The sequence below is a fragment of the Schistocerca cancellata genome, chromosome 8 (assembly GCF_023864275.1).
Source record: "Schistocerca cancellata isolate TAMUIC-IGC-003103 chromosome 8, iqSchCanc2.1, whole genome shotgun sequence".
Taxonomy (NCBI): domain Eukaryota; kingdom Metazoa; phylum Arthropoda; class Insecta; order Orthoptera; family Acrididae; genus Schistocerca; species Schistocerca cancellata.
The window spans coordinates 596,642,070-596,899,895 of NC_064633.1; the positions used below are offsets into that span (position 1 = coordinate 596,642,070).

The 257,826-nt window shown below is 42.8% G+C and overlaps 2 protein-coding genes across 2 annotated transcripts; one reads left to right on the plus strand and one right to left on the minus strand.

Annotated features, from left to right (window-relative positions):
• Positions 1 to 3,621: 3,621 nt before the first annotated feature.
• On the minus strand, positions 3,622 to 60,292 carry LOC126095055 (probable cytochrome P450 6a13). The gene is made up of 7 exons (XM_049909739.1): positions 60,165 to 60,292; positions 50,861 to 51,207; positions 45,461 to 45,811; positions 26,114 to 26,339; positions 9,764 to 9,985; positions 5,027 to 5,278; positions 3,622 to 3,996 (listed from the first exon to the last, which is right to left on the minus strand). The coding sequence occupies exons 2-7, from the start codon at positions 51,194 to 51,196 to the stop codon at positions 3,830 to 3,832; spliced, it is 1,554 nt and encodes a 517-aa protein (XP_049765696.1). The 5' UTR covers positions 51,197 to 51,207; positions 60,165 to 60,292; the 3' UTR covers positions 3,622 to 3,829.
• A 45,896-nt stretch (positions 60,293 to 106,188) lies between these two features.
• Positions 106,189 to 231,240, plus strand: LOC126094708 (probable cytochrome P450 6a13). The gene is made up of 6 exons (XM_049909241.1): positions 106,189 to 106,965; positions 146,131 to 146,464; positions 155,650 to 155,887; positions 197,421 to 197,642; positions 218,417 to 218,680; positions 230,829 to 231,240. Exons 1-6 carry the CDS (start codon positions 106,631 to 106,633, stop codon positions 231,011 to 231,013), a joined length of 1,578 nt encoding a protein of 525 aa, XP_049765198.1. The 5' UTR covers positions 106,189 to 106,630; the 3' UTR covers positions 231,014 to 231,240.
• The last annotated feature ends 26,586 nt before the right edge of the window (positions 231,241 to 257,826 follow it).

Here is a 257,826-nt window from a genome sequence, read left to right on the forward strand (position 1 = left end):
ATGTCAGGCCAATAGATGTTCAATGTGGTGGCCATCATTGGCTGCACACAATTGCAATCTCTGGCGTAATGAATGTCGTACACGCCGCAGTGCATCTGGTGTAATGTCGCCGCAGGCTGCCACAATACGTTGTTTCATATCCTCTGGGGTTGTAGGCACATCACGGTACACATTCATCTTTAACGTACCCCACAGAAAGAAGTCCAGAGGTGTAAGATCAGGAGAACGGACTGGCCAATTTATGCGTCCTCCACGCCATGGTAATGTACATGTGCGTCAGTGAAAAAGACCAATAAAAAGGTGTTAGCATGTGGACGTAATGTGCTGTTCCAGTCTCTTCTGTACCTAAGGTCTATCACCGTTCCTTTTGGATCGCTACGTAATTCGGTGCTCTCCGATACACACGATCGATCAGCGGAGGAGTGGTACTCATATATATAGTCTGCCGCTGTGTCGTTCGTTCAAGAAACAATAAAACACTGAAACAGTTATAATTTTCTCAGGAATAACACGACGCGATTCGAGAATTTCTTCTCTTTATCAAGCGCAAATACTTACGTAGGTACTTTTCTCTGCTTCTGTATGTTTTGTTCTACCTCTCTTGCACTGCAGTCGTCTTTTTGTTGTTTGGTGAAACTGGAAAACAGGAAAAAATAACTGTTGTGATTTTATACGATTATGTTAGACAATAGTGTTTTTCTCTCTTTCTACTTACAGATATTGTGCGTCCTTTAACTGTGCATAAATCGGAACTAGTGAAAACAATCAAACACACTGGTCGTTTATGTGAAATCAAAAGATGGTACAAATATATTACGATTATGTGGCCTACAAAAAAGTTTGAATACTGCCCAGTCGTGTTAGATTTTTGTGGATTACATTATTTAGACGAATGTGTCGCTTATAACTTCTGTCCTACCTTTATTGGTTATTTGATTTGTTGGTTAATATACGTATTCTATTTTATACTACACGGAGAACAAAAGAAACTGGTACACCTGCCTAATATCAAGTAAGGCATCCGCGAGCACGCAGAAGTGACGTATCTCAACTAATGTCTGAAGTAGTGCTGGAGGGAATCGACGCCATGAATTCTGTAGGGCTGTCCATATATCTGTAGGAGTAAATGGGTGTGGAGATCTCTTCTTAACAGCACGTTGCAAGGCATCCCAGATATGCTCAGTAATGTTCATGTCTGGGGAGTTTGGTGGCCATCGGAAGTGCGGGGTGTCACACTGTCGTGATGAAACTGCTCACCTCCGTCGGAATGCACAATGGACATGAATGCGGGTGATCAGACAGGATGCTTACGTACGTTTCACCTGTCGGTGTCGTATCTAGACGTATCAGGGGTCCACTATCACTCCACGTGCTTACGCGCCACACCATTACAGAGCCTTCACTAGCTTGAACAGTCCCCTGCTGACATGCAGGGTCCATGGGTTCCTGAGGTCGTTCCCATACCCGTACTCGTCCATCATCTTGATACGAGGGCAGTTCAATAAGTAATGCAACACATTTTTTTTCTCGGTCAATTTTGGTTAAAAAAACCGGAAATTTCTTGTGGAATATTTTCAAACATTCCCGCTTCGTCTCGTATAGTTTCATTGACTTCCGACAGGTGGCAGCGCTGTACGGAGCTGCTGTGAAAATGGCGTCTGTAACGGATGTGCGTTGCAAACAACGGGCAGTGATCGAGTTTCTTTTGGCGGAAAACCAGGGCATCTCAGATATTCATAGGCGCTTGCAGAATGTCTACGGTGATCTGGCAGTGGACAAAAGCACGGTGAGTCGTTGGGCAAAGCGTGTGTCATCATCGCCGCAAGGTCAAGCAAGACTGTCTGATCTCCCGCATGCGGGCCGGCCGTGCACAGCTGTGACTCCTGCAATGGCGGAGCGTGCGAACACACTCGTTCGAGATGATCGACGGATCACCATCAAACAACTCAGTGCTCAACTTGACATCTCTGTTGGTAGTGCTATCACAATTGTTCACCAGTTGGGATATTCAAAGGTTTGTTCCCGCTGGGTCCCTCGTTGTCTAACGAACACCATAAAGAGCAAAGGAGAACCATCTGTGCGGAATTGCTTGCTCGTCATGTGGCTGAGGGTGACAATTTCTTGTCAAAGATTGTTACAGGCGATGAAACATGGGTTCACCACTTCGAACCTGAAACAAAACGGCAATCAATGGAGTGGCGCCACACCCACTCCCCTACCAAGAAAAAGTTTAAAGCCATAGCCTCAGCTGGTAAAGTCATGGTTACAGTCTGCTGGGACGCTGAAGGGGTTATTCTGTTCGACGTCCTTCCCCATGGTCAAACGATCAACTCTGAAGTGTATTGTGCTACTCTTCAGAAATTGAAGAAACGACTTCAGCGTGTTCGTAGGCACAAAAATCTGAACGAACTTCTCCTTCTTCATGACAACGCAAGACCTCACACAAGTCTTCGCACCCGAAAGGAGCTCACAAAACTTCAGTGGACTGTTCTTCCTCATGCACCCTACAGCCCCGATCTCGCACCGTCGGATTTTCAAATGTTTGGCCCAATGAAGGACGCAATCCGTGGGAGGCACTACGCGGATGATGAAGACGTTATTGATGCAGTACGACGTTGGCTCCGACATCGACCAGTGGGATGGTACCGTGCAGGCATACAGGCCCTCATTTCAAGGTGGCGTAAGGCCGTAGCATTGAATGGAGATTACGTTGAAAAATAGTGTTGTGTAGCTAAAAGATTGGGGAATAACCTGGTGTATTTCAATGCTGAATAAAACAACCCATGTTTCAGAAAAAAAAATGTGTTGCATTACTTATTGAACTGCCCTCGTAATTCTCGCTACTGGCGGGAATGCAGTGTTTGGTTGGAAATGACAGCAAGATGCAGGAATCAGTAGAAATTAGTGGAGTCAACGGTTACGTGCGTAGGAGACTGGATTGGAAAATATGTGGAGCTGTGTACATGTTGCGCACATCAGCTGCTTACGTTGCACATGGAGGTCAGCATGCATCCTAGGCCTGGAACTGTGGCAGCAACAATACTCCATCAGCTTGTCTACAGCAGAGCCAATCACGTGACAGCGGTGTTCACCACAGGCGTCAGTGAATAATTGCGGCGAGCCGAAGTAGCACCACCGGCGTGATGGGGCATTTATTGGTCCACACTTTCAGATGTGTGTATAATCGCCTGTCTCAAGTCCACCATTGCTGTACTGCATGTTTGAGCTTCTTGGTTAAACAGCACGTTTACAGTTATTGTTTTCGTTTGGGGCTAACTAACTTAGAGATTGAAGTTCAGATTGATACATTTGTTAGGAGGTCAGCTAAATTTGCGAATCAACAGAAAGGCACTAATTAGAATCTGAAACTAAATATTTAAGTCTACTTGCAGCTGTCACAGTTGTGTCTTTTGTTCACCAACGCATATTTCAAAGCACAACTTCAACTATGGCAATTTTACGTCGAGGGACGTTGACTGTAATGTCAACGAGACGGAATTTTGCTGCTTTACGTTGTACATAACGCCGTAGTGAAATATATTCTCCATCTTACTACGGCCAGGCAAAGCAATGAGGTTGATGCTGGTTTCTTAAACGTACACAGCGAGTAAACTGCAACAATGAAAAAGCAATGGACAGACTTTATTATTAAATCTTCCATTTCACAAGTTAGTTACAAACGATGTCGTGGTTCACGACTCACATATGTTACTAAACAAAAATTTGTGTATGATTGTTATGGAAAGTATAGATGAAGGCTGAGTCAGATCATACACTCCAAGTCCCCAAGTGTTCACTACTTCCTTAGAATGCGCTGCTCTCCATCTTGTCAGGTCCTGGTGGAGATACGCACGTTGATGCCTCCAATGGATGATGTCACAGCTGACTTGGGATCCATCTTCAGCTTGGCAGGCGTCTTGCTGGTGGCACTGAAGACGAACTTGGAGACCAGGGAAGCGATGCCTAGCTTGGCCTGCACCAGGCCGAAACGCATCCCTGCACAGAGAAGACACGTCCTGGTGAATGCCGTACGTGGTGTCTGTGTAATTCTTTTCTCAGAAACGTATTACAGTATTAATGCAAGACATGTCTTTTGTGTGGATGAAAACGCAAACTTCCCTACGACAAGAAAACTGTGTATACTTTCCGAACTATGACATGCGACACAGAGGGTTATTTCTTTTGTGACTATAATAATGTTTCTACTCATTCCATCGACAGTTGCAGTGCTGTATAAACAGCTTTTTGTACGCACTTGCGTGAGCTGTTTTTATCCATTTCAGATGATACGGGGCAGATACACTAATGAACCAAAACATTATGACCACCTGCTTTATAGCTTCTTTGACCGTACGTGGAACGAAATATATCACTGATTCAGCATATTAGGGATCCGGTAGTCTGTTGATAGTTTTGTGGAGATACGTGTCATTAGATTATGCACAAGTCATGTAATTCGCGTAAATAAAGTGTCACTGATTTGCATACGTGGTGGTGGCACCCGATTGCGACCAAGATGGGTTTCACAGGGTTTACATCAGGCGAATATGGTTGCCGAGACATCAACGTGCATTCTCTATAATGCTCCTCAAACAACGGTAGCGCGGTTCTGGCTCCTAGACAATGAAAATTATACTACTGAAAGACGACATCGCCGTCGGGGAAGACATCAAATATGAAGGGATGCAGGTGGTTCACAGATGTCAGCGTGTCTTCTGTTACTACCACAGGTCCCATGCAAGAGCCTCACGCTGTGTAAAATGTTCAACTGTGCGTTAAATTTTATGGGACTTAACTGCTAACGTCATCAGTCCCTAAGCTTACACACTACTTTACCTAAATTATCTTAAGGAGAAACACACACGCCCAAGCCCAAGGGAGGACTCGAACCTCCGCCGGGACCAGCCGCACAGTCCATAACTACAGCGCCGTAGACTGCTCGGCTAATCCCGCGCGGCTGGAGAGTCACCACATCTGTATATTTTTTTAAAAAATTTTACTACCTAAGCATTGTGGGGTCACTTACCTATGCAGATGCGCGGTCCCTCTCCGAAAGGCAGGTAAACAAAATGGTGTCGTGACGCCTTGCCCTCTTCGGTAAAGCGCTCAGGGTCAAACTTTTCCGGGTCCGGATAGTACTTGGGATCGTGGTGGATCGCGTAGACCGGTATTAACACCTTCACGCCTTTCTCTATCCTGACACTGGTGCCTGGTAGAGTGTAGGGCTCGGTGCAGACTCTGCCCAAGTTAGCTACAGGGGGATACTTCCGAAGTGTCTCTGCAAATGAAAGAGAGAAACCAGTCAGCACTTGTAAATCTTTAATACCACCCATACACAAAAACTGGTGTAAAAACTGACAATAAAATCCGTCCACGGACTCTTATAGCGCTTTTAGTCCGTCAACGTACCTTTCTAAATCACAGCCTTATCATCGGGGCTTACGTTATTGCAAAGGCAGCACCTCGGAAAAGCCTAGTTGCAAATTTGGCTGATTTCTTTTGCATGTGATAGCACCATGAAGGAACTCCCACAATTTCAGCACACACAGTTTTCGAAGATGGCGCCATATGGTTCCAATAACATGACAAATTACTGTCGCTATAAAAGACAGCAGATGGATTTTATTAATTAAGCTTTTCATTTATTTCATATTCTCCGTTTTCCAATAGCAGCCTCAGTCGTTACCATTAAAAATAGTAACTTCAAAATTAACCATTTTATTTTACGTGTGCCCGCATCTCGTGGTCGTGCGGTAGCGTTCTCTCTTCCCACGCCCGGGTTCCCGGGTTCGATTCCCGGCGGGGTCAGGGATTTTCTCTGCCTCGTGATGGCTGGGTGTTTTGTGCTGTCCTTAGGTTAGTTAGGTTTAAGTAGTTCTAAGTTCTAGGGGACTTATGACCACAGCAGTTGAGTCCCATAGTGCTCAGAGCCATTTGAACCATTTTGAGCCATGTTTTGGCTTTTTCAGAGCAAGCTTTAGAGGGAAGCCTGCCACTTTGCTCTGTGTGAATTTGTTTACTTGTTCAAGTTGTAAGGTGTCAGGCAAATCCAACATCTTCCATGAAAACCCTGACTTTATAGCAAATCCGGCAGTATGTCACATAGCTCCAAATAAATCCTGACATTAAATCAACCAAAGTAATACGATCAACGAGTGAGCAAATGGAATACCACAGACTAACACAAGAACGCCTAAATGCATGTCATACCTTCCCACTGTGAAACAGACACAGTTCCGAGGGGAGAAACGAGAACAAAAGCGGAGAGCAGAGCCGTGTAAGCTAGAAGGCCCTACGATAAGGGATGGACACCCACATCGCCCACCGATCACCAAGACCACCCCCCAACCCATGTTAAAAGATAGAGGCCTCCAGAAGAACAGTATAGATCTTACAATAACATTAAAAGGACCACACCAGCTGCAAGTTTTAGCGTGAGACTATACGCATCTCTGTTACATAGCAAACATTAAAAACATTGCCCCACCACGAAAAGTATAACGTTTCTCACTGGATAGACAGAATTTTTGTAGGCAGAGCTTAAGGTTAACATTGAGACCCTGATCGGTCAGTTGAAAACACAGCCAGATACCTTTTTCTTAAACCAACTTCAGTAAATTGTAGTAAGGAAAAGTTAGAGAGAGTTGCTTCCGAGACAGCGAGGTGTATGGAGCTGCGCCGCCCACCGCCCTCTAACGCTGCCTAAACCGACAAGGTAATGAATGCACGCGATGCCGCATAAGAGCACGTAAGGCTTCACTCAGAACTGCAGAAGTCTCACCTGTTACATCCACTTTTTGCATAATACTAGGGTCGATCGTCAATTAAACTTCGTGGTGTTCACATTTGCTACCAGAAGTTAAAATCTGAAACGCGATGATTTTTCTTTTATATAATTATTGAGAAGCGACATCAGCCACTATAATTTACGAAAAGTTAAATAAGTAATTAAAGATAATTGAGGGTCACTGTAGACCATTTTGATAGTTTTCTCTTTTATGAAACTTAATTTAAACCTAGATTATAGATGTGATACGGCATAGGTCATCCTTCAATCCATAGTAGAACTTGAAAACCCATTCAGGGAATATTCGTTCACATTTTTGTTGAATGCAGTTGTTTTTTATCATCCTGTATTAAAATATTTCCTTTCATCAATAGCGCAAAAAAAAGGCTCTGAGCATTATGTGACTTAACATCTGTGGTCATCAGTCCCCTAGAACTTAGAACTACTTAAACTTAACCAACCTAAGGACATCACACACATCCATGCCCGAGGCAGGATTCGAACCGGCGACCGTAGCGGTCACGCGGTTCCAGACTGAAGCGCTTAGAACCGCACGGCCAGACCGGCCGGCAATAGCACAATTTATAAACAATGTTTCGTGAGTAGAATAAAAATTCCAATGGTAAACTTAACTGCTTTTTCGCCGTTGATTTACCAGATAGCTAAAAATAGGAAAGCCTTGAACCCCTTCCACTTAATTTATTTAGTATTAAGATTCATTTACAGGGAGTGCAGTGGAGCTGACGCTGAAATCATTAAGTATTTGGTTATATCATCCGTAGTCTCACTGAACTCTTCTGAACTCTACATGTCACGTGTGGTCTGGCGTCTCCTTACCAGCAACAGGTCCCAGGTTCAAACTAGTCAATTCCCTAAAAAACACGCTCAGAGCGTCGTTGCGCAAAAGTAGCAGGGAGACATGACTTAGAACAAACAGATACCACGTGGAATGTTAGAAAGTGATGGTCTAATGTGACAGTAATATACATAATTCTTTAATTCGTTCATTTATTCACATTCTATTAACAAGGTAACCCTCCAGGGATGTAGAACGAGTCAAATTATATATTAAATGGTGAAATTTGTGAATAGCATCTTAACAATCAGTTATGACTGTTGCTGATTTATCAACATTATTTATTATGAGAATTATTTTATAACCAGAAAATTAATTACCATTAGAAAAGACCACTGTTGTTCCTCTTACATTACTGATCTGCTGAGGTTATCTAACACCGCAAATCAAACATTTCAGTAATTTCCAATGAAGCACCATCAACTGAGTATAATTTAGTAGAACTGAAGGCTGATTTATGTCGAAGTTAGTGTCAACAGTAGTACACATTGAGTCAAAACACAGTGACACACATTTTCTAGAAGAATGTCTAATGATAAATTCTTGCACTTTAGTTGTGAGTGTTGGTGGAATTCTATTCTCTATCTCACGTCAACAGACAACCTGTAACAGACTTATACACTGAAATTTAAAGCTCCTCTTGGAATCCTATCAAGGGAGTCCTAGTCTCGGCGATAAATTTATAAATAACTTCACCATCTCCTGCAGCAGTCAGTTTCTTGATTTACTGGTACAATTCTACGATTTCGGCCTTAAAACATTAGTATATTAGGTGGTATTTATGATGCAATATCATCGAATCAACGGTGGAAAATATTACAATGTTGGGCCCTTGAACTGTCTGGCATGTAAATATATGTCCTGATTGTAGTTTTTTCGAAACGAATATCGTGTACATTACTAAAACTGTCAAATATTACGACAATATGTCAGTGAGTTAAATTCACAATCTTTTCTACGTAAAATATGCTCAGGCGCATCGTACACTCAAAGTCTATAAAAGGCTTGGGTGGAGTTAGATATCACAGTTGTTCAGCTTGTAGAATGATGAATAAATGAAGGAAGAGGTCTGAAAGTACAACTTGGGCAAAACAAATCAGTAATGATGCTTGCAGACTATATAGCACTTTTGGGAGACTGTAATGAAGACATGGAAGTACAAGTGAAGCATAAACAGGGCGATGAAGAAGGTGATGAGCAGTAGTGGAAAGGACAATTGTGACTTATTTAAAATTAAAGAGCTGCGAACGATACATTAGCGGAAAAAGTCCGAGAATTTTGGCATCTAGCTGGCAAGATTCCTCAGGATGACTGAGGCAGAGAACGCATTAGAAGTTGATTATTTTCTGAATAAAGGAGCTTAAATATGGTCAGTTATTGATAAGGGCATGAGGAAGATGTTTCCGTTAACGTTCGATTCGCATACATTATTCTACGGAAGTAAACCATGGACAGTCACAAATCTAGACAAGCAGAATCTGGTAACAGTTGAAATGTGGTGATATCGAAGAACTTTAAAAATTATATGGGAAAATGAAGTATGAAACAGAGAACTGCTAGAGAATAGGTGTGGAAAGAAGTCTACGGATGGCCCTTACCAGAAGGTCAGTGAGACTTCTACTTCAGCGTACATGAAAAATTTCCTTGACTCTGGGACTAGAATACACATAACAACTTGTAGAGAACGTTGCGTGTAGTAGTTAAAGATAGGAAAATATAGAGGACAGCAGCTAACTTGTGGAGGGGCTTAGTAACAATAATAATAATAACAAAAAAAGAAAACTGATCTCACATCTGTCAACAGCACAGTGCTTTAAATAATTTCCTTAACCGTCGCCTATTACTTTCACTGCAAATATTGTGTTAACTGGTGTGAATGAAAATCTCGGTTTTCCAGCAGGGTGGAATTGTTGAGATTCTGCGCTGTTTTGACAAGTGTCGTGTTCATCATCTTTTGTCGGAGTTCACTATCTCAACACTGGCAGTTGGCTTACAAACCAGGTGCTTTTTATCATTGTGTTCACATGGCTCGTGTTTATAGGTTTAACTTTCTCACTTTCTAAAGGTGTATTTAAACTAGGTGGTTGGAGAATTCCTTATAAGAAAAGGGGCAGCCTCACCTGCGACCACCATGTCCAGATAGGTCATCTCCTGTACGGCATCGTACGTCACCTTGCCGCCGTGTTTGCTCAGCACGCTGTCTACTTCAGCCCTGAGGCGATCCTGGATGTCCGGGTTGACTGCCAACTCGTGGATGCAGAAACTCATCGTCGTGGAAGATGTCTCGAAACCAGCCACGAAGAAAACGAAACACTGCGCTGCGAACAGGTCGTCTGTGAACGCTGAAACAAGGTAGACCGACGTTAGTCTGGTAGAGCTTTACACTACACTCAGTTATTTGCTTTCACAAAATAAATAAGCAGTTCAGCCATTCGCCCATCTACAGCTAAGTCTTGCTGAATCGCTGTATATATAAAATATTGTAATTCAGCATGGCACTTCACCGGAAATGCGTGCATCATTTCAGAACGCCTGCACGCTGCACATGCTCGACCGTTTCTGTGGCATGATGAAATTGAAATTCACATCAGTTGTGAGTGACAGCTTACGTGTGACCTGTTTTCTAATTTGCGTGGCTGTCATGAGTAGTTCAGTTTTAAAATTGAAGCTAAAGTTAGATCGGATTGCACCTAATGACTAGATTTCCTTCATCAAAACCGAATCCTTGCGTGGAAGGGACCCAGAGGTAATTTATAGCGGTTTGAGAGAAATGTGTGGGAATAGTGTCTGCGTCTGCGTTAGTACCCCGAATCATTATACGGTTTATTTTGACTTTACATTTATTTTTTACATGAGTAACGATATTCTCATATTTTCATTGTTACAAATTCCAAAAACAAGAAGTGGAAAAATAAAAGCTATCCTCTCTGCTTCATTTGTTTCAAGACGAAATATGTGGTAGTCATAGTCTATGATAATGAAGACAATGAGAAGAGTTTTTTGTGTCCTCAAAATATAATTATAGATGACTACGAAAAAAACTACTGAAAAAAACTGATACAAGCTCAAGTTATTTGGTGATTTTTGAACTTATATGAAATCGATACGAAAATCACGATTTCCCCTCAAGTAGTGAGCCAAGTAAGAAGTTCTCCAGAAAATTTCAGTTTGCGTGGTTCAGAAAGTATTCTTGGTTAACATAATCTACAGCAGAATGTACAGCATACTGCAGATACCGTGTGTTTTTCCCTATGCATTATGTTCCACATGTATCTTCATATCATATGGTCTATTTCCGTAAAGGTCGGGTGAACACTGAGGACAACCGGACAAGTGGAAGGCTATCAACTGCAACAGGCTACGCCTCTGAGGTTGTTGTTAATGTTATTTTGACAGAAGGTCGACGAAAAACATGTGAGGAAATTGCATGTAAGGCCAGAACGCCTGTCACCTCAGCTTTAAGAATCAAAACTGAAAAGCTAAAGACGAGGAAAATTGCTGCTGATTTTGCACGATAGGGAAAGACAGCATATTGCCTTACGAGTGAAATATTCGACAAATGCGGGTGGGGAATACTACGCCTTCCACTACACAGTCTGATATGGGGCCGTCAGTCGTTGATTTGTTTCCCGAGAAAAAACTCCGTGGGAAACGTTTTGATACAACTGTTGTGATGCGGAGTAATCAGACAGCACACCAATGAAGGTTCCCTATTCGGAACGCAGAAGTTGCCATAGCGTTGTGAAGCTGTCAGATGCAAGAATGGAGATTATATTGAAGGCCTATAGAGATATTTTGAAAATAAATTTTCTGCAATTCTGACTTACAGTGTGCAGAACTTACGAAATGAAGCTCGTACATGCGGAACCTTTTATGATACCATAATTCTGTTCTCACTCTGATTATAAGAAACTGTTTATCAAACTACGTCTAGTATATCGTTGCATGAAGTTATAATATTTACAAGTTACCGCTATCGATTTCGCTTTTTCAATCAGAACTGTATTAAACTCTGCTGTGTGTCTTGTAAACCGCAAAGAGACAAAATAAATGTAGTTTGTGTGTCCCAAATTTGATGTGTCATTTCGGAGAAATTCCGATATTTAGAACTTAAGACTCGCCTGCGTGTTCAAATCTGTATTATCGTATTTGATAGCAACACACAGCTATGTCGGGATACTCTACTTCCTTCTGTGAGGATTCCCTTACAATTCATCTCAGCGAAAATAGAATTACGTTAATTTAACAGTTCTGTAAATATTCGATGTGGACAGCTTAGCTAAGTCATCTTGCATTTTCTCGCCACCTCTCTATAGATATTGGCTCAAAATCCTTAATGTACGTCTACTGCTATATGACTACAGTGCAATCCGCAGTGTAATATGTTGATTATTCCTTGCTGCTGTAGTGTTATCTTGAAGCCGTGAGAAAGGAGGACAGGCGCTCCAAGGCGCGGAAGCAGAGGCGATCCTGATGGCAGACGAAACTAGGAAAGATATTGTTACAAGAAGCGAACAGTAAGGGGAGAGCCTTGCGGAAATGCAGACGGCGCCAGACGCGTTCCCAGGGCGCTACTTACTCTTCAAGGAATTAACATGTGACGTCTAGACGCTGTGGTAGGTTGCTACCGTAGAACTTTGTAACCAACAGGCACGTATTAGCGATAAAGCCAGCTTGATACCAGCCCTGAGAACAGTAACGTCAGTAGACTCACAAGGGTTAGAAAGAGAGCGAAAACGCCAAAAACTGTTGACCTAGCAGCCCCTACTCCGGTAAGCCCGGGGGACGGGGGTAAATGACGTATAACAATAATGTTGCAAGCCTTATTTGGCAGAGCAGTTACGTTTAGCTTTCAGCTGAACAATGCTGATACCAAATACGGAGTTAAGTTAGTGCAACTGCACTAACATCCCCGCCTTAGGAGCAGTAGAGGGTACCTAACTAAACCGTGATTGGCAGGCGCCTGCAAGAGACCTGCGGGATTGGCTGGGCGGCATAAGTGGGAAAATCAGTGCCCCACGCGACTCCTTAAAACCCCTAGAATCCGCATTTTAGCGGAGTTCTCAGTGAGACGATCTGGGAGCCGAATCCGCGTCCGTCGACTCCAGCCTCAGTCCAGTTCCGATTAAGTCTTCTCTCTCACTTTGAGTGCCTCAGTGAACAGTGTCACATTCAGTATGTTTTGTTTTGCAAATGTTCAAATGTGTGTGAAATCGTATGGGACTTAATTGCTAAGGTCATCAGTCCCTAAGCTTACACAGTACTTAACCTAAATTGTCCTAAGGACAAACACACACACCCATGCCGAGGGAGGGCTCGAACCTCCACCTGGACCAGCCGCACAATCCATGACTGAAGCCCCAGACCGCTCGGGTAATCCCGCGCGGCTTCTGTTTTGCAACTACGTTGTTGCCCTAAAATTTTTGTAGTGTTTCCTAGTGTGGTTAGCATCCACTCCTGGAACTTCTGCATTGGCTTCTGTTGTAACAGTGTTATTCATGCTTTATCTAACCCTAGATCTAGGCTCCAGTGTATTAGTTAGTGCTGTCTGCAATAAACAACTATTTCAAAACCCTGTTTGTCCAAGAGCCTCCACTAAGAGTTCCCTACAAGTCTCACGACCTGTATTTCTAGTAAATGGCTGTATCAGTGTTGGCTCAGATAGAAGAAAACAATAAAATGTCTTCAGTGTGAATTGTCCTTCTGCCTTCTGCTCTGTACCGCTGGGGAGCGCAGACTGACCAGTAACGCCTTTTCTCCCTCTTCCACCTATGTCAGGACACGACAGCAGTTGTCTAGCAAAGGATTCATCGCACCTCCTTCAGCCTGGTTCTCTACCGTTTCACTCCCGAACAGCGCGCAGGAGAAACAGACACAAATCTTCCCGTGAGAGCTCCATTGCTCTCATTTTATTACGATGACGATTTCTCTCTACACGGGGTGTTTCCGTAAGAGCGTCCGAAAATGTAACAGCAGGTAGAGAATGCTCGACTGAAGAATCTGAGGTGGGAAACCTGGAGTCGGAGAAGCCAGCTTAATGAGATACGGAAGTAAACTTTTCTACCACTCTGTGTGGCATTACTGTTTTCCAGCTTATTTATGACTAACATGCATAAGAGTTTACACGCACTGTGTTGTTTATTTACATGGACATTCTTTATTTCATGGAAAGAAATAAGGAAGACGAGCCTGATTAACAGGAAGTCACGAGTTTAGTGCAAAGGGTTCTTCCTGCGTTGTTGCCAGCTCATGGGGCCATGCGGATACAGCATGACGGTAAACCGCCTCACTTTGGTGTGGTTGTGCGCGACCGTCCTAATGCTGTATCTCCAGGTCCCTGGACTGGACGGGGAGTTCCTATTCCATGGCCTGCCAGGCCACCTGGGCTGAGTCCCCTTGATTATATCCTACAGGGATATCTAAAGTTTATGAGACTCCAATAGATGCAGAGATGGAATTAGTGGCCCTTGATTATTTCCTATGGGTATATCTAAAGTGTACGAGACTCCAATAGATACGGAGATGGAATTAGTGGCCCTTGATTATTTCCGATGGGGATATCTGAAGTGTGTGAGTCTCCAATAGATATGGAGATGGAATTAGTGGCCCTTGATTATTTCCTACTGGGATACCTAAAGTATGTGAACTCCACTAGATACGGAGATGGAATTAGTGGCCCTTGATTATTTCCTATGGGTATATCTAAAGTGTATGAGACTCCAATAGATACGGAGATGGAATTAGTGGCCCTTGATTATTTCCTGTGGAGATATCTAAAGTGTATGAGACTCCAATAGATATGGAGATGGAACTAGTTGCCCTTGATTCTTTCATATGGGGATATCTAAAGTGCATGAGACTCCAATAGATATGGAGATGGAATTAGTTGCCCTTGATTATTTCCTACTGGGATACCTAAAGTGTATGAACTCCACTAGATACGGAGATGGAATTAGTGGCCCTTGATTATTTCCTATGGGGATATCTAAAGTGTATGAGACTCCAATAGATACTTAGATGGAATTAGTTGCCCTTGATTCTTTCCTACGGTGATATCTGAAGTGTGTGAGTCTCCAATAGATACGGAGATGGAATTAGTGGCCCTTGATTATTTCCTACGGGGATATCTAAAGTGTATGAGACCCCAATAGATACGGAGATGGAATTAGTTGCTCTTGATTATTTCCTACGGTGATATCTGAAGTGTGTGAGACTCCAATAGATATGGAGATGGAATTAGTTGCCCTTGATTATTTCCTACTGGGATACCTAAAGTGTATGAACTCCACTAGATACGGAGATGGAATTAGTGGCCCTTGATTATTTAATATGGGGATATCTAAAGTGTATGAGACTCCAATAGATACGGAGATGTAATTAGTTGGAAGAACTGTAGCTGCCTGTAACGTGATTCCAAAGAAACCAGGGATAATTGCCAGGGTGAGACAGAATCTTGTTCGCCGATGTCATGCTTGCATTGAAGTGAATCTTGTTCGCCGATGTCATTCTTGCACTGAGGTGAAGGCTGTAAGTTTCAGCACATTTTGTAACACACAGTGCAAATCTTACGTTCATTGTGTCAATGATGGTATTTGCAGTTACTGCAACTGTTATAAATAAAAAACACACAGGAATGTGAATTTATTCCTATTATTTCATTTAGCTGCCCTCTCTAACCCCAGGTTCCGTACCTCAAACTCTTCAGTGGAGCATGCTCTATGACCTGTTAAATGTTTTCACCCTGTCATGGAAACACGCTGTGTAGGCGAGGGCCTACAAAATATTTTCACATTCGGAGAAGAACTTCGGTGATTGAAATTTCATTAGAAGTTTCTGTCGCATGGAGAAACGCCTTGCTTTTAATGACTGCTACCCCAATTCGAATATCATACCCATGCCACTCTGTCCCCTATATCGCAGTGATGCAAAACGAGCTGCTTCTCTTGGAACTTTTTCAATGGCCTCCGTCAATCCTATCTGATGCGGATCCCACACCGACCAGCATGCTACAGGTGAAGATGGACAAGCATTCTGTAGGCAGTCTCTTTAGTAAACTTCAATCATTTTGTAGGTATTCTGTCAATAAATTGCAGTCATTGGCTCACTTTCTCGACAACGTCACCTGCGTGACTGTTCCCATTTAAGTTACTCGTAATCGTAGCCCGTAAGCACTTAGTCGAATTCACGGCCTTTTGAAATCTTGCGGATTCGTTTTGGTAGTCATGTGGATCGTAAGGAACCCACAACCACCTACGTAAAGAGAAATGTAGTTTACCCTCTCACAGATCAATATAGGCTAGATATCGACAGTCTAGCGCCAAGAGCGCCAGAGAGATACAGCAATTGTTAGTGAGAGAAGTGCAGACAATGTACAGTGTGAAGTGGCAGAAGTAGCTAATGGAGCTCTAAGCGAGCAGGATGTGGTGTAATGGCGGAAGGCCGAACGTCATACGTATTGTCGATTGATCGTGCCTTCGACGCCGCTGGTTGGCCTTTAGTAATTTACCAATCGTGACAAAAGAGTTTATTTTGAAGTGCTCTATTAAGTATCTACATCGCACCGTGATTACGCGTTTCGAGGCAACCGTGCCGGTCACCTACAACTGGACTGCAGTGAATGCTGTGATGTCTTTATGCTAATGGCCGCGCCGCGTAGCCGTAAGGTGTCAGGCGCCTTGTCACGGTTCGTGCTTCTCCCTCCCCTATCCCCCCCTCCCAGCCGTCGGAGGTTCGAGTCCTCCCTCGCCCGTGGATGTGAGTGTTATCCATAGCGTAACTTAGTTTAAATTTAGATTAAGCAGTGCATAATCTTAGGGACGTGATGAGGACAACACATCACCCCATCCTTGAGCAGGGAAAATCTCCCGCCCCAGCCAGGAATCGAACCCGGGCCCCTTGGAGTGGTACCCCATCGCACTGACCACTCATCTAATGGGGGCGGACGTTAGGCAAGGAAATTAACTGCCTCACATTTCTGCAAAATCAAGAATATAACACGTAATTTACAGCAGAACACCGTAGTAATTATTATTACAATACAGGCTTGTTGACTGTGTTATGCATTATTCAGCAGCAGGAACATCGATGCGAAACAACTCCCACACGAGTATTAGCCCATCAGCCCCTTATCTTCAGTACACCGAAAGTATAGCTCGTTTATTACGTTGATATTCGATGATCAGTAATATCCAAACCAACTGGGAGCGTTTCTGAATGAACTCACACTTTTCATTATCTACAGTAAATGACAGCAACAGCTGCAAGAAATCGAAGGAATCTGCACAGATTGTCTCTTAAGGAGTTTATATGATTCACGAACAGCAAAGGGCCTATAACACTTCCTTCTGCAACGCCATATATTACTTGAGTTTTAGTCTATGACTTTCCGTCATTTTTTACGACTGTGACCAGAAATTACGAAATCACGTATCCGGCCGCACAAATGAGTCGACACTCCGTGCAGACCCAGTCTGTTTACTAGTCGGTTGTGAGGAACGGTGTCGAAAGCCTTCTGGAAATAAAAATATAAGGAATCAGTCTGACAACCCTGTCGATTATACTCAGTTCGTGTGAATAAAGAAATGGCTGTGTTTCACAAAAACAATATTTTCTGAAGATGTGTCGGCTATTGGTGTTCTCTTCGAAGTAATTCACAATCTTCAACCGGAAGTGTATGTTACAAAACCGTCCTGCAAATCGACGGATTACTCCTATTTCCTTTCTTGAGTATTGCTGAGATCTGTGCAAACTTCCATTCTTCAAGTACGGATCTTTCGACCAGCGAGCTGTTGTATCTGATTGCCTAGTTTGGAGCTATAGCATCGGCATACTCTGAAAGGAACTTAACTGACATACGGTCTGGGCCGAAGGCCTTGCCTTTATTAATGATTTAAGCTGCTTCGCGACACCGACGATATCTACGTCTAAATTACTTATGGTTGCAGCTGTTCTTGGTGCGAATTCTATAAAATTTACTTCGACTTCTTTAGCGGACATATTTCAGATAGCCATTTTTATTAAATCTTTCTTAGTGGCATTGTCATCAGGTTACGGTTTGGTTCCAGTTTATTAGGTACAGCTAAGCACATCCCAACTTTTAACATGCACACATCCCGATCAGCCAACCATGCATACCCAGACCACAATTACAAACGAATCACTTCCATATACTGTTGCGGATTGGCAAGAGAGCCAACCCGGTTTTGAGAGGAGGCCGAAAGGCACGCGTTTTAGCTCACGCAGGCTGGCGTGAGGTCTGCAACAGGTCAAGGAAATGAGACTAGCAAAAAAGGACGTAGCTGTGGAATACTTAACTTTAATCCATAAATGGTGAACATCGCTCTTGACGGTACATGTTTTACAGCATCTGGTAATGGCACCTTGCTAGGTCGTAGCAAATGACGTAGCTGAAGGCTGGGCTAACTATCGTCTCGGCAAATGAGAGCGTATTTTGTCAGTGAACCATCGCTAGCAAAGTCGGGTGTCTAACTGGGGCGAGTGCTAGGAAGTCTCTCTAGACCTGCCGTGTGGCGGCGCTCGGTCTGCAATCACTGATAGTGGCGACACGGGGGTCCGACGTATACTAACGGACCGCGGCCGATTTAAAGGCTACCACCTAGCAAGTGTGGTGTCTGGCGGTGGCACCACATATACCACGAACCTGTACAGCAATATACGTCTTATATATGACTCAAATGGCTCTGAGCACTATGGGACTTAACATCTGTGGTCATCAGTCCCCTAGAACTTAGAACTATTTAAACCTAACTAACTTAAGGACATCACACACATCCATGCCCGAGGCAGGATTCGATGCTGCGACTTTAGCGGTCGCGCGGTTCCTGACTGAATCGCCTACAACCGCTGGGCCACTCCCGCTGGCACGTGTTATATATACCTTGTGATTTTTTACCGTACCGGTCATTGTCACACACGTTTATGTGTGTTGTACTGTCGCTCTTATTAGATTATCCAGTTTTCTTCACTAGAATTTAGACTACTTACATTATCCGTTGGCCTGTGGTACCTTATGGCAATTACAATTTGTACTGACATTAGCATGTAACGGATAACACAATTTATGCTTGCACTTCTCTTCCCCTATTTTAAACGTCTAGAATTGTTATTATACTTCATTCGAACAGTCTGCGCACGTTAATGTAATCTTTACTTATTCTGCATTGTTTTGTTGCAATTTTCCCTGTAAGCTGTGATTTAATACTCTTGTAGCACCTCGGCTATCATCATAATACGCTATACATAGTTCTCTGTGTCATCATAATGCAGAAGAGAAAAAAAGCGACAGTAATGAATCCGTGTCAGCTTGTGTGTTTCTCGAGAAATCGCAGCCCACGTAATGTTTAAATGTTAATATTAAAATTTATCTCTCGTACAGTGACCTCTGTTTACATTGCAATTGATACTCACTCCACTTCTTTCCCTGTACATTTGTGTCACATTATTATAAGGAAGACCCACAAACTATTCTAACACAATTGGCTGATAATATGAGTGCTGGGCACCTGATTGGACGTTCCCTGTCTAATGTTTGACAGTAGTTTCTATGTAGATTTTTAATACCTTTATATATTTTTTTAACCTTAGTATCTATGATAAAGTATTTTAATGGCACAACTTGACTTAAAGGAGTGATCGGTTGACAGTTCGCATTCTGAGGCTTCAAGGGTTACCTAATTTCGAGAGCGGGGTTTAAGAACTGTAGAGGGATAACACGGTAAGCATGTACAACAGGCTGTAAGGTGAAGTAGTTACTCGGAGACGAAGAGGCTTCCACAGGATAGAATAACACGGAGAGCTGCATCAAACCAATCTCCGAAACCAAAAGCACAACGAACCAATATCGCTACCCTCTTGGATGATAGTCACGTGACACTTGATTTTTCCCTAGAAAGGCGAAAGTCAATTGGAAATGAACAAATATTAGTGAAACAAAACGTAGTTTCTTTGTTTGCATTTCAATCTAGAATATGAAATTGTTCCATGTAATAAAGCACGCAACACTGGAGTAGTAGTTTACATTATTTATTGTTTTACAAACCGGCTTTCGGCTATTACATTATCTTCATTTACTAAGCTATAGATATATATATTTATACCTGACGATAGCGTAACAACCACAAAACGGTTTTTAACAATATAAAAACTGTAAAATATTATACAACTGCTGTATGCTTTTATTAAATATAGTTGTAATATTCTAGTAAGAACCAACGGAACGATCAGTTAAGGCCAGATGCTCTACGTCTAAACAACGGATGAGACCATTAACAGATCATTGTTGGCGTTCTAGTATGATTATCAAAAATTTACACTCCTTAGTGCAAGTTTCAAGGGCGGGCATACTGTATTTTGTAGGGAGGGGGTGACCTAGACCTCCAGGTGTGAAGCATTTTCAGTGTTCCCGAAAACGATTAGCAAATAAGTAGCCAAAAAAAAATTCCATTTCCGACATTGTTAAAACCGACGTAATACAGACTTTTTAAAACATTTTTGAAAGAAAAATACCTTTTTCTTGGCGTGAGGGGTAAGGAGGGAGGGGGAAGGGGAGGGGCACGGGCCCTACTTTCCCCCGTGTATGACAACCCTTTCTCAGTATGACAGTCGACATAAAACCTGATATTGTTATTAAGTAAGAGCTTCCGACTGATGTGTTAAAGCAGTCATTCGCGACCACGTTCTTCATTTGCTCACGTTACCTCCCAGCCGTTCGCGTCGTTGTTCAATGTTACGTTTAAATTTTTAGACTAGATGAAGGGTGAAGGCTTTGTAGAATGATGCCCTGTTTGTTGAGGGGAGGGGAGAGAACAAGTAGTGTATCGAGACATGAGCTACATCTCACGAATCTTCCAAAGAGCCCGTCGAACTTGACGGCCCCATTCAAATGACGAATCATTGTAATAAATATTGTAGTTGTATTCTTCAACCCAATGACCGGCTTGATGCGGCTCTACACGTTAGACTGCTTTGTGATTTTCTTTTAACACTGCAAAAGTTGTTGTCCTTGTGGTCTCCAGTTCGAAGCCTGCTCTGATGCAGCTCTCCATGTTACTCTGTCGCGTGCAAGCCTCTTCGTCTCCGAGTAGGTACTGCAACTAACATCCACTTGATTCTGCTTACTGTATTCATCTCTCCCTCTACGATTTTTACACCCTCGCTTCCGTGCTCCCCCCCCCCCCCCTCCCGGCCCCCCATACTTCCCTCCAGCACTAAATTGGTAATCCATTAATGTCTTAGAAAGAGTGATGTCAACTGATCCCTCTAGCCCTACTGTACCAGAAATTTCTTTTATTCCCATTTCTACTCAGTACTTCTTCATTAGTTACATGCCCTACCGATCAAACATTCAGCATTATTCGTTAGCAGCACATTTCAAACGCTTCTGTTCAATTCTTGTCTGATCTGTCTATCGCCCTCGTTTTTCTCCCATGTGAGAGCACAGTCTGTACAAAAAACTTCAGATAACACTTCCTAGCACTTAAAACTGTATCAGATTAGAAAAAAATATCTGTTCTTCAGAAACGCTTTTGTGGCCATTGTCAGTTCACATTGTATATCCTCTCTACTTCGGCCATCATCAGTTACATTACCGCCCAGACTGCAAAATTCATCTATTACTTTCAGAGTCCCATTTCCTAACTTAATTCCCTCCGTGTCGAATGATTTACTTCAACTACATTCCATTATCCTTGTTCTGCTTTTGTTGATGTGGATATTATATCCTCCTTTCCTGACACATCCATACCGTTCAGCTGCTCTTCCATGTCCTTTTCTGTCTCTGACATAATTACTTTATTTCTTCTCTCTGAACGCCGGCCGCGGTGGTCTAGCGGTTCAGGCGATCAGTCCGGAACCGCGCGACTGCTGCGGTCGCAGGTTCGAATCCTGCCTCGGGCATGGATGTGTGTGATTTCCTTAGGTTAGTTAGGTTTAAGTAGTTCTAAGTTCTAGGGGACTGATGACCACAGATGTTAAGTCCCATAGCGCTCAGAAGAATTTTTTTTCTCTCTCTGAACGATAATTCCCTCTCCAAATTTTATTGATTTGCTTTAGTGCTTGCTAAATGTACAGACTGAATAACATCTGGGCTAGGCTACAGTCCTGTTTCACTCCCTTCTCAACCAATAATTCCCTTTCATCACCCTCGACTTTTATAACTTGCGTTTTGTTTCTGTACAAATTGTAAGTAACCATTGATTGCCTTTATTTACCGCAGCTACCGTCAGAATTTCAAAGAGTGTATTACAGTAAATATTGTCAGAAGCTCTCTCTAAGCCTACGATTGCTATGAACGTAGGTTTGCCTTTATTTTACCTTTCTTCTGAGACATGTCATAGGGTCAGTGTTGCCTACATTTTTTTGGAATTCAAACTGGTTCTCCTCAGGGTCAGCTTTTACCACTTCTTCCGTTCTTCTGTAAATAATACTGCACATTACCTCCATTTGAAACTGCTTACTGTATTGCAGTCTTGATCTGATTTTTATCCTTTGCTCTTCCCACAGTTACAAAAATAACTGTTCCCTGACGCCCTAGATTTATCCCACCATCCTAACAGATCTTTTTGTGAAGCTCTGCCATAAATCTCTTTCCTCATCGATTCGAATCAGTGCCTCTTCACTGACTATCCGATCCACACAAATAATATCAAATTTTTTCTGTAACAATGAATTTAAAAACCTTCCATTACTTTCCTCTGTGTTCTTTTTACCACCCACTTTTCAGTTCCATACGAACACTTTCAGGTAATTCTTTTGAAAACAATTTATAGTCTACATGAACAGATTTCCTTTTTTAGAACTCCGTGCCTCACTCTGTAAACACGGATCTCTTAAAGGGTCACTTTGTAGCCCATCTGCCTGTCTGTCTGTCTGTTAAGAAATCGTTTTTTTCAGAATCGGGTAGACGTATCAAGTTCAGATTTATTACGTTCCATCGTTTCTTCGAGGTGTAACAATTTTAAGCCGCTATGTAGCTTCAATAAAAAAATATGGCCATTTGTGCCACATATTTTTATATCTGAAAACTCCTTCATCAACATCCGTCGGGAGCTTCCCGTTGACTCAGAATCATGAACACACATGTCACAATACAAATAAAGGAAATTTTAATTATACTACACGAAAAATATTTTTTGTCGTTTTTATCCGTCTATCTCTCTTTCAGTTCGGCTGTTGAGACCCTTTTTCTACATCTACATCTACGTGAATACTCTGCTATTCACAATAAAATGCCTGGCAGAGGTTCAATGAACCACCTTCATGCTGTCTCTCTACCGTTCCACTCTCGAACGGTACGCGGGAAAAACGAGCACTTCAATTTTTCTGTGCGAGCACTGATTTCTCTTATTGTATAGTGATAATCATTTCTCCCTATGTAGGTGTGTGCCAACAGAATGTTTTCGCAATCGGAGGACAAAACTGGTGATTGAAATTTCATGAGAAGATCCTGTCGCAACGAAAAACGCCTTTGTTTTAATGATTTCCACTCCAATTCACGTATTATGTCTGTGACACTATCTCCCCTATTTCGCGATAATACAAAACGAGCTGCCATTCTTTTTATTTTTTCGATGTCTTCCGTCAGTCCCACCTGATGCGGATCAAATGGCTGGTTCAAATGGCTCTGAGCACTATGGGACTTAACATCTATGGTCATCAGTCCCCTATATGCGGATCCCACACCGCATAGCAGTACTTCAGAATAGGGCGGACAAGCGTAGTGTAAGCAGTCTCTTTGGTAGACCTGTTGCACCTTCTAAGTGTTCTGCCAATCAAACGCAGTATTTGGCTTGCTCTACCCACAATATTATCTATGTGATCGTTCCAATTTAGGTTATTTGTAATTGTAATACCTAAGTATTTAGCTGAATTTACAGCCTTTAGATTTGTTTGACTTACCGTGTAATCTAAATCTAGCTTATTTCTTTTAGTACTCATGTGAATAACTTCACACTTTTCTTTATTCAGGCTCAACTGCCACTTTTCGCACCATACAGATATCTTATTTAAATCATTTTGCAAGTCGTTTTGCCCATATGATGACTTTACAAGACGGTAAATGATAGCATCATCTGCAAACATTCTAAGACGGCTACTCTGATTGTCCTCTGTGTCGTTAGTATAGATCAGGAACAATAGAGGGCCTATACACTTCCTTGGGGAACGTCGGATGTTACTTCTGTTTTACTCGATGACTTTCCGTCTATTACTACGAACTTTGACCTTTCTGACAGGAAATCACGAATGCAGTCGCTCGACTGAGGCCGTACTCCGTAGGCAGGCAGTTTGATTAGAAGACGCTTGTGAGGAACGGTGTTGAAAGCCTTCTGGAAATCTAAAAATATGGAATCAATTTGACATCCCCTGTCGATAGCACTTATTACTTCTTGAGCATAAAGAGCTAGTTGTCTTTCACAAGAACAATATTTTCTGAATCCGTGCTGACTATATGTCAATAAATCGTTTTCTTCGAGGTACTTCATAACGTTCGAATACAGTATATGTTCTAAAACCCTACTGTAAATCGATGTTAGTGATATAGGCCAGGAGTTCACCGGATCACACCTACTTCCCGTTTTGGATATTGATGTGACTTGAGTAATTTTGCAGTCTTTAGGTACGTATCTTTCTGTAAGCGAGTGGTTGTATATAAGTGCTAAATATGGAGCTATTTTCTCAGTATACTCTGAGAGGAACCTGAGTGGTATACAATCTGGACCGGAGGCCTTGTCTTTATTAAGTGATTTAAGCCGCGTTGTTACACCGAGGATATATACTTCTACAGGGTTATTACAAATGATTGAAGCGATTTCACAGCTCTACAATAACTTTATTATTTGAGATATTTTCACAATGCTTTGCACACACATACAAAAACTCAAAATGTTTTTTTAGGCATTCACAAACGTTCGATATGTGCCCCTTTAGTGATTCGGCAGACATCAAGCCGATAATCAAGTTCCTCCCACACTCGGCGCAGCATGTCCCCATCAATGAGTTCGAAAGCATCGTTGATGCGAGCTCGCAGTTCTGGCACGTTTCTTGGTAGAGGAGGCTCAAACACTGAATCTTTCACATAACCCCACAGAAAGAAATCGCATGGGGTTAAGTCGGGAGAGCGTGGAGGCCATGACATGAATTGCTGATCATGATCTCCACCACGACCGATCCATCGGTTTTCCAATCTCCTGTTTAAGAAATTCCGAACATCATGATGGAAGTGCGGTGGAGCACCATCCTGTTGAAAGATGAAGTCGGCGCTGTCGGTCTCCAGTTGTGGCATGAGCCAATTTTCCAGCATGTCCAGATACACGTCTCCGGTAACGTTTTTTTCGCAGAAGAAAAAGGGGCCGTAAACTTTAAGCCGTGAGATTGCACAAAACACGTTAACTTTTGGTAAATTGCGAATTTGCTGCACGAATGCGTGAGGATTCTCTACCCCCCAGATTCGCACATTGTGTCTGTTCACTTCACCATTAAGAAAAAATGTTGCTTCATCACTGAAAACAAGTTTCGCACTGAACACATCCTCTTCCATGAGCTGTTGCAACGGCGCCGAAATTTCAAAGCGTTTGACTTTGTCATCGGGTGTCAGGGCTTGTAGCAATTGTAAAGGGTAAGGCTTCTGCTTTAGCCTTTTCCGTAAGATTTTCCAAACCGTCGGCTGTGGTACGTTTAGCTCCCTGCTTGCTTTATTCATCAACTTGCGCGGGCTACGCGTGAAACTTGCCCGCACGCGTTCAACCGTTTCTTCGCTCACTGCAGGCCGACCCGTTGATTTCCCCTTACAGAGGCATCCAGAAGCTTTAAACTGCGCATACCATCGCCGAATGGAGTTAGCAGTTCGTGGATCTTTGTTGAACTTCGTCCTGAAGTGTCGCTGCACTGTTATGACTGACTGATGTGAGTGCATTTCAAGCACGACATACGCTTTCTCGGCTGCTGTCGCCATTTTGTCTCACTGCGCTCTCGAGCGCTCTGGCGGCAGAAACCTGAAGTGCGGCTTCAGCCGAACAAAACTTTATGAGTTTCTCTACGTATCTGTAGTGTGTCGTGACAATATGTCAATGAATGGAGCTACAGTGAATTTATGAAATCGCTTCAATCATTTGTAATAGCCCTGTATGTTTCTCATCTTGGCAGTTGTTCTTGATTGGAACAGTTTAGGGTATCGTGTTCAGATTTATGTTACACAGTAAAGTCTATGGTGTAGAGTCAATAAGAATGAGTATGAGCTTGTAGTCTGTCTTTCAGAATCCTCAACTACTAGTTCCCTCTCTTGTAATCGACTTTTACAACTGCAGCCTGAATTATGTGCAACTGGTAGACGGCCATAATCCCTGATAACTCAAGAATTTAAAGCAGAGTATTTCAATCAACCATTTTCGTAACAAAAAAAAAAGCACCCTCCTGGAGGCAGTGCGACTTGTTGTTGGTGACTTGTGCGTACTTACGGAAGTCGATGTCCGGGGAGTGAGAAACTTTCTTGCCCTTGTCCGGACTGTCGTGGTCGGGGTCGACGTGGCCCTTCTCCTGCAGCTGCAGCAGCAGGTTGACGAAGTCGTTCCTCTTCACGCTGTTCTTCTTGCGGTAGTCCACTGTCTCACGCACGACACCCATGAAGAAGCGCTCAGCCTCGGGGCTCAGGAATTTTATGTGCAGGAGGTAACCAGTGCGCACCTGCAATACAACGTAAATTGTTATTGTGTCAGACTCTGGAGGAACGTTCACCAATTTCCCCTGTAGGACACGCAGAGCGACCCACAGAGATGCGTCGATAAGGAATGAGACTCCTATAACTTCATCCACGATGGATACAGAATAACGCGACTGTTTTACGAAATATCAATGAAGAAGAAGTTTTGCTTTGAGCCACACTATTAACACATGAGCAGTCTGGCTCGTGATTAAGCCTGTGTCCCTTCAACGTACGTGGCCTCTGTTTATGTAATATACAGAGAACCGATTTGCCGAGAGAAACCTACAAAATTAGGGATATTACGAGTCATTAGACCTTGGCCACTTATTTATGCAAAGTGTAAGACGTTTATTACAGAAACTTACTTAGTATTGGTCTATAAGATGTCAATACTGTTAAGAGAAGCACTACATTCGTATTTCTACGTGACAATTCATATCAGCTAGTTAATTTGTTTAAGAAATACGACAAAACTGTGTCCTTTACCACCAAATAATGTCGCCAAGTAGCTCTTTGTATATAATAAGAAAGCCACCACTGCCAAATTTCTCAGATCTGGTACACATAAAACATAAAGTGTATCCTAGTTTTTATACAGAACAGACCTCAAGGTCATTTAAGACCAGCTTGCTCAACAAAGACTGTGGGTATTCATATACAACTTTTGCAGAACATCTGAAAATCGAGAAAGTGCCTCTTCTTCCTCCATCCTTGCTTGGTTCGAAAATTTTGCCTATTGGTGTCAAGGGCTATAAAGTGAACCTTGCAGGAGAATATTAAATATATAAATATTCCTACCTAAATTAAAAGGATTTGTTGAATGAACAGTTTGCACTGAAAAACAGACACTATTTTAATTGTGTAGCATCTCTTATAAAATGTGAAACTTTTCCCTTTCCTTTTATACATTAGAACGACATACCTTGTTATATCTTTTTATATATGTATACTTCTGGTGCACCAACAGCTTGACATATTCATAGACGTGATTCATTTACTGTAAATTATCGATCTGTCAGTCTGTGTTTACGATAATCACTTACAATACTATAATTTTGTACGTGTCATGGCACTAAAAAATGGTTCAAATGGCTCTGAGCACTATGCGACTTAACTTCTGAGGTCATCAGTCGCCCAGAACGGAGAACTAATTAAACCTAACTAAGCTAAGGACATCACACACATCCATGCCCGAGGCAGGATTCGAACCTGCGACCGTAGCGGTCGCTCGGTTCCAAACTGTAGCGCTTAGAACCGCACGGCCACACCGGCCGGCTGTCATGGCACTATGCTTCTGAGAAGAAGATCTGATAAAAACATCTGATAAACCAGTACTCAACGAGCACTTGAAATACACTCCTTATTCTTTACACAAAATAAATGGCCAAGGTATAATGATTTATGATACGCCCAATTTGGTAGGCTTCTAAAGATGACAAAACAAACTGCCGAGACGGGTAAAGCGAAATAAAAATATATATGCGACTGACGACTGCATTTTATTTTCTAATATTTATTAAAGATGCTGAAAAAAATACATCTATGAATAAAATAATAAAAATTATATATCTATATACAAGGAATTCTCGGGACTAGAACTCAAACCAACTTCTATTGTTACAAAAACAGTATGAATGATTGCTGTATCCTTCCTCTAATGTTTCTTTTCTGTCGAAATGGTCCTGAGCAGTAACAAAACATTTACGTTAAATGCAGGTTGAATAATGATACCGGAAATTTGAACAGTGAAGGAACGATGCGACGAAAGCCATGAACTGCTCATAATGAACAAGCGAGACTGTACTCTGATGAAGTACGTATCTTATGTAGAGTTTGTAATTCCTACTCTTCGTATTTAGTCTTCTCAACTGCTACAACTACTAACAGCACAGGAAAGAAAGCGAGAAGAATAACGACACGAGTAACAGAACACAGAAACATGCGATTATCGATTTCAACCGACTTTACCATCCTAGTTGGGAACGCTCGAAAGTAACTCATGTTAAAGAGCTTCCGTTCTCGAAAAAAGAAAGAAAAAAATCGAGGCTAGAAGTTGTGATGTGTGATTCGCTTGGGACCAGATCGGTTCTCGGAACACTCGATAATAAGTGTGTTTGCTTTCTAAGTATCAGGCCCGAAACCTTACTGTTTCCGAGAAATCGATTAATCAATTATTTGATACCGTTGCAAATACACCTGGGAGAAGAGCTTAGTTACCTAGAGAGTTGGGAAAGTTGAGCAGGCCGTGCGTTCGTACCCCAGTCAACTTCCGTGTGAGTGGGTTTAGTCTGCACTTTTGTAAATACCATTTACTCTTTGTATCTCGAGAAATAAAAATTTAAATTTTGGTTATGATACTAAATATAATGGCGTGAGACGAGGGCCTCCCGTCGGCTAGACCGCTCGCCTGGTGCAGGTCTTTCGATCTGACGCCACCTCGGCGACTTGCGCGTCGATGGGGATGAAATGATGATGATTAGGATAACACCCAGTCCCTGTGCGGAGAAAATCTACGATCCAGCCGGGAATCGAACCCGGGCCCTCAGGATTCACAGTCCGTCGCGCTGACCACTCAGCTGCCGGAGCGGACAATTACGACGCTGTACTCCTGTGAAAGATTGCAGTGGGCTTGGGAAGTCATATGAACAGAATGGATGGAATGGGTAGCGTCTTGAAAAGTTGTTGTAAGAAAAACATCGCCAAAAGTAGAAGAAGAGAAAAATAGCAAATGAGTATGTGTAATCTAATAAAATCAGGTAATACTGAAGGGATAAGATTAGGAAAAGAGATGCTGAAAGTAGTGGACCAGTTTCGGTATGCGGGAAGCAAAAGAAATGCTAGGAACTGAGATAAAAGAAACGGTAAATTGTAAACTTCCAAAGCAAGAGGAGCTTTTATGAAAAATAAAAAGATACCTAACATTGAATATAACTTAAAGTGATTCACAATCTTCAGTGAAAGTACTTGTTTGAAATGTAGAAAAATGGACATAGGGCCAACATAGCAACTTGAAGGAGCGTTTAATGACCTGGTACGTCTTCTGGAACCGTCAAGTGTTGAAATACAAGTTTGGGGAAATGGACACTGGATAGTATCTATGTCTGGAAACCATCTGGGAAATACACCCTGTGTCCAGAGATAATGCGACAGTTTTTTTTTTTTTTTTGTTACAACCTCATACTGGTCTTGGAAAACCAGGAATTGCTTGGGCTGCAAAAGGAACGTATTCTAGAAGCGTTAGTCAGTGAAACGAAGCACAGTACGAAAAGGAGTGTAAACTCAAGAAAGACTCAAAATGAGTTTCTCACCCCTGACTCACACCCAGCACAGGAGGATGAAGCTGCTGGTCGCCGTGTCACGACATCGTGTCACAACGTCCCACTCCGCTGTCACCTGGACCTCTACCTGCTGATGGGGCCCAGGGAGGAACACAGCTGCTGGTCATGACACAGTTGCTGCCCGTACTAGTAGCGTGTGACGCAATGCTTTTGCGCTCTTGCTGCTTGCAGGTCATGCTTTCCGCAGTAGCTTCATAGTATAGTGGGTACGACAGAGGATTCGAAACTTAATTCACACTACTTATAAAACTGAATGTACGTACATACATGTGTTTGTACGTTCCACATCATCTCCTAGACCACTACACAGATTTCAACGGAATTTGGGATGCATCTCATTTACTGTCTGTGAATCATCGTTGTGGGCGTAAGAACCACTTACCTATCAAAGTGGTTGGGGAGGGTTGTGAAAAAAAGGAGTAGCCTATGACTATAAAAATTGATTTACATTTATATGTATGTATGTGTGTATGCTCTCCATGTCTTCCTAAAACACTGGACGAATTTCAGCCAGACGTGGTTCATATATCACTTACTGTCCTGAAAGAATCACTGTTAGGGTATAAACAACCCACCTGTCGAAGGGGTGGTGGTGGGAATGCCCACGGCATGCGAATGCCCACAATTTAGTCATTCGGTGTTTGAGTATGACAGTACTTAGAGACTTTCAACAAACTTTACACAAACTAAAAAGGAAAATAGTTTATGGCTTCCTACACTCCGTCAGTTCATGTAGTAAAACTGTCGCACGAAGCATGACGTTTTTATTTATTACTTCTTTGTTGCTATTTGTATTCGCGACACATTTTGCAGATGGTATTTACGTATATCACTGAACGCAACTGAAAAATTGATTCTACGGCACATAAATAATGATATTCATAAAAACTGTTACATCTTGCCAGACATTTAACTTTATTACTTCGTTGCTACTAACACTATTCGCAACACATGTCGCCTACGGTCGCTGTATGTACCTACTCAGCCGGCAGCGGTGGCCGAGCGGTTCTAGCCGCTTCAGTCCGGAACCGCGCTGCTGCTAAGGTCGCAAGTTCGAATCCTGTCTCGGGCATGGACGTGTGTGATGTCCTTAGGTTAGTTAAGTTCCCTAAGTTCTAGGGGACTGATGACCTGAGATGTTAAGTCCCATAGTGCTCAGAGCTATTTGAACCATTTTTGTACGTACTCAAATATATCACTGCGTGACACACAGCTTACGAGATGTGAGGTTAAATACCGAGATGCATGAGAACGTGCCGCATCGTGTACAACATTTTAATTTTTTCCTTCTTTCCTTCTAACTCTATTACTTTTCGCAGACAGCAGCTACATATACGACTGGGTGTACCCGAAAAATTATATCGCTGTAGAGCACGTAGTTTAGGAGATGCGATGTCATAAACATAGAGCTGAGCGGTAATGAAATTCCAGGGCGAAATTCGTGTGAAATATGTTAAATACTTTCGAAATGTATTTTAATGTACGTACGTGGGCAAAGCCAAGGGTAAAAATGTCTCGTGAAACCCTGAAACGATTTCAAGCAAAGATTAGTTACAGTCTGGAAAGAAATAATGTAGGGGTAAACCATGTACCTGTTATTGCGATAAGTGTGGCAGCGTGAAGAGAGAAAAGGTGAGAAGGAGATGAACAGATAGCGTGAGGGACAGAGGAGATGGGCGCGGATCACGGGGAGCAGCAGATGGATAGACAGAGTAGATTCTGTAGCGTGCCAAGTCAGTCAGTCGGCGCTTACACCTCTCTGTGTGTGCCGTGGCCTTAATACCTCTTACTACCGAATTAATTGTCTTCATTATCGTAAGTTTTTTTTTCTTTATTGAATTTCAATTCCCCCCCAAGGGGACGGGCTGGCAGCTGCTTAATATGCCGCTCTTCAGCCTACAGACTTTGTGAGAAAGATCAAGAGAATAAATAATAAAAAACAGGCGATAAAATCGGAGACTTAAAGAGTAGCATGGCGATAAGAAATCGTGGTACTTAAAACAAAGAACAGAGGGATGATGATGCTAATAAACTACATACGAAACAGACAGGTAAAACAATAGACAGACAATTAAAAAACGCGGCGACAGTCTGGATTCTGTTCGCAAAAGACATAAAATTCACACCTAGCGACAGCATGATTTCTGTTCGCAACACGAGAAAGACGAAAAACACTGAATAGTCACTGGAACACTGCACTAAAAAGTTGGCAAATGTGACATACCACAGTCGAGAGCAGGTGGGGGGAAACTGGACAGAAGATGGGAAAACAACAAAAAGGGGGGAAAGGAGAGTAAAAGCGAAGGGGGGAACCGGGAAAAGAGGTGATGGAGGATGAGGACCCATAAGAGGGGTGGGGGCAGACGCGACAGGGAGTGGGGTATATCATAAGAAGTGTATTTCTGTAATATTGACAGTGTTTTTGACCAGTACATTGTGATGACATTCCTGTTTTTCATCGCAATCCACAAATTATTAGTTTGTAGTACGATGCCGCCCTGTTTGCACGAGGGGCGTTCAATAAGTAATCCAATACCTTTTTGATCTCACCAATTTCAGTTTTAAAAAAAGCAGGGGCGGGCAAAAGCAGAATATTCTCGCTTTAGCCGCTATAGTTTCATGAAGTTCCGATAGGTGGCAACGCTGTAGGTAGCCTTCAAAGTGGCGACTGTAACAGAGGTGCTTTACAAACAGAGAGCTGCCCTTGAATTTTTTTTTTTTGGGTGGAGGATCCTAGTATTGAACAAAAGCACGTCGAGTCGTTGGGCGAGGCGTCTATCATCATCGCAACAAAGTGACGCAAACCTATCCGATCTCCAAGGTGCCGGCCGTCCGCACACAGCTCTGTGAAGAACAAACATCTTCAGCGTATTCGTCGCAAAAAAAAAAAAAAAATGGAAACTAACTTGTCCTTGTCTATGACAATGCAGGCCCTCACACAAGACAGCGCGCTCGAGAGGAGCTAACAAAACTTCATTGGTGTGTTCTTCGTCACTCACCTAACAACCCGGAACTTCCGGCTTCCATCTGTCTAGCCCAAAGGAGGATGCACTCCTCGGGATACACTAAGTGCATGAGGAGGAGGAGATTAGTGTTTAATGTCCCGTCGACATCGAGGACATTAACGGCGGAGCACCGGCTCGGATTAGGGATGGATTAGGAAGGAAACTGGCCGTTCCCTTTCAGAGGAACCATCCTGGCATTTGCCTGAAACGATTTAGGGAAATGACGGAGAACCTAAATCAGGATTGCCGGTGACGGGTTTTAACCGTCGTCCTCCCGAATGCGAGTCCAGTGTGCTAACCTATATCATTGACGTCGGTTTGCAGTAGGGTTTTGGAGCATATACTGTATTCAAACATTATGAATCACCTCGAAGGGAACGATCTATTGATACGTAATCAGCATGGTTTCAGAAAACATCGTTCTTGTGCAACGCAGCTAGCTCTTTATTCGCACGAAGTAATGGCCGCTATCGACAGGGGATCTCAAGTTGATTCCGTATTTATAGATTTCCAGAAAGCTTTTGACACCGTTCCTCACAAGCGACTTCTAATCAAGCTGCGGGCCTATGGGGTATCGTCTCAGTTGTGCGACTAGATTCGTGATTTCCTGTCGGAAGGTCGCAGTTCGCAGTAATAGACGGCAAATCATCGAGTAAAACTGAAGTGATATCAGGTGTTCCCCAGGGAAGCGTCCTGGGACCTCTGCTGTTCCTGATCTATATAAATGACCTGGGTGACAATCTGAGCAGTTCTCTTAACCTTCTAGTAAGGTCATCTGAAGACCAGTATCAGTTGCAAAGCGATTTAGAAAAGATTGCTGTATGGTGTGGCAGGTGGCAGTCGACGCTAAATAACGAAAAGTGTGAGGTGATCCACATGAGTTCCAAAAGAAATCCGTTGGAATTCCATTACTCGATAAATAGTACAATTCTCAAGGCTGTCAATTCAACTAAGTACCTGAGTGTTAAAATTACGAACAACTTCAGTTGCAAAGACCACATAGATAATATTGTGGGGAAGGCGAGCCAAAGGTTGCGTTTCATTGGCAGGACACTTAGAAAATGCAACAAGTCCACTAAAGAGCTTACACTACACTCGTTCGTCCTCTGTTAGAATATCGCTGCGCGGTGTAGGATCCTTACCAGATGGGATTGACGGACACATCGAAAGGGTGCAAAAAAGGGCAGCTCGTTTTGTATTATCACGTAATAAAGGAGAGAGTGTGGCAGATATGATACGCGAGCTGGGATGGAAGTCATTAAAGCAAAGACGTTTCTCGTCGCGGCGAGATCTATTTACGAAGTTTCAGTCACCAACTTTCTGTTCCTAATGCGAAAATATTTTGTTGAGCCCAACCTACATAGGTAGGAATGATCATCAAAATAAAATAAGAGAAATCAGAGCTCGAACAGAAAGGTTTAGGTGTTCGTTTTTCCCGCGCGCTTTTCGGGAGTGGAATGGTAGAGAGATAGTATGATTGTGGTTCGATGAACCCTCTGCCAAGCACTTAAATGTGAATTGCGGAGTAGACATGTAGATGTAGATGTAGAACCACTGGGCTACCTCACTCGTTATGTGAATAATGACAAGGTGATAGATACCGCATAATGTTGGCTCTGGCGGCGACCATTAGAGTGCTAGCATGTGGGCATATGGGCCCTCCAGAAAGACGGCATAAGGCATCCCACTGAGCGGAGGTTACGTGGAAAAATGGGGTGCTGTGGGGACTGATATGGTGTATTGGTATCGGAATAAAACAAATACGCTTTCAGAAAAAAAAACTGTGTTGCATTACTAATTGTACCCCCTCGTAATAGAGGAAGGTGAGAATGTTCTTCTTGTTTTTGTACTATTCCTGATAACAATATACTTTTTATTTCTGTTACTTGATCCTTTTTTTGTGAAGAAAACATATATAACATACAAAACAGCTAAATTCTTACACAAGCCAGAATTCATAAACCTTTATTATCCACGGATTAATTCTTTGATTCTCTTTTAATACAAATTGTATAAAGAAATATCCTTAATTTAAGATGCTTAGAAGCAGCGGTGGGATGTAATTTCTAATGAAGAAGCAGATGTTTGGTTGTAATTTATACAGCTCACTCAAAAGGTCTCAGTCGCTTCTTATCAACAAACGTTTCACTTCTCCCAAAAATTCCATCTTTTAAAAATTGATCATATTGAAAAGTCTCGTGCTCCAGAATATTCGAATGTTAAATAATGGTTATTTCCAAAATTCAGTGCAATAGCTTTCTAGCTCTGATTTTTCTTATTCCAGAAATATCTACTTCCACCAGGAGAACGCGTTAGTTTCCTGTAATTCGATTTAAAAAAATTTATTGCTGAGCAAGTTTCGGTGAGCTCTGTGAATCGCTGCGTTGTGTGATTTTCCTCTCCCTTACGTCAATAATGTATGTATACGTAAAACCAAATTTTGATTCTTAAGAATTTTTCTACGTGTAATCAGGTGTGTAGGCAACCCTTGAATCAATCACCTCCCGACAGCCAAGTTGTTACCATCTCTATGCCTTTGTAATTCAGCCCTGGGACAGATATCAAAATATACAGTTACTTTGTGTTAGTCGACAGATACCATCTGTTTCGTGATAACCATTAAGTGAGTGTCAAATTTCATGTCCAACGATCTGAGTGTACAGTTATTGTATTCAAATAGCTACACAAATTGAATATCTACTATGTGCAATGACCATGTAATCAAAATCAGCTTCATGTTGTTTGTTAATCAGAACTTGGAAATATAAGTGCACAGTAAATGTGTGTTCTTGTCACTGTCTGAACATTCGTAGGGTAAATGATGATCTGTGATATATGTAATGTCTAAATTAGGGAATACGAGCTAATTGTAACTATATTACTGGAGTGAATAAATGTGAATGGACCATAACTTAATTGCTACGGAGTTGTGTTCTTCATTTAAAAAATTGTATCTAAATCAAATTATAGCAGGAGACTTGAGAGTGAAAAGAAACAGCACTGCTACCCAGATCTGTAACCTTAGACGCTACCAGATGTGATGGACACTGGAAGAATTGAGACACGGGGCAGACGAGAGAATGTCTAACGACGTATAAATAAGTTGAAGGACGGGCTGACTCCACCTCCCCTCCGTCAGTGAAACGGTTTTGATCTGTATTTTACGGAACAGAATAGTAAGGGGTAGTAGATTTCAGAAAAATTTTACTAATATTCATTTACATCGCCGCACACTAATTCAAGTCATGCCAGAGACAGAGGGGAAAGTAGGAAGCAAGCCAGTATCTCGCACGTGGGTCAGGTTGATGACACTTTCTGCCGAGTAAGGATACGCATTCAGTAAAAAAGACACTGTGACAGAGAGCGAAAGGAAACGAGACACGGATATTCGCTTGCTCGTAAGGCATGTTGCAAGAAACTGCATCTCTTTCATAAGAGCACATAGCGAGTTTCTGAGACAGCAGTTAACAGACTGTTAATTTTGAAAATCTTGCGCCATTTTACATTGTTGAACGCTTTTTACAGGTCGACTAATACTATGGAAGTGTCTTTATTTTTCTTTAGTCATGCTTCCATTATCAAGCGGAACGTCAGAATAGCTCTGTGGTGCCTTCAAGTTTCCTGATGCCAAACTAAACGTTATCCAACACATCCTCAATTTCCTTTTCCATTCTTAAATTGGGGTAAGCTATAGGTAGAGACGGGTAATATGCACTCTGTACAAGATCCGTTAGGGAATAATAAGCGTAAACAACCAAGAACGAAATGCTCGGTTTGTAAAGGGCGTGAGACAGGGACGTAGTCTCTGGCCCCTGCTGTTCAATCTGTACAACAAAGAAGCAGTGATGGGAATAAAAGAGAGGTTCAGGAGTGGAATTAAAATTCAAGGTGAAAGGATATCAATGATACATTTCGCTGATGACATTGCTATCGTGAGTGAAATCGAAGAAGAATTACGTAATTTACTGAATGGAATGAACATTCCAAAGAGTACAGAATAAGGGCTGACACTAAATGTAAGAAAGACGAAAGTAATGAGAAGTAACAAAAATGAGAACAACGAGAAGCTTAACATCAGGATTAATCGTCGCGAAGTAGATGAAGTTAAGGGATTCTGATGCCTAGGCAACAAAATAAGCAATGACGGACGGAGCGAGGAGGATATCAAAAGCACACTAACAATGGCAAAAGGGGCATTCCTGACCAATAGAAGTGTACTAGTACCAAACGTAGGCTTTAACTTAACAAATTACTGAGAACGTATGTTTGGAGCACAGCATTGTATGGTAGTGAAACGTGGTCTGTGGTAAAAACGCTACAGAAGAGCATCGAAGCATTCGAGATGTGGTGCTACAGACGAATGTTAAAAATGAGGAGGACTGATAAGATAAGGAATGAGGAGGTTCTGCGCAGAATCTGAGAGGAAAGGGTATCTACATCTACATCTACATCTACATCCATACTCTGCAAGCCACCTGACGGTGTGTGGCGGAGGGTACCTTGAGTACCTCTATCGGTTCTCCCTTCTATTCCAGTCTCGTATTGTTCGTGGAAAGAAGGATTGTCGGTATGCCTCTGTGTGGGCTCTAATCTCTCTGATTTTATCCTGATGGTCTCTTCGCGAGATATACGTAGGAGGGAGCAACATACTGCTTGACTCTTCGGTGAAGGTATGTTCTCGAAACTTGACAAAAGCCCGTACCGAGCTACTGAGCGTCTCTCCTGCAGAGTCTTCCACTGGAGTTTATCTATCATCTCCGTAACGCTTTCGCGATTACCAAATGATCCTGTAACGAAGCGCGCTGCTCTCCGTTGGATCTTCTCTATATCTTCTATCAACCCTATCTGGTACGGATCCCACACTGCTGAGCAGTATTCAAGCAGTGGGCGAACAAGCGTACTGTAACGTACTTCCTTTGTTTTCGGATTGTATTTCCTTAGGATTCTTCCAATGAATCTCAGTCTGGCATCTGCTTTACCGACGATCAACATTTTATGATCATTCCATTTTAAATCACTCCTAATGCGTACTCCCAGATAATTTGTGGTATTAACTGCTTCCAGTTGCTGACCTGCTATTTTGTAGCTAAATGATAAGGGATCTATCTTTCTGTGAATTCTCAGCAGATTACCCTTGTCTACATTGAGATTCAATTGCCATTCCCTGCACCATGCGTCAATTCGCTGCAGATCCTCCTGCATTTCAGTACAATTTTCCATTGTTACAACCTCTCGATACACCACAGCATCATCTGCAAAAAGCCTCAGTGAACTTCCGATGTCATCCACCAGGTCATTTATGTATATTGTGAATAGCAACGGTCCTATGAGACTCCCCTGCGGCACACCTGAAATCACTCTTACTTCGGAAGACTTCTCTCCATTGAGAATAACATGCTGCGTCCTGTTATCTAGGAACTCCTCAATCCAGTCACACAATTGGTCTGATAGTCCATATGCTCTTACTTTGTTCATTAAACGACTGTGGGGAACTGTATCGAACGCCTTGCGGAAGTCAAGAAACACGGCATATACCAGTGAACCCGTGTCTATGGCCCTCTGAGTCTCGTGGACGAATAGCGCGAGCTATGTGGAAAACACTGACAAGGAGAAGCGACAGGATGATAGGACACCCGTTAAGACGTCAGAGAACAACTTCCATTGTATTAGAGGGAGGCGCAGAGGCAAAAATTGTAGAGGAAGACAGAGATTGGGATACATCTAGCAAATAACTGAAAACTTAAGCTGCTTGTGCTACTCTGAGATGAAGAGGTTGGCACAGGAGAGGAATTCATGGCAAGCCGTATCAAACCAGTCAGAAGACTGATGTCTCAAAAAGAAAAAAAGAAAAAAAAAAGAAAGTCAGAATAAGGAGGGCACATTCGGTCTCTAATAATGGAGCATCGCGTCACTTTCTCACCCTAGCTCCATTTAAACACTCCAGCTCTCGCCATGAGTTGATCAGTAGCATCGTTGCCATTTACAGTAATAGCACTCGATTGTATAATTCCGATACTGTTGTGGATTTATATTCTAGATGCTCCAGCACAGTCTATGAAGCAGCCGAAAATGTACGCAAGACGATGGCCTTTACTTGGTGAACTTTATGCTGCTCGCCGCCTACCATCTACTGTCGGAGGAACTGACTGCCTCCCGGCAACACCACACTGTAGAGTGCTGCCAGTAGCAGACTTGAGCTTGGAATCCAGCAACAGGGCCTTTTGCGATCCACATCCATGTTGAAAATTCAGGCGCCTTCGGGTGCTGACGCGTACCAAGGGTAGGGAGGACATCAACCGACTACATGACTATCGACACCAGGTGCATTGCCGATGGATCGTCAAGACTCATCGTAGAATTCGGAGTGGGATCATGGACACTCCAGCAGTCAGCCTGCAATGGTTGCGCTAACTTGCCGGCTGTTGGCCGCGGCGCCAGATTCGCTGACATCTTCTCCTGGGCGCGCAACCTCTGTGCTGACTCGACTAACGTTACATTTTTATATTATACTACGTTAGTACTTGTTCCATAGATCATGAATACGACATTCCATATTGATGAGAAATGTGACAGTTTAACCTAAGATTTTATTAGACATCGTATTTTTCATCTATTAAGTAGAAGGAGTTGTCATTCCAAAATTCTTTTAATTCGTTTTTAAATGTTGCTTGTCTCTATGTCAGATTTTTAACTCATTTGGCAAATGACGGAAGGTTTTTGTGGTAACATAATTCACCCCTTTCAGTGCCAAACTCAGATTTAACCCTCAACAGTGAAGAAATATCTTTCCTCTAATATTGTAGCTATACTCTTCGCTATTATTTTTGAGTTGGGATTGGTTATTAATAACAATTATCATTAGTGAATATATGTACTGCGAAAGCCCTGTGAATACCCCGAGTTCCTTAAATAAGAGTCTGCAAGGGGACCTCCAGCTATTATTCTGATTATGTGCTCTTGTGCAATCAATACTTTTCTCTTAATGATGAATTACACCAAAATACCATGTCATACGAAAGCAGTGAGTGAAAACAGGCATAGTAGATTAATTTGCTGATACTTTTAATCACTAAAATTTGCAATAACCCAAATAGCATAAATAACTGACCGTAACTGTTTCAGTAGATCATCAACGCATTTCTTACAATTCAGTTTCTCATCAGTGCACACACCTAGAAATTTAGAATATTCTGCCGTAGCAACTGACTTCTGTTCATAGTCTATATTTATCAATGGTGTTATAACATTTATTGTACAGAATTACATGGACGGTGCTTTCTCAAAATTTGGTGAGAGTCCATTTGCAGAGAACCACTCTATAATTTTCTGAAAGACATTATTTACAATTTCCTCGCCTGATTCTTGTTTGTTGGTTGTGATTACTATACTTGTATCATTAGCAAAAGGAACTATCTTTGCATCTTCATGAATATAGAGTGGAAAGTCATTAATGCATATCAAGAACAATAAGGGACCAAAGATTGAACCTGTGGGACACCGTTGACGATACCTCCCCAGTTAGAGGACTCTACAGATTTTCGCAAGCTACCTCTACTGTTACTTTCAACCTTATGCATCCTTCCAGTTGAATATGAATTAAACCATTATTGCAGTGACCCACTCAAACCACAATACTTCAGCTTAACTAGAAGAATTTCATGATTCACATCATCAAAAGCCTTAGAGAGATCACAAAATATCCCAACAGGTGATGTTCCATCATTCAGAGCATTTAATATTTGATCAGTGAAATAAGATATATTATTTTCTATTGACAAGTCTTTCTGAAAATCAAGTTGACATTTTGTTAGTACTATATGTGAAGCTTAAATTATTTGAAACTTCTGTTACCAGTCTCTAATCCATTTATTGTTTTGTGTTTAATCTAACATAATACAATGCGTTTCGAACATGTTCTGCTCATCTTTAGGCGTTTATACATACATACAGAGAGATGTTACATAAAAATAAATGCCTTAAACTAGATTAACCTAGAACTCTTTGTCTATTCTTTGTTAATGTAGTGGCTGGTGTGGCATTGGTGGGGGGGGGGGGCGGGAGTGAGGGGGAGAGTGGATGCCCATAAATCTATGTCAGTGATGTTTCTTGCTGTTTTTTTCCCTTGTGGTTGATTATGTATTATATCACAGCCTGTACAGGATGCAGATACTTTTGCATCAGTTGTGTGTTGTGAAAATAGCGTGAAAGGCTTTTATATGATGGTTTCGTCACCTTGCAGCTTCACTTACATCACTGGTGTAATGGCGGAGTTGTTGAGTAACATTTCACTATTGCAGATTGTATTTTGTCACTGATCTGCGACGTAATTCACTGTACAAATTGCTTCTACATACATGTAGACATTAAGCAAGTAATACAAGAAGGCGGACTTGTAGCATGAGTGTCAGTATCGATTACCGAGGTTTTGCATCGATATTCTGGCGGATTTGTAGTCATTTAATTACACTGACAGATCTTGAATCAATTGAGTTAGAAATGGCTTAAGGCTGCTGAAGAATTTTGAGTTTTTGAATTTGTATATCACATTAACAATGTTATCTCCATACTTTGTATTATGTCTAAAAATTTCCATTTCTTCCATGATATCCAATCCTTTACTTTTTCCTATTTTGTGTAAAATTTCGAGGTTATGTACGATTTTCAAAGATTAGCCTGTGTTTTTTATGTGAGTTGCTACTGCTCATTTGTTAGATTTGTCAAGTCTGTAGCAGTCTAAATATTCTTTGAATCAAGTTCTGTAATTTCTGCCTGTTTGTCCGGTATAATATGTATTACATTAGTTGCATTTAATTTTGTAAACGCCAGATGCATCAAGACTTGTATCTGGTGGTTTTATATTGTGAATAAGTTCCCTACTTCGGTTGTTGTTGGCTCTGAAGCTGATTTTTACTTTTGTGTTTTTGAATAATCTTGCTAATTTCTGGGATGTTATTCCAAGATATGGTATTTTTACATATTTAACTGCTGAGGCACTGTCAGTAGTGAGTGTAGTTTGATGTTGTTTGTCAGGTTTATTTTCTGTCTGTGTTGGCATGGTATTAATTAGATAAGGATCATATCCATTGTTATTTCCGTATATGTTATGGTTTCTATTTCTTGTTGGAGTTCTGTATTGTGACGTGGAAATTTGTGTGCTCTGTACAGCATTGGTCTATAAGCAGCTTTTTGTGGGAGAAGAAATGTGTAGAGGAATTTGGGATAGTGGTGTCAGTAGGTTTTCTGTAAACATTGAAAGGTACCTTTTGGTTCTGTTTTGTTATTTTTACGTCAAGAAAAGGTATGGTGTTGTTGTCTTCCTGTTCTAGGGTGAATTGAATATATTATATAGGCTACTGAATTTGTTAAAAAGGCTGTCATCGTATTTCAAAGGGTGACCTGTGTCTTTTATGTGAATTGCGACTGTTGATTTGTTACATTTACCTAGTCTCTAGCAGTCTAAATGTTCTTTGAACCAAGCTGTGAAATTTCTGCGTGTTTGCCCGATATAATATTTATTACATTGGCTCCAGGTAATTTTGTAAATGCCAGCTGCATCAAGACTTGTATCTGGTGGTTTTATATTGTGAGTAAGCTTCCTACTTAGGTTGTTTTTGATGCTGAAGCTGAATTTTACTTCTGCGTTTTCGAAAAGTCTTGCTAATGACATCGGAAATCAGTGCCAAAATACAATGTGCAGTAGTGTAAAATTACTCAATAGCTCCTCCATTACACCGGTGATGCAAGTGAAGCTGCAAGGTGATGAAGTCGTAAGTGATTAACTGTCATGAAAAAGCCTTTCACGATATTTTCGCACCACACAACTGATGAAAAACTGTCTGCATCCTATGGCTGTGATATAACACATAATCAACCACAAGGGAAAAGAACCATCAGAAGATATCACTGACATCGACTTCTGGCTATCCAATGCCTCCCTTCCCCCCAAATGCCACACCAGCCACTACAGTAACAAAGAATGGACAAAGAGTTAGATCTTAATCTAGATTAAGACGGTTTATTTTTAAGTAACATTTCTCTATATGTATGTATAAAAGCCTGAAGATGAACAGAATATGTTCGAAACGCGTTGTATTATGTTAGACTAAGTATAAAACAAAAAATTTGAAAGTGACTAGTAGCGGAACCAGTAAATAAATAATTATTAAATACAGTCAGGGTTCATGAACGTAGCCATTATGGCCGAAAGTAAGCTACTCTTGAAAATACAATTCTGTAAGAATTTTGTAAGAAGCTGTCAGTTGTGAGATTGGGCGGTAGTTGTTAACATCACACGTGAGATACACTGAAGCGCCAAACACAACTAGTGGAGGCATGCGTACTCAAATACAGACATATGTAAAAAGGCGCTGCGGCCGGCCACGCCTATATAAGACAAAAAGTGTCTAGATCGGTTACTGCTGCTACAAAGGGAGGTTATCAAGGTGTAAGAGAGTTTAAATGTGGTGTTATAGTCGTCACAGGACCGATGGGACACAGCATCTCCAAGGTAGCATCTCCGTACGTCCATTTCGCGAGTGTACCGTGAATATAATAAGTCACGGCTGCAAAATACTAACGCGAATTCTTTACAAACGAATGGAAAAACTGGTAGAAACTGACCTCTGGGAAGATCAGTTAGGATTCCGTAGAAATATTGGAACACGTCAGGCAATACTGGCCCTACGACTTATCTTAGAAGCTAGATTAAGAAAAGGTAAACCTACGTTTCTAGCATCTGTAGACTTAGAGAAAGCTTTCGACAATGTCGACTGGAATACTCTCTTTCAAATTCTGAAGGTGGCAGGGGTAAAATACAGGGAGCGAAAGGCTATTTACAGTCTGTACAGAAACCAGATGGCAGTTATAAGAGTCGAGGGACATGAAAGGGAAGCAGTGGTTGGGAAAGGAGTGAGACAGGGTTGTAGCCTATCCCTGATGTTATTCAATCTGTACATTGAGCAGGCAGTAAAGGAACCAAAGAAAAATTCGGAGAAGGTATTAAAATCTATGGAGAACAAACAAAAACTTTAAGGTTATCCGATGGCATTGTAATTCTGTCAGAGACAGCAAAGGATTTGCAAGAGCAGTTGAATGGAATGGACAGTGTCTTGAACATATATAAGATGAACATCAACAAAAGCAAAACGAGGATGATGGAATGTAGTCGAATCAAGTCGAGTGATGCTGAGGGAATTAGATTAGGAAATGAGACACTTAAAGTAGTAAAGGAGTTTTGCTATTTGGGGAGGAAAATAACTGATGATGGTCGAAGAAGAGAGGATATTAAATGTAGACTGGCAATGGCAAGGAAGAAGAGAAATTTGTTAACGTCGAGTATGGATTTAAGTGTCAGGAAGTCGTTTCTGAAAGTATTTGTGTGAAGTGTAGCCATGTAGAGAAGTGAAACATGGACGATAAATAGTTTGGACAAGAAGGAGGAGGTATTGAATAGAATTGGGGAGAAGAGGAGTTTGTCGCACAACTCGACTAGAAGAAGGGATCGGTTGGTAGTACATGTTCTGAGGCATCAAGGGATCACCAATTTAGTATTGGAGGGCAGCGTGGAGGGTAAAAATCGTAGAGGGAGACCAAGAGATGAATACACTAAGCAGATTCAGAAGGATGTAGGTTGCAATAGGTACTGGGATATGAATAAGCTTTCATTGGATACAGTAGCATGGAGAGCTGCATCAAACCAGTCTCAGGACTGAAGACCACAACAACAACAACATCAAATCTTCGACATCGCTGCCAGGCCCGTCAACACCGACATTGGACTGTTGATCACTGGAAACATGTTGCCTGATCTGAGGAGTCTCGTTACAAATTGTATCGATAGGATGGACATGTGCACGGGTATGATGACAACCTCATGAGTCCATGGACACTGTATGTCAGCAGGGGACAGTTCAAGCCGGTGGACGCTCTGTAACGGTATGGGAAATGTGCAGTTGGAGTGATACGAGACCCCTGATACGTCTAGATACGACTGCGTCAGGCGACACGTACGTAAGCATCCTTTCTGATCTCCAGCATCCATTCATGTCCATTGGGCATTCCGACGGACTTGGGCAATTCCAGCAGGACAATGCAACACCCCGTACGTCCAGAATTGCTGCAGAGTGGCTCTTCTGAGTTTAAACACATCTGCTAGCGGCCAAATTCGGCAGATATGAACTTTATTGAGCGTATCTCTGACACCCTGCAACCTGATGTTCAGAAGAGATCTCCATCCTGTAGTACTGTTACGGATTTGTGGACAGCCCTGCAGGATTGATGGTGCCAATTCCCTCCAGCACTAATTCAACATTAGTCGAGCCCATGCCACGTCTTGTTGGCGCACTTCTGGGTGCTCTCGGGAACCCTACACAATATTAGGCAGTTGCATTAATTTCTTTGGCGTTTCAGTGCAGCTGAATGTGAAACGGCCGATCCTAGTATGGAAGAACGACCAGCTTTAAATATTATGGATAAGTAACTGGCCTCTAATAACATTCCACTAGCCTCGGAGACACTACACAAGTTTCCCAACAGTTATCCCGAGTTGACGCAGAAGTGTCTCCGCTCGGTATGGTACCATGTTGCTGCTCACAGGTGAAGCACCTGGTTGTAATTAACAACAATAGGGGCTAGAAGCGAAAGGGGTATAGTCAGCAGACTAAGATAAGATATTTCAATGTTTAGGACTTATATTAGGAAATATAAAACAGACTCGATGGTTAGTAATGTTGATCTCATTAACGAGCATTTGTACGTTACCAGTACAAAATTGAAGAGTGTTCGTATGGGCGAGGTGAAGACGCTGCGCCCCATCTTTCGGAACTCGGACTCGGGGTCGCGCAGCGAGTTGCACTGGATGCCGAAGGCGCAGGTGCCGATGACGTCAGTGGTGAACCTGGCGTTCCACTCCTTGATCTCCACCTCCTGGCGGCCCTCGGCGAGCGGCTGCAGCACGGCGACCATCTCGCGCGCGCACGCCTCCATCAGCGGGAACATGAGCCGCATCTTGCCCGACGTGAACGTCGGCGTCAGTTTGGTGCGCAGGGCGCGCCACCGCGGCCCGCTCAGGTTGAACAGGTGAGCGCTCAGCGGGTCGTGCTTCTCGTCCACCTGTTCACAACGAGCAAGCCGGCCGACCAATCAGCGCCCGAGTTCCTTCCACACTACGTGCCGAGTCCCACAACTTATTGGACTCGCCAACGGTAGTAAACTACAGCCACACTCTTCATAATCTGAACATTGGTTTTAGTATCTGCTTACACTGGAATGCACAGGGTGGTCAGAAACAGTTTCTAAAGCTTCGAAGGACGTTGCAAGGGAGATTGTGCTCAGAAGTAATTCCCAAGGAAAAAAAAATCCATCCCCTGCACATTTTCCGAGTTTTTAGCCAGTCAGGTTGTAGGGACCGAAAATTCAAGCAGCCTGTCAGACAGGGTAGCCAAACGTGCTCCTCAATCAGTTTCCCCAAACCGAACGAATGTAGCGTTTGCTCACCCAGCCTAAATTTATCACTTCAGAAAAAGGCATATTGTAATTGGCAACGAGCATTTCAACAACTAGAAACACATGTCGGTGCGTTACCGCTTGTTATCGCGTGCAATTAAAACTGATTCAGTGCTAAATAGCTCGGAGACGGTGCAGTGTATCGGATTTTTTTCTTGACCCTACCAAAAGCGTTCTCTTTTAAAATTTAAACGTCTTAAAACTTTATTTTAACGTTTTTTTTCGTCAGAGGTACTATAACATTATTTGTTTATGCTTAATTTAAAATTTTATAATTTTTACTTTAAATTTTTCGCATATTGGTACTATATTTACTACAGATGTAAAGAGTACAATACTAGAGGTTGAAGTTATTTGCATTGTATATGAGTAACGTATGTAAAATACTACGTAAATTGTTAATAACGTTAAATAATTTTGTGATGACATTTTGTTTTTAAAAATATTTGTGTGTATAAACTGTTCATGTTGATGCATATTTGACAATTGTTAGAAATAGTCACCCTTAGGAACAATGTAACTAATAGGTGTTATGTAAAAGCCAGTGTACTTTCGTTTGAAACGAAAGTGGCTCTGGGGAGTGGAAAAGGTGGCAGGTGGGAACTGACGCACTTCTTAGAGCAAGTGTGGGAAGTAAGTAATACAGTCTGCAGACAGCAGTGATTGAAGCAACACCCTTGTGGAGCAGGATAAGCTTAGCATGCAAATTTACACAAAATTGCCTCGGATGAAGATTGCAAACGGCTTACGGCATACCTGCGAGTTGTTGGGCTACTGTATATAAAAGTGAATGACGCCAAGAAGAGACAATGAGCCGATGCAGCAAGATACTTGCAAGCTAGACTGTGGGTAGTGTAGCCGCTATAATTGTTCGCCACACCAAAAAGTACAGACACCAGGTAAGATTTATTTGTGTTTTATTTTTGTACAGCGTGAACCATTAATTTAAACTGTGTTTTAATAATCATTCTTGAACTTTAAAGAAACTGGTTCACCCTGTTATCTCATCCTGATCGTACACCTACATACGGTTGGTTCCTGGTTTGACTAATGCGAGTACCCTGTTTTACAGACTTATGAAGTGCCAAGTTAATATAAAGGGGCACCATTTAAATCATTTTTGCGTAAATAATGAAAAAGGTTCTTGAAGCGAAAGTGTTACAGTAAACGTTTGCTTACATAAAATTCATTCAGAGTGAAGCCAAGTTACTAGAATCTGTTAAGTGACTATACAGAACTAGTTCAAAGAGTAGTAGCTTTTGAAAGTAAACTACAATATGAAAGAGGTTTTCTTGAATTGAAATGCTCAGTATAAAATGTTTGTGCTTTAGTACCTAAGTATTTTAATATTTAAGTTTGTTGATTATGGTAAGTGCTTTTCCAAAAGTCCTCCCTGGCCAAATTTTTTTAGCTTCCTTGAAGTTATCTACTGGACTTTTCCTCTTTTGAAAATGTAATGTATAAGGGTGTAGTCCAATATTGTTTATCTGGAGTAATATTTATTTGAGGAACCAAATTAAACAGTAGCAAGAAACAAGGCAAAATTCATACTTACGCTTTTCCAATACTTCACTGTTTCATTGCCTGGGTAGGCTGCCGACCATTAGTACATGTTATAAACCACCATATGAACTTGCAACTGAGTTGTCCTAGCTTTAATATAATATTATTCTTACAGCGTTTCTTTCCACCCTCTGGGTAAGATCTTAGGAAAATCATTGAATAATCTGATTTACTTATTCACAAGAGACAACACACGGTCAAATCTTGTAAAAGGGATAACTCTATTGATTAGCTTTTCCTATTAACAGGACTATTCTTCAATAGTGTACTTTATTTGGAAACTAAACTAAATTTAGTAGAAGGGTTATACGTAGCAACATAGGCACAGTGTTTTGTGTTATTTAGGTAAGAGAATACTAAACTACAATAGTTGTGGTAGGGCTATAGTACCATTGTAGCATGACGGCGAGATATATACCGGGTGATCATAATGTCAGTATAAATTTGAAAACTGAATAAATTGCGGAATAATGTAGATAGAGAGGTACAAACTGACACACATGCTTGGAATGACATGGGGTTTTATTAGAACCAAAAATGTACAAAAGTTCAAGAAATGTCCGACAGATGGCGCTTCATCTCATCAGAATAGCAATAATTAGCATAACAAAGTAAGACTAAGCAAAGATGATGTTCGCCGGCCGGAGTAGCCGAGCGGTTCTAGGCGCTTCAGTCTGGAACCGCGCGACCGCCACGGTCGCAGGTTCGAATCCTGCCTCGGGCATGGATGTGTGTGATGTCCTTAGGTTAGTTAGGTTTATGTAGTTCTAAGTTCTAGGGGACTGATGACCTCAGCTGTTAAGTCCCATAGTGCTCAGAGCCATTTGGACCAAAGATGATGTTCTTTAGATGAAATGCTCAATATGTCCACCATCATTCCTCAGCAATAGCTGTAGTCGAGGAATAGTGAACAGCGCTGTAAAGCATGTCCGGAGTTATGGTGACACATTGGTGTCGGATGTTGTCTTTCACCATCCCTAGAGATGTCGGTCGATCACGATACACTTGCGACTTCAGGTAACCCCAAAGCCAATGATCGCATGGACTGAGGTCTGGGGATCTGGGAGGCCAAGCATGACGAAAGTGGCGGCTGAGCACACGATCATCACCAAACGACGCGCGCAAGAGATCTTTCAGGCGTCTAGCAATATGGGGTGGAGCGCCAACCTGCATAAACATCGTACGTTCCAGCAGGTGTTTATCAACCAGGCTGTGGATGATGCGATTCTGTAACATATCGGAGAACCTCTCACCCGTCACGGTAGCAGTTACAAAACCAGAATCACGCATTTCCTTGAGGAAAAAAGGCCTGATAACGGTAGATGTGGTAAATCCAACCCATACCATGCCTTTCTCGTCGTGGAATGGAGTTTGCACGACAGTTATAGGATATTCGGTAGCCCAAATTCTGCAATTGTGGGCGTTGACAGACCCTCGGAGCGTGAAATGAGCTTCGTCGGTCCACAACACGTTACTCAACCAATCGTCATCTTCCGCCATCTCTTGAAACGCCCACACCGCAAATGCCCTCCGCTTCACTAAATCGCCAGGTAACAGTTCATGATGCCAATGGATTTCGTACGGATAGCATCGGAGGGTACGCCTAAGTGCCAACCAAATGGTAGTGTATGGAATGCCGGTGCGCCGTGCGACTGCACGAGCGCTGACTTCCCCGTGCATAGACGAACCCGCTACAGTCTCCATTTCTTCCTGAACTGTCTCAACAGCATTACGCCTTGTGCTCCGTCGGCCACTACGGGGTCTATCGTCTACACAACCCGTGGCTTCGAACTTCGAAATCATTCTCGCCATAGCTGCATTGGCCAACGGACCTTTACCCGTTCGAATCGCCTTCGTAGGGCGATAGGATCGTAACGCTGAAGTAGCACATTCCCCATTCTGATAATACAGCTTCACTAAAAGCGCATTTTCAGGTAACGTCAATATGCTGCGACTGCTGGCGCATCTCATTCTCTCTCTTTTATTTTTCTTTATTGTGATTTCATTCCCCTGCCCCATATGGGCAGGGGAGGGCTTTCAGCGGCACAATCCGCCACTCTTCAGCCAAGTGACATGACAACTAAAACAAGAATAAATTGCTGCATATATAAGGCGATGAAAAAGGGGAACATAAAACAGGGTAAAGGGAGGAAATGGAGGTAAAAATAGACTGACATGGAGACGTTCATGGGGGACAGTTAAAAAAGTCACCAGAAGATAAAAAAAAACGCAGTTGGTGATTCTTAAAACACAGAGAAGACACTGAATGGACAAGCACAGGTTAAAAGTCGGCCACAGTATTAAAAACACACCAGAACAACACACTTAACACCCACTTGTAGCACACACGACGAAGAATTAAAACTGCCAGGTGGGACCTACCAAGGGAAAGGTCAGAGAGGATGGAAAAGGAGGGGAGAGCAAGGGGCAGCAGGGGAAGCGGCGATTCTCTCTCTCTCATTACAGCTCTTTTTATACACGATTGTCATGCGCAGTCACTGCTCTCCTGCGCCATCTGTCGGACATTTTGTGAACTTTGTTTTCTTTTTATTTTTTTTTTGGCTCTAATAAAACCCCATGTCATTCCAATCATGCAGAGGCATCGCTTACAAATCACAGGCAAGAGGCAAATCATCCATCACAATATACACAAATCGTGTGTGGAAAATCCAAGCTGATTCAAAGAAGTCAGTAAAAACAACGCTCTTGGTCTGTCAACGTCTGCTGCGTGTTTTTCAAGACCCAGACCCGCATCATAGATATACTTTTATCACAAACAAAAACGTGCATTTGGCCTATTTTTGCTTTCCAAATAACAACCTCTTTTAGCCCGCATCTCGCTTCCCACGCCCGGGTTCCCGGGTTCGATTCCTGGTGGGGTCAGGGATTTTCTCTGCCTCGTGATGGCTGGGTGTTGTGTGCTGTCCTTAGGTTAGTTAGGTTTAAGTAGTTCTAAGTTCTAGGGGACTGATGACCGCAGCATTTAAGTCCCATAGTGCTCAGAGCCATTTTTTGAACAACCTCTTAGAGCGAAGAATGAATAAACTAAGGATAGAATATCAGCTGGCGTGTAGTGCCTCATGCCCTTCTTACCTTGAGGCCCCTGTGCTGGAAGTGTCCGAAGTCTTTGACGAGACAGCTCTTGATGAGTTCCGGGTCTCTGATGAGAAGCGCCGGCCTCAGAGACATGAAGACGCCGCCGAAAGGGTGAGGCTCGAGGCGCCAGTACAGCTCCTGCATGCCTTCGCCGAAGTTCTTGCGGTTCAGAATCATGTCCTTAAAGTTGCCGAACGCAGATTCCGGTTCCAGAGACGGGACTCCGCGCCGCTTCCAGTATCCGTACATCCACTTGCAGGCGAGGAAGAGCAGGGCGGCCACGAATGCCGCAGCAGCCGCCGCGTCGCCCAGGAGGGACCCGGTCAGCGACATGGTGCGAAACTCTGCGGAAACGATGCGGGCGGCGTTAGCACTGCATTATGTAGACCAAGGAGACTGCCACGTGAGGAATTACCTTTACTACACTACTGGCCATTAAAACTGCTACATCACGAAGATGACGTGCTACAGGCGCGAAATTTAACCGACAGGAAGACGAAGCTGTGATATGCAAATGATTAGCCTTTCAGAGCATTCACACACAGTTAGAGCCGGTTGTGAGACCTACATCGTGCTGACATGAGGGAAGTTTCCAACCGATTTCTCATACACAAACAGCAGTTGACCGGCGTTGCATGGTGAAACGTTGTTGTGATGCCTCGTGTAAGGAGAAGAAATGCGTACCACCACGTTTCCGACTTTGATAAAGGTTGGATTGCAGCCTATCGAGATTGCGGTTTATCGTATCGCGACATTGCTGCTTGCCTTGGTCGAGATCCAATGACTGTTAGCAGAATACGGAATCGGTGGCTTCGGAAGGGTAATACGGAACGCCGTGCTGTATCCCAACGACCTCGTATCACTAGCAGTCGAGATGACAGGCATCTTATCCGCATGGCTGTAACGGATCGTGCAGCCACGTCTCGATCCCTGAGTCAGCAGATGTAAGACAACAAATCTGCACGAACAGTTCAACAACGTTAGCAGCAGCACGGACTATTAGCTCGGAGACCATGGCTGCGGTTACCCTTGACGCTGCATGGTGTACTCAACATCGAACCTGGGTGCACGAATGGCAAAACGTCATTTTTTTTGCATGGATCCAGGTTCTGTTTACAGCATCATGATGGTCGCATCCGTGTTTGGTGACATCGCGGTGAACGCACATTCGAAGAGTGTATTCGTCATCACCATACTGGCATATCACCCGGCGTGATAGTATGGGGTGCCGTTGGTTACTCGTCTCGGTCACCTCTTGTTCGCATTGACGGCACTTTGAACAGTGATCGTTACATTTCAGATATGTCACGACCCGTGGCTCTACGCTTCATTCGATCCCTGCGAAACCCTACATTTCAGCAGGATAATGCACGACCGCGTGTAGCAGGTCCTGTACGGGCACTTCTGGATACAGAAAATGTTTGACTGCTGCCCTGGCCAGGACATTCCCCATATCTCTCACCAATTGAAAACGTCAGGTCAATGGTGGCCGAGCAACTGGCTCGTCACAATACACCAGTCACTACTCTTGATGAACTGTGGTATCGTGTTGAACCTGCCTGGGCAGCTGTACCTGTATACGCCATCCAAGCTCTGTTTGACTCAATGCCCAGGCGTATAAAGGCCGTTATTATGGCCAGAGATGGTTGTTTCGGGTACTGATTTCACAGGATCTATGCACCCAAATGGCGTGAAAATGTAATCTCATGTCAATTCTAGTATAATATATTTGTCCATTGAATACCCGTTTATCACCTGCATTTCTTCTTGGTGTAGCAATTTTAATGGCCAGTAGTGTACTATCGTTCGTAATAGAACCATCACATGCGTTGCCATAGGTATTTCGTAATTAATAAACATGTTAAGTATGAATTTACATTTGAGTATGTAATGTATGTGGGCAATGTGTTCTTGCTTAAAATACGCGATATACTCCGGACGTTTCATACAAAATTTTCGTTTTCATTCATTTCGTATATCTTCATTTTCTAACTGCAGAGGCTTTATTTATATTTTTCGTTGTGTTAATTCTCATCCAAATTATTGAACACGCCCCAAATTTGTATCAAGATAAAGTTCCATTTTCAATATTTTTAATAGTTATTAGTGTGAAACTTCCTAGCACATTAAAACTGTGTGCTGGACCGTGACTCGCACTTGGTACATTTGCCTTTCACGGGTATGTGCTCTGTCATCTGAGCTACCCAACCACGACTCATGATCCGTCCTCAAAGCTTCAATTCTGCCATTACCTCGTCTCCTAGCAGCCAGGTACTGGCAGAATTGAAGCCGTGAGGACGGACCATGAGTCGTGCTTGCGTAGCTCAGATGGTAGAGCACATGCCCGTGAAAGGCAAAGATCCGGAGTTCCAGTCTCGGTCCAGCACACAGTTTTAATCTGCCAGAATGTTTCATATCAGCGCACATAACGCCGCAGAGTGAAAATCTCATTCTGGAATTATTATTATATTCACAATGCTTTCATATTGCACTTCATTTATTTGCCACCGTAAAGCACCCGCTAAGTTACTTGTGGCCGATAAATGCAGTGTCGAGTTTCTTTAGTATGCCCACGTGTCAAATTAAAATTATTTCAAGAAATTTAAGTACTAAATTGTTTCAGGGTTTAAGCATTGTTGTTGTGGTCTTCAGTCCTGAGACTGGTTTGATGCAGCTCTCCATGCTACTCTATCCTGTGCAAGCTTCTTCATCTCCCAGTACCTACTGCAACCTACATCCTTCTGAATCTGCTTAGTGTATTCATCTCTTGGTCTCCCCCTACGATTTTTACCCTCCACGCTGCCCTCCAATACTAAATTGGTGATCCCTTGATGCCTCAGAACATGTCCTACCAACCGATCCCTTCTTCTGGTCAAGTTGTGCCACAAACTTCTCTTCTCCCCAATCCTATTCAATACCTTCTCATTAGTTATGTGATCTACCCATCTAATCTTCAACATTCTTCTGTAGCACCACATTTCAAAAGCTTCTATTCTCTTCTTGTCCAAACTATTTACCGTCCATGTTTCACTTCCATACATGGCTACACTCCATACAAATACTTTCAGAAACGACTTCCTGACACTTAAATCTATACTCGATGTTAACAAATTTCTGTTCCTCATAAACGTTTTCCTTGCCATTGCCAGTCTACATTTTATATCCTCTCTACTTCGACCATCATCAGTTATTTTGCTCCCCAAATAGCAAAACTCCTTTACTACTTTAAGTGTCTCATTTCCTAATCTAATACCCTCAACATCACCCGACTTAATTCGACTACATTCCATTATCCTCGTTTTGCTTTTGTTGATGTTCATCTTATATCCTCCCTTCAAGACACCATCCATTCCGTTCAACTGCTCTTCCAAGTCCTTTGCTGTCTCTGACAGAATTACAATGTCATCAGCGAACCTCAAAGTTTTTATTTCTTCTCCATGGATTTTAATTCCTACTCCAAATTTTTCTTTTGTTTCCTTCACTGCTTGCTCAATTAAGCATTATGAGTTGCGAATTTTCTAATAAACCTTGGAACATTTAATACATCAGTCCCTCACTCTTGTTTTTCACAGGCTGTGTTTTATTAGTGTGCCTCCACATGTAACTATCATACAGCTCCTCTGTTTTATTATTGATTTATAAAGTAAGAGATCAGAGGATATTAGGTGGCTAACAAACTGTTTAAAGAACGGAAACCAAGTGTCAGAGTGAGGAAGTAACTTTTTACCGGTTGAGCCATCACCTGCAGCTCCTGAGAGCAGGAGAGCACGCGCGAGAGAAAGGAGGGAGGGAGGGAGACTTTTAAAATCGGAATTCATTTACTTCTGGTTACACTGGCAAATCTGTCTGGTCACTGTGGTTTTAAAACAGCATACCCAACCGTCTTATTATTAGTGTGCTGACATTTAGTTTTTCTTCTAAAGATTTCTATTGATGAGCAGGATGACTTCTTGTATTTTTTAAATATTCTACTTACCTGTGAACTTTTTTGACGACTGGTTTGATTAGAAAATGAATGATTTCCAAATAATATGTGGTCTCTTAATTTATGTACGAGTCTCTTTGAAGATACATATACTCACTAAATTCTGCGGTGAATAACTTTACTACGTTTCCATGTAGCCATTGGAAGTCGAAATGAAAGAAGTATTTATATTTCAGTGACTTCACATATAGCTACAGGCACTCGAAAGTGAGGGACCACAGAATCTTTTAAAAGCATTCAGAGTCTACTAGAAACTGTTGTCAGTAGAACTGTACCTTGAAAGTACGTTCCTCCGCAAATGACTTACAAACGTCTGAGTCTATCACCATTTCTCCAAGCTTTCGATTGCGAGTGTAAAATGCAATTTTGATCAATTACATTATCATTAGGTGTCTGAGTCTATCACCTTTTCTCCAAGCTTTCGATTGCGAGTGGAAAATGCAATTTTGATCAATTACATTATCATTAGTTTCTAAAAATTGCCGTTTTAGCTGCATATGTGCTTGCTCTAATCAGAGATATTCTTACGATAATCATAAAATTTCGCGTCTGTAGCCTGACACGTTCTAAAGCAGTATGAGCAAGTATCATTAAAATAAGATTCCTTTTAAACAAAATTATGTATGTTTTTCGTCATTAATATTTTAAATGATTTCATAAATACCAACTGTATAAGCAGCTGCGACGAAAATAGTTCTCGAAATAAAAAATTAGTCTTATTTTGTAAATAAATGTCAGCAACGAGTAACCGTTAAGTTCGTTTTTAATATTCAAAATATATTTCGGTTAGTACTGTTCACACTCAAGCAGTATATTCCTCATTGCTTCATCTGAGTTGTTTCCTATAGTATCTAAATCTACTTGAATTACACTTCCATGGCAGATGATGAAAAACACAATCAGTACACCCAAATGACTCCTCTACAGCTTCTCTCGGCAGCAGAGCGTGGGGAAAGACGTAAATGCTTCCATCTAAGCTCTTGTTTTTCCTTATTTCGAGGCGATATTCACGCGTCCGTGTCAAAGTGGAAGCGAACAAAATCCTCTTATTTTAGCACTTGTGAATAACAGTTGTAAACAGCAATCGAGTCGCCCTCTCTTTTTGTATATCTTTTGTCAGTCTTATCTGTTAAGGATTCCATAATGTCCAACAACATTCTGGCAGATGACGCACATCAATAATATCTCTTTAGTTCTGTACGAATTCTGACGGAATAGCAATTTGATCTATCATAAAAAGAAGGTATAAAAGAGTTGGAAAAAATAACATACTACTAAAAACTGGCCTCTGATATCACATCCATTGCAGTAGCGACTGATATAAGCAGTTCTAGCTATAATTATGATCGAGTATTTGTTGCTTCGTAATGGAAATGACGTAGCACAAAAGATCACAATTGAAGTGTCATAAATATACCAACAGAAGATGAATATCTGCGAAACATATTTTGACAACTAAAAACTGTCATACTAGTGAATGGTTATGAGTATATATTCGTGTACAAGATGCTACAAGCTTACAGTCAGGGATCAAGCCCACCCATCAGTGTTGTGTTTAAGAACTAATCTCCAATGGCGTAGGTCAACAAAAGAACAAATATTAACAATTGCGGGATTGAAATAAATTAGCAGCTGCGTATACACTCTGCAAGCCACTGTTCACTGTGTAGCAGAGGCAATTTTGTACCAACACTAGGCATCTTCTGGCCTACTCCATTCTCCTATTAAACAAGAGAAAGCTAACTGTGTGTGTGTGTGTGTGTATGTGTGTGTGAGTGTGTGTGTGTCTGAGTACGTGTGTGTGTGTGTGTGGTGGTGTTTGGTGAGGGGGGGGGGGGGGAGTGAGAGTTTTCTCTATTACCCTGTTCTATTGATGCCCGCGCGAACTATACGATACTGTCAGCCGAATTGTATTTGCTCCCTCAACTCTGCATCCACATCGACATTCATAATCTTCAAACCACTGTGTACTGCATGAAAGAGGATACTTCTCATTGAACTAGCCATTATTGCTTCTTCCTGCTGTCTGCATATACCGAAGAGGTTTTCGCGCAAACTACGTCGTGTTTCAGAGAAAAATTCCCATTTCAGGTCCCTGAGATTTTACGCTTTTGTACACCTCGCACGTACGAGTTACTAACGTAGCAGAGCATCCCTGAATTCATTAGACGTCTGGTGTCAAGGTTTCTTGAGGAGGACCCTAATTCCCCGAAACAATTAAAATTAGACGAGAATGGTCTTGTAGGCAATTTCCTTTGCAGTTTCATCGTCTTACAAAAACTCTCAGTCTCTCAGTCTTCCATTCACATTCTCTAATAGTGTTTTACGTGTTCCTCTTATTTATAGTAACTTGTTATATTACGCACTAAGTAACGAAACTGGATTAGGGACCCATTGTGCTGCCCATTAATCTAGTAATCAGATTCTGTCTGATTGTTACTGTTATAGGCAATATACCACAGTATTAATACTTGAACATCGAAAATTGAGGTCTTGATTTAACATTAGTTATAATAGGAGGCCGATGAAAGTTACATAATTCAAAAGATACTTTGTCATAGATGTGCGCGAAAGCAAATCATGTGTGTAAGGAATCTTTATGAGTGGTGAAAGGATACAGGCAAACTCACTTGAGAAATGTTTTTCTCAGTCTCCCACACGCTACCAAATTCTACCCCGCGTACTGATCGGGTGCTGTGATAGAAATGACACATGGAAGTAAAAACGTTTCGGGAAATCTCATTTTAGGGCCGTTCACGTTTAAATTCTGCAGATGGTTGATCTGCAGTAACACATTCATACCCAATACTACAATGCAACAACAGCTAGGTCACTGATGGGGTCACCAGTGGAATACAAAACATCGTATTGACGAAGCCTTCAGGAGCAACACAGACCATACATATCTTTCTTCATTGGCGTCGTTTTTTCGCTTGCTTTTATCTAAGAATAAGCAGATGTAGTTGTGTGCTCATTTGCCACTACAGTGTAATACATACGGTCACGACACTCTCTGGCGCAAAAGTTGTATCCGCGTGACAGCTGGAACGATACTCGGCCTCCAGTCAGTGAGAAAGCGTGCTACTTGAGGATAATGTTTGTTTTTAATTATTTTCTGTTTATTTAAGGGAGCAGCTGTCCTATTCTTGAGCTCCAGCCGTTAGTAAGCTAGCAAAAGAGACACGAATTATCGTGAAACACGTGTAAAAAAAGCCGAATCGCACTGATTCAATGATGTGAGCTGCAACTTATTCATGAAGGAATACTTTCGAGTATGTCTGTATTTGCTGCTTAATCAGCTGAAAGTAAGAGAATTTAAACACATTTCGTGCATATATATCTGTTATTCTCTGTCGTTATTACCATAGGCCCTTTCCTTAAATTTTTTTTAATAGAATTCAATTATACAACATTTCTTACACTTCACTCGACTTTCAAACACATGAGTATTACGGTAAATGCAGTTACTTTTGCTTCAGTGGCGAATGTTTGTGGCTCAAATTTAGAAACAGTTGTGGAAATGGATTCTCCAGTGCTGCAAAACTGTTTTACTCCATTTGACGACTTATTATCACGATTGCATGGTTTTCCCTTAAGCTACAGTTGTGGTGGCTTATCTGGTACATTAAATAATGTAGGTATTTTATTAGATATAAGTTTCCTACGCTCCACATTCATTGATTTGGCTGAGAGCGTGCCGAACAAAACTCCGCTTTGTTGAATAGATACGCAAAGTTATTCTGTAAAATGTCAGGTCTTCCGGTGCGTACTAACAATTCTTTGTTACTAAAGGAAAACGACACTATTAAGGTAACGTGTGTACGTTGCAAGAGAATCGAAAATAAACTGTCTCGTAATGCACCGTTTCGTATATCCCAGGGTTCTTAGGAAACTAAATAATCACAACAGTGGTGTACTTTTTTAGCTATTGTCGATATTTGAAGGAACTACATACACTCCCAAATTTTAAAAACTATGTTAGAAATCAATGTAAACGTTATTATTTACACTTATTCAATATCGTATTCAGAAGTGTCTCTTGCTGGCCGAATGGGGCCCTGCTATCGTTGTGGATAACAAAAACGGTACGCAGTGTCACCACTGTTTTGTTCTACTGTGTTTGCCTCCGTTACCACAAAATTGGAAGTAAGGTCCTAATTTTCAATTTCTTCCTTTTAAATAGCCACAGCTTTCCTTATTAAATGGAAACTATATTTGTTTTAGGTTATGCCTCGAAGAAGAAGACTAACGAGTCGAACTGAAAGACAAGGAGCTAGAGAGAGACACTTTTTGCGTAGACGAAAAAATTGGAATAATGTGTACATGCATAATGATAATGCTAGTGTTGTTTTGATAGACAAATTCAAACTTGCACCGAACGACATTCCAAATAATTTCGAGAACTACAATTGCGATTTGATGAATTTTCAATTCAGATATAGCAATGTAAAATAATGTCGCACCTGAGGTTACTCCACGTTGTACAAAGTTACTCACTTTATGTTGACACAAGGGAACAGTTGATTTGCCGCCCTTAATACAATATTAATTTTTTTCGATGCACTGTATCGAGGACTAACTTCGAAAGATCGAACAGTTAAAGAGAAATCAAAGAATTATTTCAGTATTATTCGCAGCTATAACGCAGCATTTGCAGTTCTGATGTTAACATTTCAGACACAGTTTTACTTGACGTGCATCGCATTAAGATATGCGACATTTTTTATGATAGAATACGCATACGAATAGATTCTAATTAATATACTAAAGAATTCGACTTTTGTTACTTTATAAACACAGAAGGTCGAGTTTTCACTGTACGTGAGTTACATTTAACATGCTTACAAAGAGATACTATTCATTACATGGAGTTGAATGTTCGTCCTGGTCGTTCTGCATTTTCGCACGATCTTGAAACTACGATACCTTCCGGCACACTACACTATCTTCACCGAGCAATTTGGGAGCGTTGCTGACCCTATCTGGAAACTCGTTGATGTACATTGAGGACATTAAAGGCCCTATGAGGCTTTCAGGTGGTACTTTCTTTCTGTTGAACATTGACTCTCCAATGAGCCACTTGCATATCAATAGTAAAAAAATTAAGCCAGTCGCTTACCTGTAAATACACTCCGTATGAACGTACCTTTATTATTAATTAATCTACGTTGTGGTATGGCATCGACCGCTATTCCGAAACCTTTTAGTCGGTATAAGCCCGCTCACTTGTATCAATATATGACAGGTACTGTTTCTAAATAATATAAGCAGTAGTTATATGAAAGTACCGTATTCGTCACGTCACATGTCACTGACCTTTAGTTGAAAAGCCTGGATGGTGCTCACCGTCTCGCCCAATGGTAGACCAGTGGAGTACTGTGCCCGCTACCCGCTGCAAGCGGCTATTTGACGGAATTCTTCTGCTGTAATGATGACTTGCGAGTTTCTCGCGGAGGAGTGGACCAAAACTGCAGGCGGTCAGGGTGGGGGTAACCACAGGAAGGACAAACCGGTTATCCTTCCTCTGTGAAGCGGAAGGCCACGGGGCCGCGTAGTCTCGCTGCTCCAAGGTCCACACTCGCCTTCAGTCACGAAACCCAAGTGCTGCGTAACGATGAATCTGAGGCAACATACGGCGAAAGGTGAGAGAGTCCAGCCACCTGAGACTACTCACCGTGACTCAAGTCTAAAGATCATTTATTCCACATCCCTACTCATTGATGATTCAAGTAACATAAATCAGTATTGCAGGAGCCGATAGCAATGGTCATAAGTAATTATATTTTCCTTTTTTTAGCAAGAAAACTAACGAAATTTAGCATAAGATTTTGATGTGCGTAGACAAAGAAGGTATAAATGAGTCAACTGTAAAAACAAAACTTTCACCGACAGATATGTCACATCAGAATACGAACTGTCACCCATGGCTGCACTCACACATCAGTAGTTTTTTTATGATAAGTCATCATGAGTTAGCAACCTATTGTATGTGCAATAATATCAGCTGGCCTCACGTATATGCCAGTTCAGGTAAACATACATCACGATTTACTTCTCCCCACCATCCTCCCCCAACTGCAAAACGTATGGTGGTACTGCACGCACAGTCTCGCTGCCGAGCAGCGTGGGCAAAAATGTGTCAGCTTCTATGCGTAATACAATGTTTACATTATCAACCAAATTTAATAAATTTTTGACATGGTTTATGTTCACTCATCATCATCATCATCACCTTCATCATCATCATCTAAGACTGATTATGCCTTTCAGCATTCAGTCTGGAGCATAGCCCCCCTTATAAAATTCCTCCATGATCCCCTATTCAGTGCTAACGTTGGTGCCTCTTCTGATGTTAAACCTATTACTTCAAAATCATTCTTAACCGAATCCAGGTACCTTCTCCTTGGTCTGCCCCGACTCCTCCTACCCTCTACTGCTGAACCCATGAGTCTCTTGGGTAACCTTGCTTCTCTCATGCGTGTAACATGACCCCACCATCTAAGCCTGTTCGCCCTGACTGCTACATCTATAGAGTTCACTCCCAGTTTATCTTTGATTTCCTCATTGTGCACACCCTCCTGCCATTGTTTCCATCTACTACTACCTGCAATCATCCTAGCTACTTTCATATCCGTAACGTCAACCTTGTTGATAAGGTAACTTGAATCCACCCAGCTTTCGCTCCCATACAACAAAGTTGGCCGAAAGGTTGAACGATGCACAGATAACTTAGTCTTGGTACTGACTTCCTTCTTGCCGAAGAGAGTAGATCGTAGCTGAGCGCTCACTGCATTAGCGTTGCTACACCTCGCTTCTAGTTCTTTCACTATGTTGCCATCCTGTGAGAATATGCATCCTAAGTACTTGAAACTGTCCACCTGTTCTAACTTTGTTCCTCCTATTTGGCACTCAATCCGTTTATATTTCTTTCCCACTGACATTACTTTCGTTTTGGAGATGCTAATCTTCATACCATAGTCCTTACATTTCTGATCTAGCTCTGAAATATTACTTTGCAAACTTTCAATCGAATCTGCTATCACAACTAAGTCATCCGCGTATGCAAGACTGCTTATTTTGTGTTCACTTATCTTAATCTCACCCAGCCAGTCTATTGTTTTCAACATATCATCCATAAATAATATGAACAACAGTGGAGACAGGTTGCAGCCTTGTCTTACCCCTGAAACTACTCTGAACCATGAACTCAATTTACCGTCAACTCTAACAGATGCCTGACTATCCTTGTAAAGACCTCTAATTGCTTGCAAAAGTTTGCCTCCTATTCCATAATCTCGTAGAACAGACAATAACTTCCTCCTAGGAACCCGGTCATATGCCTATTCTAGATCTATAAAGCATAGATACAATTCCCTGTTCCACTCATAACACTTCTCCATTATTTGCCGTAAGCTAAAGATCTGGTCCTGACGACCTCTAAGAGGCCTAAACCCACACTGATTTTCATCCAATTGGTCCTCAACTAATACTCGCACTTTCCTTTCAACAATACCTGAGAAGATTTTACCCACAACGCTGATTAAAAAGATACCTCTGTCGTTGTTAAAATCTTTTCTGTTTCCAAGTTTAAAGATTGGTGTGATTACTGCTTTTGTCCAGTCTGATGGAACCGGTCCCGACTCCCAGGTCATTTCAATTATCCTGTGTAGCCATTTAAGACCTGACATTCCACTGTATTTGATGAGTTCCGACTTAATTTCATCCACCCCAGCTGCTTTATTGCACTGCAATCTATCGACCATTTTCTCCACTTCCTCAAATGTGATCCTATTTCCATCATCATTCCTATCCCATTCTACCCCGAAATCGGAATCATTACAGATCGCATTTTCACCTACATTGAGCAACTCTTCAAAATATTCCCTCCATCTGCCCAAGGCATCCACAGGGTTCACCAGCAGTTTTCCTGACCTGTCCAAAATACTTGTCATTTCCTTCTTACCTCCCTTTCGAAGACTGCTAATTACACTCCAGAATGGTTTTCCAGCAGCTTGACCCATAGTCTCCAACCTGTTTCCAAAGTCTTCCCAAGATTTCTTCTTGGATGCTGCAATTATCTGTTTGGCTTTGGTTCTCTCTTCAACATAACTTTCTCTGTCTACCTGAGTTCTAGTATGTAGCCATTTTTGATACGCCTTCTTTTTCCTTTTACAGGCTGCCTTGACTGTGTCATTCCACCAAGCTGTTTGCTTCATCCTACTTTTACACACTACTGTTCCAAGACCTTCTTTATCTACTTCTAGTACTGTGTCCCTGTACCTTGTCCATTCCTTTTCCAATGACTGTAATTGACTACATTCAACTAACTGGTACCTTTCTGAGATCGCTGTTATGTACTTGTGCCTGATTTCCTTATCCTGAAGTTTCTCCACTCTTATCCTCCTACATATGGACCTGACCTCCTGCACTTTCGGCCTCACAATCCCAATTTCACTGCAGATTAAATAATGATCAGTGTCATCAAAAAATCCCCTGATTACACGTGTGTCCCTCAAAGCCTTCCTGAATTCCTGATCTGTTATTATACAGTCAATGACAGATCTGGTTCCCCTGCCTTCCCAAGTATACCGGTGAATGTTCTTATGTTCAAAAAAGGAGTTTGTGATTACCAAGCGCATACTGGCACAGAAATCCAAGAGTTGTTTCCCGTTCCTGTTGGCCTCCATATCCTCTGGTGTAAGAAAAAGATGTCCCATTCCTTTCTTCACCCTCATTGGGGTCGAATGTTTTCTCGTTTTTTACTTACTAAAGTAGCCTGTGTTCTTCCTCAGGGTGCAAGATATCTCCATATCAAATTTCACCAAAATCGTATCAGCGGTGCAGTCGTGAAAACGCAACCGACAGTGACTATTGCATTTAATAGCATTAGAAGGGAGGTATGGATTAATCATGATGAAGACTGGGTAACCTCTGCATTCTCGCTATTACGTGTGGCCGTTCTCGCATTTCAGTAAAATGAAATTAAATGTGTGTATGTCTTTATTGGCTGGGAGACCCATTCGGGATGTTTAGCCTTTTGGTGCAAGTCTTACTATTTGCACCACTTCAGTGACTTGTGCATCGAAGATGATAAAATAACGATGAGCACAAAACACACACACACACACACACACACACACACACACACACACACACACACTCACACACCCACACACCGTCAATGGAGCAGGGACCACACAGTTGAGGAACACTAACCAGAAGGTCCTGAGCTCCTGACAGTGTAGATTTGTTATGAGGACTGACGCTGGTGGCATTGATCCATAATAATTATTTTCTAAAATTATTAGATAGTGTTAAACTGACGAAGTAATGAAATAAACAATTTGCAGTTCACTGCAGCAGAAATTTTATAGTATTTGTACAGGCTATATCATCAGCTGCCCTCATGTGATGCACAGCATACCCAAACGCAGTCTCACTAAAATACCCCACATTTCACTCTTGTTTTACTGTATTTAATTGACGCCATCGTCGAGAGTCTTCTAGTGTCTCAGCAGCCATAAGGAATATGTGATGCCCGATTGGTACCATGCGATAGGCTTATGAGTAAATATTGCTATGTAATTATGTATTAAAAACATTGAGGATTGTACATGAAATGTATTCACTACATCGAATCACAGTGCAAAGAACATGTCAAACAATAAAAACATTTTCACAAATGTAATAAAGCTCAGATTTCAAAGAGTAAATAGAATTTCCGGCGAGCAATTATTTTTCCATATTTCATGTTGTATCCTTCAAATCAATAAATTCCTTGAACTACAGATTCTGCAAAGAAGCGTGGTTCTTCAGCAGTGTTCAAGCTACCTCCACAGCAAATTCCATCGAAACCTGTTCAGTGGTTTGGTCGTGAAACTGTAACAGACAGTTCCTTTCATATTTATAATGTTAGTATAGAAGTATAGATACAGATTCTGGGCTATTATTCCACGGTCAGATGAATATAATGTGACGCTAGGCGATTTTCATGGGTCTCCACCATCAAGCCTAGCGAAAAGTAGAGCCACGTTATAATTCCGGCCACAGTACAAATTTTCATCCATCACTTCAATCTGCAAAATATTACAAACCAGTATTCCGATCACTGCTGAGGCTATGAATGGCTGAAATCGCTATGTGGCTATACCTACGCCGATAATTCTCCATCCAAGTATCATGAATTGTTATTATTATTTACATCTGCATACGTCTCTTACACAGACACAATACTGCAAACAATGGAAACTCCTGCATTGGTCATATAAATCTGAGACCGATTTTTATTACTGCATATCGATTTCAAACACAGAGTGATCATCATCGGCGCTAAGATAATATAAAAAAAAAGTCGAACCTGAACGATGGATACACATGTGTCAATTTGTAATGGATAAATTGAGTTTTACAAGGTCAAATACATACAAGACTAAGCTCAGTGGACTCATATAATTATACTCAAAATATACCTTCAAATAAATATGTTCATGGTGAAGAAAGTTCCAACTAGCAGGTAAGACTCGAACTGAGCCAACTGCTTACGAAAACCTGTGCAGCTAAGCTCCTTGTTTGTGGCGGACATCATTAGTGCCCTCTTCATTGATTACATTTAAGATGTAGCCTCGACAGTAGAAGACCACAAGTTGTACAGAGATTTATATTAAATAAAATACAAAATTATAGAGTTAAAAATATAGATAGTTGTTATGTGGTCATGGTGCACAAATTTCTTAATGGAACACAATCCTACAGACATGACACGTATCAGTGTCCCTTCTTTCCATGAAGTAGTGATGGAAATTTCTGGAGATGGGTTTGCACAAACACCATCGATGATGCAGTTGTCATCATCACCACAAGTGTTCCCATGGATTTTCCCATCAGCCTCGTAAGGGCCGACGACACTGGAACTGCATGTGGGACTGTCGACATGATCATCATCTTGCTACTGAATGACCAAACCTGCTTATTTGCAGTGATCTAGGCCACACTCCCTGTGCCAGGAACCACCTCGCCATTATCGTTCTGGACCTGGAGGAGACCACCAGCCCACCCTCTTAATGATGACGAGGTAAATCACATGCCTGCTCTGGACAACACTGTGGTTATTGGATTTCTTATGGATCACATCTTGCAATCTCGTATAGGCAAACCTAATGCGCATTACTGATATGCCAGTACTTTCCTTAACACATGCCAGTCTATGTTGGAAAGGGAGTCTCCCAGAATTGTCAATGGCCCACGTTATCCCACCAATAAGTGAAGCGCAGTTCTATGATGTGAACTCAGCCACCTCCCGAAAGAAGGTAGGAGAGATGTTGAAGTAAAGTCCTTTGTCTACAGTTGGGGTGATAATGGTGTCATATTCTGGTGGTAAGTCAACTGCAGAATGTCTCAAAACTTTATCATCAACAGTGTCACACTGGATAATTTTTCTGAAATCCAGTAAAAGCGGTCTCATATGGCACTCATCTGTGTACGCTCTAGGTCGAAGTATAATTGCATGTCCATCATGAAGTTATTGACGATGCAGTTTCATCCCTCTTCCAGTAGATATTGTCGCTAAAAAGGATGTATTAATGTCCAAAATACTGCTAAGAAGGATGAAATTTGCATTGTATGGTCAGGTCCGGCGCGTAATAGAAATTATAGCGTTAGTCTGAGCGTATGACTACATATCAAACATCTAATGTCTGTGTGCATTATATCGTCACTGGCATCTAATTCCCAGCCAAACACTAGGACCTGCTAAAATTCGAGAGACTGAATCCCGACTTCCTAGTAAATGTTTAGGCTCTTCAGGTACACGAAAAACAAGTCAGAAGAAGACGAAGAGCACATTGTGCAGAACACGAAAGATATGAAGTATAAAGAAGATGGACCCCTCTATTTTTCAAAAACAGCCTGTCAATGCCCAAAAGACGTAAATTTATTTCTATCTCTAAAGATGAGATGCAATACTGTGTCTGGATAAAAGACGCGTCCAGCTTACTGTCCGCCCAAATAAATGATGAAGTCATAAACGGCATTTAGCCGTAGATGTCTAAACCTTTTTGAATGGAGTCTGGACTGGTTGAACAATCCTCCATCACCAGTGATGGCGCATTAAGAGGGTGGGATGGTGGTCTCCTCAACGTCCAGAAGGATAATGGCTATGTGATCCTGGGCACAGGGAGTGTGGCCCAGACCACGGCAAATAAACCGGTGTGGTCATTCAGTAGCAAGATGATGATCATGTCGACAGGCCCACATGCAGTTCACCTTTGTCTTTGGAATATTGATGGAGAGACCAAATCATTTATTTTGGTTTGAGTCATTAAGTGATGGGCCATCAGCCGATTTCTACATTAAAGTTGTTTTGCTCTTAAGGTGCCCGATTGTTTGGTCCTTAAGCCTAATTAAAAGACCTGATATAAGATAAGGCCGTCTGCCTTTTAAATTTCTGGTTTTCGTTTGACTCTTCAGTTATTGGCTTTTAGCCGATTTTAAATTAAATCAATCTTGCCCTTAAGGCATTAGATTGTATGGTGCATTCAGCCATTCTGTTCCAAAAATTAATGCTGTGTCGTTTTTTGTTTTTTTTTTTAAATTTTATTGGCTCTTGTAAAGTTTTTAGCGAAATAAATAAAGTTGTATGTTCGAATGTAACTGACAGCCGCTTATTTTGGTCCCTTTCCACAATTTAAACTACCTGTCCCATCCTGCGGGTTTAGCAGTGCGTTTCAAGGGGCTAGAGCGTCACTAATATGAAACGCGAGTTGCGGTGGCAGTCACTGAAACAAAGGCGGTTTTCTTTGCGGCGAGATCTATTTACGAAATTTCAATCACCAACTTTCTCTTTCGGATGCCAAAATATTTTGTTGACACCCATCTACATAGGGAGAAATGATCATAATAACAAAATAAGAGAAATCAGAGCTCGAACGGAAAGATTTAGGTGTTCCTTTTTCCCACGTGCAATTCGAGAGTGGAATCGTAGAGAAGTAATATGAAAATGGTTCGATGAACCCTCTGCCAGGTATTTAAGTGTGAATTGCAGAGTAGCCATGTAGATATAGATGTAAATTATGCAGCTGGGCTAATCGGAATGCCTACTTCGTGAATTTAAATTTTAGCGCTCAAAGCTGTTGTTTGGGGAATCTTTATAGCAATACCTTTCATTATTTATAGTGTTAGCATGTAATTTTTCTTACGAAAATCTGAATGGTTTTTTCGTTTCATTTGAGTAATGTTCCATTCAGTGAATTTAGAGCTTTGCTGGTCAACTATTCTTATTTTAATAACAAACATGCATCCCTTATGTCTGTTTTTTATCTCCTACGACAATATTTAGTTCCCCCGTAATGCTTGGAATCTTTTACAGTAGTTTTAATAGTTAGTTTATATTTTACAGTATCATATAGGGTACCATCTAGTGTCTGTTACTGGGTGCAGACGCTTAGGTGTATTTCAAATGCACGTTACTAACAAAGCTAAAACCTACATCTACCATACTAAGTAGGGAACTCTTTAAAATATTTTACTTTCTTCACTGATCTGGAGGGCAAAAGTTAGTGTTGTGCCCTTAATTTAACAAATTTGCTTAGTGTGCATTATTGGCAAAGCAAGAATCACAGACCTAGCACATTCTTTCGCATTGATTGTAATATGTTCGTTGGTCGTCCGTTTCAGCCTGTAGCTTAAGAGCGCGTATTTGAGTGTTTCGTCTTCTTGCTGAGCATCAGTGTCCGATAGCACTTAGCTACTTCTCCTGACTAATGAGACAGGCAGTTTAGTTTGAGTTTCCCGTTTTCATGAGTCATATTACGGAAAAGAGACCCGAAGGTCAGAGCTTCGGTTTTAGTTTCCGAGTTACTACAAGTTGCCTTCCATTTACTCGAAATGACCTTTAAATTTTCTAAATAGCTGCTAGTGGGATTCAGTTTTATGGCTTCAGTCGCTCACAAGCTCTCGTGTCTCATTACGTAAGCGTCGTTGACTCACAGACTGCAAGAACACCTACGGCAGGTGCTCACGGCTGTCCAGAGTCCACCGGCAGCTCCGCCGAGTGGTTGGTTAGTCAGGGGTCAAAGGTCTCCGGTACTCGCGTCCGCTGCTGCAAAGTAGTATCTCCTCCAACAGTGCCATCGCGATGTGGAGGCCAACTCTTCAAACCGATTGGAAAACTTGTGCCACACTCCCTAACTTCCTAATTCACCCCGGGTGGCTGAATTTTGGTGGATCTCCCAAAGTATCTGATCATTTGTTCAGCATCGTAAAGAAACGTTGGTTGTTCGTTCACCAGCAACACTCGCCTCTCGGTAGGTTATTACCCATACGCTGCGAATCTCCTTTTAACAATTTGTCAATGTTTTAAAAATTTTGAGTAAAAGGCTTTAATGTTTAATTTAATAGATGCCTGCAGTATTACTTTACTTGTACATGCATCAGCTTAAAAGTTCTTGTATATGTTACATAAATGTGAACGTACAGTTTCTGAGTGAATGTCTTCTCACACTCGACATATTATCAAAAAATAGCGCTTGCCGTCTAATGTGTCAGAGTTCTCGTACAACCCAAGTGTGCCACTTGGTGACTAAATGTATCGGGCAGTCGGCGCGCTTGCAGTGGCTTCTGGGAATCAGTGTAGATTGAGAATAGTGTTGTAAATTAAAGGATTAGTCTCGTCTGAATTACTTGTGGATGTTTAATGCATTTCATCGTGATGTAGCACATGTTAATGAGAAAAACTCTTAATTGTAATAGCGAATTTACTGTTTTTCTGAAGCATATCAACGAGTAAACCAGAAGTAATATCTGGCTTTTCCCAAGGGAGTGTTATAGGCCCTCTATTGTTCCTGATCTACATTAACGACATAGGAGACAATCTGGGTAGCCCTATTAGATTGTTTGCATATGATGTTGTCATTTACCGTCTTGCAAAGCCATCAGATGACCAAAACGAATTTCAAAACGAATTAGATAAGGTATCTGCATTGTACAAAAAGTGGAAATTGACCCTGAATAAAGAAAAGTGTGAAGTTATACTCATGAGTACTAAAAGAAATCCGCTGAACACCGATTACGCTATAAGTCACACAAATCTGATGGCTGTTAACTAAATTCTTAGGGATTCCAATTACAAATTGTTGTGGGTTGGCAGGAGAGCCAACACCGTATTATTAGAGGAAGCCGAAAGGCACGCGTTTTAGCTCACGCAGGCTGGCGTGAGGTCTGGAACAGGACAAGGAAATTAGACTTAAGAAAAACGGACGTAGCTGGTGGAATACTTAACTTTAATGCATTAATGATGAGCGTCGCTCTTGACTGTACATGACTCAGTATCAATAGTAACTGGTAACGGCGCCTTGCTAGGTCGTAGCAAATGACGTAGCTGAAGGCTATGCTAACTATCGTCTCGGCAAATGAGAGCGTATTTTGTCAGTGAACCATCGCTAGCAAAGTCGGCTATACAACTGGGGCGAGTGCTAGGAAGACTCTCTAGACCTGCCGTGTGACGGCGCTCGGTCTGCAATCACTGATAGTGGCGACACGCGGGTCCGACGTATACTAACGGACCGCGGCCGATTTAAAGGCTACCACCTAGCAAGTGTGGTGTCTGGCGGTGACACCACACAAATAATCTAAGTTGGAGCGATCACATAGATAATGTTGTGGGCAGAGCAAACCAAAGACTGCGATTCATTGGCAGAACACTTAGAAGGTGCCACAGGTCTATTAAAGAGACTGCTTACACCACGCTTGTCCGTCCTATTCTGGGGTATTGCTGTGCGGTGTGGGATCCGTATCAGGTGGGACTGACGGATGACATCGAAAAAGTTCAAAGAAGGGCAGCTCGTTTTGTATAATCGTGAGAGAGGGGGGGGTGGTGCCACAGACATGATACTTGGAGTCAAAATCATTAAAACAAAGGCGTTTTTCGTTGCGACGGAAACTCATGAAATTTCAGTCACTAGTTTTCTCCCCAGATTGCGACAACATTACGTTGGCACCCGCCTACATAATGAGAAATGGTCATCACGATAAAATAAATGAAATCAGGGCACGTACAGAAAAATTCAAGTGCTTGTTTTTCCCGAACGCCGTTAGAGAGAGACTGCTTGAAGGTAGTTCATTGAACCCTCTGCCAGGCACTTCATTGAGAATAGCGGAGTAATCAAGTAGATGTAGCTGTATTTGCCTGTCAGACTAGTGTGTGGCTTTCCTTTTTAGATCCTCCTCTATAGAGACATGTCAAAACTGTCTCCAGTTGTTGTAGAACGCTTCATTGTGGCGGAAAGGCGTTTGTTGCGTTCAGGTTAAAGTGTCACATCTTTCAGTGGACAATCAATTGGCCTGAGTTATCAGGGAACGCTCACTGAGAATGGAGCTTCCTGTTATTCTTTGTTTCCCATTAATGTTTCCTGTTGTTTTTCAAATTAATCCAACTGATCGCTGAAACATTTTTTTTTTTCAAGCAAATTACTATTAGCCTTTCAGTTAGTTTTTTTTCCAAGCTTTGTTGATCGTATTCGCAGTAAACATTAAGATGTAGAATGTGTCAGTTGAACAAAAGATGTTTCAGATCCTTTCTCCTACCTTGCCAGCGGAGAGAAATCTCAGTAGATTATTTATATTAATACGATGTTCAAATAATATGCAGAAGACATATGCGAAATTTTCAGCTGATATGCTGGAATATCACATTCTTTACAGTGTTGAATGTAGTATTTCTTTTTCCATTCGCCAAAATGAATTCCTGTACTCTTCGTTAACTGCTTCAAAATCGGATGAAAAACGAGCAACTGTTGTCAGTGGTTTCTTAGTGAAAATATTTTCAACGATTATAACGCTTGATCAGCTTAGTTCTAAATCAGTGACTCCCACATACACAGAATTTCGAATCTTACATCTCTGACAGCAGGAACGTCTATGGAGTGTGCGTAACGTAGGCTGCTGCGCATAACAGCAACATCAAATCGAAAGGCTCATATTATGCTGTATGACGATGTTGTCTACATTTTGCTCTAACCAGGAAAGTACTTGGGCTCGGACAAACACAAATACACCAAAATCGTGTGAGAAATAATGTAAATTTCTCTTATTGCACTAGTTATACTCCCGCATCTGCAAAACTCTGCAGTCGTCCGTTAGAGGTCTCTGCGTATAGCCATGCCGCATTGCACACTGACCTGCCGGTTTTAAAAAAGAGATGGGGCCCCTCCACGCCCGCACCAACGTGGTGACCAAACCAAAAGTTCTACTGTCACCTCCGTAAACATGTTAGTTATCTAGTAAGTGGATCACAGGATGCTGGGCTGTGATGTTGTCCGTGCGTCTGGGTAAGATTACGCATTAACACGGTCCATCAGGTAATAGATAGTGGACGAAACGCGAGTGAGGGTAGCGATTTGAAGAGCAGAGGGAAAAAAGTGCCATGGCTCGTGCCGTGGGAAAAAAACCTCTGCGACAGTGGGATGGGTATTAAGAGCAGTAGTGGCTTACTAGCTGCGATAGCTCATGCATCATTACCGTGACAAGCGATGGCGATGTGTCCCAGTTGCTGCAGCTGCTACATTCCTGGAACAATCAAGATCGTTATACAGTAGTGGGAGATCGGCCACAGATCATCTCACTGTGTGGGGGATGTGTGGAGCGTGTTTGCATGCAGTGTACGGTACGGCTTCCCTGTGTGGTGCCAGTTATTCGACAGTGTATTTCAGCTGGATATCCAGTAAATGCGTCTGATTAACAGGGGCTCGCCTGTGCCGTTGTGTTTGCGTATGCTTGGCCATAGATGTTATGTCCTTGCAAGTATGTCTTTTGGTCTTTTATGTTTCCATCTATGGTTGTGGTCGTAGTTCCCCAGATTCAGAATAAACGGGTTCTGCGAATGTCTGGAGTTTCTGTATAGTCTTGTGGTGAGTTTGTGGATTACCTCCGTGAGAGTCTCAAGTCGGTATTCCCGGTGAAGGCCCCCGATGCGTGTGTATCGTATAGCATTGCTTATGATTTTGAGTACTTTGTTATGTATGAGCTGCAGACGGCGCAGGCGTGTAGGCGCAGCGTATCCCCAGACAGGAGCTGCCGGTACGCCAGTCGGGACCATTAGGGACGGTGCAGTGGGCCTCTGAAGTTGCGTTTTGTGACATTACTTGTGTATTGAAGCGTCAGATGGCTCGGCGATTGGAAATTAATCCTGCTAATGTAATGCGATTGGTTGAGATGAAGTTTCGAAGAACCCTTCTTCGTGAAGATGGTATTGGTGTAGAAGACGAATCATTCGCATGTTTTCTGGTATCTATTACAGTGCAGAAATATGAGCATAAGTTAGAAACAGATACTGTTATAAGAGTAACACATAATGATGATGATAGGGATGATAATGACGAACAACTCACTGCAAACGGTAGTGCTACGGCAAGTGCGGGAAGAGGCGATGGAAGCAGTGACAGTGAATACCAACCGTCTCCCAAGAAGAAGGTTAAAGTTGCAAGTATCATCACGGCGTTTGATGACAACACACTGGAGAACATGTACGATGATTATTACGTAAGAGGTTTCGACACATACGACAAGCTTCTGAAAAGATACCCAAACTGAAGTCTAAAAGCAATAATAAAAACATACTAGATTACGTGGCAAAGAAAAGAGAAGGAAATGCAGTTTTCAAAGGAAATCGTACACTGCTGTTCAAGATCATCAAGGAGCGTGTAATGGCGAAATTCGGTGAAGCGCGAGAATGCGGTTCGGCTGTTCATTATTGGCATTTACAACATTGGGCATTGGACGTAGCCAGAAATCTCAGGTGTACAAACTTTACAGCTTTACTAGGATTTATTATTAATTTGAAAAAGGAGTTTAGGATAACATCACGCCGAATCACTATGCTTCAAGCACGAAAAGATAAGGATGACGAAGAAAATCTGATTGAAAAAGCTCAAACGTTTGTTGCTGACGTCCATGAGCATATCACGAGAGAAAACATCGATATTAGCTCTGTATGGAACTGTGATCAGAGTCACTTTAACTATGAACTTTCTTGTGACAGAACACTATCCATGAAAGAGGAGAGAAACACTGTCGCGATGTTGCAGTCGGTTAACTGTGCAACACATAGTTACACGATCGATATTGCTATATCAATGGACGGATGATTGGCAGACAAACTCTATATTTGCTTCCAAGAATCCAGTGGAAAGATTGGACCCCGCGTGTCGAGGGAAATAGAAACGCGGTGCCCTCCAAATGTCATCGTCGATGCAAGTGTGAGTGGGAAGATGATGAAACAACATCTGAAGACATTTTTTCTGTCAGTTTTGAATCCACATTCGCCGAGAAAGTCATTAATACTTTGTGACTCCTGGTCTGGACATAAGGGTGAACGAGTACTACTGAAAACATCTGGCGGAAAACATGTAGATTTAAAAATCATTCCGCCTAAAACTACAAAATATGCACAACCTCTGGAGGTGTATTTCTTCAGGCAGTATAAAATATATGCCAAGAGAATAACAGACTTCATTAAACTACGTTCCAGTAATATGCAGCCGAAATTTCACGACAGATTCTTTATAATGAATATGCATTCTGTCATTTACAATCAGTTGTCTGCGGGAGTATACAGACCAATGCTTCGTTACGCGTGGCAGAACGCTGGCTACGATATTGGTGAACCAGTGAACAACTTCAGAAGTGTCATTGACGTGGCGTTCAACACTAATATTACAGAATTTGCAAATACGCTATGCGATCAACTTGCATGTCTTCACTGTGCATTTTACAGTCATTCGTATTGCTCGGAGCATTTTATTGACATTCCGCATTTACATTTATAGTTAAGATTTCTGCATTGCGTATGGCGTCTGCAATTACATCTACAGTTGTATCTAGAGCATGACTGCAGAGTTTTGCAGAAAAACGACACCCACCAGCACATTCAGAGGTACATAATGGTCCTGTAACCAAACGTTCATACAGATCTGTTTGTTCGAGCCCAAGTACTTTCCTGGTAAGATACAAATTTTAATATTAGAGATATTTATTATATTTTCACACATTTATGTAGGAGCAGCAATAGTGTTCACATGTTGCCGCTACCGATGCAATTTTAAATTCGTCAAATAAGAAAAAATAGGTAAGTAGCAGTACAGTGAAATTGTAATTATCATACCAGTAAGAGTCGCTTTATGTGTTGATTAATATCGAGAAACAATATAATGAATATTATATTAAAACCGTACTTTACACAAAGTACCAGATGCTGTCTGGGATAAGATCACAGTAGTCGAGATATATCCCCAACTGTCGAACCTAGACACAGGCCGGTGAAACTGACATTACGGGGAAATATTAACGCGGTGAATCATGGAGATATAAATGCGCCGAACCTAATGTTTTGAGCTATATAAGATTGCGGACGTCGGCTTCACATATCTGAAATAGTGACAACTCTCTTCTTTTTTTAACCTCAATTATTCTGCGTATCTGAATGCTTATTCCAAAGAGATGCCTACTCTATGCTGGTGACCAAAGAACCTTGTATTTCGATTCTTCTTTAACCACAAAATGGCGGCCACAAAATATAAGTACAATGGTAAAGAAAGTAGTTTCTTACTCTGCACTCATATGAGCCTATTACTATGTACCGAATTTCTGGACACGAGTAAAATGAATATTTTCAAAACGAGTAAAAATGGTGACGGCTGCACTTTACTAGGTCCGCCTGATTTGAGAAATGAATCTATTTTATTTTTACTTATTTTCACTCAGTCATTCCACTGCAATGCCGAACAACCCATTCAAAGGCAGTATAAAACGATAAATTAGATATTATATTAGCCAAACCTTTAAGTATGTGTACTTTATAGAACCATGTGTCCCAAAAATTTAGACTACTCATGACCACAGTTAACATCGTAAGACTTTGTCACTACAGAAGATAGAAATTATCAGGTAATTATTCACGTACTCAATAAATAAAAACTGGTATTAAAATATGCGAATACATTTCGGTATCCCTCAATCGACGGATTACCTACCACAATTCATGTTATCTTATAGAGTGATAGAGAAATGCGTTACAAATTAGATAACGTATTTCTCTCAACACGGCATTAAATGTTAAGTTTTCGGGAAGTCATACCTACATGGTGTCTGTATTAACAGTAGAGATACACACATGAAGTAACAGACAACTGATTTCGGGAATACTGTTACAAATATTTGTCAGTTTCCTGCAGGACATAAACGGCGAGGACATAAATCACAGCGCGTAGCAGCAGCCTACAAAATTTTTTGTTGGCATTTTCATAAACAAAACCTTAAGGTATACTGTAAGATTCGTATACTGTGTGAAGTAAGGAGCTATTCTGGTCGTGTGTGCATCTTTTGATGAATTATGGGACTCTTGAGCTGATGTGAAAGTCGTGCTTCACGTGTTTTCCCTGACTACTACACAGAGGACAATTCGGACGATTGTAATCTCCAGGCAAACACAGATTCTAGCCTCAACACCAGGGCTCTCTGTGCAGATAGCATAAAGGTCGCTGCTCTGACAAAACGCAGTCGCTGGCGTAGCAAAGTGACGCCTGAAAGTGACCCCGAAATTATCTGAAAGATTTCTGTTCATTTAATCGAAGCGTGGATCCTTCTGATGTCACCCTCGCATAGATATCAAAGAAAATGTTTATATTGCTTAATAATGGCCCTTTACAGGTATACGATTGGCTGTTTACTCTCATTCGTGGCTTTTTCTATGGGGGTTGTTAGGGAGCAACAACTGTAATGTACTGTGGGAAGTACTTCTGCTGTCTAGCATACATTTTATTTACACAGAAAGGTTGTCAACACTGTGTAACAGGTATACGATTGGCTATTTACTTTCATTCGTGGCTTTCTCTGTGGGAGTTGTTGGGGAGCAACAACTGTAATGTGTGTTGGGAAGTACTTCTGCTGTCTAGCATATATTTTATTTATACAGAAAGATTGCCAAAAAGTGTTCCTAGTCTCTGTTACACAACACTGTGTGTGAAAACTATAATCACTAAACGGAAGTGCAGGTCGTATTTCCTACTGTTATTCTGTTCTATTCTGAATATTTAGGAAGGGGCCTCCAGTTCCAAGATTCCTAGAAAACCTCCAGAAAACCAACAAATTTCTGTACAGTGAACATCATTTAACACACTCACAGTTGTAATGACTTTCCTTTGTGCAATGAATACTGTTCGTCCACGAACTATCTCCGAATAGCGTCCGGTAACAGGCAGAACATTTCATGTGAGATGCAAAGAACACAAGAGAGCCTGTAAGTATGGGACAAACCGCCCCACATCTGCAGAAAACCTAACAGAACACAGTCACAAACTAACCATTAGAGAATAAAACACGAAAACAATTAGAATCAACAATAAGAAAACACCTCCTAACACTGCAAGAAATTTATCAAATACAGAAAACTAAAGCAGGAAAGAAACTCCTGTTGAATGATCAAGTAAAATAGAGCAAAGAATCCATTGTTTTGCCCGCATGTCGTGGTCGTGCGGTAGCGTTCTCGCTTCCCACGCCCGGGTTCCCGGGTTCGATTCCCGGCGGGGTCAGGGATTTTCTCTGCCTCGTGATGGCTGGGTGTTGTGTGCTGTCCTTAGGTTAGTTAGGTTTAAGTAGTTCTAAGTTCTAGGGGACTGATGATCATAGATGTTAAGTCCCATAGCGCTCAGAGCCATTTAAACCATTTTGAACCAATCCATTGTTTATACTAATAGACAAAATAATAGAGTAACACTATAACAGAGGATTATTATGTTAATAATACGGCCTATCCCCCTTTCCACTCACTTGTCCATGAACTGCCCCACAAGACGTTTAAACTGAAACAAAAAAGATGATGCCTTAAAGTGAAAAAAGGCGAAATGCTCTCGGAAGACAAAACACATTGCCGCAAGGGTAGGCATTTTTATTTACAAAATAAGTAATTATCAGCTATTTTCTTTGATTGTCTGCATAATAGCCTTTGTATCATCTGTAAAAAGCCCTAATTTGGCCACCAAAAATATAATGGTAGGTGAAGAGTATACTGCAGTAACAGTAATGGGTCGGAACAGATCCATGAGGAACGCCCATTGGGACTTCTCTTTATGCGAATCTGTGCCAGCGCTCTTCCTAGTGTAGCTTCCTACATCCTGCTTCTTAAACGAAGCATGCAGTGCGGCGATGGAACAGTAGTCGCGAAAGATGCTAACTCGTCATATATAAACATTTTAAAATGTAATCATGTGCTCAATGGACAAGTGGAAAATTCTATTGATTCAATCACCTTTGCTGCTGTTCGATCTCTGGTCATCTCAGCAACAGTCCTTTCATTTATATGTTGCTTTTTTCGAATGCTTAACCAGAGCCACGTTTCACTATGTACACGCATCAAAACAAGTTTTGCATACCCTCGGTTCCGAGAGTTCCGGCCATGTACAGAAAATTGAAATAGAGATCAACACAAGCAATAAACATCATTTCCGCCCTTTTTATAGCCCATGAAAACCACACTCTGTATATTGTACCACCTTGCAGCGAGACCTTCAGAGGTGGTGGTCCAGATTGCTGCACATACCGGTACCTCTAACCCACAGCAGCACGTCCCCTTGCACTGATGAATGCCAGTATTCGCTGTGGCATACCATCCACAAGTTCATCAATGCACTGTTGGTCAAGATTGTCCCACTCCTCAACGGCGATTCGGCGTAGATCACTCAGAGTGGTTGGTGGGTCACGTCGTCCGTAAACAGCCCTTTTCAACCTATCCCAGGAGTGGACGATAGGGTTCATGTCTGGAGAACATGCTGACCACTCTAGCCAAGCGATGTCGTTTTTCTGGAGGAAGTCATTCACAAGATTTGCACGATGGTGGCGCAAATTGTCATCCATTAAGACGAATGCCTCGCCAATATGCTGCCGATACGGTTGCGCTATCGGTCGGAGGATGGCATTCACGTATTGTACAGCTATCACGGCGCCTTCCATGACCACCAGCGGCGTACGTCAGTCCCACATAATGCCACTCCAAAACATCAGAAAACCTCCACCTCACTGCACTCGCTGGACTGTGTGTCAGCCTGACCAGGTTGGCTCCAAACAAGTCTCCGACGATTGTCTGGTTGAAGGCAGAGAACGTGCTGCCAATCCTGGGCGGGCCATTCGGCATGTTGTTGGGACCACCTGTACCGCGCTGTGTCGGGGTTGCAAATGTGGACCTCGCCATGGACGTCAGGAGTGAAGTTGCGCATCATACAGTCTGTTGCGCACAGTTTGAGTCGCAACACGACGTCCTGTGGCTGCACGAAAAGCATTATTCAACATGGTGGCGTTGCAGTCAAGGTTACTCCGAGCCATAATCCCTAGGTAGCGGTCATCCACTGCAGAAGTAGCACTTCGGCGGCCTGAGCGAGGCATGTCGGTGACAGTTCCTATCTCTCTGTATCTCCTTCACGTCCGAACTACATCGCTTTGGTTCACTCTGAGACGCCCGGACACTTCCCTGGTTCAGAGCCCTCCCTGGCACAAAGTAACAATGCGAACGCGATCGAACCGCGGTATTGAACGCGTAGGCATGGTTGAACTACAGACAACACGAGCCGTGTACCTCCTTTCTGGTGGAATGACTGGAACTGATCGGCTGTCGGACCCCCTCCGTCTACTAGGCGCTGCTCATGCATGGTTGTTTACATCTGAGTCTGTGGTACAATATACACAGTCAACGTCTGTCCTGGGGTGATGCAAAACCTTTTTTTGATGTGTGTATTTGATGTCAGTATTCTGGTAAGGCGAGTGCTGTTTCCTCACTTGCGGCGAGCCCGTTCTAAAACCTCGGTGATGTAAAAGCAAAGAACGATAAAAACAGATTATGTTCAGGACGTCAAATCAAACATCGTTCGGCCGTCTAATTTTCGAACAGTTTTTTGTTTGGCTACGAGTTTCGGGGAGTTAATACCCTGTCTTCAGACCCCCTGAGTGACTTGTAGGAAGATTCCAACCTTGGTAATAAAACGACTATATTAAAATCTTCCTCACCCCTTTTGTGACAGTACAATCTTACATAATGAACAGGAGAAATGCTTGTCGCAGAATATTGTGAAAATGCCCATAGTTGACGTCAATACAAGACCAGGTGTGATTTTAAAAAATGTGGAATACGCATCAGGGTTAAGAATGAGGGAGGCCAATAACAATGTTTTCATGTTGGAAATGTGGGCAGCCATTTTGCCTCAATTGTAGTTTCTAATGTGCATACGAAAAATTCCATCTTTTCTCGCCGAATGTTTCATTTGTCTGCAACCAAACATATTTCGCCTAGTCATGCTACGAATTTTCGTTTTTCTGGCATTTTCATGCATTTAGGTAGGTAATAACGGTTGGATTATATGTAGTATAAATGTGACCTACCTGTATTATGTGTATGTAATACCTACAGAAAAACACATTGACATATAAAATGACAGAAAAAAGAAAAACAGTCACGAAGTCTTGCATGAACGTGTTTGCTTAGCAACAAATAAAATAAACAGTTGCAAAAGAATACTTTTTCTTTTCTGCATGATAGATATAATAATAGCGTTTTCAGTATTCTATTGTAACTCTTTCAGTATCTGAGCCTTCAACTTAATCTACAGATGAAACTCAAAACGAGGGAGATCAGGGTATCATGGAGGACGGGAAATTTTGTAGATATCGATGACTGCACTCCGGTGAGCGAACTCCTCATGTATTCGCGAGACGGTAACACGTGTTTTGTTTTGCGTCAACCTATTGTTCTCAAAACCAAGTGTCTATGTCGCACTCCCTTTGCTGTTTAGATTATGTAGTCACGAAGTTGATGGAACTAATCTAAACATGTGTTTTACCTCTGTTATTGTAGCCATTTGTTTCCTAGTACGATTCAATATATAGTTTGTGCTGATATGTTTGCTGTACACAGCGTCTAAAATTAGTCAATAGACTGCATGAAAGTTAAATACATTGCAAGAAAGTGGAAAAGATCTTTCACTTCGAAATGGCAACTTTTACTGGTTACGACTGTAATTACTATTTATTTTCCATTATAGGTCAATTAAGACTGTTATTCAGTTCTAAATAGGTAATTATTGTGCTTGAGTATAAACATATGGCGGGAAAACGTAAAACTTACGAGAAGTATGATGATATAAACTCTTCTGGGTGTTGCATCGAGTCATTGTATAAAATACTTAAATTATAAATTGAAACTAACGTTTCTACCGTATTACAACGTCCTTCCTCAGGGCAACACTGGCTTTGGTGGAGGAAAGTTGATTCCATTTATTGCAGACGATCGGTGTCAATACTTCGTACACTGAAACTTTATTGGCCCTATAAAATAATAGGCTAGTGATGGCGGGAGGAGGACGGTAGACAAGAAGCTAATCATGCGCTAGCAAGCTTGTCAGTGATTGGAGAGAGTCGGCGAATCAGCGCTTGGTTATGGTGGGCACTTATTCTTCCTGGTGTGCGCGGAAATGCCCTGCCAGTTATCCTTTAGGTTCATTTAGGCTGTCGCATCCGTGCCAGGTGAGACTTCTGCCCCGCTACCGCTCATGGCCCGCTGGACTGGGACAGCTGGCAGGCAGGAATGCCGAAAGTTCGTAGTCGTCCTCTCTATTGATATTGGCAGACTGCTTAATAATTTCAGTTAATTTAAATTTTGCGTTGCCGCGTCCAAGAGCCTTTCGCCAGCACACGGGCTTCCTGGACCAAGGTAGGCTGTCCATAGTCGTGGAGGTGTTCCGCTATCGCCCATTTATTACGATGTGCTAATCGCACATAGCGAAAGCGTTACGGAGATGATAGATAAACTCCAGTGGAAGACTCTGCAGGAGAGACGCTCAGTAGCTCGGTACGGGCTTTTGTCAAAGTTTCGAGAACATACCTTCACCGAAGAGTCAAGCAGTATATTGCTCCCTCCTACGGATATCTCGCGAAGAGACCATGAGGATAAAATCAGAGAGATTACAGCCCACACAGAGGCATACCGACAATCCTTCTTTCCACGAACAATACGAGACTGGAATAGAAGGGAGAACCGATAGAGGTACTCAAGGTACCCTCCGCCACACACCGTCAGGTGGCTTGCCGAGTATGGATGTAGATGTAGATGTAGAGCAAAGGGCCGGCATTCAAATACTGGTATCTGCAGACTCTTGTTTGATACAATGGTCACTTCAACCATCATGTTTCTACGCGTCGGTCAGGGGGCCTTTAGATGGCGTAATAAATCGCTGAAAGTGATAGCCAAATAAGATAACAGTTTGGAAATCAGACTGCTGAAAGGTGTTCGATTTGACGTCCCGCATCCATCTCTGAAAAGATGGACACACGGAAGTATTATGTTTGTCTTAAGAACGAAGTCGTTTTATATGAATAGCAAAGTTAAGTCCTGGTTATGTTCATTATCTGCGAACCTGAAAACTATTTACTTTAACCGGTGCCGAGCCCGATATTAATGGCAGTTCGTCCCGTGGTTGACCGTACTGCCATCTGCATGCCACAACGTGACTTCGCCTGCCCACCGAGCAGGCAGCTTTGCAGGAACTCGATGGCAGCGCTGCAGCCGCAGCTGCCACCAGCTACAGGCAAGCGGTGGGAAGTCCTTGACCGGGGACGCGTATCAACAGTGACGTCACCCCGCCAGCGCCGCCGGGTGTGAGCCGAGCTTGCGTAACGCAGCGCCACTGAGGCACCTGCAGCTGGCGAGTTGCCCACAGGGAGCCCCCTCGTAACCGCTGGCCTAGACATTTCGCGTTCGATGTAATCACCGGTCATTCGGAATTTTGGGAAAAAAAAACTGTGACCACGTCGCCAGTTTGCTTTGTAAATCAACGTGTGGCCGCCGTTCCAAATGCCTTTCGTCAGTGTGCTATGTTTACGACTGGACCAGTGTCGCTTCCGCATCTCACAATATTTGACTTCATCTCAGGAGCGGATTAATTAAGTTTTGTGCAGGGGGGGGAGGAGCGGTTGCCTAGAAGAGAAAGAAGACCCAAGACATCCCCCCCCCCCTCCCGTCGGGGATTCGAGTCCTTCCTCGGGTATGGATGTGTGTGTTGTCCTTAGCGTAAGTGAGTGTAAGTTGGATTAACTAGTGTATGAGCCTAGGGACTATAACCTCATTAGTCTAGTCCCAAGGGTCTTCTCCTTGACAGTTAACGAAAAATACCTTCAAAAACTGCCGTCTTAAGCTTTTTTATACTTGAAAATATCAGTCCATTGCGAAAAAGGTGTTTTATTATATACAAAAACTATTAAATTTCTTGAATGCGTATCATTCACAACCTTTTTCTGAGTAACTTCTTTTTTATGATTGTTAACATTAAGCAACAAACTGATAAGTCTGTTGTTAACACAGAGTTGGAAGCAAATTAAAAACAAATAAACTGAAATTAGAATAAAATACTTTTCAAATTGTAGTTCTTAAGTTGTTGACAGTTACAGTTTTGTCAGTTTAGTATATATAAAGCTTTCAGCTGTGGCCGATGGAAGTCCTCCTAATATTTGGTGCCCACAATTCGAACACGAGGGGAATACGAGTCGCTGGTACAGATAGTACATTCTCCTGGGCACACAAAGTAAGATGGCTTGGAGAATACTTAATTAAGTGACGAAATCCACTGACCAAGACTCTAAATTCGCGTGGTTAATTTTGACGCAGATCACAAAAGTTACCATTTGCTCCCCCCCCCCCCCCCTCCCGCCTCTTAATCCACCCTTGGTTTATCCTGCTCTTAGAGTGTGTCTTGATCGTCTTTACTGTCAAATTTGAGGAATCAGGAGGTGGGGCCTGATTCCGTTTATTGATATAATCTTTCTTCTTTTATTCCAATTTGCTCGTATCGGCGAATGAGGCGCAAACCGTTAGAGTGACGTAGCATCCAGCACCCGAGGTGCTCAGTGGCAATCGAGACAATTCAGTGCGTTATGTTAGGTGGCCTGGTCTGCCTTGTTTAGTCCTGCGAACGCTATAGGACCACTGGACCGCTGGCAACCAAAATGGTACGAGGCTGTCTACGTCGTCATCATTCATGAGGCAGGCTGCATAAAAATGTAAATAGGCTCTTGTAACTTTCTGGTTAACGGTAAGACAACCCAATGACACAAGCGATTTGGGCAAAGGGCAGAAGATTAGACCTGACGTCTGGGAATGAGCGTCTTGGAAGCGGAGAAGATGTTCCGCTGTTCACGTGCTACAGTCTGGAGCGTCCACTGGAAGTGGTTAATCAACGGTGATACCAAGAGTGGGCAGCAAGGTGTTTGCCCATTCTCGCCTCAACGTAGCTTGGCCGCTTGTAAAGCAAGATAGACGGCGATCTGTGGCAGATGTGACGACACGGTACATTGCTGGTTCAGTTTTTCGGTCAAGTTTTTCGGAGCACGCCATTCAGCGTATATAGTTGAACCTGGGTCAGTGCAGGAGTTCACGGATAAAGCCGTAGAATACCTCACACACTTAACGAATGCCATCCTGACACACCAACACTTCCCTGACTTTTGGAAGGCGGCCAAGGTCCTGATGTTCAGGAAGCCAGGGAAAGACCACTCCCTCCCACAAAATTACCGACCCATCAGTCTGCTGTGTTCGCTCAGCAAGATTGTTGAGAAGGTAATACTAAAACGTATCACTAGGCATTGCATCGCCAACGACACCCTAAGGCCGGAGCAATTCGGCTTTAGGAATCACCACTCGACAACACAACAACTCCTCCGCGTACTCGAACATATAACACACGGCTACAACATGAACAAAACCACAGGAGCCGTGTTCCTAGACATCGAAAAGGCTTTCGATCGTCTCTGGCACAACGGACTCATACGCAAACTAAGCGAAGCTGGTTTCCCGGACGGACTCGTACGTCTCATACACTCATATCTCACGAACAGATGTTTCAACATGCATGGGGGCTTAATAAAATGAAAATGCAAATATTTTGTCCGATTACGCAAGTCTCGTAAACGGATTGGCCCTGACTAGTATTATTACGCAATCTGACTGCTTAGAATGACAACAAAGAATGTAAGAAAATTTCTGTTAACACAATTAACTAATTAAGTCCCCAGCAACTATAAAACCTACGAAACCAACAAGCACAAGTGTAGCTGTTCTGTATGTGGTAGTATGACTCAACGCACATCTGCCACGGTTCTTCTTCAACAAGACAAGAATTTTTTAATACCAATTATACTGACGTGATAAAGAAAAATTAGAAATACTACAATTGCGCAAGAAATCAGAATTACACTCTAATACAAGGACACACGCCAGATGCTTTGTTGACTGAACCTGTAATGGCACATTATTCAGGACACACAAATAATAAAAGAATAAAAGAAAATACCTCCATATATATTGACGAAATGCACTCTGACCATTACAATATCTCCATTAGAACAACATCTGATATCTCTCCCATCAAACCACTGCATAAAACATGGAACAACACTCTCCACTACCACATCTCACTCTGACTTCACGACATGCAGTGTCCACCACAACTTCTCGGTAAGAACTCTCGGCAAGAACTGCCTGCCGCTACCTCTCAACACGCACTGCCAGTGGAGGCGGCGGAACAATACTCTCTCTGGCGCGATTTTTGGCGCTGTGGCTCAGTGTAGCCACCTTTCATATGCCCTTCCTCCACGGGCTAGAATTTGATGGTATTTTTGCCAGCATTGGTGGTGAAAATACCACCAAATTCGTCAAAAAAAAATACAGACAAAAATAAAAGATAATATTAATACGTAAACTAGATAAAATGTTGGCTTTGCACTGACCTTACAATAGCCTAATATATAAAATACACTAAGCAATACAAATTCTTTCATACATGTGACTTTACATAATAGTTTACAGAAATATCATGTGGTTAAACAATTCAATCGATAACGTCAGCAATGACGAATATGAGCAGTCTTATAACTTTTCACAAACAGTAATACACAAAAAATCAGTTAATACAAATATTCACAACAAGTAGTTCACAGTTCCAGCAGTAGCACCCAGCACTGTTGAATAGGTGCTGACAGCAACAAGTGACATCATCTCAGTAGAAGCAGTCCATCAGTGGCACCCAGCATTGTGGAACAGGTGCAAACAGCAACAGGTGACATCATTTCAGTAGATGCAGTCCATCAGTGGCACCCAGTAATGTTGAGTAGGTGCAGACAGCAAGAAGTAACATCATTTCAGTAGAAGCAGTTCATCAATGGCACCCAGCAATGTTGAGTAGGTGCAGACACCATCAAGTGACATTATGTCAGTAGAAGCAGTTCCATCAGTGGCACCCAGCATTGTGGAACAGGTGCAGACAGCAACAGGTGACATCATCTCAGTAGAATCAGTCCATCAGTGGCACCCAGTAATGTTAAGTAGGTGCAGACAGCAAGAAGTAACATCATTTCAGTAGAAGCAGTCCATCAATGGCACCCAGCAATGTTGAACAGGTGCACACAGCAACAAGTCACATTTCTCAGTAGAAGCAGTTCATCAATGGCACCCAGCATTGTGGAGTAGGTTCAGACTCCAACAAATGACATTAAACAACTATCACTTATCACACAGTTCATTAGCAGAAATTAAACATGTCCTAGTGGCACCAATCATGTAGAAAAAGTACAAGTAACAGTCCGTAATTTCACTATTATTAATCAGACAGTTCAAGCATGAACAATAGTTTGAATACACTTACAAATGCTTTTACAATGCTTTTACACTAAACATACAAATCATAACAACACACAAATGATATCAGATAATTGTTATATTACTATTACAAATACACAAACATCAGTTAATATTTTTGGGTGTCAGTGCAAGCCACTACAAACAAATAAAATAATATTTAGGAGATAGGTGGCTAGGATTAGGAAAGGAAAACACACAAAACACACTCACTCATCTTTCATCCACATTAAGTACTACTGTGTAATTGTATAGTGTTAACTGGCTGAATCCACTTCTGTCAAATTTCATGTTCATCATGTGTATCAAGTAGTAGTGACATCAATGTATAACAGTCAATAATTGTTAAGTCAACGTCATAGTCATCATGTCAAGACCAATGTTTGCCAAGCCAGATCAAAATGTACTGTTACTGAACAACTGTCAGTGTGCCAAGATATGCAACTTCCTCTCTCCAAAAAAAAAATACATACTGCTTAGTGATTTAACAAGGTGTGTGTAGACAATCTTCCTTCCATTTTAGTGTTCTAGTCTGCTATCTTCATCCTCCTTGTTCCATATAGACCAACAACAAAAAAAATATGCACCTCACTTATTTTACCTCTTATACCCATACTCCAATCAACTTCATACAATCTCAATACCTCCATAATACCTCTTCAATACGTCGACATATAAACCTTAGCACCAATATCATTTCACTTCCATAACAACTCTTTCCTTAAGTCAGTCTCCTCGAATAAGTACAGATAAAATCCTAATGCAAACCTCCTCATCCCATACAATCCGAAGACACACTGTCAACACACAACCTCTGTGTAATCCATCTGACCAAAATCTTCTACTCATTATGAATTATAAACAAAGAATGCATACATGACCTCTAACAGACTTAGTTCGAATAACTCTCAGTAAATTAAGTACGATTACGGAGTGTGAATGATCATAATATTTCACAGTGTGTACACCACTTCAAGAATTATGGCAAACAGAAGCAAACATGTGGAATATTTCTTGTGTCAAGTGTCACTTCCTATTTCAATTGCTCACGAAAAATGCAGTGTAATACTGTGTTGGTATGTCATGTCGATAGCTTTCTTCCTATTAGCATAAATTTATACAGCTTTCATAAAACCTCCAGCTCATGTGACTTCTATGAAGTTTCTTGTACTAATGTCGTTCGTCGAATTACTGCAGTTCATTTTCTTATCTTAAAATATAAAGCACTGAGCGTAAGCAAAACAAGCAATAGCGAGTACATATACCAGTAGAGAACAGAATGTCAACAACTGGATGCAGCACAAATCTTACAACGAGGCTCTGCCAAGCGAACAATCTGTAATTAATACCATAGTGTAACCTAAACTCTATGTTCATACACAGTATAATAGCATTTCTATATACAAAATTAAAGAGTAGTTGTGACAACAAACAGAAATGTATAAATATGCAATCCATACGCATAGCAGCAAACATATCTTACGTAATAAACAGGTCATCAGCATCGTATAACCGTAAGCAAATAAATGTTCATATGTAATCTAATAAATAAACATGAAGGCGCAAGCAAATAAGTAAACATGAAGGCGCAAGCAGATAAATCACAAAGTATAACTTACATACCTAACCACATCAGCACAATTAATCAGGTGACAATTACAATTTAAATAAATAGGCACAGCAGGCACATAATTAAAAATATGACATCAGTGAAAAAGCAGTGCAGCCAAGCGATGCATAATATACACACGTTACAATCCAGTACATTAATAAAAATTGTCAAAATCAGTTAACGTACGCAAGCACGTCGCTTCACAAGTAATTTCATAGAACATGTAATTAGCACAAAGTATGAATCACGTAATCGCGCAGCAAATTACGTCTAAGGTACGTACCTAAGTGGAAATATGTTACCTGAAAAATAAACTCAATTAATAGTTACCTCTTTTAGTTTATTACTTTCTTCTTCGAAATGACATTTTTCCTGAAATTTTCTCGATAGCAAGTCGTCTCAACGTCGGACACGCACAGAATTTACCTGAAGTTCTTAAATACCTTATAGAACCGTATCCTGAAAAATACTGAATGTTAATAACACAATTCATCAAGTCACTATAGCTTTATACTGAATTTAGTCGGAGAACTTAGACTGTGTATTTGTTTACGGCTGTCAGTGCATTCGCACTGAGCGCTCGATCAGCTGTAGGCGCGTGACGTAGGAAGTGATTGTTTGCGGTCAACGACTGCCCTGTGCGGCGCAGACTTGACTGTTGCTCTGAGTATACGCCGCCGCCAAAACACAGCGCGGTGTCCTTGTACTCTCCGTGTGTTTACATACAACTGTTAGTTTCTCAAAGGTATGTCATTCTACAAAAATTTTAACGTTAGATATATGATGTATTCCCTTAGAGCGTCGTGATTTAAGAGTTTCTACTTCGACAGTGTTATCATGAATAATTTTGCGAATTCTATATGGACCGTTATAAAGCAGAAAAAATTTCCGACACAAGCCTTTTCCTTTGTGAGACAAACGATGAGCCTTAATTAACACTTTCTGACCAACTGACAAGATTTTTAAACGACCAGGACGCTTCGCTGATTTCTCTCTTCTAGCAGCCGCAGATGCAATATTTTGTAGAGCCAGGTTGACAACTTCAGAATGCCGCAGTTTCCGTGTAGGCGGAAAAGGAACGATTTCAGAAATGCGATTTGTCGGTGCTTTGTTTTTTAATATCAGTATAGGTGGTAAAGAAGTTGAGTCGTTAGGAAGTTCATTCAGAATGTTTTGAAAAATATGAAGATACTGATCCCAAGTTCTGTGATTCTGATGACAATAAAGACGACACAATTTATTGATTTCCTTCATCCATCTCTCTGAAGCGTTAGATTGGGGGTGAAAAAGTGAAATGAAAATTGGTTTAATTTTACGACGCTGTAGAGTACGAAGCCAAATTTTAGAACGAAACTGTGATCCATTATCTGATATAACCTTATCAACATGACCCACTTCTTTAAGAAAATGTTTGATGAAAGCGTTAGATACTGAACGAGCTGTTGCTTTGCGTAACGGTGTAAAACACACATATTTTGATGTCAACTCCACTGCTACGAAAATGTACGCAAAACCATTAGTAGATCGAACCACTGGACCGAACAAATCAACTGCTGCCATGTCCTTTAATTTTGCTGGAATGATAGGAAACAACGGTGCTCTGTGAGATACTGTCGGCGGTTTAGCCTTTTGACATAATTTGCATTTGGCAAGAACAAATCGAATACGTTTTTCCATATTATTGAAGTAGCAATTTTCTCGTAATTTATGAAAGCATTTTCTGGGACCAAAGTGTGCATAACTGAAATGCGTATACCAAATCAGCTTATTAACCCACTCATCAGGAATACAAACTAACCAAACAGAGTTGTCGACCGATTTTCGTTTAAAAAAAAAACTTTCCAGATAGATCGCAAAAACGAGGTGTGGCCAAATCGTCCAATTTAACAAGGCTTCGAAGAAAATTACAGACACCAAGGAAACTACGAACATCACGTTTTGTGGTAGGAACAGCATAATTACGAATAGCGTCTAATTTTTCTGGATCAGGAAGAATACCTTCTGTAGAAATAATGTGACCGAGAAATTTCACCTGAGAACGACCAAATTCAGATTTTTCTAAGTTCACCGTAATGCCAACTCTTGCAAAGATACGTAATAATGAATCAAAAATTTTGTTGTGCTCACTCCAAGAACGTTTAGCAATAAGAATGTCGTCAACATATGAAGTACTATTGTTACGAAGATAAATTGGTAAAATTTCATTTACGCTACAAATGAATGCTGCTGAAGGTAAAGTCCAAACGGTAATTTACGAAATCACATTTAGGTAATATAGTCATATCCGGTTATTGTTTACTTACTCACTAGACAGATTGATAGTCGAAGAGTTGTTTTGATAGATGCAAAGAATAGTGAAAGAGTAGGCAGCGGTACAGAAAACTAAAAGAGAAATAGCACCACTACAGCTCGAGGCCCTGTGCACGCTACGGCACATATTCACTTAAGAGTAGTGAATCCCCTGAGGACTTTAATAGCTGCACATTAATTTCAGTTTGTGACTTAGTGGCAAATTTAGCGGAAGTGCGTACGTAAATTGATCTAACCATGCACATGGATGTATGTCATTCTTAGAATTGCGGAAGATCTTAAATTTCCGAACAGTCAAAAAGTGTTTATAGTCAAAGCTTTCGCCTCGTGGCGACAAAGACCTACCGCGTCTGTCCCAGTCCCAATGTCGATTATTGTCAAGTTCGCGCGCCTGGCGCTCTCTTGTTGCATCCCGTAAACGAAACAAATTACTTTCTTCAAACCCCTCTGGTATCTGTGATTCTAAATTTCTTTTGCCGTCTTTTCCTACGATTTCGCCTTCAATTTGTTTGACTTGCTTTTTTAATGCCTCAAATTCCCTTTTCACGCGTTCATTAAATTTTCCTTGATTTTCAACATGTTTATTTATGTTCTGGTACTCTTCGGTTTCTGCAAATGGTAATAGAGCTGTATCATCCGAATCTCTGTCCCCATGTGAACTAAGATTTGTCAGTTTATCTGAAATCTTCTCCACTCTTTCCGATAAGTTTCCGTTTTCCGTAAGTGTCGCGACTCGGGTTTCGGTATTGTCACATTTAGTAGTTAACTGTTCACACTGTTGCGTTAAGTTATTTATTCTGTCATTTGGTACGGATTCCTCGATTCTTTCAAGTATTTCTTCCTTATCGTGTGCACGTTGTAAATTTAACTGTGAAAATTTTTGTACTATCACGCGATCTTTTTCTTCCCGTTCTCTGTCCTGTTCCTCTTGCCTAATCTCTACTGTAATTAAACTATTGTTGTGAGAATTCAAAATCGGTTGTACTTCTTCTCTGATTTCTTTCTTTAATTCATCTTTCATATCTTTGAAACATGTCCCTATTCGTGAATCTAAACGTGTTTCCATTGTTCCCATCTCAGTTCTAATTGTTCCTATCTCTGTTTTTAATTCAGATCGAAACTGCTCCATTGTTCCCCTATCTGTTTTTAATTCAGATCGTAACTGTGATCCCATTGTTCCCATCTCTGTTTCTAGCCGTGTTGCCACCGTTTTCAATTCAGATCCCAAATTTAATATTGCACTCATCAACTGCTCCGTGTTAAGTTGTTCGAAATTCTTTTCGTCCCTAACATTTCCCACAAAACTAACTTCCTTCTGCATAGCCATAAAGCTATCTGTGTTCGATACTATTTCAGAATCTTCTATCGTTGATCTCGTATTCTGTGAAATTTCTGATTGAGAAAAATTTTGACATGGTTCCGGACTATTTTCCCGACTTATTACATTGTTTTCCACTTCATTATTCATCACACTGTTTTCCTCTGTTGGCGAGTTCGCCATGTTAACAATTTCGTCATTCTCACTATCCATCATTTTTGCCTTTTTCATCGACCGCGTAATCATTTACTAAATATACAAAACTCGTCACTATACGAAATTTATACACAATGACACTTTATCACCAACAATATCAATCACAAGAAATGCTTCCTTCAAACACGATTAACGAACAATTGAAATAATTGCACTAAATTGTCAAACGCGTATACAAGACAACAAAGAAAAAATTATGAGAAAAAAAAATACCATTAGAAGAATGACAATTACCAAATCTACACATGCAAAATAGACTACAATTACTAAACTACAAATTACTACAACAATACTACTGTCTACTATTTTTACAATCAGAAGAATTCCAAGGGACGATCCGAAGCAGCGGTCGCCACGTGCATGGGGGCTTAATAAAATGAAAATGCAAATATTTTGTCCGATTACGCAAGTCTCGTAAACGGATTGGCCCTGACTAGTATTATTACGCAATCTGACTGCTTAGAATGACAACAAAGAATGTAAGAAAATTTCTGTTAACACAATTAACTAATTAAGTCCCCAGCAACTATAAAACCTACGAAACCAACAAGCACAAGTGTAGCTGTTCTGTATGTGGTAGTATGACTCAACGCACATCTGCCACGGTTCTTCTTCAACAAGACAAGAATTTTTTAATACCAATTATACTGACGTGATAAAGAAAAATTAGAAATACTACAATTGCGCAAGAAATCAGAATTACACTCTAATACAAGGACACACGCCAGATGCTTTGTTGACTGAACCTGTAATGGCACATTATTCAGGACACACAAATAATAAAAGAATAAAAGAAAATACCTCCATATATATTGACGAAATGCACTCTGACCATTACAATATCTCCATTAGAACAACATCTGATATCTCTCCCATCAAACCACTGCATAAAACATGGAACAACACTCTCCACTACCACATCTCACTCTGACTTCACGACATGCAGTGTCCACCACAACTTCTCGGTAAGAACTCTCGGCAAGAACTGCCTGCCGCTACCTCTCAACACGCACTGCCAGTGGAGGCGGCGGAACAATACTCTCTCTGGCGCGATTTTTGGCGCTGTGGCTCAGTGTAGCCACCTTTCAAACACTAACGTGCAGGATAAACAATCAACACAACACGGTATCCAAGCTGGAGTACCCCAAGGGAGCATCCTGGGGCCCATCTTGTTTAACCTGTACATTAATGACTTCCCAGTGACACAAAACACGACGTTAGCCGTCTACGCGGATGACACAGCCATCCTCGCGCAAGACTGGAAACCGTCGAACATCAATTCACGAATACAGACAGCACTCAGAACAGCTGAGCCTTGGTTGGAACGATGGCGTATTAAAGTAAACGTCGACAAGTGCGAAGCAGTTCTGTTCACACGCAGACCGAAACTACTGCGCAAACACCAACACTGTAGACCAATAACACTACATGCACGCCCAATACGTTTCCGAGAGAAAGTCAGGTACTTTGGTGTCTGGCTGGACCGGAAACTTTCATGGGGGGACCACATCGAATACGTTGCCAACCGAGCGCACGCGAGGCTCAAACAGCTCTACCCAATGCTCAACAGGGAAAGCACACTGAATAGGAGGGTGTCGAGGTCCCTATACATGACACTGATTAGACCTCTCATGACGTACGCAGCTCCCGTCTCGGGATATGTAGTTCCTACACGACTGCGCCGCCTGCAGATCATACAGAACAAGGTGCTACGAATCATTAGCAACGCTCCACGCTACACACGCACCGTGGATCTTCACCATGAATACCGCCTTGATACCCTCAAGGAAGTATTCAAAAAACACGCCACACGACTATACAGGAACTCGACACACTCGAACAATCCTTTCAGCCTCACTCTGGGAAACTACGATCACAACCACAGGTGGAAGCACAAGGGACCAAAGACACTGCTAGCTAGGGCATAGCCACCTATGGTAAACTAACATACGCAAACAGCGACAAACGTCGGCAAGCCCCTGCATATCAGCAACACTGACTGGCAACTACCAGCTGCTATTAGAGCCGACCAACAGGCCACAGCAGGGACACCGACGAACTCGCCCACAGACGCACAAACAATCTGCCAACATTCCCTCACACTGTGCCTCCGGTATATGACCTATCGGACACAAGATCGATAACAAACCTAACTGTTGCAGGTTGCTGACGCTGAACGAGGACTCTGTACCAGCACCCAGCGCCAGCCGCCGAGCAGCACAAGCGCACAACGTCAAGGTATCGACATGCATGATACCCACTACTAACACAGCCTATCCTTGCACAACCTATCGCAGGCAGCAAGACAACCGCTACTGCTCTTGCCGCCCGACCTAACTTTCGCAGAGGTTTTTTTCCCTTGGCTCTTGCCTTGGCACTTTTTTTCCTCTGCCCTTCAAACCGCTACCCTTCGTCAGATTTCGACCAATATATCTCCTGATGAGCGCGTATTAATAGTTAATCCTAACCAGACGTATGCAAACATCGCAGTACCCACATCCTGCGAGACCTCACCTTAGTGAATACTAACCCTTATGAAGAGATGGCAGCAGACCTTTTGTGTTGGCCATCATGCCGGTGTGGGCGTGGAGGGGCTCCACCTCTTATAAAAAAATAAAGTGCAGCGGGGCACCCCTACGTGCTCCAGTGTTGTCCCACCGACTTAGTCAGTTACGATGGTAGTAGGCACATTTTCACCGAGACTGAACCGTGGATCAGCGGAAAACCTTCACCTGGTCGGCTGAGTGACTTTACTGGATGTTATGAGGGACATAACCATGGTTTCCGTGGGACCTGTGGTAGTAACTGAAGTCATCGTGACACTGTGGACAACGTAAACACTACTGGAGACAATCTGCGTCCGTTCTTGACAGTTTTGCACCTGTTCCGCCCATTATAAAATGAAAGTTCGAGAAACCTCGAAAGACGTGCTTTGAGGATTTCACAGGAAGAAACGTTTTTATTCTTTTCTCTCTTTGCTTTTATTTGTTTATTAATTTTTAAGCCGGCCGCTGTGGTCGAACGGTTCTTGGCTCTTCAGTGGGGAACCGCGCGATGCTACTGTCGCAAATTCGAATCCTGCCACGGGCATGGATGTGTGTGATGTCCTTATGTCAGTTAGGTTTAAGTAGTCCCATAGTGCTCAGAGCCATTTGAACCATCTCATCACATGTAATGATCTTGGCTCCTACTCATTTTTCCACTTATGCCACATTTTTTCTATCTTTGGCTAGAGACTGTTGAATTTTCGAGAGGTAGTCATGAAGCCAATGAAGGAATGTAGGTTCTCACACTTTTACTTTATGTCGACGACTGCTAAAAATTGACTTCAGACCAAAATACGCTATTGGTTATCGAAATTCCTTCACCAGAAAGTCTAGAAATGATCGAAATTCGTGCGACTGTATTATGTAGTATAGAAGGAAGAATTCATGATCAGATTTGTAGGTCATTTGGAGTTTCACATGGTGCGAAATATCGTACACATAATTACTGCCTCTAGCTGCAAGAGAAAGCGTAACCCATGTGAACACTGAGTCTAACTATGCTCAGATGACAAATACGGATATGTCATGCAGCTTCAACCCTGCACCAGAGTTCATGAACTCAAGTTTCTGGAAAATGGTGGCTTGACTGTCTCTCGACAACCCCTTTTCTGTGACAGAGAGAACTGTAGAATGAAACTTCCTCGCAGATTAAAACTGTGTGCCCAACCGAGACTCGAACTCGGGACCTTTGCCTTTCGCGGGCATGTGCTCTACTGAGCTACCGAAGCACGACTCACGCCCGGTACTCACAGCTTTACTTCTGCCAGTTATTACTTTAGTTTTAAGTCTCGGAGGGTTAGATCGCCCTCTTCTCCCCCCCCCCCCTTCCGCCTCTTAATCCATCCTTGGTTTATCCTGCTCTTAGAGTGTGTAGAATGCCTGGGTAGGTGAACAATCAAATACTTTCTGTGTCTAAACGAGTCAGTATTCACTGGCAACAAGCAGTCTTTCGTTATATTGTTGATAGGACACTGGCCTTAACACGTCAGAGACGTAACAACTGCTGTCAAAATTAGTGGCTACAACGGACCAGAGGTGATCATGTTGCATAGTCGAAGCCGTCCCATACCATATCACAAAGTCCCATTTGAGAAATGATGCAGTCTGGCAACGTTCGCTGTCGTCGGAGCCTCCTCACTGGGATACAGCAACAGTGATGTTCTACGCATGTATGTGCGGTAAGTCGATCTGTTGCCACGCCTTTGTCCGGTGTTGCCATCTGGCGCGCCACAGTCGGTACGACTTAATCTGCTGCCGCATCGAGGTCAGCCGAAACAAAGACTGCCGTGCTGACATTCCATTGTGCTTCATACGTCATCGGACAGTTCGTCAGGATAAACGTTTTGTTGCAATCAAGGCCAGTTCCTGCTTCAAGGTACGCCATGTGGCTGTATGACCCTGTACGGTACTGGTCGTTTTTGGCTTTTGCAGTCCTCCGTGCTGTAGAGTATTGTCCTGTTGAACACCTCGATTCGCATGTTAGTTGTTGGACCATTACCAAGGTTTCGACAAACACGACGGAACGGCGAACGGTCCTCTCGGTAAGCTACGATTCTGCCTCTGTAGACGTTTCTGAAACCCGCTGCTGTAGAGGACGTTAGTGCTACCTACTACGTGTGGTAGTTTTGAAATGCTACCGATTTCCATACCCAAGGACATCAGGTCAATTTAACGTTTGTAACAAACCTTCACGCTGTTGTAATTATAATGACTATAACTGCATATTCATTATGATAAACAGAATTTCGTGTCGCAGCTGCACGTGTCTGAAAATAGTGTCATTTAGACACTGAAATGAAGAAGAACACTCAAACACGTTGCACTCTGCGATGTGCAATTTTTCACTGGTATCAATTAGAGAAGTAAAATTTCTAGGACATTGTTCCCATAGCCATTTAATCATGGAAGGCGGCATAAAAACCGCAATAAAAATTCAGTATCAACTGCAGATATAATTTATATGGACACAGTGTTATCTTTAAGGCTTGAAGGTTCCTGTCACCATCATCTTCACCATCATTGAAACTATCATATCAAGCACGTAGTAGACTTTGCCTGTTACGCCTACCTGTAGAGATTAGTCAAGTCCTCCCACCATGTTTTCTTCTCCGTACGTTTCTACCTCCGGGATACAATAAAGGCTAAAAAAATCCATTTCACCTGCCATATTCGAGAAACTTATGCACAAGACAAGTATGGAATACCAAGTGACAGACTCAACAAGTAAATCCAAAGGTAAAACTTGGGAACATATTCAATACCGTTGGGAGCTAAGTTATGAATAAACCTAGGAAGGAAGCAGTAGTGAATTTTCGACTAACAAGGGGGCATGACTTCGTAGCCGAACATCTTACCAGGGTAGGATAACTTCCCACAGATGAGAGCCTTATTTGCAAAACCGCTGTTAATGGTTTCAGGTTATATGATGATACGCTCGGACTTGAATTAGAAGCACGGGAGAATGCCAACATCTCAAAATTATACTGGGAATCCAGAAATTATAAGTTTTAATTGCTTTTAATCTTCGCTTCATTATTATATTTACTTGTGTAAATTATTAATAATACCTGAGAAGTGTATGCCAAGAACTATACGCTACTTTTCCTGTAACTTGCGTATTATTATTATTATTATTATTATTATTATTATTATTACAATTGTATTGACCAACTAGGATCACGTTAACAACTTCAGTTCCTCTTCTCCCTTTGTTGTTGTTTACTATTTTTCCAGTATTCCCTCATTTTCTCCCCATGAAGCCTCTTCGTTTCTTCTGTCCATGTTGTTCCCAATTTTTTATTTCTTCTGCTTTGAAAGCATTCCAAATTTAGTATTTTGTTTTCAAAACGGTTTCTTTCTGCTATTTCTGACTCTTTGATGTTGTTTCTTTCAAGATCTTTTCTTACTTCTGTAATCCACGCTATTGTCGAGTTCTTCCAGAAATATCGGAGTATTTGTTTTGTTAGTCTATTTCCATCCTTTCGGTAGAGATGTCAAAAAAAGGTTAATCTTCGTTTAGCCATTACTTCAGATATTTTCTCTATATTTTTGTAGCTCTCCTCATTAGTTATTATTATTATTATTATTATTATTATCAGCAGTAATTACACTGTGTGATCAAAAGTTTCGGAGGCCCCCAGAAACATACGTTTTTCATATTAGGTGCATTGTGCTGCCACCCACTGCCAGGTACACATCAGCGACCTCAGTAATCATTAGACAACGTCAGAGAGCAGAATGGGGCACTCCGTGGAAATCACGGACTTCGAACGTGGTCAGGTGATTTGGTGCCAACTGTATCATACGTCTGTACGCGAGATTTCCACACACCTGAACATCCCTAGGTCCATTGTTTCCGATGTGATAGTGAATTGGAAACGTGAAGGGACATGTGCAGTGCAAAAGGGTACAGGCCGACCTCCTCTGTTTACTGACAGAGACCTCCGACAGTTCAAGAGGGTCTTAATGTGTAATAGGCGGACATCTATCCAGACCATCACACAGGAATTCCAAACTGCATCAGGATCCTCTGCAATTACTATGACACTTAGACGGAAGGTGAGAAAACTTGGATTTCATGGTAGAGCGGCTGCACATAGGCCACAATCACGCCAGTAAATGCCAAACAACGCCACGCTTGGTGTAAGGAGCGTAGACATTGGACGATTGAACAGTGGAAAAACGTTGTGTGGAGTAACGAATCACGGTACACAATGTGGCGATCCAATGGCAGGTTGTGAGTATGGCGAATGACCGGTGAACGTCATCTGCCAGCGTGTGTAGTGCCAACAGTAAAATTCGGAGGCGGGGGTGTTATGGTATGGTGGTGTTTTTCATCCCCTTATTGGTTTGCGAAGCACTATCACAGCACAGGACTACATTGATTTTATTGCACCTTCCTTCTTCGTACCAGGCCTCACCGACGAACATCGATACCTCAGTGCAGCACTCCGTGAAGAATGGGCTGCCATTTCCCAAGAAACCGTCCAGCACCTGACTGTAAGTATGCCTGCGAGAGTGGAAGCTACCGTCAAGGCTAATGGTGGGCCAACACAATATTGAAATCCAGTATTGCAGATGGAGGGCGCCACGAAGTTGTAAGCCATTTTCCACCATGTGTCCGGATACATTTGCTCACACAGTGTATGGCCGCGCTGGCTGCGAGGGGTAGCCGGGCGGTCTGGGGCGCCTTGTAACGGTCCCGGCGGCTCTCCCCCCCCCCCTTCACCCCCACCCACCTCGTCGGAGGTTCGAGTCCTCCTGCGGGCATGTGTGTGTGTGTGTGTGTTGTGCTCAGCGTAAGTTAGGTTAAGTTAGATCAAGTAGTAGTGGGCTTAGGGGCCGATGACCTCAGCCTTTTGGTCCCATAAGACTTTACCACAAATTTCCAAAATTTCACATACTGACTGTATTCATAATATATAGTGATATTTTAAATGTATTATCCCTCTCGTGACCGAATTAATTTATGTTTAGCATATTACTGTAAAAACCAGTTTCATGATTTTGGGATAGATACTCAGTTAGCCCTTGCATCTGAATTTCGAATGTTCTTTATAATTTTGTAATTATTTTAATGAACACACATGTACCTCCTGGCTCGAAGAGGAATAAATGGTGCCCTAAATTTATTCCTCTTAGAGTCCAGTGGGACATATACATCCCAGTTACAATACTGCGGATTGTCATCTGTCAGAATCGGAGAAAACAGGTACCATTACTATGTCAAACAAATGTATTTATTCATAGCGTACGATTTTTTTGAAATTTTTCAAATCATGACCGTATACATAGTGCTACTTTGAATTAGCTACATATGAAATTAATAAATTACCTGTTATTTCTGTGTGCTGCCCGGTCTGCATCGCCTCCTTGTTGGAAAACTTTCTCCAGCTGTGTACAAGCGAAGGTCATTATCCAATCAAAAGGATGTGTATTAACAGTAAAATGACAAGATAATAAGCCAATTACAGTTATGTCAATCGATTGTCCTCCGGATATAAAATCCTCCACAATAAAAAAATTGAGACGGTACAGCCTCAGCTATATCCTGCCCTGCAACCACAGCTGAGCACACAACTGTAATGGGAGCTGTTAACCGGTTCCATCAGCCGAGAGGAAGATATACTTTTGGAAACAGGTCACCCAAATGGTGGCACCGTCTTTTTTATTTTCATTTGGAGGTTTCAATAGAAAAAAACAGTTTCATTAAGTGGATCTGTAACAGTGGGGGAAAATGTGGCCATCTTTCTTCTCACCTTCTTCTTAAAATGCAGCTTTCAACTAGGAGAAATGTAAAGAAAAAAAATCAAACCGAAACTATGTGGAGTTTACTATTTCATATTAAATTAAGTGAATTAAAATAATATTACAGTGCAGAATAAATATGTTTGACTGGTGCATAAGATCGTAACGTCTTTGGTCTGCATGTTGGTATTCTGGTTGCTATGACTTTATTTTTCGATTGTCATTTTTTATTTGCAATTGACTGCTGCTATTTGGGTTTACATATTGTCATTTCGTCATTTGGTGATAGTGAGTGGAGCTGTGGAAGTTAGAAAATGGAGTACCAAGTGGAGAAATCGGAACATTTCTGACATATATTTCTGTTTGAGTTAAATAGTGGGGTGACAGCAGCAGAGGCAGCTAGAAACATTTGCGCCGCATGTGTGGATAATGCCATTGGACAGAGCACGGCAATAAAATGGTTTTCTCTCTTTTAAGGAGGATCATTTCGGCGTTAGCGGCTCTCCAGGTTCAGGAAGACCTCCGGGGTTTGCTGAAGATCGTTTAGACACATAAATCACCAGTGCTCCCCGGTTGTGTATTCGGTAACTGGGAAGTGCGATAAATACGAACATTCCACCATCGCGCGAATTTACGTGCAATGGGGAAGATTCAAGAATTGGGTGTAAGGGTACCGCGTGGTCTGAGCCAAAATCACAAATAATCAAGGGATGGCCATGTGTGCTTTTCTGCACGCTCGTTATATATTGTCTCGCGAACAACACCGATGATTCCTATACTGTATTGTTACTTGTGATGATAAATGGTGCATTTATGCTAAAACAAGAAAAAGAACCGAATGTTTGAGCCTAAACAAACGAGCAATTCGCCGTACAAGGACTTGCGTGCATCCACAAAAGATAATGCTATGCATCTGGTGGAGCAGCGACAGTTTGGTGTACTACAAATTACTTCTCCAGAGCGTAATGATCAATGCTGACACTTATGGTCAACCACTGAGATGTCTTGCAGGCGCAGTTCAAGGACACCGACCAGGAAGACTGCTACACCACGATAACGCTCGCCTGCATTCTGTTACACTCTAAAACGCTGTACAGAGTTTGGGTTTGGAAACCGTTCCACACCCACCTCATTCACCTGATCTTGTGCTCTCAGATTTTCCCCTTTACCGCTCTCTATCGCGCAGTCTCCAAGGAACTCCCCATCGGGATGAAAAGGCTTCCCGAACATGAGTTCTTAGATTCAAAAGTACCCTATTTCTACAGTCGTGGAATCGAAAAGTTACCCAAACGTTGGCAGACTGTTGCAAACAGTGAATGAGAATATATTATTGCTGATTAAAGTGTATGTTATGTGTGTCTGTTCTGTACATTAAACTTAACGAAAACCGACCTATAATAAGTTTAAATTTGGACACAAATACGAGGGTCACTCCAAAAGTAATGCACACTATTTTTGTAAAAATATAGTTTTCATTCTGCGTGTGTGAAAGTTGTACAGTGTGTAGATACATCCTTCCCGCTTGCTTTCAAACATATTTCAACCTATTCCCGTGAGTGGCGCCGTCACAGCATGTCTTCAAGATGGCTGCTACACTCTACGTTCGTCAGAAGCAAAGTGCTGTCACAGAATTCCTGTGCTGTGGAAACGAGACAGTGGGAAACATCCATAAGAGGTTGAAAAAGGTGTATGGAGATGCTGCTGCCGATCGCAGTACAGTTAGTCAGTGGCCAAGCAGGTTACGTGATGAAAGCGGGCACGGCAATATTGAGGATTGTCCTCGCAGCGGCAGGCCTCGTACTGCACACACTCCAGACAATGTGCAGAGAGTTAACGGAATTGGTGACTGCTGACAGACGCATCACAGTGAACGAATTGTCACACTACGTTGGGATAGGGGAAGGAAGTGTTCGCAGAATACTGAACGTGTTGGCGTTATAAATGGTTTGTGCCAGGTGGGCTCCCAGGATGTTGACAGTGGCTTACAAAGAAACAAGAAAAACGTTATGCAGCGAACTTTTGGAACAGTACGAGAATGGTGGAGATGAATTTATTACAAGAATTGTGACAGATGATGAAACATAGCTCCATCATTTTTCACCAGAAACGAAGAAGCAATCAATGTAGTGGCAACATGCAAATTCACCCAAGGAAAAAAAAATTCAAATCCACACCTTCTGCTGGAAAAGTTATGGCTACGGTGGTTTCCGATTCCGAAGAACTCTTGCTTGCGGACACCATGTCAAGTGGGACCACCATAAATTCTGATGCATATGTCACGACACTGAAGAAACTTTAGCTTCGATTCAGTCGTGTTCGACCACATCGGCAAAAGCAGGATTTTTTGCTCTTGAACGACAATGCACGGCCACATGTTAGTCAAAAAACCATGGAAGCGATCTCAAGACTCGGATGGACAACGCTGAAACATCCTCCTTACAGTCCTGACCTGGCTCCATGTGACTATCATCTCTCTGGGAAACTGAAAGACACTCCTCGTGGAACAAGGTTTGAAGATGATGACTCCCTTGTGCACGCTGCCAAACAGTGGCTCCAACAGGTTGGTCCAGAATTTTACCGTGCGGGTATACAGGCACTGGTTCCATGATGGCGTAAGGCAGCTGATAGGGATGGAAATTATGTGGAGAAATGAAAATATTGTTCCTAAAGGATGTATCTAGACACTGTAAAACTTTCAAACATGTAGAATAAAAGATGAATTATTTTTAAAAAATTGTGTGCATTTCTTTTGGAGTGACCCTCGTATGTAGTAAACAAAATTTCTACATGCAATGCTCATGTAGAAAAACCATTAGGCGGATGTAAAAATGTTTTATCCATAAGTATTTTCGCATATCTTTATATTTCTACAAAACAGTGGAAAAAAGACAGTAAAACTTTAACTGAGGCAGTCAGGAATAAAATTACATAAAACTGCCCAAACAGAAGCCACACATTGCACAGCTGAAAAAATTAAGCGATAGCTCAAGCATTAGGCGGCAGACAACGAGCCTCTTGGCTCCAGTCAGTTGATAAGTTCAACGCTAGATCGCAGCACCACGCGGATGTGTGACTTCCACATCCGTATGAACTCAGGGAAATAAATTTGTCTGTGGGGCACGTGTGTCCCGCTTGTCATGAAAGGGTTACAAATCAATTTCCGCTAGTATTATATGTAACAACAAAGCACCGTGAAATGTATCCGCGGTTTGAAATATGCCCCTCTTCCACTTGTATAATGGAATAGCGACAATACATACATGCGCCAAGAAACATTGAATCGCAGTTCTTCACAACACAGGCACTGATATTTCGTAGTTATCGGCCACGACCAAAGTTCATGGCTTGTAGAAAATAAACTAACGCTAACTCACAGTAAGACTCAGTTTTTACAGTTTCTAACACGCAACTCAACAAAACCTGACGTTTTAACCTCACAGAATGGGCATATGATTAGTGAAACTGAACAGTTCAATTTCTAGGTGTTCAGATAGTAAACTGTCGTGGAAAGCCCACGTTCAGGATCCTGTTCAAAGACATAATGCTGCCGTATTTACTATTCGAACGGGATCTAAAGTGAGTGATCGTTCGACACGAAAAGTAGTGTGCTTTGCTTATTTTCATTCGCTTACGTCGTATGGTATTATATTTTGAGGTAACTCTTCCAATTCTAAAAAAATATTTTTGGCTCAGAAACGGACGGTTCAACGAATAAGTTCTAGAAGCTCAGAAACTCTCTGTCGACCCCTGTTCGCGAGTCTGGGTATTTTGATATATTCCTTACTGTCATTTCTTGTTAACAATATTAGTTTATTCGCAAGAATAAGTAGCTTTCACTCAGTTAATACTCGGCAGAAATTAAACAAAGCACCATGAAATGTATTCGCAGTTGCAAAATATCCTTAACTCTTGGGCAGAAAGGTGTGCAGTACACTGCTGCATCCATTTTCAATAAGCTTCCACTCTAATTCAAAAATATCAGCAATAATCCACGCGCTTTCAAATCGAAATTGAAGAGTTTCCTCATGGGTTAGTCCTTCTATTCTGTCGAGAACTTCCTTGAAAATTTAAGCTGATTCTTGTTCTATTGTTGATTGCGTTTACTTAAATTTATGGACTGACTTTTTTCGGGTTCATAAACATTTTATTTTTATCTGTTATTACTTTTACGTTGTAATTTCCATGACCTTGGAGACTTGATTCTTAATTTGTTCCTACGGAACTTGATGTGTAAATAAGTAAGTAAATAACAGAGGACGTGCATGTTGCAAATAAAAATGTCTCCCCTGCACGACAGCTTTAACGGGGTGCACGAATACAGTTATGACACATTGACGATGACGTATGGAAGTTTTGACCTGGACATGAGTCGTACTCGGGCTGCCGAAGTGATTAAGGCGACCGTAAAGCGAGAAAACTGGGTTCGACTCTCGGTCTGCACAAATTTTCACTGTCGTCATTCCCTCTTACAGCAGGAGGTGGTTCCTGTTCCCAACTGCGAATATATTGAAGTGTTTCATAGAAGCTATATTGCTTGTAGCTTAGGACAGATATGCATGTCCGAAGAAACACTTTGCATCGGACTTCTTCACAAGACAGGTACTGCAGTTTCATAAAAAAACATGTTTCTTCATCCTCTTCGACATCTACATCTACAAGGACACTCTGTACATCATATTTAAGCGCCTGGCAGAGGGTTCACCGAACCACCTTCACAATTCTCTATTATTACAATCTCGTAAAGCGCGCGGAGAGAACGGACATATGCTCGTATATCCTACCATACGGGCTCTGATTTCCCTTATTTTGTCATAGTTCTCCCAATATATGTCGGCATCAACAAAATATCTTCGCATTCGGAGGAGAAAGTTGGTGATAGGCATTCCGTGAGAAGATTCCCCCACAACGAAATACGCCTTTGTTTTAATGACATCCATCCCAAATTCTTTATCATTTCGGTGTAACTCTCTCTTCCATTTCGCGATAATACAAAACGTGCGCCCTTCTTTGAACTTTTTCGATGTACTCTGTCAGTCCTGTCTGGTAAGGATCCCACACCGCGCAGCAGTATTCTAATAGAGGACGGACAAGCATAGTGTAGGCAGTCTCCTTAGTAGATCTGCTACATTTTCTGAGTGTCCTGCCAATAAAACACAGTGTTTCGTTAGCCTTCCCGACAACATTTTCTGTGTGTCCCTTCCAATTTAAATTGTTCGTAATTGTAATTGCTACGCATTTAGTTGAATTTACGGCCTTTAGATTTGACTGATATAACCGAAGTTCAATGAATTCCTTTTAGCACTCATGTGGATGACCTCACCCTTTTCGTTATTCAGCGCAAATTGCCAAGTTTCGCACCATACAGATATCTTTTCTAAATCGTTTTGCATTTTTTTAATCTTCTGATGACTTTAGTAGTCGATAAACGACAGTGTCATCTGCAAAGAGCAACCGAAAACGGCTGCTCGGATTGCCTCCCAAATCGTTTTTATGGATAATGAACAGCAAAGGGCCCATAACACTAGCTTGGGGAACGCCAGAAATCACTTCAGATTTACTCGATTACTTTCCGTCACTTACTACGAACTGTGACTTCGCTGACAGGAAACCACAAATCCAGGCATGTAACTGAGACGGTTTTCCATAAGCACGCAAATACACGACAAGCCGCTTGTGTGGTAGAGCCGGAAGACCGAGAATCGTGTCAAGGTCAGTCGAGTAAGTCAGTGTGTTACACGAGAGATGGCAGCCGCTGGTGAGCGAGCAGCTTTTAGCGCCCGATATGAAAAGATTAGCGACGGTTGACGTCACGACGGTCACGTGACGGCCAGACTGCATCTGTCGGCGAGCGCTGGGGCTCAGTCGCTGCCAGTTGGCCGTCCCGAGGCGCTCAGCGCAGCTGGAGGCGGGCACTGGACGCTTCGGTCGGGCCCCACCAGGCGGAAAGGTCAGTGCGCGCTCTAATCTACAGACACTGTGCGACGTGGACGCGGCTAGGATTTTCAGTTTCACGTCACTAGAGGCATGCTTCACATTCTTTCAACGCTCTTGTTGTTATCATTACCACATCAACTTCGCTATCCGTCTTCGAGGAGTGCGCGACCATTTATTGTTTGGAGAAATGAGATGCAAGGAAGGAGGTGCAACTGCATAACGCCACTACATCTTTAATGGGTAGCTGGTAAGAGAAAATCAGTTATAAATGACGCTAAAGGTGAGCAGTCGTGGTACATATTTCACGCGGACACGTAGCAAACGCACGGTGTTGTGAGGCGGTTGTGGAGCTCCTACGGGGTGCGCGGATAGTTGCTGCCCGCCATGGCGACCCTGGCATGGCCGGTGTGTGACGCCAGCTGGGTGACCGCCGCGCTGTCGGCGCTCGCCTTGACGCTGCTCGTGGTCGGAGCCCACGTGGCCCACAACTACTGGCGCCGCATGGGCGTCATGCAGGCGAGGTCGCTCCTCTTCCTCGGCCACGCCGGGGACCTGCTGCTGGGCGCGAGGAACCTGTGTGACGTCATGGATGACGTGTACCACCAGCTGGAAGGACACCCGTACGGCGGCTTCTACATGCTGGACAGACCGTGTCTCATGCTGCGAGACCCCGATCTCATCTGGAAAATGAAACAGGACTCCGAACATTACTCCCGACGGTAAGTTTCACCTTTTTTTCCTTTTTTAGGATGAATTATTTTGCGCCCAGGCAATTTACAATTACAATTTGTACAGAAACCAGATGGCAGTTATAAGAGTCGAGCGGCATGAAAGGGAAGCAGTGCTTGGGAAGGGAGTGAGACAGGGTTGTAGCCTATCCCCGATGTTATTCAATCTGTATATTGAGCAAGCAGTGAATTAAACGAAGGAAAAATTCGGAGTGGGTATTAAAATCCATGGAGAAGAAATAAAAACTTCGAGGTTCGCCGATGACATTGTAATTCGGTCAGAGACAGCAAAGGACTTGGATGAGCAGTTGAACGGAATGGATAGTGTCTTGAAAGGAGGATATAAGATGAACGTCAACAAAAGCAAAACGAGGATAATGGAATGAAGTCGAATTAAGTCGGGTGATGCTGGGGAAATTCTATTAGGAAATGAGACACTTAAAGTAGTAAAGGAGTTTTGCTATTTGGGGAGCAAAATAACTGATGATGGTCGAAGTAGAGGGGATATAAAATGTAGACTGGCAATGGGAAGGAAAGCGTTTCTGAAGAAGAGAAATTTGTTAACATCGAGTATAGATTTAAGTGTGAGGAAGCCTTTTCTGAAAGTATTTCTATGGAGTGTAGCCATGTATGAAAGTGAAACATGGACGATAACTAGTTTGGACAAGAAGAGAATAGAAGCTTTCGAAATGTGGTGCTACAGAAGAATGCTGAAGATTAGATGGTTGGATCATATAACTAATGAGGGGGTATTGAATAGGATTGCGGAGAAGAGAAGTTTGTGGTACAACTTGACTAGAAGAAGGGATCGGTTGGTAGAACATGTTCTGAGGCATCAAGGGATAACCAATTTAGTATTGGAGGGCAGCGTGGAGGGTAAAAGTCGTAGAGGGAGACCAAGAGATGAATACACTAAGCAGATTCAGAAGGATGTAGATTGCAGTAGGTACTGGGAGATGAAGAAGCTTGCACAGGATAGAGTAGCATGGAGAGCTGCGTCTAACCAGTCTCAGGACTGAAGACCACAACAACAAAAAGCACAAGTGTTTTTATTAGTTACAAATTCAGGACTGAGAGGCTGCAGTCGATCTGTAAAACTTCTTCTTCCTGACGTTTCGTTGCCAACTGCGGGCAACATCTTCAGGGGTGAGTCAAAGACTGGCTGCCAGGCCGTGGAGGTCCCGTTTATATAGAGCGCGTAGAGGGCACCACCATACATCACGTGGGGCCGACTGTATATCTCACTCTGACTAACGTCATTATTCTCGATTGAAGATAATCGACTGTCGCATCGTTGGTGCAAAATCGGCTGCCATATCTTACCTAACTTTAAGCCTTCCTCTTTTCCGTTAAAGTTGTTGTGGTGTTTCCGAATCTCTATAGCTTCTCTGTACACGCGTGCATTATAATGCGATGTCCTGGCCACCACGCTCGTCTCACTAAATTTTATTACATGATCACCGTCTTTGACAGTTGCCACTGAATGTTGTCGGGCACTTTCCTTCTCGGATAGAGTGCTCGATCTATCTCGTTGTCAGCGAATCCATTTTTCTTAAAAGCCGGTCACAAATGATTTAGTTCATTTTTCAAATAAATAAGCTCTCTCCACCAATGTTTCAAGGACACATCTCTTCTGCATGGTATGATGGCTTAATCTGTCGACAACCATCCTTGTTAACATTTAACTGACATTGTAAGTGCGGTCAAGTTTGCTCAACATTTTAACGCCACAGAAAAGCTCCATTCCAACTGCAACAGTGTCAGACATATTGGAACAGCAGTTAACGTCATCACAATATGAAACATGGAGTGGAAAAATAAATAAGTTGTAAGGTGGCTATAATTTTGCGCCTTACAAGCGCTCATCTACATACCTTGCCATGATTTAAAACCGGAATTAAGTATCGTTTGATAGGTTCTGGTTCAAAAATGGTTCAAATGGCTCTGAGCACTATGGGACTTAACATCTGACGTCATCAGTCCCCTAGAACTTAGAACTACTTAAACCTAACTAACCTAAGGACCGAAGCACGACTCACGCCAGGTCCTCACAGCTTTACTTCTGCCAGTACCTCGTCTCCTACCTTCAAAATTTACAGAAGCTCTCCTGCGAACCTTGCTGTGAGTACCGGGCGTGAGTCGTGCTTCGGTAGCTCAGATGGTAGAGCACTTGCCCGCGAAAGGCAAAGGTCCCGAGTTCGAGTCTCGGTCGGTCACACAGTTTTAATCTGCCAGGAAGTTTCATATCAGCGTACACTCCGCTGCAGAGTGAAAATCTCATTCTGGTAAGCTAAGGACATCACACACATCCATGCCCGAGGCAGGATTCGAACCTGCGACCGTAGTAGTCACGCGGTTCCGGACTGAAGCGCCTAGAACCTCTCGGTCACCGTGGCCGGCGGATAGGTTCTGCATCGTATATATTTAAAGAAGACAACTTGGAAATAGCTGCTAACGCTTATTGCATGAAAGGTGATGGATTGTCACTACTATCAAAATGACGTAATGAATGATTGCCTATACTAGCAGAGGTTGGAACGCCAGTTGAAATGAAAACGCAGGCGTAACTCAGACCCTGGGTGGAAAAGCCCGCACAGGTGTGTTGATCCTGCTAAAAACAGCAAGTAGCCCAAGACAGAGGTCGGGGCACGTGAGTGCTGAAGCACAATAGAGTGGCGGCTGGCTGGTATTGTAGCTAGGCTGGAAGGATAACCAGAAACTTTGAAAATCTTGGTCGAAGCAGAGAGGAACAAGGAAGCGTTACCTCACACTGGCTGGGTTATTTCAGAGGATTTTTAATCTGAGAAGCGTACCGTTGTATGAGTTCCTAATTAACGTGGATAGGCATTTTCTCGCAAAATTTCCGCGCTGGACGACAAAAGAATAAAATATGGTTGGTCGGTTTCCGGAGGAATCTGTAGAGAGCGCGAATATTCCGTGGTTTCCAGAATATGATTCACTTTCTGCAGTTAACGAGGGAGGGGAACCGAGCTTTACTGGGAAGCTAGCGATGGAGAGAAAGGGCCTTCCGATTTGAGCGCCCGTGTTTCACGATCGCTTTGTGTTGGCTTTGTTGGTACAGACACTGTGTTTGCTCTCAGGAGATTTCATAGTTAGAACGGTTAGGCACTGTACTGTTACGAACTCATACGGTTCTGGTCTTCGTCATTGAGTATGCAGTGTTCAGTGATTGAGAGCACTTCCTCTGTCTACACTCAAGCAGAGACATTACCTGAATTCCGTCCTTGTGGCTGGGAGTTCGCGTTTTTTGTCTGTAGAATACAGAGACGAGAAGACAGTATTAGATTATACTAGTCAGAGGATCACCCTCTGCTGTCCTAGTGTTTGAAAGAGTTTATTTTGTGGCTGGAGTTCTTCCATCATCACAGACGAGTACACGAACCTTCACTCTGATGCACAGATGCAGTACATACGATAATATTGCTAATTGCATCGTGTTGTTAGGCCTATAAGGCTAAACAGCTGTGATCACATAAATTTTATTTCCATTGAGGTTGCACGCCGCTGTAGATCATCTTTGAAAGTAGTGTCTTCAAGTGTTTGGTACGTAGATGATGTCAGTCATTTCGCGTTATTTATATTAGATCGCGTTGACATAAAAAGAAGCAGATTTGGGCAATTGATCGTGATATCAGTTAGGAAATATAAACATTTGTAAAATTAAGGCTGGCTCTGAGCACTATGGGACTCAACATCTTAGGTCATAAGTCCCCTAGAACTTAGAACTACTTAAACCTAACTAACCTAAGGACATCACACACACCCATGCCCGAGGCAGGATTCGGACCTGCGACCGTAGCAGTCCCGCGGTTCCGGACTGCAGCGCCAGAACCGCTAGACCACCGCGGCCGGCTAAAATTAAGGAGTTTTTAATCCACAGAAAATGTATAAGCAGAAACAACATTTATTATTTAGTAGTTACCAGTTCCCTTAATCATTCATTTATATGTAGGTTGTTCAAATGTGTGTGAAATCTTACGGGACTTAACTGCTAAGGTCATCAGTCCCTAAGCTTACACACTACTTAACCTAAATTATCTTAAGGACAAACACACACACCCATGCCCGAGGGAGGACTCGAACCTCTGCCGGGACCAGCCGCACAGTCGTTTAGGTTGTAATTTATATGTGAAGAGGAGGAAATATTATCAGAATTAAGATTGGTTGGTTGGTTGTTTCGGGGAAGGAGACCAGACAGCGAGGTCATCGGTCTCATCGGATTAGGGAATGACGGGGAAGGAAGTCGGCCGTGCCATTTGAAAGGAACCATCCCGGCATTTGCCTTCAGAATTAAGAGATCCTAAGATCTGCTTCAGGGGGTAGTCAGACAGGGCCAAATCTTGATTTTCGCGTTCAGTGTTTTCCGTTGTGCACATTCATTTTACACCTGCATGGAGTAGCATCTTGGACTGTTGTTAGCTCTGTAGACCAATGTTTCAAAGACACATGTCTTCTGCCTGGGATGATGGCTGGAATCCTTACGGAAGTAACGGTCAGTGTGTGTATCTTTACTATACACTTTTTGACCTAGACTCCCATCTGCCCGTTTAATTACTGATACATCCAAAAAATTAAGTTGTCCATTGCTCTCTTTCTCCATAGTAAACTGTATCTTTGGATTAATACTATTTAGGTGCACCAAGAAACCATACAATTCCTCTTCACCGTGATTCCATAACACAAAAGTGTCATCTATGTGCTCTATATAAACGGGACCTCCACGGCCTGGCAGACAGTCGTTGACTCACGTCTGAAGATGTTGCCCGCAGTTGGCAACGAAACATGAGGAAGAAGCATTTTTGCAGTTCGACCACGGCCTCTCAACCCGGAAGTTGTAGCTAATGAAGACGCCGGCCGTGAAAGCCTACACGTTATGACAGGTGTTTACACAAATGCCTGTACATTAATCTTGTTTCATCAGAATTTCTACCAGCATTTAGGCATTTATCGCAAGAAACTTTTCTGAATTCTATTTTCATAACAAATTGCAACCTCATTTTCATATCATCTACTGAAGAACTAAATGGAACTGGAAGTGCTGGAAAGTTTGTTTGCATGGGCATCTTCCGCAGCAGCTGTTAAAACCATTTACTATAGGTTACCCATCTTCAGCTTATTGCAGTTTAATTAAAGAGAATTACACCAGACGCGTTTCGTTTTTATTTATAAAGGATCTTCGGAAAGACTACATTGCACATATGCACTTGGTAGTTTCTGTCATTCTGCAATATTTCTTCCACTGCATTATTCACACTTCACTATTGTGAAGTGTTTTTTACTCTGCACAGTCACAGTGTTTATGTCGGTTCATTTGTTTTCGTTCACATTGTGAAAAAAAAGGAGTTCCTCAGGCTGGCAACACTCAAAACGTGAACGAAGACAAACGAACAGACATAAACGCTTTGACTGTACAGAGTGCGAAACACTTCACAAAAGTAATGTGTAAATAATACAGTGCAATAAATACTGCAGAATGGCAGAAACTGCCAAGTGTGTATGTACTTCGAAGTCTTTCGACACCAACCGGGGGGGGGGGGGGGGGGACATGTAAAAAGACAGCGTTAGTAACTTGCACACCAACTTTATAAACAAAAAAATGTTTTTAACGTAAAACAACCAAAAATGTATAAACATATGAATCCAATTTGCCGAATAACCAAAAGTTAAACTCATCTGGTGTAATTCTCTTTAATTAAACTGCAGTAAGCTCAAGAGGAATAACCAGTAGTAGCTATGTAAAGTACTTTCTACAAAATTTTGCATGAACTTTCTTTGCCTAGTTTTCAGTGATGACAGATGGTCGACCACCGTCAACTTCTTCCCGAACTGTCATGTTTAGACGCTCTAACTCATTTTCTTACCATTTCCTCGCTGGTAGAATTTTCACCATGAACAACATAACTTGTCGATTGAACGTGACTTCTTCTTTTTTATCTTCCTGAAACGTTTCAGCTCATGCAGGTCTATCACAGAGCCTCTTCAAATTTTCGTTCTTCTCCACCAGTCCATCATTCAGCATCTCCTCTCATTCCAGTCGTCTTCAGTTCACGTCATCCTTCACTTGGTCTTCCATCTTGTTCACCGTCTTACAGTTGGTCTTCGTCCAAATTCTGCCCATTTTAGTGCTCTTCTTGGAAGTCTTTCTGGTCCCATTTTTTTAATGTGCCCGAATTAGTGAGGTCTATTTCTCTCCACAGTTTCTTTTAGGAGACGATTTGCTAGGATTTTTCGTGTAGGTTCATTACTAATCTTCGCCCTTCCCGTGTTACCCAGGTCCCTCACAAAAAGTGCATCTCTGTTGCCTGTATTCTGCTCAGACCTTTCTTTGTCCAACATTCTGATCCATAGATCAAAACAGGCCAGCAAAATTACTTGTACATCTGAATTTACTTATGTCCAATAAGCGGTAATAAAATTTCAAAACATTTTCTATGCTCTCCGAAATTTCATTCTTGATGTTTCCTTTCTCACTCCCTAGTTACTTGAATGCACCTACGTCTTTAATAATTCTTCAGTTACAGCTTACATCGTTCATTTATTCATTTTTCCTTGCTGATTTTCATAACATCACACCTGCTTCTTCAATTTCTCTCTGCCAGGTATTGAGCTGTTCTTTCCATTTCTGCTCATTTTCTTCCCAAATCATCAAATCAACTATATTTGCTACGATTTTCTTGTCATCTGCTGTTGACGGTTGACGAAATTTCCTTATAATGTCGTCCATGACTAAGTTACAAAGCACTTCTGAGTGGGTACTTCCTTGTCAAACACCTCTACTCGTTCTAAATCATTCTTATTCTTTTCCGTCTATTAAAACACAGTTCAGGAATTTTTTGTAGCTGTTTCAGATTTTGAATTGGATTCTATTTTACAATTTTAGTCTATTCAGACCTTAACGTATCTCTTCCCTTCTAAGATTGTCATAAGCCTTTATTATATATGTGTAAATATAACATATATATGTAAATATAACATATGTAGTTGATCTTCAAGGTCGGAATCCATGATTTTTTTCTCTTAATTGTGGTTCTATATAACTCCTGGTTTTCTGCAACATTTTCTTTCAACCGTTGTGACAACAGAGCAAGCGTTGTCAGAATTTCATAGATAAAACGAACGAATGGCGTTTACATAACGCCAGCACGGATGACAATATCCACATATTTCTCCAGCAACAATACCCCATGACAAAGGAAGTGATGAAAATTAAAATTAATTCTTCAGAAGCTATTGTGTTGGTAATGGAGGAGTGGACTGTGGTCAGGAACGAGAGGTATTTGACTGTGACAGTACACTTCTTTAAGGAACTGGAGATCGCGTCTTCCCTAATAGTATAATATATTAGAAGTATAAAGTACCACCACTTACGTACACGATTTTTAGTATATATGTTACAACTATCCACTTGTAAAAATTGCGTAGCGTTCATCTCTCCATCCGCTAACGCCCAGTGTCTTGGAGGTAAACACATTCCCAAAGAACAAATAATCTTTCATCACAGTCTCTATCAGTGCGACATCTATCTCCTGATTTCTTTTGTTAGAGGCTTCGCAAAATACGTAAACCATGTGTCGAAGTGGTGCTGTTATCCTCTGGCACTGCCTGCTGTTCTGGCAAATGCTCATGTTGGTTGCGGATCGTGTAGGTCATCTTCCGAAGAAATGTCGAAAGGTGCAGGAGCAGGAGGGGCTAAACGCCTGATAGACTTAGACACTGTTGAATACGGCATACGAACATGACGAGCAGAATTAGACGTATTTCCCATTTTATACGAAATAGACATTGAACAGAAGTTGCACTTGGCTCGCGCATCACCTACATCGGCGAAGAAGCTCCAAATTTCACTACTTTTCCACAATCGCGAGTTGCAAGTGATAGTACAGGAGAGAGCAGATACAAAAACTGGCCCTCGAATAGAAGAAACAGAGATTTTACAGGAAATAATAGCAATGGCTCAACGGGATAGTTTACGTTTTGAATATGAAGCATTGTTTTTCTCAATAAATCTAAAACAGAAAGGAAAATCAATGAAACATTAATAAAGGTGGGTGTATAAACGTTATGGCAGTAGCAAACATATACATTCTGTTTTGGCTTGAATTTTAAGAGGAACATAACATTATGATGCATATCATTGCTAACCTTGAAGTTTTCTGCTACTGAGCACTAAAAACAACTTGATGATAAAGATTTTATTTGTTACATCATGCCAAACTAACGTACAAGATTAAACGTCTTTCCTTCTTCAAATCAGATACGCTTCTCTGTTTATCTTTTCCTTGTTCCCTTCAGCTATGATCTATTTACACTGAAGAGCCAAAAAACAGGTTCGTTTGCGTAATACCCCGTTGGGCCCCCTCGAGCACACAGAAGTGCCGCAACACGACGTGGCACGGACTCGACTTACGTCTGAAGTAGTGCTGGAGGCAATTGACTCCATGAATCATGCAGGGCTGTCCATAAATCCATTAAGAGTACGGGGGGGTGGGGGGTTAGAGGCCTCTTCTGAAAAGCACGTTGCAAGGCATCCCAGACATGCTCAATAATGTTCCAGAAGAGTGTTGATGGAGCCACTCTGTAGCAATTCTGGCCGTAGTGCATTGTTGCATTGTCCTTCTGGAATTACCCAAGTACGTCGGCATGCACAGTGGACATAGAGGGTGCAGGTAATCAGCTTTCGTATGTGTCACCTGTCCGAGTCGTAACTAGGCGTATCAGGGGTCTCATATCACTCCAAGTGCACAGCCCCACACCGTTGCAGAGCCTCCACCAGCTTGAACAGTCCCCTGCTGACATGCAAGGACCAAGGACTCATGAGGTTCTCTCCACACCTGTGCCCGCCCATCCTCACGCTATAATTCGAAACGAGATTCGTCGGACCAGGCAACATGTTTCCAGTCATCGGTGTTGACGGTCCCAGGCGAGGCATAAAGCTTTGTGTCATGCAGTTATCTAGGGTACACGAGTGGGCCTTCGGCTCCGAAAACCCATATCGATGATGCTTCGTTGAAAGGTTAGTACGCTGATACTTCTTGATGGCTCACCGTTGAAATCTGCAGCAAATTGTGGAAGGGTTGCACTTCCGTCATGTTAAACGATTCTTCTCAGTTGTCGTTGGTCTCATTCTTGTAGGATCTTATCCCGGCCGCAGAGATAACGGAGATTCGATGTTTTACCAGATCCCCGATATTGACGGTACGTTCGTGATAATGGTCTTACGGGAAAATCCCCACTTCATCACTACATCGGAGAAGTTGTGTCGCATCGCTCGTGCACCGACTACAACACCACGTTGAAACTCTCTGAAATCTTGATAACCTGGCATTGCAGCAACAGTAACCGATCTAACAACTGCGCCAGACACTTGTCGTCTTATACAGGCGTTGCCGACCATAGCACAGTATTCTGCCTGTTTGTGTATTTCTGTATTTGAATCCGCATGCCTATACCAGGGGGTATCGATAATTACATGGGTCTGCCATATGCTGACAACACTGAGTACTAAATGTTACCTACGGCTGCGCTGGCTATCAGTAGTGTTGTGGACTGACAAGACAGCCAGTCCACAGTGACGGGTAACCGAAAGGCACGCGTACACACACGCCGGCTGGCGTGAGGTCTGAAACAGGATACGTGATGAATGCTGTAAAGAAAAGTACGTAGCTGCGTTAATACTTAACTTTACTCCATCTTTGTGGTACATCGCTCTTGACGATACAATTGAGAGTCTTTAAATACAAGCACTGTAAGGCTAATGGCGCCTTGCTAGGTCGTAGCTATGGACTTAGCTGAAGGCTATTCTAACTGTCTCTCGGCAAATGAGAGAAAGGCTTCGTCAGTGTAGTCGCTAGCAAAGTCGTCGTACAACTGGGGTCGAGTGCTAGTACGTCTCTCTAGACCTGCCGTGTGGTGGCGCTCGGTCTGCAATTACTGACAGTGGCGACACGCGGGTCCGACATGTACTAATGGACCGCGGCCGATTTAAAGCTACCACCTAGAAAGTGTGGTGTCTGGCGGTGACACCACAAGTAGTATTGTTATAACAAATGGTAATGAGCAAGTAAGCTACTGTACGTGCAATAACGTCAGCTGCCCACACATGTCTGCCTGTTCGGATAAGCATACCTTTTGATGTGTTGCACACGGTAGCTATACATTATACAACGTGCACATTATGCAACAAATTCAATAATTTCTTGTCATGGCTTATGTTCCCTAACGTAAAAAAAAGAAAGATATTGATCTCCAACTGTACCCTTTCCAGGATTTATTTATCTTAACTTTCTAAAGTAGCATATTTATCCCTCAGCTTCCAGGTATCTCAACACCAAATTTCACCAAAATCAGTTCAGCTGTTTGATCGTGAAAACGGAAGGAACAGAGATGCTTTCGCACCTACGATATTATAGTGTGGAAGATTAGATTAAACACGTTCAGAATTGTATAAGCATTTAAGGGTGTGGTTTCTTTTCTTCTTATTCGTGAATTGAGAACAACTGTGTGATATGGACAAGTTTAATGTCGCAATATTTCTCACCAAATTACAGCTTTTCACACAGTTTTCAACTCGCCAACATAAAAACAGTGCAATGGATTACGTATCTTGCCAACATCAAAAAGTGAAATAAGTTTATACACGACAATGTTAAATATTAACTCTCTGAAAGAACGTTAATCTTAAGCACAATATTATGAAAGTTTAATTGGAAGTTTCATTACATTAATCCTAAGCACAATAATATGAAACTTTAATTGGACGTTTCTTTACAAAATTGCTCCTATATATATGTTATCATGTTGGTCTGTACTACGAAAATTTCTCCGGGTCCGGTTTAAAGTTTGGTACTATTTAGGATAATAATGAAATCTATAGTGGATGGTTAGTCAAGTGACAAATTTGAGCGCAAGATTACACAAGGCCGCTCGAGTTTACAGTGGACACAAGCTGGTGAACCAACAAAGGTTACGCCTCTGCACACGGTTTTTACCTTAAGCTGCTATGTGCTGCTGTCTGCAAGGCCGCTCTCTCTCTCACTGAAATTCCTACAAAACTAATTTGGCTTTTGCTGAACTTTCCAGCAGAAACTTTCCCTATGTTTCTCGTGATGCGAGAAAACATGTACTCAGCCCCAGTCTTATTATGTGGTGATATACACGTGCATCGTTGGACCAGCCTGCATATTATAGTGCCCTCTCAGTTCTTGCAAGAACAATTAACTAATTTGGCTGTTTCGTTTCTCCACAGTTGGAGCTAAACGTTGCTACAGCTAATTCCTTAGCTGGAGTGCAGCTGCTGTGAATGCAGAGTCTACACAAATTTCTTCTCTGCACCGTGCGGAGTGTTAAGTGCTCCATTCTGCACTTGACGCCAGTTCAGAGAAGAGTCACTCAAAATTTCTCCCTTGTCCTACTCCTGCCAGAACTACCTCCCTCCACTTGGGTTCCTTTTTTCGACCAATAGGAGGGTTCCTCTTATTTTGTAGAAACACCCTCTACCAATCGAAACGTCCCTTCTATCAAACTGCGTCGAAACTTCAGTATTTTTCTCCTTCCTAGTGCATTTCCGCCAATCGGACGTTTTGTGCCCATTCTAGACACCCAAAGTACATTGACCTTTCCGTGTGTCACACTCGCTGGACGAAAATGCAACACTCTTTTGTTCGTATACCGTTAGAATTCCGAAACGCAGTTTTCTAAGGCTTCTTCTCTGCCTTTGTACCAATGCTACAGGCGGTCCTCCGGCTTGAATCACCTGGTCCGGGGTTGCTGTCCTCCTTCCTGCCGCCCCTTTAAGTGGTAGCGGCGTAACTCCCACAGCACGGCTTTGCTACGCCATTGTGGAGCTGGCTTTTCAAAACTAAAGATGACTCGACTCGCGTTCCCTGTTCTACCTTCCACTCAAAGACATGCATTGTATAGGAGTGGTGTGTCAATTACTGTCGATTGACCGTCATCCCTTTTTGCATTACATTACATTGATAGACAAAAGTTCTCATAACTGCCGATTTAAGTTAGGTATCATCTACACATTCTCATTGCGATTTGTAAGGGTCTCATGTAAGTTGTGAATCTTGCCATTTATTCTACCACCTTACAAGCATTGTATTCATTGCTTTGAGTCGTATTGTGTAGGATATACACTCCTGGAAATGGAAAAAAGAAAGCATTGACACCGGTGTGTCAGACCCACCATACTTGCTCCGGACACTGCGAGAGGGCTGTACAAGCAATGATCACACGCACGGCACAGCGGACACACCAGGAACCGCGGTGTTGGCCGTCGAATGGCGCTAGCTGCGCAGCATTTGTGCACCGCCGCCGTCAGTGTCAGCCAGTTTGCCGTGGCATACGGAGCTCCATCGCAGTCTTTAACACTGGTAGCATGCCGCGACAGCGTGGACGTGAACCGTATGTGCAGTTGACGGACTTTGAGCGAGGGCGTATAGTGGGCATGCGGGAGGCCGGGTGGACGTACCGCCGAATTGCTCAACACGTGGGGCGTGAGGTCTCCACAGTACATCGATGTTGTCGCCAGTGGTCGGCGGAAGGTGCACGTGCCCGTCGACCTGGGACCGGACCGCAGCGACGCACGGATGCACGCCAAGACCGTAGGATCCTACGCAGTGCCGTAGGGGACCGCACCGCCACTTCCCAGCAAATTAGGGACACTGTTGCTCCTGGGGTATCGGCGAGGACCATTCGCAACCGTCTCCATGAAGCTGGGCTACGGTCCCGCACACCGTTAGGCCGTCTTCCGCTCACGCCCCAACATCGTGCAGCCCGCCTCCAGTGGTGTCGCGACAGGCGTGAATGGAGGGACGAATGGAGACGTGTCGTCTTCAGCGATGAGAGTCGCTTCTGCCTTGGTGCCAATGATGGTCGTATGCGTGTTTGGCGCCGTGCAGGTGAGCGCCACAATCAGGACTGCATACGACCGAGGCACACAGGGCCAACACCCGGCATCATGGTGTGGGGAGCGATCTCCTACACTGGCCGTACACCAGTGGTGATCGTCGAGGGGACACTGAATAGTGCACGGTACATCCAAACCGTCATCCAACCCATCGTTCTACCATTCCTAGACCGGCAAGGGAACTTGCTGTTCCAACGGGACAATCCACGTCCGCATGTATCCCGTGCCACCCAACGTGCTCTAGAAGGTGTAAGTCAACTACCCTGGCCAGCAAGATCTCCGGATCTGTCCCCCATTGAGCATGTTTGGGACTGGATGAAGCGTCGTCTCACGCGGTCTGCACGTCCAGCACGAACGCTGGTCCAACTGAGGCGCCAGGTGGAAATGGCATGACAAGCCGTTCCACAGGACTACATCCAGCATCTCTACGATCGTCTCCATGGGAGAATAGCAGCCTGCATTGCTGCGAAAGGTGGATATACACTGTACTAGTACCGACATTGTGCATGCTCTGTTGCCTGTGTCTATGTGCCTGTGGTTTTGTCAGTGTGATCATGTGATGTATCTGACCCCAGGAATGTGTCAATAGAGTTTCCCCTTCCTGGGACAATGAATTCACGGTGTTCTTATTTCAATTTCCAGGAGTGTATCACCCAATAAAAGCATTTTCACACGTTAATAAAGCTAAAAATAAATAAGTAAATAGATTTTTCTAAGAGAAAATACTCTCGAAAAAAAGTATCTGTGATGTACATGTACAGACAAACAGGTGATTACAGTTTCAGAAAACTGAATGATTTGTCCAAGAAAAAGAGCTCCACAAATGGAGCAACTCAGCAGTGTGTTGGTCCACCTCTAGCTCTTAGGCAAGCAGTTATTCCACTTAGCACGGCACTCTCTGATGGAATTGTTGGATGTCCTCCTGAGGAATGTCGTACCAAATTCTGCCCAATTAGCGCGTTAGATCATCAAAATCTCCGTATGGTAGGAGGGCTCTGACCATAATGCCACGAACGTTCTCAGTTGGGAAGAGGTACTGCCAACTTGCTGGCTACGGTAGCGTATGAAAGGCGAAAAGACAAGCAGTTGAAATTCTCGCTGTGTGCAGGCGGACATTATCTTGCTGAAATGTAACCCCAGGATGGTTTGCCACGAAGGGTAACAAAACAGAGCGTAGAATATCGTCGATGTACCTTTATGCTGTAAGGGTGTCGCGGATGACGACTGCCACAGAGGTCCTGCTATGAATAGAAATGTCACTCCAGATCATCAGTGCCAGCTGTCGGGACCGTATGGTGGGCGACAGTTAGGTTGACGCCCATCGCTGTCCAGTGTGTCTGCAGACAAGTTTTCGACCTGGAATCTCATTGACTGTAGTACAACTGTCTTCACTGAAGATTCCCACTTCGAACTGAGCTTCAGTATTCATCGAAGACATATCTGGATACGCCCAAGACGAAGTTGTTTTGTGTGTGAAGTCAGTGAACTATATTATATTGCGTTTCTTGCACTTTTCATCTAATGCAGCGCGAAAAAAGTTTTTAAATTTGTTCATGAGTTTGTTTTGCGAAAATTATATGTCAAAGAAGTTATAGTTGTTCTCACAGATATTGTGACGTTCACCTGCTTTATTTCTTCGTTGAATGTCCTCTGTGTCGAAGTGCTGTGTTGTTATACTGGCTGAAAAATGGGGCGTTGACGTTCAACATAGACTACTTTAAATGATGTAGCCGACAAGTGCATATTTGCGTTTCACAGATCTTTACTTTCACTGTTCGCAACCTCCCAACCATCAATACACAGTTGTATGGCCAGTTCACTATTTTTTAACTTTCCATAAGCCTCATTAATAGATTGCAAGCAAACATCAACACACTGCTACAATATTTTACTGTTGAATATCTATGAGCAGTAAAAACCTGACCACACAGTTCTTGCAGAATAATCCGGTACGTATTTAACAGACTCTGTAATTGTTTTAACACACGGCCTATTTGTGTTACACTTCTTTCACAGTTAAGTTGATGCAGTGTTGTTGACCTAACCAAGACAAGTTTTCGTTTGAAACTCGGTCGTGAACTGACTGCGTCGGGATCGAGAATTGGGCCTTTATATCTCTTCACAATAATAGGTGCTGAAACAATACATTGTTTGATGTTTAATTTACAGAAATTAGAATTAAGAAATCACTCATTAGATTAAATGAATACACCGCAAACTTCCTTCTTTCTAACAGTTCCTTCTACAACGAGAGTAAGGCCTAATTGTTTGTTTAAATGATGAAATTAACAAATATAGTTAGACAAACAATACTTTTGACAAACATGGTAATTACTTTGGAATTAATTAAGGGCTGGCTTTGCTAACATGTTTTCGAATACAGCCAAATAGACCCTTTGAGAGTACTATTAGTTGTTCCTCCAAATGTTTATAATTAGTACAAAATGTATATTTGTTTATAAGTCAACGATAGAATTTAAGTTACGAAACAATTACTGATTTCACCCTATAACAAAAGTACTAACTAGGAATAGTCGAAATAATTTAGAGAATCGGTTACGTACATAAAACTAAGCACAAAATTAGGTCTGGTGGTATATTATTTACGACTGAGGGCCAACCTTTCTCTTTTATGAATATGTAGGTTATACTCACGTATGTTAATGGTAATTAGTCAGAAATGAAAAAATGAGTTAAAGCTGGCAGATGGTAAAACAAGAGAGGAAGTAAAAATAACCCAGTTGCTTCGTCACAACATAAAAACTAATTTACGGACTCACATGAAATGAAGAAATGAATTAAAGGTGACAGATGGAAAAACAAGAGATGAAGTAAAAATACACTAGCTGCTTCGTCGCAACGTAACAAATTATTTACGAACCAAATTCCGTGTCGTTGTTTCGTCGTAAGTAGTTTCTCTTTGAAACGAACGAATTTAATGACAATTTCCTACACAGCGCTGAGTGAGAAATTTGTCACCAACCTGAAGGATATACTTCTCATGCACTAAAGAGCCAAAAAAACCGGCACACTTGCCTAATATCCTGTAGGGCACTCACGAGCAGGCAGAAGTGCCACAACACGATGTGGCATGGACTCGATTAATGTCTGAAGTAGTGCTGGAGGGAACTGACACTATGAAGCCTGCAGGGCTGTCCATAAATCCGTAAGAGTACGACGGGGTGGACAGCATGTTGCAAGGCATCCCAGATATGCTGAATAATGTTCATGTCTGGGGAGTTTGGTGGCCAGCAGAAGTGTTTAAACTCAGAACAGCGTTCATGGAAGCACTCTGTAGCAATTCTGGACGTGTAGGGTGTCGCATTTTCCTGCTGCAATTGCTCTAGTCAGTCGGGATGCACAGTGGACATGAATGGATTCAGGTGATCAGACAGAATGCTTACGTACGTGTCACACTGCAGAGTCGTATCTAGTCGTACGAAGGGTCCCATATCACTCCAACTGCACACGCCCCACACAATTACAGAACCTCCAATAGCTTGAACAGTTCTCTGCTGACGTGCAGGGTCCATAGATTCATTAAGATGTTTCCATACCTGTACACGTCCATCAGTCGAAAAAATCTGAAACGAGACGCGCGACCTGGCAACATGTTTCTAGTCATCAACAGCACCACGTTGATGTGATGGGCCCACGCGAGGCTTAAAGCTTGGTGTCGTGCACTCATGAAGGGTACACGAGTGGGCCTTCGGCTCCGAAAGCCCTTATCGATGATGTTTCGTTGAATAGTTCGCACAATGACACTTGTTGATGGCCCATCACTGAAATCTGCAGCAATTTGCGGAAGGGTTTCACCTGTGAACTCTTTTCTTCAGTCGTCGTTGCTCCCGTTCTTGCAGGACATTATTCCGGCTGTACTGATTTCGGAGATTTGGTATTTTACCGGATTCGTGATATTCGCAGTTCACTCGTAAAATGGTCGCATGGGAAATCCGCACTTCATCGCTACCTCGGAGATGCTGTGCCCCATCGCCCGTGCGCCGACTATAACATCACGTTCAAACTCACTTAAATCTTGATAACCTGCCATTGTAGCAGCAGTAACTGATCCAACAACTGCGCCAGACACTTGTTGCCTCATGTAGGCGTTAACTACCGCAGAGCCGTATTCTGCCTGTTTACATATCTCTGTATCTGAATCGCATGGCTATACTAGCTTTCTTTGGCGCTTCAGTGCACTTCTGTGTCTGATTAAGCATGCGTGTTCCAGTTTCTTTGTCGCTTCAGTGTAACATGTGTAGGCCAACGATATTTATGTGCTCAGTGTTCAAACAGAGCAGCTGAGGGAATTCTACATCTACTTATAGTCACTTCATTTCCTGTTCCACTCGCAGATAGAGTGCGGGAAAAGCGATGGTCTTCAAGCTTCGTATGAGCCGTAATTTCACTCTTCTTCTCTTCGATGTCCTTAAGAGTCAGCAGAATCGATCTGCAGTCGGCTTCAAATGCTGGTTCTCTAAATTCCTATAATAGTACCTCGTGATGAAGTCGCTCCAGGAATTCCCATTTGATTTCATGAAGCATTATCGTAATACTTGCGTTCTGATCGAACCTATAGGTAGCAAATCTAGCAGCAGACCTTTGAATTGCTTCAATGTCTTCCTTTAATCTTACGTGGTGGGGATCCCAAACACTAAAGCGGTAATGAAGGAGGTGTCGCACTAAAGTTCCATACGCGGTCTCCTGTGTACGTGAGTTACAATTAACCAAACTCTCCTAATAAAAAGAATTCGATCAATCGCCTTCCCTACTACCAACATAACGTGCTCATTGCATTTCATATCGCACTGCAACGTTACGCCTAGACATTTAATAGAAGTGACTGAGTCAAGCAGCACTACTAATGCTATATTCGACAGGATTGTTTTCCATACTCATCAGCATTAACTTATTTTTTCTACGTTTACAGCAAGCTGGCTTTCATTAAACCAAATAGAAATGGTGCCAATGGATGTAAGCACTATGGGACTTAACATCTGAGGTCATCAGTCCCCTAGACTTAGAACTTCTTAAACCTAACTAACCTAAGGACATCACACAAATCCATGCCCGAGGCAGGATTCGAACCTGCGATCGTAGCAGCAGTGCGGTTTTGGACTGAAGCGCCTAGAACCGCTTGGCCACAGAGGCCGGCAAACCAAATAGAAATTCCATCAAAGTCACCCTGTATCTTCCTACGGTCGCTCAATTACAGCACTTTCCCGTATATCACAGTGTCAGCAGCAAACTGCCATAAAGTGCTCTTCACTGTGTCCGCCAGATGACTTATGTATCTAGAGAATAATAACGGTACTATCACACTTACGTGGGGCTATCCTGAAGATACCATTGTTTCTGTTGAACACTCTCTGGCGAGGGTCAGCGTAATGGATTCTGTTACTGAAAAAGTCTTCGGACTACTCTCATTCCTAGCAATCTAAGCCGTATGGTCGGACCTTCATCAACAGTCGTGATAGTGCATCCGGCATAGCGTTGCCTTTTGGCGCAGTCCATTAAGTAACAATGATAGCCGTCTACACCAGAATGCAAGCGAGCTTGTCTTATTTTCACTCTCCTACTATGATGTGAAAACCGTGTGCTCCGATATGCATAGACATCGTGTTGTTATTTGCCGCCAAACATTACAAGCCAAGGTTAAAAGCTATTATTATTAGTCTTATTATTATTATTATTTCAGACGTTTGGAACGTTCTGGACCTCACGATGGACGGAAAATGAAATTTTAGTACTGTCATTTAGCTCTTACCTGTGCCCATATTTGTCTCACAGTCTCAACAGTTGGTGATATTGTGACGATGCTGTCGCGTCAACATGGGAACACTTTGGGATTGTCTGCCTCAGATTCTCATGTTTCACGATGCACTCTGAACGGTCTGCTACGAAATACTTATGCCTGGTCCAGCACTGTACTTTGTCGTCATATCTGCCAAATACCGCCTCCTATTCTGCTTCACAGACTGGGAAAACCTCCGGCCTCCACGTTCTGTAATGACACGTTGTGCCTTTTCGTGGTTTCATCGCCCTTCAACCGCTTTCCAGAGACCCTCGCGATAGTAACATTAACAGCGGACGAACTCCGCCGTTTCCGAGATGCTCGTTCACAGACGCCAGGTCGCAGCAAAGTCATTTACGCCCGTATCTTTCCCCATTTACAGCCCATGTGGTCGGTAGAATGATTCCCTATTCTTCCCTACTCCACTTACATATTGTGTTCAGTCGTGTTAATTTCAAAAGATTGAAAAACCACATTTCGCATTGCGAATCACTGTGAGACGTGCGGGAACAGAGTCTTTGAGTTTTTGGGGCCAGCTGCGCTAGGTTTCTCGATGGACGATCATGGTGGGAACAGTCCGATCGAGGTGGTCCCAGAGATTCTCGATTGGGTTTAAGTCTGGGAACTTTGATGGACAAGAGAATACGGTAAACTCATCCTGGTGCTCTTTGAACTACGCACATACAGTGCGAGCCGTCTGGCACGTTGGATTCTCCTGTTGGCAGATGTCATCGTGCCGAAAAAAAAAATACTGCAAATAGGGATTGATATGGTCCCCAAATACACATGCATACTTGTGTTGGACCACTGAGCCTCCCAGAATGGCGAGATCATGTAATACCCATTCCGTCGACTATTTCAGAGTGTGAATACGTAAAACTGCAATCGTTACTTATCATTCTGTGGACCGGTTTTGGAATCTTTTCAGGTTAATCTTCAGTTTGATTTTCGGAAGTTACGTATGTATTTGTACCATAATCGATTCATGGAATACTAATTAACTGTCGAAAAGAGTGACTGGTTGCAGTTTTATGTATTTACATTCTGTTAGCAGTCACCGGTTGTAAAATATCCACAATGGATAAACTCAGTCTGTTGCGGAGTGTTTTGCTTTCGGACGCTTCACGCGCTACACACCAAGGCTATCTGTCGGATGGAGCATAAAATGTGTTTCGCCTGAAAAGGTGACCTGTCGCCATTCATTGTATGTCCAATTACGCTATTAAACTTCCTGGCAGAGTAAAACTGTCCACCGGACAGAGGCTCGAACTCGGGACTTTTGCCTTTCGCGGGCAAGTGGTCTACCATCGCAGGAGAGCTTCTGTAAAGTTTGGAAGGTAGGAGACGAGGTACTGTCAGAAGAGAAGCTGTGAGGACGAGGTGTGAGTCGTGCCTGGGTAGCTCTGATGGTAGAGCACTTGCCCGCGAAAGGAAAAAGGTCCCGAGTTCGAGTCTCGGTCCGGCGCACAGTTTTAATCTGACACGAAGTTTCGTATCGGCGCACACTCCGCTGCAGAGTGAAAATCTCATTCTAGTTGCGCTGTTGTCGTGCAAATTCCAACCTGGGTCAGCGAGGAACAGCTGTCAACAAGGATGCATGAACCTGGCGCCTTCTGAGGAGGCCCATCTGACACTTTGTCAGTTATGAGTGTCTGAATGGGGGGCTCCATGTGGTTCGCAAGTTGTGCAGCGATCGTAGACCATAAAATTATCAAATAAACAGCAACCACTCGCATGATCATGTTTTCTTTATTTAATTTTGCATATCGATTTCTACTGATTAACAGCCATCATCGGTGCTTTCAACGTGTAGGTTCCCTGAGAAATAACACTGTCTTAAACAGAAGTCAAACATGTTTGACTGTCTTAAACAGAAGTCAAACATGTTTGACATCTGTTAAGACAGTGTTATTACTCAGGGAACATACACGTTGAAAGCACCGATCATGGCTGTTAATCAGTCGAAATCGATATGCAAATTAAATAAAGAAAACATGATCTTGCGACTGGTTGCTGCTTATTTGGTAAAGTTATGAGTGTGCTTTTGTGGTACCAAGCGAGTAAAGAAACAAACAAAAAATAAATGATACTGGCATATTCACACTTCCAGAAGAGAAAGCTAAAATTTGTCTCAAGTTAATGTGTTTGGAGCTACCTTCTGAAAGAGGTTAATAAGAAAAAAATGTTTTGGTCTATAGTATGGTATGTTTCGCTATTGCGGTGAAACGTAAATAGCTCACAAACATTGATGCACAGATTGGTAAAACTGTTTCTCCTTTAATGTCTGTGTAAAGATTGCCCTAAATGGCACGACAGCAAATCAGGAAGAGACCACCGCGCACAACGAAAGTGATTCTAGACGCTCTGCGATGGCTGGAGTGCAGCATGACTCACTGATAGCGCTGAACAGTTTATCGTTGAAAGCCATGTGATAATCTCTCCTGTGAGGTAACGAATAAACGTGCGGAGCTGATACAGCAGTAACGTTCCATTAAACATGTCTCCAGTTTCATACACCACGTCGTGAAAACAATTTTATGCCATTAGTAGCGCTAAAGGCAAAGGAAGCCAAACTCCTTTATACTAGAACGACGCTGTAATCACTCTTCTTTACACAAAAACTATAGAATAGAATAAAATATATATAGACCCATCAACCTTTTGTCCGTAATAGTATACATGCTAATCAGTATAACTATTCGCCAACAGCATAAGAATAACGTAAGACTGTAAATAAGCAAAAGCACAAGCTGGCTGAAGAAGTAGATATACTACAACGGAATACTTTGAAAATGTGTACATAGTAGCAGACTAAAATAAAGCCATCAATACGAATGGCAATTTCTTCTGGAATTGAGAAAATTCTTTTTGGTTTCAACAAAATGTCTGTCAACACCCCTTGAGGAACGATATACTGTCCAGACTATGTTAGTACACTGCAAAATATATACGATACGTCAATGCTGCAGCTTCCATCTATCGGCATAGCACAAATTTCGAATATAAACAGTAGTTAAGTTGGGTGACGCCGTATTGTGGCGTTTATGCCACTTCTCTGCCTACGTCTTATTATGTTTTATTGTTACGCTTAAGCGTACAGCGAAGAAACGTCCGCGTCCTTGTAACATAGTAAGAATGTAGGAAGAAGGTAAGCATGCCCGAATCGCGGTGCGACTGATGTTATCAGAGCGTGAGTACGGTGGGGTGAGAAAGAAGCAGTGTCACGATGAAATCTTTTAGAGACCACGGGGACAAAACTACGAAGCCTGGCGTCAAGAAGCACATCTTTCATTGTTTAAGATTTACCGTGAGAATTTCAGTGTACATCTCCAACCATGCAGCTGACGTTACTTGCACTGGTAACCTCTTAAAGAATTTCAGTAACTTTCAATTCATACTCATAAAACAGTTACAAATTTGAGTTACTTCTGATGATAACTGGAGCACAAGATAAACCAGTCACAAGCGTTCTCTGAGCGAGCTGGTGCCAAACCGTTACGGTAGTTGAGGAAGAGTCTGTGATCGGTTTCTGAACAGACAGAACGCGATTCTGTATGTGAAGTGTCACATACGAGTGTAAACTGTTGCTGATCTTAAGTTCCTGTGAAGTATTATCTACGATATTTTTCAATGCACGACAAATAATGGTTAGCATTTGGAAACTTTGCTGTGAAGGTTAATAGTAGCTCTAGAAATAGAGGTTTCTTGAATTTGTGATTCTGTATATAAAAGAATGTCATTTGCATCCCATTGGTTCGCAGTTCTCATATTAGTAACGTTGAGGTTCTCCCATTTTGCCACTATGTTATGCCCTGTTTATTGCATGCACGATGGAGTCTACGGCTGGCGAAGAAGAAATGACTGCAAGTCATCTTTACAAGACGAACGATGAGCAAGTCGCCTCCAGTTGCGTCAAGAGAAGTGGACGCGGATGTTACATTCAGAAATCCGCCTTGTATGTTACTCCTGGTATAACTGTTTCGTGGAAAATGTTACATGCATAAACCACCATGTAGTATTACTAAATTGATGGCATGATTTTCTAACATCTTAGTACTGCTTGGCATTACCAGTCTCGGACAATTTGTTCATCGTCAGATGACTGCACTGAATTTTTAGGATGAACTGTTGGTCAAGTGCTGAATAATCTTCATGCACTGGTGTCCTAGAATGGAAAACAATGTAGAATTGGGAAAAAATTCGATATGGAAATGATAATGACGAATAAACTCAAAATTTAAAAAGAATCAGTGTGTACCTGACGTACATACAAACAAGATTTACAATTTGTTTCCGAATATTGACTTATCCGAAACTAAAAGACACAGTTTTTCAAACGACAATAATGTTATATTCAGTGTACAGAAACCACTGAAAATTTAAGTCAAATTTGAAAAAGTTTTATTGGACACTGTATTTCCCAAGGCTGTCCTTGTTATAGCTCACCGTATCAAAGGAGGTTTTCATCGCAGCTGTCAACCACGAATAGATTAGCGATCACACTAAAAGAAAGTTCTAAAGATTTGAAGCCTTAGCACTATGTTAGTTGCGGACGCTGTCCGAATACACAGATACAGACCATTTCTGAGCTGCTTTTTTTGCTTCACTTTATATGAAAAAAAACTTCAAGTGAATTCATCTTGGGCTGGATTGCATCAGAGTCTTAACTGTATCAAAATTCATTTACCGCGCTTTCTATACAAAATACATAGTAAAGTGTGCAGCAAACAGCAGTTGGAGATTTTGTGTAGTGTTCTCTCCAAGTATTGGTTTGATTCAGCTCTGATTGCCGGTCTATGCAGTCTTCATCTCGTAATAAGTACTGCAACCTACATCCATTTGATCCTGCTTACTGTGGTCTTGCCTAGGTTTCCCTCTGCGATTCTTACGCCCCACCCTTATCTCCATTAACAAACTCACTGTTCCTTGATGCCTCATAATCTGACCTATTAACCAGTCCCTTTCCTCAGTCAACATGTGACACAAATTTCTTTTTCCCCTTATTCAATTTAGTATCTGTTCAATAACTGCTCGATCTACTCAACAATCCACCAACTTTTCAGCACTCTGCAGCACATTTCAAGAACTCTTATTTTCTTCTTTTGTGAACTGCTTATCATCCACATTTAACTTCCATACACGGATACATTCCAAAAAATACTTTCAAAAAAGATTTCATAACACTTAAATTTACATTAGACATTATCAAATTCTTCATTTTCAGAAATGCTTTTCTTTTTATTGCCAATCTCCGTTTTACATTCTCTCTACTTCGGCAGCCATCTGTTATTTCCTAAACAAATAGCAAAACTAAAAAATGGTTCAAATGGCTCTGAGCACTATGGGACTTAACATCAGTGGTCATCAGTCCCCTAGAACTTAGAACAACTTAAATCTAACTAACCTAAGGACATCACACACATCCATGCCCGAGGCAGGATTCGAACCTGCGACCGTAGCAGTCGCGCGGCTCCGAATAGCAAAACTCACCTACAATTTCGAGAGACTAATTTCCTACTCTAATTCCCTGGGTATCACATGATTTAATTCGGCTGCATTCCCTTGCCCTTGTTTTAGTTTTATTGATATTAGTCTTATCTCTTTTCAAGACACTGATCGTTCCATTCAACTGGTCTACCAAGTACTTAACCGCCTCTGACAGAATTACAATGTCATCAGCAAATCTTAAAGTTTTTATTTACTCTCCGTGAACTTTACAAATTTCTACTCTGTTTCCTTCACAGCTTCCTCAATGACACAGACTGAATAACATGAGTGCTAGGGAACAACTCTGTCCCACTCCCTTCTCAACATCAGCCTCCCTTTCATGTCCTTCGACTCTTACAACTGCAGTCTAGTTTCCGCATAAATAGTAAATAACCCCTTAACTCCCAACATTTTATCCGTACTGCAGTCAAAATTTCGAGGAGCATAGGTGACTCAACATTGCCAAAAGCTTACTCTAAATCTACAAATGCTAGAAACGTAAATTTACCTTTCTTCCAGCTGTCTTATAACATGAGTCGTAGGGTCAGCATTGCTTCACGTGTTCCTACAGTTCTCTGGAACTCAAACTGATCTTCTTCAAGGTCAGCCTCTAGCAGTATTTCCATTCTTCAGTGAACAATTCCTGTAAATATTTTGAATCCTTGACTTACTTAACTTACAGTCTGGCAGTATTCACAACTGAAAGCAACTGACTTCTTCGAAATTGGAGATAACAAATTTCTGAAGTCGGACGGTGTTTCAACTGTTCCATACATGTTGCACGCCCGGAGGAATAATTTTCTCCTGGCTGGTTGCTCGACGGATCTCAGAAATTCTGAGAGAATATCACCTATTCCAGGCAGCCTTTTCGTGTTAAGGTCTTTCAGTACTCTATCAGATTCTACTGTCTTTCAGAGCTCCGTCAAATTCTATTCGCAGTAACATCCCTCCCGTCTCATCTTCATCTACTTCCTCTTTCCTTTCTCTAATATGCTATGGATGTTCTTTTCTCATGTAGAGGGCCTACATATATTCTATTCACCTTTCAACTATTCCTCTTTTTCCTGGTACTGGCTTTCCATCTGAGCTCTTGATACTCATACATGTACTTCTCTTTTCTCCGACGGTCTCTCTAGTTTTCCTGTAAGTAGCGTCAATCTTTTCCCTACTCAGGCACGTTTATTACTGTCTTGCATTTATACTCTACCTATTTTTGCTTAGTCATTTTGCATTTTCTGTCGGACCCATTTTTAGTCGTCTGTATTCTCTTGTACCCTTTTCATTTGCTGCAAGTTGGCAATTATCAGTTATTGTAAAGCGATTTTTGAGTCGCGAGACAAGAACAAGCTATTTTCGTTCTTGTCTTAACCCATTAATGCCGTGGGTCGCGAATTCGCATTATATCCTAGGGCCGCTATCATATGTAACGTTAGTTGTTTTTGAGCTGCAATGATGATACGTGCAGATTCTACACGAAGCTAACAGTGTCTCTGACATAGTGCTGCGGTTTCGTTAGTGTTTAGCGTACTGTAGAGCATCTTGCTGTTTGCGCCTTGGTTCACGGCATACACCGTCACTATTTAAAGAATGACAGCTGGATACAATGGTAAGTTCACTTCGAAAAATTATTTGTGGGTTCTGCAGCATCTGTGAGTGGCTTAAATCACATTTTGATGTAACAGTCTAGTTGTACGTGCAAGTGAATTCGAAAATATTGTTTCTGCAAGACATGTATCATTACGCGTTTACGTACCTTTGTTGGCGCACACAAGAGATGAAATCAAGAATCAAGTTAAATGAAAGCAAATATTTCGATATTTCAGTGACCGATTGTGTTCATTATTTGGTGAATCACCTAAAACCTGCATCGCAAATATGTAGGAAATGAAATGTGCTCTTGATATGCGGTTTTCACAGAATGGACTGTAGACAGGGACTCGTATTGTTAGCTAATATTCAGAGTTTAATAATAAAAGTGTAATTTTTGTTCAAGCATACGCTTTTCTAAACGAAACAATGCCTATTGACAGTAAAAAACTAAAATCAGAGTTTGGTTAGTCATTTAGCATTTTCGGTCGGACCCATTTTTAGTCGTCTGTATTGTCTTTTACCCTTTTCATTTAATGCAAGTTGGCAATTATCAGTTATTGTAAAGCGATTTTTGAGTCGCGAGACAAGAACAAGCTATTTTCGTTGTCTTAACCCATTAATGCCGTGGGTCGCGAATTCGCATTATATCCTAGGGCCGCTATCATATTTAACGTTAGTTGTTTTTGAGCTGCAATGATGATACGTGCAGATTCTACACGAAGCTAAAATCGCGTCTGACATTGTGCTGCGGTTTTCTGAGTGTTTAGCGTACTCCTAGAGGATCTTGCTGTTTGCACCTTTGTTCACGACATACACCGTCACTATTTAGAATGACAGCTGGATACAAAGGCAAGTTCACTTCGGAAAATTATTTGTTGGTTCTGCAGTATCTGTGAGTGGCGTAAATCACATTTTGATGTAACAGTCTAGTTGTACGTGCAAGTGAATTCGAAAATATTGTTTCTGCAAGACATGTATCATTACGCGTTTACGTACCTTTGTTGGCGCACACAAGAGATGAAATCAAGAATCAAGTTAAATGAAAGCAAATATTGCGATATTTCAGTGACCGATTGTGTTCATTATTTGGTGAATCACCTAAAACCTGCATCGCAAATATGTAGGAAATGAAAGGTGCTATTGATATGCGGATTTCACAGAATGGACTGTAGTCAGGGACTCGTATTGTTAGCTAATATTCAGAGTTTAATAATACTTAAAAGTGTAATTTTTTTTCAAGCATACGCTTTTGTAAACGGAACAATGCCTATTGACAGTAAAAAACTAAAAGCAGAGTAAATTAGAATGTTAGTTGTTGTGTTGCAGGAGTCTGCTGTGGGTCGTTTACGAATTATCGTATTTTTGAAAAGTTATATGGATTCTCAACAGTATCGAGACAAGTAACCATTACAGGTTGTGTTCAAAATGACCACCGTCAATGGCACTACAGGCTTCCACTCTGGCATGGAACGACTGCTACACACATGCTAGGATTTCACCGGAGATGTCCGAGCAGGCTGCAGTAATACGTCGTTGCCTATCATCAGGTGTAGTTGGTATGTCTTTGCAGACAGCGTCTTTCAGCTTTCCCCACAGAAGAATGTCTACAGGCGTCAAATCTGGGGAACGGGCTGGCCGGGGCACAGGTCCTTTGCGTCAAGTTCAACAGTTTGGGGAACAATTCGTAAATACACGCTGCAGTAGTTGCTGCACTATGGGCCGGATAGCCATCATACAGGTGCCACAGGTCCCTCTTAATACGAAAAGGAAAGTCCTCTAGAATACCTAGGATATGGTCTGTTAGGAGGCTGGGATACTTGTGCGAGTTCAATGTTTCGCATATGAAAAACTGGTGCATAAGCTGTCGCTTTGCTATCCCACACTACATGTTTACATTCCATGGACCCTGACATTCCACCTGACGAAGCCAACGGGGATTGTCAACATATCAATAGCGCATGATTCGGCGATTTATATGAACATGATTGGTAAATGTGGCTTCATCAGTAAACAAGATTCACGATACATCTCGAGTATCCTGTCATAATGCCCATGTACAGAAGTTAAGACGATTCCGATAATCGTATCCATGCAGCTCTTGATGCAGAGAGGTGTGGTAGGGATGCAAACTACGTCGATGGAGAATGCGAAGGACACTTACCTAATTCATGCCACTTCTTCGCGCAATTGCGCTGGAGCTAACACACGGATCAACTGCAACAACAGCAAGAATATTAATTTCTCCTCTTTTGTCGTCATTTGTTTCCTTCTGTCACGTTGTCTAGGTGTTACTCTATCACTCTTACGTAACTGCGTGAAGAGGCTGATAAATAACTGCCGAGACGGTTGACGTCTACTGTGATATCTTGCCACGTACACCGTACAAGAACTAACTGCTTTCTTTCTACAGTCGCCATACAGCATAAGCATGTCAGCTTTTTGTGCATTGGCAAATCCCATAGTCCACTCATGGCCTGCTGTTAGGACTGTCACACACTAACCGACTGTCAAGTAGCAGTGCACTCCAAGAACACAAAACCACACTATAGGTAACCAGAACAACGTCGTAACTAGCTACCATGTAGGTTGAATGGCACAAACAAGTGTCGGTAGGGAAAATTTTCAAAATACCATATCTCGTAAACGACTCGCCCTAGAATCCTGCAAAAACATCACTCATATTCTGAATTACACTACCTTTAGTCTTTTACTGTCAATAGGTATTGTTCCATTACAAAAATTGTATGTTAGCAGAAAAAATACACTTCGTAAGCATTATTAACCACTGTTTATTGGCAAGCAGTACGAACCCCTGATTACCAATCTACTCTGTGAAAAGCACACGTCAATGGCACTTTCCATTTCCGCTCGTATTTGCGGTGAATATTGCAATTATTCGTATCAAGATCCGATAACAACATTGTTTTAACTGATTGCATACCACTTTCATTGCTATGTTGAAATTCTAATGAACCGCTAATATTCCGAAGCTTTCCACGAAATGCCAGGCAGGGACGTTACTTAAAAAAAAAAAACTGCCAGTATAGAGGCAGAAATGCTGTGCAGTAACCATCAAGACCGTCAACATCGGTTCCAGATGAATATATGAATATACCAAACTGATGCAGTAAGTTATTGATCTCAGTTTACAGACACAACGCGAAGACGTAAAAGAGCCAGTTTTATAGGGCAGACAGTATTCATGTGTAAGAAGCGTAACGTTCATCTGCGCCTAAACAAGAGAATAAACTGTTACCGAGAATTTCACTTAGAAACGCATATTGTATTATATATAATTATTTAAAAATATATTGCCAAGTATTTTTTTTTGTTCTTGTAAATCCTGTCAACGTTTCATCAAAATGTTAAATAAAAATCTTTAAATAAATGAAGTGTTTTACAAGTCCAGTTACTCCGACGGCTGTTGCATATATGCCACATACCTGGCAGTTATAACATATCTGAGATTTAATCTTATATACTCAATTACACTTCATTACTGGTTACAAAATATGATTTTAGATTTTTACTTTCAAGTAGTTTCAGTAATTTTGTCCTCACTGTCGTTTTTGCACATTAAAGTACCATGCTGGCAACAGAGGTTACTAGCACAAGATGATACACGTATACGAGGAGCGTTTGAAAAGTCCGTGCAAAGCCAGAGAGATGGCACCACCTGCGCGTATCGAGCCATATTTAGTTAGTAGCATCTCTGGAAAGAACACACACCGAGTTTCAGCCATATTGGTCTATTTCTTTGTGTTTGGCAACCGTGTGAATCAATGAAGTCGAGTGACTGTCAAAAATATGGACAAAAAAGAATTTCGTGTGCTCATTAAGTATTACTTTATGAAAGGCAAAACGCCTCAGGAGACTAAATAGAAGCTTGATAAACATTACAGTGACTCTGCATCGTCGACTAGAGTGGTTTATAAGTGGTTTCAAATTTTCGTAGTGGCAATATGGGCACAAGTGATGCTGAAAATTCTGGACGGCTTGTGGAGGTCACGACTCCACAAATCATTGATAAAATCCATGATATGGTGATGGATGACAGAAGACTTAAGGTGCGTGAGATTGCTAGTGCTGTGGGCATCTCGAGTGAACAGGTACTTGATATTTTGCATAAACATTTGGACATGAGAAAGTATCCGCAAGATGGGTTCCGCGATTGCTCACGCTTGACCAGAAACGGAATCGTGTGAAGTGTTGCAAGGATGGTTTGCAGCTGTTCAGGATGAATCCGCAGAACTTTAAGCGTCGTTTCGTCACTTTGGATGAAACATGGATACATTACTATACTCCTGAGACCAAACAACAATCTAAACAATGGGTTACTTGGGAGAATCTGCACCAAAAAAAAGACGAAGACCATTCCCTCGACCGGAAAGGCTATGGCGACTGTCTTTTGGGATTCGCAAGGGATAATCCTCATCGACTATCTGGAAAACGGAAAAACTATTACAGGTGAATATTATTCAGCGTTAACTGGACCGTTTGAATACCGAGCTGCAAAAAAACGCCGGCGATTCGACCGCAAAAACAGTCCTTTTCCATCACGACAATGCACCAGCACACAACTCAGCAATGTTGGTCGCAAAATTAATGGAAATAGGATTCCAACTCGTTTCACATCACCCGTATTCTCCAGACGTGGCTCCCTCGGACTACTATTTGTTCCCCAATTTGAAGAAATGGCTGGTGAGATAAAGATTTTATTCAAACGAGGAAGTGATTGCAGCAACTAGTAGCTATTTTGTAGACTAGGATAATTCCTGTTATTCGGAAGGGATCAACAAATTAGAACGGAGTGTGTAAGTCTAAAAGGGGACTACGTCGATAAATTACCCCAAACACGTTAGTAGTTTTTTTTATTTTTTTTATTTTTTTTATTGTTTTTTTTTTTTTTTTTTTTTTGCATGGACTTTTCAAACGTCCCTCGTATTTCAATTCTCGATTTATTCCCCCTTGTGGCAATGTATACAACTCTTCTGGAAGTTCGGAGCACATGGTGTGGTCATCGTTGTGTCGATGTTCTTCCGTTTCTCATCAGTTCACAGGATTCTACAAGTTACAGTGGTTATAGCTCAAGGGAAATAAAGGTTTTAAATTCATATTTGTAATATGTTCCCAGCCTATCGTTTTTAAGGAGGAAAATCGCGACTTGTCATTATATTTTATCCGTTCCAGACTTATATACTTTAGTTATTTATATATATGTGGCACTTAGTGTTGATTGGAATATAACCATAACACCGCATTTTCTTTTATTATGAAATATGATCATTACAGGTTTACATGTAGCTTCTTTTCGTTCGCCAGTCGTCTCATAGAAATTTAGGCTCTTAATCATGATGGCATTCTTGTTCGCATCTGTGCGATATGTGAAAACACTCTAATGTAATGAACTATTCTTCAGCTAGGTATCCACCATGTGTGCCATTAAGGGATCCAACGAAGTCGTTTATAGTGAATACAGTATTAATATGGGGAGATATGGAGAATAAAGGTAACAGTCGCAGGCTTCTCTCGGATGAATGCAGCGTTTTAGCGAGAAGAGATTAATTTTTAAATCATCCGTTAAACTGAAACAGTTGTGAAACCAAATAGTGCTGGGCAGTTAGAAAGAAATTTAATGCACGGAGCTCAGGCGTAACAAAAGTTACACGGTTGGTCTCGCCGTCTTTCGCAGATGCAGATCGTCTTCACATTCGCAGTAATGCACCGTCCCCAAAAAGCGCCATTGCTGACATACGTGTTCCTCGAGACATGAAGACAGACGGAAGGAGGATTTCGAGATTCGTGCTGCTCTCTAGTTTACCGAGAAAAGAAATGTGCTTCCATCTTTGAAAGCAGTGCTATTAATGGTGTGTTAGGCGACGAAATAAAATAACGGTTGTACAGGGCTATTACAAATGATTGAAGCGATTTCATAAATTCACTGTGGCTCCATTCATTGACATATGGTCACTACACACTACAGATACGTAGAAAAACTCATAAAGTTTTGTTCGGCTGAAGCCGCACTTCAGGTTTCTGCCGTCAGAGCGCTCGAGAGCGCAGTGAGACAAAATGGCGACAGGAGCCGAGAAAGTCGTATGTCGTACTTGAAATGCACTCACATCAGTCAGTCATAACAGTGCAACGACTCTTCAGGACGAAGTTCAACAAAGATCCACCAACTGCTAACTCCATTCGGCGATGGTATGCGCAGTTAAAAGCTTCTGGATGCCTCTGTAAGGGGAAATCAACGGGTCGGCCTGCAGTGAGCGAAGAAACGGTTGAACGCGTGCGGGCAAGTTTCACGCGTAGCCCGCGGAAAATAGGCTCATGCCACAACTGGAGACCGACAGCGCCGACTTCATCTTTCAACAGGATGTTGCTCCACCGCACTTCCATCATGATGTTCGGCATTTCTTAAACAGGAGATTGGAAAACCGATGGATCGGTCGTGGTGGAGATCATGATCAGAAATTCATGTCATGGCCTCCACGCTCTCCCGACTTAACCCCATGCGATTTCTTTCGGTGGGGTTATGTGAAAGATTCAGTGTTTAAACCTCCCCTACCAAGAAACGTGCCAGAACTGCGAGCTCACACCAACGATGCTTTCGAACTCATTGATGGGGACATGCTGCGCCGAGTGTGGGAGGAACTTGATTATCGGCTTGATGTCTGCCGAATCACTAAAGGGGCACATATCGAACATTTGTGAATGCCTAAAAAAACTTGTTGAGTTTTTGTATGTGTGTGCAAAGCATTGTGAAAATATCTCAAATAATAAAGTTATTGTAGAGCTGTGAAATCGCTTCAATCATTTGTAATAACCCTGTACTTTTATATGCAGAATAGTCCGCAGTGACTAGTTGCTGGTCTCGGTTTCATTAAGAATTTTCCTACGCCTTTATCTTAGTCACGACTTACACCTCCGCTTACACATCTCTGGTAATCCAGTGAGACTCATGCTGTGCCACTGAAGAACTGGAAGACACCTGATCTTAGTACTTCTTCGTGGCGACTCCACTCTCACATGGAAACATTCCCAGGTGTCAATTAACGACCTTGTTGATGAGACCTGGCGGGTGTGTCGAGGGGACAAACATAGTTTTTTGTATGGCTCCAGTTACACTTCCAAGGCGTAAAACACACGCCGAAAGGTAATATTGCATTTCAAGTTTAGAGGGAATATCTTGGAAACGATGACATATAAAACATGGTTTTCATATAAAAGTTGATACGTAATTAATGTTACTGAAAACTGTAGAATCGACTTTCGTAATAATTTGAAATTTTGCAGAAAATCCCACCACCATTAATTAATTTTGAAAAATGAAAACTTTTCTAAATAAAAGAAACTCTTAAGCCAGATACATCCCTTCGCACTAGGGCTGATTTCTGAAATACCATTTCTGGAAAATATGTTGTACAGAATGTGCTGTCGGAGAATTTTCAACATACTCCATTAAAATTTTTAAAAATTCATTACTGTTCTAATTATCTAATATGATAATATTTATTTTATGTTTTGCATTGTTATTTTGCGTTTTAAATTCATACCTCTTTTAGTTTCTTAGTTTCTCATTTTACAGATATGTGTTTTGTTAACTGAAATTACTAAGCACACTACTGGCCATTAAAATTGATACACCAAGAAGAAATGCAGATGATATTGGGCATTCATTGGACAAATATATTATACTAGAACTGACATGTGAGCTGGCCGGAGTGACCGAGCGGTTCTAGGAGCTTCAGTCTGGAACCGAGAAACCGATACCGTCGCAGGTTCGAATCCTGCCTCGGGCATGGACGTGTGTCCTGTCCTTAGGTTAGTTAGGTTTAAGTAGTTCTAAGTTCTAGGGGACTGATGACCTCAGAAGTTAAGCGCCATAGTGCTCAGAGCCATTTGAACTGACATGTGATTACATTTTCACGCAATTTGGGTGCATAGATCCTGAGAAATCAGTACCCAGAACAACCACCTCTGGACGTAATAACGGCCTTGATACGCCTGGGCATTGAGACAAACAGAGCTTCGATGGCGTGTACAGGTACAGCTGCCCATGCAGCTTCAAATCGATACCACAGTTCATCAAGAGTAGTGACTGGCGTATTGTGACGAGCCAGTTGCTAAGCCACCACTGACCAGACGTTTTCAGTTGGTGAGATATGTGGAAAATGTGCTGGCCCGTACAGGACCTGCAACATGCGGTCGTGCATTATCGTGCTGAAATGTAGGGTATCACAGGGATCGAATGAAGGGTAGAGCCACGGGTCGTAACACAACTGCAATTTAACGTCCACTGTTCAAATTGCCGTCAATGCGAACAAAAGGTGACCGAGACGTGTAACCAATTGCTCCCCATACCATCACGCCGGGTGATACGCCAGTATGGCGATGACGAATACACGCTTCCGATGTGCGTTCACCGCGCTGTCGCCAAACACGGATGCGACCATCATGATGCTGTAAACAGAACCAGGAATCATCCGAAAAAATGACGTTTTGCCATTCGTGCACCCAGGTTCGTCGTTGAGTACACCATCGCAGGCGCTCCTGTCTGTGATGCGGCGTCAAGGGTAACCGCAGCCATGGTCTCCGAGCTGATAGTCCATGCTGCTGCAAACGTCGTCGAACTGATCGTGCAGATGGTTGTAGTCTTGCAAACGTCCCCATCTGTTGACTCAGGGATCGAGACGTGTCTACACGATCCGTTATAGCTATGTGGATAAGATGCCTGTCATCTCGACTGATAGTGATACGAGGCCGTTGGGATCCTGAACCCACCGAGTCCATATTCTGCTAACAGTCATTGGATATCGACCAACGCGAGCAGCAATGTCGCGATACGATAAACCGCAATCGCGATAGGCTACAATCCGACGTTTATCAAAGTCGGAAACGTGATGGTACGCATTTGTACTCCTTATACGAGGCATCACAACAACGTTTCAACAGGCAACATCGATCAACTGCTGTTTGTGTATGAGAAATCGGTTGGAAACTTTCCTCATGTCAGCACGTTATAGGTGTCGCCACCGGCGCCAACCTTGTGTGAATGCTCTGAAAAGCTTATCATTTTCATATCACAGCATCTTCTTCCTGTCGGTTACATTTCACGTCTGTAACACGCCATCTTCGTGGTGTAGCAATTTTAATGGCCAGTAGTGTATCTTATTATTATTACAAAAAATAATTACAATAATGATCATCTGAAAGGAACTGTTTTTTTTACACAATGCACGTAAAATGAACGAATTTCTTCTCGTAGTACACACGACAGTGAAGACAATATGAAACCAAATACAGCATGATTTGAAAATGTCACGGGTAAATATCCTGATTTGTATCAGGCGTATTTCAGTACATTGATAAGTCTTGGCGAAGAGAATTGATTAAAATGGTTCAAACGGCTCTGAGGACTATGGGACTTAACATCTGTGGTTATCAGTCCCCTAGAACTTAGAACTACTTAAACTTAACTAACCTAAGGACATCACACACATCCTTGCCCGAGGCAGGATTTGAACCTGCGACTGTAAAGGTGACGCGGTTGTAGAGTGAAGCGCCTAGATCCGCACTGCCAGAATTGACTATATACTGGTGACTGCAGCTTGATTATGTTGTTTCTCAAGTGTAGGTTGACATCATAATGATTCAGTATACATATATATTATGCAGTTGTGTACATGGTATACAAAATACACTGAAGGGCCACAGAAACTGGTACAGGCAAGCGTATTCAAATACAGAGAAAAGTAAAAAGGCAGTATACGGCGCTGTGGTCTGCAAACGCGAAATAAGAATAAAATTGTCTGGCGCAGATGTTAGATCGTTTACTGCTGCTATAATGGCAGGTTATCAACATTTAAGTGGGTTTCAACGCGGTGTTGTAGTCGGCGCGAGCGATGAGTCACAGCATCTCCGAGGCAGCGATGAAGTGGGGATTTTCCCGTACAATCATTTTACTGGTGTACATAAACATCAGGGATTCGGTAAAACATGTGACCACCGACATCTCTGCGGCCGGAAAAAGATCCTGCAAGAACGGGACCAAAGACTATTGAAGAGAATCGTTCAACGTTTCAGAAGTGCAACCCTTCCGCAGATTGCTGCAGATTTCAGTGCTGGGCCATCAACAAGTTTCAGCGTACGAACAACTCAACGAAACATTATTGACATGGGCTGTCGGAGCCAAGATCCACTTGTGCACCCTTGATCACCCCACGACACAAAACTTTACGCCTCGCTTCAGCGCGTCAACACCGAAAAAAAAAAAAATGGTTCAAATGGCTCAGAGCACTATGTGACTTAACTTGTGAGGTCATCATTCGCCTAGAACGTAGAACTAATTAAACCTAACTAACCTAAGGACATCACACACATCCATGCCCGAGGCAGGATTCGAACCTGTAACCGTAGGGATCGCTCGGCTCCAGACTGTAGTGCCTAGAAGCGCACGGCCACCCCACCCGGCGTCAACACCGACATTGGACTATTAATGACTGGAGACATGTTGCCTCGTCGGACGAGTCTCGTTTCAAATTTTATCGAGCGGATGAACGGGTACAGGTATGTACACAAACTTGTGAATCCATGGAGCCAACGTGTCAGCAGGGGACTGTTCAAGTGGGTTGCAGGCTCTGTAATGGTGTGGGACGTGTACGTCCAGATACGACTCTGACAGGTGACACATACATAAGCATCCTGTCTGATCACTTGCATCCATTCATGTCCATTGTTCATTCCGACGGACTTGGGCAATTGCAGCAGGACAATGCGACACCCCAGAACTGCGACACGTCCAGAACTGCTACGGAGTGATTCTAGGAACACTCTTTTGAGTTTAAACACTTCCGCTAGCCACCATACTCCGCAGACAAAACCATTATGGAGCATATCTGGGATGCCTTGCAACATGCTGTTGCGAAGAGATGCTATAAAGGCACATTTGCATGCCGTGCGAGAGTTTCCTCGGAAACGCGAAATCTTCATTAAATAATTAATCTCTGACAAATAAATAAAGCCTATGGCACAGAACTGCAGCGCTATGCCGCCGATAAAACAAAAAACAATTAGGACACTCTTATATTTCATTAAGAAGAAGTAGGTCTGGTAGAATAGCTGGTGCGGGAAGCACGTATATTTTATTAACTGGCACACCGCCATATTTGATGTTATATAAGAACACTGCGAGCTGCAATCACACTAGGCACTGGACCCTGTAAAGATACTATATTTATGAAAGTAAGTTGAATTATTTAACTGTAGGCGTATTCCTTGAATATATATGATTTAACTAACTGTGTAAACTTTTTTGTGTTTAGTAGACAGTTACCTCTGTACGACGTTTTGACATGACTGGCAAGTTATTCTAATATTGACATTTTGAGTCCGCACCTACCGCAGCAGTCTTTGGAAACGATTTAAATACGAAGTCGGATTATTTTAATCACATTTCACGGTCAACTACGAATAACATTGCATTTACGAAAAAGCCATTGTCAAGCGTCTGATTCCAAATACACTCCTGGAAATTGAAATAAGAACTCCGTGAATTCATTGTCCCAGGAAGGGGAAACTTTATTGACACATTCCTGGGGTCAGATACATCACATGATCACACTGACAGAACCACAGGCACATAGACACAGGCAACAGAGCATGCACAATGTCGGCACTAGTACAGTGTATATCCACCTTTCGCAGCAATGCAGGCTGCTATTCTCCCATGGAGACGATCGTAGAGATGCTGGATGTAGTCCTGTGGAACGGCTTGCCATGCCATTTCCACCTGGCGCCTCAGTTGGACCAGCGTTCGTGCTGGACGTGCAGACCGCGTGAGACGACGCTTCATCCAGTCCCAAACATGCTCAATGGGGGACAGATCCGGAGATCTTGCTGGCCAGGGTAGTTGACTTACACCTTCTAAAGCACGTTGGGTGGCACGGGATACATGCGGACGTGCATTGTCCTGTGGGAACAGCAAGTTCCCTTGCGGGTCTAGGAATGGCAGAACGATGGGTTCGATAACGGTTTGGATGTACCGTGCACTATTCAGTGTCCCCTCGACGATCACCAGTGGTGTACGGCCAGTGTAGGAGATCGCTCCCCACACCATGATGCCGGGTGTTGGCCCTGTGTGCCTCGGTCGTATGCAGTCCTGATTGTGGCGCTCACCTGCACGGCGCCAAACACGCATACGACCATCATTGGCACCAAGGCAGGAGCGACTCTCATCGCTGAAGACGACACGTCTCCATTCGTCCCTCCATTCACGCCTGTCGCGACACCACTGGAGGCGGGCTGCACGATGTTGGGGCGTGAGCGGAAGACGGCCTAACGGTGTGCGGGACCGTAGCCCAGCTTCATGGACACGGTTGCGAATGGTCCTCGCCGATACCCCAGGAGCAACAGTGTCCCTAATTTGCTGGGAAGTGGCGGTGCGGTCCCCTACGGCACTGCGTAGGATCCTACGGTCTTGGCGTGCATCCGTGCGTCGCTGCGGTCCGGTCCCAGGCCGACGGGCACGTGCACCTTCCGCCGACCACTGGCGACAACATCGATGTACTGTGGAGACCTCACGCCCCACGTGTTGAGCAATTCGGCGGTACGTCCACCCGGCCTCCCGCATGCCCACTATACGCCCTCGCTCAAAGTCCGTCAACTGCACATACGGTTCACGTCCACGCTGTCGCGGCATGCTACCAGTGTTAAAGACTGCGATGGAGCTCCGTATGCCACGGCAAACTGGCTGACACTGACGGCGGCGGTGCACAAATGCTGCGCAGCTAGCGCCATTCGACGGCCAACACCGCGGTTCCTGGTGTGTCCGCTGTGCCGTGCGTGTGATCATTGCTTGTACAGCCCTCTCGCAGTGTCCGGAGCAAGTAAGGTGGGTCTGACATACCGGTGTTAATGTGTTCTTTTTTCCATTTCCTGGAGTGTAATTAAACGTCGACGTTCCAGATAAGGAGATATTAATTACAACCAAGCACTATCATACATATACAATAATTAATGTTTTATATTGTTTTTTTATTTATTTATTTTATAATCTCCACGCCCTCGTAGTCTTACGGATTTATGGATAGCCCTGCAGGATTCATGGTGTCAGTTGCCTCCAGCACTACTTCAGACATAGGTTGAGTCCATGCTACGTCGTACTGCGGCACTTCTGAATGCTCTTGGATACCCAAGACGGTACCAGGAAGCTGTACCATTTTCGTTGGCTCTGTATTATGTTTCCCTTCTAGCATATCGGTAAGGTCTGCCTGACGTTCCACGAATATGCGTGTTGCTACGAGTGCTGATGTTCTGACGATATTTCTGTGTGTATGTGGGCGTCACAAAGGGCCGTGAAGGTGCAGATGAAAGGCATCCGCGTGGACCCCATCTCGAAGCAGCTGTTCGACGTCGACGACGAGCGCTGGCGCGAGGTGATGCGGCTGTACGCGAAGGGCTTCTCGCCGGCCAGGACGGAGCGGCTGTCCTGCTGGCTGGAGCAGTGCGGCCGCGGCGTGCAGCGCGCCCTCTCCAGGAGGATCCAGGGCGTCGGCTGGAGGGACGTCGACCTGCTGGCCGTCTGCTCGCGCTTCGCCACCGACTCCATCGGCTGCTGCGCCTTCGGCATCGAATGTGGCGCCATCGACGACCCGCGCTCCACGTACCTCCAGCTGGCCCTCAAGGTAAGAGCCGCTGCCCTCTACCCACAGCAAAGTTTATGGTTGCTACTTTTCCGGGGTGGATTGTTTCCCATCATTAGATGGGAAAAGAGGAATATGTATTCGTGGAAAGAAAATAGAATACATAAGACTTCCTGATGACATGGTATTAGTGCGAGAAAGTGAGCGGAAGTGAATAACATGCTGAACGATATGAATGAACCTTGTGTGGAATATGGGATGCAAATAAACACAGCAAAAACAGAGTATGGTCATCACTACAAGACGCAGACTGTCCGATATTAAAATAGTACAATCTACCATTAGCCAAGTAAGTGCATTTAAATATCTTGGAAGCACAATAACTAAAGACTTGAGATGTTACCAGGAGGTGAAAACTTGAATTGTCATAGCGAAGGAGGCATTCAACAGAAAGAAGAGACTCTTATACGACAAATTATATAAAGGTCTAAGGAAAACACTTGGCAAATGTTTTGTCTGGAGTGTAGCACTGAATGGGGCAGAAACATGGACGCTGAGACGAGAGGATGAAAAAAGGTTAGAAGCATTTGAGATGTGGATATGGAGGAGAATGGAGAGAATAAGCTGGATGGAAAGTGTGAGTAATGAAAGAGTATTGGAAACGGTTGGTGAGAGAAGATGTCTGCTGAAGGTTGTAAAAGAAAGGAAAAACAACTGGTTGGGACATTCATTGAGATGGGAGTGCTTACTAGTAGATGCTTTAGAATGATTGGTTTGTGGGAGAAAACTGAGAGGAAGCAGTAGATACAAGATGATAGACGACATAACTGAAAGAGGAAATTATGCAGACCTGAAGAGGATGGCAGAAGACAGGACAGCCTGGAGGACTACCATGTAAAAACCTGCCTTTAGGCAGAACACTGATGATGATGATTCTCCTGATTAAAATTGTTGCGACGTGCCACAAGCTGCATCCTAGGTCCTGAACTAACAGCTGTATATATTCCATTATTCCAATGTCTGTCTTCACTTACAGTCATTAACCTGTAAAGCTCCCTCCCGAACCATAGAGACTACTCCTAGATGTCGTAACACATGTTGTATCATCAACTCCCTTCTTCTTGTCGGTGTTCTCCACACATTCTTTTCTTCGCCAATTCTGTCTTTCTTTAGCTCTTCTGTTCACCTAATTTTCAACGGTCCTCTGTAACATCGCATCTAAAACGCTTCTATTCTTTTCTGTTCCAGTGTTCCCACTGTTCACGATTGTGCGACGCGTACAAGCTTCAAATAATATAGTAATATATTCCTGAAATTCAGCTCAGCTGTAATAATTTTACACGAATTACCCGAAGCAAAGTATGAAAATTTGTGTCGGAGCGGGACAGGAACGCACATTTTCCACGGATCACAAGTGATCACCTTGAGTGATATGAAGTAGGAAGAGATGGACACAGTAATTCGGGGGGAGGGGGGCGTGGAGAGAGAAAGAGAAGAGGAGGAGATGGATGAGGAGAGAGGAGAGTGGCAGAGGGAGAGAGGAAGGAAAGAGGAGGAGATGGAAAGAGAGAGATGGAAAAGGAGAAAAAGCGATAAAGGGCGTAGGAGGAGATGGACAGAGGGTTTGGGAGGAGTTAAGAAATAGAGATAGGGAAGAGGAGAAGGGCGGAGGGAGAGAGATGGGAGTAGGAGATGAACAGCGAGGGAAAGAGGAGGTGGTGCACAGGGAGAGGGGGAGGAGGAGATAGAGAGAGTTGGGAGGAGGGGACGGATAGATAGTGGGGCAGCAGCAGTCGGGTAGACAAGGGGGAGGGGAAGTATGAGATGGACATAGAAAGGTGGGAGAGGGAGACAGACGAATAGGAGATGGGAGTAAATCAATATCCGGGCAACGACAGTTACTCAATTAGTATGCAGGTAAATCATCTACTCCATACTGCCGCATCGAATTAGTTCGGGAATGAGCTAGGCAGCCCAATGAACATATCTGAAAAGCGTACGTCGGCACAAAAGTATTGACGTCACACGCGGTGCCCATAATGAAAACCTGTATTATGAGTTTAAAACTTCATTGAAGTGCCTGTTTCCAGTGTGCCTCGTATTTCGCGCCCAGTCGTCTCCTGAAACACTGCAGGGACTTAGGAACACCCCTCTACATGTACGGCTACGTTAGGAACCCAAAAACTATCTGTGGCCGCATCTGCGACACGTGGAACTGCGCAGCGTCAGATCAGTGAATTCGTCTCGCACCAACACTGTTGCGCCCCAGTGTGGCACTCTAGTCTGCTGGTCAATTGCCATGGTAGGAGCTCTGCACTCTATAGGCGCAACGAATCTGTCCTCCTCGGGCAAGGCTGTATCAGCCACATCACACGGCAACTCCGCTGAGAAAATTCAAGTTGAGCACTACTGTAGCGATCACGGCACAAGTTGAAAGGTGTCGTACCCATCACAACAGGGTTACTTTCTAAAGCGGGATTTTGTTACCCGAGCTCGTTTTGAAGAAGACGAATTTCCATACTTGCGGTGGGAATAATGTTGCGACGATCGACGACTCGTAGCAGTGTTGTTGATCACATTCCAACTAAAATCGGCTTACCAGAGAACAGCTCTAACGGAAGTACTCTATCATTGACGCTTGGACTGCATCATTGTTTGCAGCGTACCTGTAGTATATTTGTAAGTTGATGAAGGGAAACAATCAGTAACGAAAACATAAATAACCGCTAAATACGTGCACCTTTTCGAAACACTCGTTGGTACTGCACACTTAAGCCCACACAGCATGCGTCAGCCTTTATGGACCTTAAGAAACAGGTGCACTCGGCACATAGTGCAGTGTTCCTAAATATTATTAACGAGTTTGGAGTCGACTGGAAACCGGTGATCCTAATTGTAGCCTCCATGTCCGTATGAATTGAAGTGTGAAATTCTAAGGAGCTCTGTCGAATTTTTTTGGAGTCAAACAAAAGTTTCACTAGCTGAATGGAAGTCTCTGTTGCTTTTCAACTACGTTCTCCAAATGATCACTTAATAATGGCCACATAGACCAAAATAAGCTGCCCCTGGTGGAGCAATAAATACATATGGCGTAAGTAGGGAAAAGTTACATACCGTAGTGAAGCCCAGTTCTACGAAAGTATTACAAACTACTTTCTGGGTTACCTAACTGTGCACAGAAAACAACTTATGTTGTTGCTAAGGGATTCCAATATCAATCTAACATACAAGTTGTGGCCTCAGAGAAGTCGTTTTTCGAAATTACAATACGAATTATCATAACTATATTTACACAGATAGCAATTTACAATTAAAGTAAGTTAAGACGTTTAGAGCAATCGACAAAAGAGTATTTGGTTCAGAAGTGGGATCAAAACTTACGCTGAAAAAACATCAACGATCAGATCTGGTGTTTTCATTACTAGCTTCTGAGAATGAGATGACGTGTTGAATGGAATCGACGTCCTACTGTGCGCAGAATTATAGAAGCTAAATTATATAGAGCACCTATAACGGAATTGTCATTAAATATTAAAAAATTTAAAACTTGTAAGTATAAAACCATGAAAAGTATATAATAGTAAATTGTGCAGCAACTAAGGTTGCAAATACCGCACACAACTCGATTTCTATAATCCTTTTCCGTCTATAATCCTTTTCGTCTTTTTTTTATTTTACATCCATTGTTCTACAGCTTTATTATCTTAATGAAAACCTTTATACAACTTACCTACTTTCAGAGAAAGACTCTTATGGTTCTATACTTCCAGTGTTTTACAACCTTGGTATTTTAAGACCGTACTTCAGTTTTAGTTGCTTTATTTCCACTTTTAGATTTTACTGCTTTATGCCTTTTACATTTTCACTCGTCCATTCGTCTACACTTTTAACATATAAACGTAAGGTTTTTACGTAATTAACTTTTTGCCATTTTAAGACCCATTCTTTAGTAGCACTCCTCCCTTGCCACCCTCCGCCTTCCTCCCTTTTGTTTTGTGATAAGTTCCTATGGGACCAAACTGCTGAGGTCATCGGTCCCTAGGCTTACACACATACCTAATCTAACTTAAACTAACTTACGCTAAGGACAACAAACACACCCATGCTGGAGGGAAGACTCGAACCTCCGACGGGTGAGCAGGAGGGGGGGTGGTTGGGGGGGGGGAGTCGCACTAACCGTGCAAGGCGCCTTGGACCGCGGCTCCTGCCTTCTTTCCTCCCTTTCGGCCCCCCTCACTCCATTTTATAATTTTACTATCTTACGTCGTTTACAGTTTACCAGTTCACACATCCATTGTTCTACACTATTAATAGTCGAAGAGAATTTTTACATGTTATATTTTTTCAGTGATGTAGTTGTTAGAGTAAACGACAAGGATAGTGTTCTGCTCATGGGTGATTTTAACGCCAGGATTGGAAATCGAACAGAAGGGTATGAAAAGGTTATGGGTAAATTTGGAGAGGATATGGAGGCCAACAGGAACGGGAACCAACTCTTGGATTTCTGTGCCAGTATGGGCTTAGTTATCACAAACTCCTTTTTTAAACATAAGAACATTCACCGGTATACTTGGGAAGGCAGGGGAACCAGATCTGTCATTGACTGTATAATAACAGATCAGGAATTCAGGAAGGCTTTGAGGGACACACGTATATTCAGGGGAATTTTTGGTGACACTGATCATTATTTAATCTGCAGTGAAATTGGGATTGTGAGGCCGAAAGTGCAGGAGGTCAGGTCCATATGTAGGAGGATAAGAGTGGAGAAACTTCAGGATAAGGAAATCAGGCACAAGTACATAACAGCGATCTCAGAAAGGTACCAGTTAGTTGAATGTAGTCGATTACTGTCATTGGAAAAAGAATGGACAAGGTACAGGGACACAGTACTAGAAGTGGCTAAAGAATGTCTTGGAACAGTAGTGTGTAAAAGTAGGATGAAGCAAACAGCTTGCTGGAATGATACAGCCAAGGCAGCCTGTAAAAGGAAAAAGAAGGCGTATCAAAAATGGCTACATACCAGAACCCAGGTAGACAGAGAAAGTTATGTTGAAGAAAGAAACAAAGCCAAACAGATAATTGCAGCATCAAAGAAGAAATCGTGGGAAGACTTCGGAAACAGGTTGGAGACTATGGGGCAAGCTGCTGGAAAACCATTCTGGAGTGTAATTAGCAGTCTTCGAAAGGGAGGTAAGAAGGAAATGACAAGTATTTTGGACAGGTCAGGAAAACTGCTGGTGAATCCTGTGGATACCTTGGGCAGATGGAGGGAATATTTTGAAGAGTTGCTCAATGTAGGTGAAAATGCGATCAGTAATGTTTCAGATTTCGAGGTAGAATGGGATAGGAATGATGATGGAAATAGGATCACATTTGAGGAAGTGGAAAAAATGGTCAATAGATTGCAGTGCAATAAAGCGGCTGGGGTGGATGAAATTAAGTCGGAACTCATCAAATACAGTGGAATGTCAGGTCTTAAATGGCTACACAGGAGAATTGAAATGGCCTGGGAGTCGGGACAGGTTCCATCAGACTGGACAAAAGCAGTAATCACACCAATCTTTAAACATGGAAACAGAAAAGATTGTAACAACTACAGAGGTATCTCTTTAATCAGCGTTGTGGGTAAAATCTTCTCAGGTATTGTTGAAAGGAAAGTGCGAGTATTAGTTGAGGACCAATTGGATGAAAATCAGTGTGGGTTTAGGCCTCTTAGAGGTTATCAGGACCAGATCTTTAGCTTACGGCAAATAATGGAGAAGTGTTATGAGTGGAACAGGGAATCGTATCTATGCTTTATAGATCTAGAAAAAGCATATGACCGGGTTCCTAGGAGGAAGTTATTGTCTGTTCTACAAGATTATGGAATAGGAGGCAAACTTTTGCAAGCAATTAAAGGTCTTTACATGGATAGTCAGGCAGCAGTTAGAGTTGACGGTAAATTGAGTTCATGGTTCAGAGTAGTTTCAGGGGTAAGACAAGGCTGAAACCTGTCTCCATTGTTGTTCATATTATTTATGGATCATATGTTGAAAACAATAGACTGGCTGGGTGAGATTAAGATATGCGAACACAAAATATGCAGTCTTGCATATGCGGATGAGTTAGTTGTGATGGCAGATTCGATTGAAAGTTTGCAAAGTAATATTTCAGATCTAGATCAGAAATGTAAGGACTATGGTATGAAGATTAGCATCTCCAAAACGAAAGTAATGTCAGTGGGAAAGAAATATAAACGGATTGAGTGCCAAATAGGAGGAACAAAGTTAGAACAGGTGGACGGTTTCAAGTACTTAGGATGCATATTCTCACAGGATGGCAACATAGTGAAAGAACTGGAAGCGAGGTGTGGCAAAGCTAATTCAGTGAGCGCTCAGCTACGATCTACTGTCTTCTGCAAGAAGGAAGTCAGTACCAAGACAAAGTTATCTGTCCAACGTTCAATCTTTCGACCAACTTTGTTGTATGGGAGCGAAAGCTGGGTGGATTCAGGATACCTTATCAACAAGGTTGAGGTTACGGATATGAAAGTAGCTAGGATGATTGCAGGTACTAGTAGATGGGAACAATGGCAGGAGGGTGTCCACAATGAGGAAATCAAAGAAAAACTGGGAATGAACTCTATAGATGTAGCAGTCAGGGCGAACAGGCTTAGATGGTGGGGTCATGTTACACGCATGAGAGAAGCAAGGTTACCCAAGAGACTCATGGATTCAGCAGTAGAGGGTAGGAGGAGTCGGGGCAGACCAAGGAGAAGGTACCTGGATTCGGTTAAGAACGATTTTGAAGTAATAGTCTTAACATCAGAAGAGGCACCAATGTTAGCACTGAATAGGGGATCATGGAGGAATTTAATAAGGGGGACTATGCTCCAGCCTGAACGCTGAAAGGCATAATCAGTCTTAAATGATAATGATGATGATATTTTTTTTATAATTTTAACGTAAGGCCTTGCCTTGCCAAGCTCTTTAGATCTCTACCACTCAACCTACCTGCTTCCTTTCCCTCTCCCAATCATCGCCCCTCCTATTAGCCCTTTCACTCATGTTCCCTTTCCCCGTACCCTCTCCTGTACCTCTACAAGATAGCTGACCGCAGTTGCAAAACACTGCATTCTGATGAGAGGTTGTGACAGACTAGACAGCTTGCTATCACAGCTACTTAGGTAACATTTATATTTATGTACAATTGTGTTGTAATTATTGTGACATGTTATACGGAACATGTTTAGTTCTACGTTGTTTTAGATCTGAAGATGATCCAGAGGTATCTAAACCTTTGAAGTAATTAAAAAGGGCAGCTAAAGAATGAATGAAGATTGTTTTAAATTACACATCTGACAGAGTTGGAGAAGGAAGTTACGGAGAATTTGTGTACGAGTATAGAGCACAAAAAATATCAAATGTGTGTGAAATCTTATGGGACTTAACTGCTAAGGTCATCAGTCCCTACGTTTACACACCACTTAACCTAAATTATCCTAAGGATAAACACACACACACCCAGGCCCGAGGGAGGACTCGAACCTCCGCCGGGACCAGCCGCACAGTCCATGACTGCAGCGCTCCAGACCGCTCGGCTGATCCCGCGTGGCTATAGAGCAAGGCATCACATGGATGTGAATCATGCAATTATGAGGAACCATGAAAGAAGAGTTAAGACACATTTTAAATAATGAAAGGAAGTAAGGTAAAACTGCCATCAACCTGAAGGTTACTCTGAACACCACAGACCATTATTAGCTATGGATTGTAGAAAGTGATACCTCGTTGCCCTTCTCCTACTTGACCTCTCCTGTACATTACAGAAAGACCGGCAGGACTGTGATCCACAGGAAACTTCAACATTTTTCGCTTTAAGAAATATTGCCAGAAATGATAAGGGAGAGATAAAAATCATAGGACTGACTGGGGATCGAATTCAAGACATTAAAGTATGTGGTCTTGCACTTTGCCACACAACTGAAAGAATATGCTCAGAATCGGATGGGCAGATATAACAAGAAGTAATTAATGTCTCTCCAGAATCGACTATGAAAGGAAAACGAAGAAACACTGACGAGAAGAAGTGGCAAGATCATAGGAAATGTGTTGAAGCGTCAGGCGTAGCGGGAACTGTACCAGGAAAAAAGTGTAGGATGAGGCAGACATTGGAATATATGCAACTCAGGCATTAAGCGTGCAAGGAAATGAAGTGATTGGTACAGGATAGTAATTCACTGTGGGCCACATTCAAACCGTCAAATGGTATTTATTACGTTTTAGAGTTCAAGACTTTTGGGTTAGTATACAATGCACTAATGCTATCCGTTAGTATTTTAAACATAGCTGCACAACAGCAACGGTTCCACGTAATAAAATTATAAACAGCCGACCTGTTGCAATGGATAAAGAATTCTTTACCAGGGTTCGTAATTCTGTCTTAAGAGCCATTATTGTCAATTTTAAAGTTCTGACATATATACCGTTTGTGGGCTTCACTAATATAGTAATGTAATTTTTATATTTTGGCTGTATGTGCCACTGTGCGTAACTCTCTCGGCGTAAGCGCCACCTGCCTTTTTGATGTATAACTACATTAATTGTACGAAGGCTCCCATACTGTTATAACGGGAGTGTTAAACGCTTTCCTTCTTTTTATTGTTACTTTACCTAAGGACGTTATTAATACAGATAATTTACACGTTGCTTTTGTACGCCAATTGGCACATGGTTCGCGCCATGAGCGCCACTTGCCCTGGCCGCGGAGTAACTACGCTGGCCGATTACACTCAGTCGGTTGTGAGCTCTGCAACATGCATGTACTAATTTATATTTACGTGACAAACCCTATTCCTAGGGCTATATTTTAATTCTGACAAATGGATCTATGCCAACATTTGTAAAAACGGCGATGGTACATTAGTCCAGTACCAGTCGTCGTTCTCATATTTCTGTAATGCAAGAGCTCTCTAATTTGTGATAAAATCTATTCTTGACTTAAGTTTCATACCTTCTAAGCTATGATGTTCATTGTCCTTAGGCCACCTTCTGAAGAAGACAAATTTAAATTTGTTGAAACCTAGGTAAAGAATTCTTTATCCATTGCAACTGGTCGGCTGCTTATAATGCTATCCATTAGGTTACATAATATTTAAACTGACCAAAGTAAGTTACGATGTAGATTTCTGTCGTAATAAAATCCTCGTAGTGTTTGTAGATATGAAATAAGTAATCTGGAATTCGCAGGCAATGTATCCGACTCGACGAAAAAATTTCGTGGAGTTCCTGTCGATGTGGCGCCCAGAAATCGCCTGGATTTTCTTCTTCGGCTTCTTCACGCGCGACACCTACGACTTCTTCAAGGGAGTCGCCCTAGGAATTCTGCAGTACAGGCAGGAGAACCACCTCTGCCGAGATGACGTGATGCACGAGTTCTTGCAAGCGAGACTGAACGGCCTCGAGTCCGAGGAGAACACACCCACAAGTAAGGCGCATTCAGACTTACGCTCTCGTGTGGCTAACTTGTAATTATTTATATCACACGCTACATCGCCGTTTGGCAACCCATCATTATCCCCGCGCAAATATTAACCGCCTGGTAGGAATAAGAAATAGCTTAATGACTTGTTACAAGTACTCTGCAGATGGTATGCTGTCAAAACAGTAAGAAGGCATGAAAACAAGTGACGTGAAAAAATCCATTTTCACAATAACGTAATTACAGGGAAGATATCAAAACAAATTTTTGAAAAGCCCATGTTATTTAACTGGATTAAAATAAGAAAACAACCATGAGTTTTGTAAAATATTTTACATAAACAAATCGAGACCCACTGAAGACGGCACAGCTGTCGAAAACTGTTTGGATAAATAAAACATATGAACACTGTGTCTTACATGCGACGGAGTAAGAACATTTAACTGGAAAACACGGAAAGAAAGTTAACAGGAGCTTCCAATCAGAGTGAGATGACCAGTGAAAATTTTTACCACGTTATTAATCGTACGGAAATATCCTGCTTGTCTGTAGCAAGTGCCATATTTATTTGGTTACCTGAGCACGCCCTCAGGTTGACTCAAGCTATTATTGCCATTAATATATCCACTTCTCATTTCCAAACATTTGTGCTTGTGGTCCTGCGATAGGCTGCGTGGAAATAACATCACTTCCGTGGCACAGTTTAATGTAAATGCCTTTCTTGTTACGTAAGTACATTCATTTTGTTTCAGCTAATATAATTATTGTAAGTACCCCAGCGACAGGATAAGAACCTATGCCATTCCCCTGTGCTGTTATTCTGCATACCCAATGAGAGAACTGTGCTGGTAGTATTTGGAAGTCGTAGATGAAAATATGAATTAAAATGATTTGAGTCAGGAATGTGGAGCATGATCAGATAGCATAACTGTACAGTATCCTGATTCCATTACAGGTCTGGTAGAAATTTTCATTAGTCATCGCATATACTTGGAATTTCCGACCGATATTAGCTGTTGTAGCTTCATATCGTGTCATCTTCATTGATTCATCACGATGCCTTCATTTAATATCAGTAAATAGGCTTTCATTTACTGATAACGTGCATACATAAATATTTTCGTTTGTCCCGAAAAACGTTAGGTATCACTACGGTTACAGTGGAAGTAACAGTAGTGGACCTGCCTGGGACCATAACGAGAGTAAGAAAGAACCTCCGTTCAGTAAAAATTGTTATTGCGCTTTCCGTTATACTTCTTTTAATGGTTTGGTCTACTAAGGACTACATGACTAAGTTTTCCCTTCCTTTTACTCTTTTTTTTCATACCAACAATTTCTCATTCTTTTCCTGTGTTTTTCTCTTCTTTCTTCTATCTATTTGACGCCTGTGTTTTTTTATTTGTTACTCCTGAAAGCCTTTGAAACTATTTACTTTCTCCCATATCTTTAAGTTCTTTGATCTATGTCACTGATGTTTTTCTATTTCTGTCACAAAAGTTAAAAATCTTCTTGTTTTAAATTCTTTCTTCATCTAATCTTTTTAGGTGTCCACTGAATACAACACTTGACTTCCTCAATGTGTCTAATATTCAGTCAGTTTTTTCATCATTTTCTTTATTACTTCTTAATTTACTTTCCACATTTTCATATTACACTGATGTGATATACGTTATGGGGTATGTCCTAATATCGTGTTGGATCTCCTTTTATCCGACATGGTGCAGCAAATCGAAGTGCCACGGACTCAACAAGTCAATGGAAGTCCCCTGAAGAAATACTGAATCATGCTGCCTCTATAGCTATGCATAATCGCGAAACAGTTGACGGTGCATGATTTTGTGGACGAGCTAACCTCTCTAATATCTCTCGTAAATTTTCGATGGGTTTCATGTTGGGCGATCTGGGCGGCCAGACGATGTGCTGGAATTGTCCAAAATGTTCTTACAACTAACCGCGAACGATGTGACCCGGTGACATGGCGCATAGTTCTTTTGGAACACGAAGTCCATGAATGGCTGAAAATGATCTGGAAGTAGCCTAACATAGCCATTCCCTGTCAATTATCGGTTCAGTTGGACCTGTGGAACCAGTCCATTCCACGTAAATACAGCCCACAGCACTCTGGCATCACCAACAGCTTGTACAGTGCCTTGTTGACAATTTGGGTCCATGGCTTCGTGGGGTCTGCAGTACACTCGAACCCTAGCATCAGCTCTTACCAACTGAAATCCGGACTCATGTAATCAGACCACGGTTTTCCGAAATCGGGACTCATCCTAACAGACCATGGTTTTCCAGCCGTCAAGGATCCAACCGATATGCTCACGATCCCAGGAGAGGACCTGAGGGCGATGTTGTGTTGTTAGTAACTGTACTCGCGTCGCTCGTCTGCTGCCATAGCCCGTTAACGCCAAATTCCGCCACGTTGTACTCACGGATACATTCGTTGTACAACTCACATTGATTTCTGCGGTTATGAAATTTGGTATTCCCGGCACACTCTTGACGCTGAGGATCGCCGAATATTGAATTTTGTAACGATTTTCAAAATGGAATGTCCTATGCGTCTAGCTGCAACCACCATTTCGCGTTCAGGGTCTGTTAACTCCTGTCGTTCGGCCATAATCACGTCGACTGAGTACAAAGGATAACTCCGTCAATGCACTGCTCTTTTATAACCTGTTTACGCGACACTGCCAGCATCTGTATTTATGCTCATAGCTATCCCATGACTTTTGACATCTCAGCGTATGGTCCCATAACTTCCCTGTTTACTTTCGTCTGCATGTTTTCTATTTCACCTAATTGTCTAGTTGTATTTATCGGCAGGCATTCCGAAGCATGAAGGCATTCAGATGTAAAAACATTGTGGAATTGCCGGAGTTTTACATTTATGGAAACCTTAAAGAGGTTTTTTTGCTAACCGAAAAGCTCATGTTAAGATAGTTTCCTTCTCCAAAGAATATGGTGGTACTGTTTCAGATAAGTATTTAAATTTTGTTGCCTTTTTCATTGTTTATATAAGCAGTTTCTATGTGTTTCAATGCCACTTCGCATCTGTCACATACTCTGTTTTTTTCAAAAGACACATGTAGGTCTGGTTTCGTAGTTCTCTCTTGTAAGACATTTACCTCCATTTTAAATAGATTCAGGTATGATGGAAACATCGTCCGCAATCTCCAAGCAGTCAACAGCCAGTTTATCTCTCTCCAGCCCAATTATAATTTTATTAAATTCCTTCTCCTTTCATCATTATTATTATTACATTATATATTACCTCTCTACAGTGTGATGTCTTAGCTACATGTAGAGGCATAATTTACTTTTCCATCTGTACAATCAGCATGAGGTAGCTAAGACTGTGTCTCGTACATACATCCCGAAAGGGTAAATAGACCAAGCCGCAGTTTTCATGAAACTGTAGAGGAAAATGTGGCGAATTGTCTACATAAGCAAGCATCTTTTAATTTTTACAGCTATCGAATTATGATAATTTTTTCAGTGGAATTGTATACTATTTGAGGAGTGTTTTATAGTCCTAAGCTATGATTGACAAATAGTAAGAAGGTAACAGCGCCTCAAAGTACTGACACATTCATGATGAAAGGTTGCATATACGTCTGTCCTATTGGACCAAATGTAAACATTCACGTAACACGTAAAATGTCATTATGGCTATCGGACGAAAATGTAGAGTGTAGCATTGATAGATGCTATAAAAATACCTTGGACTAACTGTGCGTCAAATGTCATCTCGACTTATTAAGACGCTCGCGTATATTAAACCACGTTTAATGACTTTGGGACTCATCGGGGTATTCATGTATTTTTATCACAATTAAAAGTCGAGAGATATTAACTCTTAAGTGTGAGGGCTATTATGTGTTTCCAGAACGACCGATCCATCGATTTACGAATCGATTTTCTGTTAAAAATGTGTGTAATTATCTATAGTAATTGCCAGCGGTGTCATGGAGTGCCTTATGCGCAGCGGAATGTCACCGAATATCTGTGACAACCTACCTGTTAGCAACTATAGTGAAGAGCCAAAGGAACCGGTACACCTTCCTAATATCGTGTAGGGCACCCACAGGCACGCAGAAGTTCCCACACACGACGTGGCATAGACTCGACAAATGTCTCAAGTATTGCTGGAGGGAACTGACATCATGAATCCTGTAGGTTGTCCATAAATCCATAAGAGTACGAACGGGTGGAAATCTTTTCTGAACAGCACGTTGCAAGGCATCAGAGATGTCCATGTCTGGAGAGTTTGGTGGCCAGCGGGAGTTTTTAAACTCAAAGGATTCCTGGAGACACTATGAAGCAATTATGGACGTGTGGATTCTCACATTGTCCTGCTGGAATTGCGCAAGTCCGTCGGAATGCTAATGGACATGAATGGTTGCAGATGATCATACAGTTTGCCTCTACCACCTTGAACAGTTCCCTGCTGACACGCTGGGTTCATGGATTCGTGATGTCTCCTTACACGTATACGTCCATTCGCTTGATACAATTTGAAACCTGACTCGCCCGACCAGGCCACGTGTTTTCAGTCACCAACAGTCGAATGTCAGCGTTGACGGAGCCAGGCGAGGCGTAAAGCTTTATGTCGTGCAGTCATCAAGGCTACAAGAGAGGGCCTTCGGCTCCGGAAGCCCATAAAGTGCATATCGATGATGTTTCGTTGAATGGTTCGCACGCTGGCGCTTGTTAATGGCCCAGCATTGAAATCTACAGAAATTTCCCTATGGGTAGCACTTCTGACACGCTGAAAGATTCTCTTCAGTCATCGTTGTCCTCGTTCTTGCAGGATCTTTTTCCGGCCGCAGCGATGTCGGATATTTTATGTCTCATCGGATTCCTGATATTCACGGTACACTCGTGAAACGGTCGTACGGGAAAATTCCCACTTCATCGCCACCGCGGGTATGCTCTGTACCATCGTTCGTATGCCGACAATAGCACCAGGTTCAGAGTCACTTAAAACTTGAGAACCGGCCATTTTAGCAGCAGTAACCGATCTAACAACTGCGCCAGATACTTCACGTCTTATCTAGGCGTTGCCGATCGCAGCGCCGTACTCTGCCTGTTTACATATCTGTGTATTCGAATACGCATGCCTATGGCAGTTTCGTTGGCGCTTCAGTGTATAAGTACTTGTGGGTATATGGAGTTCCCCAACTACAATAGCGACCATTGATGCAATTACTGAAAGACGACACGACAATTTGACTGACCAAGGTATTTGTTTATCAACTTCTCTCACAATGGAATGGTCCAAACCAACCTGTCGTAACATGCCCAGTAATTTCTTATACAGTAAGAATATACCAAAACAAGGACCCTGTCATACTTTTAACTGCCTAAGGCTTACTAAATAGATGACATGACTCGATGCGATGGTAATTAGTAAAGCGATTTTCAGTTTTCTCTGAAACAGTTTTCCACAGTTAATGTTCGTTCAAATTTTTAACTCATTTAATATCCACAATACTTACCCATTGCTTTTGCAGTAACGTGTTAAAAAGGGAGACATAGTGAAGTGGTGTCAAATCGGATTTTGGTTCACAAAATTTGGTTGCAAACTGTATAAATAGAAGAAAGACAAACACGAGGTAATAAATTCGCAAAACTGTGAAAGAGAAAACTACCGAAACTATTTACTGCACAGAGTGGCCAAGGGGCTCCGTAACCCCCTTTAATAACCAATAGAGACCCCTAAACTTGAAGAAATAACGTGAACAGTTCTTTAGAGGGTTTTTCTTGAGATAGGAACCATGTAGACCTGCTCGTGAGAAACAGTCACAGTAACCGATGGAGATCTACGAGACTGGACGGTCCTAATCGCAACTGAGATTAATATTTCTGATTTCAAGTCTTCTTCAACCTGGTAAAGGAGATTTAAGAAATCATACAGTGTAAGATGTCGGAAAACTACGAAGTTTACTTCAAGTAAAAGTGTAGAGGAGATGATACTAATTCAAAGCTGATATGAAAACGAAACTTGCTGTTATCCCCATATATCTTGTGTCTAATGCCAATGAGTCAGATTTCGTTAAAGAACTGCGAGAAAGCCGCACATTATCATTTCGAGACGAAAAAATCAGATTAATGCTATGACACATTCATATACGACAATGATAGTGATTAGTGTTGTATAGCTAGAGAAGGCCGAAATGCACGCGTTAAAGTCAAACAGGCTGGCGTGCGGTCTGAAACAGGATACGTAATGAATGCTATAAAGACAAGTACGTACCTTCTGGAATACTTCTGGAATACTTAACTTTAATCCACATTTGTAGAACATTGCTCTTGATGATACAATAATAGACTCGCAATATAAATGGAATACGGCGCCTTGCTAGGTCGTAGCAATTGTAGCTGAAGGCTATGCTAACTATCGTCTCGGCAAATGAGAGCGTAATTCTCAGTGAACCATCGTTAGCAACGTCGGTTGTACAACTGGTGCGAGTGCTAGTAAGTCTCTCAAGACCTGCCGTGTGGTGGCGCTCAGTCTGCGATCACTGACAGTGGCGACACGCGGGTCCGTCGTATACTAGCGGACCGCGGCCGATTTAAAAGCTACCACCTAGCAAGTGTGGTGTCTGGCGGTGACACCACAATTAGTATGGACGGATTGCTGTTTTCATAGTTTTTTATCTGTCTTCTGTGACTTGAAGGCATTCTAGGACCAAAAATTAAGTGCTTCCTCACCAGCTGTAGAAATTAATTGCTTGCTTTTGTTGGACTGTTAGCCAGGCAATAACTATACCTCTGTTGTTGTTGTTGTTCTGTGATGTCCTTAGGTTAGTTAGGTTTAAGTAGTTCTAAGTTCTAGGGGACTGATGACCATAGATGTTAAGTCCCATAGTGCTCAGAGCCATTTGAACCATTTGAATCTGTTGTTGTGGAGGATGACGAAAAGACTGTTGATATCAGTCAAATGGCTCTGAGAACTATGGGACTTAACATCTGTGGTCATCAGTCGCCTAGAACTTAGAACTAATTAAACCGAACTAAGCTGAGGACATCACACACATCCATGCCCGAGGCAGGATTCGAACCTGCGACCGTAGCGGTCGCTCGGCTCCAGACTGTAGCGCCTAGAACCGCACGGCCACTCCGGCCGGCTGATATCAGTCAGATTCCACCCTTAATAGCCAGTGTGACTTTCGATAAAGAAGTTTCTCGACTGTGCAAAGTGTTTTTAAGGAAATTCCCCGACAATATAATTTTCAATAGCTCCGAGTCATTTGAGGTTTATCCGGAGAACAGTGTTCTTAAATTTCAGTCATTTGTGCATATTCAGGTTGCATCGGCACGTTTTAGGAACTGCTTTGAGTACTCACTCACTAAAATTATTCTTGGTTTGTGAACGCATTGTCAATATGTAAAACTACCCACGTTTCGATCACTGTTCCAAGTGACCCTGTCCAGGGTGTTTTCCTTTTTTTTGTGTACTGCTGAATGAGAAAACTCTGTTTCTTACATAGCAGCAGACGTGGCTTATATCTAATTCTGATAGGCTGTTAAAGATGAAGGGGAGGGATGTTAGAAGTTCTTTATTGATGTTTTATTATCTCTTTTCATTTGTGGGAAACTCGACGTTTTGATTGGTGTTTTGATTACTGCTTGTCACTAGTGGAAATCGGCGAATGGAAAACCAGACGGCAGTACTGACGAGGCGTTGTTTTCTTACTTTCTAGCGCTGGCTGCTTTAAGTATGCTCGGTATGCAGTATCATAAGCAGAGCGAAGGTCAGGGCCATTTCTTATTCCACCGAAATTCTGTCTAAATAAAACCGATAAATTCTGTGACATACCTGAAGGCGTTTAAAGATAACGTTTGTTTTGCTCATTCAAACGACACTTCGCATTATTATGACAACTTTAGGGATTAAACAAGGAACTGTTTTGTTGTAACTAAAATACACATTATTCAAAAAATGTAATAATTATGCAATATGTTACATCGTGATGTTTGTGTAAAGAAATACAATATTTCATTTCAATAAATTAAAGTTACAGTCGATGTAAGTTGTCTGTAATGTAACATCAAACGCCGCTTAGGTTCATTTTCCTTTGCTAGCCATTTTTTTGAGAATCAAAATGCAACAGTTTAGCTGTCGGTGCGACTGTCTTTTGTTCAAAACACTAACAATAGATAGGTGACATTTTTTGTGCGGTTAGATGCCTCAGATTCACCTGCGTCACTGCAGGCATTAGTAACATTTAGCGCTATGCTTTCCGGTCGTGACCGATAGCGCGGTAGACTGGAACAGCTGTACAAATAGCTTACGAAAGCGGTTCTTCGTGCGAAAAAAGCAAGTAACTTGAATAATTTTATAAAAATACTTGCGTTGCATCTTAGCAGCTAAAATTTTGACAGTGAATTTCTTTCGTTGTATTCTTTATGCATAAATAACATTAGGGGTCGGACCATTCCCTTGTCAGATGCAAAGGATTTTCAGCTGACCATTAGTGGATAGTCCGACGTTTGATTTTCCCATATTTATAAGCATTATCTCATCCGTGAACCTTATCCTGCATAGAAACGCCGTGTCACTTGGCAGTTTTCGGAGACACCATTAGAAGGGTAATTGCTTTTGTAAGTTATTGCCAAAAATCTGTTGATGGAGTGAAATGCGAAAAGGGTAAAAGGCGTTCGAATGCAGAGTTCATACAACACACCTCATGCTGTTTCCGTTCGTGCATTCAAGCTACCTTAGCGTGAGAGGTGGACTGTAAGTGACAGCTGGTAAAGGTTAATTACACTTCTCTAATTGCTTGCTGTTATTTTTTATTAGAGTTTTATTCACGACTGTTCTAGTTTCTCGATTTTATTGCTTATTAGGTGTGCAGCGGAGTCCGGGTGGATTTTGTAGTGTGTCAGTAACGTCCGGTGTACCGGTCAGAAATTACAGCAACTGTGGACCAACGTGAATTTATATTTCTCTACACTGAGGTCTCCGCCCACCTCCGTCCTCACGAATTTATTCATCAGATGTTGTCAGTGTTTCAGTACATCGTATTTAGTTATTACCTAGTGTGCTCTGTGAATGATTGGACAACTCGCATAGACGGCTTGAAATAAGGCAGTCTCGATAGCAAAATCTGAAATAACGTTTTTCGCCCTTTTGGGGAGTCATCAGAATGACCTAAGGGTGATAAATGACAACAGTGAGACGCATGCAGATTAAAATGGGGAAATGGAGTTAATGGAAAAACACAAAAGAGGCAACGTTCCAGGCTGTACCACCGTTACTACAATTAACCATAAATGAAGGGCTTATTTCAATAGTGGTACAAGTCCATTGCCTCCACTTTTCTACTTATACTGTTTCTGAAATTAATGGTCCAAACAAACGGAAAGAAAGGTTCATCTCTAGCAAGAAGCCATACGCTTGAATATTTCTGGTACCTCAACAGCAGATATTTTAGCGCTCATTTAACTTTAGGACTCTGTATCTCAAAATGAACAAAAATGGACTTGTACCACTATTGAAATAAGCCCTTCAAATGTGAGCTAACGTAAATATTAATATGGAAAACCAACGTTCGTTTTCTGCATCCGGGCATAAATGTCTCATGGAAGGTGGCGTACACCCACAGAGGTATTAAAAACCGCTCCTGTGTGGCGTCTATAGGAATATGTGTCTGAAATTTTTGACCACGTCTGGTGTTCAAATAAAATTTATAACCAACCATCGTCCTACCGTCATGGGATGCATAAAATAATTACGGAACGTGGAACCGAGAATACAACGCCAAGTATAGCAACAGTGTCTGCTGGATAGGTAAACAGTGTACAGCTTGTAACCTCCCCCTCACTTACCGACCTTAATGACAGTGAAAGATGAAACCGCGTGTACCTAATGGGAGTTTTGGAAAAGCAATCGTCACCGAAGTTAAGCTGTCGGTAAAGAGGGAGGAAAGGGTTACATCTAAATGAAAGGAAATGTGCTAATGAAACTGCTGGAAATTAATTTTGAAAAGGGGTAAAGTTAATAAAGAAAGTAAATGTGCAGCCGTTACGTTAACAATTAACTAGCGGTAATTAGGTATTTGAGATTTGGGGGAAATCACGGTCGCCAGTCCTAAGGAAAATTACTATAGTAACTGAAAAAGAAAGGTTATTACACATATGATTAGCACTAGAAGCGTGGCAACTGAAGGTTGACACGTGTAGTGTGAAAACTGAAAGTTTGTCAGAAGTAATAAATTTCGCTACACCCTGACTTAATTTAGCAAAGAATTTATAAAATCGGAAAATCGAAAGTTAATTTAGTGACTGAAGTTAATAGTGAGCTTTCTTTCTGAAGCACATCGAAATTCAGTAAAATACGGTTAGTCTTGGACTACCTCAACAATCATTTCAAAAAACTACTTGAATCTACGCAATTTGGAAATAAGAGATTTAACTTTGAACTTGAATTAAATGATTCTGAACAATTAACAATAGTAAAATTTAGTACGTACCAAGCTGAGCTGCAGTCACAGGTAAGCTAAAATACGATAACAAAACTCGCACTCTTAATTTGTGCTTGTGTAATCTGAATATTGTAGCCAGCTAACTGAACTTTGAAATTAAAGCAGTGAAATAGAATTAGCTATATTACTTTAGTGCTGGCGTTTAAATTTCAACGACACTCGGGTTCATTTCGGAAAAGGAAGGGACCCTGCTTGGTAATGCAATTGGGACAATGAGCAACAAAGGTTCATGCTAAGTTGCTGTTATTATAGTTACGAAAATGGTACAGTTTGAAAAGCTGAGGTCTGCCATACAGTTCTAAAACTTTACTTGCTTCCAGTCTTCCTTGATGGTTGATTGAAGGTTTGAAGCCGTCGATCGAGGAGGTGGCGACAGTCACTCATTGTCGGCCGTCGCTGTTGCAGAAGCTGGATGTTGGCGCGCCTTCTTCTCGACACGGTCACCAGACGAAACGGGCTCTTGATGTGCGCTAGTTAATGTTTCCCGTCCGCGACACCATGTCAGAAACTATCATCGCAAGTCGAGCGCAATTACATGCTGCCAAACCCCGAAAGCGCGGCAACTCGCGGGAGCGTCACACAACACACCTGCTCCACTCGCTACTCCCGCCAGACCCCTTCCCTCAGCCCGCGCTCCACGCGGCCGAGTTAACACTACCAAAGATCCTACACACTTTGATTCTTCACACGACCTATCGACGTAATCGTTCGATAGCAGTTTTCCCTAGGCAAGACCCAGCGTAAAAATACAAATAATATTTACGAAACAAACCAATTATACATCGACATAAATGCATAAATATACAAATATTAAAACAATTACAATATACAAAGAGACAGAAATGTCATATCTTGAGGTAACAAAGCAAGGAAAAAAAAAATAGTACAATAGATGGAAATAGGAGGATATGCATTTCCGGCATTACACGTGCCCCACATTGTCTGAGGATGTTCGTGTAACGTAAACAGACTCAGAAAATGTCCCAAAAAAGAAACAGCGGAAATGCATATGCTCAAAACATCAAAAAAATTTAGCATTCGTCTAATTAATCATAAACCAATTTTTAGACAATAATAATTGAGTGGAGACACTCCTAATCTTATTCCACTCTGTCATCTTGCACAAAATAAAACAGGTTGACAACATATCAAAATTCATAGAAAACATAGAAAATGGTTTAGCTATTCCAAAATCATTAAAATTCGTAACACTATAAAAAATGGAATACTATTTGCAAAATTGATCAGAGTACATGGTCATAAAAAACAGGTATATCAAAATACGCAAACTAATAATTAATTACATAGAATACACAATTTTATGTAACCTTTTCATAATTAATATTCTCGTCATGTCCAATTAACGCTAAACAAGAAAATAATATACAGCAGATAAAATAAAACATAAATATTGACAGCAGAATCCTTTCACATCAGCTGTCCGGGAAGGAAAGCAACTCCACATTCCTTCTGTACCCGCAAGTACAAAGAATGCCGACAGCGGCACAAGTGCCGTCAGCGGCACAAGAGCCGACAGCGGCTTCGCCTCGCAAGTATTGTTGCGCCCGCCTGTGCGGCACGCTTGATCTCACTCGCCCTTGTAACGGCGTTTCCAGAACGTCCGTTTCACTAGATTCTTTAGGAAAAACTCACTCCCAAGTAATCTCAAGGAGTCCCTTAATACTATCACAGTGGATAACTCAACACTGTCCATCATCACACACATGTACTAGCCTGAAACTTAAAACAGCGTCTAAGTACATCGGCAAAGACTAATAAAAACACACATTCATGAAATATTACAGAAAGTTACAAAATCATATTTACATTGCTTAATCTACTGTGACTCAGCTGAAAACTTAAACTAGCAGCTTGGATTTTTCAGATGATTACTAATCAGTTACTCTTAAATCATCTAGTCAAAATTAATTACTTATTAATTACAACTTCATTAATGACCTCTAGGTCAGGCAAAAGCATCGTAACATGGCACATCCTTAAATCTCACACTCTATATTTACATACTGTACAAATTACCCATTGTGTGGTATTAATCGATCCTAGGTTGGTACAACTTCAAGTCTACAATATTCCGTATACCTAATCGTTTTCCAGAGCTTGGATACTCTAAGCAATAAGCATTTGTGTGAGGTATACCAATGACTTTATATGGTCCATTATAAACAAACTTAAATTTAGAGATTTCATTGTCTATCTCGCTCGATTTCTCATGAGCTTTTACAAGTACTAAGTCTCCGATTGCAAACTTAGCAAAACGCGCTTTTGCGTCATGACGACGTATGCGAGCATCGGCTTTTAGCTTCATTACTTCTCGCAAACGATCTTTTTTCACACCAATACTAATGTCAATCCGTGGAGGGAATTTGATTATCTCTTCCACTAAACTTTCACTTCTGTCATCCAACAGGATTTCCTCTGGAGAAAATCCCGTCGATTCATGTCTCAATGTGTTCATAATTCTCTCAAATTCTGCTTCACATTTGCCCCATGCCCTATGGTTGTGATGGCAATAGGTACGGGAAAGTCGGCCATGTCTTTGTTCGTGTGTTACGTTTGACACACCATCTACAATACTTTCCAATTCACTTCCTACAATATTGTCAAAGCCGAAATTCCTCACGTTACGGCAGTTCAAATTCATACCTCTGTCAATAACATTCGGCCAGTTAACAATGTGTATGGGCTGGTATTGCCTATGCACACCGTCTCCTGCCTCGTCAAAACTAACTACTATCGTTTTATCTAGTGACGTACATGTCAAAGTTTTGCTTTCGCAATTAATCACTGCACGGTACTTTAATAGCCAATCTAACCCCATAATTACTTCCGTAGTTAAGTCTGGCACGACGACAAACTCTTGTTCAAATCGTGCCCCACATATCTCGAAGTTGACAAAAATCTGTTTTGTGACCGGTTTACTGGCCTTCCCAGTAGCACCGATAATTTTCACTCCTGTTACTGGCATAACTACGATGCCAGGTCTGTCTTTCAGTAACTCAAATATTTTCCCAGATACAGCACTCAATTCGGCACCGGTGTCAATCAACACGTTTAGTTGTAGGTCATGCATATTAACAGACACTACTATCTGTCTACACTTGTCCTCGGCTGTTTCTTTATTTTCCCACAGTAAATCCTCGTCTATATCCAGGTCATTCCAGAAAAAACCATCCGGCTTTGACCCTAAATCCGGCTTATCTGGCGGCTTTTTCAGCCTCTGTTCACATACAGTTTTAATTTCAACACGTTTGTCCTGAGGCTTAGCCTGTAGCTTCGCCTCCAATACCGAAACCTTTTCCTGTAACTCGTCAACTAGTGAGTGTTGCTTTGCTATCAATTCATTAATCGTCACCTTCGTTGATTCCACTTTGGTCAGATTAATCTCATCCGCCAATCTACCTGGAGGAATGTGTCCAGTAGTTTCTGCAATTACTTCCGCTAGATCTGCGCAACCCACACTGCTATCGTCTGACCGTATAATGTCAGCTCTAACCTCATACACGTTGTAATCTATGTGCTTTTCTACCAATCGTGTCCGGCTATCACTAAAATTTTCGCAATCTTTTTCCTTAATACTCTCGCAATGTTTAAACTGGTGGTTTGCGTCGGATGGGTCGGTTACTTCTACCACTGAAACTTTCGGTAAGGTCTGCCGGTTAGGGCCAGAACTTTCCGTTACTACTTCAACATCTAACTCCTGCGGGACGAAACACGACGAATCTTGCTCGTGCTCCCCCTTAACATCAACTATTTCTAGTAAAGTCTGCCGATTAGGGCCAGAACTTTCTATCATTTCACAAACACTATCTTCCTGCGGGACGAGACGCGGAAAATCCTGCACGCGCTCCCCATAAACACTTCTCCCATACAGACCCCTATTATCTCTTAGTTCGTCGTATAAGCGACCGAACTGCCTTAACCAGACCTCATCCCTCTCTGCATCCCCTCGCTCGATGACGGACGTGTTATCCGACATCTGATCTTCTCTCAACAATTGCGAATCATTCTTAAACTCAATCTCCAGTTCCGCTGTGGGTATTACAGCTGCCACTTTATGATCGATTTCCGGAACACTGTGTAAATTGTTCTCACTGACAGCGAATGTATTTTCTACTGCCGTGTATACAGCTGATCTACTACTTGTGGGCGCACTCTTTTCTCTTAACACTGGCACACTCTCCCGCCGTTGATTATTCCATACGGAATTTTCATAACGGCGACACCTGGGTTTTCTCTTGTTATTCGGCCGCCAAAATTTCTCCACGCCCGGTCGGCCCCTCACCGGCGCGGCTAATGGTTTCCCTGTCTCGTCCCAGCAGATACGGTCCCCGGATGCTGCTGAGGCGGCTGATCACACCCTCTGGCGTTATTACTATTCTGTGAAGCCCGTATCACGTTAGTACGATACTGGTTTCTGTCATTCCTGTTATTATTTGCATTGTACCAATTGTTATTACAGTCCGAACCATTATTGTTATTGCTGCGGTATGCATTATTCCCATGGTTATCATTGTTGTGGTTGCTGTGGTACTCGTTGTTGTTACCACGGCCTCTACCACTGTCGCGATTATTGCGCCAATTGTCCTCGTCCTCAACTCTTTCCAGGAAATCATTCACTGTCCTATAATTGCTTCCTACGTAGCGTTTTGTATCATCTGGAAGCTTCTTGTAGAGTTCCCAGACTATTTCGGATTCCGTGCGGCGATCACGCAAATATTCCAACTTGCGGATCCAGCCCTCACAAAACTCCTTCATCGAGCCGCGCGAATTCGCATCGAAAGGCCTCGATACGACAAATTCGCGCCAAACACTTTGCTGTTTTTGCTCTGACCAGTATTCAGCCAGAAACAAATTTTTAAACTCGTCAAAAGTCAGGTTCGTAATGTTGAGGTTTAAGCCCCAACGCTTGGCATCACCAGCCAGCACATCAATACCCGCATTAATTTTTCTCTCATTAGTCCATGATCTGGATAAAACTCTTTCACAATTTTTAATGAAATCCGTCGCGTGTATACCGCCTTTTTTCAAGGGGTCGAACCGCTCGTCTTTCGTCAACAATTCCGAACTATGTGCACAGATTGGCACATAGCTCTGTTTTTCGTCAAGTTTCTTTTCTAATTCCGACACTCTCGTAATTACTTGGCAAGTGGTTGTCGCAAGCGTTTCCACTTCCCTCTTTTTCTCTTCGCAGGTATTAGCCTGCTCCCTCACTTTAGTGTCTACTTCGGACACTAAAGCCTTTAAAGTTTCCACCTTCTGTTGATCCTCTTTTTTCACTAATTGAATTTGTTCCGTCACCTTATTCTCGATGATCGGAGCAACTGCTTCTCCTACACTTTTCTCGATTGTGCTAATTTCGGAATCAAAACGAGTATTTATGCTCGCAATTTCCGCCTGAACGCCTATCATTTCCTGTTTAAGATTACCGATTTCGGTATTAATTACAACAATATCTTCTTTGATTTTATCAACTTTTGTGTTAACAACTCCAACATTGTTGTTAACAACGTTAATAGCTTTGTTCTGATTGTCTAGCTTGGTCAATTGACTCTTGATTTCGTTAATCAAAACATTCAATAAATCAGTTAAATTCCCGGAAACTACCGGTTCCACTTCCGTAGCGGCTTCCTCTTTAATTGTCCCCCCGTATTCGTCATAAAGGGATTCAGGTTTGATTTTCACTTCCGATTCCGAAACATTTTCTAAAGTTTGGAATTCCATTTCTGCTCTTTGTTGCGTTTCGGCGGTCGCGTCTTTCATGCTAGCCGCCTGCCCCTGAACAATGGGAACCGCCGTGCGCGTTTCCCACTGTTCGACCGATTGTTCCGTATCCAAGTCTACCAAATTTTGGTAATTGTTGCCTTCACTCATTTTAATAATTTTCAATATAAATAACAAATCTCAAATCTAATTAGGGTTACTCACATTACTTATTCTCGCTGACGTAACGACCATTTCGTAACCAATACTTTGTTACGAGATTTGCACAATGCAAAATTCGTGTCCAGAACAACCTCAAATCCGAAGATTGTCCTGTCACCAGGTCGCCACGTGTAACCTCCCCCTCACTTACCGACCTTAATGACAGTGAAAGATGAAACCGCGTATACCTAATGGGAGTTTTGGAAAAGCAATCGTCACCGAAGTTAAGCTGTCGGTAAAGAGGGAGGAAAGGGTTACATCTAAATGAAAGGAAATGTGCTAATGAAACTGGTGGAAATTAATTTTGAAAAGGGGTAAAGTTAATAAAGAAAGTAAATGTGCAGCCGTTACGTTAACAATTAACTAGCGGTAATTAGGTATTTGAGATTTGGGGGAAATCATGGTCGCCAGTCCTAAGGACAATTACTATAGTAACTGAAAAAGAAAGGTTATTACACATATGATTAGCACTAGAAGCGTGGCAACTGAAGGTTGACACGTGTAGTGTGAAAACTGAAAGTTTGTCAGAAGTAATAAATTTCGCTACACCCTGACTTAATTTAGCAAAGAATTAATAAATCCGGAAAATCGAAAGTTAATTTAGTGACTGAAGTTAATAGTGAGCTTTCTTTCTGAAGCACATCGAAATTCAGTAAAATACGGTTAGTCTTGGACTACCTCAACAATCATTTCAAAAAACTACTTGAATCTACGCAATTTGGAAATAAGAGATTTAACTTTGAACTTGAATTAAATGATTCTGAACAATTAACAATAGTAAAATTTAGTACGTACCAAGCTGAGCTGCAGTCACAGGTAAGCTAAAATACGATAACAAAACTCGCACTCTTAATTTGTGCTTGTGTAATCTGAATATTGTAGCCAGCTAACTGAACTTTGAAATTAAAGCAGTGAAATAGAATTAGCTATATTACTTTAGTGCTGGCGTTTAAATTTCAACGACACTCGGGTTCATTTCGGAAAAGGAAGGGACCCTGCTTGGTAATGCAATTGGGACAATGAGCAACAAAGGTTCATGCTAAGTTGCTGTTATTATAGTTACGAAAATGGTACAGTTTGAAAAGCTGAGGTCTGCCATACAGTTCTAAAACTTTACTTGCTTCCAGTCTTCCTTGATGGTTGATTGAAGGTTTGAAGCCGTCGATCGAGGAGGTGGCGACAGTCACTCATTGTCGGCCGTCGCTGTTGCAGAAGCTGGATGTTGGCGCGCCTTCTTCTCGACACGGTCACCAGACGAAACGGGCTCTTGATGTGCGCTAGTTAATGTTTCCCGTCCGCGACACCATGTCAGAAACTATCATCGCAAGTCGAGCGCAATTACATGCTGCCAAACCCCGAAAGCGCGGCAACTCGCGGGAGCGTCACACAACACACCTGCTCCACTCGCTACTCCCGCCAGACCCCTTCCCTCAGCCCGCGCTCCACGCGGCCGAGTTAACACTACCAAAGATCCTACACACTTTGATTCTTCACACGACCTATCGACGTAATCGTTCGATAGCAGTTTTCCCTAGGCAAGACCCAGCGTAAAAATACAAATAATATTTACGAAACAAACCAATTATACATCGACATAAATGCATAAATATACAAATATTAAAACAATTACAATATACAAAGAGACAGAAATGTCATATCTTGAGGTAACAAAGCAAGGAAAAAAAAATAGTACAATAGATGGAAATAGGAGGATATGCATTTCCGGCGTTACAAGCTGACATAATAGCCGACAATGCGGTCGAGAACACGACACGACAACCGTTCAAATTAAATGTGTGTGAAATCTTATGGGACTTGACTAAGCTTACCAACAACTTAACCTAAATTATCCTAAGGAGAAACACACACACACCCATGCCAGAGGGAGGACTCGAACCTCCGCCGGAACCAGCCGCACAGTCCTTGACTGCAGCACCCTGGACCGCTCGGCTAATCCCGCGCGGCTCGACAGCTGTCCAAGCTGGCCACACAAACATAGAGCCGAAGAGGCAAGACTATACGACAGTAGTAGCAGACTTTAAAGATGGATGGCGCTGGCTAACCAACGTGCTTACAAAAAGCGACTGCATAACTAAATTAGATATCCGAAAGACAAATTTGGTAAAACGTGAATTTAGTGCAATAATATTAATAAAAAAGGTGCGAAAACACAAAATTAATTCGGGTATAAAGATAAATTTACAGTGCAAAATTTGTAAGGCCTGTCAAGCAATAAAACTTCAACTGAGGCTACAACATTAGAAGGATGGCTGACGTACCCTTTTCTCGACCACACTGTCTACTACTTGTCAGGTGTACGCAACGCTCCATCCTGTGTATGCCAGAAATCAACTGGCTCCGTGTTAAATAAGATTTCTTAAATTTTCCTTAGTTTGTCATAGTTTTCCTATCCAGCAGACACTGCAGTTGTACTTGGGAATGTATTCCCGATTCCAGGTTCTGTAATGCTTTTATTCCTCCCACGACGATTTAATTACATATGTCGGCACTAATGAACGAATGTTGGTTTTCCACATTAATTTTTACGTGTGTTTACAGATATGGTTAACTGTAGTCACGGATTCACAGCCTGGAACTTGTCCTCTTTTGTGTTTTTTTTTAAGTCCATTTCCCAATTTTAATCTGCATGTGCCTCACCATTGTCGTATTACACACACACACACACACACACACACACCAATCTGATGACGCCCCAAAACGGCGAACCGCATCATTTTCTGTAAATAAAAATAAATTTCCACAGAGACTGTCTTATTTCAAGAAACTCTTAACCGTTTGCTGTACCATGCGCCCAGTATGGAATGCAACCAATTTTACTCACATAGATGGATTCATTATCATGTTCTCTACTAGTTTGCTCTCAGAAACCCTAAGAAACTTTCTTTTTACCGCCGGCCGGAGTGGCCGAGCGGTTAAAGGCGCTACAGTCTGGAACCGCACGACCGCTACGGTCGCAGGTTCGAATCCTGCCTCGGGCATGGATGTGTGTGATGTCCTTAGGTTAGTTAGGTTTAAGTAGTTCTAAGTTCTAGGGGACTTATGACCACAGCAGTTGAGTCCCATAGTGCTCAGAGCCATTTTTTTTTCTTTTTACCTACCGCGTTGTAAACATTACATGGAATATATCCTGCAGGTACTTCTCAGCAATTTTGCGTGCTGTATGTGCTTTTTGTAACCAAGTTTCGTAGAATTCCGCTTTCTCCTCGCTAACCAAATAAGGTAGACGGCTGTTGTAGACCTCACTTTTAGTCTAGGCAAATTCTAAGGAGTGACCAAGCTGGGATGGCACCTCGCGTCGAAACTACAGGAAACGATAGTCGCTGCACGCCACACCGACGAATGAGAAACGCTGGCATAGCCAAGCCTCCTAGAGGTTCGCTACGCCACCACAATCGATGATCTACCCACGGCTCAGGGGAGGAATGCTCGCCCTAGTTAGGAGTCGCCTATCATTGCGTTGTAACGCCGGAAATGCATATCCTCCTATTTCCATTTATTGTACTATAATTTTGTTTTCCTTATTTTTGTTACCTGAATATATAACATTTCTGTGTCTTCGTATATTGTAATTGTTTTACTATTTGTGTATATATATATTTATGCATTTATGTCGATGTATAATTGGTTTGTTTCGTAAATATTGTATTTTTACGCTGGGTCTTGCCTAGGGAAAACTGCCATCGAACGATTACATCGATAGGTCGTGTGAAGAATCAAAGTGTATAGGATCTTTGGTAGTGTTAACTCTGTCGCGTGGAGCGCGGGCTGAGCAGAGAGTCTGGCTGGAGTAGCGAGTGGAGGAGGTGTGTTGTGTGAAGCTCCCGCGAGTTGCCGCGCTTTCGGGGTTTGGCAGCATGTAATTGCTCTCGATTTGCGATGATAGTTTCTGACATGGTGTCGCGGACGGGAAGCATTAGCTGGCGGACATCAAGAGCCCGTTTCGCCTGGTGACCGTGTCGAAAAGAAGGCGCGCCAACATCCAGCTTCTGCAACAGCGACGGCCGACAATGAGTGACTGTCGCCACCTCCTCGATCGACGGCTTCAAACCTTCAATCAACCAACAAGGAAGACTGGAAGCACGTAAAGTTTTAGAACTGTATGGCAGACCTCAGCTTTTAAAGCGGTTCAAATCACAAAATTACAGCAACGTAGAATGAACCTTTGTTGCTCATTGTCCCAACTGCATTACGAAGCAGGGTCCCTTCCTTTTCCGGAATGAACCCGAGTGTCGTTGAAATTCAAACGCCAGCATTAAAGTACTATAATTCGATTTCAATGCTTTAATTTCAAAGTTCAGTTAAAGTATTCCTAGCTGGCCACAATATTTAGATTACACAAGCACGAATTAAGAGTGCGAGTTTTGTTACCGTATCTTAGCTTACCTGTGACTGCAGCTCAGCTTGGTACGTACTAAATTTTACTATTGTTAATTGCTCAGAATCATTTAATTCAAATTCAAAGTTAAATCTCGTATTTCTAAATTGCGTATATTCAAGTAGCTTTTGAAATGATTGTTGAGGTAGTCCAAGACTAACCGTATTTTACTGAATTTCGGTGTGCTTCAGAAAGAAAGCTCACTATTAACTTCAGTCACTAAATTAACTTTCGATTTTCCGGTTTTATTAATTCTGTTGCTAAATTAAGTCAGGGTGTAGCGAAATTTATTACTTCTGACAAACTTTCAGTTTTCACACTACACGTGTCAACCTTCAGTTGCCACGCTTCTAGTGCTAATTATATGTGTAATAATCTTTCTTTTTCAGTTACTATAGTAATTGTCCTTAGGACTGGCGACCGCAATTTTCCCCAAATCTCAAATATCTAATTACCGCTAGTTAATTGTTAACGTAAGGACCGCACATTTACTTTCTTTATTAACTTTACCCCTTTTCAAAATTAATTTCCGTCAGTTTCATTTGCATTTTTCCTTTCATTTAGATGTAACCCTTTCCTCCCTCTTTACCGACAGATTAACTTCGGTGACGATTGCTTTCCCAAATTTCCATGAGGTACACGCGGTTTAATTTTTCACTGTCATTAAGGTCGATAAGTGAGTGGGAGGTTACAGCGTCGGTTATACTTCAAGTGAAGAGTCTTGTAAGTTTGTGTCAGGTGATACTTTAAAATTCAGAGATAGTTGTCAGTAATCAGAACATTCCTGTGGAAGTGGATTGTATTCAGTTAAGTAAATTTTCGATATCTATATTATAATAAAGTGAACCAATATTTTGTGAGCTATAGTTTCACCCAATCTCCTCCCACAGCAATCAAAAGAACCCATTGCTGTACTAGTGAGCGTATTCTGACACAACACTAGAAATAACTGAAATGAAATTACCAGTTTACAAACTTGCCTGATATCTGAGAGACACGTCCTGAAACGGTAATTCGTCATTGGGTGTTGGAAAAATTTTAAATGAAATTTTGTTTTGGTAATGGTTTCTCCACTTACTTTTTACATATTTCAGTCTTTCTTCAAGTAGGCTTGGCTTTGAATTACACAGTAGCAGCCTACCTTTTATTTATACAGGGTGAGTCACCTAACGTTGCCGCTGGATATATTTCGTAAACCACATCAAATACTGACGAATCGATTCCACAGACCGAACATGAGGAGAGGGGCTAGTGTAATTGGTTATTACAAACCATAAAAAAATGCACGGAAGTATGGTTTTTAACACAAACCTACGTTTTTTTAAATGGAACCCAGTTAGTTTTGTTAGCACATCTGCACATATAAACAAATACGTAATCAGTGCCTTTTGTTGCATTGTAAAATGTTAGTTACATCCGTAGATATTGTAACCTAAAGTTGACGCTTGAGTAGTACTCCTCCGCTGTTCGATCGTGTGTATCGGAGGGCACCGAATTACGTAGGGATCCAAAGGGAACGGTGATGGCCCTTAGGTACAGAAGAGACTGGAACAGCACATTACGTCCACATGCTAACACATTTTTATTGGTCTTTTTCACTGACGAACATGTACATTGCCATAAAGGGTGAGGTACACGTACACACGTGGTTTCCGTTTTCAATTACGAATTGGAATAGAGTGTGTCCCGACATGTCAGGCCAATAGATACTCAATGTGGTGGCCATCATTTGCTGCACACAATTGCAATCTCTGCGTAATGAATGTCGTACACGCCGCAGTACATCTAGTGTAATGTCGCCGCAGGCTGCCACAATACGTTGTTTCATATCCTCTGGGGTTGTAGGCACATCACGGTACACATTCTCCTTTAACGTACCCCACAGAAAGAAGTCCAGAGGTGTAAGATTAGGAGAACGGGCTGGCCAGTTTATGCGTCCTCCACGTCCTATGAAACGCCCTTCGAACGTGTACCTCACCCCTCATGGTAATGTACATGTGCGCCAGTGAAAAAGACCAATAAAAAGGTGTTAGGATGTGGACGTAATGTGCTGTTTCAGTCTCTTCTGTACCTAAGGTACATCATCGTTCCCTTTGGATCCCTACGTAATTCGGTGCTCTCCGATACACACGATCGAACAGCGGAGGAGTGCTATTCAAGCGTCAACTTTAGGTTACATTATCTACGGATGTAAGTAACAGTTTGCAATGTAACAAACGGCACTGATTACGTATTTGTTTATACGTGCAGATGTGCTAACAAAACTAACGGGGTTCCATTTAAAAATACGTAGGTTTGTGTTAAAAAACATACTTCCCTGCATTTTTTTATGGTTTGTATTAACCAATTACACTACCCCCTCTCCTCATGTTCGGTCTGTGGAATCGATTCGTCAGTATTTGATGTGGTTTACGAAATATATCCAGCGGTAATGTTAGGTGACTCACGCTGTATATTGCCGGGTGATTTACTCTCCGTCAGACTAGTCAGTATGGACTCTATGAAAACCGGCCCACTGTCGATCTAGGGTGTCAAGTAGCACCAAGTTTGTAGTAGGCAGCAAACGAGTCGCCGATTGAGAATAGTTGGGAATGGATTTCCACTTACAACCAAGGAAAGCCTCCCACACTGCAACGATGGAGACACTGCCGATAATCTCGGTCTAAACAGGGAAATATAAGCAACATTTAAGTTTTTCTGTAACAGTTACTTCGAGAGAGTATTTATTCTTCTGGTTTAGATATCTGTGTCTGTTTCCGTGTATAGGATATTAAAACCAATGACCTGATCAACATTTGATTAAAATTACTTCGTTAAACCTTGTCCATATATTGCAGTTCCTTTTCATACCTTGTACAGTGTGTTTCAAAAGTGATGATCATTAATTCACACATGGAAAGTCAAAAGTAGCTAAGAAGCTCTAATAAATACTTTTCCACAAATCAACCTTTGTCGGCATACAGCACATTTTCTGTGCTACTTCATCAGTGTCAAGGAACACATGGCATCTCTAAACGTTAAAGTAGGTGTACGAAATGTTGTCCATGAGTCTGAATGCAACATTGAACTCGTCTGTGGAAAGAGTTTCGAATCCTGTTAGGCAGTCCTGGGGAATTCTGTAAATGCTGGAAGGCTGCTTCAATACATGAAGAGAGTTGACCTCGGTAGCGCAGACCAGCCTTTTGACATGACCCTACACACAGAAATCTATGCGATTTAAATCCGGAGACCTTCGAATCCATGTCACAAGCTCTCCTCTACCTATCCAAAGTTGACCATACGACCGGCGCACTGGTAAATGAAGACGAGCTAGAGCACCGTCATGCATTAACCACATTGTCAGGCGTCTGTCCACTGGGACATCATCATCTACTTATTGAAGTACAGTCCACAGAAACCATGTGTACTACTGTCCGGTTAGTCTCTGTGGTAAGAAGTGTGGTCTAATTACACAGTCTCCGAGCAGTCCTTAAGACTTTCAACGGATAACGCTGCCGCTGTCGTGATACGCATGTTGCATTCGGACTGACATCGGCCCAAATGTGAAAGTTATGGTAGTTAAAAATACCGTCAGGATAAATCCAGCCTCATCCGTAACGAAAAGGGGATTAAGGCTATACTGTCGTTGCACCCTTTGGCAGAAACTCTTGTCTAGGAGGGAAGTCTGCATTGTTGAGAGCTTGCACTCGCTGGAGGTGGTACGGATGGAGTACTTGCCGATACAAAATCTGCCACGCACTGCTGTGACTAAGGACAGTCCCTTGGGAATCAATCCACCTTGTTGAAGTACTCGGACGTTCGTGTATAGTGCGTAATACGCCTTTCTTGTCATCAGATCTGGGTCGACCTTCTCGTACATGGTGCGCGAAACTCCCGGTTATCGTGCAGTCTCGAGGGCACTGCCATTTTCTTTGCCATACATCAACTGCCTGACATCGTACTCTTCATTGGTGTAACCTGTGTCCATGGTGCCATCACGTTCGTAACTGACTTGTGAGACCGGTTCGACACAGTGCACAGAAAGAGAAGTACACTACTGGCGAATAAAATTGCTACACTACAGACGCGAAATTTAACCGACAGGAAGAAGATGCTGCGATATGCAAATGATTAGCTTTTCAGAGCATTGACACAAGGTTGGCGCCGGTAGCGACACCTACAACCTGCTGACATGAGAAAAGTTTCCAACCGATTTCACATTCACAAACAGCAATTGACCGGCGTTGCCTGGTCAAACATTGTTGTGATGCCTCGTGTAAGGAGGAGAAATGCGTACCATCACGTTTCCGACTTTGATAAACGTCGGATTGTAGCCTATCGCGATTGCGGTTTATCGTATCGCGACATTGCTGCTCGCGTTCGTCGAGACCCAATGACTGTTAGGAGAATATGGAATCGGTGGGTTCAGGAGGGTAATACGGAACGCCGTGCTGGATCCCAACGGCCTCGTATCACTAGCAGTCGAGATGACAGGAATCTTATCCGCATGGCTGTAACGGATCGTGCAGCCACGTCTCGATCCCTGAGTAACAGATGGGGACGTTTGCAAGACAACTACCATCTGCACGAACAGTTCGACGACGTTTGCAGCAGCATAGACTATCAGCTCGGAGACCATGGCTGCGGTTACCCTCGATGCTGCATCAGAGACAGGAGCGCCTGCGATGGTGTACTCAACGACGAACCTGGGTGCACGAATGGCAAAACGTCATTTTTTCGGATGAAGCCAGGTTCTGTTTACAGCATCATGATTGGTCGCATCCGTGTTTGGTAACGTCGCAGTGAACGAACATTGGATGCGTGTATTCGTTATCACCCGGCGTGATGGTATGGGGTGCCATTGGTTACACGTCTCGGTCACCTCTTGTTCGCACTGACTGCACTTTCAACAGTGTACGTTAGATTTCAGATGTGTTACGACCCGTGGCTCTACCCTTCATTTGATCGCTGCGAAACCCTACATTTCAGCAGGATAATGCACTACCGCATGTTGCAGGTCCTGTACGGGCCTTTCTGGATACAGAAAATGTTCGACAGCTGCCCTGGCCAGCACATTCTCCAGATCTCTCACCAATTGAAAATGTCTGTTGAATGGTGCCCGAGCAACTGGCTCGTCACAATACGCCAGTCACTACACTTGATGAACTGTGGTATCGTGTTGAAGCTGCATGGGCAGCTGTACCTGTACACACCATCCAAGCTCTGTTTGACTCAATGCCCAGGCGTATCAAGGCCGTTATTATGGCCAGAGGTTGTTATTCTGGGTACTTCCTGTATTACATGTCTTGGCTTGCTGTGCGGTCTGTTTGAGGTCAGGGTACCGTAGAGCTTGGCTCTTTCCTAGCAAATTACAGCAAGCTGACAGTGATGATCTTATTTACAAATATACATGGCGTTAGGAGTACGAATGTGGATCTTGTGATCCTTGGTACCTTAATATGTATCCGCTTCGGTGTGTTATCTCAGCATTTGTCTTGCCACAAACACGTCACATAGTTTACCACCTGCATGGTCATAACAGTATTACTAAGTGGACTAAGCTTTTCAGTAGAGACTAGCTGTTTTGCGTCGACGGGTCCACACTCCAACACATGACCTAATAAGCATTAATGGCTTGCTCTTGCCACATGTACTTGCAGATACCAACCAACGTAAACTCATACCGCTCCTAATAGCCACGAGGGGCATTCAATAAGTATTGCAACACATTTTTTTCTCTACCAGCTTCGGTGAAAAAATTCAGAATTTGCTGTGGGACATCCTTGAATATTCCTGCTTCAGCCCCTATAGTTTCATAAGGCTCCGACAGGTGGGGGCGCCATATGTAGCCTTCAAAATGGCGTCTGTGACGGATGTGCGTTCCAAACAGAGAACTGCCATTGAGTTCTTATTTGGGGGAAAAGCAGAGCGTCGCAGATATTAACAGGCATTTTTGGACAACACGGTTGTGGAGATGAAGCAGCGATTAGTATGATTAATCAATTATTCAGAAACAGTCTTAATCGCTTTTATTATTATTATACCACCAACCGGTTTCAACCCGACGTAGGGGTCATCGTCTGGGGGTTTACACCATTGGTTGACTGCTGGTGGTGTCACTCCTGTCTGCACATCGGCAGGAATCTATCAGAAGATGATTGGTTGGTATCTGCAAGTACATGTGGCAAGAGCAAGCCATTAACGCTTATTAGGTCATGTGTTGGAGTGTGGACACGTGGACGCAAAACAGTTAGTCTCTACTGAAAAGCTTAGTCCACTTAGGAATACTGTTATGACCAAGCACGTGGTAAACTATGTGACGCGTTTGTGGCAAGACAAATGCTGAGATAAAAAACTAACACACCGAAGCGGATACATATTAAGGTACCAAGGATCACAAGATCCACATTTATACTCCTAACGCCATGTATATTTGTAAATAAGAACATCACTGTCAGCCTGCTGTGGTTTGGTAGGAAAGAGCCAAGCTCTACGACACCCTGACCTCAAACAGACCGCACAGCAAGCGAAGACATGTAATACAGGAAGTTTCAGAAGTGAGGGTCAAATGTTTTTGAATAGTTTATTAACAGGCAGTTGCAGAATGTTTACGGAGACCTGGTAAAAACAAAAGAACGCTGAGTCGTTGGGCAAGGCGTCTGTAATCATCGCAGCAAAGTCACTCAAACCTACCCCATCTCCCGCGTACCGGCCTGTCGCACATAGCTGTGCGACCCTCAGTAAACTAAAGCACATTCGTCTCCACAAAAATACAAACGGACTTTTTCTTCTACGTGACAAGACAAGGCCTCATACAAGTCGGTGCATTCGAGAGGAGTTCACAAAACTTCATTGGACTGTTCTTCCGCATCCGCCATACAGCCCACACCTCACACCTTCCGACTTCCATCTGTATGGCCCAATGAAGGACGCACTCCGCGCAAAGCCGTACGTGGATTATGGGGTAGTTACTGGTGCAGCAAGACGGTGTTTTCTACGTTGACCAATGCGGGCACACAGCGTATGGCCGTCGCATTCAAAGGAGATTACGTTGAAAATAGAATTTTGTAGCCAGAAGTGTGGAGAAATACATGGTATAATGGAATGCTGAGTAAAATCAACCTGCTTTCAGAAGAAAATTGTTTTGCATTACTTATTGAATTCCAAATGAATTACTTTTGAATGCATTACGGGAATAGCAGTGATCAGTGTCTTATAAATAATTACAATTAAAACGGTCTTGATCACGATTTATTTAACAAGATGACCGGTTTCGACCACTACTATGGTCATCTTCAGACCATTGAGTAGGAACCTCTTTCACTAGTGATTCTCCAAAAGAAAGAGGTTCCTACTCAATGGTCTGAAGATGACCACAGTAGTGGTCGAAACCGGTCACCTTGTTAAATAAATCGTGATGAAGACTGTTTTTAATAGTAATTATCAGTAAGAATTCCAAATGGTTCAAATGGCTCTGAGCACTATTAGACTTAACATCTGAGGTCATCAGTCCCCTAGACTTAGAACCACTTAAACCTAACTAACCTTAGGACGTCACACACATACACACATACAATCCCGAGGCAGGATTCGAACCTGTTACCGTAGCAGCAGCGTGGTTCCCGACTGAAGCGCCAAGAACAGCTGGCTATTGAATGCAATTTGCAAAACTATTACTACGCAAATGAAGTAAAACCTGATGTAATACTTTTCACTACGCAGTCCTCAGTCACCAATAGAAACATATGCACTTATACCCTTAAGACCTTGTATAGGTGTGGAACAAAAAACTTCGATTAACATTATCTCTATATCTGTGTGTACTACGAATAACAGAGGGCAACACAATCTCCACTGTCTTTTTCCTGCATTTGGGCATAGATGTCTCATGGAAGGTTGCGTACAACTACAGAGGTGTTAAAAACTGCTGCTGTCCGGCGTGTATACAAATATGTGTCTGAAATTTTTGAGCTTCCTTCCTGCCATGAAGCAACTATAGAAATTTCACTTGAACGTAGGTCCGAAAATCCTCCTTTAGGGAGATATGAGAGTAATTCCCCGTAGTGACTCCTGGCTTATAAGAAATGTGCATTTTTACTCCTTCTCTTGTTTACCGTTGGCCATGGCATTTTTTTCCTGTAGGTTTTTCTTTTTAGATTAACTTCCATTGCAACACATCACAAACATATATTCAGTGTCTGGAAATCCTGATACCCGCTACATACATACGGGCTAGTAGCATAATTTTATTCTGAACGTTACCCGTGGTCCAGATATCTTATGCAAGCACGTTTGCACAACTCCACAAACGCTTGCGAGAGACGGGCTCATGTGAGAAGAGGGCTGTAGATGGTGGAAGACCACGCGATGTCTGAACGGTTGATCTTGAATAAAGGGTTCTTCGTATATGGATGAAACTTCATTAACTAGCCCAAGCAGAAATGAAAGAGGGAAGGCGTTAAATACTTGTCGAACTGTGTCCACCTGTCAAAAGCCGGAATGAGAATTTTCTACAGAACGAACCGCAGCAAAAAGTGTACAAAGAGAGTCAGTGAAGTTCTGAAAGCTAGTGCCGTGGCCAGCTGCAGTAGCTTTCTCGATTGAGGGTTGTAATGGTACTTGAATTACGTAACCGTTACGGCACCTCACCTGAACCTCTCGATACCAGCAATATTCTACTGTGTTTCTGTAAAGTAGTTAACATATTTCTGAGACAACATTCAGATTTGATTTCATTAATGTAGAGGTACTTTGATACATCGATATGCTTATGTCGCAATGATATTATTCTTATGTGTATTCTTTTTTTTGTCACTATGATCTTTGACGTACTTGTAACTCCGATTTTTGGGCGCGTAAGCGATTAATAGTTAGAGAGTCGGACCTTGAAAAAGTCAAGTCTTGGACGTCATGTTGGAAAGACGCATATTGTAGCCAGTTTATAAAATGTGAACTTTATCAGTGAGGAAGATGTTTTCAAGTATGTTTTGTATTGTGAAGTGATGTTTTGTGTGTTACGTGATATTGCAACAAAAGCAATAAAAAGGAAGTGTGACTTAAATTCGGAGTGCTGATTACTTTTTACATCACCATTGTCCTGCAAAAGTGTAATCTTCAAGAATGGTTTGTGAAACACATGTATAAAAATTTTGAATTTAGCAGAATAAAACCTAGGCCTCTTTGCATCCGAGCTTGGAATCATCACCACCTACATTTTCGACGGTAGAGCCATGATTTTACAACGAGACCAATGTGGGAATTACGAAAAAATGAGTGCTTAGTTTATTCATTTTTACATGAAATGACTTTATTAACTTTGCTCTAATGACACCTGCCGCATAATAAATTTGTTGTTGCCCGAAAATGCAGTATTTAGCAGCGTGAGCAACACCACAGTCATTATTGAATTTTGACCTTTGTTGTGGTAGGGTTGTTAGGGGGTGCATGGCGCGAACAGCCCGCTCAAGGCGGTGCCACAGATACCCGACTGGTTTAGATTCGTGATGTTTGGTGAGCAGGACAGCACGGTAAACTCAATATGGTGCTCGTCGAACTACGCACGTACACTGCCAGCTGTGTGATTCGTTGCATTGTCCTGCTGGTAGATGTCACCGTGCCGAGGAAAAACAAACTACAGGTGGGGGTGGACAAGGTCCCGAAGGATAGAAGCATACTTGTGTTGCTAGAGAACGACGAGATTACCCATGGAATGCCATGAAAACATTCCCCGAACCATAATGCTCTCTCCTCCACACTGGAACCTTTCGATGATTTTTGCAGAGTGTTTATTATGCGTCCGGTGCGGCATAAATCGTGACTCCACTGAAAATACCACTTGTCGCCAGTCAGTGGACGTCCAGGTGCAGTGTTGGCGTGCAGACTCCAGCTTTTGTCGCCAACGAACAGCATCAGCTTCTACATCTACATCTGCATGATTACTTCTGCAGTTCTCATTTAAGTGTTTGGCAGAGGGTTCATCGAACCACAATCATACTATCTCTCTACCATTCCACTACCGAACAGCGTGCGGGAAAAACGAACACCTAAACCTTTCTGTTCGAGCTCTCATTTCTCTTATTTTATTTTGATGATCATTCCTACCTATGTACGTTGGGCTCAACAAAATATTTTGGCATTCAGAAGAGAAAGTTGGTGACTGAAACTTCGTAAATAGATCTCGTCGCGACGCAAAACGTCTTTGCTTTAATGACTTCCATCCCAGCTCGCGTATCATATCTGCCACACTCTCTCCCCTATTACGTGATAATACAAAACGAGCTGCTCTTTTTTGCACCCTTTCGATGTCCTCCGTCAATCCCACCCGGTAAGGATCCCACACGGCGCAGCAATATTCTAACAGAGGACGAACGAGTGTAGTGTAAGCTGTCTCTTTAGTGGGCTTGTTGCATCTTCTAAGTGTCCTGCCAATGAAACGCAACCTTTGGCTCGCCTTCCCTACAATATTATCTATGTGGTCTCTCCAGCTTAAGTTGTTCGTAATTTTAACACCCAGGTACTTAGTTGAATTGACAGCCTTGAGAATTGTACTATTTATCGAGTAATCGAATTCCAACGGATTTCTTTTGGAACTCATGTGGATCACGTCACACTTTTCGTTATTTAGCGTCAACTGCCACCTGCCACACCATACAGCAATCTTTTCTAAACTCATACTGGTCTTCGGATGACCTTACTAGACGGTACATTACAGCATCATCTGCGAACAACCTAAGAGAACTGCTCAGATTGTCACCCAGGTCATTTATATAGATCAGAAACAGCAGAGGTCCAAGGACGCTTCCCTGGGGAACACCTGATATCACTTCAGTTTTACTCGATGATTTGCCGTCTATTACTACGAACTGCGACCTTCCTCATAGGAAATCACGAATCCAGTCGCACAACTGAGACGATACCCCGTAGGCCCGCATCTTGATTAAAAGTCGCTTGTGAGGAACGGTGTCAAAAGCTTTCCGGAAATCTAGAAATACGGAATCAACTTGAGATCCCCTGTCGATAGCGTCCATTACTTCGTGCGAATAAAGAGCTAGCTGCGTTGCACAAGAACGATGTTTTCTGAAACCATGCTGATTACGTATCATTAGATCGTTCCCTTCGAGGTGATTCATAATGTTTGAATACAGTATATGCTCCAAAACCCTACTGCAAACCGACCTCAATGATATAGGTCTGTAGTTCGATGGATTACTCCTACTACCCTTCTTAAACACTGGTGCGACCTGCGCAATTTTCCAATCTGTAGGTACAGATCTATCGGTGAGCGAGCGGTTGTATATGATTGCTAAGTAGGGAGCTATTGTATCAGCGTAATCTGAAAGGAACCTAATCGGTATATAATCTGGACCTGAAGACTTGCGCGTATCAAGCGATTTGAGTTGCTTCGCCACCCCTAAGGTATCTACTCCTATCAAACTCATGCTAGCAGCTGTTCGTGTTTCAAATTCTGGAATATTCCATTCGTCTTCCCTGGTGAAGGAATTTCGGAAAACTGCGTTCAATAACTCCGCTTTAGCGGCACAGTCGTCGGTAACAGCTTCGGAGCATGAACCAGGCAACTCCTGTCGAGGTCCATACGCAGCAACGTCGTTGAGGAGACACTGTTGGGTAGCCCCTTGGTTCATAAAGGGGGATCAGTTTATCACTAGATGCACGTCTACTCGTCCGTACACATATCCACAGTCATCGTTGACCCCCGTCATCTATGGACCGTGGCGCACTACTGTTACCTCGGTGCCGGTTTTGGATAGCGCCATCTTGCTAAGCACAGTATACTTCAACCACTGCTGCACAAGAGCAGTTTATAAACTTAGTCGTTTCGGAAATACACTCCTGGAAATGGAAAACAGAACACATTGACACCGGTGTGTCAGACCCACCATACTTGCTCCGGACACTGCGAGAGGGCTGTACAAGCAATGATCACACGCACGGCACAGCGAACACACCAGGAACCGCGGTGTTGGCCGTCGAATGGCGCTAGCTGCGCAGGATTTGTGCACCGCCGCCGTCAGTGTCAGCCAGTTTGCCGTGGCATACGGAGCTCCATCGCAGTCTTTAACACTGGTAGCATGCCGCGACAGCGTGGACGTGAACCGTATGTGCAGTTGACGGACTTTGAGCGAGGGCGTATAGTGGGCATGCGGGAGGACGGGTGGACGTACCGCCGAATTGCTCAACACGTGGGGCGCGAGGTCTCCACAGTACATCGATGTTGTCGCCAGTGGTCGGCGGAAGGTGCACGTGCCCGTCGACCTGGGACCGGACCGCAGCGACGCACGGATGCACGCCAAGACCGTAGGATCCTACGCAGTGCCGTAGGGGACCGCACCGCCACTTCCCAGCAAATTAGGGACACTGTTGCTCCTGGGGTATCGGCGAGGACCATTCGCAACCGTCTCCATGAAGCTGGGCTACGGTCCCGCATACCGTTAGGCCGTCTTCCGCTCACGCCCCAACATCGTGCAGCCCGCCTCCAGTGGTGTCGCGACAGGCGTGAATGGAGGGACGAATGGAGACGTGTCGCCTTCAGCGATGAGAGTCGCTTCTGCCTTGGTGCCAATGATGGTCGTATGCGTGTTTGGCGCCGTGCAGGTGAGCGCCACAATCAGGACTGCATACGACCGAGGCACACAGGGCCAACACCCGGCATCATGGTGTGGGGAGCGATCTCCTACACTGGCCGTACACCACTGGTGATCGTCGAGGGGACACTGAATAGTGCACGGTACATCCAAACCGTCATCGAACCCATCGTTCTACCATTCCTAGACCGGCAAGGGAACTTGCTGTTCCAACAGGACAATGCACGTCCGCATGTATCCCGTGCCACCCAACGTTCTCTAGAAGGTGTAAGTCAACTACCCTGACCAGCAAGATCTCCGGATCTGTCCCCCATTGAGCATGTTTGGGACTGGATGAAGCGTCGTCTCACGCGGTCTGCACGTCCAGCACGAACGCTGGTCCAACTGAGGCGCCAGGTGGAAATGGCATGGCAAGCCGTTCCACAGGACTACATCCAGCATCTCTACGATCGTCTCCATGGGAGAATAGCAGCCTGCATTGCTGCGAAAGGTGGATATACACTGTACTAGTGCCGACATTGTGCATGCTCTGTTGCCTGTGTCTATGTGCCTGTGGTACTGTCAGTGTGATCATGTGATGTATCTGACCCCAGGAATGTGTCAATAAAGTTTCCCCTTCCTGGGACAATGAATTCACGGTGTTCTTATTTCAATTTCCAGGAGTGTACTTCCATCCTCGACTCGATTGAATCACACCAGTTTGGCGGTCAGATAAATCGCTCACTTTCCTCATTACGACACTGACTGCATTGTTTCCGCTTACCCCGGACAATATATATATATACCCTGCCAGTGCTGCCACCTGTCGTCTGTCAGTGGTTACTGCACGTTGACGTCGAACGTAAGTGGTGGTCACAGTAATGTGTCCCCCCTGCGGGTCCGGGGATTAGAATAGGCCCGAGGTATTCCTGCCTGTCGTAAGAGGCGACTAAAAGTAGTCCATCCCCCTCACGGGGGTAGTTAGCGCCTGCGTCCGGAGACGGACGGTTCCACGACCTATAATTGTGGTCTTTCTGGTTTTTCACTTCTCGTTTCTTCCTTCCTTTTGTTGGTTCCTTTCTTTGCTCTTCTCCACCTCACTGTCTTCCTTACTCTTTCCCTTGAATTCTCCTTGCCTTCTCATTGCCTTTTTCTCCTTGCCTTCTCATAGCCTTTTTCTCGTTGCTTTCTCATTGCCTTCTTCTCCTTGCCTTCTCTGGTCTCCGCCTCGGCGTTTGAGACAGTCTGTCCTCTTTCTCCCTCTCTCTCTTCTTTTTCCTCTTCTTCCTTCCTCCCTGTGCGTGCCTGAAGGCCGACCCACGCGTTCGCACGCCTGGGTAGACATGTAAGGCACGCGCGTACCCCCTGGTAAAGGCCAGGCCCGGGGAGGGGTGATTGCCTGAGCTGATACCTTCTGACCATGCCGATTGGTCCCTCTGTCTGTTTCTCGGGAGGTGTGACCTGAGGTGTAAACATTCACCTAAGGCGGGAGTGCCCTCTGAGAGGGTCCCCACAAGGAAGGAGCGCGCCATCGGAGACGCTGGCAATCATGGGGGATTCCTCCGCAATGGATTCTACTCCATCGCTTTCGACTTCTGCCCAAAAACGGAAACGTGACCAGCCACCAGTGACAAAAGTACTACCGCCTGCCCAACAGTTCCTCGTCGTTTGTCGATCTGAGGACGGAAAGGATTTTTCCTCTGTCAACCCTTTCGTTATCCAGAAGGGCGTAGATGCCATAGCCGGATCTGTCAAATCTTGTACCAGGTTGCGTAACGGTACCTTATTACTAGAAACTGAGAGTGCCTTTCAGGCACAAAAACTGCTTCGGGCCACACTCCTGTACACGTTCCCTGTCCGGGTGGAGGCCCACCGAACTTTGAATTCGTCTCGTGGTGTAGTCTATACTAGCTCCCTCGACGGATTGACTGACGAGGAGATTCAATCTTTCCTCGCTGAGCAGGGCGTGACGGCTGTCCATAGGGTCATGAAAAAGGTCAACAATGACCTTGTACCGACCCGGACACTTTTCTTGACCTTCGATAGTGTTAAGCTGCCATCGCGCATCAAGGCGGGCTACGAGGTTATTTCTGTTCGCCCCTATGTCCCGACACCTACGCGCTGCTACCAGTGTCAGCGTTTCAATCACACTCGACAGTCTTGTTCCAATGCGGCTAAATGTGTCACTTGTGCCCATGAGGGTGACTGTCCACCTCCGTCTCCTCGTTGTGTGAACTGTCAGGGTGACCATGCCGCATCCTCCCGCGACTGTCCTGTCTATAAGGAAGAACGCTGTATCCAAGAAATTCGGGTCAAAGAGAAAGTGTCCACCTCGGCTGCTCGCAAGCTATTGGCTAGTAGGAAGCCCACGCTGCTCCGAGCGGGGACATACAGTACTGTCCTCGCCTCTCCTCGGACTACCAGGGAGGTAGCAACCCAGACATGCGATCTGACCTTCGGCACCACGGTCGTCCGTTCGGCCAGTGCTAAGATCGCGCGGTCGACGTCTCCTCTTCCTCCCATCACCCCACAGACACCAGCCCCTTCATCAGCTTCTGCTAAGACGAAGACCCCGAAGTCAGATGCACGGGCCTTCAAGAAGGAACCATCCCGTGCAGACTTCCTACGTTCCTCGACCTCCCAGCCTTCGACCGGTACTTCCACCAAACGTCCTTCCAAAAAGGCTCATAGGAAGCACAGTTCTCCTTCTCCGCCACGGCGCATTTCTTCTCCTGCGCCACCCAGCGGTTGCCGCCCCAGGCCGTCATCCGTTTCGCCTGGCCGCACCGCTGGTAGCCGTACATCTGGCCGTTCACCGGCGGAGGAAGCTCCCCCTCCCGGCCATCCTCCCGAGATGGCCGATGAACCTATGGACCCAATGGACGATGACTGTCCGCCTACTGATAGCGGCGGCGGTGCTCGCTCGAAGCCATGCCCTCAGCGGCCTTCGAGGTGACCCCTTTTTTCATCTTCCTTTTCTTACGATGGCACTTATTCACTGGCATATTCGCAGCATTCGCTCCAACCGAGAGGACTTGAAGTTGCTGCTCCGCTTGCACCGTCCGCTCGTCGTAGCCCTCCAGGAAACGAAGCTACGCCCATGCGATCAAATTGCCTTGGCACACTACACCTCTGTGCGTTTTGACCTACCCCCTGTGGTAGGTGTCCCAGCTCATGGAGGGGTTATGTTGCTGGTCCTGGATGATATTTACTACGATTCCATCACGTTGCACACCGGCCTGCAGGCAGTTGCCATCCGCATTACTCTCCCCACTTTTACGTTTTCCTTTTGTACCGTTTACACTCCATCGTCATCTGCCGTTACCAGGGCAGACATGATGCAACTTGTTGCTCAGCTACCTGCACCATTTTTGTTAACTGGAGACTTCAATGCCCACCATCCCCTTTGGGGCTCTCCAGCATCCTGCCCAAGGGGCTCCTTGTTAGCAGACCTTTTCAACCAGCTCAACCTTGTCTGCCTCAATACTGGCGCCCCTACTTTTCTTTCGGACACATCTCACACCTATTCCCATTTAGACCTCTCTATATGTACTCCCCAACTTGCACGCCGGTTTGAGTGGTATGCACTTGCTGATACATATTCGAGCGACCACTTCCCGTGTGTTATCCATCTCCTGCAGCATACTCCCTCTACGTGCTCCTCTAGTTGGACCATCTCCAAGGCAGACTGGGGGCTCTTCTCTTCCAGGGCGACCTTTCAGGATCAAACCTTCACAAGCTGCGATCGTCAGGTCGCACACCTCACGGAAGTCATTCTCGCTGCTGCTGAATATTCTATCCCTCACCCTACTTCTTCTCCACGTCGCGTACCGGTCCCCTGGTGGACCGCAGCATGTAGAGACGCTTTACGTGCTCGTCGACGTGCTTTACGCACCTTTAAACGCCACCCTACAGTGGCGAATTGTATTAATTATAAACGATTACGTGCTCAGTGTCGTCGTATTATTAAAGAAAGCAAGAAAGCCAGCTGGGCTGCTTTCACAAGCACCTTCAACAGTTTTACTCCTTCTTCTGTTGTCTGGGGTAGCCTGCGCCGGCTATCTGGCACCAAGGCCCACTCCCCAGTTTCTGGCTTGAAGGTCGCGAATGACGTCCTTGTGGCCCCTGAGGCTGTCTCCAATGCCTTCGGCCGCTTTTTCGCAGAGGTTTCGAGCTCCGCTCATTACCACCCTGCCTTCCTCCCCCGCAAACAGGCAGAGGAGGCTAGGCCACCTGACTTCCGCTCCTCGAATTGTGAAAGTTATAATGCCCCATTCACCATGCGGGAACACGAAAACGCACTTGGCCGATCACGGTCCTCCGCTCCAGGGCCTGATTCTATTCATATTCAGGTGCTGAATATGAACCTTTCTCCTGCGGGTAAAGGTTTTCTTCTTCGTACATACAATCGCATCTGGATTGAGGGACATGTTCCCGCATGCTGGCGCGAGTCTATTGCTATCCCGATTCCTAAGCCGGGGAAGGACAAGCACTTGCCTTCCAGTTATCGACCTATCTCGCTTACCAGCTGTGTCTGTAAAGTGATGGAGCGAATGGTTAACTCTCGATTGGTTTGGCTGCTCGAGTCTCGACGCCTACTTACCAATGTACAATGTGGATTTCGTAGGCGCCGCTCTGCTGTTGACCATCTGGTTGCCTTGTCGACCTTCATTATGAATAACTTCTTGCGGAAGCGCCCGACCGCGGCTGTGTTCTTTGATTTGGAGAAGGCTTACGACACCTGTTGGAGGGCGGGCATTCTCCGCACCATGCATACATGGGGCCTTCGCGGTCGCCTCCCTCTTTTTATTCGTTCCTTTTTAATGGATCGACAGTTCAGGGTACGTGTGGGTTCTGTCTTGTCCGACACCTTTCGCCAGGAGAATGGGGTGCCACAGGGCTCAGTTTTGAGCGTCGCTCTCTTCGCCATCGCGATCAATCCAATAATGGATTGCCTCCCAGCTGATGTATCAGGCTCCCTTTTTGTGGACGATTTTACCATCTATTGCAGCGCGCAGTGTACACGTGTCCTGGAGCGCTGTCTTCAGCGTTCTCTTGACCGTCTTTACTCCTGGAGTGTCGCCAATGGCTTCCGTTTTTCTGCCGAGAAGACGGTCTGTATTAATTTCTGGCGCTACAAAGAGTTTCTCCCACCGTCCTTACGACTCGGTCCCGTTGCTCTCCCACTCGTGGAGACAACCAAATTTTTAGGCCTTACATTTGACAGGAAACTTAGCTGGTCTCCACATGTGTCATATTTGGCCGCCCGTTGTACCCGTTCTTTAAATGTCCTCCGTGTTCTCAGTGGTATGTCGTGGGGAGCGGATCGAACTGTCCTACTTCGTCTATATCGGTCGATCGTCCGCTCCAAGCTGGATTATGGGAGCTTCGTCTACTCCTCTGCGCGGCCATCCATCTTACGCCGCCTCAACTCCATACAACATCGGGGTTTACGACTTGCGATCGGAGCATTTTATACTAGTCCCGTAGAGAGTCTTCATGCTGACGCTGGCGAATTGCCACTCACCTACCGGCGCGATATACTGCTTTGTCGGTATGCCTGTCGGCTACTGTCAATGCCCGACCATCCGTCTTATCGTTCCTTTTTTGACGACTCTCTCGACAGTCAATACGGGTTGTATGTCTCTGCCCTGCTACCCCCTGGAGTTCGCTTTCGTCGCCTCCTTCAACGCCTTAATTTTTCACTCCCTGCAACCTTTCGAGTGGGCGAGAGCCACACGCCACCTTGGCTCCAGGCTCAGGTCCGCGTTCACCTTGACCTCAGCTCGCTCCCAAAAGAGGTTACCCCCGGTTCGGTCTACCACTCCCGTTTTTTGGAACTTCGTTCGAAGTTCATCAACATGACTTTCATTTATACAGATGGCTCTAAGACCAATGACGGGGTCGGGTGTTCCTTTATTGTCGGGGCACAAAGTTTCAAATACCGGCTCCATGGCCATTGTTCGGTCTTCACAGCTGAGCTCTTTGCCCTCTACCAGGCTGTTCTTTACATCTGCCGCCACCGACATTCTGCTTATGTCATCTGCTCCGACTCCCTGAGCGCCATCCAGAGCCTCAGTGATCCGTACCCGGTTCACCCTTTCGTACACCGGATCCAACGCTCTCTTCAGCAGCTGGTGGACGTCGGTTCTCCGGTCAGCTTTATGTGGGTTCCCGGCCATGTCGGTATCCCTGGGAACGAAGCTGCAGATGCCGCGGCCAAGGCTGCGGTCCTCCAGCCTCGGACAGCTTCTTGTTGTGTCCCTTCGTCCGATTTTAGCAGGGTCATTTGTCGTCGCGTTTTATCGCTGTGGCATGCCGATTGGGCTGCAATTACAGACAACAAGCTTCGGGCCTTAAAACCTCTTCCCGTGGCTTGGACGTCCTCCTCACGCCCTTCTCGGCGGGAGGAGGTAGTTTTGGCCCGGTTAAGAATTGGTCACTGCCGGTTCAGCCATCGCCATCTGCTGACGGCTGCGCCGGCGCCGTTCTGCCCATGTGGGCACTTGCTGACGGTTCGACACATTTTAATGTCCTGTCCAGATTTTAATGCACTGCGTCTAGATGTTAACCTGCCAAGTACTTTCGATGCCATTTTAGCGGATGACCCACGAGCAGTTGCTCGTGTTCTTCGTTTTATCAATTTGACAAACCTCTCTAAGGACATTTGATGATGCTGTTTTTTAATCCTATACCTGTCCGTCTGTCTTTTATCGTGTTTTCCCTTTTAGTTGTTGTTGTCGTCAACTTGTGCCTCGCGGTGCATTCTTAGAGTAGTCAGGGCGCTAATGACCATTGAAGTTGTGCGCCCTAAAACCACAAAAAAAAAAAAAAACAGTAATGTGTAGAACACTCCGCATGTAAATATTCTGTAGCCATACCATCTTCAGCGGGTGCAAAAGTGACATGAAGCAGATTTCAGCCAAGAATAATTTTATGTCAACGCATGTTAGAGCATTGTGCTGCGTTTCTGATGTACACCTTACTTGGTAAACGTATCATTTTTATGACAAAAATAATGAAGTCTTTCATACTTCCCTAACGAAGAATTTTGAGACCCGAAATCATACGTACATTTTACAATGCTGTGAGGTCAAGAATAAATCGCTTAATTTTCTAACTCATGTCTATATACACCCTGTATAGGGGACACACATCGTCCCCAACATTAAGGCAGTTGTTGATGGTAAAAGTAGTGAATATCTTCGAAAACTCGAGTTTTAACTCTAATGTGTCACTGCTTGATCACAGGGATAATTTGACATAAACCTTAATGCATAAATCTTTGGTACTGACTGTTGTTGTTGTTGTGGTCTTCAGTCCAGAGACTGGTTTGATGCAGCTCTCCATGCTACTCTATACTGTGCAAGCATCTTCATCCCCCAGTGCCTACTGCAACCTACATCCTTCTGAATCTGTTTAGTGTATTCATCTCTTGGTCTCCCTCTACGATTTTTACCCTCCACGCTGCCCTCCAATACTAAATTGATCATCCCTTGATGCCTCCGAATATGCGCCACCAACCTATCCCTTTTTCTAGTCAAGTTGTGCCACAGATTTCTCTTCTCTCCAATTTTATTCAATACTTCCTCGTTAGTTATGGGATATACCCATCTAATCTTCAGCATTCTTCTAGAGCACCACATTTTGAAAGCTTCTATTCTCTTCTTGTCCAAACTATTTATCGTCCACGTTTCACTTCCGTACATGGCTACACTCCATACAAATACTTTCAGAAACGACTTGCTGACACTTAAATCTATACTCGATGTTAAAAAATTTCTCTTCTTGAGAAACGTTTTACTTGCTATTGCCAGTCTACATTTTATATCCTCTCTACTTCCATCATCAGGTATTTTGCTCCCCAAATACCAAAACTCATTTACTACTTTAAGCGTCTCATTTCCTAATCTAATACCCTCAGCATCACCCGATTTAATTCGACTACATTCCATTATCCTCGTTTTGCTTTTGTTGATGTTCCTCCTGTCCGTTCCGTTCAGCTGTTCTTCCACGTCCTTTGCTGTCTCTGACACAATTACAATGTCATCGGCGAACCTCAAAGCTTTTATTTCTTCTCCATGGATTTTAATTCCTACTCCGAATTTACTGACTAGCGGTTGATTTTTCGCCGCCTGTTTCAGAGTTCTCAGACGATTCCCTGGTGGCGTACGTGTTCGCCACGTTTGGTTTCGGACTCGGAATCGTCGCACGTGTGCTGAGCTTCTGCCTGTACGAGCTGTCGCTGCACACTGAAGTGCAAACCCGAGCCAGACAACAGGTGGATGCCGTCCTCAAAGCGCACGGCGGGCAGCTGAGCTACGAGGCGGTCCAGGAGATGACCTACCTCGACATGGTCCTCAGCGGTAAGACAGGCTACCCAAATGACATGTTTCTATCACAGTAAGTGTGCCAAGGCAAGTACACAGTTTCGTACTATGCACAACGACGACGCTCTAAAATTTGGTTCTGTCAGGCAGATGCCAGTATACTTCTTTCGATTAGATTGTGACTGACAAACTTCTGTAACCTTCTCCTATGCTATCTTGTGGTCCATCTGTAATGGCCTAGCTGCCGAAGTCATGCTGAATCCTAAAAAGCAATCGAGGGAAGGGCACAGTTGCTGGAACAGAAACAAGTCGAGAAGTCTGAATAACTTGAACAGTATTACAGGCGTAATAATATCACACTGTTTAGAATTCCAGTGAATGACAGAGAATGCAGACGAATTAGTGACTAATCTTGTCCGTGAGAAGCCAGGCCTGCACGTGATACTGGAATAACATTGACTGAAGCTATAGAGCGGGACATAGCACGCCAGTACCTACAAACCCTAGACCTTATACAGTGAAATGCGTGTCGCTCAGGAAAAATTAAGCTTTAAAGTGAAGAAGAAACTCACGAAGTCAGGTTAGACACTACGAAAAGATCTCACCTCTGAAACACTAAATATTTTTAGCAACACGATTTTCATATTTGGGCTACAAAACGTATAGACAGATGATTCCAAGTTAGTAGTGGAGACCGAAAATGGAGAAAGCTCAGTGTGAAAAATCAATCTGCAGGAAGGCATCAGCATTTCTCTGTGACATACAAAAATAAAAAAGCTCTTCCCTCTCGACTTTGGAAAGAAACTTGTACAAACGCTTATACTTCCAGTTATTGATCACAGCGATGTTATCCTGAAGGTCCTTCTTAGGAAAAGTCACGGCATCTGGAATTCGTAATGAACGCCTGAGTCCGTTATCAAACAATACCACCACTTGCAAAGCAGGTTAGAAATCAGATTATAATGTTGCTCACGCAGCATATGTTCGCTTTATCGGGCAACAACAAAGTTATTGACTGTGGATGGTATCGTTAGAATGGAAATAATGAAGTCACTGTAAAAAAGTCATTAATTTTGGTACTTATCTTGAATGGATTCCCACCTAGATTTCGTCGAAGTTGTTGGCTCATCTTGTTGATTATAGGATGATTCCACTTTGACTGCAAGAAGGTCCAGATCTGCGTTTTTCAGAAAATTCTTTATGATCAAACAATCCCAGATCAGAACAATGGTATGGTAGAAATAATTTTTGACTTGGTGTTCACGATCCACATTTTTATTAAAACTTCTTGTAAATTGACATATGATGTTGTGGTTGTTGTGGTCATCAGTCCTGAGACTGGTTCGATGCAGCTCTCCATGCTACTCTATCCTGCGCCAGCTTCTTCATCTCCCAGTACCTATTGCAACCTATATCCTTCTGAATCTGCTTGATGTATTCATCTCTTGGTCTCCCTCTACGATTTTTACCCTCCACGCTGCCCTCCAATACTAAATTGGTGATCCTTTAAAGCCTCAGAACACATCCTACCAACCGATCCCTTCTTCTAGTCAAGTTGTGCCGCAAACTCCTCTTTTCGCCAATCCTACTCAATACCTTCATTGGTTATGTGATCTACCCATCTAATCTTCAGCATTCTTCTGTAGCATCACATTTCTAAAGCTTCTATTCTCTTCTTGTCCAAACTATTTATCGTCCATGTTTCACTTCCCTACATGGCTACACTCCATACAAATACTTTCAGAAACGACTTCCTTACACTTAAATCTATACTCGATGTTAACAAATCTCTCTTCTTCAGAAACGCTTTCCTTGCCATTGCCAGTATACATTTTATGTCTTCTCTACTTCGACCATCATCAGTTATTTTGCTCCCCAAATAGCAAAACTCCTTTACTACTTTAAGTGTCTCATTTCCTAATGTAATACCCTCAACATCGCCCGACTTAATTCGACTACATTCCAATATCCTCGTTTTGCTTTTGTTGATGTTCATCTTATATCCTCCCGTCAAGACACTATCCATTCCTTTCAACTGCTCTTCCAAGTCCTTTGCTGTCTCTGATAGAATTACAATGTCATCGGCGAACATCAAGGTTTTTATTTCTTCTCCTTGGATTTTAAAAGCTACTCCGAATTTTTCTTTTGTTTCCTTCACTGCTTGCTCAATATACAGATTGAATAACATCGGGGAGAGGCTACAACCCTGTCTCACTCCCTTCCCAACCACTGCTTCCCTTTCATGCCCCTCAACTCTTGTAACTGCCATTTGGTTTCTATACAAATTGTAAGTAGCCTTTCGCTCCCTGTATTTTACCCCTGCCATATTCAGAATTGACATATACTTCTTCTTAATTGTCACATCATCAAGCAACCAGTTTTGTATCAATCTTCATACACTCCTGGAAATTGAAATAAGAACACCGTGAATTCATTGTCCCAGGAAGGGGAAACTTTATTGAGACATTCCTGGGGTCAGATACATCACATGATCACACTGGCAGAACCACAGGCACATAGACACAGGCAACAGAGCATGCACAATGTCGGCACTAGTACAGTGTATATCCACCTTTCGCAGCAATGCAGGCTGCTATTCTCCCATGGAGACGATCGTAGAGATGCTGGATGTAGTCCTGTGGAACGGCTTGCCATGCCATTTCCACCTGGCGCCTCACTTGGACCAGCGTTCGTGCTGGACGTGCAGACCGCGTGAGACGACGCTTCATCCAGTCCCAAACATGCTCAATGGGGGACAGATCCGGAGATCTTGCTGGCCAGGGTAGTTGACTTACACCTTCTAGAGCACGTTGGGTGGCACGGGATACATGCGGACGTGCATTGTCCTGTTGGAACAGCAAGTTCCCTTGCCGGTCTAGGAATGGTAGAACGATGGGTTCGATGACGGTTTGGATGTACCGTGCACTATTCAGTGTCCCCTCGACGATCACCAGTGGTGTACGGCCAGTGTAGAAGATCGCTCCCCACACCATGATGCCGGGTGTTGGCCCTGTGTGCCTCGGTCGTATGCAGTCCTGATTGTGGCGCTCACCTGCACGGCGCCAGACACGCATACGACCATCATTGGCACCAAGGCAGAAGCGACTCTCATCGCTGAAGACGACACGTCTCCATTCGTCCCTCCATTCACGCCTGTCGCGATACCACTGGAGGCGGGCTGCACGATGTTGGGGCGTGAGCGGAAGACGGCCTAACGGTGTGCGGGACCGTAGCCCATCTTCATGGAGACGGTTGCGAATGGTCCTCGCCGATACCCCAGGAGCAACAGTGTCCCTAATTTGCTGGGAAGTGGCGGTGCGGTCCCCTACGGCACTGCGTAGGATCCTACGGTCTTGGCGTGCATCCGTGCGTCGCTGCGGTCCGGTCCCTGGTCGACGGGCACGTGCACCTTCCGCCGACCACTGGCGACAACATCGATGTACTGTGGAGACCTCACGCCCCACGTGTTGAGCAATTCGGCGGTACGTCCACCCGGCCTCCCGCATGCCCACTATACGCCCTCGCTCAAAGTCCGTCAACTGCACATACGGTTCACGTCCACGCTGTCGCGGCATGCTACCAGTGTTAAAGACTGCGATGGAGCTCCGTATGCCACGGCAAACTGGCTGACACTGACGGCGGCGGTGCACAAATGCTGCGCAGCTAGCGCCATTCGACGTCCAACACCGCGGTTCCTGGTGTGTCCGCCGTGCCGTGCGTGTGATCATTGCTTGTACAGCCCTCTCGCAGTGTCCGGAGCAAGTATGGTGGGTCTGACACACCGGTGTCAATGTGTTCTTTTTTCCATTTCCAGGAGTGTATATTTAATTTCTACTTTAACCAAACACAAGACTAGACTGTTCTTTTAGAAAGCGAAATAACAACTTAACTTCTGGAAAGTGAATCAATGACTGCTCTGTGCGCATTCGCTCCAAAACGGCTACAAGTAAGTCAAAGATTATGACAGTCTCACAGAAATGAATACACACAAGAAATATATCACTATAATATATCGATACATCGGAGTACCTATAAATTAATAAAACCAAATGTGAATATAGTCACAGAAATATGTCTGTTACTTCGCAGAAAAGTAGTACGATATTACTGGTATCGAGAACTGGAGTTGGAGTGCCGTAATGGTCACGTAAATAAAGAACCATTACAGTTTTCTAAGTGATTTTCGACTTTTTGATCGTATTTCACCATCATAAGCACAGCTATCTTTGTTGCGTGCAGACAAGCGCACAGATTTCCATAACATCTGTCTACTCAATTGTGTTGTGAACCAACATTGTCCCTCATATCTCTCCACGACCTTAGCCTCTTGTCTCAGCAACACGGCAGAAATATACGTTTCTATCAGACTAAATCTCTCCTGCAAATATTCATGGGTTAGCTGCCGGATGACGTTGTGCGAATTAAACAAAATTTCCTCGGAGCAACTGTCTGACATCTTCAGGTGTTTGGACGTTGCTGGTGGCTAGGTACGACTGACGGTATCCGCACGTCGACGTCGCTCTTTATAGAACACGCATGCGAAAAAAAGCGCACGAGCGGAAATGACGCGTGCCCAGTGATTTGGAGACAGATGGCGGCATACTCATACGCCCTCTGCCGAAAATCGCAGACCGGCCCTCCTGCTCGTAAGTAAAATGTTTATGTTGAAAACAGGGCTAAGACGAATGGTGGTCTCTCACCACTATTCTTCAACTATGTTCTGGAATACTTGATGAGATCTTTACTAACAGTGCGGCCAGACGTTACTCACTAAAAAACCACAATAGATCAATGTTATGACGGGTCTACTATCGAAAAAATCTTGATTTTCTCGTCGTGATTTAATAACAGCTAATGCAGGGTTCCAGGCTGTGCTCAGTCGGAATCCAGCATCCGTGTTGATGATATTATCAGCTGTACGGATATATGTTGCTTCCTTAATGCTCTACCCAGAAAGATGATATCGGGGATAAAACTTACGTCTTTACATAAATCATGCGATGCCCCGTATTCAGACAGTTTTCTACAGTTGCCGACTTTTCCCGGCTGACGTAGTGGTGTATGACGCTGATGTTCGTCGCAGTGTTCCTGTACCGTGCGACGTGACTGCCGTAAATGTCTGCCACCCCACATTGACAATTGTACATACCGCGTTTCCACAGGCCAAGATCATCCTTAACCCAACCAAAGAAGTTTTCAGTTTTTCGTACGGTCTAAAAACAGACTTAATGTCATGTCTTCCAGGACTCTTCCGATTCTTGATGATAGGGCATCAAAATGCGTCAAAAAGGCCAAAGTAGTGAATGTTCTCGTGTCTTAAATCCCTTCTGTCCGACTCCACCATTCGGCCACTTTCTCGAATTCCTTCTCACTAGTAGGAACCCGACTTCGGAATAAGATCGCGCACTATATTAGAGAACTGAATAATATCTCTATGATATATCTAGTGAAGCAATAACAAGGATTACTATTGTCCCTGTACGCCTCGTTACGCTTCCACCAGATATTCCCCATTTAACTTCATTCTTAGCTAGTACAGTCTCCTTGAATTTCCTTTCACCAGGACTCACTCTATCAGAAAACGTCTATTTTGGACACCTATAAAGCCTGCTTTGTAACTGTCATTACTGTTGTTCTTATTATTACTGTTATCAGTGGAGTGGCAGCAGCAGTAGTACAATTGCTGTCAGTATTAACCTTATCAGTTCATATTCAGTATTGCTGACACTTTCTCACTCCCATCATTCTGCAACTTTTTGCTGTATCAAAATCTGTATTTCGTAGGTAACTACAGAGTGACTCAAAAGAACGGAAAATTTTGGGAACAGAGATTAATGGACGACCACAATCACTTTACACATATTTATTTACGTAAACATATAGTACCTGAGCCATGGCGCCATTGAGTTAGTAGACTGTTCTGTCTGGCGCCACTAGATCAGGTGTAGTATCGACTATCCCACTTCGATCCCCATTGCCAACATCTATGAGGAGAGTTGGTATCTGTGGGTTGTGTCCTTAGGTCTTTCCTTGCCCATGTATACACACATCAAAAAAAGTTTTGCATCACTCCAGCTCCTGAGAATAGACGTTGACTGTGGATATTGTACCACAGACACAGTCCCTTTGACAGTTCGGAGCCGGCCGCGGTGGTCTAGCGGTTCTAGGCGCTCAGTCCGGAACCGCGCGACTGGTACGGTCGCAGGTTCGAATCCTGCGTCGGGCATGGATGTGTGTGATGTCCTTAGGTTAGTTAGGTTTAAGTAGTTCTAAGTTCTAGGGCACTGATGACCACAGATGTTTAGTCCCATAGTGCTCAGAGCCATTTGAACCATTTTTTTGACTGTTCGGAGATGTCAGGAAACCCGCCAAAAGATGTAAACAACCATGCATGAGCAGCTGATATTAGACGGCGGGGGTACAACAGCACATCAGTTCCAATCATTATACCACGAAGGAGGTAAACGGGTCGTGTTGTCTGTAGTTCAACCATGCCGAGACGGTGAATACCGCGGTTCGATAGCGTCCGCATTGATACTCGCCAGGAAGTGCTCTCAACAAGGGAAGTGTCCAGGCGTCTCGTAGTGAACCAAAGCGATGTTATTCCGACATGGAGGAGATACAGACAGGCAGAATTGTCGAGACATACGTCGCTCAGGCCGCCCAAGGGCTACTACTGCAGTGGGTGACCGCTACCTACGAATTATGGCTCGGAGGAGCCATGACAGCAACGCCACCATGTTGAATAATACTTTTCGTGCAGCCACAGGACGTCGTGTTAAGACTCAAGCTGTGCGCAATAGGCTGCATAATGCGCAACTTCACTCCCGACGTCCATGGCGAGGTTCATCTTTGCAACCGCGACACTATGCACGCGATACAGATGGCCCAGCGACATGCCGAATTGACCGCTCAGGATTGGCACCAAGTTCTCCACCGATGAGTGTCGCATGTGCCTTCAACCAGGCAATCGTCAGAGACGTATTTGGAGGCAGCCCAGTCAGGCTGAACGCCTTAGACGCACTGTCCAGCGAGTGCAGCAGGGTGGAGGTTCCTTGATGTTTTCGGGTGGCATTATGCTGTGCCGACGTACGTCGCTGGTGGTCATGAAAGGCGCCGCAACGACTGTGCGTTACGTGAATACCATTCTACGACCGATAGTGCAATCATATCGGCATCGTACTGGCGACGCATTCGTCTTCATGGACGACAATTGGAGCCCAATCGTGCACATCTTGCGAATGACATCCTTGAGGATAACAACATCGCTCCACTCGAGTGGCATGTAAACCCTATCTAAAATGCCTAGGATAAACTGAAAAGGGCTGTTCACGGACGACGTGACGCACCAACCACTCTGACGGATCTACGCCGAATCAACGTTGAGGAGTGGGACAATCTGGACCAACAGTGCCTTGATGAACTTGTGGATAGTGTGCCACGACGGACACAGGCTTGGATCAATGCAAGAGGACGTGCTACTGGTTATTAGAGGTACCGGTGTGTACAGCAATCTAGATCACCACCTCTGAAGGTCTCGCCGTACGGTGGTACAACGTACAATGCGTGGTTTTCATTAGCAATAAGAAGGCCGGAACTGATGTTTATGTTGATCTCTATTCCCATTTTCTGTACAGATTCCGGAAGTCTCAGAACCGAGGTGATGCAAAACTATTTTTTGATATATGTAAATACGGGGTTTGCTGGCCCGAGAAGAAGGCACGAAGTTTGAGGATTGGCAGTAGCGATGCGGCAAGAGGCAGTCACGAGGTCCGAGCGACCAAAGCCACGAGCTGCGCAAGGAGGGCCTGCGCAGAGCGAAGATATCATTCACCGGTGTCAGCGTCGGTTGGTTGTCGACATTCGTGTCGGACGACCGCTCGTGACCTGGCTGCCCTCTTCTACCCGCTTTTATCGGCACCACTCTGTAACCGCTGGGACGCACCGTGGATCTACGGAACTGCTTACTGATTAAGGGGAATAACATTCGGTAATCCTCGTGGTGATTTGTTTCATTGTCTACCTGCGCTCCTCATTATTTTCTAGTTTGTACCCGACCCTCAGAGTTTTACTCGGTCGGCTCTTTGGTAGTAAATAGAGCCAGTAGTATTGTACTAAGACACTAGTTGTCGCTTGAAAATTTGTCCCACTATTATATTGCCTTTCCTTTCTCGTTTGTACCCGACCATTAATATTCTAATTAATCGCCTCTTGGTCGTAAATACAGCCGGAATAGTCGTACTAAGGCACTGGTTGCTGTTAAACAAAAGAGGGAATTGTGGTTAGATTTAGCTGCTAACCGGTTCAATTCTTTGATTGTAATTGCATTTCTCAGTCATTAGTTCTAATCTGAACAATCCGTTGTACTAAGCTGTTCGTTTCCGCGTTTGAAAGATGTGGTCGTTTTTGGTTTATTTTATATGGATCTTGTGATTCCGTCGGGTGAGTTCTCTTGTAACAAATGTTCACAAATGATGTTTTAAGATTTTTTTTCAGAGCGGATTTAATAACTCACAATCAGTAACACTTTGAAAATATTAACAGCCAACTCTCACCAGGTCTTTAGTCAAAATAAATTTGTCAGAAGGGACGGCTTGGGATCCAGTAGCACCTTGGTAGCACCATTAAGAGGTTGGTTGTTTTGAAGTAAGCCTTATCAATGTCATATTGTTTGCTGATCTGTTTAACCTTTAAACAACGGTGCGCATCTCAGCCCCGTAGCTTTAGACATACAGCTTTCAAATTAAAAGCTAAGCCATCAATTTTGAGTAACTGAATCACCCTTGTCATCATTGGTGCTTATATAGTTTTGATGTGTTGCGGAAGGGCGTTTAATAAGACAGACTGTGTGTCCAGTGCGGTAGTAAACACCGCTGTTTCAGCCGATAACGGGCGGGTTGCAGGTCCGTCTGTCTTGTAACCATTGTCATATTGTTTGCTCTTTTGCAATACAGCACTTCAGATCTCTTTTGCAAAGATTAAAAGCTCATTCAACTTAAGGTTTAACGTTAACAGAATTAGGCAGATTTGTTCATTTTGGTAAAGAAACTTTTATGGTTAAGTGATTCGATTATCTGCAAAACACAGTTTATGTATTGTTAAATAAACAGGTTGAGTGAAAAGAAAGTTATATTGATGGGTCCTCCCTTCCACGTTTACCTTAGCTCCAGTAAGTGAAACGACCCCTTAGAAAAATTTATACATGACTGTCCTTAAACTGACACACAATATTTTTTAGCGCAACGCAATCTGACTTTCAGAAATCCCTACAAAGGAATGGCCCTGACAACCTGTACCTTTCACAAATCACTTACCTCACCAAAAATCTTCGTTACTAGAACTACTGCAATACACCGAGCGCCACTACTGCCAGCTAAATAAAAGATTCAAACTACGGAAGTCACTAACTACTGATAGGGATAGTTAGCAAATGAAAGATTTTAATAGAGAACAAACAATGTATTTACCTTAATAGTCATAATGTATACAGCAGTTCATAACATCCATTCTTACAGATATCAAAACTCTGCCATTTCTCTCTCCACATCCACCACTGCTGGCGGCTCACCTCCAACTGCGCAACGCTACGCGCTGTTCACATCCGGCTGCCGCTGCCCAACACTACAATGGCAGACAACAATGCAAACTAGCTACAGACTGCACACAGCACAGCCAGTGATTTTCATACAGAGCGCTACGTAACGTTGCCAATAAGAAAACATAAACAGCCTACTTACATAATTTGTAAAATTTTTTGTGGGGAGCATGGGGGCTATGTAAGTAGGCTGTTTATGTTTTCTTATTGGCAACGTTACGTAGCGCTCTGTATTAAAATCACTGGCTGTGCTGTGTGCAGTCTGTAGCTAGTTTGCATTGTTGTCTGCCATTGTAGTGTTGGGCAGCGGCAGCTGGATGTGAACAGCGCGTAGCGTTGCGCAGTTGGAGGTGAGCCGCCAGCAGTGGTGGATGTGGGGAGAGAGATGGCGGAGGTTTGATATTTGTAAAAATGGATCTCATGAACTGCTGTATACATTATGACTATTAAGGTAAATACATTGTTTGTTCTCTACTAAAATCTTTCATTTGATAACTATGCCTATCAGTAATTAGTGACTTCCGTAGTTTGAATCTTTTATTTAGCCGGCAGTAGTGGCGCTCTCTGTATTGCAGTAGTTCGAGTAACGAAGATTTTTGGTGAGGTAAGTGATTTGTGAAAGGTACAGGTTAATGTTAGTCAGGGCCATTCCTTTGTAGGGATTTCTGAAAGTCAGATTGCGTTGAGCTAAAAAATATTGTGTGTCAGTTTAAGCACAGTCATGTATAAATTTTTCTAAGGGGACGTTTCATAAGTACCACGTATCAATACGGAATATGTCATTACTGAATATCAGAAGCATTCTCATTTCTCGAACATCTCATTGGACAGATGACCTCCCCCACGCCGCACCCTTTCCTGCAGCCTGATAGGAACGTTATGCTAGACCCAGCCTAATATTTCGATAGGAATCCTGGAGATTTCCTCTCGTATTGTTGTTCTAAGTTATTGGGTGGTAGCAGGTCGGGTACGGTAAACCGCGCTATCGAGGTAGGTCAAGAAGAAAAAAATCACACTCTGTCATGTCAGGCGATCTTGGTGGCCATGAAGTGTCACCATGCCTTGAAATGACACAGTTACTAAACAATGGTCGCACAACAGCCGTCGATATCCGTGGCGAATACGTCGTTCCTCCATGTTGAAACCAACCGTTGACAGGAAAAATGTGGCAGTTAAGCCGCTACAAAACTTTCCATCATGGCGACATACAGAGCAGTCGTTACAGTGGTCGGGCGGCCATCATCATCTTGAAAAAAGTAGGGGCTTATAACGCCGTTCAGTGACAAGGGGCTGTGCAGTGGACGCTCGTGTGCCTGATGTGGATTTTGCTGAGACCAACAGCCTAAATTCAGACTGTTGACAAAGCCACTGAGGAGGAAGTGAACCTCGTCCGACTTCCACAGGTTGTTAATGAAACTACTGGTGTCGTGCATTTATGTTAACACGCGTTGAGCATATTATCTACTCATCAGGAGATCGTTCGCTTAAAGTTACCGAACGATCTGCAACTTTTACGGATGAGACTTTAAACCCACTTTCAGTATTCGTTGAACATTCGAACGATTCTACTGTAGAGACCCTGCGTGGCGTCAAACGTAGCACTCTACACTTTCTTATGAAAGCAGTTCGCACAGCCTTGATACTGTCTACCATACGAGCAATACGGAGTCTCCCTGCAAAATGGTTCTTCACAGCAGAACCCGTTGTTTCAAAATTACGGGCCTACGTGATTGCTTCCGCTGAGAGAACACGATCATTACGTCCAATGGTGAAATGACGTCCCAATTCTCGACGCGCATTCCCGACACTTTCTTATAATGGGCTTTTGCCGCAAACGCACGCTTCTCACCATTCTATTGCTCCATATTTATTGTTTATCAAATGGCAAGACAGTGAGAGCAGGATTCTATCTGTAATTCGGCGCTACCTACTTCGCAGCGTTGCCACAACACGTTCCAAAGTCTCCCATCCTTTTGAACCACTCTGTATGATACAGAAAAGATACTGTATGTGTGAATCATGCCAACGGTCCTGCCGCAATGGTGACACGGGTTCCCGTCAGATTACCGAAGTTAAGTGCCGTCGGCCTGGGCTAGTAACTGGATGGGTGACCATCCGGTCATCCGAGCTCTGTTGGCAAGTGGGGAGCACTCAGTCTTTGTGAGGCAAACGAACTACTTGAATGGGGAGTAGCGACACTGGTCACGAAAACTGACAACGGCTAGGAGAGCAGTGTGCTGACCACATGCCCCTCATCATCTGCATCCACTTACGCCTGTGGACAGCAGCCGATCGGTACCTTTGGGCCTTCATGGCCTGTCAGGGCAGAGTTTAGTTTAATATTACAAGTGTGAATGATGCCCTGATGTAAGCACTCCGTCTTCAGACCACAAGTGACCTACCGGGACCATCCGACCGCCGTGGCATCCTTAGTGGAGGATGCGGATAGGAGGGGCGTGGGGTCAGCACACCGCTCTCTAGGTCGTTATGATACGTATTCTTGACCGAAGCCGCTACTATTCGGTCGAGTAGCTCCTCAATTGGCATCACAAGGCTGAGTGCACCCCGAAAAATGGCAACAGCGCATGGCGGCCTGGGTGGTCTCCCATCCAAGTGCAGACCACGCCCGACAGCGCTGAATTTCGCTGATCTCACGGGAACTGATGTATCCACTGCGGCAAGGCCGTTGCCCGCGCTGATGTAAGAGAGAGCCAAAATCACACTAGGTTAATTAATAAATTAAACAAATAAAGTAGAGAAATAATTTTATGTCGTCCCCTGTTTCAGCGTACACTTAAGAGTGAAAGAAACTGTTCAACCTGATTAATGCTGCGTAGCGCCCCCACGAGCACGCGGAAGTGCCGGAACACGACGTAGTATGGACTCGAATAGTGTCTGAAGTAGTGCTGGCGGGAACTGACACCATGAACCCTCCAGGCCTGTCCGTAAATCCGTAAGACTACTAGGGGGTGGAGATCTCTTTTGAACAGTACGTTAAAAGGCGTCTCAGATATGGTCAATAATGTTAATGTTTAGGGAGTTTGGTGGCCAGCGGAAGTGTTTAAACTCAGAAAAGACATCCTGGAGCCAGTCTGTGGCAAATATTGACTTGTAGGATTTGCGTTGTCCTGCTGGAATTGCTCGTCTGTACGAGAGCACAGTGCACATGAATGGATGCAGTTGATGAGACAGGATGCTTACGTACGTGTCACCAGTTAGAGTCGTATCTAGAGGTATCAGGAGTCACATATCATTCCAACTACACCCGCCCCACACCATTACAGAGCCTCCACCAGCTTGAAGAGTCCCCTGCTGGCATGCAGGGGCCATGGATTCATGCGGTTGTATCCGTACCCGTACACGTCCATCCGCTCCATACAATTTGAAACGAGACTTGTCCGACAAGGCCACACGTTTCCAGTGATCAACAGTCCTATGTCGATGTTAACGGGCCCAGGCGAGACGTAAGGCTTTGTGTCGTGTGGCCATCAAGGGTACACAAATGGGTCTTCGGCTCTGAAGGCCCATATCGATGACGTTTACTTGAATAGTTCGCACGCTGACACTTGTTGATGTCCCAGCAATGAAACCTGCATCTATTTGTGGAAGGGTTGCACTTTTGTCACGTTGGACGAGTCTCTTCAGTCGTCATTGGTCACGTTCTTTCAAGATCCTTTTCCGGCCTCCGATTGATTTGATGTTTTACTGGATTCCTGATATTTACGGTTGTTGTTGTTGTTGTTGTGGTCTTCAGTCCTGAGACTGGTTTGATGCAGCTCTCCATGCTACTCTATCCTGTGCAAGCTTCTTCATCTCCCAGTACCTACTGCAACCTACATCCTTCTGAATCTGCTTAGTGTATTCATCTCTTGGTCTCCCCCTACGATTTTTACCCTCCACGCTGCCCTCCAATATTAAATTGGTGATCCCCTGATGCCTCAGAATAATGTCCTACCAACCGATCCCTTCTTCTAGTCAAGTTGTGCCACAAACTTCTCTTCTCCCCAATTCTGTTCCATACTTCCTCATTAGTTATGTGATCTACCCATCTAATCTTCAGCATTCTTCTGCAGCACCACATTTCGAAAGCTTCTATTCTTTTCTTGTCCAAACTATTTACCGTCCATGTTTCACTTCCATACATGGATACACTCCATACAAATACTTTCAGAAATGACTTCCTGACACTTAAATCTATACTCGATGTTAACAAATTTCTTTTCTTCAGAAACGCTTTCCTTGCCATTGCCAGTCTACATTTTATATCCTCTCTACTTCGACCATCATCAGTTATTGTGCTCCCCAAATAGCAAAACTCCTTTACTACTTTAAGTGTCTCATTTCCTAATCTAATTCCCTCAGCATCAGCCGACTTAATTCGACTACGTTCCATTATCCTCGGTTTGCTTTTGTTGATGTTCATCTTATATCCTCCTTTCAAGACACTGTCCATTCCGTTCAACTGCTCTTCCAGGTCCTTTGCTGTCTCTGACAGAATTACAATGTCATCGGCAAACCTCAAGGTTTTTATTTGTTCTCCATGGATTTTAATACCTACTCCGAATTTTTCTTTTGTTTCCTTTACTGCTTGCTCAATATACAGATTGAATAACATCGGGAAGAGGCTACAACCCTGTCTCACTCCCTTCCCAACCACTGCTTCCCTTTCATGTCCCTCGACTCTTATAACTGCCATTTGGTTTCTGTACAAATTGTAAATAGCCTTTCGCTCCCTGTATTTTACCCCTGCCAGTTTTAGAATTTGAAAGAGAGTATTCCAGTCAACATTGTCAAAAGCTTTCTCTAAGTCTACAAATGCTAGAAACGTAGGTTTGCCTTTCCTTAATCTTTCTTCTAAGATAAGTCGTAAGGTCAGTATTGCCTCACGTGTTCCAGTATTTCTACGGAATCCAAACTGATCTTCCCCGAGGTCGGCTTCTACTAGTTTTTCCATTCGTCTGTAAAGAATTCGTGTTAGTATTTTGCAGCTGTGGCTTATTAAACTGATTGTTCGGTAATTTTCACATCTGTCAACACCTGCTTTCTTTGGGATTGGAATTTATATATTCTTCTTGAAGTCTGAGGGAATTTCGCCTGTTTCATACATCTTGCTCACCAGATGGTAGAGTTTTGTCAGGACTGGCTCTCCCAAGGCCGTCAGTAGTTCCAATGGAATGTTGTCTACTCCGGGAGCCTTGTTTCGACTCAGGTCTTTCAGTGCTCTGTCAAACTCTTCACGCAGTATCGTATCTCCCATTTCATCTTCATCTACATCCTCTTCCATTTCCATAATATTGTCATCAAGTACATCGCCCTTGTATAGTCCCTCTATATATACTCCTTCCACCTTTCTGCTTTCCCTTCTTTGCTTAGAACTGGGTTTCCATCTGAGCTCTTGATGTTCATACAAGTGGTTCTCTTATCTCCAAAAGTCTCTTTAATTTTCCTGTAGGCAGTATCTATCTTACCCCTAGTGAGATAAGCCTCTACATCCTTACATTTGTCCTCTATCCATGCCTGCTTAGCCATTTTGCACTTCCTGTCGATCTCATTTTTGAGACGTTTGTATTCCTTTTTGCCTGCTTCATTAACTGCATTTTTATATTTTCTCCTTTCATCAATTAAATTCAATATTTCTTCTGTTACCCAAGGATTTCTACTAGCCCTCGTCTTTTAACCCACTTGACCCTCTGCTGCCTTCACTACTTCATCCCTCAAAGCTACCCATTCTTCTTCTACTGTATTTCTTTCCCCCATTCCTGTCAATTGTTCCCTTATGCTCGCCCTAAAACTCTGTACAACCTCTGGTTCTTTCAGTTTATCCAGGTCCCATCTCCTTAAGTTCCCACCTTTTTGCAGTTTCTTCAGTTTTAATCTACAGGTCATAACGAATAGATTGTGGTCAGAGTCCACATCTGCCCCTGGAAATGTCTTACAATTTAAGACCTGGTTCCTAAATCTCTGTCTTACCATTATATAATCTATCTGATACCTTTTAGTATCTCCAGGGTTCTTCCATGTATACAACCTTCTATCATGATTCTTAAACCAAGTGTTCGCTATAATTAAGTTGTGCTCTGTGCAAAATTCTACCAGGCGGCTTCCTCTTTCATTTCTTAGCCCCAATCCATATTCACCTACTACGTTTCCTTCTCTCCCTTTTCCTACACTCGAATTCCAGTCACCCATGACTATTAAATTTTCGTCTCCCTTCACTATCTGAATAATTTCTTTTATATCATCATACATTTCTTCAATTTCTTCGTCATCTGCAGAGCTAGTTAGCATATAAACTTGTACTACTGTAGTAGGCGTGGGCTTCGTGTCTATCTTGGCCACAATAATGCGTTCACTATGCTGTTTGTAGTAGCTTACCAGCATTCCTATTTTCCTATTCATTATTAAACCTACTCCTGCATTAAGCCTATTTGACTTTGAGTTTATAACCCTGTAGTCACCTGACCAGAAGTCTTGTTCCTCCTGCCACCGAACTTCACTAATTCCCACTATATCTAACTTTAACCTATCCATTTCCCTTTTTAAATTTTCTAACCTACCTGCCCGATTAAGGGATCTGACATTCCACGCTCCGATCCGTAGGACGCCAGTTTTCTTTCTTCTGATAACGACATCCTCTTGAGAAGTCCCTGCCCGGAGATCCGAATGGGGGACTATTTTACCTCCGGAATATTTTACCCAAGAGGACGCCATCATCATTTAATCATACAGTAAAGCTGCATGCCCTCGGGAAAAATTACGGCCGTAGTTTCCCCTTGCTTTCAGCCGTTCGCAGTACCAGCACAGCAATGCCTTTTTGGTTATTGTTACAAGGCCAGATCAGTCAATCATCCAGACTGTTGCCCTTGCAAGTACTGAAAATGCTGCTGCCCCTCTTCAGGAACCACACGTTTGTCTGGCATCTCAACAGATACCCCTCCATTGTGGTTGTACCTACGGTACGGCCATCTGTATCGCTGAGGCACGCAAGCCTCCCCACCAACGGCAAGGTACATGGTTCATTGGGGGATATTTACGGTATACTCGTGAAATGATCTTACGGGAAAATACCCACTTCTTCACTTCCTCGGAGACGCTCTATCCTATCGTTCGTGCGCCGACTGTAACATCACGTTCAGACTCACGTAACTCTTGACAACCTGCCATTGTAGCAGCAGTAACCCATGTAATAACTGCACCAGACAGCTGTTATTTTATACAGGAGCGGTATTCTGCCTATTTACCCATCTCTGTAGCATTTCTGGACTTGTGGGGTACCGCGCTTTCCTGCTGGAATTTCCCAAGTCCGTCGGAATGCACAATTGACATGAATGGATGCAAGTGATCAGACAGGATACTTACGTATGTGTCACTTGTCAGGGGTTACATTTCACTCCAACTGCTCACGCCACACTCCATTAGACAGCCTTGACCAGCTTGAGCAGTCCCCTGCTGACATGCAGTGTCCATGAATTCATGAGGATGTCTCCATACACTTACACGTCCATCCGCTCGATAGAATTTGAAACGAGACTCATCCTACCAGGCGACATGTTTCCAGTCATGAAGTCTCGATGTTGAGGGCCCACACTAGTCATAAAGGGTACATGAGTGGGCCTCCGGCCTGACATGCAGGGTCCATGAATTCATGAGGATGTCTCCATACACTTACATGTCCATCCGCTCTATGGAATTTGACACGAGACTCATCCTACCAGGCGACATGTTTCCAGTCATGAAGTCTCGATTTTGCGGGCCCACACTAGTCATAAAGGGTACATGAGTGGGCCTCCGGCCTGACATGCAGGGTCCATGAATTCATGAGGATGTCTCCATACACTTACATGTCCATCCGCTCGATGGAATTTGACACGAGACTCATCCTACCAGGCGACATGTTTCCAGTCATGAAGTCTCGATTTTGCGGGCCCACACTAGTCATAAAGGGTACATGAGTGGGCCTCCGGCCTGACATGCAGGGTCCATGAATTCATGAGGATGTCTCCATACACTTACATGTCCATCCGCTCGATGGAATTTGACACGAGACTCATCCTACCAGGCGACATGTTTCCAGTCATGAAATCTCGATGTTGAGGGTCCACACTAGTGATAAAGGGTAAATGAGTGGGTCTCCGGCCTGAGATGCAGGGTCCATGAATTCATGAGGATGTCTCCATACACTTACACATCCATCCGCTCGATAGAATTTGACACGAGACTCATCCTACCAGGCGACATATTTCCAGTCATGAAGTCTCGATGTTGAGGTCACATACTAGTCACAAAGGGTACATGAGTGGGCCTCCGGCTCCGACAGCCAATATCGATTATGTTTCTTTGAAAGATAAGCACGCTGACACTTATTGATGGCCCAGCATTGAAATCTGCGAAAAAGCTGCACTGCTGTCATGTTAAACGATTCTCTTCTGTCGTTTTTGATCCCGTTCTTACAGCATCTTTTTCCGGCCGCAGCGATGTCAGAGATTTTGTTTCACGCGATTCCTGATATTCACGGTACACTCTCGAAGTGGTCGTACGGGAAAATCCCCACTTCATCGCTACCTCGGAGATGCTGTGTCCCATCGTTCGTGCGCCGACTGTACCACCACCTTCAAACTCACTTAACTCTTGATAACCTGCCATTGCAGCAGCAGTAACTGATCTAACAACTGCGCCAGACAGTTGTTGTCTTATAGAGGCGCCGTATTGTGCCTATTTACAGGGTGTCCAGAAAAGGGCTCTCTGATTTCAAAGTTAAATATCTCGAAAACAAAGATCGATAGAGGAATGCAGTAAACGGTATGTTTATTGTGAAAGCTGTAAGAAGTTTATACAGCAGTTTGAAATAATAGTTATAAAAGCTGCTAACAGATGGCGCTGTACGCTGTACAGCTCATATCAGCATACATAAGTGAAATAATCGTATAGAAACAATCTTTGCAAACAATCACATCACAAGGTTTTCAAAATGTTCACCATTGGCACTACAGAGGTGGCGCAAACGAAGAATGAAATTCGTCATCGCATTTCGTAGTGTCTCAACCGAAATAGATTCACATGCCACAGAGATCGCCGATTCAAGCTCGTCCAGTGTGGCGGGATGCTTCGGGTAGACCATGTCTTTCACTGTGCCCCACAAAAAAAGTCACAGGGAGTCCAATCCGGCGAATATGGAGGCCAGTCCATGCCTGCAACAGTAAATTTGGGATATTCCAAAGCAATGACTCGATTCCCGAAGTATTCCGCAAGAAAGCGAAACACATGTTCGGTCCGATGTGGTCGGGCTCCATCTTGCATAAACCATTCAGTACCTGGTCGATCCTCTAGCGATTGCTGTGTGGCGACAAATTGTTCCAAAATTGCAACGTAACGTGCACCAGTGACCGTTTCTCGAATGAAAAAAGGGCCAATAATGCCTCTGCTTCATACTGCAGCCCACACAGTAACTTTAGGAGAATACAGGGGTTTCGCTTCACACCAATATGGCTTTTCGGAACCCCAAATCGCCAGTTCTGCTTATTCACGTACCCATTCAGGTGGAAGTGTGCTTCCTCTGTAGACCAGATGCAGCCAACATCAAATCCTTCACTATCAATCATTCTGAGCATCTGATTAGCAAAGGCAACCCTTTGTTGCACAGCTCGTACGGGTATGGCCTGGTGCGTTTGAATTTTGAATGGGAACATGTGTAGGCTCTTTCTCAGTATTTTCTGCGTGCTGGAACGCTTCAAACCAGTCTCAGATGCAGTTCTACGGACGGATGACACTGGATTTCGCTGAATAATTCCAGAAACTGTGGCGATATTTTCAAGCGTAACTGCGGTTTGCTTGCGGCCAACGTACCCCACTAGGTCATCAGTTACGCTGCCTGTTCGTTGAAATTTTGCGGAGAGCGTACGAATGGTTTTCGCATCGGGTCCTTTTGGAACATTAAACCGTACTTGAAAACTTCGCCTTGTTGCCGTAGGATTCTCTTGTAACCTGTGGTACTATAGCACCAGAAAAACGCGTTGTTTAATGGAGTACATGGTTTTAATCTCTTCCTTCGGTACGCTAACCTCCTTGCACGTTTCAATAGTGGAACTGATCGCTCTGGGCTTCGGATCACTATTTATACTAGGCATTACGTATGGCGATTACAGCGCCATCTGTTAGCAGCTTTTGTAACTATTATTTCAAACTGCTGTATAAACTTCTTACAGCTTTCACAATAAACATACCGTTTACTGCATTCCTCTATCGATGTTTGTTTTCGAGATATTTAATTTTGAAATCAGGGAGTCCCTTTCTCGCCACCCTGTACGTGTCTCTATAGTTGTATACGCATGCCTGTACCATTTCTTTAGTGCTTCAGTGTAGTACAAGTTGAGACTGTAAGATAGTAGGGCATGGGCCTCTTTACAAAATAGCATTAGCTTCTCGTCAGACTTTTCCCGGATGATGCCCTCTCTCCCTCCATTTATCCTTCCTATCAACTCTGATCCTCACCTCCCCCCCCTCCTTTCCTCCGTCCTTTCCCTGGGCTCCCTCTTCCTCCCCCCCTTCCATCCTGTGTTTTCTCCCTACCTACACTCTCCCTATCTCCTTTCTCCCCCCCCCCCCTGCGTCCATTTAGACTCCCCTCCGCTGCCTTCCCCACTCCCTGGCACGTCTGCTCAGCACCCCCCCCCCCCTCTTATGTATCCTCATCTTCCATTGGCTCCTTTCCCCCCTCCCCCTTCAATTTTTCTCTCCTTCCCCCCCCCCTTTTTCCTGTCATCTGACCAGTTTACCCCCACCTGCTCTCGGTGTGGTATGTCATATTTGTGCCAATTTTTAAGTGCAGTGTTTAAGTGAGTGTTCAGTGTTGTGCGTCTTTCCACAGTGTTGCGAACAGAAATCATGCTGTCGCTGGGTGTGCTTTTTATATCTCTTGCGAACAGAAACCAGACTGTCGCCGTGTTTTTTAATTGTCTGTCTATTATTTTTTCTGCTTCCTGTGTATTTTATTAGCATCATCCACCCTGTGTTTTATGTTTTATGCTCCAGTATTTTCTGCCATTTTACCTTTAAGTCACCGATTTCATCGCCAACTGTTATTATTTTTATTATCTTCATCTGTTTAAAACAAATTCTGTAGGCTGAAGAGCGGCGTAATAAGCTGCTGCCAATAAAGGAAAAAAAATCGTCAGACTTGTGAGGAAAGAAGGGAGCTGACAGCAGGTGTTTCCGGCAGAGACGCTGCGGCTGTACCCGGTGGTGGGCGGTGCGTTCGTGGAGGAGTGCACGCAGACACACCGCCTCAGCGGCCCTGGAGGCTCCAGCATCGTGGTGGAGGCGGGCACCCGCGTCGTGGCGCCGCTCTTCTCGCTCCTGAGGGACCCGCGACACTTCCCGGAGCCGCTGCAGTTCATCCCGGAGCGCTGGAGCCCGGAGAACAGCGCGGGACGACACCCGGGCGTCTACATCCCGTACGGGGAAGGCCAGCGGCGTTGTGTTGGTGAGTATATCTAACAGAGCATTCCACCGAGTGGCTGCAGCAAGTAGGGCGTATCAGTATACAGGGTGGTCCATTGATCGTGACCGGGCCAAATATCTCACGAAATAAGCGTCAAACGAAAAACCTACGAAGAACGAAACTGGTCTAGCTTGAAGGGGGAAACCAGATGGCGCCATGGTTGGCCTGCTAGATGGCGCTGCCATAGGTCAAACGGATATCAACTGCATTTTTTAAAATAGGAACCTCCATTTTTATTACATATTCGTGTAGTACGTAAAGAAATATGAGTTTCTTAGTTGGACCACTTTTTTCGTTTTCCGATAGATGACGCTGTAATAGTCACAAACATATGGCTCACAATTTTAGACGAACAGTTGGTAACAGGTAGGTTTCTTAAATTAAAATACAGAACGTAGGTAGGTTTGAACATTTTATTTCCGTTGTTCCAATGTGATACATGTACCTTTGTGAACTTATCATTTCTGAGAACGCATGCTGTTACAGAGTGATTACCTGTAAATACCACATTAATGCAATAAATCCTCAAAATGATGTCCGTCTACCTCAATGCATTTAGCAATACGTGTAACGACATTCGTCTCAACAGCGAGTAGTTCGCCTTCCATAATGTTCGCACATGCATTGACAATGCGCTGACGCATGATGTCAGGCGTTGTCGGTGGATCACGATAGCAAATATCCTTCAACTTTCCCCACAGAAAGGAATCCGGGGACGTCAGATCCAGTGAACGTGCGGGCCATAGTACGGTGCTTCGACGACCAATCCACCTGTCATGAAATATGCTGTTCAATACCGCTTCAACCGCACGCGAGCTATGTGCCGAACATCCATCTTGTTGGAAGTACATCGCCATTCTGTCACGCAGTGAAACATCTTGTAGTAACATCAGTAGAACATTACGTAGGAAATCAGCATACATTGCACCATTTAGATTACCATCGATAAAATGGGAGCCGATTATCGTTCCTCCCACAATGCCTCACCATACATTAACCCGCCAAGGTCACTGATGTTGCACTTGTCGCAACCATCGTGGATTTTCCGTTGCCCAATAGTGCATATTATGCCAGTTTACGTTACCGCTGTTGGTGAATGACGCTTCGTCGCTAAATAGAACGCGTGCAAAAAATCTGTCATCGTCCCGTAATTTCTCTTGTGCCCAGTGGCAGAACTGTACACGACGTTCAAAATCGTCGCCATGCAATTCCTGGTGCATAGAAATACGGTACGGGTGCAACCGATGTCGATGTAGCACTCTCAACACCGACGTTTTTGAGATTCCCGATTCTCGCGAAATTTGTCTGCTACTGATGTGCAGATTAGCCGCGACAGCAGCTAAAACACCTATTGGGCATCATCATTTGTTGGAGGTCGTGGTTGACGTTTCACATGTAGCTGAACACTTCCTGTTTCCTTAAATAACATAACTATCCGGCGAACGGTCCAGACACTTGGATGATGTCGTCCAGGATACCGGGCAGCATACATACCACACGCCCGTTGGGCATTTTTATCACAATAGTCGTACATCAACAGGATATCGACCTTTTCCGCAATTGGTAAACGGTTCATTTTATCACGGGTCATGTATCACGAAGCAAATACCGTCCGCACTGGCGGAATGTTACATGATACCACGCACTTATACTTTTTGATTATTACACCGCCATCTATCACAAAGCGAAAAAATGGTCCAACTAAAACATTCATATTTCTTTACGTACTACACGAATATGTAATAAAAATGGGGGATCCTATTTAAAAAAACGCAGTTGATATCTGTTTGACCTACTGCAGCGCCATCTAGCGGGCCAATCATAACGCCATCTGGTTTCCTACGTCAAGCTAGACGAGTTTCGTTCTTTGTAGTAATTTCGTTTTATGCTTATTTCGTGAGATATTTGGCCCGGTCACTATCAATGGACCACCCTGTACATCATACTTCGTGGTTTTTGGTTGTAGATCTGGAGGGCTATCAAAGTAAGGCCCTCATAATAATACTCTTTAACCACCTGACATCCTTTGCCGTATAAAGTCCTCCACTGGTCTTCCGTTTCCTCTACGATCGCCTGTTCCGCTTACCCCACGCTACTCTTGCATGCTTCCTGAAGTTATCCACCTACTTACCGCTCAACAATGGTCTCGGTCTTTACTTATTTGTGGGAAACCACCAAAGAATTCCCTTCGTTCAACTGTCTGCTAGTCACCTACCTGTGTGTCCCATGCGTCTCCATTTCATTTTTTCTACAGTTATCGCTACCTTCGCCTCACATGTCTACCCCTTCCTGCATTTTGCAAGGTTACGGCACGATACTAGGATGGCCATGATGATAAATCATGCCACCGAAATTTTTATGTGCAAACTCTTAATGTATTTTAAGTACAGCAACCTTTATTAATATTCTTCATGAAACTTCATGGAAGATTAAAACTGTGTGCCGGATCGAGACTCGAACTCGGGACCTTTGCCTTTTGCGGGCAAGTGCTCTACCACTTCAGAGTCTTGATCCGGCACACAGTTTTAATGTGCCAGGAAGTTTCATATCAGCGCACACCCCGCTGTAGAGTGGATTCTGTAAATACTCTTCATCTTTATTTGTTGTGTACATAGTTCCGCATAGTCAGCGCGTACACAACTTTCCCACTAGAGAGCGCCCCGCTAAGCACAACGGCGCGGGCGTAGCGCTCGTCCGTCTCCCCACTACAAGATGGCACTGCCTTAGAGACAGACCAAATTCTGCTTCTGCCGATCCGCGTATTAATATGTAACGCAGCCAATGAGATTGCTGCTTACGTAGAACTTTTTCTCCTCATGGATCACACTTGCGCAGTGCTACATGAACACGTGAGGTATTATAACGAGTGTACAGACCTCCGATTAGTCAGTCTGCGTTTGTCTGCACCAGTCTGTACCAGTCTGAATTAGTCTGTGCCAGTCTGTACGAGATCTATATTTGTCTGTACCAGTCTATAATCAAGTTTCAGTCTGTGCCTAATAAGATTACCATATTCCTGTACTTAGCCATGAAGATAAATGTTTTGACACTTTTGTCAAGCATCAGAGATATATGTGAGAATAAGCCTAACGTACCAATACCAAAGGAACTTCAGATTGTCAATTGTAAATAGCATCCAGAACCAAATTAAGTAATTTTTATGCTTGTTATTATTTTAATAAATGAGTGTGAAAGTTAATCAAGTTCAGTTTAAAGTTGGTCACTGTCAATCTGCTACTCTAAGCGTGCAAGTGGCATTTCTATCGTCTGACCTAACGGCAGTGGATAAACACGTCACGATAAGACCATGAGACATATCGCTGACACTCGCCTACTTCATTAGAGCGACAAGTCAATTAATCTGATGGTGTGTGTACTGAAGGTCTTACAGTACACACACCACATTATTCTTCACGCTTACATATTTATTTCTAAGCCTAGTGACCCTGCAGACGAGCACATGTCTTCCAACGACAGACAAGTTTGTTGGTACCGTCACCGTGTAATGTTACACTTGGTTGATGGAGCACTGAAATGTCAGAATATTCCAGCATATGACACTCACATTCGTTGGTCATTCCATGGACAACTTTGACTTACTCATACAGCAATGCAGACAAGATGATCAACCATGAAGGCAGCAGACCTAATACAGTGAGTTATTTGAGATGACTGAGGTCCAAACTATCAGTACAGCTAAGACTTCACCGCCAGCTCTCCAGTCAATATTAATGCCATTGCGAAGGCATGCTCAGGACGGGTTTCCTACCAATCACAAGACTCCACGAGCTACGTGTCTCTCCACTAACTTATCTGCTTTGCCCACCGGCCAATCCTAATGAAAGTTAATAATATTCTTTACCCTGCTGGAGAAGCAGCCGATCCTTGTAAATTTTCACACAGAGAGGAGAAGACATTACGCCAAATTGTTTTTACAATGGTCACTTTAGGTTGTGTGTTTTGATTTTCCGTTAATGCCTAAAGTGAGCAACAGATTTATTGCAGAGATAATTATCTGGATGGGCCAAACATGACAACATGTCTGACCAGGGGCGTTGGCTAAACTAAGAGAAGTGCCTTAGTGTCGCAACATAGACCGTTTCAGAGCCGCCATAAATGTGATGTTCCATTCTAAAATTCTTCCGAAGGCCTGAGGCTTCGCCCAACTACCCTCTTCCTCCCCGCCCCCCCTCCCAAAAAAAACCTCAGCACGTCAAAGAGTGACCCGACATGAAGGTTCCATGACTGGCGTAGTAGATTGCGATAGCATCTACTACACTGTCATAAGCCTTGCCGTGCGACCTACTTCTCTCTTGTGTCTCTGTCCCTGTCCTTGCCGTGGCTAGAGGCGCCTTACAGGCAGATCCTGGCAGGCAGGTTCTTCACCTCTTTGGTCGAAAGCATTGTCCGTACACCAGTGCGGGAAATTCTTCAGACCAATGTTCTGTCCTCAGTAAGTGCTTCAAGATGTTTCCCACCCTCATAGCTGCATGTGGTTTCCAAGTCCCAAATGTCCATTGAAAGATTTACTGTTAAATAACCTATCTGCCTGCTTGCTGTCAATTCCACAAAATACTATTCGAAGGAGAGCCACCATAAAGATCCCGAATAGATCAACAATGTACATGCACCCATCACTGCCTGCTGATGGTGATAACGTCCTGTCATCCCACAAAAATGATATGTAGGATGTAATAACAACTTAAAATAGTACCCTAGAAACGAAAATAAGTGAGAGAGTGACTTGTTCTCTCTCAAATTGAATACACGAATTGACAACTTGGATAAAACATTCCAAATGTAGAATGATCCCCCATTTGGAGCTCTGGAAGGGCACCATTCAGAAGGATGTCATTATTGGGAAAAATGTAACCGGTGTTCTACGAATCGGGGTGTGGAATGTTAGTTTCACTGATCAGGTAGAAAGGTTAGAAAGTTGGAAAGAGGAAATGGATAGATTGAGGTTAGATACAGTGAGGGTTGGTGATGTTTAGTGTCAGTATGAGCAGAACTTCTGGGCAGATGATCACATGGTTATAAATAGAAAACCAAATAGGGGTAATGCAGGAGTGGGTCTAAAAATGAATAAGAAAATAGGATTTTGGGTAAGCTACTATGAGTGGCACAGTTATCACGTTATCGTAATAAAGACAGATACTGATTCAACACGCACCGCAACAGTACAAGTTTATGTGTGGACTAGCTCCACAAATGATAAAAGATTGAAGGAATATGTGATGAGATAAAAGCGATTATTTAGCTAGTTAAGAGAGAGGAAAATTTAATTGTGATGGTTTATAAGAGTTCAAGAAGTAGGAAGAATAACAGAAGAAGGACTTTAGAAGAATATGAAATGGGGAGAAGGAATGAAAGAGAAAGCCACACAGTACAATAGTGCGCAGAGCATAATTATTTAATGATTGCTAACACATGGTTTAAGAATATAAGAGAAGACTGTATATATGGAAGATACCTGGAGTGAATGCAAGGTTTCAGTCTGATTATGTAATGATAAGACAGAGTTTTCAGAACTATATTTTAAACTGTGAGATATTTTATGGGGTGGATACAGCCACTGGCCGTAATTTATTGATTATGAATTGTGAATTAAAACTGAAGAATTAGATAGAAATTAAGGAGAAAATCAGAGGCTGTTGATAGTTTCGAAGGAGCATGGATCAACGATTGATTACAGTAGGGGAAATAAATGCAGTAGAATATGACTGGATAGCTTTGAGAGATGAGATAGTGAAGACGACAGAGGATCAAATAAGTAGAAACACAAAGACTACTGGAAACACTTCGTCCCAGAGGAGATACTGAATTTAGTCGATGAAAGAAGAAAATATAAGAATGCAGTTATTGAAGCAGCCAGGGGGGCACACAGACTTCTGAAAAATTAGACTGATAGAAAATGCAAAATGGCTAAGCAGGAATGGCCAGAGGACAAGAGGGAGGTTGTAGAAGCATGTATAACTAGGTAAAAGGTACATACTGCCCATAGGAAAATTAAAGAAAGCTTCGGACGAAACTGAAGCCAAGATCTCATGAAAAACCCCTGATAAGTAGAGAAAGGGAAAGATGAAAGGTGGAAGGAAGTACAAAGGAAATTAACTTGAAGGCAATATTATAGAACGTGAGGAGGAAGTAGACGAAGGTGATATGGGAGATACGATATGATACTGCGAGATGAATTTGATAGAACACTGAAAGACTTTAGTCGAAACAAGGCCTCTGTAGTAGACGACATTTCGTCAGAACTACTAGGGGGTGCCAGCCATGAAACAACTACTCCATCTGGTGTAGTAATTCCAATTATTACCTAAATATCAATTTAATAACTCATGCTTGCCAAATGCTAACACCAATTTTTTGCAGAAGAATGGAAAAATTGGTGGAAGCCGACCTCGGGATGATCCGATTGGGCCCTGGAGAAATGTTGGAACTCGCGAGGCAGTACTGACTCCAAGACTTACCTTAGTAGATTGCTTAAAGAAAAGCAAATCTAAGTTTATAGGTTCTGTAGAATTAGAGAAAGCTGCTGTCAATGGTGACTAAATACGATCATTGAAATTATGAAGGTAGCAGGGGTAAAACACAGAGAGTGGAAGGTTATATACAACTCGTGCAGAAACCAGACGGGAGTTATAAGAGCTGATGGGCATGGAAGGGAAGCAGTGGTAGAGAAGGGTGTGACACACGATTGTAATCTATCCTCAATGTTACTCAGTCTGAGCAATAAGCAAACAGTAAAGGAAGCCGAAGAAAAATTTGGAGAGGAAATTAAAGTTTAGGGAGATATTGCATCCCCTGCACATTAAATACTTCCCCAAATTTTTGAGGTTTTCCAACGACATTGAAATTTTGTCAAAGACAGCAAAGGGCTTGGAAGTGCAGCTGAACGGAACAATGCCTTTGAAGGAGACAATAAGATCATTAATAAAAGCAAAGCAAGAATAATGGAATGTAGTCTAGTTAAACCAGTTGACAATGAGGTAATTCAAATAGGAAACGAGACACTCAAAGTAGTATGTACGTTTTAATATTTGGGCAATACCGATGTTGGCCGAAGTAGAGAAGACATAAATTGTAGCCTGGCAACGGCAAGAAAAGCGTTTCTGAAGAACAGAAATTTGTTAACATCAAGTATACTCTTAGCCAAAGAAACTGGTACACCTGCCTAACATCGCGTAGGGTCCCCGCGACCATTTAGAAGTTGCGTAGTACGACGTGGCATGAACTCGACTAGTGCTGGATGGAATTGTCACCATGAATCCTACACCCATTAAGACTCCGAGCGGGTGGAGATCTCTTCTGAATAGCACGTTAAAAAGCATTCCATATATGCTCAGCAATGTTCACGTCTCAGGAGTTTGAAGCACAGCGGATGAGTTTAAACTCAGAAGAGTGTTCCTGGAGCCACTCCGTAGCAATTCTGGACGTGTGTGGTGTCGTATCGTCCTGCTGGAATTGCCCAAGTCCGTCGGAATGCGCAATGGACATGAATAGATGCAGTTGATCAGACAGGATGCTTATGCACGTGTCACCTGTCAAAGTCGTATCTGGAATTATCAGGGGTCCTATATCACTCCAACTGCAGACGTCCAACACTATTACAGAGCATCCACCAACTTGGTCCCCTGCTGATATGCAGGGTCCATGAATTCGTGAGGTTCTTTCCATACCCGTACACGTCCATGCGCTCGATACAATTTGAGAGGAGACTCGTCCGGTCAGGCAACATGTTTCCAGTCATCAACAGTCCAATGTCGGTGTTGACGGGCTCAGGCGAGACGTATAGCTTTGTTTCGTGCAGTCATCAAGAATAGACGACTGGGCCTTCGGCTCCAAAGGTCCATATCGATGATGTTTCGTTGAATGGTTGGCACGCTGACACTTACTGATGATCCAGCATTGAAAACTGCATCAATTTTCGGAAGGGTTGTACTGCTGCCTCCTTGAACGATTCTCTTCAGTCGTCGTTGGTTCTTGCAGGATCTTTTTCCGGCTGCAACGATGTAGGAGATTTGATGTTTTACCGGATTTCTGATATTCGCGGTATTCTCGTGAAATGTTCGTAGGGAAAGTTCCCACTTCACTGGTACCACGGAGATACTGTGTCCAATTGCCCGTGCGCCGACTATAAGACCACGTTCAAAGTCACTTAAATCTTGATAACCTGCCATCTAACAACTGCGCCAGACACTTGTTGTTTTATATAGGCCTTGCCAACATCAGTGCCGTCTTCTGCCTGTTTAAAAATATCTCTGTACACGAATATGCATGCCTATATCAGTTCTTTTTGGCGCTTCAGCGTAGATTTAAGTGTTAGAGATACTCTTATGAAGGTGTTTATCTGGATTGCAGCCACGCACAGAAGTGAAACGTGGACGATAAGCAGTATAGACAAGCGGAGAATAGAAGCTTTTAAAATGTGGAACTGTAAAAGAGTGCTGAATGTTAGATGGGTAAATTGTGGTATTACTTGAATAAAAGAAGCGACAGGTTGATAGGACATAGTTTGAGACATTGAGAGATCACCGGTTCAGTACTCGAAGGAAATGTGGGGGTTAAGAGTCGTAGAGGGAAACCAGGAGATGAATACAGTAAGCAGATTCGGAAGGATGTAGGTTGCACTTGTTATTCGGAGATGAAGAGGCTTCTGCAGGATAGACTAACATTAACAAGCCTTTGGACTGCAGACCACAAACATAGCTGTACTAAACCGATAGCATTATAGATTCCATTAACACCTTCTGTTCCTGTGTCATACTCCAATGGGACCAACGAAGATGATTAGGACGTCTATGAAACACGTTTGTCTAAAAAAATGAGATAACTCATTAGCAAGAAGACATTTAATGTTGACATTTACCGTAGTTCTTTTTTTATTAATCTCCATCATATTGCTGAAAATTACCGTAGCAAATTTCTAATACTCGACTTTCTCCAATGACCTCACTGTTGACAGGATGATAAATTCTAATCCGCCTTCCTTCCTTCTAAAATTCAAAAGTTCTCAACTGCAATTTATTTCAACTTTTACCCCTCTCTTGGTCTTCTCTGCAATTATTACGTCCATAAGTACGAAATTAGGGAATCCTTGATGGCTCAGAATGTGTCTTCTCAATCTATCGCTTCCTTAAGTCACGTTTTTCCACAAATTCCTTCCCTTTGGGTTAGTAATCAGGGCCTTGTCCTTAGTAAGACATTCTACCGATCTAATCTTCAGGCTTCTTCCGTAGCACCACATTTCACAAGCTCTTATTCTGCTCTTGGCTGAACTGTGTTCGAATGTGTTCGTTCTCTATCTGTTACAATAATCTCACATTTGTGAAATATCATTTCTAAGTCTCTGGTCGTAGAGAGGCGGAAACATAGAACTTTTATGGTGGGGTAAATGTTGGTGAATCTTATCAACAATTATGCATGGAAGTGTGATTGCATAACTGTTCGTGTATACGTAAATGATCTTCCACTATTTTGTCTGAAGATGAAACTGCTGTCTCTTTTCTAGGTGATACAATATTAGGAACAAAAGGTAGTACTACTCTTACACTATGAATATACCAAATGGGATAGGTTTACCATAATATTTTACAATTATTTAGCATGAGCTATAAATATGATCTACATTAGTTGGAAAATCAACACTGCTGATTACCTGAGATGGGTCGTGTGCTGACTGATACTTCACATTCAATATTCCATTGATGTCCTTTGTTCTTACAAAGCATCCTATTGCTTCAAAACCCAAATAAAAAATGTTGACAATATGAATACATACAAAGGCAAAAGACTACTTACACAGGGCCCATCTGGCCGTTGACATTAGTAGAGAATTAAGATACACGGTTCTTTCCACTAAAGTAACCACCTGTCAAAAGCCTGAGTAGCCACTTTTCGCAGGCTAGACGTGCAGCAAGAGTGTCGATGCATCCTGGAAGCTTCACACAGGGATGTGGAGCCATGCTGACTCGAGTGCTGTGGCTAGCGGCACTAGGTTTGTCGATTGAGAATCCATGACGCGAAAATCCCGATCGACGTGGTCCCACAAATACTCGTTTGGCTTCAAATCTGAGGAGCGTGGTGGTCAGGGAAGTACATCCTGGTGCTCTTCGAATCACGCAGGTACACTGCAAGCTGTGTGACAAGTTGTGTTGTCCTGCTGGTAGATGCCATCGTGCTGAGGAAGAATCAACTGCATGTAGAAGTGGACATTACCCCCAAGCATAGGTACAAGCTTTTGTTGATGTTTTGTGCATGCAACGAAAATATTCCGCTGATGTTAAGGTTCCTTCCTCTGGAGTGAACCCTTCCAGCGATTGATTAGTGGCTAAACACAGCAACCACCAGCTATTCCGTGGAGTGTAGTTCATCTGAAAAGGCTACCTGTCGCTACTCAGTGGACGTCCACTTCGAGCATTGCCATCCAAATTCCAGCCTTCGTCGCCGATGAAAAGCAGATCTAAGGGAGAGGTAGGAATGGGGGAATGGGGGGGGCCAGTGGGAGAAAGAAGGGAAAGTTGGGGTGGGAAGAGAGAGGAGGGGTTGGAAGCCCAGGGAGATGGGTCGGAGCAGGAGACGTGGGAGAGAGGAGAGGGGGGGGGAAGAAGTTGAGGAGGGAGAGAGGGAGCCTTGGTGGAAAAAGGTGGGGAACTGGAGGGGAGAGTCAGAGCTGGTAGGAGGGGTAGATGGACAGGACAAGGACATCATCAGGGAAGGGGAGTTAGCGGAAACCACCTAGGGGAAAGGGTATGGAGGGTGTGAAAATAGGGAGCAGGTTGGATGCACGAATACAGGCACGGCAGTGGGTGGGGATGGGTGAGGATGGGAGAGACAAGCAGGTGTGGGGGATCGAGCTTGCGGGAGGTGTAAAGGATCCGTATCCATTCGAGGAAAAGGAGAAGGTGCGGGAAGGGAATCAAGTCGTATAGGATCTTCATGGGAGATGGGAGACGGATGTGATTGGCAAGGCAGACCTCGTGGAGTTCTAGGATTTGGTGGGACTTATAGTTTTATGTAGCACCATTTTCCATACATGTTGTACTATAACTAAGGCGGCACATAAACAGTTTAGAAACATAGCTGTTTCAGAAATTCTTCCACCCTTGGCCCAAAATCCAATGGTCATGCCTTTTAGGATGTCAGATAAATCACTTTGTTCCCTCATTACAACAATGACTACACTGTTTACCACATCGCCTGATACGCTTTATATAAACTCCACTGCTGGTGCTACCATCTACCATTTATGACTGTTATTGCGCTTTGACACTGAATATGAGAGGTGGTCACATTAATGTGACTGGACCATGTATATATATATATATGCATACTCATGAATGTGACACAGTATACTGGATGTTAATGGATAATGTTGTGTAAGTTAAGACTGAGTTAAAGAACTTGACCAATTCTGTCTACTCCACTGGAGAGTATGCTCGAAATTCCTATTAAATTTAATATTTTATATATTATGCTAGCCTTGGACAGCAATCTGCCTTCGTGTCTACTCTCTAGTGCAATGTTTAAGTGAGTGTTCAGTGTTGTGTGTCGCCTTTTTTAAGTGTTTCGAACAGACACTGTACTGTCGCTAAGAGTTCTTTTTACTCCTGTGAACAGAAACCAGACTGTCGCCATATTTTTAATTGTTTACTTTTGAATACATTGTGAACAGTGATCAAAGTGTTACAAATATTTACTATCAAAAACAGTCTTGATCACAATTTATTTATTACGGTGACTGGTTTCGACCACTACTGTGGTCATCTTCAGACCAATGAGTAAGGACCTCCTTCTGCTGGAGAATGAGTAGTGATCAAGACTGTTTTTGATAGTAAATATTTTTAATTGTACCTCTGTAGTTACCATGTGTTTTAATCAGCATCACCAACCCTTTGTTTTTTATATTATTAACTTCCCCTCTCTGGAGGTGGGGATCGAAATTCAATAAAGAAAAAAAAGTTCGGCAGTGACACATTATATGCTTAGTCATCTCGCTGTGTGGAACCAGCATAACGGTACATTATTTCCACACTGCAGACACCTGCCTTTTGGAACCAAAGAATGTGAATAGTGTATCATTATTGTGATAGAGTGCTTCATAATGCCTTCTTGACTATTTTAGCTGAAGATTTCTCGAAGACTACCATGAAGTTTGGGCTCGCGTCGCTGCTCGAGCAATTCGAACTGAGCCCGTGTTCCCGCACACCGCATCGGCCCGCCGAGCTGCACCCACAGGTTAACCTGTTGACGCCCAGAGAAACACTTTGGGTGCGTGTCTCACAGCGCGCCTGGCTTTCCTGCGACTGACCTGCCAGGCTCCAAGAAGAAGTTTGGGTTGCTGTCACTGCTCACGGAGTTCGAACTGAGTGGCACTCACCATACACCAGACTCTCCTGCCTAAGCTGCACCCACTCTCTCAGTAGCCGACGCTCACAGAGACACGTTGTGGTGCGTGTCTCGCAGTGTTCATGGCTATTCTGCGACCAACCTTCGAAGCATCTACTTTGATTCGGTTGAGACGACCACAGAGGTTTTGCACGTAATGCTGTGAGGTTATACGCATGTCTGCTCAGCATAGCAGCATATCGTATGATCCAGTTCTCCCCTAAGTGTATGAGGGCGCTTAGTGTAAATGCCTAACTTAATAAATTTGCCTCATCTATGTTAAATACAAATTATTTATTTTCTTACATAAATTTATCACCAAGTACCTTCCATTTTTCAGCCTTTCATGGGTAAAATTTTTTTGCGTGTAGGCTTATTTGAAAAACTGGCTTCCTTTGTGATAAATAATACACTTTTGTGTATTGTGTGTTTTATTTTGTGAAGTTGCGCAAGGGATTGATCCAACAAGTACCCTTTGGCTCCTACAAGAAACGATTTCAACCTCACACTACTGCAGAAGTCAGACAGACGCTCCTAATGTACCAACAAGAACTGCTTGAAAAACATTCGGCAACAAATATCTTCTGGAGTCGTCTGCTGTAAGGAAAAGACAAAAATATTCAATAAACTTACGTAACTTGTGGGATACTTGGGTACAGGAGTATTGCTAGTTAGTGTAAGAAAAACATTAAACGAATGAAAAATATTATTTATTACAATAAATTGTTACAAGTGAAACTTTTTCTTATAAAATAATAACAAATTTCCACGTTCTTTTCGGAACAGTAGATTGCCTCTTATGGATACGAAACCTATTATTTTATAAAGTATGGAAAGGTGGAAACTTTCTGGCAGATTAAAATTGTGTGCCGAACTGAGACTCGAACTCGGGACCTTTGCCATTTGCGGGCAAGTGCTCTACCAACTGAGCTACCCATGCACGACTCACGCCCCGTCCTCACAGCTTTACTTCTGCCAGTATCTCGTCTCCTACCTTTCAAACTTTACAGAAGCTCTTCTGCGAAGTAAAGCTGTGAGGACGGGGAGCGAGTCGTGCTTGGGTAGCTCAGTTGGTAGAGCAATCGCCCGCGAAAGGCAAAGGTCCCGATTTCGAGTCTCGGTCCGGCACACAGTTTTAATCTGCCTGGAAGTTTCATATCAGCGTACACTCCGCTGCAGAGTGAAAATCTCATTATGGAAAAGTTCTTTCCTCCCTTTTCTTTAAGAATGTTACTTACTCGGTAGAATGTCTGAGAGCCGCACCTACACAATTTGAATAACTTTTCTAGGTACAGTCAAGGCTGTTGTAAGATAAATGTAATGTACTGTACTGTTATGGAGGACAGATGGGGCTCGCATACGCTGTAGTGCACAATACCATGAGCTACTACGACTGCTGCCTGCATCGCTCGCTGCTGACAAATAATACAACTATCTCTTTCTATCTGAAATGATCCTCACCAATCAAATTCTCCCTATGCCTTGATGAAGTCAAGAACTCCGCCTCTAGTCTAACTATTGGCACGGTACACCGGTCAGATAACCAGTCCACCGCAATGCCACTCAGTACTCGCTTGCAGGTATTTAACTAGTACTCTGTTCATGTTCACACTGCACAATAAGTGTGACGGCCAACACAGTAAACAACGCTTAATCACAAGCGACTCAATATAGAGCGTCACTCCGATTCGCTAACGACAGAGGTGCTCTCCCAGCGAGGTACTGAGGAGAGACTTTGCTCCTCACTCTTTGCATACATGTATGAGCGCACTCACTCTCGTTACGTGTTCTCACTCCAAGAGCGCTTCTGGAAAAGTTGTGAGGGTATATCATTCGCTGCCTTCCCTCACTCCTCTGACTCTTTGCATAAGAAATATTCCGCCAATCAGCGTTGCTCTTTTAAACGGGAGAATGACGTTTCGTTTAAACTGACCAATGCTGAACTCTGTAGCATCTCCGTCGATATCCATTTGCTCCAGCAGAAGCTGTCTTCTCTCTGGGATGTCGCTTCAGCCAAAGTAGGTATGTTGTTGACCCAGCCCTCTGAAGGGACGGGCTTCCCAGCGGGCTGGTTTCCTCTTTACAACGAAAATTCCTGTGGCCATCATGTTGTGTACGCCAGCCTCGACTTTTTCCAACCTAGGTGTGCACTTGTGATTTACTTATTAGATTTGCATATCCCTTACATGAATTCATTCAAAATTGACTCTACCTTATCGAGTTTGGGCTCGAATGAAGCGTCTTGATGTGCGGAATACGATTGTGAGGACGGAATATGTAAGAAATGAAGGTCAGGAGACCACGCCACCTTACACTTTAACTGCCAAACAATTTTAAGTTGAATGATTTTGAAAGTTTGGAAAGTGGGACAAATACATCCCAATAACTTAACTAGATCCATAAGTTCAAGTGAACCTAAGAATTTCAGAGCTACATTTTTAATTTTAGTATGATTTTATTATAATAGTAATGATGGAAAACAGTGTAAAAAGTCGGAACCAAAACCTATTTAATCTCCTGACAGTCAGAAACAAGAAATATCGCATAGAAGTCTTTAACAAACATTAGGAGAGGGATTTGAAATACCAGACACAAATGTTCTATACATTCTAAGAAGTATTTTGGAAAATACACGTCCCATAACATACTAATTGTGTAAAAATGAGCGGAATTACTGGGACGTGTAGTAATTTTCAAAAAACGATGTCTATGACGCATAAGAAAAGACTGTTAGTTACTCGCATTTTCTTGGACTGTGGAAGATAGTGATTTCATCTGATTTTGTGTTGTACATACACACTATAAACACACAATGCTTCATTTGATCGCTCGTGGTCTGTCGGTTTCTTCTCCAAGTTACGAAAGCATCTCGCTGCAAGCAGGCATTAGATATGATATATATATGTCCCAGCACTCAAAACCGCATACATGTCCCACAACCACGAAAGTGTTTACCCCTCCAAAAATAGGACTTGTGAAACTCTCTGAACTATGATTCTTTCTTCATTATCACCTGCTCTTCAGAGAAATATTACGTTCGAGCTAGTTCCCTACGCTTGGAAAGTAACTGCAGGGTGCCTTGGTTGAAGAAGTTTTGGGGTCGCAGCTGTAATTCATAACGCAAATCGTGAAATATTTTGATGAGGAAACTGGATGATTATGCAGGCCTGTTGTCGTAGTGGGGCAACTACTTCTGCCACAAGTATGCCATGTTTTCATCAATTTCTAGTCGAAGCTGTCCAATATCTAACCAGTCAAGTGACTGGTCTTCATCTTCTCTGAGAAGTCTCCCAATGTGATGCCATTTGTATCTCAAAAAATAGCTGTTGCAAAAGTCGGGAGTGTCTTCGTCTTCATTGGAGTAACTGTGCCAGAAGCAACCAATTTTTTATTGTTGATTGATTTTTGGAGTATGATGATGAATCCATCTCGCTGAAATTTCTCCAACAAAGGTTCCCCACAGAAAGCCACATTCATTTGCTCCCCACAATTATACAGAGTGTTTCAAAAACTTTAAATATTCATATAAACTTATTGAAATAAGATGTATAGCTGGGTTTAGTGTTATTTTGTAGGGAAACACATCAATTTTTTTACCTTAAACTAAACATGTTGTATGTGGTTTCCGCTGGTTATCCTACACACATCCCATCGGAAGTCAATTTTTTCCCAAACGCCCTGTAGTCTTGCAGGTGTAACTTGTTCAGTGGCGGCGTAAATTCTTGCTCTAAGTACACTGGACTCGCATTAGGGAGGACGATGGTTCAAACACGTTTCCAGCCATGCTGATTTAGGTTTTCCATGATTTCCCTAAATCGTTTCACGCAAATACCGGGATGGCTACTTTGAATGTGCACGACCGATTTCCTTCCCCGTGCTTCCCTAATCCGAGCTTGTGTTTCGTCTCTGATGACCTCTTGCTCTAAGTTTAGGTAGGGAAGCCGGCACAGGAGGTAGAAACATTATACCTTGATGAATCCCCATAAAAACAGTCGAGTGGTGTCCGGCCTGGGGAACGTGCTGCCCATGCAATTGACTCGTCATGGCCAGTCCATTGGCCTGGAAAGCGGTCACTGAGATAATCCCGGGCGTCAGCCAGGTAGTAGGGTGGTGCACTATCTTGCATGAAGTAAACATTTCGTTCCTGGTCGTCCTCATCGATCTGTGGTATCAAAAATTGTTGTAACATATCCAGATATACTACCCCATTGGTGGTTCTCTCACTGAAAAAAAAGGGGCCGTACGCTCTGTTCTTGCCCAGTGCACAAAAAACATTCAGTTTAGGACCATCAAGAACATGTTTCAATGTTTAATGTGGGTTTTCACTGCCCCAGGTGCTATATTTATGTGTGTTTAACCTTGCCGCTTAAGTGAAAAGTCGACTCGTCAGAAAAAATGATTTTGTGCAAGAAATGTTCATCCCCATATAATCGATTTAACATATTCGCACAGAAGTACTCGCGAGCAATTTTATCAGTGTCTTTTACAGCTTGTACGATCGTCAATCTTTGCGTTTTCAAATACAAACGATTTCTCAACACAAGCCAAACAGTCGTATGTGGGATTTGCAGTTCGCGGGATGCACGCCGGGTCGATTTCGTAGTAGTGTTCTCAGAACGTGGTCTCATGCGATCAACGACGTAGTCAGATGTGCTTCGACGACCTGATGATTTCCCATGTCTTAGCGAGCACCCTGTTTCTACAAAACATGTATGCCACACATAAATATTAGGCCTACTAGGAGGATCTTTAGCGTACTTGGTACGGAAATTACGCTGACATGTTGCCACGACTTTGAATCTTCAAACCAAAACACACAGCTAGCACGCTCGGGTGTAGTGACGACAGCCATCCATAACGCATCTGCTGCTAGCTCTCCTTATGGTGCGATTTGACACAAGCGAACCACGCGAGACAGAACTTGATGTATTTCCCTACAAACTGACACTACAGTCGCTTCTGTAGGTACTATGAATTAATTTACATGCATTTTCAAATTAGCAAAGACTTTTTGAAACACTCTGTGGGTCAAGGCAGCCATTGAGCTGACCGTTCTTCGGTCGTCAACTTACCGTACAGAGCATTAATTGACGTTAGTCACACCATTTCCCTCTAATACTTTGTGCACTATCGACCGAGTGTAAGCGAGAATTATGACTTGAACTTCTGCAGCGATTCCTGCGGTAAAGTCCACCGATAGACCTGCGTAATCCGCATCAAAATAGAATGTTTGATCACATTTAAATATGTTGAACTAGCATGTAGTGCTTCTCATTTTATGGAAAAGGGTCATTATGAAGTGGAATCAGTTTCATTACTAACTCTTTACACGTTTTCCAGTCCAAAAGCAAATTGTGAGTCGCTAAAAGTGAGTGTACACCTTCCATGTGGGCGAAAAACGAGATGCAAAAAAAAATTCAAACCATCATACGTGATGAAAAGTATCCGGACACCCCCAAAAACATACGTTTTTCATTTTAGGAGCATTGTGCTGCGACCTACTGCCAGGTACTCCATATCAGCGACCTCAGTAGTCATCAGACATCGTGAGAGAGCAGAACAGGGCGCTCCGCCGAACTAAGGGACTTCGAAAGTGGTCAGGTGATTGGGTGTCACTTGTGTCATACGTCTGTACGCGAGATTTCCACACTCCTAAACATACCTGGGTCTACTGTTTCCGATGTGATAGTAAAGTGGAAACGTGAAGGGACACGTACAGCACAAAAGCGATCAGGCCCAGCTCGTCTGGTGACTGACAGAGACCGCCGACTTTTAAAGGGTCGTAACGTGTGATAGGCAGACGTCTATCCAAACTACATCAGGATCCACGGCAAGTTCTATGACAGTTAGGCGGGAGTTGAGAAAACTTGGACTTCAAGGTCGAGTGGCTGCTCATAAGCCATACATCATGCCGGTAGATGCTAAACGACGCCTCGCTTGGTGTGAGGAGCGTAAACATTGGGCGATTGAACAGTGAAAAAACGTTGTGCGAAGTGACGGTACACAATGTGGCCATCCGATGGCTGTATGTGGGTATGGCGAATGCCCGGTGAACATCCTCTGTCAGCAGAAAATTCGCAGGCGATAGTGCTATGATGTGGTCGTGTTTCTCATGGAGGGAGCTTGCACCCCTTGTCATTTTGTGTGGCACTATTACAGCACGGACCTACATTGATGTTTTAAGTGCATTCTTGCTTCCCACTGTTGAAGAGCAACTCAGGGATGGCGATTGCATCTTTCAACACGATCGAGCACAGCCTGTGGCGGAGTGGTTACATGACAATAACATCCCTGTAAAGGAATGGCCTGCACAGAGTCCTGACCTGAATCCTAGAGAACACTTTCGGGATGTTTTGGAACGCCGACTTCGTGACAGGCCTCACCGACCGACATCGATAGTTCTCCTCAGTGCAGCACTCTACCATTCCTCAAAAAACCTTTCAGCATCTCATTGAACGTATGCCTGCTAGAGTGGACGCTGTCATCAAGGTTAAGGGTGGGCCAACACCATGTTGAATTCCAGCGTTACCGATGGTGGGCACCACGAACTTGTAGGTCATTTTCAGCCAGGTGTCCGGATACTTTTGATCACATAGTGTATGAGTCTGTGTCAGATTTGCTTTAGCGTCGTCTTAAGGAATTCAGCGTACGACGATAACGCCAACTATCGACAGCAACGACATCTGTCTTCAGACAAGTGTACTTGGTGACTACCATCTTACATAGCACACTGGGTGATTCAGAAGCCGTCGCCCGTTGAACTCAGGTTGATTCGCACGTTAGTTTTTGTATTTCTAAGAAACCACTGCCGCTGGCTAGCGAAGTGAGAACTGCGGAAACGAGATCATAATGCCCCAGGCTTTTCTGTGAGGCTGCTTGCGTGGGCTATTATTATAGCCGCTACGTGTTGGAGTCTCTCTACGTTCTCTTGCAATGCTGTGCTCACATAACCGTGTGCACCCTTCAAAAATTTTTGAATATACCAATTGAAAATTCTCTACATTACATTGAAAGACCAATATTTTAAGTTATGTGTCACTGTTGCGTCAAGAAGTATCGTAGCCTTATGGGAAAAGATTAAGTTACAAAAATGGTAAAAGTACGCTTTATTATACTAATAATACTATTTAAAACGATACTGCAAGTTCTTCAACTCATTTTTAAAGTTTGTTAAGGAATTGCGGACAGCAGATCGTTTAAATTGTATTTGCAATTCAGGAATAATGTGAGGTTGGGTTCTTGAAGCTGCATCATAGAGGTTTCCTCACGTCAAAAAGTTATCACTTGATAAATCATGAGATTGAAGGGCAACCGTTCAAAACAGTTTCAAGCAAATGATGGTTTCGTTGCATATATGAGCCGTACATAATCCTTTTGAAATCAACTGCACTGTAGCAGGTCTTTACACACCTGTATCCAGAAATTACGTGTTATGATGAAGGTTTGTGAACACTGAACTGCACACGTGAAGCTCACATTGTGTGTGTGTGTGTGTGTGTGTGTGTGTGTGTGTGTCTGTGTGTGTGTGTGTGTGTCTGTGTCTGTGTCTGTGTCTGTGTGTGTGTGTGTATGGGGAATGGTGCAGGTAATGTCCATTTTCGCAATGAAAATGCGAGAAATCTTAGCATTCATTTATCCCAATCAACCCACCTGTCGGTAGGGAAGGCACTGACGACAGGCAGAAAACTGAACGTTGTCCACCGCTTTCTGATAACAACTCCTGAACAAACGACTTCTGTACGATTGTATCTTTAAACATTTGCGAAATATCTTGTAAACTCTGGAATCAAAGATACAAAACTGGCTAAAGATGCTTCATGCAGATCTCGTGAAACTCTAAAGACATGCAATTACACTTTGATCATTTTTTCTTCTTTCTGTTTCTTTATAGGAATTTTGACTGAATTTCTTTGATAGAGTGAACTACATTTCCTGTCTCCCCGAACACTTCTTATAGTTAGCTGACGGTTATATACGTTTTGTGTTCCTTAAAATATAATAAAAAATATAAAAAAAGTGTTTCGATGTAAGAAATCGACGAGATTAATTTTTCGGTATTCGGACAAGCACAATAAGATGGGCTATGCCTGTAAGCTGATCAATATTGGTTCATATTAGTTCTGCATTAACGAAATATTCTTTTCCTTTGCGTAGATTTGTGATTATCAATTAATAATACTACGTCCGATAGCCGTATCCACCTACAAAATCTTGACCGTGTCGGATCTTCGCGAATACTCCGAATTACACAGGTGGCCTTCAGTTCTTCTTATTACAGTACAGCTTGGAATAATGACTCGTAACATCTTTCAGTTAGTAAAGAATACTATATTCTTTTCTTCGATGCACATAAAAAATACAAACTTTTCACTCATTCGCATAACTAAAATGGCTACCTCTGATTACGATATAAAATAACGTGCGTCTATCTTTGTTCATTATGAGAGAGCCAGTCCTTCCTCTTACCGAGGATGCCGGCCGTGGTGGCCGTGCGGTTAAAGGCGCTACAGTCTTGGACCGCGCGGCAGCTACGGTCGCAGGTTCGAATCCTGCCTCGGGCATGGGTGTGTGTGATGTCCTTAGGTTAGTTAGGTTTAAGTAGTTCTAAGTTCTAGGGGACTGATGACCTTAGAAGTTAAGTCCCACAGTGCTCAGAGCCATTTGAACCATTCTTACCGAGGAACAGGAAAAACATCTTATGCTTTTTTTTCTTTTAATTTGAAACGGTAGGCGCAGGCTCTACGCTGGGCTACCACTTCACCTTTTCTCTTTGCCTTTAAAGGAAACGAAAACATAAAAGCAAGAAATGCAAAAGGTACATCACAACCTGTATGACACATCTCTGCCATTGCATTTTGTGTCCTGAAAGAAATGGAACACCTAAAGTACAAATTAAAAATGAATTTTCTCTGCTGTAACGTGTAACCTAGTCCTTTTTCTGATAAACACGACCATACATACATTAAGAAATAAACATTGTTCCACATGGTTGAATCTCTTTTTCAACATATAGTATGGCAAAAAATTCGGGCTAAACCTTAATTACTCAAAATGAAATGCGTTACTGAGAAAGAAGTGTAATAAAAAGCATTTTTTATGTTCAGAATTGTATTGAAACTCAGTTACTGTACAATAAGTAACTGAATTGCGTACACACGACGTTATCAATATTAGTTAGCTCTGAGTTCACGTTCAGGTGAAGAAAGGAGTCGAAGTAAGTGTTTAACGTTCGACCGACAGCTCAAAAGAGGAACCTGACAGACGCATGGTTTGGTAAACTCACCGTGTTCAACGTAACTGTCTACAATAGGCTGCGTGCACTTATCACAACTGTGTACCCCAATTCAACCAACTAATGCATAGACGAAGACTACGTACCGGAACATGTCATGTCCAGAGGTAAGGTAGCAATATCACTATTCTGATGCGTTTTAGAAATATGGCTTTCGTCTGCTGCTCGAGTAATCAAAAATAGTGATGGGGTTAATGTTGTAAGTAGGCTGTTTAGGTTTTTATATTGGTAACGCCACGTAGCGCTCTGTATGAAAATCACTGGCTGTGCTGCGTTCAGTCTGTGCCTGGTTTGCATTGTTGTTGGCTATTGTAGTGTTGGGCAGTTGGCTGTTAACAGCGCGTAGCGTTGCGCAGTTGGAGGTGAGCCGCCAGGAGTGGTGGATGTGGGGAGAGAAATGGCGGAGTTTTGAAATTTGTAAGACTGGATGTCATGAACTGCTATGTATATTATGATTTTTCAACACTATTAAGGTAAATACATTGTTTGTTCTCTATCAAAATCTTTCATTTGCTAACTATGCCTATCAGTAGTTAGTGCCTTCAGTAGTTTGAATCTTTTATTTAGCTGGCAGTAGTGGCGCTCGCTGTATTGAGTAGTTAGAGTAACGAAGATTTTTGTGATGTAAGTGATTTGTGAAACATATAGGGCCATTCTTTTGTAGGGATTATTGAAAGTCAGATTGCGTTGCGCTAAAAATATTGTGTGTCAGTTTAAGCACAGTCATGTATAATTTTTCAAAGGGGACGTTTCAATGTCACCCTAAACTGCCCTTGCATCGAAATATCGAGAGCTGTTGCTATTTTGTGTGCCGGAATCGTAATATACTGCACAGCAGCCGAACACATTACTTTCAATTATTTGTCTAATGGTCGTAATTAGCTTGAATTGGAACTGATTATGTCCTGAAGTACCGCTGATTATTACGCGTGACATAAAAAACGCAGTAATCACACTTAAAACGCCCCTTTCAAAATGATTAACACAATTTTGAATCACTGGAAATCGCTGAAGCACTTTCGTAGAGAAAATGGAACAAAATTTAAAACAGTAATCACATTAACTTACTACGTCAATTCAGAACGATATATTTCGTACATCTCCCAATACCCAATAAAGCATACACGTCAGTCACACAAACCAGAGTACACGCTACTGCGAAGAGGAGGAATAATGACAAATAGACGTGTATAACGCAGTAACCCAGCATAAAACGGATTTCAAGCAGCGAGGAGCAATGTTGTTTAATTCAACTTGATTTCCACATCCGAGCAAATCCATTCTCGCTGAATTATTTCAAATGCGTTACAGTCCTGGTTTTGGCAGCTTATTCCCGTAACCAAAAAACCCTGAAGCAGCACATACAGTAACATTATAGATTAGAACCAACATTTCATGGCACGTTTGTTCGGTGGTAAGGTCGACCAGGGATTATCTCTCTCTCTCTCTCTCACTCACTCACTCACTCTCTCTCTCTCTCTCTCTCTCTCTCTCTCTCTCTCTCTCTCTCTCTCTCCTATATTTAACAAGTTTACGTTTCGCGTGGGAAAACCTTTTTTCTAACTATGCAATGAGCACTAGACTACTCTCCAAAATACAGGGTGATTCAAAAAGAATACCACAACTTTAGGAATTTAAAACTCTGCAACGACAAAAGGCAGAGCTAAGCACTATCTGTCGGCGAATTAAAGGAGCTATAAAGTTTCATTTAGTTGTACTTTTGTTCGCTTGAGGCGCTGTTGACTAGGCGTCAGCGTCAGTTGATGCTAAGATGGCGACCGCTCAACAGAAAGCTTTTTGTGTTATTGAGTACGGCAGAAGTGAATCGACGACAGTTGTTCAGCGTGCATTTCGAACGAAGTATGGTGTTAAACCTCCTGATAGGTGGTGTATTAAACGTTGGTATAAACAGTTTACAGAGAATGGGTGTTTGTGCAAAGGGAAAAGTTCAGGACGGTCCCTTTTTCTTCGAAGGTGCTACTGTAACTGGACTACAGTATCTGGAGATGTTAGAGAATTGGCTGTTCCCTCAGCTCGAACAAGAAGCACAACAATTCATATTTCAGCAGGATGGAGCGCCACCACATTGGCACTTATCTGTCCGTAACTACCTGAACGTCAACTACCCGAGGCGATGGATCGGCCGCCAGGCAGCCCGTGACAGAGCACTTCATCACTGGCCTCCAAGAAGCCCTGATCTTACCCCCTACGATTTTTTCTTATGGGGGTATGTTAATGATATGGTGTTTCGGCCACCTCTCCCAGCCTCCATTGATGATTTGAAACGAGAAATAACAGCAGCTATCCAAACTGTTATGGCTGATATGCTACAGAGAGTGTGGAACGAGTTGGAGTATCGGGTTGATATTGCTCGAGTGTCTGGAGGGGACCATATTGAACATCTCTGAACTTGTTTTTGAGTGAAAAAAAACTTTTTAAATACTCTTTGTAATGATGTATAACAGAAGGTTATATTACGTTTCTTTCATTAAATACACATTTTTAAATTTGTGGTATTCTTTTTGAATCACCTTGTATATAGTCCTCACAAAGACTTTCGTACAGGAGTTACAAGTTTCGTTCAACATTCTCATGATACGCAGTTATCGTATTTTCAGTTTTTTATGGTATCATAAACATTCCTATTTACGCTCTAATTGAAGTTGAAAAAACACTACAGTTTCCCGACAAGATGAGAGGACATGAAGGCAAATAGGAAAAATTAAGCGTCTCTGAGGAAATGAAACTGCGAAATAGTGTCAGTTGTACTGTGCTGCGTTGGAGTTAACAAAGGGACGCTCAGTTCCATATCGGATGTACGACCTGATGAGAAATGAGGTACCACAAAGGACAGAAACTGCAGCGTTAGGAGTGACCTGTATGAAGCAGGTGTAGCAACTACACCTACAAATGTGAGTTCTGCGGAGATCTTACTGCGCCATGACCACCCCTCGGTTAACATTGCTTTGAGCCGTGTCAACATTGCAATGAGGAGGCTAATGCAGACTGAAATGAAATCGCATTTGAGTACAGTGCCTGTTGCTAGAAATCGGAGATGAGGATGTCCAAGACATGCCATGCGCGTAAATAAGAGAGGGAAAGACAGGACGGCTGAGCATCCTGCAGAAAATGTAGAGGGCGCCACCATCACATAAAGCAAGGTCCCTGTGGTTTCTGGTGTCAGAGGCGCACCTTTTTTAGGCTAAACGCGTGATTCGGGCATCCTGTTTTGCTGTCAAAACAACATAAGAGTCGCACATAATGCTTAATAATACACATAAGAGTGAAATTACCTTATTTCATCAGAACATTAAAGGACTGAGTAATAAGACCGAAGAGCTTATTATCTGTTTGAAAAATTTTGAGAATTCTCAAAAAGAAAAATAGCCATCCTGTGACCATACGAGCACCACACAACGACAGGGTCAGATAAGTTGCATGTAAGATATTACAATAACAGCTTTCTCGTGCAGAACTGTTTTGGGAAATGGAGGAGTTCTTACGTACATTAAGATTTGAATTATAGTTGAAAGACACTGACGCAAGCAGATTTTGTAGTAATCAGCACATAGAAGTTTGTGCTTATCAATTAGTACTGAAAAATACTTCACTTGTAATTGTAACACTATATGGATCCCCACTGGGAAATTTTAAACTATTTGTGAGCAATTTGGGTTCCTTCCTGTGCTCTCCGTCGGACAGCAGCGAGCATTGATAGTCGGTGCGGTGAAATTGCAAATTTTATAAACGATTCGGGCATCAAAAATTATCTGGAAACCTTACTGGTGTCCTACAGTTTGATCTCACTAACAAAATTTCCAACAGTAAAGACAATAGGAACCTAATAGTTAACGTTTCCTTTGATGAAATTGCAAGCAAGGATACATCTGGATACCCAGAACAAATGCTCTGTCAGACCGTGATGCACGGAAAGTAAGGATCAATAAGAGAGTGATTTATAGTACTAATACATCCCAGGAGAAATCAAGCGGAATAATTTATGAAACCAGAACCAATGTATTTAAGAACAGTTTACAAGAAATGACCTGAAATTAAATTTTTTAATGAACCAAAAGCTAGCATAAAAATTAATCTATTTCATGATATATTCATATCATTATCTGAAAAAAGCTTTCCACATCGGGTAATCAGAAACGATATTAAACGTCATGTGAAAAACCATTGATCACTAGAGGCATTTAAGGTATTTGTGAAAGGGAAAGGATAGCATTTATTAATCCAGTAGAGTACGTAATTGCTCTGAGCTCTTGTACAATTGCGCATAACGTGGGGACGAATCAGGTGAATGTAAAAAAGTCCTTCGGCAATAATTGATAACGATTTCACATACGGCATGCACACAACTTGGAACAATTCGTTTGTTTTCAGTTACGTTAATCCACATGCGACATTGTCACATTCTAAGTGAATGTGTGGGCAGGTGTGGGCGGTGAGTGTTTAATTTGGTCTTATCTCATACATAGTACATAAAATGACAAAATGACGGGTGTTATTACAATTTCTTCGCCAGAACACTGCCAGAATTGCTGGATGACGTGCCGCTCGCTACAAGACAGTACCTGTGGTTCCACCATGACGGGGGTCTCGTACGTTTCACTCGTCCCGTGCGCCGATTCTTGAACCGACAGTTTCCATAAAATTGGGTTGGTCGTGGTGGTCCTGTACCACGGTCTATTCGGCGCCCGAAATTGACTCCTCTGTACATTTTTGTATGAGAAGGAACCTTGTTTGTAAAGCCCATGTTGAATCATAATAGGATCTAATTGCCCGGATGCGCGGATAGTAGCAGCAGTAGGAGGAACTAAGGTCACTTCCGCAGTCTTTGACGCTCTACTGTAACTGAAGTAATGGTGTTACGTTAATATTCTTGTCTATTGGTAATGAAGAATTAAAACTTCTTTGTGTTATTTTTTACCCTCGCAGAAAAACACATTAGAAAATGTGTTTTCATTGTCCCACATAACCTCCCACAGTTCGTTAGTTTTATTAATTTTCATGCGGAGAAAACTCCTTCTACTGGTTTAAAAAATCGTCATAGGAAAATATGAAATTAGAGAAAAATATTTGTTTCTAATTCCGTCACAGAGTTTGTCGGTTTAAATCAAAGAAACTAAGGGACGATGGTAAAATTTACATAAATTGATACCTGACTTCTTACTCGATTTCATCACAAAACATCGTGTATAAAGGGACGGAAATCTGCTGTTAAAACTCTAAAATTACGAATCCAATATACTCGCCGCCTCCATGTGAACGCTCCTCTTGCTCTCACTTACCTGAGTCTATTTCCATAAGCTTCATACGGTGTCCACCGCCAAAACCTCTACATTCCACATCTTCGCCAAAATACTCTCTCTGCAAAACTCTCCTACCTGCTGCTCAGTTCCTTTAACTATTGGAACTCAAAGAGCAAGTAAACAAAATCCTACAAATTATAAAAAGGATTAATACCCCCATATCAAAGGAAATACTTCTAAAGCTAGAAACACAAGCTAGAAAAGAAACTCAAGGGATTACTACTAATTATTTAGCAGACAACTACAAAGCTCCAACAGTAATACTGAGGGAAAAAACAGTAAGATGGCCCACAGCAGCATAAAAAATACAGAAATTTTAGCTGAAACATCAAAAAAGTTACTAAGTTGCGGATATCTTCCAACACTACTACAAATACACAGATAACTCTATTAAAAACACCAGTAGAAAGTATTGACACACCCGCAATCCATGATATCTACAAATCTTCCAAAGAGCTCAGAAACTATACGGGAAATGGAGAAGATTAATCATTTGCGGAACTTTGGAAATTTGCAGCACAACCAGTGAATATATCATTACACTTATGCATAGTGAAAATCTGGAACAAAGATGAAGGACATTGCACTACAGATATAATCTATTCATCACACAAAGAAGGAGCCGAATCAAACCCAACCAACTACAGAAGAATTTCCCCTTCGGGTATCACACATACAGTCATGTCAAGAATTCTACACAATCATTGTAAAGATCAACTTGAACTGGAACTAGAGATCAGCTTGAAATGGAACTCGGAGAATAACAAGAAGTTTTACCTGGAGATCACATTGATCTTGCTACTGGATTACCACAAAAAAAGGCAAAAGCAACAAGTTATCACCTTTGTAGACTTAAAATAAATGGCGGATAATGCCAAAGGAAGTGGTGTGCATAGAACTGGAGCACATTACAGATATTGTACGGAAAAAAGTATCTCTTTTTTTGTCACATTATGAGTATACCTGAAATCATATTATCAGGAAAAACTGTACAGAAACTTTGGCACATGAAGCCACAAATACAATGGATAAAGGAAATCAGGGATGATGTAAAAGAGCTATAATTAACACTGGTCGATTTGAAAACGAAACAGATAGTTGAAAGACGCTGAATGAAATAAAAATAAGATTTAAACCAAAAATAGACAAACGTCAAACAATAAAAAAGGTATTAAGGTATGAGAAACGTCAAAACAACATCAGAATGAATTAAAAGTTACTTGGAAATTCGGAAAGAAAACCTGTTGAAGAAAATGACCACAAAATGGATAACTGAAATGGTCCAATGAGGCTGTAAAAGCAGAAGAAGAAGAAGAAGAAGTTATGGCAAGTCTCCTACTGCTGTCTGTTGTTGCACTTTCTCCACAATGATAACCTGTTTGTTTCCTTTCAGAGCATCTTTTTCTTCTTATTGTGTATCCCGTCTAGTACCGGGTACACTGCAATCGAGCCTTGGTAAACTTATTTCATTTCACTTTAGATACCGATACCGTTCATGTGGCCACAGTTGTTATCTAAGGTAAGGAAGCCGTCTGTGTAGCCTCTCGGTGAGTTGTGTAAACTTTGTTCTCTGTGATATTGTACTTTAGTCGTACCGCTTTTTCTGATGTATCGGGGAACAGCCGAGCATTTGCCTTAACGAGCGTGGGAAACCGCCTAAAAACCGCACTCAGTACGGCCGGAGCACCAGTGACGGCCGTTAATCCGCTTTGGGAGTTAGCACGCTGCACGGTATGCTATACGACCACATGTGCTGAACACCTTGTAAACTGTTAAAAGTGAGTGAAAGGTGCCTAAGGTACATATGACCTACCAGACTAACGCAGCCAGCACATACGAAAAGATGAAAATCATAAACCAGCGATCGGTAGACTCCTCCCAAGCACAAGATAAAAAATATTAAGCAGCAAAATGAAGTAAGTCGTTGGGTATGGGCCCCAACCACTGATTCCTCTATACATAATAGTAGCTTGAAATTTCCTAACATTGCCAAAGATGATTAATAATAACAGTTTCAGATGGATAAGTTTCTTGCGCAATAGAGGAAACGTATTCGTAACTGCGAATATGAACCACATTGGCTCCATACTGGAATGGCGATAATGAAAATTTGTGCCGCACCGCTATTCGAACCCGGATTTTCTGCTTTACGAGACCGGTCGTTTCAATCGCTTCGACTGTTCGTGCACGAATCACATCGAGACCTAAATTTTCGTTTGTCGTACTCCATATGTCACAACCTACACTTGTACGTTACGTATATTCCCGTCCAGGAAGGACATATACATTGAGAGTCGGATGCCTGGTATTGGAGAATAAATGCGAAACAGCAGTGCCCGCGTTCTTAAGAATTACGATGCAATATTACTTCCGGCATGCACTCAAGTTCAAAGGAATATTGCATCGTAATAATAACACAGCCACTACCATTTCATATTCTTGTAATTTATGAAGACACGTTATAGACACGTACTGCCGCATACACTACAAGATCGGTTATATGTCACAACTACGACACAGCGAGAGCTTGTTAATGACTATTTCAGCCTCAGAAGCGCAGTTCGACTGTCCGCAGTACTTCACATGGTCCCAAGACACGAAAAACGAAGCGCCCCATGCAAGACTGTTTTCTGCGGTAAATTTATCCTTGGACACTCTCCTCAATTTTACATATGTGTCTGTTTAGTTTATATATAATCATTTAATCATAATGATGTGTGATACATATTGGTGACCCTTCCAAATTTCGCATAATGTTTAACTCACCACGCCTTCAAGTGACTGATAACTTTGTAAGTACTGTTGTAGTCACATAAACTGTTTAAGTTAACCCTGTTTGTGACATGGAGGGTTCTGGGCCGATTATCCTTTCCTCGTTGCTCACATTCTTCCAGAATTCAAGAGCAGAAGCTCGATGAACTTCCAGGCTTACAGACTACACAGACGCGGCTAATTTCCGAGCACGTTTGACAGACGACACAACCTTTGGGACAGGTGGCGTGTTGAACCTGTGAGACCTGAGTAGATGACGAATGTATAACTTCTGTTGCCAGTGTACTCCGTCCAAAAACGGTGAAGTCGGGACCATGAGCTGGCTAGCGGCAGAACAGAACCAAAACTGAAAAATTTTCGAAGCAGATGCCATGGTCATGCAAAAATAAATAAATAAATAAACTGGGGAAGGAAGCACGTTTAATCATCCACGATGTAAGTAGAATGGTGTAGGAACGAGAGACTATGGAATATCTAGACCTGCCTTTATTCTTCAAATTAGGTAATGTAATTAAACAAAATGTCAACTGACAGAGCTTGACCAAAGCTATCGAAGTAGAGTACTAGATATTGTACTAACTAAATACTGTTTGAACGACGAGCCACCGTTCTCATTCTTGTGATTTTGTTCGGTTCAAATAACCAACACCCTTCACTGAAATTAACTGACTTATAAAAATTCCAAAAAGAAATAAAAGGTCATGTCGGGTTTATGGAATTTCAGAGCTCTGAAAAGTTGTTCCAACTTAATAAGTAATGTACTTAGTGACGTGTGCAATGTGCCAGAGGCACAGGGAATTTTTCCAGATGCTTTAAAATCTGAAATTATGAAACCACTTCATAATAAAAGTGACAAGATAACCGTAAATAACTATCGCCCAGTTTCCTTACTGCTACCTTTTTCTCAATGTATTCGAAAAGGTAATGTACTCAGTAAGCCACACACTGAAGTGGAAACAGCTTACTTAGTATATCACTGTTTCGATTCCAGAAACGTTGCTGTATTGAGAATGCTATTTATACATTAGATCATCAAATAGTACAGGCTTTAAATAAAGGTGTATCGCCAGCTGGTATTTCTTGTGATCTTTCCAAGGCGTTTGATTGTGGAGATGTAGATGCTCTCTCAGAATAACTTAAGTTTTATGGAAATGATGGCTTTACACACAGCTGATTTTAATCACACCTAATAAACAGAACGCAAAAAGTTGTGCTGAATAATAAAGTCTCTGTCGGAAAGGTATAAAATATTGATGACTGGGGAAAAATAAAAATCCTTAAGGACGTCCCACAGGGTTCAATTATGGGTCGACTGACATTCCTTATCATATGAAACGCCTTCCACTTAACGTTGATCAAGAAAAACTGGTACTTTTGGCAGAAAAGACTAGTATTATAATATATCCCATTAGAGAGAAAGAAACAGAAGACTTGGAAAATGGTATTTTCAAAAAAATTATTCATACATATTCAACAAATAGAATCATACCAACAATTGGTATGGCACATGCTCAGGAGTCAATAAATAGGGTAAAATGCTCCAAATTTTTGGGTGTAGATACTGATGAAAATTCCAATTGGAAGAAGCATATTACCGAGCTTCTCAGTCAATTAAGTCCAGCTATTTTGTACAATTGCTAATCTGGAAAACAAACGATCAACCGCCTGACATATTTTGGGTATTTACACTCAGAAATGATGTACGGAATAACCTTTTGGAGTAACTCAGAAAGAAAGTACTGATTGCAAAAAAGCGAGCAGTAAGAATAATTTGTGGTGTTTAGCCGTGGACGGCATCTTAACTGCATCGAGACAACACATATATTCGCTAATGAAATTCATCGTAAATAATCCATCAAACTTTGAGAAGAACAGTGATGTACATACCTACAACTAGAGGGAAAAATCATCATTGTTACTCATTGCTAAAGCTACCAGTGGCTCAGAAACGAGTTCAATATGAAGCGACAAAAGTTTTTGATCCTCTACCCAATAACATAAACTGTCAGACACGTAGAGAAGCAAGTTTTAAATTTAATTTAAAATCATTTACCCTGGATAGCTCCTTCTACTGCATTGATGAATTTTTACTTAAAAACTGGTAGCCAGTAAAAAAAATTAAAATAAGTGCAGTTTCATGAATAGGAGTAAGAATAGTAATGTGTTTATTAATGTTAAAACTAGCCATGTACGCATATCCTGTGAACTGACTTGTTCCACATTATTTCGATAAAAGATTCGTTCAAATGATCTGTGGAAGTTGTAACTAACTAACTAAGGATAAAGTTTGTTCTTAATAAATAACCAAAACAATATTCAAATAACTCTCAAGGTAAGTGCTCCACCGAAAAACAAAGTACCTGACACAGAAGATGGCGGATTTCTTGATAAGGCTCAGGAATAACGCTAGTGCCAATAACAAGTTTTCAAATGGTTTTTATTTATTAAAATGGTCAAGAGTTATGGATAGGAGATTGTACGCAATGTTTCACAGATAGTACTATGCAACATTTGAGAAGTATCAGTATGCAAGCGAGAGTAGTAGTGTCTACCAGAGAGTAGAATAAAAGATTTTTTAAGCGATAAATAAACGGCAGTGAACTGACTGTAGCGTTCTATCGTGGTGGAACTTACCAGGGAGCTTTGCTGTGACAGTAATTTTGATTGGTTTTTTATTGTTTGCCCGCTTGTTGCTTTGGTACCTTAGGTTAGGTTCAGGAGTTCTTACATTGTGTAGTGACCCACCTTAAATTCACAGTTGATGGCCCCCGTTCTGCACTTCACCATGCAGTAACTCAATCTTATTACATTATTACATGACCTGTCCCAGGCAACCCGTTCTCTCATCTTGTCACAGCTACTTTATGGGAAAACTTTAAAAGTAATTTAGGTAACAGAAGATTGATTGTTATGCCTACAACCAATAACTGAACCAAATGTTGATGTTAGCAATTTACCATGGAGATGCGTGGCCGCTAAACATCTTGCTTGACATAAATATGATATTCACACATGGACGTCAACTGTGTTTGGCACCACAGAGCAGAGAATCGTCACAGGAAAGGATACAGTCAGAATATGGCCTACCGGTGTATTCAGCAGTGCACTATACCCATGCAAACTTCATCTTCAGAGGGAATGCCAGATAAACTTTACTCGTACTAGTAACACTAAAGTACTTTCTATGCCACTCGGGTCTTAAAGTAATCGAAACACTACACATACCATTGAATGTTTCACGGCACGCCTTGACAGCACCAGGTGAAAATTACGCATTCACTAAGGGTCCTATACAGCAACCATTGGCCCATTGGTGGTGAAAACACTGATACTGAGAAACGAAACGACGGCAGCAGACAAAACGTACAGCGTAAACGTACTTACTTTTATCTGAAGAGTCGTGGAGCCTTCAGTGAGACGTTTCTTTTCTAATAATGCTATCCACAGATTTAAAATACACTTTACGTCTCTCGTGCAACATCAGCTGATTCTAACATCTCTGTCAGACGTCAGACTTCCATAATAGATTGTCGTAGGTCCCCTTCTGACTGCAGCGTTCGCAAAACAACAAATTTCTCCCACGCCTATATTTTCTTCCATCTCCAACCAGGACAGATGGTAGAGTCCATTCACTCTGCTGAAGGGTGTCTTCGCATGTTTACTGCTTTCATCAATCTGCTGTAGAGTGGAAGGCCACCTACTCAGAGCGTCCTAAGACATTCTCGAAGCTCTTACAGGACTTTCACGCGTGCGCTATGCTGCCTCGCCCTCTCATTTCTGCATGGGAAAAGCCTCTTTACGCCATGTTCTGCATTCTATCTCCCTGCTTAAGATGAATACAAAATCAGCTTCCCACTTGCCTTCTCGTATTATGGCGTCTCGTACTTTTACATTAAACTAACTACAAGATTACTTTCGTCGTTACGCACTACGTGGTTACAGAAAACGATTCAGATAACTGCAAACCTTCGTCTGAAAGCATTAGAATGACTATTCCCTATTTTAGCAAGTATATTATCCTTAACAGAATGAAAATAATTGGATTGTAGGGAAGCAGCCTACTCACGCCTTATAAAGTTCTCATCAGTCTTTCCATTGTGTGCTAGCCTAGTCTGCTGTAACTAGCTCTGACGTCATGAATGTTGCGCAATACTTTAAAAATCAAGTAAATAACCTGAAACGTTTCTAGCATGTCAGGAGTAATACTAAATCAATATGTGTTGAATGTCAGTTCAATAACTTTAACCATTTTTGAAATTTGGACGTTTTTCTGTAAAAATCATTGGCGCAACAGAAAAGAGCTAGAGACTTAAAAATTTACATTTAGATTCCTTTTTCATAATAATTTAGTAGAAACAGTCTTCTGGATCTCACAAATTAAGAGTTTAGCTGAAATTCAATATTTTCTGGTTTTTGTCTTAAAAATTAAGGAAGCAAGATAGATTAAGTGGGCGAATAAATAAGGCTAGGATGTTTAAATTTAAGTAGAATGGTGATCCGCTATAATCATAAAGATGTGAGAAGTTTCAATTGAATAACTATAAAGCTATAGCGATAGCGTATCTCCAAAGGGCAAGTTCAGAGCTCGTCTACTGCGTGTAGTGTAATTAAATTAATTCTCTCGCCCAAAATATTTGACTTAGCCACGTCAGACTTTTATTACGATTACTTACCTGTGTGCTGAATGCACATTTAAATTGAGAGCTTCATCGGCCATCAGCAAAGGAAGCGATGATTTATTCAATAACTTAAAGTGGTGCATTACTAGCCCAGCGGCTAGTCGGCAGAGCCGATTTGATCAGGCGTTCCCTTAGCCGTCCGCATCGCGGCTTTATATATAAGAACGCTGCGCGAGGAAGTAAGGCCCCAGTTCTCTCCAGACGCTGATTAGCACACCATCTGTGTCGGGAGTCGCGTCGCGTCGGTATCATTGCTATAAACAGCCTCGGATGCCGTATTAAGTTACTCGGGATACGCGTAACCATGAAATCATTTTCGAGTGAAGTGTTAATTCTGGGATGGCTTTAATGATCTATCTTCAGTTTAAGTATGTCGTATTTTCACGTGCCGCCGCAGGACAAACATTCTACCATTATTTAGCGTGGCGTTTGATGAACATTATCATCAAATTATGGCGAGCATTCACTTAAACATTTAATTTGGAGAGTTATAGTTGCATCAGCGCATTAGACTCTGAACTGCTCTGTTAGTCAGATTGTGTGGATTCTTTTTTTTTTTTTTTATCTGTGACTTTCAGAAATAGCGAACGTTTTTACAGAATCGTTTTTTGATTATGAATCCCAGACATTCTCCTAATTCCTCAGAGCTATTAGCTGTAGCTATAAGTGTATTTCGCAGATGAAGTGGGCACTAGGAATTCTAATTACAGGCTTCACGTTTTGTTAATCAATTTCTGGTTGCCAATATTGTAGTTAGAGAGCCAGTGTTGAGAACGGCAAAAGACAGCATAAATAATAGGAACATTTATATAACAATTAATTCCACCCGCCGCCCCACAGGATGACACGAATGAGTGGTGTCTGATGTTTTGGACATGGTCGAAAGAACTAAAATCACACGGAATCCGCACGTGTGAGACTTATTATGTAAATTGAAGGCGGAGAGGGAGAAAGGAAAGAAACTATTGATCATCACACAACCTTTCAAACCATTTTTGCGCGTTTGTGTGATCACATAAAAAAATGTTGTTTGATGTGGTTGGTGTCTGTGAGATTACTTGTTCTCCTGTTGCAGTGCTGCCTCTCGACCGTTTCTATCTGCTTGGCCGTACATAAAAACTATCCCGGCTGGTTCCAGACGTGATTATCGAACCATTCTGCTACTTACAGTACGTTGCTTCAGTAGCACGGCCCGCAACACACAAGGAACACACAGCACATGGTCTGTGGAACATTCATTCGTTAGCTCTTTCTATGGTGTTAACGATGCCTTTCCAGACACATTTTCATAGGACCTCTTTCCTTCATTTGCAAAGAGGAATCCGCCCGTGAAGTTTGTCGGTTTTATTAATTATCATCCTATGTACATTCAAATTTTTTATGGCGTTTAAAAATTTTATTTTCGAAAAATAACACATGTACCTTTTTCTCAGAAACTATTCTTGAGATTTCTACAAAATTTTCTCCTTTTAATCTCTCTGCATACGGTAAGCTTCTCTCGTGAAGTTTTTTGAAGCTATCGAATGGAAGAATTTTAATACTTTTACAATTATGTATCTACAATATAAAATGAATGCAAAATTCGAACCACTTTGCCCCATTATACTCAGAATTTCAGAACTTTCTGTTGAGACAACTGTAATTGGTATCATAAGTCTAGCCTTCATTGATTCTGAGGAAAAGGTACAAAAATTTTAAAAAACACAATTTTCAAAAAATGCAATTCAAATTTCAGCTGAGCATTTTTTCTTGTGCCAGAAGGTCCCAGATTTGTACTCACGATCTTCTTTTCCTTCCACGCCTCTCTTCTGGTTCTTGTTTTCTGTCATCTTTCCTTTACAATGTCACAAACTGACCTTTCAGTTGCAGAGAGGCGCTGTAGTTGCATTTTTCTCAAGATGAGTGAAATTTCCTATCTAAAAGTCCATTCTCTCGAATACCTCCAACCTCCATACGTTCCCATCATTAAATACAAGAAATGCGTCATACGTTGCAATTCTGACAATTGAAGCAGGTCAAAACAAGAATTGTTTCTTCATAAACGAAACAGCTGGTTGTTTATTGTTTCTAAGATACGGAACTAAGATCTATAAAACCGAAGAGAATATTTCACCGCCGTGTAGATACATTCCGTGCAAATTTGCTTGAAAGTGAAGCGTGGAATTGGTGTTCAACGAGCTAATATTGTAGTTTTGCTTCAAAAAGCAGGCATGACAGGAAGGCAGCTACACACACTGAATAATTTTTCAGGTACTTTGGATGTGATTTCAGCATTGAAACTTTGGGAACTTATTGTCCAGGAGATCCATTAACAAATAAATTGAAAATAGATATTTTATTGCAAGCTTATATTACTTAGAAGAATACCTGTAGTATGAACGCAACGCCACCACTTGGGTATAAGCAAGTAAGTAAATTGGACAACAAAGTACGTAGGGAAGTGTGTTCCCTCTAGAGCTCTGGCGCTGATAACCTCGTTGTTGTGCGCCCTAAAACACTAATCATCATCATCATCATCCCTCTGGAGCTGTATAGGAGTCATAAGGCAAATTAGATAGTGGTGCCTCACAGGAGAGCGAGGCAGCACAGAGAAGCAAGAGCACTCAGGTTCTGCAGGTGCCAACAGATGAAGCACAAGGGTTGTCTACAAGTCAGTCACAGGAGATACGAAGCATGGCCACGTCATCGACAGTCACGAAGATATTGCTGGTGTCAATAGGCGTTTCGGTATTGGTATCCACTGGAGTTACATTGATACCATGAAGAGAGCCAGAGTATAAATCTTCAAACAAGAGTCAAGTTTGTAACAAGATCATTATCCAGAGAGGCAGTGCAATTACCAACGGGTTCTTGTAAGTCACAGGAGAGCCGGGCGAGTTTACAGTGGAAATACCACGATAATTCTGCTTGATTGGCCAGGAGACCCCATCTGGTGTGTTCGGCCAGCTGGTGCAAGTATTTTTATTTGATGCCACTACGGCTACTTGCGGTTCGGTGGCGATGAAGTGATGGTGAGAGCACACAAAAACCAGTCACGAACGGACAAAATCCCCGACCAGGCCAGAAACTGTTCCCCGGGACCCCGCGGTCAAGAAGCACCGACTCACTGCAGGACCACAAGCTGGTGAACAGTAGTTCTGTAGACTTAATATACTACGGGCCATTACAATTGCTACACCACGAGGATGACGCGCTACAGACGCGAAATTTAACCGACAGGAAGAAGATGCTGTGATATGCAAATGATTAGCTTTTCAGAGCATTCACACAAGGTTGGCGCCTGTGGCGACACCTGCAACATGCTGACATGAGCAAAGTTTTCAACCGATTTCTCATACACAAACCGCAGTTGACGGGCATTGCCTGGTAAAACGTTGTTTTTGTGATGCCTCGTGTAAGGAGGAGAAATGCGTACCATCACGTTTCTGACTTTGATAAAGGTCGGATTGGAGCCTATCACGATTGCGGTTTATCGTATCGCGACATTGCTGCTCGCGTTGGTCGATATCCAATGACGGTCAGCAGAGAATGGAATCGGTGGGTTCAGAAGGGTAATATGGAACTATGTGCTGGATCCCAACGGCCTCGTATCACTAGCAGTCGAGATGACAGGCATCTTATCCGCATCGCTGTAACTGATCGTACAGCTACGTCTCGATCCCTGAGTTAACAGATGGGACGTTTGCCAGAGAACGGCCATCTGCACGAACAATTAGACGACGTTTGCAGCTGCATGGCCTATCGGCTCGGAGACCATGGCTGCGGTTACCCTGTACGCTGCATCACAGACAGGAGCGCCTGCGATGGTGAACTCAACGACGAACCTGCGTGCACGAATGCATGTTTTTCGGATGAATCCAGGTTCCGTTTACAGCATCATGACGGTCGCATCCGTGTTTGGCGACATCGCGGTGAACGCACATTGGAAGCGTGTACTCGTTATCGCCATACTGACGTCTCACACGCCATGATGGTATGGGGTGCCACTGGTTACACGTCTCGGTCACCTCTTGTTCGCATTGACGGCACTTTGAACAGCGGACGTTACATTTCAGATGTGTTACAGCCCATGGCTCTACCCTCCATTTGATCCCTGCTAAACCCTATATTTCAGCAGGATAATGCACGACAGCATGTTGCATCCAGGAAAACCATCCAGAAAAACCACCTGTGGCCGTAATAACGACCTTGATACGCCTGGGCATTGAGTCAAACAGAGCTTGGATGAAGTGTAAAGGTACAGCTGCCCATGCAGTTCATCAAGAGTAGTGACTGGCGTATTGCGTCGAGCCAGTTGCTCGGCCACCATTGACCAGACGTTTTCAGTTGGTGAGAGATCTGGAGAATGCGCTGGCCAGGGCAGCAGTCGAACATTTTCTGTGTCCAGAAAGGCCCGTAAGGGACCTGCAACATGCGGTCGTGCATTATCCTGCTGAAATGTAGGGTTTCGCAGGGATCGACTGAAGGGTAGAGCCACGGGTCGTAACACATCTGAAATGTAACGTCCACTGTTCAAAGTGCCGGCAGTGCGAACAATAGGTCACCGGGACGTGTAACCAATGGCACCCCATACCATCACACTGCGTGATACGCCAGTATGGCGATGACGAATACACACTTCCAATGTGCGTTTACCGCGATGTCGCCAAACACGGTTGCGACCATCGTGATGCT

Coding starts and splice junctions, on each gene's coding strand:
- LOC126095055 (XM_049909739.1), bottom strand. CDS start 51,196: ATGTCGCTGACCGGGTCCCTCCTGGGCGACGCGGCGGCTGCTGCGGCA. Junction 45,812..50,860: donor TCCAGCACAGGGGCCTCAAG/GTAAGAAGGGCA, acceptor CGTTGTGAACAG/GTGGACGAGAAGCACGACCC. Junction 26,340..45,460: donor CACTCTTCAATTTTGTACTG/GTAACGTACAAA, acceptor GTTGTATTGCAG/GTGCGCACTGGTTACCTCCT.
- LOC126094708 (XM_049909241.1), top strand. CDS start 106,631: ATGGCGACCCTGGCATGGCCGGTGTGTGACGCCAGCTGGGTGACCGCC. Junction 197,643..218,416: donor CCTCGACATGGTCCTCAGCG/GTAAGACAGGCT, acceptor TGTTTCCGGCAG/AGACGCTGCGGCTGTACCCG. Junction 218,681..230,828: donor AGGCCAGCGGCGTTGTGTTG/GTGAGTATATCT, acceptor TGACTATTTTAG/CTGAAGATTTCTCGAAGACT.